This window comes from Eschrichtius robustus, chromosome 2 (assembly GCF_028021215.1).
Source record: "Eschrichtius robustus isolate mEscRob2 chromosome 2, mEscRob2.pri, whole genome shotgun sequence".
Taxonomy (NCBI): Eukaryota; Metazoa; Chordata; class Mammalia; order Artiodactyla; family Eschrichtiidae; genus Eschrichtius; species Eschrichtius robustus.
The window spans coordinates 140899809-141188166 of NC_090825.1; positions in this window are offsets into that span (position 1 = coordinate 140899809).

Genomic DNA, 288358 nt, shown 5'->3' on the forward strand with positions numbered 1-288358 from the left:
CACAAAGTCTGATTCTAGTAGAATTCTTGCTTTTATTTCTCACCAATATCCTAATTTACTTCAGTAATTCCAAACATTATGTAAGTATGTGTTGAGAAACCCACTCACCCCATCTTTCCTAAATATCTACTGCTTTTGTACTTGTGAGCTAATTCAACTCATTTTCTGCCCTCACTCCCTGTTCTTATTGAGAGCATATGAGGGAGACCAGGCTGAAACAGAATCGCTATATACAAGTCACTCTTTTGATTGTAAGAGACAGGAATTCAACTAAAATCAGCTTAATGAAACAAAACAAAACAAGAAAAGAAGGATGGAAAGGAAAGGAAAGGAGAAAGGAAAGGAAAGGAAAGAAAAAAGGAAAGGGGATTTATTATTTCACATCACTAAGAAATCTGTGGTATCACTGGCTTCTGACATTATTGGATCCAGAATTTCAAACAGTGAATCAACTCTTTGTCTCTGTCCCTGTCTCTCTGTCTCTACTCCCTCTGTCCTCCCCAGTCTCTGTGTTGCCATCACTCAGTTTTGATGTATGTATTAGCAGGCTTTTCATAACACTGTATCAGGTATAGAGGCTTCTAGAAGCTCCAGGATTTTGTCCTTAGAGCTAGTGATCCCAGAAAAAGAGAACTGCCGTGTCTCCCTCAATGTCCATGCACTCTAATACAGTCTACCTGGACTTCAAGAGACATGCCCGTGTGTATCTGTCTGTTTGGCTGTGATAACAGAATACCTAGATGAGGTGGCTTAAACAATAGAATTTATTTTTCTCACAGCTCTGGAGGCTTGAACTCCAAAATCAAGGCATCAGTAGTGTTAGTTTTTGATGAGACCTTTCTTCCTGGTTTACATATGGCCACCTTCTCACTGTGTGCTTGTATTGGTTTGGCCCTTTGTGTGAGCAGAGAGAGAGAGCTAGAGAGCTCTGGTGTCTCCTCTTCTTCTTATAAGGACACCAGTGCTATCAGATAAGGGCCCTACCCTTATGACCTCATTTAACTTGAATTACCTTCTTAAAGGCCCTATTCCAAATACAGTCACATTGGGAGTTAAGCCTTCAATAAATGAATTTTGGGGGAACACAATTTAGTCCTCAGTAACACATATGAACAAATCACTGTGCCTAGGTTGATACCTAATTGGCTGATTGAAAGACATTTGATTGGTAGCAAGGTCCATACAATTGTCATCCCTACCATAATCACATAGGCAAGGGCAGTGGCCAATAGGAAAAAATACGGGACAAACAAACATGATATCAAATGGATACTACAATAATATACATATTAAGATGCTCTTGCTCGGGTGATGTCATCAAAATGATGACATAGGTCATTCCTGACTTCAGTCTCCCTCATAAGAAGACAAACTAGCAACCATTTATGGAGAAGACACCACTGTGAAAATCCCAAATTCCAGAGGTGAGGCTTAAGCACCCCTCTGGACCACAGAGGCTGAGAAGAATCACATCAGAAAGGTAAGAGGAGCAGCTACATTCTGACTGCATTGCCCCTCCCCCAGGGCAGGGGCAGCACTGCTCCAAGAGTGCCCCTTTGGACCTATGATTTCTCCAGTGGGAAAAGGAAAGCACAAGGTGGATATCCAGCTCCCTCAGAAGGCCCTTCCTGGGAGGTCCTCCTGTGTCTTGTCCCACACAGTTCGCTAGGGGAATCTGCAGGACTTGGTCACTGGAGATCAGGTAGAAGATCATATCTTGGCTAACCATATTTCTCCTTGCAGCTGCAACTGAGCAGAGATCTCAGCCACGGGCTCTGCCCATCTGCAGAACTAAATCTGTAAGCCCTATCTGGCCAAGGAGCTCTGTTGAGTACAAGCTATGCTGGCCATGGAGCCTGTTCTATGACCCCACCGTGGCAGGGGAAAGAAAAAAATTGATGTCCTGCCCAACTACGGATTATAGCTTCTAGACCCTCCAGGCCAGAGAAGCCAGGCAGCTGCTGATCCTATCCTATAGACAATCTTAGGCAGGAAACCAAGCCAACAATCCTGCCCAATTACTGAGTATAGCCTCTAGCCCGACGTAACCAGGGAGCCTGAACAGTGACCTTGGACAGCCTCAGAACTCAGCCTGCAGTCCCACCCAGCTAGGGAGCTAGGACATCAACCCTGCCCTACCCTGGAGCACAGTCCTAGCCTCACGGAACTCTGAGATACAGATCCTTCCAACCAAAAAGCCCCACTATGGACTTTGCTGAACAGCCAAGCACAGTTAGCGGCCTACCTGATCTCAAACCCCAGCCGTCAACTTCGGAACACAGTTTGCTTCCCCACCTGATCGAAGAGCACAGGCTGAGGTCTTGTCCAACAAATTGGATAACTTAGAAGAAATTAATAACTTCCTAGAAACATACAAACTACCAAGACTGAATTATGAAGAAATCGAAAATAACAGCAGACCAATAACAAGTAAAGAGATTGAGTCAGTCATTAAAAACCTCCCAACAAAATCCAGAACCAGATGGTTTCACTGGTGAACTGTTTCTTGTTTTGTTTTGTTTTTGTTTTTTGTTGTTTTCAGTTTAAATAAATTGAATAAAATTTTTAAAAATAAATCAGTAGAAGTAAAAATAAACAGAATCTTGGTTATCATTTAAGGTCTACTTAAAAAATTTCCAGCATGTTTTTCCTAACTATGTTAGAACCACAAAAGTTATATAGGAGATTGCTCCAACTGATTACTATTATATAGAACACCAGTGTCATTCATTTGTCATTTGTACGTGTTCTATTCACCTGAGTTCTACATTAGCTTTCTTTCCCTAGTATGGAAGCATCAAAAAGACATGGTCTAGCAATCTGTTCATTATTAATCGCATTGATTACCAAACATATTCTGCTATAGGTAAAACACAAAATCCCTGACTAAAAAGCTAAACTATAAAGACATCAAACGTTTCCTTGCATTTTCTCTTATTCTGAATTTTGCTTCCTCATTTGATTTTTTAAATAAGATTTCTACTGTGTCAACTATGGTGAGAAAGTCCACATGAAAAATTTTGTATCTCACACAAAAAAGAAAGCAGTTTTCCAAGTGCTATGGATTATTCTATGGATAATAAAGTTATTACATTATTCTATACTTGGGATATGGGGAGGTTTAAAAAATGAGGAATTAATCTAAAATTACAGTGTTTACAAAACAGATTTCTCATTAACATACGTTTTTGTGAACAAATCCAGCAGTAATATACAAGCAGCAATATAGGAACAAAAAGAAATTAATAACTTAAAACCATTGCATAACAATTTAACTATTGTGAGAAATCTGTGTAATTTGAATCAAATTATTGGCATTATATAAAATTAGCACAAGCCTAGATTTAAAAAAAAAAAGGAAGAAAAAATATCAGGCTGTAAATGCTTTTAGTGCTAGATCATAATTCATAATTTAATCACTTTTTATATCATTAGGGATAAGCAGAGTATTTGGTGCAAAACAGAATGTTAATATAGGAATACCTTAAAATCTCCTATTCTTTTTTCTACATATTTTTAAAAATGATCACCATTTCTATGTAGTGTTTATTTTATCTACACTAAATAGAACTGTACTAGTGATAATATTTTATAAAGTAACATTTCAGCAGATTTTCAAATTCATATTGGTGAAATTGAAAGACATTGGGGTAGTCAAAAGAAAAGTCTAGACACTTAACAGGCAGATATTTATAAACAACAACAATATCTACAAATGTTATTTATTGTTAATAATAGCCTTTAACAGAGATAGATAAATTGGTCAAGATAGATTTCTTCTGACAGTGGCTGACCATGATTCATACTGTTACTAATAAGAATATATATCTTTTTAAAAACAAAGAAGAATTAACACCAATCCTTCTCAGTCTCTTTCAAAAAACTGAAGAAGAAGGAACGCTTCCAGACTTATTTTATGAGGCCAGCATTACCTTGATACCAAAGCTAGAAAAGAACACTACAAGATAAGAAAACTATAGGCCAATATCCCTGATGGATATAGATGCAAATTTCTCAACACAAAAAAATTAGCAAGCCAAATTTAATATCATACTAAAGAAGAAAACTTAGGGGAAAAATTCTTTGACATTGGTCTTGACAATGATTTTATGGATTTGACACCAAAGCGCAAGCAACAAAAGCAAAAATAAAGTACAGCTACATCAAACCAAAAAGTTTCTGCTCAGCAAAATAAATAGTCAACAAAATGAGAAGGCAACCTATGGAATGAGAGAAAATATTTGGAAACCACAAATTTGCTAAGGACTTAATGTCTAAAAATACATGAGGAACTCATACAACTCAATCCAATTAAAAAATGGGCAAAGGACCTGAATAAACATTCTTCCAAAGAAAATCTTCAGATGGCCGACAGGTACATTAAAAGGTACTAATCATAGGGGAAATGCAAATCAAAACCACAGTGAGATGTCGCCTCACACCTGTTAGAATGGCTGTCATCAAAAACACAAGAAAACAAGTGCTGGCAAGGATTTGGAGAAAATGGAACCCTTGTGCACTGTTGGTGGAAATGTAAATTAACATAGTCAGTAAGGAAGATAGTGTGGAAGTTCTTCAAAAATTAAACTGTAGAACTGCCATACAATCCAGCATCCCATGTCTGAGTATATATCTGAAGGCAATGAAATCACTATCTCAAAGATATATCTGCACTCTCATGTTCATTGCAGCAGTATTTACAATAGCCAAGACATGGAAACAACCTAAGTGTCCATCAACAGGTGAATGCATAAAGAAAATGTGGTGTGTATATACCACATTATGGAGGAAGGGTACCTGGAGAAAACAAAGTCACTGTTCCCCATTTTGAAACAAAACCGAAATTTGAAATTTTAAATGTTTTGTTCAGTAAAAATGGGAGAGAATTCCAATGTCCCCTAGCCACAAGGGAGCAGTTCTACTGAGACGTGAACAGTGGCGACTAAAAATTTTGAAAACATTTGGGGAGAGGGAAAATTGGATTTCTGTTAATTGACAAATGTTCCAGTAGGGCTCTATTTTTGTTGGAATGTGTAATATTGTTATATTACACACACATATTGACCAGAGTCTCTGCTGAGTTTATAAAATTCAGAAAAGATGGCTGGTAAAATTTTGGTTTTTATTAATTTATCTCAGTAAAAGCCCACTGCAACTCTAAAAACAAATAAACAACTTCAGACAGTCATAATGATTAAAGAAACATTAACCTAAAGACTGATAGCATTAAATATATAATTTTAAGATTAAATTTAGTCATTTAAGATTAAATGAAGATTAAAAGGGTAAGATTATAATATATAATGGCTTTATAATCTGACAATGTGAAAATACTACAATCACAAAAAATAAGCTATAATAGGAATAGCACATGCAAAAATATGTTTTCAATTCTTTTTAAATAGAATATTTCATGGTGGTAGTATTGCAATTCTGAGATTGTTTTATGTGATATGTATAATAAAGCAAATAAGTAATTATGATCTGTTCTAGTTCTATCAGATCCTATATTCTTGAGAACCTGAATTCTCAGTGTAGAAGAAAGGAAATACTGATATAGAAGTGGTAAATTAACACTGTATTCCTGAATTTAAACTGGAAATATAAGCATGAACTCCCAAGATATGTTGGCTTTGTCCACTGAGAAGGTCTAAAAACAATGATTTGTCTAGTAACAATAAGCATTCCTAGTACCAAGATTCTTATCTTAAAATACTATTTTCCATTAGAAGGAACCAGGTATTTTTAGAAAAATGGCTTATTCCAGGTCTTGGGCAGGAAATGTAAAAGATGGGCCTGAAATATCTTTCATGCCAGATAGCAACAAATCTACCAAAAATTGCTAAGTTCACGTCAAAAAATTCAGGAGCCAATTTTAAGAGGTTCCCACTGGCCAAAGATAGGACAAACTAAGCTCCAATATGGATAAAAATTGCAACTGGTATAAACCCATTGAATAAGTTTAAATCTGTGGGTTTATAATATATAAAAAGAGCTCTTGAATTGGTCATCTTCAGAGGATGGCAGAGAACCAGTTGATTATTTTGAAAACTGAATAAATAAAAGGCACAAATTGAAAATTTACTTATTTTTCCTATACGAATGACACCAATATGAATCAAATAGTATAAAAAGGGAAGTATCGCCTGGTAAAATTATTTCAGCTAATATATAAAAACAAAATGAGAGAATTAAAACATCCCTGTTTTTCACCTCAATGAGGCATTGAGAATCAAAGCCTGCTAACTTTGCTAAAAGAGACAGAGGGGAGGGAGAGAGAGAGAGAGAGAAAGAATATGAATGAGAGAGATGCCTCTTGATGGAAGAGCATATCATCCACAGTTGTAGCAGAGTGAACCAGCCTGAGTCTGATCAAGCCCCTGGCTCCAGTTACCAATTTGAAGGACAAAGAAACATGTCAAATATATAATAAACAAGATTTATAGCCAGAAACTCTAGATGCCAATTGGTGTAGGTCCTTCAACAACAACAACAACAACAAAAAATTGTGAGGAAAAGGAATAGATTGAGTGGGAACCTGTGGATTAAAAGATAATTAAAGCACATAGCAAGTTAAAAAGTCATGCAAAATTAAGTTAGACTGTCTTGAGATGGAAATTTGGATGACAAAGGCATAAAGAAACATAAAGAATTGTTTACTTAAAATACAAAATATAAAATTGAGTGTGGTGGGTTACTTTTGGAGAAAGGGAGAAGGGGGGCTATGATTGCGATAGGGTTTTTGAGGTGTCTGATCTAGTTCTATTTCTTGGTCTGGGGGTGGCTGCTAGGGGTTTTGCCTTATTCACATATTTTTGCTTTATGTGTTTTCAGTATCTGTATTTACCTTACAATAAAAAGGTGAAACAATGGCTGAGTCACCTGATGGCTAGTTTCTAATCTGAAACCACAGGTATGAATTCTCACTTCATTAACTAAAGCTAGCCAAATGGCCAAGGCTGAGGTTAGTATCGTGGGAACTGTAATTATCTTAAAAGAAAGGCAAATAATAAATGGGAATAAAAATCGGAAAAATTTATTGGGCTTCTCTGGTGGCGCAGTGGTTAAGAATCTGCCTGCCAATGCAGGGGACACAGATTCAAACCCTGGTCCGGGAAGATCCCACATGCCACGGAGCAACTAAGCCCTTGCGCTACAACTACTGAGCCTGCGCTGTAGAGCCCGCGAAACACAACTGCTGAGCCCACGTGCCACAACTACTGAAGCCCATGCACCTAGAGCCTGTGCTCCGCAACAAGAGAAGCCACTGCAACGAGAAGCCCGTGCACCGCAACGAAGAGTAGCCCCCGCTCGCTGCAAGTAGAGAAAACCCGTGCACAGCAATGAAGACCCAACGCAGCCAAAAATTAAAAAAAAATTTAAAAATGAATAAAATCTATCTTTAAAAAAAAAATCAATTTACCACAAGTAGAATGATGTAATACTAACAGAAAGTGTTAGTCACTCAAACTATGAGAATTGTAATGGGTTTGGTGAGTAGCTGGCCTCTAGGTATATTGAACAGGTGAGATCTAGGGTGAAATGATGATTAATTCCACGTAGGTGGTGGAGTAAAAGGAAGAGTGAGAATTATTATCTAGTGTTCTGAATTGAAACACAATGTCAATAATGATACTACTCAATGATAGGGAACAATTGAATATGTAAAACAAACTCTGATAAAGTTTGAGTAGGGAGGAAGATTATAAGCTTGGACAAATTTCACTTGAGACACAAGTGATATGTTCAAGAAAAGTACTCAAGCCGCTTAATCAAACACAGCTCCAGAATTCAAGGAGAAATCTCAGCTAGAAATAGATATTTGGGAATCATTAGCATGTGGATCATTATGTATTGAAGCCATTCCCTGGAGAGTGTGTAGGTGTAGGGGAAGAAAGAAAAATAAAAGTAGATTTCAGAAGATTAGCAACATTTAAAGGCTAGGTTGAGAAATAAGAGATCAAAAGGGGCAAAAAAAGATTCTGAGAAGGAGAAAACAGAATGGTATAAGAATAATTCAAAATAATTTTTTTTGACAGAAAAGGAAAATGAAATATAATATAGTTAAATATCCAGAGAGTTCAATAAGATAAATTCTGAGAAATATGTTTTTGTCTGAAACAGGAAGTTTCTCATTGGTATGTCCATGTGTTTTGATAGAGGAAGTAGGCAAAAGTCATTAGTGTTGAGGGGACGGTGAAATTGAAGTTGGGGTGTTGCTTGGCCTTTGCATCAATTCAACCAGGATGACAGTTAAACATCAGGTAGAGAAAAGATCTCTCAGCCGAGACCAGAATACTCAGTGCATAGAGGGAAGGTAGTAGATGGTAGAAGAAAAATATCCCTGGTTTCTTGGCTTCCTCCTACTTCTACAGCTCTCACCTGAAGCACCACTTCTTTAGGGAATTCTCACTTGAACCTCACAAACCCTAACGACTTAGGTGTCACCTAACAGTCCCTGAGAGTAATTTAATTAGGTCATTATAGCCCTTAACAACTCTGTAAGAAAATTGAACAGTTGGTTTTCTCTTTATGAGACTATTTGCTCCAACAACTGATTTCAAGACTCTGTTACTTCTCGTCTGTTTAGCACTCTACTTGGCACCTAAAAGTTTCTTCAAAAGTATTTGTTGATAGAAGGAGTAAATGAAAAGATAAATAAACAATAAGAGTAGGGGGAGATTTCAAGAAAGCAGTAGGGTCTACCCAAGACTAGAGGAGTACTGAGGAAAGACTGCAAATTCTGCCCTCCCCCCCGTAAAAAGTTTAGCAGTACTAGGATTACTGTTGCTTCTAAAAATACTGTAGCCTAGAATTCTGAACTTCAATGATTTCTGTACACAGTAAATCCAGTAAAACTTCAAGTCTACAAAAAAAGTTGGTATCACTGGAAAATTTAGGATTACACATTTTTTTTTCAGGAAATATAAAATTTTCACCTCATTGACTTTCAATATTCCAAATTTTATATGTAAAACAAGCTATCATAAAACAAATAAGGAAAAAAATATTATTTGACACGATAGGGAAAGGGCTTAGATTGAGGAAAGATGGAAGAAAGTGGAAAAGGGGAAAATAGAAACCAGGAAAGAAAAAGGATATTGTTTAGTTAGTGCAATGAAGTCAGATATAGCAATATTTAATGATGTTCTATACTATACTATGTATTATATTCTGTACTTTTCCTGGGGAAAAAAATGGTTTCTTTATTTCTCATGGCAATTCTGCAAAGTAGGCATTGTTATGGAGGAAGAAAAGATCCAGAGTATGTAATTTGTTCAAGGTCAAACAGCTAATAAATATGTGAAGCTGGGATTCATATCCAGAGGACCCTACCTTGGTTTTCAGTACCTGGGTGCTACAGTGAATCTTTACCCTCAAGAATTTGAAATGAAGGGCACTGTCTGAAAATTAAACTTTATAATGACAGACTGTATATATATAAACTCACTGTAACCACAAAGATGGATTTTCTGGTCAGCAAAAATCTCACTAGATGTTGTATGTTGATACTGTACTGAGCAGGTTTAGGATTACTATAAACAAAAGAGTTGCCCCGGCCAAGTTGGTAACACCATTTTCAGAATTTTGTCAGGATGAAATAAATTATCACAGTAGTGGGATTGTATTTTCAGGAATTTTTAAAAAGGTCATAATATAATTTTAGGATATAATCTCATTATGGGCAATATTTAAGTCTCTTATTTATGGAAGAAGTGTATAAGATTTCTTTCCTCTTTCCATGCTGCATATGTTAAGTGGTAATATTTTGAGGCCAATGAATTACACTAATTCTTTTTTTTTTTTTTAATAGTAGCTTTTAGGATAAGTAGAAATTTCAAACTTAAATTTGAATGTACTTTGAATGAAAGGATGTATAACTTTTTAGAGTAAAGATGTGTTGTTTTAGCAACTACTTGTGTAAGGAATAAAGGAGATAGGTTTAACCAATATAAAATTAAATATATAACCAAGCAGAATCTTAATTTTATTATGTAGGATATTCACTTACATCTTATTTTTAAATTTGGAATAACATTTTCATTATTTAAAGTGATAATTTTGAATGCAAATTAAATTAACCTCTAAGTATAAACTGCTTAACAGTTTTGGAGGTTCTTGGTGTCCTGGGGTCATTTACTGTGTGGAGATTTCCCCTTTGATATTTAAAGAGAAGCGAGTTGACTCACTAACAGGCTTGCTGGTTCTGATTTTCCATCGTGGTTTTGGAGGTCATGAGGTTACAGAATTTGATTTCCTTGATGTCATTCTCAGTCAGTCAGTCCCCACATGGGCTAACTCCTACTTATGTTCTTCTTTTTTTCTACCTTTTACTTTCTGGGAAAGAAGAAGAGATAAGCTACTCTTAAGTACGTTGGCTTAGTGAATATTTTATATGTGTTGGGAATCACGTAGCAATAACTATAATGTTTATAAAAGAAGTAAATATTAAAGCATTACAGATTTTATAAGTATTATCCTATGTCAGAATATTTAAACATTTATTTCAGTTTTGAATATTTTCTTTCCATAATTAATTGCATTAAGTCATAAGAATACATTAATAATATTTGTTCACAAATTTACTCCTTAACTTTAACTGACTTTTGCCTACAGTATTAAAAATATTTTATAATCGTCTATTATATGTAATATACTGTGGCTAAGTGCAGTTTGGAAATCAAGCAATATGAGCCAGGTGCATAGGATCAATTAATTCCAGTTTAGGAATCATGGAGTGGAGGAGAAAACAGATCCCCTCTTAAAGATTTAGAGGGTTTTGAAATGTAAAGGATAGGCATAGGGAACAGCAGGAGGCTATACACAGATAAGTGAACAATGTCTTTGGAGATTTTTCCAGAGTCTGATGTGATTGGAATATTAGGGCAATGGGCTGGAGACAAGGATGGAAATACAGTGGAGATCATAGAAGAAAGGGCTAAAGGCTGAGACTAAAACTGGACACATATGTTACTGGTGAACATGTCATCTCTGCCTTGGCCCTGAATGCAACTAAAGAGCAGATAACAGTCATTGATATATTCATTTAACAAACATTTACAGAGTCTGTATGTATAAGGTATTGAGCTGATTGATTAAAGAGTAAATGTAGCAAAGCAGCACATATGCATCTCAGGAGAACGGTATTTTAAACACCTTTAAAAAGATCTCTGTTGACAAGTATCTTCTTTGGATCTCTACATGGAATTTTCTTTTGGGGGGGTTGGTTTTAATTTTTAGTTTTTAATTCTATAACAAATATGAAGGTCAACTTTTTTTTTTTCCTTACCAGGTATTGAGAAATATTGAGTTGGTGATTTCAGATATTATTGGTTTGGGAAGGCCCATTCTAAACTATAAAAATATATATAATGTTTTGCTGACACAGTTAAGTAGTTACAGTCATTGCCTCACATTCTTCTTATTCTTCATCTGTCCTCCCATCTCTGAAGTCAGGTAGCTGATTGTGTGATTGAAATCAGAGAAACCTCAGGTAATATATATTTGAAGGTGTTTTATTTAACCCTGGATGATTCAATCTTATATGAGTTGGTTAAATGACACTCACTGAACCATGAAATTTCATGTAACTCTGTAGTTATTGTTTTATAAATAAAATCATTGAGGAGAGTTTCATTATAGTAAGAACCACTATGTGAGATGTATCAAAAAAATAAGTTGGTGAACCATAGACAGGCAAATTTTATATTTAAAAATCCCTAAATTATATTTATTCTAATTTTGTTGAAGTTTCTGTTATCATGTTATAATTTAATTTTATAGAAACATAAATTAGAACCAAATAGTCCTTTATACCACAAGCATAAATTTAAAGATATATGGAATATTTATCTCATTAGCACTTTGTGCCATGCATGCAGCTAAACTAATAAGCTCACCTTTACTACAAGACCCTTTGTTTTTAAATCTTTTGACAACAGAGGTGAAACAATAATAATTCAAAGTGATGGGCATTGGGAAAGACTGAGGTAATGTTTTAGATGGCTGTGGCTTAAAAGGGAACTAAAGGCGGAAAGACAAATTAATCTGTCATGATGTGCTGGCTAAGAAATTAAATGGAATAAGATTTTGGAAAATGTGACAATGCTCTTTTAATGAGAGATGAAAGAAAGCCTGAAAAAAAGGAAGGAAGGAGGGGAGGGAGGGAAGGGAAGGAAGGAAGGAAGGAAGGAAGGAAGGAAGGAAGGAAGGAAGGAAGGAAGGAAGGAAGGAAGGAAGGAAGGAAGAAAAAGAAAGAGGAAAGGAAGAAAAGAAGGAAGAAAATAGTAAAAGAACTGATTACCTAGCGGACAGTAAGATGTAGACATCTTTTTTTTTTTTAGTGCATAATAATGGAAAAAAAATAAAGCAAAAATGTGTCAGAGTTGATTGGCATTATATACAGAAATACCAGAAGACTGTATAATGAGGCTGAGAACATGAACTAATGAAGAAGTATTACAACAAGAAAGAAAAAGGAAGATTAGTGTGGGAAACCAGAGATGAAGAATAACCAGTGAGGAGATCAGACAATTTCTCTAACCCTCCAGGAACTAAACACACAAAGGAGCCCAATTAGAAATAAACTAGCTAGAAGAAATATTTCTTAATAAATTGGATTATCAGTTTGCCTAAAGGGAATGAAATCAGAGCATTTGAGCCTCCTCGTTTCAGAACCACATGCTTTATTTTTTCAATTTTGATACAAATGTTCTTGCTTTTCAACTCATAAAATAAAAAAAAAAAAATCATGTGTGAAACAAATTAACAACTAATTAACAACAAATTAACAACAAAAAACTTTTGTTTTTTGAGAGAAGAATCATTTTCAACTGAATTATGGATACAAGGAAATTTCAGAAGTATTTGTCCAGGTCTTTTTTGTCAATTCCAGGTTACTGTGATGTATTCTCTGGGTTTTTACAAGTTTCCTGGGGACTTTTCATCTGTTAATTTAACCTAACAGCTTCTCCACATACGGGTACCATATATCTAGCATATAGAATCCTGATACTTGGCTTTAATTTGACAGAATATAGATGAACAATTCATTTCTGGCTGCTTATATATGTTAATTGGAAACAACACAACAAAAAATGTTTTAAACAGAAAAATGGGCAATACTTAGGGCCACAATGTTTCTCTTCCAGAATCTTTTACCATATCAGTTCTGGTTGCTGGTCAGTCACTAAGTAAACCTAGGGGAAAGCAAAGAATACCATCAGTGTGCAGTAACTTAGAAATTTTTATTATCCCTGTGAAATAAGTGACTCCATGAATAAAGGCAGTGTGGTTTCTTATTCTCCTCTTAAAGATATATATATATATGTATATATTTGTTTCTTTCTAACAACATATTGCAATAGAGGAAGTTTTTGATGACCCTCTATTCTGAAGTCAGTGGTTCTCCGCAGTACCCATGGCACACAAAATGTTTAGTCCTTTCATGGCTACTTCAGATTTCCTTGAGGTAAGACTGGCATCTTACTTTTAAAGATCCCAGGTTGTCTACTCTTTACACACCAGGTGGCGACCTAGACGGGATTTGAAGAATTAGCTGCCATGTCTTAAAACCATTAACTGGACATATTTATTCATTCATTCCACAAATATTTATTGAGCATCTGGTATTTGGCTGGGTGCTTTGGGACAAAACCTCAAATGTAATACATTCTCCAGCGTCAAGGAAATCACAAGTAAGCAAATATTTACAGTAGAGTGTGATAAAGGCAAGATGAATGAACCATGAGGGAGAGACTAGTGAGTAGTTTGGAGGGAAAGGAGAAAATCAGAGTAGGATTCCTAGAAAAGTAAGAGACTTTGGAACTGAGTCTTAGAAAGCAAATAGAAAATTGAAATTAACTACTTGAAGGTGAGTTTTGGGGGGGGTAGGGTACGAATTAGTGTTTAAAGTTGAATTCCTGGAGAAGTATGTTTCATTCACTGTTTCATTTAGCAAATATGTATTGAGCAATTATTATGTTGCTTGGCTGAACCCTGGGGAATAACAATAAACAGGATGAAAAATGTTTGATCTTGCATGGAGCTTTCATTCTTGAGGGTAGACAGGCAAAATGCAAATTATTACAATAATAGCTAACACTGGTAGAGCACAAACTATGTGCCAGATACTGTTCCCTGACCACTGATTTCAAGCTTGCAACAACCTGTTGAGAAAGTTTCTATTATTATGGAGTAAATTGGGGAATAGTCATACATAATTAGTAGAGGGATGGGCTGGGTCTTAAAGCTAGGCAGCTTGGATTTGGGGTGTTTTCTTTCAAGTTCTATAATAAAATCCCTATCAAAATAAATAAAGAATATATAACATCACCTTGGGAAGTGGCAAGAAATATGATGAAAAAGAAAATTGTGTAAGCAGAGAGATTGGTGGAGGGGAAGATGCAGTTTTAGATAGCAGAGCAGACGTTGTCAGTATCTTGCACACACCTCTTGGTCTTTCAGTAGGATCAGGCCAACCGCCAATTACTATCCAACTACTATCCAGCTACTAGTAGTACCTGCATGTCTTTGTCTGTGGGCTGTTTGTGAAGTCAAAGGAAGGCTACTCTGGTCTGAAGCAGGGCAGAACTGAAGTGGAGGAGAATTAACACTCCCAGAAGAGCTATCAAGGAATAATTTTCAGGAATTGATCTACAACCATCCTCAGCCCTCATGAAGGATAACTTGGACATGCTTTGGGCATTCTAGGATATTTTCTAGAGTTTCTCCTGCAGGACTGAGCACCATTGGCCCACAACGGTGGCTGGCCTAATCACACACTCTTTATTGGTTTCGTCCTTTGCCTGTCTCACTTGCTCACTCTCATAGCCGTGTTTCCCTTTGCCTCCCAAATGAACATTTATACTTGAATCCCTGTCTTGGAGTCTGCCTTTGGGAAAGCCTAAACTAAGATAGACTGGCTGGTCAGGAAATGCATCTCTGAGGGGAATTTGGGGGAAGAACATTCTAGATAGAGGGAACTATACATGCCAGTAACATGAGAAAGGCAGTAGCAAGGCCACTGTGATTGTCTGGAGTGGAGTGAGGACAGGGAGGAAGTGAAAAATGAGCTGGAGGAGCAGGTAGGGACCAGATAGCAAAGGTCTCTTTAGGCTATGGAGAGTCATTTGGAAAGTGAAAGTAATAGCGTACTGTTCTATATGAGACAGGAAAAATAAATAAATAACTAGTAGAGTCTTGTGTCTAAAGCAGACTTCAAAGAAGATATAACTCTTTCTTTTTATAAATGAGCAAAGTGAGGTCCAGGTCGCCTTGCTAGAAACAGGAAGACACAGGTTTTCTACCCAAATATGAATCCCAAATTTGTCTGATTCCTAATCTACATTTAAGAGAGTTGTGTTCGTCTTAGAAGCTTACCATGAGAGTAAGCCCAACAAATCAAAGAGAAATGAATAAAAGATATTGAGTGCCTTCTCAGAATGAACAAGCAATGACTGTTTTTTGTTTTTGCTTTTGTTCTTGTTTTTCACTACTGCTTCTCCAAGTTCAGTGCTTCTAACTCTCACAGTGTAAGATAGAACAGCTCTTTCCACTCTCTCAAGTGAAGGGTGAGTGGCCTGAGAGGCAGGTGCTATCTATCCTACGGAATTCCACGTGGGTGTAGTGAAGGCAGGTCTGGAAGACAGGCGAAGTTTCACATGGGCATCTGAATACAAGAATTTCTGCTCTGTGGGATCCCCATCTTGAACCCTGTCATTAATGTGAATTCTAACACCTGCCGGTAAATGGGTACTTGATGTCGCCGGTAACCCAGTCATCAGCTAAAGTACTCCATCCAAATAATGAGATTGGTGGATTGAATCTCTGTGCAACTTTGTTTTCCAGAACTAAGCAAATGCATGGTGAATTTATTTGGTATGTTTGCTGTTTACTGCATGAGATGAGATGAATTCTAGTAATGTCAAAGGGAGAGATTGAATCATTTATTAAGTACAGTCTTGGACAGGTGTCTCAAATGTCAATTCCAGGATTTAATGTAAACTAATCTTCAGAAAAGTTAGATTTCATGGAAATAAGAACCCAGAGGAATTCAAAGTGCAGGTAGCTGGATGCTTAAATCTCAAACACCTCTGTTTATGACAATCTTTTAAATAAACTCTCTTATTTCTCTATTATCCTTCTGTGTTCTGAGGTAGAAAGTGTTTGAAAAACTGATATTGGCTCATGGGTAGGAAGGATTTATACAAATCAAGTTGTTTATTCTTTATTCCTAACACTGGCATATAGTCAGTTATTTGCAAATAAAGCCACAAAGTCAAATCTGATATCAGCCCACAGAGCTTTTGGCCTCTATAGGTGTCCCTGCAGAGTTATTACATATAGGGTGTACTTACAATCTGCTATGCTAGGTCATGTTTCCTGATCACAAAATATGATACCAGAAGATGGAGTTTGAAATTGTTAAGGAAAACCTGCCTAAATGGCCACCACATATCATATCTAAATATTGACAGGTCAAAAGGAACGTGGGTTAACTATCACTGAATGCAATTTGTAAAATGTATTGGCAAGGCCAAATCTGGAAACTAAGCCCTTGTATCTGTCTCCTCTTCAAGGCACTGTATCTCCTACCAAACAACAAAAATATTTCAATTGCTGCCATATATATATATATATATATATATATATATATATATATATATATATATATATGCTAATTTTAAAACCTTGGCTTTGAAAGCACAGAATTAAATTAAAAATTGTGCAAACCGATGCTGGAAAAGTAGAAAGGATTCATGATATATTTTGTGAATGTATTAATCTAAATTAATTTCCCAGAGACGGTATTTGGGAGCTCTTGCTGGTAGCTCTTATAACACTGGAAATGTCGTAATGGCATATTTACTTATCAATATTAAAGAGAAAAGGGCTGGCACAAAAACAATTGCTAATGACCTGTTCAATGATATAAAATCTAAAGATTACTTAAAGAAACTAATAATTGCCAAGAGATTTAAGTAGAAAGAGCATTGCTGAAGTAAATAAAGAAAGAACACAGCTCAGAACAAGGGAAATGGGTTGAGGAGAAAGAACATGAAATATATCAGTGAAGTCTATGATGTTACCAGATAAAGTTTCCTAGGCTCTGCAGAAGTTAACAGAGACTTTTTCTTTCTTTCCTTTTTCTCTTCTTTTTTTTCCCCTGCCTCCCTCCCTCCCTCCTTCCTCTTCCTTCCTTCCTTCTTTCCCTCCTTTCCTTCTTCCTTCCCTTCCCCTTCCCTTCCCTCCCCTCCCCTCCCCTTCCCCTCCCTCCCCTCCCCTCCCCTCCCCTCCCCTTCCCCTTCCCTTCCCTCCCCTCCCCTCCCCTTCCCCTTCCCTTCCCTCCCCTCTCCTCCCTTTCCCCTTCCCTTCCCTCCCCTTCCCCTTCCCCTTCCTTTCCCTCCCCTCCCCTCCCCTTCCCTTCCCTCCCCTCCCCTCCCCTTCCCTTCACTCCCCTCCCCTCCCCTTCCCTTCACTCCCCTCCCCTCCCCTTCCCTTCACTCCCCTCCCCTCCCCTCCCCTTCCCTCCCCTCCCCTTCACTCCCCTCCCCTCCCCTCCCCTTCCCTCCCCTCCCCTTCCCTTCCCTCCCCTCCCCTTCCCTTCCCTCCCCTCCCCTTCCCTTCCCTCCCCTCCCCTCCCCTTCCCCTTCCCTCCCCTCCCCTCCCCTCCCCTTCCCCTTCCCTCCCCTCCCCTTCCCCTGCCCTTCCCCTCCCCTTCCCTTCCCTTTCTTTTTCTTTCTTTCTTTCTTTCTTCTTTCTCTTTCTTTCACTTTTTTCTTATATATACATTCTGATAAAATATTTTACCTTCTAGAATTGAGGTTAATGAACTTTTTCTATAAATAACCAGATAGTAAATGTTTTCCACTTTTCAAATATGATAATCTCGGTTGCAGCTCTTCATCTCTGCCATTGTATTCTGAAAGCAGCCGTAGGCAATAGTAGATGAATGGGTGTGGCTCTGTTTCAGTACAGCTTTATGTACAAAACCAGGCAGCAGGTGAGATTGACCTGAGGGCTGCTGTTGGCCAGTCCTTGTTCTAAAAAGTGATCTTTTATAGATATTTACCCCCGATACTACTCTTTTCCATGAACAAGAGAAGTATCAGTAATATTTTCTGGTGTAATACTTGAAGAATGGACCTATTTATTATAATCATTATGAGTGTTTAAATATGAAATGGAATTCATTATTAATGAATATTTAGTATCTTCTAGGTGCTTTTTGCAGTGTTTTGTGTATATGATCTCATCCAATACTGAAGACTGTAAAATTATCCCCATTTTAGAGAAATGCAGCAATGTTAAGAAATTTGGATGCATCTGTTTAAATTTTAAGTGTCAGTTTTGGAATTTAAAGCCTTTGCCTTTTCCAAATACTTGTACATGCTTATGTGTATAAAATCTCTACACATGTTTTGTGATGAAAATATGAGTATACTTCAAAGACCTCATAACAGTTAGAATATAAATAAGCATGCCATGAAATATACTGTGAGAATTGTTAAACCTTGATCTCAAACATTCTATGATATTCCACCTCAAGGAGAATTTATTAGTTTCTAAGTTGGTGCTTCTTCCTTCAGAATGTACCAGAATTCAAGTATGAAAATATCCAGTGCCAGTAGTTCTTAACTGCGGACCATGTAACTACCCAGGGAATATTTGGAAAAGTGTGGGCTTGGGGCTGTAGCAAGGATTACAAAGAGGTAATGACACTAGCACATGGTGGGTGAGCGTCAAGAATGCTAAAGACCCTGCACTAAGAATGACAGTCCCATGCAGTGAATTGTCACACCCATCATGCCAAAAGTTCGCCACCCCTCTACACTCATTAAAAAAACAAAAAAACAAAAACAGAGGTGTTGGCTTGTGGCAGATCTTGTTGATTACCTAACCAATAGCCACTTCTTGCTTCTTCCTTGCTGATGTAACTTTTATTTTATTCAGGTAACACTTAGATGCCAGTGAGCCTCTGGGAATGCTGACCCCTCCCCAGTTGCAGAGGATGAGCCATGTTTTAAATCCAATCACAGTAACCCTCATTCCACTCTGCCAGTGATTGGGTTTAGACAGGGGCACCTGACTCTGTCCTTGCCTAATAGATGTAAGAGAAAGCCTACTTAACAGCTCCTTGGAAAGGTTTCCCTCCATGGTAAAAAGAGAAAGTTGAACAGGGAAACATCTTTCCTCACCCCTTTCTTCTTGATTCGGATGTTATCACGTGAGAATTTCATGCTTGGAACAGTTGCAGATATTTCTCAACTGTGAGAGAAAAACCGAGAGAATCCCAGAGAATTTGAACCAGTGTCTGACATTACTGAGGCCCTCAATTAATCTGAGGACTGCCTATCTTAGAGATTCTGTTATATGAGATTATCCTTAGAATGCAGACCACTTTTTAGTTAAGCATTCTTTTAGTTTCATAAAGAAGCATCCGAATTGCTACATGGGAACTATGATTTACCTTTGCCCAGGACCAAATAAAGTATATATATATGGAGCAGAGCCCAGATATAGATTTCTCACACTTGGCTAAAAAAAAATTTTAAACAGGGCTTGAGAGACTCTCTAATCCCCCACATCCAAGTTCAAATACAAAACAAAATATATGTCCGTCACCCCAATTTTGGGAAGAAATTTATTTTCTTGTTGAAGTGATTCAATAACGTTATGACTAGGAAAACATAACGTACAAAATACATTACATTACTTGCTTTAGAAAGCAAGGTCTCACTTTAGAAGGTAATGCTCTAATGTTAAGAAAACTGCATCCATTCCAGGCAAGGTAGTAAAAAGTTATTTCTGTAATTTTAATGAAAAGCAACTCTGAAGGAATATAGTATAAAATGATAAAGTTTCTTTCTAAAAATTGTTAAACTTTTACTTGTTATACTAAAATAATTAAAATTACTAAAATACAATTTTTATAGCTAATAATTATCTGGAAATAAAATAATAAGTAATTGGAAGGCTTATAAATTTAGGTGCATGGAACCTTGTGGGGGGCAAGCAGATAGAGGGTAGAGATGGGGGATACCATTTGCTATAAAAAGATTGAAAAGGAAATTTGATTAGGACTAAAAATCACTCTGTTCCATGCATTTCCACCAAAATGAATAGTCTCCTTCTTTACAGAGGGTGACATATTAATTTTGGACATTTTTAATCCAATGATCTCTTCTATAGATTATATCTACAGAAGAAACCTAAAAACATCTATAATAAATCCATCAATCCAATAAAGGAAAGTTAATAAAATACAGGAGAGTTTGAGGGGAAAAATGAATACAGCTAGGTTGATTTTGGAGATTATCAATACCTCATCTTATTACCAAACCAAGTTTTGTATCTTCTTTAGTCCTTTTTGAATGTCAGTCCTTTCGATGGTATATGGCATCACATATTTTCTTAATGCTATTAGAGCTTTTTGGGGCATGTGGGTGTGGGAGGGACAGTAAGCATTTGCAACAGAATCTTCATCTCAGTGACTTTTCCAATACCATCTGGATTCCTGCATATTCTCTGCATGTCTATTCAGAAGGAGAATTAGATAAAAAATAGATCAGAGGATGTAAGCATGCAAAGGAAAAGGAAGTGCTCTCTTGTTCAACCCTCCCAGTTGAGCTGTTTCCTGGTTAAAATACTAATACATGGCAGTTGGCCTGTGAAGTCCATGCCAAGGCATGAGAGTTTGGCATGATCAAATGAGTGTATCATTTCCGCCTCCTTCTGTCGGCAGTAATAAACAATCCAGCCTGGTGATTGGAAGAGCACATTTTCTTTGTCCTGAACATGCTGTATTTATCCTTCACGAATATCCACAAAACTCAGCAGGGATTTGGTTGAGAGAGTAGTATCGCTCCTTGCAGAAAAACTGGTAATGAATCTGGGAGGCTTTGTACAAGATCTGAAAGCTGCCTTCAGAATTTGCCTGAGGCGGTGTGTATAGACAGGAGTTAAGGAGATGATGTAAACTACAGGGAAGAACGAGGGGAGTGGGTGAGGCAAAGCCCAAGTCAGAATGCCCTCTGAATATTCTCTCAGCAAGAAGGAGTTAGAGGTTCAGACTATGGTCTGGGTATATAACCTTTTCCTTCTACTACTGGGAGTTAACTAGTAACTCTGGTTTGCATGCTCTGTTTTCCTTGAAATATGTAGACATTTAAAGGAAATTTTCTATCTCTGTCTTGGACAGCATGCTTTAAAGATCCGTTTCAACTTTGTACTTCTACCTTAAGAATTGTTCCATTCTTCAGTGTCTTCTAAATCTTTTTTTTTTTTTTTTTTCTCCCAATAATTTGGAAAATATGCTTTGGAAATGGGTTCTGGGAATGAGATTTCAGGGTGCTCAGAGGAATACCTTTGTTTGCATTCACCTGGAATGCTTATTTTAAAATGTTAGAATCTGGTTACCACCCCTTCCCCTCATGAACAGAGAATTTGAATCCTCTGGTGTGGGGCACAGAAATCTGCTCTTTCAACAAGATTCTCCAATGATTCTGATACACACTAATGCTGGGACCCCGCTGTTTTAGAAAGTTGTAGGAGGATAGACTGAGAAAGAGAAAACAAGGTGACAAGCTGCGAAAATAAACAAGGTGAATTTTTTTTCACCCATTGTTTTGGCATGGCATGAACCTCACTAAATACCTACCATGTTTGCTTTAGAATGCCACTTTACCCATAATATATATTCATGAGGATTTTTCTTAACAAACATCAATTTCATAAATAGGAATGAAAAGTTTCTAAATCTAATTTCACTGAGTCTGGAAAACAGAACATGAAATCACATAGGGAACATCTTTCTGTATAACCTTACAAAGAGAATCATTGTTTTCTATTTACTTTCGTCTTTATGAAATGCCTCTTCTAATATTGCATTCTTGTAAAGCATAGATCAAGAAACTGAACCATGCCCTCGGGGAGAGAGGGAAGCTAGGCCTAGACGTTCTCAAATAAAATATATTAATATAATGATTATAAAAGTGTTTTGATGAGGAGAAATACATCAGGGAGTATTTGGTTGGTAGGCCTCAATAACTTCTATTAAGTTATTTGAGGGAATATTTACCAGTAAGTATAATGTTTACTCTTAAGCACACATTTCTCTCCATGGATTTCCCACGAACCATACCAGCTTCATCAGACTTTTTAATCTCTTCCCATGAAACACACATTTTCAGCTATAATAAACATGGAAGTGAATACAATAGCACCTACAAGATTGGGATCTTGGCAAATTTGGAAACATTTCTCCACTTCAATTTTAACATAAAAAATAAGATTCCCACTATGGATGTGGACCTCAGTCTACCAGAAATGAGGCTTCTGATAAATTTCCATTATTCATTAGCTGATTGAACTGAAAACCAAGATTTCTGGAGAGTCTCAAGTGTAGCAATGTTTCAGTTGGAAAATGTTAGGGGAAATATATTATTAGATTAATTAGATAATTAGAAAAAGTCACAGCTGCACCCTTTGACAGCACATTTAGTGTCTCTGTGTTAATGAGGCAGACCATAAACTCTCCAAAAATGAAATTTACAGAAACATTTATTTATCTGATATTGTGAAAGCTGATTAAAAAAAGGCCTTGTATTCTAAGAAACTAGGCTCTTATAGATAGTAATCAGGGCCTGTTTCTATAGTCTTGATTTCATATTTTTTTGTTCATAATCATACACTAAAATATACTGTATATTTTTACTTTGATATGCATATCTTTAGTTCAGTTGTAAGATATTTGTTACTGGTTTTCATAATTGAACCACTAATGAGGTGGTAGAATTGTAGCCTTGTGTCTCCACCAGGCAAAATACAATTCAAAAATCTTGTTACTCTCAAAGGGAGTTGTTTTTTCCTCTTTTTTTTTTTTTCTTCTTTTTTCTTTATTAGGCCATACGAGATTGTTTTCTAAGAGAGTAGATATTATTTTCAGCCATTTAAATATTCTTTCCAATATCTTCCTAATAAGGAAGGGAATATTTTCTCCTGTTGTCAAAAAAGCACAGCTGTGAGTTTTTCTAATTGCTCAGTTAATCTAATGATACACTTTTCCTCTCATTATCAAACTAATATGTTTCAGCACCCAAGCTGTATTCTTTACTGGAGCTGTCTTGTTTGTTTTTGATAATACTGACCTGTGAAATTGTGTACATGCTTATTATAATTAGGTAATATAAGCTCCATATTTTACATTATAAATGAATTGGCTTTTGAACCTGGAAAAATGTTGCTTTATGCAAAACATCTCAACTAATAGTAACTTTAGCATTTTCACCTTTGTTTGAATTTCAGCTACTACTTTCTTGGAATAAACTATAGTCTAAATTTTTTTTTTAAATAAGTCTAAAAGAAATGTTATCATCATAATAGTGAGCCATAAGCAAAAGAACAAATGGGTATAGAAAACCTTTCTTCTAATTTAATAAATTATTCCAAACATTCATACAAAGTATACTTATTTTCTAATGTAAAATAATTTGCATCAGAAAACAAGTGTTTTCGTAATTGATTTTCATACATTTCTTTTTCTTTTTATGAGATTTTAGAGGAAATAGCACATAGGCCTCCCTACCAGATTAGCAAAACTACTTCAGAAATGGAATTGTTTCATGAATTGCCTTTTAATATTATTATATATTTTTCCTGTTTCAAATGCTAGTTTTGGTGAAACAATTGCTTCTTTGCTCTTGCTCAGAGATTGTCCACATGACCCTTACAGTCACTGTTCTCTTCAATGACATCAGTTCTCACCTTAATCACCTTTAAGCTCTTAAAACAGGAAAGGGACACCGTTGGGCCTTTTGCATGCATCGTCTACTGCAACTCTCCCCTTGACCCTTTAGCATTGTTGTTGTTTGCCTTTCACAGGGAAGAGGACTATATTTGGGATAAGGAACTTGAAGGGACACAGAATTAGTAAATAACGAGACCAAGGTGCCAACCTAATCTTGTTCCAGAGCCAGTGTAGTTCATCTCTATGCTATATTGCCAAGGATCATATTGGATTTATTACCCGCAGTGTTGAACTTCTGACTGATTCAATCTGTGCTCTAAAATGAACCACAGCTCTCTGTCTCTTAGTCCTAGGGAACTCTAAGCCTTATTAAAGTGAAATTTTTGATCAGCTTGTTGATTTTCCTTTGAAATTCATTCAGAGTTGCTCTCTTGGTTCCCATCATGTCATTACAATTTGGTAAGTTTAGACCTTTTTCTCCTTATAAAGATGTATCTGTGAGCAATTCTTCTCAGAAGATCCCATGTCTTTCTTCTATCTCCTGCATTAATAAGTAGTAAATAAGTAAATAAGCTTCTATATACCATGCTTGATTTCTACAATTGGAAGTTTGAGTATAGAAGAAAAATACTTAGACTTGTCATGCCATTTAGTGGCATGTTGGTCAATATTAAATATCCAGAACAACGAATTAAAAAATAAATATATATTTTCTCCATTATTTAAAAAATATTACAGAAAAAAAAACTTTAAAATGCCTTTCTGAAAAAAAAAATTTTTTTAAATGCCTTTCTGCCAATTTCCTCTATTATTAGAATTAGTGATTAACCTATCTTGAGTTTTTGCTGTTGTTTTCTGCTTTGTTTTAACATTGAAAATAATATTTTTAGGATGAAAAGTTTACTGGAAATATTCGTTTAGTCTTTAAACCATTTTATAATTTATCCATTCATATACCTCTCCTTATTTTTATTATTTCTATTTTGATCTTCATAATATACCTAGAAGAGCAAACAATATTCCATTATTCATGTATTCATGAATTATATGTATATGTATATATGTGTATATATATAAATATATATATACAGAGACACACACATACATTACACACACACAGTTAAATACTTGAAAGAGATAGAGGAGATGAACATTAAAACAAAAAATTTCATAACTTGAACGCCTGCTTCATGTCAGTGTTTATGCAGAGTGTCTGGAGAGCAAAAGGAGTATCCTGTTGAACAATATATCAGTTGTAGTTTTAGAAATCATAATCAGACTGCAGTGTATTTTATGGCCATTTTTAATATTGCACTCGATAGGGCAATATACCTTCAGTCTCTGATTTCAGTTGTCAAAAAAAAAACCCCTATTTTGCTGTATTATACAATCATTGTTTGAAAAGAGAAATCAAAGCTAACTCAGCCAAGAAATATTAAAACTAAACATTTTTGCATGACAAATAGGCACTTATTAAAAAAAATATCTATTCCTTCAACTGCTTTGGGTGACATGATAGTTAAAAGCCCATCAACCTGAACTTGAAGTTATGTCTTGACCACTGTCAGTAGTTTGAGGAGGCTATTATTCACATGCCATTCAAGACCTAAACATATTTTTATCATCACTGCCAACAGTCATAAATAACAAATGTCATCTGTCAAACTCTTGGTTTATATTGGAAGAATACCAATACACAAAAAAAGAATAAAAATACAGTCTAGTTTAGTTGATTTCAGAGTCTTAGACTTGGCCTGACTATTAGTAGGCTGGGTCTGTCTCGAGAAACAAAATTTTGCTTTTGTCTCAGTTTCCCAACTGAAAAATGAAGGCTTTTGGCCAAATAATATTTTGAGATTCTCAAGCTTTAAAATCCTATCATTTCCTACTTGAAGCTTTAACTGTTGTGTGTGAAAACTATTTTAAAAATTACCTCTGTCCTCCAAAATGATGATTTTTTTTTCTAAACACAGATAGTAGACATGGCTCATACCAAGCTTTCTTTCTTCACATTATGTTTTGATGCAAGAAATGTTATCTTGAAAAGGCACTGCTCTGCATTCTGTATATTTGTTTTGGAACTCATGCTCTTGCTCTTATTCAGCAAAGTAAACAAACATTCCAATGGGGTTAAGGATTAATGGCAAGGAATTGCATGACTGTACAGCATGTAACCTTGAGGGAAGAGATCAAGGGAAATGTCAGTCAAACACCTGCCCTTAGCGCAGTTGCTAATTAATTCGTGAGCATTGACTCGGGTTGCAGATTTGCTAGTGTACAAGGGAATCAAGTCCCATCCTATAAATACTGCCTTGATTTAATGAGGCTTTAATAGGATTAAATGGTTTTAACTTTATGACTTCATGTTTTTGATTATGGTTGTGTAGTGCTTTTTGATATGGAGAGATATGGATTTCACTGGGTTTTAACGGTAGACTCTAAATGAAAGGTAAGGGGAATAAAAAGGGGAGAATGTGTCATTAACTCAGTAACTTAATTTTCTAGAATCTTAAAATAATATTAAAGGTTAAATTAGTCTCAAGCTACCTAGAAGTAAACATGATGTATTACTCAGATTCTCCATCTAAAGTAATTACCATTTAGTTAAATAGACTGTTTTTTATTACTCTGAATCAGAGCTATTTTGCTATATCAGAGCCTCAAATGTATGCAGAGCTTGATTCTAAATCATTTTTTTAAATTATATTTCACTATCTTTCGTATTTGAAGATAAAGTGATGGTAACTTGTCATCCTATAAATCTTTTGGTATAAAATAAGAATATCATTGTGGATTTGTAATTGGTTGCTGCAGTTTTCTATTATTAAAATTTCACTTTGACCTCTCAGAAAAACTGAAAAGTGATTTTGTCATGCTGCCATTTTAGGTGTTGGGATGATATTGTAAAATAATCAAACCAATAAGTTTCAAGGCTCAGCTCAGACTGTTATTATTAGTAATATTATTATTATTATCATCATTGCCATCATCGTTATTATTTTAGTCAAGACTACTTGAAATCTACTACATAAAATATATTTATAGGCATAGACTGAGATGTTTTTAAGTTAATATCTACTGGGACATGTGGTAATTGAACAAATCAAATTATATCATTCCCCAGGTATAAAGCAATTCAAACATTTCATATTTATCTTAGAATAAAGACCAAAAGTATTAATTATGGTCTATTTTCTTGATCTAGCCCATCTTTCCAGGCACTGTAGTTACCTCAATGAAGAAAGCAGACCAAATCCTTGCTCTTAAAGATAAAGCTTATAGTGTAATAGGGAAGACAGACAATAAATGAGTAAACCAAGGTAGGTATATTGATAGATAGTCATAGGTATCATGAAGGAAATATTAACACAGCTACTTCAGAGAGAGTGACTAAAGCAGGAACGATCAGTTTAGAGCCGGTGGCCAGAAAATGCCTCTCCAGGTAACTACTATTTGACCTGATAACTGACAACAAAAAGAAGACAGCCTTGCAGGTTCTGGAAGCAGAATATCCCAGACAGGGAGAACAGCTAATGCATTAGACTCCAAGGAAGGAACAGGCTTGACAGTTTTAAGGGATGGATTGGAGCAGAGTCAGGTAAGGGGAGAGAAGCACCATAAGGCGATCAAGAGCAGATCCTGTCATGTTTCCAATGTACTGAGGTGGAATTGCCCCCTACTATCCAGTTTCCTTGCCCTGTTTTCAGTTTCTGAAGTGGACCATGTACCCCTCAGACCCAAATGCATAAAGCTTCTTTCTTTTTACTATGACCGTCGTATCCCCAGCTTCTGGCAGATTGTGTAACCCATAGTAAGTGCTTAATAAATACTTATTACATGAACGAAAGAAATCTTTTCACTAATTCATATCTCTATTGCTTAATGAGAATAGAGCAGTATTCTCATGCTCCCACCCTCTTACTCCTTGGGATAGATGCTTTTAATTAGTTCCCAAATATTAGGTCCAATCTTTTTTTTTCTCTTGCCCACTTTTCACTAAAGGGCTTGAAAAAGCAATATATTTACTTTGCCTGCTTTTCCTGCAGTTGAAGGTGTCAGGAGAGCCAGTTCTGATCAACAAGAGCAGAAACCAAGGAAGAGATATTTTCCTTCTCTATGAAAGGGGAGATATATAATTTTATTCCCCTGGCTACCCTTGCTTCCTGTCTTTGGACATGACTGTGAGGATAGTGTGCCTGAATGTTCAAACCACTGATATTTGAGGTTTCTATAACTTACTGCCCAGTAATATTTCCCCACCTCATTGTTCTATACATATTTTTCCAAGGACATTTCTTATTCTCACAAAGAAATCAGTTCTGACATCAGACTGGAACAATAAAAGAAGTTCTTCTTATAAAAATTGTTGTTTGTTTAGTTCTATATCAAACTCTATATCTACAGATGGCAAGCTTATTACACAGTACCTTTCCTGATGTTGGCCATTTATCCTTTTTATTATATTTTACTTCCTGGCTTCTTTTGCCCAACTATCTTACTCCTTATTGCTTTTGCACACACAGCAAAAAGGTATGATTTCTGTTGTGGACCCTTTCTTGCTGCATATTGGATAATTAATTAGGTAACTAATTTATTTGTATGTTCAGTGCAAGACAGTTTACCTCTTAGATAAGGAAAAGACTCCATGTTTCTAGCTTTTCCCAAATAAAGAGAAGATATGTGTCATTTTTATACTTTTTCTAATATTTTTACAATTTAGCTTCTTTAACCGAATTTGACTATTTGTATTTGAGTATATACTGTAATTCCCTAGAATGTCAGTGTTATGTGAAAAAAAAATTAAAAATCTGCTTGAGTTTCTTGTTTATAGAGTTTTAAAAAACTTTTCAATGCCCCCCAGAATCACTGATTCTTTGTTCTATCTCAAACATAACTCAGAGGGTTAATATTTTTTCCAGTTAAGGACTTCACGTTACGATATCTTCTCCAATACCCTGCCAATTCAAAGCTTTGTCCCATTGTCCTTACCAGGTTATAATATTTAAGTTTATTAGTAACAATAGTAAAATAACAACTTTATAATTTTTTATTGAAGTATAGTTGACTTACAGTATTATATTAGCTTCAGGTCGTTTGACGTTTTTATAGAATATACTGCATACAAAGTTATTATAAAATATTGACTATATTCCTTGTGCTGTACACTATATCCTTGTAACTTATTTATTTTATACCTAGTAGTTTGTACCTCATAATTCCCTTTACCTATTTTGCTTCTCCCCTTACCCCTCTCCCCTCTGGTAACAACTAGATTGTTTTCTGTATCTGTCAATCTGTTTCTGCTTTGTTAATTTTGTTCATTTATTTCTTAGAGTCGACATATGAGTGAAATCATACACTATTTGTCTTTCTCTGTCTGACTTATTTCTCTAAGCATAATACCCTCCAGGTCCATTCATGTTGTCTCAAATGACAAAATTTCATTCTTTTCTATGGCTGATTAATATTCCATTGTAGATATATACCGCATCCTCTTTTAACCTTATGGTATTTGTCTTTTGAGTTATGCCCCTCAAATTTTATCCTCTTATAGGATGATGTTGGTCATTTCTATCATTCTTCTGTGAACCATACACATTGTGTGTGTGTATAGGATGATGTTGGTCATTTCTATCATTCTTCTGTGAACCATACACATTGTGTGTGTGTGTGTGTGTGTGTGTGTGTGTGTGTGTGTGTGTGTGTGGTGTGTGTTCTTATTAAAGTGCTTGCCACATTGTCCTGCTCTTAATTATTTCCATTTGTCTCCTTCACAAGAACATGGACTCCTCGAGGGCAGGGATCTCATTCCATTCTTCATAGTGTCTTCAATTCATAGAATAGAGCCTGGTGCTGAGCAAGGAAATAATAAATATTTTGTACATCATTGATTTAATAAAGGAGTGGGTGAATGAATGAATGTGTAAGTATTACTTCCTACATCTCGTACATAGGGTGACTTTATATTTCTCTGTAGCTAGGGGTCCATTTGACAAGTCTCTGAGAATCACTGACAAACTATAGCCTCTGGCATAGTTTATGACAATTTTTAATGTGATTTAGCAGTTTTGTAACTCAGTTTCCAAATGAAAAGTAACAGATATCTTCTCTTATTAAAATCGAATTGAATTTATTTGATACAATATTCTTATACAAACCAGAACGTAACCAATGTAGCTCTAGCCTTCTGTGGCCACAAATGCTGTTGATGGATGTTGGACAAACTCCAGGGGATTTTTTTAGAAGAATCTGTATTATACCAGATTTTCTTTGGCAAATTCACAGAGTAAAGATTTTGACTAAGCTTTACGAATCATGATTACAATATATTATTTCCTTTTCTATCCATTTCTCCCATCTCAATTGTGCCGGGTAGAAATGAAAAGGATTTATCCAAATTAAAAACTAGAGAGACTATCTACTATCAAAACATTTCTTCCAAAGTGTTTTAAAAGAAAAATCTAATGGGAGAAGTTACCAGGTAGAGAGGCAGCAAATAGAAGTGATCAGGGGGAGTTTTGAGACACCATAGGGTCCTCCTTTCTGGGGCACATCTCCTCTCCTCCCTTTAAATTCAACAAAAGGGATACAGACTAGACCCTACCTTGTGGCTCTTTTCAATTACATATTACCAGATAGAGTAGCCTGAATTCACAGGGGAACATGAATTTACAGACTAAAATAACCAGATACCTAAGAAGTACAAAGAGTATTTAAAAAAAAAAAAAAAGGTATCAAAGTGAACATCAGAGGCATAATTATTAAAACAGATGACTGAGAATATAATATTATATGATAAGCACATAAAGATGATAAGGTTAGATAATAGCAATATGAATCAAGAACAGTAAATCATAAAAGGAGCCAGTAGTAAATGAACACAATTGATGAGCTATATAGCTAGAAGGATAAAGCTGAAAAGTGAATTAGTGTGTTGAAAGATCAAATTGAGGAACTTTTCCAGAAGGCAACAGCTAAGAAAAAAGAGATTAGTTTTAAATCAGCAGAAACACTGCCCATATAAATAAGTTAAACTCTTCAATTAAAGGACTTAGTCTTAGAGTAGATGAAAATAAATAAATAAAAACAAGATCTAACAACATATTGTCTACAAAAACATATTTAAAAAGAAAAAGCACAGAAAGGTAGACAAAGATATACTAAGTAAGTATATGCCTATGGAAAACAGTAGTAAACAACTAACATGACAAAATATGATTCCAGAAAAATAACTCAAAATGTCAGAGAAGGGTATGATATTCTGGTAAAAAAGACTAAAAGAAAAAAAAAAGCTGTAGTCAGCATAAACTTGTATGTAACCAGCAATATCACCTCAAAATATGTAAAGCTTTAACTGTCAGAACTGAAGAGAGGTATAGATAAACTTATAAGTCTAGTTCAAGATTTTAGCACCTTATTCACCGAAAATAATAGCTCAAACAGGCAAAAATAAATAGAAATATTGAAGGCCTGAACAATAGGATCCAAATGTTTATTTTATAGGTATTTTTTAGTGTAAAAGTAGATAAATAGATAAATGTTTGAGTTTGAACTATGTTTATGTGTGTGTATGTTTGTGTATGAGACAGAGACAGAAAGACACCTATACCCAAATTCAAATAATATATTATTTTTGAACATATATACAACATTTACAAAGTAGACCATATGTTTGACTGAAAAGATAGTCTAATAAAGAGGATTTATGCAATCCTAGCAATTTATGCAGTTCCATTTTGGAATCTTCATCACCTTAAAACTGCATGGCATATTCTTTTTTACACAACAAAATTATGTTAGTATACAGTGATACTGGGGAAATTAAGTCGCCTAAAAAGGGAGTGAAAAAAAAAAAAAAGGGAGTGAAGTTAAAGAAGAGAAGGCATTCACCATCCTACAACCCTACACACAAACATACAGCTACTTTCTGTAGTTCTTCAGTCTTGTCTGATAATCATATTTTATGGCACTTTTAAAAATATACCATATTGCTTTAATAATAGTAATTTATGAAGCATTACTTACATGGCACATATAGTGTTAACAGTTATGTTTCAATACCTCAATAAAAGCTTCATGAAATAGGTAGTAGTATGCAAGTGTAATGAATGAAGAAACTGGAGCCTAAATAAATTAACTTTTCAGCAACTGAACAGAGCTAGAATGTGTACCAGAACAGCTTGGTTCCAGATTCTGAGACTTCTCCAGAGACAAGAGTGTTACTTGAGAATAGGACTAACTAGGCTCGTAAGAAGCATCCAGTAAATGCATGTTAAATTAAATTATCTTCACTGTAATGAAATTCTGACCACAAAAACAGAGGTTGATATTGATACCACTTTGGGTACATAGTTGATACAAAATAATTTAAAATAGAGCAAAGTAAATCTCAATGCCAGAATGCATGCAACTGTGTAGAGAACCACTGTCTCAGCAATGAGCCCCATGTATCCTTGCAATGCACTGTTTCATGAGTGCATGTGGTAATTACAGCCATAAGATTTGAGTAAATCAATTCCTTAATGTAGTCATGGCATTGCAAGAGTAGTAATGGTAATATTAATAACAATAACCATAATCCTGTGAAAGTTTGGAAACATAAAGTCTCCTGGAGACTATGCAGCTATTTGCTAAATGACTTTTTAAAAGGAGAAATAATTTATTTTTATTGGCTTTGACCCAACAAAATATTAATATCTTTACATCATTTTTATCTTGCTAATAAAGGAGTTCAGAATTTTTAACATATTCTTGCTAGGCAGTGATCCAAATCATGCCCTCTAGTTGGTATTACAGTATCAGTAATTGGTGTCTCATGTTAACATTTATTTAAATCTGCTGATTTAACATTTAAAAATTCCGGGGTTAATGGATCTGTATTCACAGATCCATTAACCTCAGTAAAAACAAACGGAAACTCTTGTGAACTAAAATCAGTTCAGATCATGGATTTGCTTTCTCTAATACTCACATTTAGATGGTACTGATAAAATGTCAGGTCATGAAAAGGTCTACTAATGTAGTAATATTCAAGGTGATTTTCAGTGTTTTACCATTGTTATTGTCTTATGCAACAGAAGCAAAGCTTCCCTATAAAATATGGTCCATATATAAACTATCCTCCACACATACATTTGCTGAAGCTTATGGATTCTTACAACACTCTAGAATTGTCTTCTCTCAAATTTTCTGCGACTTAATAAAGCCCGTTGGGTTTCCTCAGTACTTATCAGAGACCCCTAAATCCTAGGGACTTCAAAATCTGGTTCTCTCTTCTGAGAAAATATAGTAAAGTACTATGACAAAAACTTTCATGTTATAGAAACTACTGGACTCTAAACAAATGTAAGAACTGGAGGGAAGGCACTAGAACAATTTTTACTACTTTCTAGCAATGTGAGTGTGAGAGAGTCACTGAAACTCTCTAAGTTCAAATTACTTTATAGTAACATTCAAGTACAGGAATGCTTTTTTTATGTGTTTTTTTGTTTGTTTTTTGGTTTTGTTTTAGTATTTTGAGGCTTGAAAACAGTTTTTTTTTCCTTTCTAAATTAACCAGGTGTAATATACAGAATAATTCACACACAGTAAATGTACAACTCAAATGAAGAATTAGAACATTCTCAACATCCTGAAAGTTCCCTAATGTTTCTTCCCCGTGAATATTCCACACTATAAAGGAAAACATTATTCTGACTTCTAACGTGACTGAATGCAATCATTCAGAATGTAGTGTTTTCTATATAACTTCCTTTAATCATTGCTATGTCTGTGAGATTCACTCATGTTCCTAAGTGTAGCAACAGTTGGTTCTTTTCATTGCTGTGCAATATTATATTGAATCGGTATACCGCATTTTACTTATCCATTCTCCTGCTTTGAATATTTGGGCTATTTCCAATTTTTGACCTTTAAGAAGGATGCCTTTTTCAACTAAAAGCTTCCCGTGATTGTGGTTCGAAAGAGAAACACAAGGCTTTGCTGAATAATCCTCATACTTTAAAAGATGTTTTAGTTATCTATGGCGATATAGCAATCACCTCAGAACGTTGTAGGTTAAAACATCAAAAAATTTTTTGATAAAAGCTTTTTGGATCAGAACTTGGTCACGGATAGGATAGCAGTTCTTGTGCTCCACAGGGTGTTGACGGGGGTCACTCATCAATAGTTGAGCTGGGTTGGAAGATCCAAGGTTGCATGTGCGTGTCTAATACCTCATTTCTCCTCTCAGTGGCTTTTTCACGTGGCTAGTTTAGAATTTCTCACAGAATTGTGGACTCAGGATTATTGCTTCTACAGAATAAAAATGGAAGCTGCTGGGTTTCTTAAAGTCTAAGCTCGGAACTGAGATAGAGTCATTTCCACTGCATTTTCTTGGTCATAAGACCAGTCTGTTTCAAGGGATATAGTCTCTACCTCTTGATGGTCAGAGGCAGGATCATACACACAGACATGAAAAATATTGATCGTATACAACTTTGAATATTATTGCTCACAACAATTCATATCCCTCCTACATGCAAAATAGTCTCACCCCGCCTCTAAAATTCTCACCCCATTGCCACATAACCTCAGAGTTGTCTAAATAAGGTTCACACATGGATGAGGCTTCTTGGCACAATTCTTGAGGTGCAGCTCCTCTGGTGCAGTTCTTTGAGTACAGAGACTTGTGAATTAAAAGACAAGTTATTTGCCATGCCATATACCCAACATAAAATGGTGAGAGAGAGAAAGCATAACCACAATAAAAACTACCGTTCAAATAGGTATTGGGGAGCCATGGTCATATAGCAGTAACTGATCCACAGAAATCCTTAAATCCAACTGCTCTCAGTTTACTTGCTCTGGGGAGATGGACTGTTCCTTGTAGAGGGCCCAGTTCTTCTCCCTGGGCCCAGTTCTTCTTTTTATTACAAAATAGTGTTTATAGCTGAACATCTTTGCCTGATTCTTATCTGTGCAAGGTTGGGGGTCCAGTGTTCTTATTCATTGTGAATTGTCTTTTTCCCTTTTAGTCCATGCCATTGGTGCTTTCATCAGTACATTGCTCTTAAAAAGGTGGGTTTCCTGTGAATCTTATAGCAGTTCACACCATTAGGCAAAAACCACATTTACATGTATCTTTGTGACAAGTCCTTCTCTACTTTGGGCTGAGAGTGAGGGTGCTGTGGCCCATTTCCCCTGAGATTCTGAGATACCTGTTTGTCTAGCTGACTCATGGTATGAATCTTTCAGAGTTTTTAGTAAAGCATCTTACAACCACAATCTTTATCTGCTCTTTATCATGAGACTTGATCTTTCTTTGAGAATCCTTTGCTTTCTGAAGAGCCTCAAGTAAAATTTTACTTGAAAACTGAGCTTTTACTTATTTAGTTCATGAAAGAAGTCAGTTCACATCCAATTACCTACATCTTCGATCTTAGGAACATTTTGTATCTTACGTGTTACCTCAAGTGACAATCTCACCAAATTCCCCACCGTATATAACGCAGGTTCCCTCGTCTGCAGTCTCCAACATCACACTGCACTTCCAGCCTCCACTTGCTGTCTCCTCACATTCTTTAGCCTTCCACCCACTGCTCAGTCCCAAAGTCAGTCCCACATGTTTTGTTGTATCAGAGCCTCACTTATAAGTACTAGTTTCTGTTTCAGTTGTATATAAACCATCCCAACACTTTTTTATATTACTGACTTATTCTTTCTCACAATTCTAGGGGTCAGACATTTGGGCAGGGTTCAGTGGTGTCGTTTTTCTGCTCCATGGGGCATTATCAGTTGTCATTCACATGTCAGCATCCCAACTGGGCTGGAAGCTATGGGAAGGCTCCTCTCTGTGTAAGGTTCCATACAGAATTTTTTATAGGCTTTTATCACAGCATTATGGTCTCAGGGTAGTTGGTCTTAAGTTAGTTAATTTCCCCATCAAGCTGCCGTATGTATTTAAGCTTAACCGGCACAAGCCACTCTTGCCACATTCTATTGATAAAGGGAAGTCCTGGAACTAGCACAGATTCAAGAAGGGGGAGAGAGGTTCTACTTTTAGATCGTAGTGTGCACACACATTCAGGGATGGAAGAAATTGATGGCGGCCATCTTTGGAGACTACATATCACAAAAAAAAGATCTGTATTTTTATAATCGCAGCTCTGCAATGTATATAATGTCTGCTGGCTCCACTAGATTATCTTCAACTTCTGAGTATATAATGTGTTATCATTAGTCCTTTATCAATGCAGTTTCCCTGACTTGAATCTTTTCTTCTTTTCCTTCCTCTCATCTTTAACAAGAATACCTCCGAGTTATGCTGTAGGACTTTTTTCAGGAAATGTCTCTTTTCCCATAAGGCTTAGTTAGGTGCCCTTATTTATGTTCTTATACCAAACCATGCTTATTTTTATCATAGCGTTTGTCATGATCTCATTAAACTGTAAGCTCCCTGGGACCAAAACTGTCTTATTCCCTGTTGTACCTGCAAGCTTTTACACTGTGCCAGGCACACAGTGCATTCACATTAAATATTTGTTGAATAAATCCTCTGTCATCAAATATATTTGAATAATTGAACATATATGTGAGAAGAATGTATCCATTCTATATATAGTAATGACGGCACCTGACATTGAGTGCACATTTACTATACACTAGATCATACATGTGCTAATTTTATATACCTGGTGTGAATTCATCCACACAAGGCCATCATTATCTTCCTTTCAGATATAAGAGAACTAAAGTTTACAGAGGTGAGACCCTTGCCCAGCATGCCTCAACTTTTAAGTGACGAAGTCTAGATGTAAATCTGACTCTACTTGACTGAGCCTATGCTCTGCGTTACTAGATTACTCTGCCTACATACAGAGAAACAGTTGTTCTTGTATTTATAGGATGTGTATTTCTAGGATTTTAAAAAGTAATTCTGAAGGTCCCCAGGAGGCTCCATTACACAGATTTGGACTATGGGCATAAATAATATTCATAGTATAGTCACCATACTCACTTTACGTAGTGGATTCAAGACATAGCTACCATATGTCTGCAGCCTGAGCACCAATTATTAATTCATTTAGGCTGTTTAATAGTACATTTTTGTCATGGTACATTTGTGTAGATTGCTACAAGGTCATAGGAGGCCATATTTATCCTAAATGAGATCATATCAATTTCTTGTTCAAAATCCTTTGAAGGCTTACTTAGAATTATACCTAAACTCCAAATCCTGGCACAGTAATGTTGTAGCACTCTCCAAAACATGCCAAGTTCTTTTCTACCACAGAGGTTTTGCACTTGTTGCTACTGCTGCCTGGATTCTCTTCTCCCACACCCTGGCATCACTCATCCCATCCTTGTGGTATATGCTCAAATGTCAGTTTCTCAGAGTAGACTCCCCTGGTCTCTCCATTTAAAATAGTCGGCTTGTCAGGCTTCATTCCCTTTGCCAAGATCAAAGAATGTTTGATCTTGATTCCTTATTCAAAATTATAATATATATTTATTTGCTTAGTATGTCATATCTGTCTTCAGTATAGCATCATCTTCATGAGGGAAAGTAAATGGTTTCTTTTTTCACTATCATGTATCTAAAAACAGATCAGTTCCTAACACTCAGGAGGTGGTTATCCCATTGTAGCTGAATGCATGAATGACGAGCTGGTCATATTTTCTGAGAAAATCCCCACCATGTGACCCACTGCTCAAGCCCCTTCTTTTGTTTAGTTAGTGCACCACATTATGCTCCCCCAGTACCTTGAGCATATCTCTATTGTTACCCTTGCCTCATGTCCTATCAGTGTTGCTTTACTAGTCTATCTCTTCTAGAAGACTGAGATCAGAGTTCTTGTCTTACTCACGCGTCTATCCCAGTATCTTACACATTGCATGATATATTGTAGGTAATCAATAAAGGTTTGCTGGATGATCGTAGAATAACCTCTTCTTCCACTAAAGAAGAAGTTATACCACTTAGTTTAATCTACTGTTGACACAGCACAATAGTTTAACATCAAATTGGCATTTTAATTATAAAACACGCTATAATTACCAAGAAGATTGTATGTTGGGAAGACTGGCTGAAAATGACATTGTATCTTGAATCCATGTAATTTAATGAGCAAGATATGTTACTCTAATTTCTAAAGAGTTTCTACTATTTTAGTGCCTTGTTTATAATTTGGGGAAAATATAGCCTTCGATTTGGAAAGCCATTTGCGAGGCACAGTCCCCACACAAGAACTTGTGATAAGTAATCCACAGCTCAGCTGAAATTTCTTGGGTAGACCTAAGAAGGTGAGTTATACATTTTCAGTTTAAATGACCCAATCTGTAAAATAGAGGTGATGTGTGTGATGGGTCAGTGGCTGAATAATGGTGGGTTTTTGAGAGTAAAATGTCCTGAGTAGTAGTATAGTATCTACACACCTCAGGGACTTTGGCTGTCCTTTTCTTCATGACTTTACATGTGACAAATGGATGAATGGAATCAGAGGTTCACATGCCCCCTCCAGGCTTCAGGCAAAATAAATCAGTTCTCGAGGAAAAAGGCAGAAATATTTAAATGTTGAAATCTTTATCTACCTTTCCTTTGACCCAGTTTTATCTCCTTCAATGAAAAGATGAACTTAAAGACTGATACAAGGCCCCATCCTGCCCTTTTAGCAGATTTTACAAAGCACCTCTTTGTGTAGGTTTTAAAAATTTCCTTTCTAATTTTTTCCCCCTCAAAGGAATACATGAACTAATTTGCCAGTGCCAGAATCCTATGAATTCAATGTTTTCTCTACCTCCCAGGAAATCACTGGTCAATTTATTAGTGTCTTTTCCTGTATTTAATTTTTTTTAACTGGAAAATAAGAATTTCATATGGAAACAAAAATTTCCAAGAATAGTCTGCCACAGTGCAAAATAGATATATATCAGCAAAAGAGATTAAAAAAACAGTAAACCTGAAAATTTAATACCTAACACTAAATCAAACTGCTAAAGATTTATGATAACATTTAATGATTGAAATTATATGTGATAGTATATTCCCAGAAAAGGTTTCCATTACCAGTAAGGCAGTTGCTCATGGTAAACACTAAATTGGTTTCCAGAAGCTTGAAACATGTGACCACAATTAGGCTTTCAAACGTGTTCCAGAAAATCAGATGAGCAACAGACGCTGACTCTTATTAAACAGCTTTAATTACTATGAAAATAGTTGAAGACTTCAAAATCAAAGACTATATTATATTGTAAGTAGTATAGGCCTATTATCGTAATGTGCAGTTTGGTAAATAAGGCATAGCCAAGCTTAGAAAATAGTGAAAAACTATTTAAAGTATTTCTCTATTTAGCAAAAGAGACATTGTCAGTTTTCTGGTGCTGTGAGTTTGTTTCAACTCTACTTAGCATCAGCTAGATTGGATTCTCATGTTGGACACTAGAATGCATCACTGTGTGAATTGAAATGCATTACTCTGTGAACTGGAATGAATTAGGCACACTCTATTGCACTTCTCTCCTGTCATATTTCTGCTGTTCTAAAAATGATTTCTATAGGAGTTTACGATCAAATCCAGGACAACACTTTATAAACAAAATCTAATGGAAGCTTTCATCTGTTAAATTTCATTACAACTCACATTAGCTCTTTTTACATCATAAACATGCTTATTCTGTAAGTTACACCTGTATCGCCCATAACTGTCTAGGCAATGCAATGGTTTAAGTACCTCAGGATGGAAGGAAGAGAAAGATTTTTTTTTTTTTTTGCATTAAATACTTGTCACCCTCAATGCCTTTAAAATTAAAATCAAGTCAAAGCATAATTTTTTTCTTTTTTAAACATGATATTTGATTCCATTTTAGAGGAAAATTTTAGTTTATCAGGATAATAATAATCCCAAAGCTTATTATTTTTAATTAGAGTTTAAATATTTGGGTTTGGAGACTGAGGGATAGTCAAAGGAAGTGATTGAAACAATTTTTTAAAACTGATATACTTCCAAAATTAGGCATACATTCTTGTACCAAAATGGTTCTCTTTAGATCGGTATATGCCCTTAATAATTCACCCTCAACTTTGACAAGTTGACAATGCTACCTCACTTGGTAGCATTTACAATTTTGTATGGGAATGCATTGAGGGAATTCAGAGTGTCAAAATCATGATTCCCTTTGTTCTCATTCTGTGAAAATTGAATTCACATGCAGAAACAACATGGGTCTGATTTCAGTCCTTTACGTTTCATGTGTTTGCATGCATTTTTACTTTAGACTTCATGATCTAAGAGAGTGGCACCCTGTGTGTGAATGTGTGTGAATCTGTGGATATAGGTGTGCATTAAAGGCAAAGGTATTTAATTTGGCAGCAAAATTTCTAACATTGGCTTTGGTTTTCTTGCTGATTTTGCCTAGAGCTCCATACTGTTCTTATGCTCATGGATTTTCCATTTTGCTCAAATAAGTCATTGATCACGAAGTTCAACTCTTTTCCCAATTACTACATCATGCCAGGTGTCACGTCTTAACAGGGGGAGGCCTCTGTGCTGTTGCTTAAAATCATTGCTTGACAACAACTTATTTAACATGTAATTCAATAAATACACAAAGTGCACAGGAAAATTGGCAAAGTACTTGTTTGAAGATAAGAATAAAACATCATTAATATGCTAGTTTTTTGTTTGAACACGTGTAATACTGTTTGTTACATTGATATCTAAGTAGGGATGAACAACACCATTAATCCCATTTTAAAGATGAGGAAACTATAGCTAATTTGAATATTTTTGTTCTATATATGAAAATCATATTAGCAATAAAGAACAATCTTATTTGTAGAAGTGAGTGGATATAGCAATGTTTATATTAATGAAGCACTAGTAAAACTGAATTGGGAAATATATTGTTTCTTATCTTGCTTCTTAATATGTATCTACTTATTAACAAAATTCTTGCCTATACTCTATTTTTGATGTTAAGTTGGTGAAGTCACATATACATTATAATTCAAGTTATATTTAGGAGACCATATATTTATATATATGGGTTTCTGGATAAAGTATTATTCTTGCACCCTAATCTAAGTTTTTCTATTGTAAAAGCTCTTGAAAGTAATGAGATCTGCCTTCTGATGTTTTTCTGAAAATGGCTGGTCCTGGTGAAAATAATGAAATCATTTACCTCTACATTTCTAAGTTTTAATCTAGCTCTGACCCTTACTTGCTCTATTACCTCCAATAAATTCTTTAAATTTTCTGGACTCTTGTTTTCTTAATTTAAATATTGGAATGATAGTTATCATACAGATTTTTTATGGATACCAAATAAGTTTATATAATAAAAAATAGCCATCATAATGTCAGGAACACAGCAGGTACTTATCAAATGTCTATTCATTTCCTCCTTTCAATCCTTTCTATGCTATTCCTGGGATTCTTTTTTCTATTCTCCTCCCTAACTATCGATACTTAGGCTAATTGGTAGTTGTATCTTTGGGCTGTACCGCAGGCAGTGATGTGGTCACAGTGATTATTGTTTGACCCTGCCCACTATATTATTCCATTTGCTCTCTATGACTACCCAGAGAAAAATGTCTTTCAGGTACAAGAAAACCTTTAGTTGTCTAAGCAACTACTTTATTCTCATTGAATAGACTCTGTTCAGTTTTATAACAGGAGATTCTAAATTCATTCTTGCTCTGCCCACTCTTAAACTCACACTACTTTTGTGACATATTTGATATATTCAGTATATGTTCATTTAACCTCAGCTCATCAGATAGACATCCTTCTTTAACCTTCTTAATCCTCATCTATGTTCTTTTTTTGTATGCATCTATACATAACCCCTTGAAAGATTTCCATAATGAGTAATAAAGCTGCATATAAACTCACATGTTTGCACACGATTGTATTTTAAATCATGACATAACATCTCCAGTTTTTTGTTTTTTTATTGAAAACGTGTACAAGATACTGTGGGAACAGGGATTGGAAAAAAAGAGATATGTTTGGAGGAGCTGGAAAACCACAGAGAGGGGATAATTTGCTTTATCTTGACACATAAATAATAGATAGAGTAGAAAGATAAGAAAAATAATATCCACCCTTAAAAAATGTTAAAAAAAAAAGCAGAAGGAAGAGTATAAAAGAACACATGTGATTGGAGAAAGGTGCCAAATATGTATGGCTGTCACAGTGGTGGTTATATCACTGCTGGTTATTTTCTTCAGTATGAGTTTTAATAACTTCTGCATATTTGCAAGGCAACAATTTGAAAATCACCATGTCTTTAATATATCAAATACATTAAAATCTTAATCTTAGCAGATAAATATGAATACTTAGAGCACAAATGGTAATCCATTAAATTTCTTTTACTTGATTTACTGTAACACAGCCTACTTACTGATTTGAAGATTATGTACAAATTACTACAGTTATGTCCAAACTATGTTCAAGTAAGAAACTAAAGGATAATGGCTGTTTATTTCTCACCATCAGCATCAGTCTGTTTCAGAGTGTGCTATCATAATGTGAAAGTAAAGGCTTATCTTACTCTGCATTTGCAAAAGATTTTTTTACATTTGCCAATTACATTGTAGTAATAATAATAGCAATGAATACCAAGATGTCAATATTATAACGTGTTGTTCAATAGGCCTGGCACATATTGCGGAGGAAATCTGATCCTTTTTATTTTTTAATTAATTAATTAATTAATTTTTGGCTGCGTTGGTCTTTGTTGCTGCGCACGGGCTTTCTCTAGTTGCAGGGGGATGCTACTCATTTTCATGGCTTCTTTTGTTGCAGAGCATGGGCTCTCGGCGCGCAGGCTTCAGTAGTTAATGGCTTGCGGGCTCTAAAGCGCAGGCTCAGTAGTTGTGGTGCACAGGCTTAGTTGTTCCGTGGCGTGTGGGATCTTCCCAGACCAGGGCTTGAACCCGTGTCCTCTACATTGGCAGGCAGATTCTTAACCACTGCGCCACCAAGGAAGCCCCTCCTTTTTTAAACCATAACAAATAAAGTGGAACTTTTATAATCTAGAAGAAAAAGCATATTTTAGGTATCCCAAAAAAGAAGATCCTCTCTTATACTCTAGTACGAAAGAAAGGGGGAATGGTCACAAATTCTGAATGCTTCAATATAAACAGTTTGGGACAACTTTACAGTCTTTTCCATGCCAAGCATGCAAGATTCTCTCTCTCCTTCCTTTTGTCTCTGTCTCTCTCTCTCTTTCATTAATTTCAGAAAGAAGCAGTTATAATAACTTTTGATGAGATTTCATGTAGTTGGAGAGATCAGTCAATACTTTATTATGGAAGTATGAGACCCCCCCAAATGACACGAGTGTTTGATAACACAGGGGGTTCATGAAAGGGTCGTTCATTGAATCAGTTTTAATGACCAACGACCAGATCTCAGAAAGCCAGTGGAGGATTTGTGGTGACCACAGTTCTGGGTATCCTATAAGGTACTGTGTCCTTTTCGCACAGGTGTAGATGTAGGAGAGAATATCAGGTTTCTATTCTACCTGAGAGATCTCCAGCATATTAATCATAACACTCTGAAGGCAGTGGGCATAAGCAGCTGTACCTTAATATGAATCTTGTTGTAAGTAAACAAACAAATAATTTTGAAATTTTTTAATTAATAAAAGAACGGAAAACAAATTTGAAAATACAAAGACAAGCAAACATTCATGATAATATACTTGAGATCATGCTGCGTATACAACTTTGTATCCTGCTCTAGTGAAATCACTAAATCAAACATTGTTGTTGAAGTTATGTTCTGCTTATGAGGAGGTTTCCAAAGAGTTTCCCATGCAGCTGCTGTGCTTCATAAATGCCAGGTCCAACTTTATTTTTAACAATTAGTAAGAAGACAAATATCAGGTCATGTTTTGCTTGGTGGTATGTGACAGTAAAACTGCTCTCATCAATTTAGGATACCCGTTTGCCTTAAGTCTGATATTTCTGCTGCTTTTGCAGGAGGCTCAAGCAGTCTGCAAAACTGGAGCACTAGAGCTTGATGGCTGCAGGATTTTTCATTAGAGTAGGATGACCTAGGATGATCAAAAACTGACCCTGCTCCTAGAGCAAGGATTTACAAGCTTTTCTGAAAAGGTACAGGTAGTACATATTTTTGGATCTGTGGGCCAAGAGACAAAATCAAGGCAAACATGTAGTCAAATTTCCACAAATTTTTTATTGATAACGTTCCAAAATATGACAATGGAGTATAACTATTTTGTAACACAAGTCTACTATTGAGAAGAGCAACCCTGGGCTTAACTGTAGTTGAAAGTTAGTGTTACTTATCATCATAGTAGTAATGTGGCCCCGTTCTCCCACAGAGCTGCCCCTTGCTTCTCTGAAACACAGTGATCTTCCGGATCTCAGCAAAATGTCTTATGTACATCACTCTTTCGGTACTTTTATGTTATCCTCATAGTTGCTGGGAAACTTTATATGCGGAACCAGGTTAAAAGGACAGGCTCTGGAGTGAAACTCCCTGGACTCTGGGATTCCAGCTGAACTACTCACTAGCTGTGTAGTCTTTGATTTCAACACTGCGTGCTGGTCCACCTCATCCCTCACCTCAGGGATGCATACTCTTCCTCTACGTGCTGGGACTGTTGGCTGCTGCTAAGCCACTGTCCAGGAATTGAGAATTGTCCTCCTCTGAAGTGAGCTATCTTACCAAGGTCATACTCTGTCCCCAAGGGCAGCCTGCATCCAATGACTAATCAAGGTAGGCTTACAATGGCTCTGTTCTCACACGTAGGACAACTCTGACAGGCCCTCTGAGCTCCTCATGGGATCCTCTGAGATCTGTGTTGCAACTTTAATGCCATATAACTTTCCCTCTGCCCCGTCCTGCTTCCCTACCATTAATAGGTATACTTGAGACAGCTCAAAAGACTTCAGTTCCCCAACCTCAAGCTCTATTTTAGATCATTTGTATTGCCTACCCCCAGTGTACATGATTTGATACAGCTGACTTAATGTCCATCACCCTTAAGCTACTCACATTATTTTATACCAGTCATACCTGATTTTTAGGAGCTTCATAAAGTGGTGCTTTACGAAGATGGAACTCAGTAACGCTGGGGCACTGAGTTATTCCCATATGATTCTCATGTTCCAGTAGGATTCTGTGATTCCCCCAGAAATGAAGTTGAGTGAAATATGAAATGTGAAAATATTTAAGGACCGAGGTTTACTGATATTCTCTGTAACAGGATCTTCCGAATTACAACAAAATGCTTTCTCTTTATAGGGGTTGTTTTATTCTAATCCCCACCCACTACCTTCCAATCTTGCTCCCGATTTCAAAATCTGAGAAAAGGCTCAATTGAGGAAAATATTTGCAATCTGGTTATATAAATACAAATATAAGCTGCAAAGTTGTACCTTCTTCCGTTTAATGCAATAATACTGCTGCTGAGCTGGTGAATAAAGTGGAATGTAGAGGGTGTTGTGATAGATTACGATTATAAAAGATTTAAACTAGTCAGGTTTATGACCTTATATGATTATAATGAAATGTTGGCATATAACAGCACTTCCAGACTGCCCTGAGTCCCCTTAGCTAATGGAAGACATAAACAGAAAATGATTTCTCTGAAAATGTAACTTTTAGGGTTAAATGAGACTTCCTCTTTCAACGTGGATCGGGTAGCTTTAGAACAAATAAAAAGAAACACTACCTAATGAAATGTGAATGGATAATTTTTTTTGTTTTCCAGAAGTAGATAGACGCTTATACAATAACTAGATTCAAACAGGGGTTACAGAAATGCATGATTAATGGATCCACATCAGTCTATAGATTAAGCTGGACATCTTTATTTTTTTGCCGCATATCATGAAGTTAACTTCAAAGGAGTACTATCTCCTTTAGAGATGACAGTTAAGGAGAACTACCTGAGCCATTTCTTGGATATAGTGTGAAGATTCATTCTTCTGGAAGGATGAAGGTTAATTTTAGTTTTATATCACGAAGAGAGTCATTTCCTCCTACAGAGGGTAACTGCCCAAATTTCCAAGATTTTCTTGGATAACCTGGATGTTGAGGTTACCATCCTAACATAGAGCAAGACTTCAGTAATGATTGCATCAGCCGCAACCTTGTTTAAGGTACATGATTTTGTTCACTCAACAGCAATCAACATCACCTGGGAACTTGTTAGAAATGCAGATTCTCAGGGCCTACCCCACATTTACTGAATCAGAAACTCTGGGGGTGGGACCTAGTTCTCTGGATTTTAACAAGTCCTCCAGGTAATGCTTACTGCCAACTAAAGTGAGAACCACTAATGAGAGGAAAAGTGAAATGAAATGAAAGGGAACGAAATAAAATCAAACAAAATTGCTGTGATAGAAAATATGTTGCTGAATATGGCAGTAAGTGAATGATCACAGAACTTAAAAGTTGGGCCATCAGGAAATTATTTTAGATTAGGCTCTATCAGGAAGTTATTCTCTCCATCAAAAAGATAGGCTTATATCAAAACTCTCCCCATCCTGTCAACAAGAGGCATATTTTAGAGACACAACAAAGCGAAAAAAGCCACCTCTCAGCAGAAGTGAGAGTGAAAAAAAATGCAGCACTTGAATTGATAAAGAGGAAACACTTTCGATTCCAGGCAATTTAGTTCTTGAGATTTTTAGAGCCCAAACAGACTAGATTATTAAAGATTGAACAATGAGTTGTTGAAGTCACAGTCACAGAAAAAAAAAAAAAAATTAACAGGAAAAGTTGTGACTTAAAAATAAAAAGAAACCACCCCCTTTATAAATTTCAGGGCATAAAGGACCAAATATTGGGGCAGTGTCACACTAATATATGTACACTTAATACTTGCATTTTAAAAATGTCTGAAGGTGATACAAATACATGTATAGCAAAGCATATTAAAATCTCATTTCTTCTATTACCCACTTCTCTCTTACTCTATAAGCATCGTATCCTAAACTTTATTCTTGAAAACTTTCCCCCAATGCCCAGCTCTCACAGAGTTTTCTTCTTGTTCCTCCATTCTTTTGGTCTGTAGATTGACTTTATTCCAATTCAGTAATAAAGAATTCTTCCTCTATAATAGAGAAGAGGAGAAGCATGGGCTAGCGATTGCAGTATTCTCTTTGGGAAGTCAGAGTATGAAGAAAAAGTCAAAGCATTTCTGTGTTAGATTTTTCTATTCCCTTCTCACTGGGATTGCCTGGTTTGGGGCTGATGGAAGACATTCACAGAAGTAGGGAAATGATAATAGAAGAGATTCTAAACTCTTCTGCTTTAGGGACAGTAGTTTCCTGACCCACATACAGTCAAAAATTTCACCAACTCTTAGCTGAATACTGACTGCAATTTCATTCTAGAAAAAAACAAAAAAAAAACAAAAAAAACCTTGTCTCTTGTTCTAAGTGTAATTAAGTTTGTTAGCTGAGTAAACACAACGTCGATGGTATTCCAGAGTGACAATCAGGCATTACCAAATAATACTTTTGTGACATTTTTAACAGGTCTGATTTGAGTAACCTATTCTGGTATTGTTACTGACAGCTATCTGTACCTGATAAACCTCAAGTAACAATCGAAGTAAATAGCCATGGGTTCAAAATTGGAATTTAGTGGTATCCTTAATGTAAGATTGAAAAGTGAAAAATAAACCAATTAATCACAATTCTTCTCAACATGGCATCCAATAATGTTGGATTTTTCTTACCAAATCAACATTTATTTTGGAAATTGGTAGCTGTGTACTAAGTGTGGAAATATTAACAACTCTTCATTCAGACGGAAACGTCAGGACACTTATGAATACCTGATATTTACTAGTGCTCACTCAGTATTGGATTCTTCTCATGAATATACTGCATATAATTATCCTGTTCTATTTTCTCAACATTTATATAAACCAGTATTTTTTTCTTTCACTTATTCAGTCAATAGATACTGATTGAGTGTCACCTATACACCAGGCACTCATTTAGGTGAGGGGGAATATAAAATAAAACAAGCCCAACTCCTTGCCTTTATGGGTTTATTTGTGTTACCTTTCAGTGGGAACTGTGACTCAGGGAACTTAAATAATATTCCCATGATCACATATGTTGTAAGTGTTCTAAACAAATGCTTCAAGTCTGTATGACATCAAAACTTACGTTTTTAACCATAATAGTATATCCAGGACTCTGAAAGTCAATACATCTGTGATTTATCCTATCTCCCTGGTCACAGAATATATATTTCTATTGCTAATCAAAATTAGAGTTTTGTACCCATTTCTTTACTCTCTCACAAATATATATTTGACTTGGGGCGAACTGAATAGAACTGGGTATAATGTAGTAGCACCGAGAAACAGCAATTATATAAATACCAGTTCATAAATATATGAGGAGTAAGTAGCTTTAAAGGCTATATGCTAGGATGCCCTAAGATTTTAAAAAAGGAAAGTAATATACTAAACTAATCAAATTGTATGCTTTATAGCAATATAATATGATATTAGTTCTTTGGAAAATTTTTGACATTATATAAATAGTTTATCGTATCTAGTTGTTTTCAGACATTCATGAATATATTAACATTAAGGAAAGAGCTTATGAAGCTACATAAAATACATTTTTCCCCTCTTATGAACCACCTATGTCTTAAATGTCTTTTAAGATGAAGAATCAGTTAAATATGATATTGTGCTTATTCTTACTGTGTCTAATTCCAAAGCAAACATTACATATACCAAGCATTCTGGTGATAAATTCTTAGTTGAAAGAGCATTCTTTTGGCATTATGCAAGTTGTTTATAATCTTCAATTCAGTGAACATGCTGGGTTGCACTATTTCATGTAAAGAGAATAATAGATTATAAGATTAACTATTATCATTTCATATTTTATGGTCTCCCCAGCATACTCAGAGGCTCATTTTTCAGCATGACCTCCGGTGAGCACACATAAGTAAACAGAATCCTAAATTTGCTTAGAAACTAAGAGCAAAAATGTTTTGAATTAAATCTTATTCAGCCAAAGTGGTTAGAAATGGAAATGTGACAAGCTCTCAAGTGAACATGAAGAAACACCATGGAATTACTCTTACTCCTAACCCATGTCAATGAGCTCATAGCATATAACTGTGTTTGAATATGTTTAGTTGCTTACAGGTGACAGTAACTCAACATTGATCAGAGATTGAGAAAAAGAAAAAAATCATACTCACTCATATTTAACTCAACTTACAAAAGGAATAGTGCTCACTCAAAATATTAGCAAGGGGACTAGTATGGTTTCTTTGTTTTTAGTAGAAGTTTATAAATATTCTAAATATCAAACGTTCATTCTCTATGCCTACACAGTGTCATACACTCAAGTGAAAAGTTGTGAATAAAAATTTGATTAGCTATGCAATTGTTATATAGACAGAGCAGAAAAATACTAGATTGGAGTTTGTCACTGACTTGCAGATATTTTGGTACAGTGTATAATATAATTTTGGAGAATCAAATGATGCTTATTTTTATTTAAAAGCAACTATAGGGATCAACTTCCACTTCTAGCTATGGCAAAATAATTGATACTAAAACAGCCCTCTTGCTTAAAAAAATAAAAGTATAAAACTGGACAAAAATGACTTTTTAGACATTAGACATCAAACAGCACATGAATGTGATATCTGAGAGAAGGTAAAGAATAGAGGTGAACCCCATGATTGCCTTGGCTTTCTGTCAGGCATCACTTGCCTGACTATGGAAAGGAACAGGAGAGGTAGTTAAAATTAAGCCCAGTGGTCTTCCTAAGCTAAAGATATAGGATCAACTAGAATTTGCAGGACAGGGTGTCAGAGAAAAGTGATCTGTTCAGGGAAGAACCTTCTAAAGTCTACATAAAGATCCCTTTGAGTCTTTGGCTGAATACAAAGATGCACGTATTCAGCAGGACCCTCTCTCTGTGTGGCTGGGAAAAGAGCAACAGGAAAAGGACAATTATGCGGAAAGGGGACAATTACCAGGGAGCTGGGAGCTGAACAACTGCCAGAGCTTGCACAAGGCTGGGAGACATTTATCTTCTAAACAGCTAAATGGAGAAAGCTCACTGAGCACCCTAGACATTCAGTAGAGACCCAGAAGAGATATGCCTTGGAGTAGCACTAATTTAGCATTAGAGTAAAAGATACTCTAGACCCATTCTAATGAATCTGAAAATAAGTCTTGAAAGTATCAAGCTTATACTCAAGTAAATTAACAGCCTGCTAGAACAAAGTTCCCCCATTAAGGAATGCAATAAAAGATAACAAGATAACTTTTAGTCAAAAATAACAAGAAAAAAAAAAGACCATAACCAGAATAAAAATCAGTCAATAGAAACAGACCCAGAAATGATAGAAATAATGGAATTAGATGAGGAATTTGAAACAGCTGTTACTAATATGTTCAAGGATTTAAAAGAAATTATAAATGTAATGGGGTTACAAATAAGACATCTCAGTAGAGAAACGGAAACCAAAAAGAAGAAATAAAACTGGTAATTATAAATCTTCTCACTAAGAACATTCCAGGTTTAGATGACTTTCCTGATGAATTTCATTAACTATTTAATATTAAATATTTAATAACAATCCTATACAAACTCTGTCATAAAGTAGAAGAATATGGAATACATCTCAATTAATTTTATGAGAGTAGTATATAAGTTAGCAAAACCAGCAAAGAAAGCACCAAATAGAGATCAGTATTCCTCATGAACAGAGATGCAAAAGCTTTTAACAAAATTTTAGCAAATAGACTCCAGAAATATGGGGACGTATGTATAATAAAAATATATCATTAACTGGGAGTTATTCAAGGAATGAAATGCTGGTTAACATACAAAGAACACAGGAACAGAATAAAATAAGAAAATATGATAGCAATCTTGATATATGCAGAAAAACACTTAACATATTTTAATGCCAATTTATTATAAATGTTTTGCTTGTTTAGAAGGAGACTTCCTCAAGCTGAAAGAAAGCATCTATAAAAAACTTACAACTAACATCACACTTAATGGTGTAACATTAAATCCTTTCCACATAAGATAAAGAACAAGTCAAAGATATCTTATATCATTTTTATATACAATTTGCTAGTGTCCTCAGCCAGTGCAATAATGAAAGAAAAATAAATAAAGTATAAATAATGGGAAAAAAAAACAAAAACTTTTTATTCAAAGACAAAGTGACCATGTATGTAAAAAATCTTACGGTAACAACACAACAGCCGAAAGAACTAATATGTTCATTTAGCAAGGTTACAGGATCCAAGATTAATAGACACAAATTGAACACCGTATAAGGGCAATGAAAAACTGGAACATGAAAAAAATACCATTTACAAAAACATGAAGAATAAAATACATAGAAATGAATCCAATGAAAGTTGTGTAAGATCACTATATTGAAAACAATAAACATCACTGAGAGAAATTAATGAGTACCCTAATTAATCAGAAGATTCAATATGTTTATGGATAGGAATACTAAATATTGGATAGATGTCATTTCTCCCCAACGGATGTATAAATTCAACAAAATCTCAATCACAGTTCCAGAGGAGCATATTTTTGGTAAAAATTTACAAACTGATTCTAAAATTTATATAGAAATGAAAAGATTAAAGCAGCACAAAGCAATCTTGAAAAAGAACAAATTTGAAGAACTTATACTTCTTTATTTCAAGATGTATTACCAGACTATGTTAATCAAGACTGTAGTAATGGCATAAAGATAAACAAATCATGTAATAGAATTAAAAGTCCCAAAATAGATCCACACTTCTATTTTCAACTGATTTTAAACCAAGATACCAAAGTAATCCAATGAGGAAAGGCAGGACTTTTCAACAAATGAAACTCAAACAACTGGCTGTATATTTAGGCGCAAGGAGATAGGAGTAAACTTTGACCCTTGCTTCATTCATAAAATTAATTCAAGATGTATCATATTCCTAAGTGTAAAAGTTAAAAATATATATTTTTTATATAGCTTTCTCTAAAACAATGTATAGGACTAGGCCAATAAATTTCTTACACAAGACCCAGAAAGTAATAATCATAAAAGTTTGCTAGAATATCAATCATCAAAATATAAAACTTTTTCTCATGAAAAGTAAACCTAAGAAAATGGATAGGCAAGCCACATTCTAAGAGAAAATATTTGTAATACATATAACCAACAAGAGGATTATATACAAACAACTTTTAAAAATCAAAGTTAAAAAAATTGGCAAAAACTTTGAACAGATTTTTTCAAAGTCCAATTTGGAATTTGCCAATAAACACAAGAAAAATTTGTCAATACGCGTATGAAAAAAAGTGCATGACATCTTTAGTCATCAGGGAAATGCAAAATTAAACCCACAGTATGATTCCACTATATGCACATTACAATGGGTAAAATTAAAAGACTAACCGTATTAAATGCTGGTGACAATCTGACGCAACTGAAAATCTCATGCATTGCTGGGTGTGTGTAAAATGATACAACTCCTTTAGAAAATGGTCTAGAATTTTTTTAAAATAAAGTTACTATATTAGTTTTCTTTTGCTAGTGTAATAAATCACCATGAACTTGTGGCTCAAAACAACACAAATTTATTATCTTATAGTTCTGTAGGTCAGAGATCCAATGTGGGTCTCACCAGGCTCAAAAGAATGTGTCAGCACGGTCGTGTGCTTTTTTGGAGGCTAGATCATGGCCCCTTTCCTCCATCTTCAAAGCAGCAATGTTACCTTTCTCTGACCCTACTTCTGTTTTCACATTTCTCTCTCTGACCCCAGCCAGGAATGGCTCTCTACTTTTAAGGATCATGTGATTAGATTGGACTCACCCAGAGAATTCAAGAAAATTTTCATCTCGCCTTGTACATGTGCATCTTTATATCAACCAGACTCTAGGTAACTGCTATTCAGCTTTCAGGAGCTCCTTGCCTGAAAAGCTCTCTTCTCTCTCAGACCCTGTTTTAATCACATCTGCAAAGTCCCTTTTGCCATGTAAAGTAACATATTCACAGGTTCCCACAAGACTAGGGCATGGGTATCTGTAAAGAGCCATTTTTCTGGTTATCTTCAAGTTCACTTCTAAGTATTTACTCCATAGAAAACATGTATAAAATTATATGTATAAAAACATGTATAAAATATTCCTAGAGGGACTTCCCTGGTGGCACAGTGATTAAGAGTCTGCCTGCCAATGCAGGGGACACGGGTTCGAGCCCTGTCCGGGAAGATCCCACATGCCGTGGAGCAACTAAGCCCATGTGCCACAACTACTGAGCTTGCGCTCTAGAGCCCGTGAGCCACAACTACTGAGCCCGCATGCCACAACTACTGAGGCCTGCATGCCTAGAGCCCGTGTTCCACAACAAGAGAAGCCACCACAATGAGAAGCCCGCGCACCACAACGAAGAGTAGCCCCTGCTCGCCACAACTAGAGAAAGCCTGCACACAGCAATGGAGACCCAATGCAGCCAAAAAATTAAAAAATAAATAAAATTTAAAAAAATATTCCTAGAAATCTATTCATGCTATCCAAATACTAGAAACCACCCAAATGTCACTCTAACAAATTGTGTTATATTTCTATACAATGTAATGCACCTAGCATTAAAAAGGAACAAACTACTAATGCATAGAATATTGATGAATCTCAAAAACATGCTGAGTACGAAAAACAGAAAACAAAATAATGCATACTGTATCATTCCATTTATATGAATTTCAAGTACAGGTGATAAAAATCACAACAGTAGTTTTATGTGTATAATGAGACTGGATAAATGAATGAAGTAGTCAATCAGATAATGTAATATAAATTAATATATAAATGAATGAGTGAATGCCATTTGATGGTGATATTTACTGTTTACAGTTGTAAAGGCATGATGTCAAATGCATTGGTATTGTAGGTAGTGACATTAGGTGTGCCTGGTTAAGAGTTTGGAAAGTCTTTTAAAGTGGTTTCTTAAACTGGGTCTGTGGAACATTTGGGAATGATGGAAAGGGCAGCATTCTGTAATTTTTTAATATTAATTCTATGAGTTATGAAGGAAAACTTTTCAGTAAAAGCCCAAAGTTATAAAACACTTTCACCGCGTGTACTTTAGTTTTCAAAATCAGTGGACTCTGTTATGGATCTGAGATTTATTTTCTTTAAAAGCAGTGTGTGTTCGTGTATTTGTTTGTATGTGTGTTTGAGAAAAAAACTTATTTAGATCTATCTGTAAATTATAAAGCCAGTATACTTAAAATGGAATTTCTTATAGTATTTTTATATCCCTTTAAAAACACTTATTACACTTATTATTAATTGTTACTTGGTCAGTATTCATGATCCCCACTGGAATGTAAGCTCCTTGGGGTCAGAATCGTTTCTGACTTACTCACTTCTATCTACCCTGTACATAGAATAGTGCCTGGTACATAATCAGAGTTCAAAAATACTTGATGAATGAAAGAGTGGACAATAATAAAAAAATATCAAATTATTTCCACCTCAAGTTAAGCAAAACAAACATTCCCCTGTTTAAGATGGAAGTACTTTTTATTGTCTTTCTTTGCCTTTCCAGGCATCTCAGAAAATTTTCAAGCCCTTTATTTTCTAGCTGGTACTTTTTAATAGGTTCCTTGTTTTTCTGAATCTGCCAGGTCACGTCAAAATTAATTTCACGTTTGAATTTTAATGGGTCTAAATGCTTTTTCTGATGTGAGGTAGGATTAGTCTAGCACCTTGGCAAGTTTTTGTGTTTTAGCCATTGGAAATCTATTTCAAGGATATGTCTTTAGAATAGAGACACTGGATTACAGAGATATGAGATTTAATAATTCATCTGAAGATAGAAAATGATTTGGTCAAGAATTCAGGTCTCTTGTTATTCATTACTTTTTTCTGTCACTGGAAAACCGTTGCAGTGGCAGTTCTCCTCAAACCTTTTATATTATGACTAAAGATTTAACTTATTTATTTACTTTTGCGTCAATAAAAGGAAGGTTTACATTTTCATGAATCAATATTAGTTTGGTCTCCCTTTTATAAAGAATAATCTCTGGTTAGATTGTAAAGACCTTCTATTTTAATTATGTATGTAATAGGGTATGTGAGATACTCCAAATAATGAATTGAATAAAAATATTTATATTAGATAATACATAAGTTCTCAGCTGAAATATTTAATTAGTTGGCTGGTTGGTTAGTTATTACTGCAAACTTGATTAATCCTTTAATTTGGGGGGAAATGGATAATATTTCTATTTCTAAAATAAATAATTTTATTTTCACTTTTGTGTTACATGTGCACACACAGAATCCACTGTGGCAGACAGACATGTACGTTTATGTATAGGTAGTGAAGAATTTTGCTATTTAAGTATAAAGAGTACCAGGAGAAGCTCAGTTAAAATGAATCTACTTAAAACTAAAATTTCATAATAGAGAATGAAAATGAGATTGATTGGAACTTCACGTGAAAAAAAATTAAGAACTGTAAAAATACTTTTTATATTAAAAAATTAGAGTATAAATAACTTTTACAAAATAAGTAATGAAGTGCTGATTTTTAATATGAAATATCTATCAAATTAAATGATACAAATATATATCTATTTATTTCCATTTAACTTTTTTTTTTTTCCATTTAACTTTTGAAGTAAGATCATAATGAGACTCATGACAACAAAAATACTTAAGAGCTTCATCAGTCTTTCTAGCAGCTCCAATTAATATTTTGATACCCAAATCTTTCTCTTTTAAAACACACACCAATTTTTCTTCTTCAGGCACAACTTTGTTTTTTTGGTCATTATTTGTATATCTGTCAACTTCTGTAGTTGCAGAGTTTTCTTTTTCTTTTAATAATACCTAATGTTTATTGAATTCCTATTATGTGTCAAGCCCTGTTCTAAATACCTTAACTTGCATTGTCTCATTTCATCCTCACAACATCACTATGTAATAGGAACTATTGTTATCTTATTTCACAGACCAAAAACTAGAGGAAAGAGAGGTTTCAACCCGCCCAATGCCTCAGAGTTAGTACGTGGTAGAGCAAAAATTTGAACCCAAGCAGTGTCGAAAATTCATACTCTTTAACCAAAGGCATCCACTTCCAAAATAAGCTTTTCTTAACAAACATTAAAATTGTATGTGGGGCATGTACACTGTCAATACCTCTGTGGAATCTCTTAGGATTCTTTTACTTGCTTTTGTATCTTGTAGTAGCATTTTTCTTTTTGATTTGAATTTTATTTTATTTTTTTATACAGCAGGTTCTTATTAGTTATCTATTTTATATAAATTATTGTATATATGTCAATCCCAATCTCCCAATTCATCCCACCACCACACCCCCTCCCCACTTCCCCTGTCGGTGTCCATACGTTTGTTCTCTACATCTGTGTCTCTATTTCTGCCTTGCAAACCAGTTCATCTGTACCATTTTTCTAGATTCCACACATATGTGTTAATATACTATATTTGTTTTTCTCTTTCTGACTTAACTTCACTCTGTATGACAGTCTCTAGGTCCATCCACGTCTCTACAAATGACCCAATTTTGTTCCTTTTTATGGCTGAGTAATATTCCATTGCATATATTTTTAGTTTTTTTAAGGAACCGCCATACTGTTCTCCATGGTGGCTGTATCAATGTACATTCCCACCATCAGTGCAAGAGGGTTCCCTTTTCTCCACACCCTCTCCAGCATTTATTGTTCGTGGATTTTTTGATGATGGCCATTCTGACTGGTGTGAGCTGATACCTCATTGTAGTTTTGATTTGCATTTCCCTAATTGTATCTTATAGTAGCATTTTTATTGACTAATGTGAGAAGGGATGTTTGAGTGGATACTAACTTTATAAGTAGTTTACTAGTGAATATTTTTATTTAAGACAAATTTTGCTTTTCTTCCAACCTTATAAATATGGGAACTCTGATAATCAATACTTAGTAACAATGTCCTGCTGTACCTACATAAGAGTATGTGTTATCTATAAGGGATATTCCTATTTTGACCCACAGGGGCATACAAAGAGGGCACAGATGAGACTAGTATCCAAATATTCTGACCTCCAGCACTGTCTCTGAACTGGTTAAAAATCCTGGATAAAGAAGGAAACTTATCTTCTCTTTCCTTGCTCTACTCTTCACATTATATAAGTTCACATTAAAGATTCCTGAACGAGAGATTAAAGTTAGATTTGGTTTGCTGATGATTTTCAATTTCAACAGAACTTTTTTTTCCCAGAGAAAATTCTCTGTAGGATATAACCTTTTAAGTCTCCGATTTAAAGCAACTTGAATAAAAATTGACCCTTTAAAACTTATGCCATATGTTTGTTGATCCTTAAGAATCTTAACATTGATTTTTCTAGTATCATTCCTCATTCAGTTATTAAACCTCTAGATCATCTGGGTTTTTCTACAAGTCTATAGAGACTACTTTTCCTGAGCTATTGGCAAACATTTTGTGTAATGGGAGATACATGTTTTAACCAACAGTGTTCAGATTTCTTCAGTTTGAATTCTGGGCACTCACAGTTACGTTGAATGTCAGGAAATAATCATACTTTATAACTTTTAGTTTTCCCCCTCTAATTGTCAGTTATCACTTTACCATGTATTGTGATCTGTAGAAACATCAAGATCAAAAGGAACACTAATCCTGGAGAGTGTGGTAGCTTTGTATTTTCTATCCTGGGCCAGGTGCATCTATGTTTTGATCTTTGCTGATTTATAAAACTGCTCTAATCCTACGTGTGATTCACTTTCTCTGTTTCTTTTCCAAAGGCAAGGAGATTTTATGTTGCTTTCTTTAAAGCACAGCTGCTGACTTTCAGTTGTCTAGGACAAATCTAATTTCAAAAAAATATGTTAGGAAATACTAAGTAATACCTTTTTCAAATTGTAAGATTGCCTCTATGAGGGTATCTACCTACAGTGTCCTTAATTTATTTTTACTATCCAGACTGAACAAGAATCTTAAAGTCATAACTTTTTTTTTCTTACTGTGCGAATAACACTTCTTAGTGAATTCTCAACACTTTTGGCCATGTGGCTCTTTGCTACTCGTAAACAGTCACTGGTAAAACTCTTCACTAATTTTGCAGTTTGGAAACTGTAGACAGTGTTACAATCCAATGCAGCAATACATCTTGCACCTCTCATCAGGCAGGGCCATGTATAAGACCAAAAGAGGGTGATCTCTGTCATATATGCACTTCTACTGCATCTAATGATTTAGTACTTTACTACTTTGTCTTCTCGTTTGTTTATTTTTTCTAATTCCCCATTTCCTAGCAATGTCATAAATTATTTTAGGGTAGGGATTTCATCCCCCCATTCTTCTAACCTTCCCATTTGCTCCTCTGCCTGGTGTTCAACAATATTTATTGTTTAATAATTGTTTAATGATTCATATCTAAATCAAATTATTTTTAAAAAGTGACTTCCTACATAAAAATAGAATGGGTGAGTTTCATAAATCTGCTAAAGTCATCTTTAGCAAAAATTGTAAAAATACTTTTAATGTAATGGTTCACATTCTTCCTGTGTCTCCCATTTTTTGTGTGTTTAAAGTACTTATTTCCCCTGTGACAATAATGTTCACTTTTATTTTGAGCCTCTTCAATAGATAATAATAAATAATGCTAAAATGAAGTTTGTTATATAAAAGACTGGCAACTGAACTTGAAGGGTTTTAGTAAGATAAATATAAGTCTCTTATGAAAGCATAATCTTTTAGAAGTATGAATAAGGACTATCATTTGATGTGCATCAGTTTATGACTTGGAAGTGCAGTGAACCTGGGCTCTAGCACCAGGAACATAGCATAGCATAGACTCTTAAGGACACATTCATCCCTACATGCCTCTGCAGTTTTAGGAAGAAATATGTTTACTACTGGTCCTTTGATCCTTCTCTGAATTGAAGTTTTCTTATCACACAGAGGCAGCATTCAAATCCATGAATGTCTGAGTACCACCTATAGTAAATGATATTTTGAGAATCTCCCCATGGAGTATTTCTCTTTCTTTTTTTTTCTTTTTTTTTTTTTTAATATTTAGTTTTGTTTTTTTTTTAAACGTTTCTTTAATTTATTTATTTATTTTATATTTATTTTTGGCTGTGTTGGGTCTTCGTTTCTGTGCAAGGGCTTTCTCCAGTTGCGGAGAGCGGGGGCCACTCTTCATCGCGGTGCGCGGGCCTCTCACTGTCGCCGCCTCTCTTGTTGCGGAGCACAGGCTCCAGACGCGCAGACTCAGTAGTTGTGGCTCACGGGCCTAGTTGCTCCGCGGCATGTGGGATCTTCCCAGACCAGGGCTCGAACCCGTGTCCCCTGCACTGGCAGGCAGATTCCTAACCACTGCGCCACCAGGGAAGCCCGAGTAGTTCTCTTTCGAATGCCCTCTGCGTTATGCTTACTAAGTTGTATCACACCCAGCAAGATTTCCTTGTGAATCTCTTCAGAAAACCCACTGAGATTCTAAACAGAGTGAATCACTGATTAACTGAAAAACTCAGTTAATCAGCCTTATTTTCTGTTTCTTCCTGAACTCCAGTTGAAGGATAAAGAATTTAATATCAATAACAATAGTGACAACAAAATAATTACATTGTAAGTGAATAAAATTTTTTCTACAATGTGAGTAGGATCAGTCAAGATTAATTCTGATCTCTGGTGAACCAATTTTTAGCTCTGAGGCCACTCATGAATCATGAGAATATAAATTATGTTTTCTACAATGTTAATATCCAAGGTATATATGGACTAAAACATCTGAGAAACATTTCAACCCTCTAGTAGGAGGAAAGAAAAAATATTTCATGAAACACTAAATAGGAAACATTATTGTTTGAGACTGTACTATTGTTTCACACTTTTGCTTAACCAAACATTATGATCATTATGTACCTTATCTTCAGTATCTTTTGGGAAATCTGACCAGCTCTCACTGTTTCCCTGGCTCTGATAACTTGTGTTTACCAATAAGAGTGGGCCCTAGGTGCCTGAAGCCCTTGGCATGGCTGGATGGGTCAGGAGGAGACTCAGAGTCCAAGCTGGACAATCAGCTTCTCTCTCAGGCTGGTCGGTAGTACATGGCTGGAACCAAGGACACATTCTCAGGAGCTGTGAGGATACCGTGTGTGGAGAAAATCAGAGGAAGGTAGTCTGCAGATTGAAGCACACCAGTCAAGAAGAGCCTATGTGACCCCTGTGAGTGAGAACAAGAGACCAGCAACCTTGGGGTCTCATGGCTTTTCATTTCCTCATTCTAGGCTTTCCTAGCTCTACATTCTGCCCTTGAATTGTATCAGGTGCCCCTTGATCCTTGAACATGGTAAGCCAGGACTGGTAAACTTCAGATATTTGCAGGCAGAAAACTCTTAACTCATACACACTAAGTAGCAGTTAAGCCTCTATTACCTGCTGTCCTAGAAACATTTTTTTATGAGAGGATATTATTTACAACTATCATTATGATGAACTTCATATATAAAGCAAACTGCATGCATTATCAAATTCTCATGACTTGGAAGTGGGTCCTGTTATTATTCCCCCCTTGACCATTGAAGAAACTGAGGTACAAACAGGTTAAGAATATTGCAAGAGTGGTTGTGATGAAATGGGGGTTTGAATCTAAGCAGTTTGGTCCAGGGCTCATATTTTTAAACCCCAATTAAGTTTTGAAAATAAAATGATAATGATGGAGTTTATGTCCAGTATATCGTATTGGGGATAAAAAATAAGTGTTTGTGAGAATAAAAGTACTTGTGTGTATGTGTGCTCTTGTGCATGTGTATGTGTGTGTGTTTATATCCTTATGTATATGGAGACTCATTCATCCGAACTGTGTCAGGCTGTTGGTTGCAAGTGAAAATTTTTATGTGAAATTATTATGAAGAAATTCACATAACTTTTGTTTCTTGCTATGTTTTTTTTTTTTTTTTTTTTTGGCATACCTTCATTTGTTACAGCTCTGAGTAAAAAATGTGACATTGTACAATGGGCATAATTGGGCCATTGGTGCCTACAGTTGATTTGCGTGCTCACACAGACCTCTGAACCAAGGCCCCAATTTGGACTGCTGCCTTCTGTAAGCAGTCATCACCTTTGCATAATCTCTCCACTCTGAGCTCTATCCAAGCAAACCTAGCGAGACAGGGTGAATTTAAAAGGCCACCATAAACTGAGCCATGAATTACCAACAGATCCAGTGGTTCAAGAATAATTTCCTCTTCAGCTTGAAATGTAAGTATGGCTCACTGAGAAGCCGTATTACCTCCTGATTCCAAGGAAGTCCTGTCAAAGCAGAGCTCACGGAGTGTAAAGTTTTTAAAGTGCATTTGTTATAGCTTGCTGGTCTGACTATTAAAGTGAAACACTACAAACCGTTAAACCTTCAAACTAGCACTGCAAAAATACTTATCAAAAATGCAGCCTCTGGGAGATTTGTTTACTCTAGAAATATGCTGTCTTTGCAGTTACTTTTTCCTTAATGAGAAGGCAGTGCAGGATTTGTCTTTTTCATTGGAGGGCAAAAAGCCAAATACAGGGAATTGTCCTTAAAGTGACATGGCCATATCCAGTTCCTAGGCAGGGTTCAGAAATCTTTCTGAAGACGCTTAAGTTCTGAAATGAAGTTCCACATTTGAAAACCATTTGTTTTGCCTCAAAATTTTGTATTCGGCAAGTTACTGATACATAATATGACAATTGAAAATGTGAGCCTGAAAATAAGCCCCTCCACATAGGAGGTATTGGTTTTCTGAAAGCACAAAGCTATATATTCATTTGCATTTGGGATAATCTAAAATTATCAGGCACTTAGGGAATGATAATGAGTTGAATCAGTACTGTTTTAAAGCACGGTAAAAGTTTTCTTTAGAACTTCAGAAGTAGAGCTGTCACCAATTACTAGAAGTTTCTGTCTCCTTTTGTATACCCCTACATCAGTTCCGTTCTTTGGCTTGCGCCTTGAGTATGGCATTTACTTGGAGAATGTGTGACCTGCCTCGTCAAACAATACAGGGTAGAGTTAAAGGTGGAAAAAAAATTAATAAATAAACCTTCAGAGGCATTTTCTTGCTTTTCCCACTTAATTTTTCATTTGGGTTATAAATGGCATCTCAGATAGAAGGAAGTCTCCTGGGTTCCTCAGGATCCTTTGTTGGCTTAATCGCGAGCATTACACGTGTAGAAGCGAGCTCTGAGAGAATTAGTGATTGCGTCAAGAAGGGAAGGACAATCAATTATTCGCCACATGCCACCACACACAAGACGCATGACCATGGCTAGTCTCTCTCCTTCTCTCCTCTAGACATACAAACAAAGCTCTTTCCACAGCCTGCATGCTATTCAGAGAAATATTCCTTTCAAGCAATTCTCATTTTCATCAATCCATTTATATCTGACTTTTTAACTGGACAACTATAATTAAGGAAGTGAGTTAAGAAAACCCTTTCAGTTTGCTTCCTTGCATTCCTTTCTCTCCATTTATTAAAAAGAAAAAAAATACCCATGTGAGTGGCCTTGAGAATAAATGTATTATATAATATTCATTTAGGAAAAGTCTATAACATAAGCTTGAGTTATGAAAGTTTCTAGGTAATCTCTTGAAGATAATGTGAAGGGTTTGGTAAATTTCTTCCAATTTCCTCTGTTTAAAAGAGGCACTTTCCATCATGAAAAATCAACTGAAATTATCCTGACACTAAAAAACATTCCAGTCATTCCATCTATAGGTAGATGTTCTTGAGTAAAGGAATATGGGCAAGGAGACAAATATTCCATGGTAATCATTGCTTCGTGACCCATCTCTGTTCATTTATGAAGTATGTCATCCGGGCAGGTAACCTGAATTTATTACATTCAAGCTTTCCTCATCTGTATAACACCTCACCTTCCAGTAATACATATTTCATAGGGTAATGAATACATACTTCACATTTATTCTAACAAAGAATAAATGAGATGATCTTTATAAAAATGTTCACTTGATGTTACTTCCCATCGCCCTCTTTATGGCAGTTGCAAAATCATTCTGCATTCTACTGGTTATTAAAACTAATAATGGATACCATCAGAGGCCAAAAACCAAGGTATTACTTTCTCTCAGATTGTCAGAGTCTCTACATTGCTTCTGCTTCTGAAAGAAACAATTACGGCTTCTTTCAAAATGTCTTTGTTCTACTGAGCTCTATATTTATTATGTAGATTTATCATTACTGAGACTCAATTTGCCAGGAACTATGCTATGCTATCCTTGGCTTACATCATCTCTTTGTATCCTCACAATAATACCAAGGAAAAAATGTATCAGATTTCCATTTTACAGATGAATAAATTGAGACTCAGAGGGATTAAGTATCCTCAATCCCAGGCCTGTAGAAGTCTACAATCAGTGCTCTCAAATAGCATTTCTCAAATCTTTACTGTACAGGTAAATCACCTAGAGATCATGTTAAGATGCAAACTCTGATTCAGCAGGTTTAAGATGAAGCCTGAGAGTCTGCATTTCAAACAGGCTCTCGGGTGGTGCCAATGCCGCTTGTCCTTAGACCACACATAGCATAGCAAGACTCTAAAACACCATGCCACACAACTTTAAATCTAGGCAATGAACACTCAGTAAATATCAATTAAATAAAAAGCAAAATATTCGTCAAAGGATGGAGAAAAAATTTATAATGAAAAGTGATATCTGCTGATCTGGTGGAATCTTCTGGAATTAGTGGCTAATTTTTTTGTCGGGTCCAGTCATAATAAGAGAAGTTATTTGACTCTGTGACAAACAGCCTTTGTCATATCATGTGTTTCCCTTCATTGGGTCAATTCCACTGACCTTACTGAGCCCCAAGCCATAATTGACCAACTAGAGATTCTTGACCATCCAGTAGACTAGGGGATATTGCCTTTTCCAACTGGTTGCTTTCCAGATTCTTTCCTTACATGTCATGTCGCAGTCTGCCTGACTGAGTACCAATACTAAAAGTCATCTTGGGCTTGGATGAGAAATCAGTAGAATGAATATTTTATTAAAATAATAGCAGCCTAACATTAAGAAAGGAGAAAGAGGTAATAGGAGAAAAGAAGGAGGGGGAGAGGAAAAATAGCAGAGGAGAGGAAGAAAGATAAATTCAAAGACCACAGGGGTTAGTCTTGTTGAGACCTCAGAATCCAGGAGATGAGAATTGTGAACAGGGCGATAGAACAAAACCCAGGAGCTAGTCTGTCACCTGCTTTCATCCTGAGAACAGTATGTGTCATCCACTACTGGCTGACTCAGTCCATGGACACCTTCCCTTTGGCACATGGCTGCCACGTGACTTCATTTTCCAAAGAGCTTGCTCTTGGTTCCCCTCTTTGGAAAAAAAAATAGTGAAGGGGTCAGATAGCAGCAGACATTAATGAGGATCTAATATGTGCCAGGCACTGTGGTGAACAAGAGAATGTGGACCCTGACCTCATGAAGCTTAGAGGCTAGTGGAGAAGTCAGGGAGCACAGACAAATACAACCATTCCCATCCAGACTCTGTCCTAACAAGCCCTAAACTTCTGGTTTCTAGCCTATAATTCCCAAATCTTCTTTTTATGATTTTTATTTATAAGCTTTTGGTTCTGGACCACTAGTTTTCTTTATAAGTATGTAGTAAAAATAGAAAAAATAAAATGGCTTTTCATAACTGTGTTGAAGCAAATGTATACAGGCATGCATGTGCCTTTGTGTCTCTTTCATCATTGCATAGTTTTATATTGTATATTTTGTATGAGTGTGGTTAGCACAGATTCTGATTGCCCACATAAATATCACTGTGCTTACTAGCAGACACATCCAGACCAGATAGAGCCAGCAGGATTGTGCGTGATAATAGAAGCCACCTAAGTAAAGCAAGTTTATATATGTATATATTTTTTCTTATATTCTAAATGGTGGAGGTTACCTGGGCCAGAGGTGCTATAAAACATGTTCTTATAAATGTATGTTCATGGTTTATGCGGTCAACCCTGAAGTATGGTTCCAGCATAAGGGAGCAAAAATAAGTGCAGACTTGTAACCTCTACTTATGGAGTTTACAGTCTAGTAGAAGAGACAGAATAACAATGTGAACAAGTTTACACAAACCAAGAGCATGTTATGAAATACTCTGGAGCATAAAACAAAGGAATCTGAACTAAGTTGGATTTTGGGGAAGGAGGCTTTCACTAGGAGATGACTTGAGCTGTTATCTAAAAGATGACTCAGAAGCTGAGGGTTGAAGCAACCCTGTTGTGAAAGAGGACATGACATTTTCTAGGAACTCAACAGCCAGTGTGTCTGGAGAGCAGAAAATGTAGCAGGAAGATCAGGCAGAGGCTGTGCGTAACCTGGGGTCCCTAGGATACATGAGATGGCGATGACCGTCCATCAAAGCAAAGCAAACAGTATTTCTTTGGTTCAGCCCTAACCATGATAATTTAGGTATATAGGGAAGGAGTGTGATACAAATACCAGGGAAAACAGTTCCCAGGTTTCTTTCAGTCACTTTGTCCTGAGGTTCTTTATTGAGTTGGCACATGTTGTCCTTAGGTGCCCAGGTCAAAGTGGGCTTTTCTTGATTCTGACTTCACACAGATGTCCTCTGCTACTTCCTGTGTTCTCTTATGCTGCAACAGAAACTGAGATGAAGAAGATAGAAAAACCATCTTCAATTGCATTTGCATTAGAATCCCTTATATAACAAAAATGGTGTCTTATGTAGACTTCTAAGAGTTGTTCCTAGGGACTGGCATGGACTCATGTATTTTACTAGGGCCATTGCAAACAGTTGTACTAATTGTGCAAGGGCCGTCTTGTGTGATGGATCTGTTAAACAACCGTTGGTCACCATTTCCCTTACCCCAGACTTGCCTACTCTTACTATCTTAATTGGATTTAGGTATTTCAATTCCATGAAGAGTCCTCAGTGCCACAGTATTATATAAATAGACTTCCGGTGAAACCATTAACCTAACTACACCCCTATCTCCAGCACATCTCCTGTGATGTGTATTCACTGCTCAGCTTCCGTTCTAAAACACGTGTTGTGATGTAAGCCCCAAATATGTTAAAATGAACCAAGATTTTACTGAGCATGTACTAAGTATAGATGCTACCTTATTCATTCATTAGTTCATCATCCATTCATTCATTTTGTATCTCTGAAGTGCCTACTATAAGTTAATAGAAGCCCCAGGAATACAGTGGTGAAAAAACAAACGTGGGTCCCACGTTTGTGGAAATTATAGTCTGTAACAGCATTGTTCTGAGAATCAGTTGAGGTAGTAGACGTGAAAGAACTTTGAAAATGACAAATACACATGCCTTAATCATTTTATTCACCACCCTCGTGCTTAAGCAATTCAGAAGATTTTCAGAGCAACAATGCTAACATCAATGAAACATGAAAAATAAATTTTACGGAAAAAGATAGAGCCAGGTGGTGTATTTCATACACTTGTCCACCAATGTAGCACGATTCCAAAGCAGGCATTTCAAATTGCTGTGGAACAGAGAGATTTCTTGGAGGAGATAAAACTTGAGCTGGCAGACAGAGGAATTGACAGAGGGAATTTCCATAAAGAATTACTAATACCTCTCTGCCCTCTTGACCCTTGGAATGTTTCATGAATGAGAATGTCCGTGGTAACTGAGTGCATCTTTTTGATATATTTAACATAGAGAACCCATCGTATCACTGCCATTGTAACTAAAAGGACTGGATCTAATTACTTTTCCTCTAAAAGCAGGGCTTTGAAGCAGATTTAGAGATTTCACTGCTCCTTAAAACTAAATGGAAAAGAAACTGATGGTTTTACAAAAGAAAGAACGGGCGATTTATTTTCTACTGAAAATGCAGCAAATACCCTGTTGTTTCCTCTGCCTCTGTTGAATTATAGTGTGGTCAGTTGGAATTGATATTCAGGTCAAAATCATTCTTTGGAACTGGTAATTCTTTGCGGATTTAATCTGTTTCTTATATGTTACTTTAAGACATTTTAAAAGGAACTTCACAGGTTTCCAGGAAACTTTCGGCCATTTCATGAAACAATAACATAAAACAAAATGGTTAGTGAAATTGGTGACAAAATGCTTCACATTTGTTGAAATAAAAAACAGTGGTATGTTCCATTAAAAAATGCGTAAGAAACAAAAAACACCTCCAACTGGGATTCTGACTCAATATTTTCTTCTTATCTCCATGCGGGCTCTTTAATACAAGATATGAGTAAATATGGATGTCCCTTGGAAACCAAAAGACTTTGAAGAAAAATGTGAAAATATATGTTAAGGGTATGTATGCTAGAGCAGTTTTGATTTAGAACCTTTTTTGTATAACCATAGTAGTTACAAAAATCTAACTACCTATTAAGTTTATTTTGTTTCCATATTTAACCCCAATTACCCTATGCAGGGGAATTCTTTCAAAATGTAATTCCCCATCTCACTTTTTTTTTCCTGCTTCTGCAAGCCTTTTTCTCCTCATGTAAATTGCAGCAGGTGCACAAAATTGAAGACATCACAATTAAATGTAATCAAATATTTTAGGCACTAATGAACAGCTCCAGGAAAACAAGTCAAAAGAAAAAAAAAAAAAAAAAAAAAGCCTTTAAGTGAGTGGATTTTCAAACACCCCAAGGCACCATAGGACCAATTAAGAGAGTCATACCAGGACACATACTGACATTAATTATCTTTGAGTTCAGGGAAATAAAAAATAAAAGCAACAATTATCATAATAAATCTCCACACAGTGCTTGTAAGTTGTGCTAATCTACAACACACCTGGGTTTCAGATATTTAAGGCGAATACTCAATCAGTTGATAACGACCTCACAGAGGGGCTCATGGGACATTTTTTCCTTCCTGTGATCTGCCATTCAGACAGAGGGGCTAAAATGATGTCCAACAGCTATGTGTGCTTTATTTCGCATCACTCACATGAGTTACAGACAGAAGCACTGCATAATTTATTCAATAAAGTAAGTCGCAAAGCCAGCATTCTCTTTAGGGGATGTTTATTTTAAAAGAAAGAAAAGTCAAGAATAGATATTCAAGGTAAAAATTTGAATCGTTGGAGTCTCAAAGTCCCAGGACGTATCTGCAAATTTATTCTCCCTGAAGCCAGAAAGAATCTTACTAAAGAGAACAAATATTTCAGTCTGGGAATATGGGTTTTCATTTTTAAAATGCACAGGAAGGGGCAGAGAAAGAAAGGTAAGTGCTATAAGCCAAGAGGAATAGAAAGAAAAAAAAAACCTTGTTATTAAAATTGATCTAAATTCGACTGATAATTTGAAACAAGAACATAATATTTTAACAAAAAAAACATATTTAAACATTAGAAGGTTGCTAGTTTTCTACAGTCAAGGGAGAGATTAACATAAATATATTAGAAAGAAATATACAAATGTTTTTAGGTTGAATGACCTCAGTATGGCCCTGGTATAAATGTAAAATAACCAACTCACCTTTCTAAATTTGGGGGTAATAATTTAATACACTAATACGTGTCAGTGTATTCCTGGAAGATAAAAAAGATGCTTTCTTTGTCTTCTTCTCCTTTTACTTCCTGTACCCATGGAGATTACTTCCTTCCTGAGGAAAGACATATTTAATTTATATATCATTTAAAATTTTTCTACATCAGTTTCAATATATGTGACCATGATGCTTTTGCTGAAAATGTAACTTTGATTTATTTTGTCTCCTTAATCAGTTGAGGACTATGATGATGTGTGTGGTAATTTCTCAAGTGTGAAAAAAAATATGAGATTAGGTGGCATGTGATGTTTGTATGCATATTGTTTGTGCAATGTTTGAATAAGTTTCTAATGTATAGTGCAAAACAGAACACACATGTAAGTGTACTTAGGATTTTTAAAATCATTTTGTTTCTTAGATCTACAATTTCAGTACAGCTTCTAATCTGGAATTGGACAAAACAAAGTATGCAATTCTTTACGAAGTACTGCTTATTCATTCACTAGTCTCAGTACACAATGGAAATTCATTTTTAAATTATGCCCTTTGTAAGATTTTGATTTCTTGAAAATTATATGCCTTCAGATTAAGCAGCAAACATTTAGTGGAAAAATATGAATTATTTTTATTGGACATTTGCACTTAGCTGTATAAACTATGACATGCTCAAATGTTCAGTCCACCTTTATTTTTTTATATGAATTCATATTTTAAAATTGTAGTTGGGTTCTGAAAAAATTTCTTAGTGTTTTATCAAATTTAGAAAACATAAAAAACTGACGGATTTTATTACATCAAAATTTAAAATGCATTTATAATAAAATACATGATAGAAAAGATTTAACAGATAATAAATTGGAAAAAAATATTTGCAACACACATAGTGAAGAGTTTATAACCTAGTAAACAAATTACTTACAAACCACTTAAAGAATATTTTAAACGTCCAATTATAAGACTAATAGTTATTGGGGGATTCCCTGGTGGCGCAGCGGTTGAGAATCTGCCTGCCAGTGCAGGGGACACGGGTTCGAGCCCTGGTCTGGGAAGATCCCACATGCCGCGGAGCAACTAGGCCCGTGAGCCACAATTATTGAGCCTGCGCATCTGGAGCCTGTGCTCCGCAACAAGAGAGGCCGCGATAGTGAGAGGCCCGCGCACCGCGATGAAGAGTGGCCCCCACTTGCTGCAACTAGAGAAAGCCCTCACACAGAAACGAAGACCCAACACAGCCATAAATTAATTAATTAATTAATAAAAAAAAAAATAGAGGCAGAAATTTAAAAAAAAAAGACTAATAGTTATTTAAATTTCCTATAAAAGAGAGTATTAAATTAGAATAAATATATAAAATTGTGCTAAAATTTACTAGTAGTTTAGGAAACACACACTTAACAATGACATTTTTCAAAGATCAACTTATAAAAATTAAATCAATTGATAATACTTAATATATTAGTCACCATCATAATAAATAATAAATGGGTAAATATAAATTATGTTTATTAAAGGTTTTCATTTACACTATTTTTATTAATAGGAAATTAGAATCAATGCATAGGTCCATCATTTAAAGATTGAGTAAATAAATTGTGATGCATTTATAAACAGATTATATTAACCATTAAAAATTAGAATTTTAAGCTTACTAACATGAAAAAATTCTAGAGCATATATTTGAGTGAAAGTTGCAGGTATTTAAATATTTCATAGTATTATCTTATTAATTATACAATATATTTAAGGCAAAGAATGAATATTTATATATATATATATATATACACACACACATAAGAATAAATTCATTATGTATAATAAACTGTTATGGTAAGAGCGGCTATATCTAGGAGCTAAGCTTAGAGGCACTATTCCCTGTGTATTTGTCTGTATTTTTCAAATGATTTTAAAAATCAGAAAACTATCCACATAATTTTACATTTCTGTATTTGCTCAGATTGTTTTTCACCATATTTGTCTCATTAAAGATTTAAGTCTTTCTCTGTCTTTTTCTGTTTCGTTAAAATTTTTTTCTGTTACAACTAATATTGTGATTAGTAGTTCTGTGCACAATTATTTTTTTCAGTTTGCTATTATTCTTTTAGAAGAGAGATTCTGAACCGGAATAACTGGGCCAAAGAAAAGAAATACTTAGGGGTTATTTATATTAGTTGAGAAATTACCTTTCCAAAATGTACGGGTAGTATCTATTTACATTAAACTACTACAAATAGGGTAGCAAAGCTCTTATTTGTTATTACCCTTCTAACTTCAGGGAGAGAAAGACCAGCATTTGTATATCTTCAATGCATTTTATATACCAAAGAACATGGAGTAAGAAACCAGAATACTTTTATGCAGCTCTGCAACTGATCTGCCATATGATCTGCTCACAACTTGGTTTTTCATAAATGTTTGGACTGGAATAAAAAATACCACAGGTCATTTACAAATGAAAATTCTATGGTTGAAAATAAAATGTATTCTTTTTTTCTCCCCTCTTTCTCTCAAGCTGGCAGTAGACATGTTTTGCTGACAGAAAGATTGTTTTTATAAATGAGCAAATATTGAGATGGCAGTCAGAAATTTTCACATAAATCCAATTCATGACTTCTAGGGAACTCGGAAGGTTTGGTCCCGCTGGCCCCACATTTCAGGTGGTGAGCATCAACTGGGCCTGTGTAACAGACAGGACCAGGCAGATGCTCTCCAGTTAGCCATGGTCTCTACCACTCCCTGTTGCTTTGCCTGACACTGACTAAAGGAGTTAATTGCCATTTCAATTGCATTTGAACTCCTTTGGTAGGAAAATAGTACTTACACTGTTTGGCCTCACTCATTTGCATGTGTTGCAAGTATTCGTTTACATCCCAGATCTGCTCTTCTCAACCTGCTTTAGTTTCAAGAACTGAGTGAAAAAAGGATACAGATGTTAAACTGTTATTTGCCCTGACATACTATGATCTAATGTCCAAGTTTTCTGACTAGACTTACTGTTTACCCTTTAACTTTAATGTTCTCCTTTGTAAACTCATACTTAGTCCTGGAAATTCCTGACATATGTATGGCCTTGCCATTTTCGACCTGTGATTTTCCCTCTGAATTTATTTTTTCTTTGTTAGCCAGTATGACAGTTTTCATTTCTGTAATGCTAGAATGTTTTGAATGCTTACTTTATATTTTATATGTCCCATGATTGGTACCATTTTCATTATCCAGTTTAAGAAATTCATCTAAATTGCAATTTTATTAGTAAGGCTTTTCTCCTTATTAAGGATAGAGACTTGTGTGTAATTGAACAAAGTTGAAAGACTGAATAGAATGAAGAAGCATATGGTAAGCTTTAAAAAATGATCATTCAATATAGTTAACAGAATGCGGCTGCATTTTTCTTAATAAATGTAAAAAAATATTGGGACATCTCACATCATTAAAGTCACGTGTGTCTGTTAAACCTTTGCATTTAATTGAGGTTTAAAACCATAGAGCAATTGTAAATTTTAAGAGCCTGAAAAGGACTTTTTTTTTTACAATTAACCATGCATTTTCTTTTAAGCAAAATTCCATTAAATACTTTTTTATGACTTTCTACTTTGCTTTTTTTGTTTTAATTTTACTCTCCAGTGGGCCACGTCCTGCCATCAGTGCTAGGAGGGGAATAGGAATGAGGATTAAAAATAAAGGATTAGAGGGAGGTATGTGGAGAAAGAGAGGATGAATGATGTGTTTCCCTTGAATATTTTATTTTCTTAATTGAAAACAAAATGCTTAGGACCTGGGGAGACCAGCCACTAAATTATTATTAGTTTTGTATGTACAAAGCAGATCAATGAACCTGTTTATTCCTAAAACTACCCTGTTATGTGGAGGGATAACCAAAAGAGAATATACAAAAATGTCTATTTATTTCTTTGTCTTTCATTCCTTTCCACAAATGTCAGTACCAAGGGAAACATATGAAACATCATACTCAGTGGCATCTTGTTAGAAATTATGAAAAAAAATAGAGGGCTCAGTTTTTTCAAGTAAGAAAGGATGAACTAAATTTGTAAAGTTCTTAAGGTATGTTCTTTTTTTGTCCTGAAAAAGCAAAGCCAGGATTCCAAGTTTTGAGAGGTTTTCCCAAAAGACTTACTATGACAGTCTGATGCCAGGCTTATTATTGCAACAATTAGTCTAATAATTTTAATAAACCAAAAGAAAGACCCAAGAATTTGTATCTTGTATCTTCCTATTCTTGTCTCTTTATATATCTTGTATATAATTATTATGTCTGGAATTTCCAGTGATTATTTTTTAATTTCTGGATTTTATATTCAGATGTCTTGAAAAAACACTTGAAATACATACTCTGATGTATACATGTATATACATATCTTGACTTTTCATGAAGAGCTCTTTACCTCCTTAACTTTTAAATCCATCTTTGCTACCTAGTTAAACAAATTTGATAATGTACTCAAGCTACTCAAATTTGCGTCACTGCTAAAACTTAAAAAAGGGTGATCCCTTAGTTATTAGCCTCAGTTCTTCGCTAAAAATAAATTATCCTCTCCATACAATGAGAATTTTAAAAGAAATGATTGGATCCATTCCTCTAATTGCTTATTTTTTAAAAAATGACTTTCTTCTTCCTTTTTTTTAAACAACATTTCACAAAGAGCATGTCATGAGGTAACTTGAATTAGAATTTTTCTTAATATTCTGGTTAAAACATACATGTTGCATTTATACACAAGTGAAATATTTAAAAGAGATTTAATTTGTAAGGAAAACAGCTGCTGACATGTAGGGTTTAGAGATTACTTACTCATTTTATCTGTATTATATTATTTGAATTTTTCAGGAAGCTCCCTCTGAAATGTCACTCTTCTACTATTAAAAAAAAAAACATATCACTTATTGGCCTTAAAACTGGAAAGAATTGAGGACATGACTTGTAGTATACAGATTACTTCAGTTTAGAGGGTCTTAGTTACAATTAGATATTTTGTACAAGTTACTTTATTTACTCAGTAAGTATTTGCCTTTCTCCTTGTGATACAACTAAGAACCTGACCGGCAAAGCCTGCCCTCCTGCACCTTATTTTGAAACTGGGGCTGGGGTTGGGGAATCTCACAAAATAAAAACATAAAAATAATAATTTCGGATTGTCATAACCACTCTGAAGGAAATAAATATGGTGCTGTGATAAAGAATGGAGACAGGATTTATTGAAGGGGGTAAGGAGGCCTCTCTGAGAAAATAGTGTTTAAGCTAAGCTGAGACGTGAACGGTAAGGAAGACCCAGATGTGGAAAGAGTCTTCCCTATGGAAAGTGTCAATGCCCTAATTTGGAAAAAAAGTTTGGGTATGGTAGAAACTGCTAGAAGGGCATTTGCTGAAGCCAAATGGCAGACAGCATGCACAACTTTAGGTCCATTTGGAGAGAGGGTCCAGGGCCAGATTTTGCAGAGCCTTTTAGACCACAATAAGCAGTTTTAATTTTGAATATTGATTAATACATTTGTATGTTACGCAGAAGGGAAAAATATTACATGAAAGATGGCAGGAGTGAAAGGATGTTTAAAACAAAAAAAGTTACTCTAGCTTATATAGTGGAAAAAAAAAAAATCACTCACTAAAACCCCACTGTTTTATCTAGTTATTGCCAGAGATTTTTATGTTTAGAAATAATCTATAAAGTTGAAAATACAATCTAGATTTCTTTCAGTGTTTTTAAGATTGGCCACATACAATCATAGGACACCCAATAAAAATCCACCTTCAGTAAAATAGCATAGGAAATATGCCAGTCAACTCATTTAGCATGAGTAGAAACACAGTGGGTTTCACCATCATACTTCAATGTAAAAGTTAATTTTATATTTTGGGCAGTTTCAAAATGCTGAAAAAGGAAATGTTTGTATAACATATAAACAGCTGGAGCATAATCTATCAATGATATTGTAATATCTTCATAAAAGAAGAAAGTATAAAATTCTACCATAAATCATTTAAAAGTTATTTATGACACATAAATCATGAAAACACTCAGAATGACAAATTCACATAGCCAGAAATTGTTTCTTCTTTTGCTTATAGAGCTGCCTTTTGAATTCATACTCCTGTGTAAAAGAGCCTGTATTGTATTGCTTACATTTTTTCTTTCACTAAATAATGAGGATAATTTATTGTCACACTTTGTCACAGTGTACCTTTTATATCTTTACAGGGAGCTACTTTTGATATTTTTGTAATTATTACGGAGTCTTTATAATATCATCAGTCCGTGGAATTTAATTCTTTGTGTTCATCCAGATGTGTAAAAAAATTACATATACTTTTAGTAACTTTTTATTTAAAATAAATACAATTATTGATGCCATTTTCTCCAAATATGTCACAGTCATTTTAGATTGTAAGCATGTGGGTGTATATGTGTTGAGTTAAATTTATTATTCATAACAGGCATTTGGAAATAAAAGCATACAGTACTATATAGCAATGAGAACATCCAAGTAAATGGACTGAATTTTCTTTGTCATGTGTCTGGAAAAGCAGAAGTAAATTATATTAAAAATAAGATAGTTGAGAGATAATATAGTTGGAAGATTTTTAAATCCTTTTGGTACGACTTTCTTATCAGTTGAGGAAAAGAAGTGAAACATATCTCTAAACTACATACATATTTGCTGATGTTGCTTTAAAACATATTCACTCCCTTCACTGTCTTCTTTTAGGCCATTTGTCCATTTCTTATCCATATTTATATCCCATTGTAGAGACTAGGTCAATAAAGACACACTTTTTTACAAAAATAATTTAAAAAATCATACTGCATGATATTCTTCTTCAAATCCAAATATGAGTAAAAGTTTGCAAAATGCTTAATCTGGTTTCTAAATCTGACCACGAGTATCCACTCATCAAGTAACTTATGCCATTCAGAATTATCCCATTTTCAGTTATAACTTTTTAAAGAAAAAAACTTGAGTTTGTCACATGTGTTATAAAACCATTATAAAAGGCAGTTCTATGTTTTATGCTAAACGTTCCTTATTTCATATAAACAAAGGAATGCCTAGAAAAGGGGAATTGAAAAAAAAAATTATCAGACATTTTCATTCCATCCTATACTGTTGGAGGAAATTGTTCTGGTTGATTATGAGGCTTAATAAATTTCCTTGGATCATCATAATCATTCCTATAGTAAATAGGCAAGCAAATGAATTTGAATTATGTTTTCATTTCTATTTCTGATGAAATTTTCTTTATTTTTTTGGACCTCAACTATGTATATTTATGAATCTCAGGACTAAAAATGCAGTAATGCCCTTATTTTATCCTCAAGAAAATGTTAGCCTTATTTTCCTTCTGATCAATTAAAACGTATCAATATCACATTTTCTCTAAGAAAATGTAGAGGTACTGCTTGTGTTCGTTATCAATTACTATGTAACAAATTACTTGAAAATTTAGAGTTTAAAATAATAAACGTTTAATAATAAGACAAGTAAATCTGATTTTTTAAATTGGGCAGAATATTTGAATAGTCACATGTCCAAAGAAGATATGCAAATGGCTAATAAACACAGGAAGATGCCCCACATAATTAGTCATTATGGAAATGCAAGTCAGATGACATCTCACGCTCACTAGGATGGCAGATTTCAAAAGGCAGGTAAATTTTGGCAAGGAGGTGGAAAAATTTGAACCGTCAGACACTGCTGGTGGGAATGTAAAATGGTGCAGCCAGTTTGGAAAACAGTCTGGCAGTTCCTCAAAAATTTAAACATGGAGTTACCATATGATCCACAATTCCATCCCTAGGCACATACCCAAGAAAAAGGAAAATGCATATGTCCACTAAAAAACTTACAAATGAAGGACCAAAGCACTTTTGGGCTATTATTATTTATAATAGCCCAAAGGTGGAAAAAACACAAATATCTATCAGTGGATGAAGGGATATCCATACAGTGGAATAAGATTTGGTAAAATAGAAAGGCATGAAAAAATACATGTTACAACATGGGTGACCCTCAAAAACACTATTTTAAGTGAAATAAGCCAGTGACAAAAGACCACGTATTGTATTATTCTATTTATATGAAACGGCCATAGCAGGCAAATGTATAGAGACAGAAGTAGATCAGTGGTTGCCTAGGGCTGAGGAGTAGAAAGTAGGAGGTGGTGGAGGGGTGGGGGGTAGGGGAATGATGGAGTAGGTAGTAACTGAGTAAATTCACACCAATCTTACTGGGTAAATGTTTATTTTTTAGGATAATGAAAATGTTCTAAAATTAGATTATGGTAAGAGTTGCATAACTTTGTAAATATATTTAGAACCATTTAATTGGACACTTCAAATTGGCAAACTTTAGGATATGTTATTTATATCTCAATAGAACTGTTACAATAAAAATAACAAGCATTTATTATCTTACAATTTTTGTGCGTATGGAATTTAAGAGCAGCTTGGTTGGTTCTGACGTAGTGTCTTCTTTGACGTTGCAATCAAAATGTCATCTGGGACTGCAGTCACTTAAAGGCTTGTCAGGGCTGGAAGGTTCACTTCTAATTTGGCTCACTCATATTGCTTTTAGCAGGAGGCCTCAATTCCTTACCTTGTTTCTCTGCACAGAGCAGCTTGAGTATCCTCATAATATGGCAGATGGCTTTCCCCAAAGCAAGTGATACAAAAGAGGAAAACAGAAACCACAATGTCTTTTATGACCTAGCCTCAGATGTCACATGTTGTCACTTCTACAGGGGGTGAAGAAAAGGGAACCCTCCTATACTGTTAGTGGGAATGTAAATTGGTACAACCACTATGGAAAACAGTATAGAGTTTCCTTAAAAAACTAAAAATGAAGTTATCATATGATCCAGCAATCCCACTCCTGGGCATATATGTAGAAAAGACAAAAACTCTACTTTGAAAAGATATATGCACACTAATGTTTATAGCAGCATTATTTACAATAGCCAAGACATGGAAGCAACTTGTGTCCATCAACAGATGAATGGATAAATAAGAAAATAAGATGTAGTGTGTGTGTATATATATATATATATATATATATATATATGTATATATATATGCACACACACACACACACACACACACAATGCAATATTACTCAGCCATAAAAAATAATGAAATATTGCCATTTGTAGCAACATGGATGGGCCTAGAGATTATCATACTAAGTAAAATGTCAGAGAAAAATATTATATGCTATCACTCATATGTGGAATCTAAAAAATTAATACAAATCAACTTATTTACAAAGCAGAAACAGACTCACAGACATAGGAAACAAACTTATGGTTACCAAAAGGGAAAGGGGAGGGAGGGATAAATTAGGAGTATGGAATTAACAGATACGCACAACTATATATAAAATAGATAAACATCAAGGATTTACTGTATAGCACAAGGTACTATATTCAGAGTCTTGTAATAACCTATAATGGGAAAGAATCTGAAGCCATACACTGGAAACTAACGCAGTATTGTCAATCATCTGTAGTTAAATAAAATTTTAAAAAAGGATAGTCTTAATGATATTGAATTACATAGATACTACTCCTTAGTTTTCAGTTATGGCTGTCCCTTCTATATGTTACTGATATTACAAATCAATATGCTTTATGTAAATGAATTGAACAGTAATTAAGAGCTGAACTAAATGAGATCTAGCTCCTTCAATCTCAGGAAAAGACACGGAGGTAGGTTTGGGAAGGGTTTGAGCAGGAGACAAGGAATAATATCAGTTGGGGTCATAATAGAGCTGCTCGAATATTTGAAATGATACTATGCAGAAGTCCTAAAGCTATATTTTATTGCTATCAAAAATATAAATAAGATAAATAATTGCAAGTCAAAAGAGACATATTTTGCTTCAACATCATTACAAAAATAGAAAACCAACAACTTTCCATGAGCTATTTAATAAGATGCTAAGCATCTTCCTCATCAATGAATTTTTTTCACACAGAAGCTGGATGCCATCTGCCACGATAGCTGTAGAAGGCATTTCTGCATTCGTGTAGGAGTTTGGAAAAGATGACATTGTATATCCTTTCCAGCTCTAAGTAAACAACCCACATTTACTGAAATGTCTTTAATTTGCAAGGTTTTGCACTAGGTTGCGAGAGGCAGAGATAAAGGCCACGAGCCCATAAGAAACTTCAGCCTAGATATTAAGCCAGATCATTCAGTAAAATTGTAAAATTATAGAGTGAGAACACAAATGCTATGGGAGCATAGAGGTGGAACAAAAAATTGAGAGGTAATGGAGGAGATGATGTGGTGAGTCCTGAAAGATATATAAGAAATAATGTGAGAACAGAGGAGAGAGATATTCTATAATTCTGATCAGTATGTATGTGTAACATGTCCTTAATATGTTCACCTGCTGTAAGAGCGAGAAGGAAACTTAAGAACATACATTGTCTGTACCATAGTTACTCTTAATTCTGTGCATGCGGTTGCTCTAAACTAAATTCAAGTACCGTTTAAGAGTCCACAGTAAAAAATACAAATGTCAGCACCTTTTCAGCTTGCAAACCACAGGGGAAAATATATAGATAAAATCCTGCTAAATAATTGGTATTCTAAAAATAAATAAATAAATAAATAAATAAATAAATAAATAATTGGTTTTCTTAGAGCATTGAAATTTAGAAACAACTATTTTAAGTAACCTTGTTTTCTTGTCCAATTAAAGAAATCCTCAGTAGTTAATAATTCCCTTCACATCTCAGTTGCCATCCAAAAGAAAACAAACAAAAAAATCTTTGTGAAATTCCTTAGAAATGTGGGATTAATAGCATGAGATCCCTTTATGATGGGTGTAACAAATATAATATTCAAAAGGATGCCTTCAATAGAGTAAATTAAGTTGAGAAGTATAGCTTAAAAAAGTCGTTAGTACTGTAGTAGGAAAGACATACCTCAAATTCTATGGAGCCGTCCCTATTTCAAATATTGTTTCATTGTAAAATATACATTTTAATTTGAGGTCAGAAAATATGATAACAGAAGATAACTGTAAACATCCAGTCTTGTGCAACATCCTCCCATAGTGAATAGGGCTGGCCTGTGTAGAAATTAGGATACTGTAAACGTACACCATTTATTTTTTGTAGACTTTTTGATGATGGCCATTCTGACCAGTGTGAGGTTACACCTCACTGTAGTTTTGATTTGCATTTCTCTAATAATTAGTGACATGGAGTATCTTTTCATGTGCCTGTTGGCCATCTGTATAAGACCATCTTCTTTATTTAATAAAACCCCAAATGTGTTCATGGCTCATCTTATTCTTGTGGTTTCAGGAATACAGAGATTCAGCATTTCTTTTTTCCTCAATATCTCCTTGGAACTCATTAACAACATATTTTATTGCTACCAGCTAAACCTGAAACTTTTCTTTAATATATTAGATTGCTCTAAAAATTATGGAAGTAATTGTAAATAATGCAGAATAAAAATAAATTATATTTCATTGGTTTAATAGTAGTAATAGCATTCGTGAGCAGTTAATATGAGCCAGACATTTTGCTACCTATGTCACATGGCTTAACTCACTAGATTCTCACAAGAAAAAACATAAGAATCATCATAAGTATTATCCTCTTATGTAGATGCCAAAACTGAGGCTGGCGGAATTGAGCCCAAATTACAAACACAGGCAGTCTAACTCTAGAACTCTTGCTTTTTTTTTTTTTTTCAACATAATATTAGAATCATTTTAAACTTTGCCCCTGTTACCTATTTTTCTAATTTTGTTTCTATTTCAAATATGATGAACATAAAATCTAAATATGATTTCTATACACTTTTTTCTATTTTACTGACAAAAGAAAGTGGCTCAAAATGAAACTTTATCAGTACCTAGCGATTCAATAGCGTAATGTTGAACCCTTTCCTCAACGTACAACACTGGTTACTCATGATCTGTATTTTTTTAGTATGAAGAAAATGTCATATGTAACAGGAAGTGCAGTGCTCTGGGCATGATGAATCATGGCTCCTCCCTATGCTTTTAGCATTTCTTGCGGTTCTTTTCTTCTCTGCTAATGTTTTTAACCTTAAGCTGGAAAGGAAATAGCTGTAGCTGTTTTAGAAGTTACATGACGAAGTTCAGAAAGATGTTTCTCTGTCTTTCCTAGCAGGGCAGAAAGCTTACCCTGAAGTTTCCCAGTTACATCTTTGTCAAGGAAAATGGGAATACAGTCATTTGTTTAGGCAAAAGCATCTGAGTAGATCTAGATGTTAGGGAGCCAAACAAAATGAATATAATGATTGGTAAGGGTCATATTATATTTTCTCAAATCTAAGTCACCATCCATTTTAAGACACATTATTTTAGGTGCCACTGAGAAAATATTTTTACAATTAAACTTTGCCACATCATTGATTGTAAGATACGGTCTTATTTCATAGATGCTAAATGTGGGGAAAAAATGCATCTTAGAATCAGTGAAATACAGCATAACCTTACATTTTTTTCTTACAAATGAGAAAACTAAGGTGCAGAAATACCAGTTTGACAATGTCATAAAATTAGAACTTGAGCCCAGATTTGTTTTGTAACTCTATATTGAAAGTTCTTGCCTCAAAGTGCAAGTGACCCTTTCCTCGGTCTTTTGTTTTTTTCCTTCTTCTCTCTTTATCTACTTCAGAGACAAAAATATGACTTTGGTCTTGATTAGATTGTTCTATCAGCCATCTGTTTGAAAACAACCAGTAGGAGCTCCCAGTAAAGAAATACGTACTGTCTGAAACTAGGTCATGGTTCGGACTTTCAGTGAAAGACTAGGTGAGTGTATAAACAAACTTGCTCCCTAGAAAGGAAGTCCCAAGTATGAGATTATAACAGGAGGAAGTAAATCCAAGTGACTTAGCAAACTTGACAAATTCAATTATTAGATCTAGGGTGAAAGTCTTTAAATACTAATAAAGGATTCAAGAAATAGAACTTCAATATATAGTACATCCATATGGATGTTGGCAGAAAGGCATTTTAACATAGCAATTGATTAAATGGGTTCTGATGTCAGCCTATCTGGATAAAGAGATAACAATTACTGAAGTGCAAAGGGTCTTAGTTTCTTTATCTGTAAAATAGGAATAATAGCTGGATATACTTCATAGTATTATTTATAAGATTAAATAATATAATACATGTAAGGAGCATTGTGCAGTGTCTCACACGTACCAAGGCCTTGATAGTGAAAGATGACAATGATGATGATAAAAATAATGGTGGCAGATCTTCCTTTGATAGTTTAGGGTACTGTGCTCCTTCTTTTTGACCTCTGATAGTGTTTCTGATGCACTGTCATGAAAAAGGAAAGTTATGTTTTGAAATGAATTTAGTCATTGTAAATATCCAGAATCCTAAACCACTAAAAACCTAAAAATCTCAGTCTAGAAAATAAAAAATGGACAGACCTGATTTAAAATTCTATATAGACCACTTATGATCTATTTGACTTAAGGCAATTACTTGACTTTAGCATATCTCATTTTCTCATCTTTGTAATGAGATAAAATTTATAACTCTTGGAGTTAATCTGAAGCCAAATTTAGACACCATATGTAAGTTGCCTAGCACAATATTTTTGACACATAATAGGAACTTAGAAAAGGCCACTCATTTTTTCTTTAGAATAGCCACAGAAATCCTTGGATACTTATTTATCTAACTGAACCTATGTTTCCTCAAGCAATCAAAATCAAAATGAATAAAAAACTAATTTCTATTTTAAAATGTCTGTTTCTAGGGTAACATCAGGATTATGTTATACTTTCTTCACAAAATCATATATCAATTATATTGTAAGTTAAATTTGGGGGATGTGCCTGGCAAGCTAAACACTGTTTATAATTTACTTCAGTCGATCCAGTTTTATCCTAACTCCTAGTAATCTATTTTCAGATAAAATTTTGAAGCACTGTTGATTTGCAACTTGGAATTCTCCTATGTAGTATATAATTTCAAATAAAAATAGGTTATTTTATTTTAATCATGTTATTGCAAGTTTTGATTGCATATTCTGAGGTCTTATCCCCAATATCACAACTCTCTGTAGAATTAAATGATCCCCTTAAGAATTCAGTTTGATCCCAACAGGAACAACAACAAAAAATTATAATAAAGCTGTTTCCCTTGAAGGAAATGAATCGGCTGAGGTGAAATGAATTTCCCATTTTGTGCATTTAAGTGAGTTAAAATTGGTCTTTTATCATACAGTGAGAAGTAAAATAGAATCATGTAGAAGTGCCAGGCATCAAGCTAACCTCTCTCCTTAAACATCTGTAGTTGGAACCATTCAATTACTTGGGGATTTAAAACATCAGACATTTTCACTTGTCCTCTCAGAAGTTTCCTACTTACATCTTTATATAATGGATTTTCTTCTGCATTTTTAAGTGGTGAGCAAAACATTGGCATTTAGGATGAATTTCTTAATTCTTATCCTGATTCCTGGAAAACACACACACACACACACACGCATACACATTGCACATATTAAGAGAGTCACAGACCATCTGTGTAATTTATTACCAGATAAAAGCTTATGATCTATTTACAAACAGTTGTGAAATTATCATCACTGTTTTATTGTTGATGACATTAATGTTGGAAGGCTGGTATTGATAGATAGGACATGCAGAATCTACCACAGAGAAAGCTTTATTCATAGTGTATCGAAGCATAATGAAAATTCATAAACTGTGCTCCCCATGCTGTTTGTTTCATCTGGATCACTACAAAACCTGAGTCAAATATTATGCCTAAATAAGTAAGGTTTTTGATATCATTTTTTCCTTCCCCCAAAAGTCAATTATGGCTCGTAAAGATCTATTCACTTAAATCATACACATTACTTTTGAAGCACTTTAAAACACACTGCTTCTAACCAAATGCTATTGCAGAATTATTTGACAGTATCAAGGAAACCCTTTGGTGAAACCTACCACCTGGATATGGAATAAAAGTTATTGTTTCTAAACATTTGTATAAATGTTTGTGTGTGTATATTTCTCCTTATTTATAGTGTCCTTTTTCTACCTCCTTTGGATCAGTTTGAATCTTGCCCATTTTAGTTTTCCTTTCTCTATGATGCTTTTTTTTTTTTTTTGATAACTTCCTTCTTCGTTCATTATTTATTCTTCCATTCACCAATTGCTTACTGCATACCTACCATATGATGGTCCAGGTTTCTTGGTATTATAGGTAATGTACTTAAGGACTCAAACTCAAATCACTGTCATCTTTAACCAAGGACTATCTATGGCACAGTCCCTGCAGCCACAGTGAAGGCCTCTATATGGTCCGATGCCAATCTCGTTTTCATCTTTTGTGCTCTCTGTTCGACTAGCCCTCCACCGAACCTCAGCCATTCCCCTCTAAATGCAAATATCCCCAGCTTAGTCAAATCCATTCTGCTACCTCCCACTCTATTCTCTAATTTTTCACACTTGCAATCAGTGCCATGGCCCATTTCAATCTGCAGACACTATTTACCCTCAAACTCTTGCCTTGTCAACCAACAGAAATGGTCTTTCTCTGCCCCTTGCACCAGCTGGACCAGTCACTCTGTGTGTGTCTCAGTCTCTCCAAGTATGGCATAATCACAGTTCAATATTTAAACAGACTCTGGAAGTGTGGAATATTCCATTCTAGAAACTGTTTATTGAATTAACATTTTTAGCTTTTTGGTGGGCTTTGAGAATGCTCCTGATATGAACTTGATTGAATAAGACTTTTTTCCCTTGGTTTTAGTTTTGATCCTTCAGAAAGTTAAAATCATGTATTAGATTTAATAATAAGTGTTCCTTTTAAGATACCTTGAAATGTCCTCCACTGGATCTAGTATTTGGATGTGGACTACAAAATATTCTTTATAAAAACTCCATCATCTTCTGATAACGTGATATTTAAGTGTCCCTCATCAGTACTTGCTCATGGAATTACTCTTAATTACTAAAGTACAACGTATAAAAGCTAACATTAGCATTTCTAATTTAATTTTCTTGAGCAGTCTGACTACCACTCAAGTTTTGCCAATATTGCCAAAGATGATACTGCCATTTTATAACAGTAGATGGTGATAATAATCAGTGTTCCCATTTTTATAAAGAACATTTTGTCATTTATGCATCTTCAACATTGTGTTAGCTTGAGCATGATTTTCTACCATTATAGCTTTTTAAATGATGATTCTGTTAGTTAAGTTTCATTACTTGCAATTTATTTTGTTACTTGTGTATCCCAGGGTACTCTGTGAGGCATATTTACATTACTTGTAGTAATACATAATAATAATAATTCAACAGCAACAAAACAATAACAACTATAAACTAGCATTTTCTTGAGGACTCACATGTACCAGGTATACTATTAAGCACTTGATACAGATTCCAGAATGTAATTTTACAAAAAACATCTGAAATAGGTACTATTATTATTCCCGGTTTAGGCATAGGAAAAACCGAGGCTTAAAGATTAAATTATTAGTCTGGGCATACACAAATAGGAAATCCTAGAATCTAGGGAGTCTGATTCCAGAGTCAAGGCTCTTACTCATTTTATTATAACAAAATTTTGAGTCATATAGGCGCTGCTGTTCAACGATTTAACCACAGGTTATACCAAACTCTATCGTTAACACAGGTGAAACCACACCTCCCTGCCAATTACTGGTATGGTGACACTTCATTGCAAAACACTCCTCTACTGTAAAAGACCCACTACCTAACACAGGCTCTGCTATCCCAAGTTCTTGATTACTGAGTATTCAATGAACTGGAAAGCAGGAGTGGGAGGGACATAAAGTTTTTTGCCTATCCAATGTCAAAAGAGTTTAAGACTACAGTGTCTTCAATGATAGAGCACAGCACTTAACAGACGTCACCTGTATCTACTTATGATCTGGTTACCGACCCAGGTTCTTGGACTCTTTAATCAACAGAAATTGATAAGAGGCCAGATGAGAAATTCAGGCAAGGCTTTATTGGGACTCGTGCTAAAGCACGAGGGAGTGAAAACAAGTAACATGTTCCCTTGCTTGCTCCATGAGGGTGGGCGAGCTGGTTCTTTAAATGGGGTGAGGGTAGGGGCAGATCCATAGGTTGGGGCAGATCCGTAGGTTGGGCCAGAGGGGTGGCTTAGGTGGCCTGCCCACCCTTTGGTGGTGCTGCGTGCGGGGTGCGTGCACAGGACCCTGCTTTTCCTCCAGACACCTTAGAAGTGGCAGTTGGGTTTTTGGTATTTTTAATCCTCAACATTACAAATGCAGTAGTGCACAAAGCCAGTCCCTTTCTCCTTGTCGTCTGCATTCCTTAGCCTGTGTGTCTTCATAGCAAACTGGGTAGGTACACTGAGGTCAGGGATGAAGTTTTAAAATAATTTTTTGGGGGGGGGGCGATTTTCTTTAGAGCAAAGGATCTAGATGTATCTGCCAGTCTGTTGATTAATTGAAAGTTGGGTTCCAGAAGCAGTGATACTACTACTAATAATGATGCTAAGACTAATAATAAAAACGTGGAGTGAGTGATTGCATATCTAGAAAAAATAAATACCAGTGAAGGACACAACAGTCATCCCCAGACAAGCCTCGTTTTCATCGGAACGGAAAATTCTTCCTAATAGTTTTACCTTTCGGTTATTTTCAAGTGTACATTTGAAGGAAGAGGTGTCAGTCTAACCCAGTATTTCTCAGTCATGGCTGCAGCTTAGAGTCATCTGGAGATGACTCCTAGGTGACACATGCCAACGCCCGCTCGCGGTTGTGGCACAATTGAAGCAGATTCTCTGGGGCTGGAACTCCCAGTGGTAAGTTTTAGAAGTTCCCAAAGTGCTTCTGTTGTGCAGCTAGGCTTGAGAAACTGTGCTAACTATATATATGTGTGAACAGATAGATTGAGCGATAGAGGGAAAGAGAGTTTTTGTTTGATAATCGTGTAGAATTGAAAGTAACAAGTTTTCTTCCCCCCTTTCTTTTAACTGAGGTTATTGATATTCTTAACATTGTGGGTATTTAAGAATGGTAGCAAATATTTATAACATTACCTTTAAGACTGCTTTACTTCATTTGACTTCTTGTTCTTTACTTATACGACTTCTGCTTACAGAAGCTAAATTAGAAAACAGTCCTATGGTAGAAGTTTAAAAACTGTTTGGGAAACTGCAGAGCATTTTTCCCTGAAGAACCCTTCATTACAACCTTACAGGGAGCCCTAGATTTGATGAGGGGAGAGAGTAGATTAATCAGTCTGTAGGATCATTTATTTTTTATCCTTTCTCCGGAGGCTATCAGCAAGGGCACCTATGTAGGAGACTTATTTTTGTAACGTGAACAATTGTTCTTTAGGAATGAAAATTTGTTCCACTGACAAAAGATGTGAGAAAGCTCAGGGTGCCCCCTTGAACTGTCTGACACTTATCACAAAAAGTAAATCTGCTAAAAATATTTTTTTAAATACTTGAAATTCTCTCCCAACGTTTTCTAAAGTGCAGAAGAATGAGAAATCCACTTCTGGAAAAAGAAAGAACAGAAAGGCTAACAAGCCTCACAAGAAAGCAATTTTCTAAAAAGAAAAAAAAAAACTGATAGTTTTCTAAAATTGAAGAAAATTATTTCTTCCAAGAAAATGTCTCAAAGTGTCCTTAAAAAATATCGGTCCCTGTTAAAATCAAATTGTGTCATTTTTATCGAAGTAACTATAGATTTGTCAATTTTGTAATTGGCTTGGTTGGGTCATCCAATTTGACACCTGTGGGGATTTTACCACAGGGCATTCTTGTCAATTTTTTAATAAATTCCACAGATTGAGAATGGTAAATAAGAAATGATATAGGGCTTGCAAAGTCAATATTTAATTTAACATAGACTCAGGAAAACTAACACTATACATGCACATAATTCTATGGTTTGAGTTTAAAGAAATAAGTGTCTTTATTATAAAAACTGAAAAGAATAAAAAGGAGATCAAAGTACTAAAAGTCATGAGACTGTAACAAATCACATACCTCAAAAGGCTAACACATGAGTGCAATTAATCAGCTCACTCATCTAAGTAGGGAAGCTCCTGGATGCCAAAGACAAGTCCACTAATTTCTTTTTAGAACTGGAACATACCAAAGAACAATATTAATGTTTAACCAACATAGCTTTTCCAAAATGGGTATGCAAGTGGCAAAGGATTTTTTAAAATTAAGGAAAAACCCATTCACAGAGGAAATGAAATAATAGTAATTATTGAATTTGAAGATGCAGAGTTTGGAGGAAAACATTCTGAAAAGATCACAGTAATTACATTCTTTAAATGCTAACTTCAACCCATTTTTGACAAAATATTTGGTTTTACGTTTAAAAGTCTAACATATTCACAATTTAGTGCTTTATTGAATCTTTAAACACGGATTTTTATGCAAAATGTGGTTTTTACTACCTGGTTGTACTGGAGAAACAGAATTGGCCTAGATGTAGATACTACATATTTGAATATTATGATTAATAACCTCAACCAACCAGCAAACTACGCCCGAAACTTTAAAGACATCTAAGCAAGCAAGCAGCAAATGTTTACAAAGCCAAAGAGAGTCAAATGAAATGAAGAAATGAAGACATTGAGTCTAAAAGTAATTTCATTATTAGCTCCTGAAGAGAAAACACCCTGTCTCAATGTTCCTCACGTTACTTATCACAGTACGTTGCACAACAGCTATTTGTTTAAATTGAATTTTTTTTTTCTCTCAAGTCTCAGTTTCAAAGAGTGAGACTCTGTGGCTTCCTAACGTCATATGCCTCTCTTTTGTAATTCCAAGACAGTGTTTTAAAAGTTGAACAGTTTTTAGAAATTTAGAAAATAAGAGTGGCACTAGTAGAAATTAGTAGAGTGCATATAAAATGGGACAGGGAAAATAGAATTGTGTGATTAATGATTTGGAAAATAATTTTATTTATTATTTATTTTAATTTTAATTTTATTTTATTTTAACATCTTTATTGGAGTATAATTGCTTCACAATGGTGTGTCAGTTTCTGCTTTACACCAAAGTGAATGAGCTATATACATACACACATCCCCATATCTCCTCCCTCTTGCGTCTCCCTCCCACCCTCCCTATCCCACCCCTCTAGGTGGCACAAAGCACCAAGCTGATCTCTCTGTGCTATGCGGCTGCTTCCCACTAGCTATCTGTTTTACCTTTGGTAGTGTATATATGTCCACGCCACTCTCTCACTTTGTTCCAGCTTACCCTGCCCCATTCTCATGTCCTCAAGTACATTCTCTACATCTGCATCTTTATTCCTGTCCTGTTCCTAGGTTCTTCAGAACCTTTGTTTTTTTTTTTTTTTTGCAGATTCCATATATATACAGTATTAGCATACAGTATTTGTTTTTCTCTTTCTGACTTACTTCACTCTGTATGACAGTCTCTAGGTCCATCCACCTCACTACAAATAACTCAATTTCGTTTCTTTTTATGGCTGAGTAATATTCCATTGTATATATGTGCCACATCTTCTTTATCCATTCATCTGTCGATGGACACTTAGGTTACTTCCATGTCCTGGCTATAGTAAATAGAGCTGCAATGAACATTGTGGTACATGACTCTTTTTGAATGATGGTTTTCTCAGGGTATATGCCCAGTAGTGGGATTGCTGGGTCATACGGTAGTTCTATTTTTAGTTTTTTAAGGAACCTCCATACTGTTCTCCATAGTGGCTGTATCAATTTACATTCCCACCAAAGGTGCAAGAGGGTTCCCTTTCCTCCACACCCTCTCCAGCATTTATTGTTTGTAGATTTTTGATGATGGCCATTCTGACTGGTGTGAGGTGATAACTTCATTGTAGTTTTGATTTGCATTTCTCTAATGATTCGTGAAGTTGAGCATCCTTTCATGTGTTTGTTGGCAATCTGTATATCTTGATTGGAGAAATATCTATTTAGGTCTTCTGCCCATTTTTGGATTGGGTTGTTTCTTTTTTTGATACTGAGCTGCATGAGCTGCCTGTATATTTTGGAGATTAAGCCTTTGTCAGTTGCTTCGTTTGCAAATATTTTCTCCCATTCTGAGGGTTGTCTTTTCGTCTTGTTTATGGTTTCCTTTGCTGTGCAAAAGCTTTTAAGTTTCATTAGGTCCCATTTGTTTATTTTTGTTTTTATTTCCATTACTCTAGGAGGAAGGTCAAAAAGGATCTTGCTGTGTGATGTATGTCATAGAGTGTTCTGCCTATGTTTTCCTCTAAGAGTTTGATAGTGTCTGCCCTTACATTTAGGTCTTTAATCCATTTTGAGTTTATTTTTGTGTATGGTGTTAGGGAGTGTTCCAATTTCATTCTTTTACATAGAGCTGTCCAGTTTTCCCAGCACCACTTACTGAAGAGGCTGTCTTTTCTCCATTGTATATTCTTGCCTCCTTTATCAAAGATAAGGTGACCATATGTGTTTGGGTTTATCTCTGAGCTTTCTATCCTGTTCTGCTGATCTATATTTCTGTTTTTGTGCCAGTACCATACTATCTCGATTAATGTAGTTTGTAGTATAGTCTGAAGTCCGGAAGGCTGATTCCTCCAGCTACGTTTCTCTTTCTCAAGATTGCTTTGGCTGTTTGGGGTCTTTTGTGTTTCCGTACAAATTGTGAAATTTTCTGTTCTAGTTCTGTGAAAAATGCCACTGGTAGTTTGATGTGGATTGCATTCAATCTGTAGATTGCTTTGGGTAGTATAGTCATTTTCACAATGTTAATTCTTCCAATCCAAGAACATGGTATATCTTTCCATCTGTTTGTATCATCTTTAATTTCTTTCATCAGTGTCTTATAGTTTTCTGCATACAAGTCTTTGTCTCTTTAGGTAGGTTTATTCCTAGGTATTTTATTCTTTTTGTTGCAGTGGTAAATGGGAGTGTTTCCTTAATTTCTCTTTCAGATTTTTCATCATTAGTGTATAGGACTGCAAGAGATTTCTGTGCATTAATTGTGTATCCTGCTACTTTACCAAATTCATGGATTTAGCTCTAGTAGTTTTCTGGTAGCATCTTTGGGATTCTTTATGTATAGTATCATGTTATCTGCAAACAATTATAGTTTTACTTCTTCTTTTCCGATTTGGATTCCTTTTACTTCTTTTTCTTCTCTGATTGCTGTGGCTAAAACTTCCAAAACTATTTTGAATAATAGTGGTGAGAGTGGGCAACCTTGTCTTGTTCCTGATCTTAGTGGAAATGGTTTCAGTTTTTTACCATTGAGAATGAAAATGGCTGTGGGTTTGTCATATATGGACTTTATTATGTTGAGGTAAGTTCCCTATATGCCTACTTTCTGGAGGGTTTTTTTTATAAATGGGTGTTGAATTTTGTCAGAAGCTCTTTCTGCATCTATTGGGATGATCATTAGGGTTTTTCTCCTTTAGTTTGTTAATATGGTGTATCACATTGATTGATTTGCACATATTGAAGAATCCTTGCATTCCTGGGATAAACCCCACTTGATCATGGTGTATGATCCTTTTAATGTGCTGTTGGATTCTGTTTGCTAGTATTTTGTTGAGGATTTTTGCATCTATGTTCGTCAGTGATATTGGCCTGTAGTTTTCTTTCTTTGTGACATCTTTGTCTGGTTTTGGTATCAGGATGATGATAGCCTTGTAGAATGAGTTTGGGAGTGTTCCTCCCTCTGCTATATTTTGGAAGAGTTTGAGAAGGATAGGTGTTAGCTTTCTCTAAATGTTTGATAGAATTTGCCTGTGAAGCCATCTGGTCCTGGGCTTTTGTTTGTTGGAAGATTTTTAATCACAGTTTCAATTTCAGTGTTTGTGATTGGTCTGTTTATATTTTCTACTTCTTCTTGGTTCAGTCTCTCGGAAGGTTGTGCTTTTATAAGAATTTGTCAGTTTTTTCCAGGTTGTCCATTTTATTTGCATACAGTTGCTTGTAGTAACCTTTCATGATCCTTTGTATTTCTGCAGTGTCAGTTGTTACTTCTCCTTTTGCATTTCTAATTCGGTTGATTTGAGTCTTCTCCCTTTTTATCTTGATGAGTCTGGCTAGTGGTTTATCTTTTTTGTTTATCTTCTCAAAAAACCAGCTTTTAGTTTTATTGATCTTAGCTATTGTTTCCTTCATTTCTTTTTCATTCATTTCTGATCTGATCTTTATGATTTCTTTCCTTCTGTTAACTTTGGGGTTTTTTTTATTCTTTCTCTAATTGCTTTAGGTGTAGGGTTAGGTTGTTTATTTGAGATGTTTCTTGTTTCTTGAGGTCGGATTGTATTGCTATAGACTTCCTTCTTAGAACTGCTTTTGCTGCATCCCATAGGTTTTGGGTTATCGTGTTTTCATTGTCATTTGTTTCTAGGTAGTTTTTTATTTCCTCTTTGATTTCTTCAGTGATCTCTTGGTTATTTAGTAGTATATTGTTTAGCCTCCATGTGTTTGTATTTTTTACAGATTTTTTCCTGTAATTGATACCTAGTCTCATAGTGTTGTGGTTGGAAAAGATACTTGATATGATTTCAGTTTTCTTAAACTTACCAAGGTTTGATTTGTGACCCAAGTTATGATCTATCCTGGAGAATGTGCCATGAACACTTTAGAAGAAAGTGTATTCTATTGTTTTTGGATGGAATGTCCTCTAAATATCAATTAACTCCATCTTGTTTAATGTATCATTTAAAGCTTGTGTTTCCTTATTTATATTCATTTTGGATGATCTGTCCACTGGTGAAAGTGAGGTGTTAAAGTCCCCTGCTATGATTGTGTTACTGTTGATTTCCCCTTTTATGGCTGTTAACATTTGCCTTAAGTATTGAGGTGCTCCTATGTTGGGTTCATAAATATTGGAAAATAATTTTAAATGCAAAAAGTTTGAACATCCACTTATAGGTTCAAATCTTGTCTAGATCAAGGCAGGTACAAAAACAGATATCCGATAGATAAACCCTTCTTAAGGGACTGTGGCCAGTGGCCTAGAAGTCCTATTCTGTGTAGTCTCCTCTGTTTCCTATCTCATTTTCTCAGACCCCTAACCTCTGATAATATTTTTCTGTCTCCTCAGTAAAATATGCATTATTTACTCTGACATTTAACCTCTGCGACCCAATGCAATAAATCTAATGTTAAAAATTTTAGGTACCACAATGGGCTAGTAATAGAGAAGGCTTTTATCATGTAAAAGTTGTCTAGTTCCTCCCCCCCCCCCCACACACACCCATTATAAAAATGTAGGTAGCTGCCTATAGCTTATGCATATAGCTGGTCCTGCTCAGGGTTAATGGCAAACAACTAAAGAGGAATTATTGCCCAAAATTTGAATGAGTGAAGTATAGTGAGAGAAAAAGTATAACTAGATTTAAGTGTAACTAGATGAACGTAGCTACCAAGCAATTAGGAAGTAAAATATGTTAGTGACAGATATACATAAACCTTCCAGCAAGTATCTTCTATGTTTGTCAAGTAAAAAACAAGGTACAATTTCGGGTCAAAAGCCCCAAGCCAGTGCAAAAAATGTCAAATATATGGGCACTGAATTTCAGTCACCATTTAGAAACAAAGAAGTTATTGGTAGTTAAACTAGACCAACACGAGTCTCAGTTTTAAATCCTGCAGTTGTTTTCCATTTCACTTAAAATAAAATTCAAATTCCAAGCCCTGGCTAATGGAACCCCTACCTGTTTCTCTGACATTATCTTGCCTCTCCCCTCCTTCTCTATGCTCCACGCCCAGGCATCTTTTCTGTCCAGGATTAGGGCAAGGATTCCAGTCACTGAGTTCTTAGAGTTCTTGTTTTTTAAGGCTGGTCTGCCTTCTCCTCTCCAACCCCAGATCCCAGAAGAGCCTTCCCAATTCAGAACTTCTCTATCACTGTCTCTTAACACTCATTTGTTTACAGCACTTAGCTCCATCAGACAATGTCTTGCTTATTTGTTTACATGCCTATTTCTTTTATTTTCTCTAGAATGTAAAGTCAACAATCCAAAGACGTGAGCTATTCTGCCTGGTCCATCGTATGTAACATGACTTGGAATAGCATAGGTGCCTAATTGATACTTACTGACAATGAAATTTTTAGTGTCATATATTTATTTATTAAACACTTATGTAGCATTACTATGCTCTAGTCATGTTTCTAACGCCTTTACAAATACTAACTAACCTAACAACATTATGACGGAGGCATTAGAATTATTCCCATTTTACAGGTGAAGAAACTGAGGTATAGGGAGGTTCAGTTACTTGTCAAAGGTCAAAAAGCTAGTAGGAGGCAGAGTGTGGTTTAGAGCCCAGACAGCTGTGTTCCTGGGGCTGTACTACTGACACACAGTTTACTGACTTTATTATAAGCTATCAAGACAGAGTTAGGAATAGAGAAGCTCTGCAGAGTTTGAGATAGAACCACAATGTGGTCCATTTGTGGGAAGAGTGGCTGGTTTTCAGAAAGTTCCAGAATGTTTAAGGGCTCTCTTTTTGTGGCCTCACTTAGAACAGTTTCCCTTTACATTTAATCTTCAGCTTCTAGACTAATGCCTTCATGGCTTATGATGCCTTACTTCCCTGACCAAATTTCTGAGTATAAGTGTTGTATTCAGAGAAGAAGAAAAATCTTAAGTTACGATTTTTTGAAATTATGCTTACTGAACACTAGTGTTCCATGACATTTGGATGGCTGTTCCCTTAAAAGAAAAGCTTGTGTGGTGAAAAAAAATACGTATAACTAAAGAGAAGTAAAAGGTTAAAAATAAAGAGAATATTTTGTAACACATATAAGAAAAAAATGTAATATGTATAAACTGACCCCAAATTGTGAAGCCATATGATGTTTACAGAATGTTATTTTCATATATTTCCAGGGTCTTTTATATTTATTAGAATGCTTTAAGCTAAATTGAATTTTGAGTGCTAAATGAGGCAACAAGTGACTAATTCTCTAAATTCTTGAAGAATTGAGGACTGCGTTTAAATAATATTTTAGAAGCATTTTCATTCACATGTTATTATGCCCCTTTTCCTACTTTACCCAAACAGCCAGTGACGATTTGCAGAGTTTTCCTAATCCAAGTTTCTGCCTGTCCATTAAGAAAATATGAACGCCAGTAATGGCATTTCCTTGTTGCCCTGTTTAGCCAGAGCTCCTAAAGAAATTCGGCTGAAACTAAGAGCTAAACTCTATCAACCCTACAGGCTGCAGAGATGACATCTCGTATAAGAGAGATTTACGTGGTCTATCACCAAAATTTAGCTTTTCAACACAGTTATTAATCAGCCTGTTGCGATCCTAATATTTCTGAATGACACAATTTTCTGTAAGCCAAGAACTCTTCACCAAACTAGAGTAGGTCTGGGGGCGAGGGTGCGGGTGGAAGAGATATTAAACATGGCCAAAGAATGGTTATTCCTGGGCAAATCTAAACATTTTCAAAAAGATTAGGGCCTGAGGGTGTGTGTGTTTATGTGTGTGTGCGTGTGTGTGTGTGTGGTGGTGGTGGTGGTGGTATACTTCCTCTTCTTCCCCTCTTCCTCCTCCTTCTCCATCTCCCTCTTCTTCTTCATCTTCACTACTCCTACTGCCAAATATCTGATCTGTCTGATTTTTTATACAGATTGGTATGTTGATATTTATTTTAATGCCATCTTTCACTTATAATTTAAATGCTCTCTTCCTAAGGGGATGTGGGCCATATTTATTTGCATTCAGAATGTGAACCAAAATAGAAACTGGAATTGCCTGTTTACAAAATTTAAACCTTGGATGAGGAAAATGGATTGTGAGCAAATGTCAAGTATGTCATCACTGTTGTTGTGTCTTAAGGAGAGAAATAGTTTTAAGCAAATATTTAGAGTACTTTTGCCCAATTAAAATCCCTCCACTCTTTTTTATATTTGTATGCCTCAAGGTAGACTCTAAGTTATTTTTATTTTTGTTTTCCTTTTTGTGTCCCCCCGTAGTGAGCCCAACAGTAATTTTCTTTGGCAGCCTTTATGTTTTCTTCTAATTACCATTAGTGTATGTCTGTTATATTTTCCCCTTCATATCACTGTCTCTTTTCTCTTTTAAATTTTATGGCATCTGTATCTGTTGAGATAATTGGACGACAGTCATAATCTGTGTCACAATCATTATTTGATAGGTATTTCTGCATATATATTTAAATGTTAGAAATGCTTAGGATCTAGACAAAATGAACCAGTCACATCTTTTGTAGACTCTGTAGTCATTTTTTTGATTTAGTGGTGGGAAAAATATGGTTTAGCTTAATTAAGTGAAAGAGAGTGTAAGTGAGACAGTGTCTCTGTATTAAATAAACCCTTCCATTCAAATGACACATATTGTCAGAAATAGCTAGCAAATGCAGATAGAGGAAACTTTGTGGGATTCTATCACAATGAACAGATTCACAGTTGATTCTCATAGGACCAGGAAGTGGTTTAATACTGTAAAAATGTTGTTCACATGTATTTTTAAAAAATATTCTGACCAATAAATAGCCTATCTCAACCAGATACTTTTTTTTTCCATCTCTAAAACATTGTAAGTCAACCAGTCAATTAGTAACAAGTGTACAAGGGACTTAATCATGGTAAATTTAGGGTTTTTTTTTTTTTTATCTTTAAAATAATAACAGGCCCTTCTTTATAGATTTGGAATGATAATTAAACTAACTTATACATTTAAAGCACTTACACAGTGCCTAGAAAAAAGTAAGCATTAAATATGGATTTAATATTATTACTAATTCATATTCATATCATATATAAGCTAGATAATGTAAAAGATACAAAAATATATGGCACAGGCCTTGCCCTCAAGGTGGTTTCAATCTAGTTGGGAAACAAAATAATGTAAAACATACAGATCTAGTCAGAATGTAATTAAGTGCTAAATTACATGGTAGGAAGTATAAACACTATAGCAGATTAGAAGTGGAAATATGTTTTATGGATAATATTATTATGGAAGGTAGTTGTCACTATGATAAATACTTTTAGTAGTTCTAAATCATGTACTGAATAAAAAAAAAAAAAACTACCTCATGCTCATATTTAAATCTCTCATTTATGTCATCATGATATGCCCTTCTTGATTTCTCACATTTCTTTATGACCCAAATGTAATTCATCATTCAGGACTAATTCCCCTCTCTTCATAGCCATTAAGTTGATCTTTATTAACTGTAAATAGCTTACTCGTAAATTTGAAATAAATTCCAAGCCCCTCTGTGAGACATAAGAAACCTATAGGATCTGACCCCTGCCTGTTTCTCCGGGACTGTCCTATGCTACAGTCTCCTTTGCTCACCTGACTGAAGTCATCTTCTATCAGTCTGAGAACAAGCCAAACTCTTCTCTCCCTAGGACATTCATATTGGGTTGGCCAAAAAGTTCGTTAGGGTTTTGCCTGTACGATGGTATAGAAAAATCCGAACAAACTTTTTGGCCAACCCAATATTTTCTGTTTGTCTGGGAATATTCCATTCCTCCAACTTTCCTATAATTCAATTCTTATCTAAAATATTACATCTTTCCTCCAGCCCTCTCTCAACCTACTTCCCATCCATGCCCTTAGTCTCTGTATTTTAGACCCTTGTTTCCTTCACAGAACTTATTGCATTTTTAAAGTGTTTTATTCGCTCTTTGGAGAATATTTTTGTTAGTTGTTCGTCTCTCTCGTCTAAAGTAATGTAAATTCCCTGAAGGCACTGAACATGTCTGTCTTATTCACCATTACATCACGGAACCACAATAAACATTTATTTTAGAAACGAACAAATTGTTCTTCCCAAGGTTGTCTCCCATTGCTTTCTGTAATTGTGAACTGAGGTTGTTCCTAACCCCCAGTCGCATTTTGAACTTGTCTTCCCTTGATCCCTTTGCCGATGCTGCTTCCTTCCCCTTAAACAGGCTCTGATCCCCATCAGCTTCTCTGAAAATTCCATCCGTTCTTTTCCTTCCTCCATAAAACTTATTTTTAAGCAAACATGAGCTAGCTCTCCCTCCTCTATTCTTCCCGTAATATATTGGTTTTTTTCCTCCCTTTTGGTACTCAATTTTTTTTTTTTTTTCTTTTAGCGCTTGCTTCATCCCATATGAGCTTTGCTATCAGTCTTTGTGTCAGTTGTGGTACTTTGGTTAGAAGCAATAGAAGCCATCTCTGGGTAAGTTGAGTCAAATTTTTTTTTTTCTTTCGCAGTACATGAGGCAGCTTATGGAAAGAATGAAAGAATAGAACCACCAGGCTTCAAAAAAGACAGAAATAAGGTAAATTCTAAGAGCTAGGAATTTAAAACAAATGAAAAGAACATCAGGTTTCCACTGTCACAGAATGAATAAAGTGTTTTCTGTTCGTTCATTATATTCAGGATTCATATTTCTGAGAGAGATTTTGGTTGACCTAATTTAGGTAATTTTCCACCCATATCATGCTAATATTATAATCAGCACCTCATATAAGTGTCCCACCAAAATTATAGTCCAATGAAGGGAGTGTGGTTTCTAACAAGTAATTGAGGTCATCTATTTACAGAAGGGAGAGGCTAGCTCTGGGTAGGCAAACACAGCACATTTTGGCTATAGCAAGCTTCACTGAGAAGAGAAAGAACCATTTACCCTGTCCAATTAAAGAACATAGTAAAATATACCATATGCATAAAAATACAAACATGCCTTTCTGATGACTAAAACCATAAAAAAATGCATTAAAAATGTTGTAAAAGAGGTGTTATTGTTTTACTGCATCATTTCTTTGGGGATTTTTAGGCTAAGAAGCAGAGATTTTTTTTTTTTCACTCATATCTTATAATATATTACTGTAACTTAATGATTACGAATAGCATTTAAAAATTAGCATATTATGACCATGACTTAAAGGTATGAAAATAGACAGTGTAATGTCTATGTATAAACATATGCTAGGGATTTATAAGAACTGATGTGTAACTATATATTCATTGGCCACAACTGAATTCTTCAGTTCTAGTCAGCAGAACTCTTATTTAGTTCATTCAGTATTAACTCTTTCTAGACCACCGATCAGGTCTTGAAATGCACATAGATAAGTATAATCCAAGTTGATGGCACATTAGCTTAAACCTAGCGCACACAGTGGATTTATGGGAACAAAACCAACCTATAGGCTCAGCAGTTTTTCTTGCAGAAAGGAAAACACAGGATTCACTTTTACCCACCAACTACAGCATCTCCTCTCTAACAATCCTTTTTGTGTTATGTTTAAGGTAAAAGATAATTGGATGCAGCTTTGAAGATATCAGGTAGGGAAGGAGACTCATGCGGTGTCTAGTTCTCCCTCTCTGAGAGGACTGAAATTTGAAGAGTTACCACATGCTTATGCATTTCAGACATGGGCCTCTCCTCCATCTGTCTCTCCCAGGAAAACTGGGTGAAAAACCCAGTTAACATAGAGGATTATGTAAATACACTTTTCAAACCAACGAATAGGTTGATATACTTGAATGACTTTATTTCACAACTTTAGATCAAATAGTTTTTTTTTTTTACATCTTTATTGGAGTATAATTGCTTTACAATGGTGTGTTAGTTTCTGCTTTATAGCAAAGTGAATCAGCTATACATATACATATATCCCCATATACCCTCCCTCTTACGTCTCCCTCCCACCCTCCCTATCCCACCCCTCTAGGTGGTCACAAAGCACAGAGCTGATCTCCCTGTGCTATGTGGCTGCTTCCCACTAGCTATCTGTTTCACTTTTGGTAGTGTATACATGTCAGTGCCACTCTCTTACTTTCTCCTACCTTATCCTTCCCCCTCCCCGTGTCCTCAAGTCCATTCTCTACGTCGGCGTCCTTATTCCTGTCTTGCCCGTGGGTTCTTCAGAACCTTTTTTTTTTTTTTCACATGCCATATAGATGTGTTAGCATATGGTATTTGTTTTTCTCTTTCTGACTTACTTCACTCTGTATGACAGTCTCTAGGTCCATCCACCTCACTACAAATAACTCAATTTCATTTCGTTTTATGGCTGAGTAATATTCCATTGTATATATGTGCCACATCTTCTTTATCCATTCGTCTGTCGATGGACAGTTAGGTTACTTCCATGTCCTGGCTATAGTAAATAGAACTGCAATGAACATTGTGGTACATGACTCTTTTTGAATTATGGTTATCTCAGGGTATATGCCAAGTAGTGGGATTGCTGGGTCATATGGTAGTTCTACTTTTAGTTTTTTAAGGAACCTCCATACTGTTCTCCATAGTGGCTGTATCAACTTACATTCCCACCAAAGGTGCAAGAGGGTTCCCTTTCCTCCACACCCTCTCCAGCATTTATTGTTTGTAGATTTTTGATGATGGCCATTCTGACTGGTGTGAGGTGATACCTCATTGTAGTTTTGATTTGCATTTCTCTAATGATTCGTGAAGTTGAGCATCCTTTCATGTGTTTGTTGGCAATCTGTGTATCTTTTTTGGAGAAATATCTATTTAGGTCTTCTGCCCATTTTTGGATGGGGTTGTTTGTTTTTTTGATATTGAGCTGCATGAGCTGCTTGTAAATTTTGGAGATTAATCCTTTGTCAGTTGCTTCATTTGCAAATATTTTCTCCCATTCTGAGGGTTGTCTTTTCGTCTTGTTTATGGTTTCCTTTACTGTGCAAAAGCTTTTAAGTTTCATTAGGTCCCATTTGTTTATTTTTGTTTTTATTTCCATTTCTCTAGGAAGTAGGTCAAAAAAGATCTTGCTGTGATTTGTGTCATAGAGTGTTCTGCCTATGTTTTCCTCTAAGAGTTTTATAGTGTCTGGCCTTACATTTAGGTCTTTAATCAATTTTGAGCTTATTTTTGTGTATGGTATAAGGGAGTGTTCTAATTTCATTCTTTTACATGGAGCTGTCCAGTTTTCCCAACACCACTTACTGAAGAGGCTGTCTTTTCTCCATTGTATATTCTTGCCTCCTTTATCAAAGATAAGGTGACCATATGTGTTTGGGTTTATCGCTGGAATTTCTATCCTGTTCCATTGATTTATATGTCTGTTTTTGTGCCAGTACCATACTGTCTTGATTACTGTGGCTTGGTAGTATAGTCTGAAGTCAGGGAGCCTGATTCTTCCAGCTACGTTTTTCTTTCTCCAGATTGCTTTGGCTATTTGGGGTCTTTTGTGTTTCCATACAAATTGTGAAATTTTTTGTTCTAGTTCTGTGAAAAATGCCATCGGTAGTTTGATAGGGATTGCATTGAATCTGTAGATTGCTTTGGGTAGTAGAGTCATTTCCACAATGTTGATTCTTCCAATCCAAGAACATGGTATATCTTTCCATCTGTTTGTAACATCTTTAATTTCTTTCATCAGTGTCTTATGGTTTTCTGCATACAGGTCTTTTGTCTCCTTGGGTAGGTTTATTCCTAGGTATTTTATTCTTTTTGTTGCAATGGTAAATGGGAGTGTTTCCTAATTTCTCTTTCAGATTATTCATCATTAGTGTATAGGACTGCAAGAGATTTCTGTTCATTAATTTTGTATCCTGCTACTTTACCAAATTCATGGATTAGCTCTAGTAGTTTTCTGGTAGCATCTTTGGGATTCTTTATGTATAGTATCATGTCATCTGTAAACAGTGACAGTTTTACTTCTTCTTTTCCGATTTGGATTCTTTTTATTTCTTTTTCTTCTCTGATTGCTGTGGCTAAAAATTCCAAAACTATGTTGAATAACAGTAATGAGAGTGGGCAACCTTGTCTTGTTCCTGATCTTAGTGGAAATGCTTTCAGTTTTTCACCATTGAGAACGATGTCGGCTGTGGGTTTCTCATATATGGCCTTTATTATGTTGAGGTAAGTTCCCTCTATGCCTACTTTCTGGAGGGTTTTTATCATAAATCAGTGTTGAATTTTTTCAAAGGCTTTTTCTGCCTCTATTGAGATGATCGTATGGTTTTTCTCCTTCAGTTTGTTAATATGGTGTATCACATTGATTGATTTGCATATATTGAAGAATCCTTGCATTCCTGGGATAAACCCCACTTGATCATGGTGTATGATCCTTTTAATGTGCTGTTGGATTCTGTTTGCTAGTATTTTGTTGAGGATTTTTGCATCTATGTTCATCAGTGATATTGGCCTGTAGTTTTCTTTCTTTGTGACATCTTTGTCTGGTTTTGGTATCAGGATGATGGTAGCCTCGTAGAATGAGTTTGAGTGTGTTTGTCCCTCTGCTATATTTTGGAAGAGTTTGGGAAGGATAGGTTTTAGCTCTTCTCTAAATGTTTGATAGAATTCCCCTGTGAAGCCATCTGGTCCTGGGCTTTTGTTTGTTGGAAGATTTTTAATCTCCGTCTCAATTTCAGTGCTTGTGATTGGTCTGTTTATATTTTCTGTTTCTTCCTGGTTCAGTCTCGGGAGGTTGTGCTTTTATAAGAATTTGTCCATTTTTTCCAGGTTGTCCATTTTATTTGCATATAGTTGCTTGTAGTAATCTCTCATGATCCTTTGCATTTCTGCAGTGTCAGCCGTTACTTCTCCTTTTTCATTTCTAATTCTATTGATTTGAGTCTTCTCCCTTTTTTTCTTGATGAATCTGGCTAATGGTTTATCAATTTTGTTTATCTTCTCAAAGGCCCAGCTCTTAGTTTTATTGATCTTTGCTCTTGTTTCCTTTGTTCCTTTTTCATTTATTTCTGATCTGGTCTTTATGATTTCTTTCCTTCTGCCAACTTTGGGGTTTTTTTGTTCTTCTTTCACTAATTGATTTAGGTGTAAGTTTAGGTTGTTTATTTGAGATGTTTCTTGTTTCTTGAGGTAGGATTATTGCTATAAACTTCCCTCTTAGAACTGCTTTTGCTGCATTCCATAGGTTTTGGGTGGTCGTGTTTTTATTATCATTTGTTTCTAGGTATTTTTTGATTTCCTCTTTGATTTCTTCAGTGATCTCTTGGTTATTTAATAGTGTATTGTGTAGCCTCCATGTGTTTGTATTTTTTACAGATTTTTTCCTGTAATTGATACCTAGTCTCATAGCGTTGTGGTCGGAAAAGATACTTGATATGATTTTAATTTTCTTGAATTTACCAAGGCTTGATTTGTGACCCAAGATATGATCTACCCTGGAGAATGTTCCATGAGCACTTGAGAAGAAAGTGTATTCTGTTGTTTTTGGGTGGAATGTCCTATAAATATCAATTAAGTCCATCTTGTTTAATGTATCATTTAAAGCTTGTGTTTCCTTATTTATATTCATTTTGGATGATCTCTGTCCTTTGGTGAAAGTGGGGTGTTAAATCACCCTACTATTATTGTGTTACTCTCGATTTTCCCCTTTTATGGCTGTTAGCATTTGCCTTATGTATTGAAGTGCTCCTACGTTGGGTGGATAAATATTTACAATCATTATATCTTCTTCTTGGATTGATCCCTTGATCATTGTGTAGTGTCCTTCTTTGTCTCCTGTAATAGTCTTTATTTTAAAGTCTATTTTGTCTGGTATGAGAATTGCTACTCCAGCTTTCTTTTGATTTCCATTTGCATGGAATATCTTTTTCCATCCCTTCACTTTTAGTCTGTATGTGTCCCTAGGTCTGAAGTGGGTCTCTTGTACACAGCATATACACGGGTCTTGTTTTAGTATCCATTCAGCCAGTCTATGTCTTTTGGTTGGGGCATTTAATCCATTTACATTTGAGGTAGTTATCGCTATGTATGTTCCTGTTACCATTTTCTTAATTTTTTTGGCTTTGTTATTGTAGGTCTTTTCCTTCTCTTGTGTTTCCTGCCTGGAGAAGCTCCTTTATCATTTGTTGTAAAGTTGGTTTGGTGGTGCTGAATTCTCTTAGCTTTTGCTTGTCTCTAAAGGTTTAATTTCTCTGTTGAATCTGAATGAGATCCTTGCTGGGTAGAGTACTCTTGGTTGTAGGTTTTTCCCTTTCATCACTTTAAATATGTCCTGCCACTCCCTTCTGGCTTGCAGAGTTTCTGCTGAAATATCAGCTATTAAGCTTATGGGGATTCCCTGGTATGATGTTTGTTGTTTTTCCCTTGCTGCTTTTAATATTTTTTCTTTGTATTTAATTTTGGTAGTTTGATTAATATGTGTCTTGGCATGTTTCTCCTTGGATTTATCCTGTATGGGATTCTCTGTGCTTCCTGGACTTGATTATTTCCTTTCCCCTATTAGGGAAGTTTTCAGCTATAATCTCTTCAAATATTTTCTCAGTCCCTTTCTTTTTCTCTTCTTCTGGGACCCCTCTAATTCGAATGTTGGTTTGTTTAATGTTGTCCCAGAGGTCTCTGAGGCTGTCCTCAATTCTTTTCATTCTTTTTTCTTTATTCTGCTCTGCAGTAGTTATTTCCACTATTTTATCTTCCAGGTCACTTATCCGTTTTTTTGCCTCAGTTATTCTTCTATTGATCCCTTCTAGGGAATTTTAAATTTCATTTATTGTGCTGTTCATCATTGTTTGTTTGCTCTTTAGTTCTTCTAGGTCCTTGTTAAACGTTTCTTGTATTTTGTCTGTTCTATTTCCAAGATTTTAGATCATCTTTACCATCATTACTCTGAATTCTTTTTTAGGTAGACTGCCTGTTTCCTCTTCATTTGTTTGGTCTGGTGGGCTTTTACCTTGCTGCTTCATCTGCTGTATATTTCTCTGTCTTCTCGTTTTGCTTAACTTACTGTGTTTGGGGTCTCCTATTCACGGGCTGCAGGTTCGTAGTTACCGTTGTTTTTGGTGTCTGCCCCCAGTGGGTAAGGTTGGTTCAGTGGGTTGTGTAGGCTTCCTGATGGAGGGGAGTGGTGTCTTTGTTCTGGTGGATGAGGCTGGATCTTGTCTTTCTGGTGGGCAGGATCGCATCCAGTGTTGTGTTTTGTGGTGTTTGTGACCTTAGTATGATTTTAGGCGGCCTCTCTGCTAATGGGTGGGGCTGTGTTCCTGTCTTGCTAGTTGTTTGGCATAGGGTGTCCAACACTGGAGCTTGCTGGTCGTTGAGTGGAGCTGGGTCTTAGCTTTGAGATGGAGCTCTCTGGGAGAGCTTTTGCCGTTTGATATTATGTGGATCCGGGAGGTCTCTGGTGGACCAGTATCCTGATCTCGGCTCTCCCACCTCAGAGGCACAGGCCTGACACCCGGCCAGAGCACCACGACCCTGTCAGCCACATGGCTCAGAAGAAAAGGGAGAAAAAAAGAAATAAAAATAAAGTAAAATAAAGTTATTAAAATAAAAATAAAAATTTTTTGAAATAAAAATAAGAAAAAAAATTAAAAGAAAAAAAAAAAAAAAAAAGAAGAGTGCAACCAAACCCAAAAACAAATCCACCAATGATAGCAAGCGCTAAAAACTATACTAAAAAAAACCAAAACGGACAGACAGAGCCCTAGGACAAATGTTAAAAGCAAAGCTATTCAGACAGTATCACACAAAGAAGCATACACATACACACTCACAAAAAGAGAAAAAGGAAAAAAATATATGTATCTATATATTTCAAAAAAAGGAGGAGAGCAACCAAATCAATAAACAAATCTACCAATGATAAACTCTAAATACTAAACTAAGATAAACATAAAACCAGGAACAAATTGGATGCAGAAGGCAAACCCCAAGTCTACAATTGCTCCCAAAGTCCACTGCCTCAATTTTGGGATGATTCCTTGTCTATTCAGGTATTCCACAGATGCAGGGTATATCAAGTTGATTGTGGAGATTTAATCTGCTGCTTCTGAGGCTGCTGGGAGGGATTTCCCTTTCTCTTCTTTGTTCACACAGCTCCCAGGGTTCAACTTTGGATTTGGACCCGCCTCTGCGTGTAGGTCGCCGGAGGGCATCTGTTCTTCGCTCAGACAGGACGGGGTGAAAGGAGCAGCTGATTCGGGGGCTCTGGTCACTCAGGCCGGGGGGAGGGAGGGGTTCGGAGGAGGCGGGGCAAGCCTGCGGCGGCAGAGGCCGGCGTGACGTTGCAGCAGCCTGAGGCGCGCCGTGCGTTCTCCCGGGGAAGTTGTCCCTGGATCACGGGCCCCTGGCAGTGGCGGGCTGCACCGGCTCCCAGGAGGGGAGGTGTGGAGAGTGACCTGTGCTCGCACACAGGCTTCTTGGTGGCGGCAGCAGCAGCCTTAGCGTCTCACGCCCGTCTCTGGGGTCCGAGCTGATAGCCGCGGCTCGTGCCCGTCTCTGGAGCTCCTTTAAGCGGTGCTCTGAATCCCCTCTCCTCGCGCACCAGGAAACAGAGAGGCAAGAAAAAGTCTCTTGCCTGTTCGGCAGCTCCAGACCTTTTCCCCGGACTCCCTCCCGGCCAGCTGTGGTGCGCTAACCCCTTCAGGCTGTGTTCACGCTGCCAACTCCAGTCCTCTCCCTGCAATCTGACCGAAGCCCGAGCCTCAGCTCCCAGCCCCGCCCGCCCCGGCGGCTGAGCAGACAAGCCTCTCGGGCTGGTGAGTGCTGCTCAGTACTGATCCTCTGTGCGGGAATCTCTCCACTTTGCCCTCCGCACCCCCGTGGCTGCGCTCTCCTCCGTGGCTCTGAAGCTTCCCCGCTCCGCCACCTGCAGTCTCCGCCCGCGAAGGGGCTTCGTAGTGTGTGGAAACCTTTCCTCCTTCACAGCTCCCTCCCAGAGGTGCAGGTCCCGTCCCTATTCTTTGTCTCTGTTTTTCTTTTGCCTTACCCAGGTACGTGGGGAGTTTCTTGCCTTTGGGGAAGTCTGAGGTCTTCTGCCAGCGTTCAGTAAGTGTTCTGTAGGAGTTGTTCCACGTGTAGATGTATTTCTGAAGTATTTGTGGGGAGAAGGTGATCTCCACATCGTACTCCTCCGCCATCTTGAAGGACTCTCTGATCAAGTAGATTTTAATACTTGATATATGCCATTTTTTTTTTTACTATTTTGCTAAATTGCCTGTTGCATATCTTCATTAGATAAAAATAACTCATTTTTCAAAAGTATTACAAATTCCTAAACATTTAGGTTTGCCAGCCTAATTCCAAAAGATAGAAGGGTCAAAAAAAAGAAAGAAGAGAAAAGCTTATATATGTCTACATATGTGTATGCATATTTATATGGGTGCCTATATATGTTACTCCATGGACACAAATGGTCCATTTGCAAACAGCCATTTTATCAGCATCCCAGCTTAGCCAAATCCAAAGAAAAACTTGTTTCTTTGTTCAGTCTTTAAAAAATAAAAGCTGGTTTCTTAAAAAAAAATTACATATGTTACATATATTCATTTGATTTAGATCCAAAAGCACATTAAAAAAAAGTTAAACACTTTGAGATTTAACTTTAGAAAAACTTCTATTAATGAGTTTAAAGAAAGTTGGTAGAGATATTTAGTAAGATTTTAAGGCCTCCAGTGAGCCTGACGCTCCAAGAGGCATTGCTTTTATTTCTCAAAATCTGATTGTAGTTTATAGGTTCAGGTCCCTCCTCTTAAACAGGGCATAGACGTCAAGGTGAGATTTGTCTCCTCATCTTCCCAGACTTAGCTCTTTCTTAACACTTTCAAGCTCTTGCACTTCCCTCTTCTTATATAAAATTTTCTATACCTGTGTCTCCAGTGTTCTAACTTGGTTAACCGCTGTACTTCCTTGAGCTCTCTGGTTGCAGGTTTTTTCTTTTCTCCTGGTAAGTCTTCCTTTACTCTCTTTTCGCCTCCCAAATTTAGGAAACAGGTAGACTCCAGCATAACCTACCACCATCACTTTTATCCCATTGCATTATAATTGCATATTTTGTTATCTTTTACACAGCTGCAGTGGGAACTCTGGAAAGACAGTCTAAGTCTTGTTCTTCACTGTAACTGTGCATAGTGGGCAATCCATAAATGTGTCTTGAATAATGGCCTTGCTTACATTTCTCTCTCCATCTCCTCTCATTCCTGCCACTTCCTTTTTCTCCAACAAAATGCAGCAGCATTCGTTGTAAAAGCAATTCTTGAAACGAAACTAGCCTTGTCCATACAGTGAGAGTCTTTTTTTTCCCCTTTTTTATATTACTTGGATGTGTCGTACCCTCTTCACTCTGACTATATATTCAGCAAGTTGACTGCTGTAACAAGATGTTTCTGTTTTATATTCCTGAGTGTACAACATCTGAGGCAAGTACGAGGTGACTTTGCTGTAACTCAGCAGTCTTTTCAAAAATGTCTTTTTTCCCCCCCTTTTAGGTTCTTAGAACGCTGTCATTAAGGGCTGAGAGGTGAAGATACATTAGATGAGAAAATAGCAGACAGGGACCCTGAAGCACTTAAAGAAACCTCAGTCTGCAGGAAATCCTCATCTTGGCTCCAATCACCAGAAAATCTCTTCTTTACCACAGGTAGGTCCTTCAACCTACATTTCTTTTAAGATTTTCTACAAATGTCCTTCATAGGAAGGAAAGTTTTGTTTCTCTCTTATCTCTAAAATATAAAAATACATAAAATTAACTTTAAAAATTAGAAAGATCTTACTAGAGTCCTTCTAAATTGAATCATTTTATTCGGTAGGAAATACAACGGTTTATCTATTGCCTCTTCTTTGGGAATTCTACAGATGATCTATTTATTCTAAAGAAGTTTGCTTTAAATGATGTAGTCTGTCAACAGCCATTTTGATACTTCTGCATCTAGCCACTGAATCTCTATGAGCAGGAAGATTCTGTTTTTTTTTCTGGAAAAGGGGGCTATTCAGTTTGTGAAAACTGAAGCAGAGTAAAATGCATATTACTTTCAGTTACTATCGTCCCATCGTCTTCATTGGGGAGATAGCTTCAGCATAATAGAAGGTGTTAAAGAAAAAACATACGCAATGACACTTGTTAAAGATGGCAAGGCGGACTTTATTAAGGACCATGGCCATAGATTCAGGGACCACTGCAATGGGATTTCACCATGGGGGATAGAGATTGTACTCAACTACTAATACAGCATGGGCAAGTGAAAATTTACTGCCAAGGAGCAGGGTGGGGGTCAGTGAATAGAAAATTACCAAGAAGAAACATCAAGAGTAAGGGGAATAAAATGACCTCACAGAATACAGGCCAGAGAAAGCAGACATCATCTGAGGGATGGGAGAGGATGAGGAACCCAATCAGCTATCCAGGGTTGGGGGGTTATGTTTAAACTGACTTACCAAGGTTCTTGCTAAAACTAGATTTTACAAGGAAATGCATAGACGTACCTAGATGAAGGTTGAGGAGACTGACTAAAGTTTGATCAAGCAAAGAATCTTTGTCCAATTCTAGGCTTTTGGGGATTTTTTGTGATTTGCTGACTTCTAGGAAAGCCACATCAGGATAATGGCACTTATTTTAAAAGTCTGCTTCTTAGATTTCCCCATATATAATTTGGCTATTTTTCTCTACTCTGGGATATTTCACAGTAAGTTTGTTAATCTCCAGGGCGAGTTATAGATCTATTGCCTGAAAAGAAATGGAGCTTGGATTCAAATGAAGGTGATATAGAACAGTAAGACAGAGGTAGAACCATCTAAGGTCAACTTGCTATAATAAGGATTGTGGGAGGAGAAACACCAACCAAAGTCATTAGTTCAAGCCTTTGTTAAAAAGTTGCAACATAGTAGCAATACCCAAGTGAGTTTTCTGAGGAAAACAGGCAGCTTAAAGATTTTACAGAATAGAAAATAGAAGATCAAACCTCAATTTTGTTCTGAGGATATTTCACTGTTCAATTTCTTGGAGTTATGAGGAAGTTTTGGTTGTGTTTATCACAGAATCGCTCACATTATCAAGCCATGGTGCTTGAAATTGCAGAACTATTTATCAACATTATCATATTACTTGAATATTCAGTCTCTTGGCATAATTTATAAGGTTTTATAATAGAAAATTTTCTGAATCGATATATGTATACTATGTTTTCTCTATAATATTTACATTTTATCTTTTGAGAGACCAAAGCACTCTTTAGTCTTTGAGACTACTGAGGCATAAATCTGTAACTATCTTCTCTCTTCCACTGCTTTCATGCTTTCTCACTCACACGTCTAGAAATGTAGATCTCTACATTTTAAACAAATATGCTTGCCATTGATTTAGAATATGTCAATGTAAGCTAATCATCTCCAATTGTATTATCTCTTTTCTCTTCTAATTTTGCTGTTCTCTAGGTCTCCTAGGCTTTCTACCACTTACATCATTATTTTTTTGATCCCTCATCTCTTTTTCTATTCTGATTACATAATTCGGCATTTACGCTGTTGTTTCTACTTTCAAATCTTCTACCCATTTGTTGAAGAATCCCACTGCAACCTCCCCCTTGCTCAAGCTTTCATGGCCTCTTTCCTGAAGTAACACATTTTATCCCTAAGAGGTCTCCATCTGTATACTCACAAGCTGAAATTCAGCCCATACCCTGGTAAAATAATTAGACTTTTTAAAATAGCACTTCTCTTTCTTCTACCAGTTTATAAAATTTTAGATACATTTTATTATGTTAATTTTGAACTTAGGGGGAATAACATTTACACTGAAACCTCATACAATCAGTGCATTGTTTTCTATTTAGAAAGTACACAGTTGAATGTATCAGGAATGAAATGATTGCATTTTTAAAGGATATAGGTATGTTTATACATACTCACCTCATTAATTAAAATTTATAACAAAATAACAATGCCTTAGAGTTTTCAGAACTTTGGAAGAGAAGTGGGGAAGGCAGAGGTGGAGATCGGAGGCGCTTTTGGGTCAATTCCTAGTTAGAAAACAACCCCCCAGATGAAACTTTTCTGTCTGAAGATAAAATACACATCTAACATGAGATAGTTTAATGGAGGGGACACCAGAAGAAGAGTTTCCAGACTATATTGCATTGATAAAAATGAGTAACAGTACTTTTTTTTCTTAAATCAAGATAGTAACGTTCTTAATGGATCTCTTTCCTAAAGGGAAAAAAGCTGCCAACCTATATACAGTTTTATCACTGGTCTGGGGCATTATAGTTTATTTCAGCCAAATTAAAATAACAATTACTGCAAGAAATGCTAATAGGAGCACCCTTACACTGGTGAGTCCCCACCACTCATCATATGATTGAAACCCCTCCACTTCACATTTTTCTATTGCAGTGACAAGAAGTTGTACAGTAATTTGGAAGAGCATATTCTGTTTATTTCCTTCATTTTCAAATTGTGTTCTTCTTATTGTTTTATCGACTCTTTTCTACAGTATTATAGCCTGGGTTCTACCTTTCTTTCCCTACTCTTGTTGGAAATAGTTTGTGTAGGTGCCATATTATTATTATTATGTAAAAGCCAGCACCATGCTTGCCGACAGGGGGACTTTGAGTTCCATTTTTTTGAGATTGTTGAGATGTTTCCGTAATGGATTTCCAGTGTAAGCTGCTTTATTGCTGACAGCAAAATGATCATTCCAAGCATCCTAACTTGACATTTGAAAAATCTCAATGATAATGCTGATTAACATATCTTTTGCATTTAAATTACTATGTTTTTTTAAGAAGGGAAAATTATACATTTGGTGGGTTCTTTGCATAGTCAAATGAACATATATCAGGATGTACAATCTAGTAATTAGGTGCATTTATCTACTTGTGACACCACTGGAAAATACTCTGCATGAAGACTCTAGGGGCAAAATACTTCGAGTTGGATTATCATTTCCAAACATGACCTTGCGTAGCAAAATGATTGCTTATGCCTAAACATAGGAAGTGTTCGCCTAAGTGCTTGGTTACTTAAGCTAGAGCAATGTATTTGAAATAAATCTTTATTTTTTAATAGTTCATTCTTTATATTTTATGGCTGTGTTTATCAGATGTGTCATCATCATAATAGAGTCTATACTTTATTGGGAAAAGAAAAAGATACAGGGCTAGAGCATTTCTATTTTCCTAGAATGTAGGTATTTAGAGACTATTTTAGTATTTAAAAGTACCTGTGTTGACCAATGTCCAAAGGAAGGAATGCTGAGAAATGCAAGATGTTTCAATGTGACATGTATTCCACAAACATAGAGATTAAGGTATTGAGGTTTTCAGTGAATACTTCACTCAGGATTAAGAACCATTTTTCTGTAGTTTTTTTTATGAAATTTTTTGGAAATTCATGAATGATCATAATATCTGCTGCTTTTTTCCAAAATGTCCAAATATTACTATAAATATTTAGCAGTTCAACGAATAGATTCATTTTATTATGTCTGTCAGCTTCATAGAGGTATGTGAAAAAAAGGCCTGAACTAAACAGTAGGTCTTCCATGAGACAATACCACCTTCATTGTTCTAACCCCAGCAGACCCAAGTGTTCTAGATAATGTATAGGAACCTTGTTCTTTTTGACACCCTGATCTTCTGATCCACTTTTATGTAACAACTTTCTTTCCTTGATACCTTCTAACTTTAAATATAATAACATAATTGACTCCACTACGTTCTTTTCAGGCATATGTTTTAGCGAACTCCAATTTACTGAAGTGACAGGAAAGAAAAATTAATTTGTTCTTTAAAGAGGAGGGTAGATCTGAAGAAGAGCAGCAGCTTTTGTTCTTGTGAGAATGGGAGTGGATGGGATGCCAATCTGAGGACTCAGTTACTGTACATCAGAATGGTATGTCAGGATGTAGGGTGAGGGAATTAGATGCTTTAGGATAGAGGAAAGATTTCGGTAAGAGAGGGAGAAAGTTTGAAAAGAACAGTCAAAACAGAAATTTTATCAGGTGTAATACTCTTTTCCATTCATGTCTTCGTAAAATCATTAGTTCGGAAAATCTCATCAAAAATTACTCAGCAGTGCTATTGGGAGAATGTGATATTGTGATATAATAAAAAATACATAATTTTTTTCAATCCCCGGTTCCTGGTACATGGCTCCCCAAATCCTTGCAGTTTCTTAAGTGATAGAGGTGAGAAGAGCATCTTTTGTTACTCATAATAAGCCCCTTTCAACTATACCTGAGTTTATGATAAAGAGGTGACTCTTAGATGATGGGGGCTAGTTGCTAGAGGAACCAATCATGTGATTAGAGAGTTGGAACTTTCAGCCCCAGTTTCCACCCTTAGGGTGTAGCAAGGGGCTGAGGACTAAGTTAATCCCCAGTGGCCAAGGATTTAATCAAATCAACCATGACTAAGTAATAGAACCTCCATAAAAACTGTAAAAGAAAGTATTTGGAGAGCTTCCAGGTTGGTGAACACATGGAGGTCCTCGGAGGGCGTCACCGTCTAGAGAAGGCATGGACGCTCCGTGCACACCCTGTATATCTTGCCTTATTTACCTCTTCGTCTGACTGTTCATCGGTATTCTTTATTATATCCTTTATAATAAACTGGTAAATGTCAGCTTTTCCCTGAGTTATGTGAGCTATTATAGCAAGTTATTGAACCAGAGGAGGGGGTCATGCAAACTCCCATTTTACAGCTGGCTGAAGTATGGTAGGCCTGGACTTGCGATTGGTATCTGAAATGAGGGACAGTCTTGTGGGACTAAGACCTTAATCTGTGCGCTCTGAGTTAACTCCAGGTAGCTAGTGTCAGAATTGCTCGATGTGCAGGGAAAATCCTCACAGTTGGTGTCTGAAGTATTATGAGTAGAGGAAACAGGAATTTTTCTTTTAGAGGAGAATTTGGAATTTGTTTTGTAAGTTTTATTTATAAATGCATGCAGATCTGTTGGCAGGAACTGTTTGAGAGCAGGGTAATAATTTTATTAATCTGCATTGTGGGGATGATTTCTACTCACTGCCTATAGCTGTGGTTCTCAATTTAGTTGAGGGGGTCAACGTTTGAAATACCTAGAAAACACTTTCAAAATTAATATTAGAGGACACCTTCAATAAGATTCCATTCCAGTAGAGTGGATAGGCCTGTGGGTTTTCAAACTATTTCCCTGGTGATTCTGATATGCATTTGTTATTGGCAGAGAGAGAGACACACACACACCTGCACTTATCATGATGAACAAAAGGATGAAATATACTAATGATAATTGTTACATGTATTACAGCTGAACATAGTTTTCTTTTTGACGTTCAAGAAGCAATCAATATTTTAAATACATTAAATATGTTTAATACAATACAATATTTTGTAACATCTTTGATAGTTGTTTTAAGGAATATATGTAATATTTTATATAGTCAATTTTTATGTCACTACCTTTGATTAGAGCTAAGTACATAACATTAAGTATAATTCAGTGACCATGGCTGTAGGGGTGGGGAATGGAGGTAGGGTACAAAACAAGTGTTGCCTAAAGATTATTATGTATTTAAGTGGTAGGTACAGTGTTTGTTATACAGCCTGAGAATTGCCAGCTAAAAAGTTATGTGGGTTACTTGTTTAAAATTCAGATTCTTAGTCCTTATAGAATTAGTCCTATGGAATTAGAATTAAGTATGGGAATTTGAATTTTTCCAAGATCTAAGTTAAAATTATGCTCCACAAACTTTGATAGCTAACCTGCACCTGGAGAACTTCCAAAGGGTTTCAAACCAGTATTCAGAAGCAAACAATTCAAAATATTACCTTTTATTATGAGCAGGAAATGTTGGCATTCAGTACCTTTGATTGAACTAGAGTAAACCTCTTACTTTGGCTTGTCTTCATTTGAAACTATTCTACCTTGGCACAATACTCTGCATTAAAATAGAATAGTAATAACAGCAACAACAATACCGAAAAAGAAAGAAAAACAAAAAGATAACCATTGCTGAGTACACATTGATTTATTCAACAGTTGTCTATTGAGTGACTAAAATGCACATAATGGATTCTTAACATTACAGTTGCATTATTGAAGGTGAAATGACTGGTATTCTACAGCATTTTCTTAATAGTAAAGCTTTATGGTAATTCATTCAATAAACACATGCAGAGTCCTTAATTTCCTTGATAGTTTAGGCTAAAATACTGTGTTCATTGATTCTTCTGCAAAATCGCCTCAATAATCTTCTTCTCTAAGATAAAAGACTCAAGACACTCTTTGGATATTTGGGAATAATGGAATAAAAATATAATTTTAAAATTATTTGTTAATGTTAGTCCTAGTTGCATATAAAAATATGTAAAGCAGTTTGTTGGGTACTTCACTTTCTATTAAATAAGAATTAAATCAGGACTTAGCAGAAGCTGATTTTAAACTCTAAATTTCCTAAGTAATTGGAATTTTGTAGACCTAGTCTCTTGCTATACAACTTTATGCTTTTATATTATATTTATGTTTATTATTAGAATAATATAGTTGGCATTCGCAAACTATCAAAAGACAAATGATTACATGACAGCAATCTATAAAAATTATCACTTGGAATATGGTACAAATTTATGATATTATTTTATGATATTTATTTATGATATTATTTTATGATATTTATTTATGATATTATTTTAAAAATCATATGTAATGATGCAGTACAGTACAATGCTTTTTATTTTATTAAAATTAGATTTTATATTATAATCAATAAAACCTTTTGGGTACTTATTACAAACACTGCTATGAGTTAACCAAATTCAAGCTATATAAATTGGAAGTGTTTTCCCACTAATGCTTATAATAAATTTTTAAAAAAAATTTTAAATTTTTTTAATTTTTAACATCTTTATTGGAGTATAATTGCTTTATAATGGTGTGTTAGTTTCTGCTTTGTAACAAAGTGAATCAGCTATACATATACATATATCCCCATATCTCCTCCCTCCTGCATCTCCCTCCCACCCTCCCTATCCCACCCCTCTAGGTGGTCACAAAGCACCAAGCTGATCTCCCTGTGCTATGCGGCTGCTTCCCACTAGCTACCTATTTTGGTAGTATATATAAGTCTATGATAAATTTATCTCAAAGTATTGAATATTTTATTTGACACTAAATATGTCATTGTATATGACTAAATTAAAATGTGTTATCAAATAGAATGAACTCTTTAAAAGTAAAATAACTTTGAAAGCAAGTGAACACCTAAGAACCTTACTGGAAAGAAATCATTCGGAAGTAATAAATCATGGCTGTATAAACTCACACTTGTAAGACCTAAGTGTAGGTATCACAGAATACCTATGTATGATGCTTTATCTACTTACACCTAAATGAAATACTCAAGAATAAATTTAGTGAAAAAATTTTAAAGCAATTAGAAATTACCTGGAAATAGTGCAATAGAGTTTTAAGGGAAGTGATCATAATAGCTTATTAATAAGACATAATATCTTAACTAATTAGTTCAAACATTAAGATAAACTATTCAAAGTTAGAGTAGCCAATCTATTGAAAGACTGAGTTTTTCCACTTTTCAACCACTTACATTGCAGAATTTTAACAGTTTTGTGTTTCTTTGAAGAATTTGTCTACTGGTATCTGCATAATATGCAAGTTATGCGTGCTGAATTGTTGCCCTGAATTGTTAACTACCAGAGGACTGTTCAACATGCAGGCTTTCTAGAGGCGCCAACTTAACCATGGGAACAAAACCAGATATTAACAAAAAGTTATTGATCTGAAAGTTATGGTATAGTGTCCAAAATTCTTCACAATTTAACCTAGTAAGGATTAGTTGGGTTTGCCTACCCATCTTCCATATATTAACCTTCAGGTAAGAGCACTTCATTTTTCCTTTAAATAATGACTATCAGTCAACCTACCTGTGATCAGATAGCCTGACCATACCCTGGAGTTCAAGAGGAAGTATTGGAATTAGGCTTCTTCAATGAGAAGATACTCCCTTAGCTATTGTAATTAATTTATGGATGAGTAGATAATCTAAACCTGACTAATTAGAGCCTGTGGACTTAAATTGTTGATTTGACAAAACTGCTATAAGTAAAGCTTGAGACCCCTAAGCTTATAGGAAGAAAGTATAGAACTTCTGCCTGCCATCTTGCCATCAAGAAGACAACATACTTAATAAATGGGGAAATAAAGCAAAGCAAAACACAGCAAGACTGAGTTCTGAATTCTATGACTTAAGTACCTAAATCCACCTATTCCAGAGGTTAGAGCTATCTCTGGACTATTCAGTTATGTAAGCCAATAATTTCATACATAAAGGTGCATTTATCAGTATTGGATTGGAAAATTTTCTTAGAAATTTAAAAATTTTGGTTGTCACACATTCATTATTCAGCATCAGTAGTGTATATGGCTTAAGCCAGTTTGAATACTTCCTGGTAGTGTTTTTGTAGCCAAAATATTTGACTAATTTCCCAAGCATCTGACCTATGCCTATTACTTTTATGCATCTGACCTGTAATCAAATTGAAATAGACATAGTATTTGCAGAAAATGACTCGGGCTTTCATATATCTGGTATGCCTGCATTTCCGTGGTTCCCTCTGGTTGGAATGTGCTGTACTGTCAGAACTTTTTGCAGTGATGGAAATGTTCTTCTTTACTAGGTACACACACATAATTACCAAGCGCTGTAAATGTGGCTCGTCTCAACTGGGAGGTGCCATAAATAGACATACACACTGTCTTTCAAAGATTTAGTATGAAAAATATAAGTGCAATATCTCATTAACATTTGTATATTGATTGCTCATTGAAATGACAGTATTTTGGATTTATTGAACTGAATAACATTATTAAAATTAACTTCAAGTATGTCTTTTTTTTTTTTTTTTTTTACTGAGACTACTAGAAATTTTTAAATTACATTTGTGTCTTGCATTATATTTCTCTGGACAGAGCTTATCTAGAAACATCCTTTGAGTAGTTTACAAACTTTTTTCCTGTTCCCTTCTCCTATGTCCAAACTATCAAAGTATCCTAGGTCTTTGTGGGCTGCACTAGTAGGTTTATAGCACTACTTATATTATCTTTGGAGTACATTTGATCATCATTTCTAGATTCTCCTTGAGAACAGAGATGATCATATTGGTCAGTATAACCCCAGCAGCAGTAACAGAGTGACCTACACGGTCCTTTTTGTTTGTTTGGTTTTTAGTTTATTTGATGGTGAAGGGTTTCGCCTTTTGATAATTGGAGGTAAGGGGTCTTAAAATCGAAGGCTTACAGATACCATTTAACTATAGTAAATGGGTAAGAGGCAGGATAGATTAGACAAGAGGACAGTATAGAATCTCTAGTAAACTGGAGAGCAAATGATCCATCTGAAAGGAATAGTAGATACTTAGCCAACTTTCGCCATGCAGGTGTTCCGGTATAATAATGCCAGATTTTCAAGTTTTTCAAGAGAAACTAAAAATCCACATCACTACTTCTTAATAGTTCTTAAATATTAGCCTTATAATCCAAACCTTTTAAAAATATTTGCCAGCAGAAGTACCTCTGTGGTCTGGATCCGGCACACAGGCCACCCAAATGGGGCCTGGGGTTTTCCTTTCCAGAATTTCCCTTCTTTATTTTAGAATTTTGTTACCTGTTTCCGATAAAGATAATAAGGTAAAGTTACATATTAGCCCCACAAATTAGTAACAGACTGAAAAGAAAACCACAGGAATTCAAAGTTTCTGACTATCCTTCATATTACAGAGTCTGCCACTCTCTGTAATTAGGGGATGGCATTAATCATTAATTAGAAAAGAAACCCCAAGTGAACAGTGTGAGATATCCATGGGAGATATCTCTCAACAAGAGTGAAAGATAGGGGAGTACAAAACAGATGTAGTGCACATCTCTGTCAGTCTGATTTAAGTAGCTAATATTCTATCTATGTAAAAACCAAATAAAACACATTTTTTTCCTTCTGTGTATAGCCATATTTTCCCTTTCATCCTCTTCTTTTAAATCTTTGGTGATATTTTCTGTTTGAATGAGGTAGTCTGACCTATAGTACTCATAGGAGTGAAATATCTTCTCTGCCTGCAACATCAAACACTGAAACAAAAGAGCAGTTGTACTGAGTTCATTGAGATTCACTGACAAGTGTTGCTCGCCTGCCCAGCAGGTGAAAGTTTCCTGCCGGCTTCTCATTTAGGAAAAACCTCTTGGCTTATGCCTCAAGAACTGTACAAGCCTCTAAAGGGTGGTAGTGAGAACTAGATACAGTTTTTTTTTTTTTTTTTTTTTTTTTTTTTTGCCTATAGAGATAGTTTAAGTTATACAATGGAATAAGGATCAGAGAATTAATGAGGGAAGAAAAAGAGAGATGTGATGGACTTAGCAGTCTGGGTCATTTTCTAACAAGCTGTCCTCAAGTTTTTTTCCCATCTGCCGTGGAGTTTGAAATAACCACCTTGCTGGAGAAGTGCATAAAATGGAGAATGTTGCCACTTGTCTCATCCTTACAAGCCAGCTCCATTTTACCTTCCATTTGAGAAGAAGCATTTGCACCTATTCTTATAGAATCATTTATTTGTGTCAGATATTGTCATCCAATCTTGAGAAAGCCCCATATCAGATGTAAGCCATCAGGGATTGTCTGGATGTATTCAGGGAAAAGAGCTGATTTTGGTGGAATTCATGAATTTAAAAGGTTGGAAAACATAGGCAAATTCTATTGACCTGAATAGATTAATTTTCTTATTTTAATGTGACAAAGAATGTGACCATACCCATACTTTCACTATTATTAAAAATAGCTAAATTTACTTGGTGCCAGACACAGGTGTAAGGGCTTGCTGTAGATGAGCTCATCTACTCTTCCTAGCTTGAGGAAGACACAGTTATTTTACAGAGGCTTAAAATGGTTAAATAATATGTCAGTTGATCTCACTATCACCCAGCTAGTAATTGGTGGTCTAGGATTTGAATTAAATCTGCTCTGACTCCATAATTAACTCCTGTAAATAACAACAATAAAACAATAGCAGCAAGCACTTGTAGTGCATTTACTATGATCCAGGATCTTTTCTAAGCACTTTATGTATGCTAACTATTTAACCACAGCAATGCTTTGAGGTAGGTATTATTATTATCCTCATTTTACAGAGTGGGAAACTGAGTCACAGAAACATAATGTAACTTGCCCAGTCACCACCAATAATTTATTACTATAGATACAGCACACAAAGTAAAGCAAGCCTTTCTGCAACTAAAATCATTAAATTTATAAGCTAAATAATAGCTCCTAGATGGTATTTCCAACAAATATTTGCTAGGGAAAATGATTTTCTTCCTTTCACTCCAGCAACACAATTTGTGTATTATCAATATTTCTTGCTTTGCAAACTTGAAACCTGGTAATAATTACTTTGGTTAGACTTGTTCCTTTGCTTTTAATGTAAGATACTCTCTTTGTCAAGGTCCAACACAATTTAAAGACAAGTTACCTTTATTATTGTTAAGTTCTAAAGATTCTCTTTTGCCAAATTGTTTTTTTTTTTTGTCCTTCTATTGTTGTTGGTTACTGTTCTGACCTTAAATCCCATCTGCTACTACAGCTGTACGTATTGAGTTTCTCTTACCAACAATAATAATAAATTATGGATTATTATATATACACATATATATGATTAAATAATTACTAACAAATTTCAGAAACGTTTTTGTTGTTCAAATTAAAGTTGATGATTAAAAAGAAAGTTCACGGTCCCTAGAAGGCTGCAAGATAAGGAATAAATGATCTAAAGAATAGCAACAAAAACATAAACTATGTATCTCATGGTACCTGATCTAATAGTTTGAAGTACATAGATTCCTTTTCATGAAAGTAAATAAGTCAGCTGAAGGATTGAACTGGAGTGAGTAATGTAGTACAGCAATGGAATTGTGTCCTTCTTTCCCCCCCACTTAAAAATAATGATAGGTTCTTCTGGAACCTGCTTAAGTAAGTGACACTCATAGAGATGGATTGCTATGCTGTAACATATGGTGCTCTGGTATTGCGGTTGTATTGTTGAGATTATTACTAGCAGCAAGATTTTATAGTTATTGCCCTGTCAAAGCTCTTGTTTTAATCACTTTCATCAACACCGCCTTCAGGTTGTACCTCATTTTCTATCCACAAGCCAGACCAGTGTGTCATCCAAAGAGAAACTCATTTGTTTGGGCCCATTTTTTCGTTAAGATATATATTTCAGAGGGACAAGTGAAAGGTGATTTTACGAGGAGGGGGAAAATACTCTCCTAGGGAGTAGAATTTAAGGACTGCAATTATTGATCTGAGGAGGCATAATACTAGTTAGTTGGTGAAGAATCCCCTAAGTCTGCCTTGGAAATGAGGCAGGACGGAGGATGCAGGTGTTCCCTCTTGTTCCTGAGAGCAATTAGAGATCCAAATTATTTCCACTGTTAACCTAATAAGGCAACAAGTGCCACCTGATGAAGTTAATTCCCAGCACTATTAATGTAAACATTGCTCAGCTTCTTCAGTTCACTGGCATTTTGTATATTTCACAGCCTCAGAGAAGAGAGGTGAAAGATGTAAGCCATCAGTAACTTTAAAAATCGCAAGTGAAGGAGAAAATGGAAGTGAGTTAGGGATCCTTTGTCATTTGACCTTTAGTTGTTTTACTATAGTTAAAAACTAAAGTAAAATCAAATAACCCTTTATACGAACCAGATCCCACCCTCATGTCACCCCCAAGGTTTTCAAAGCTAACTTATCCTAGTGTCAATTGTCAGTTTTACAAGGTAGAATACACCCTAATATTTTCATTTTGTTTTGTTTAGAGGGAAACTAGACTATTTCCTCAAATCCTTTCTGCCTCCAGTTTGAAATATAAATCTGGTTGAGAAGCTTTGATGGTGAAAAGTATAGCTGTAGGGCTCTTTTCCCCTTTGTTTGTTACAATTGACCTCTTTCCCAGCACATTAGATTCAGCCTCAAACTTAAATTGCAAGGTGTTGTGAATAACGTGCGCGTCACTTCCCGCTTTGCTGGTAGAGCTGTTCTTTCCCGGTGTCTCAGCACATAGCACCTCCTAAAAAGCCAAGAGAGACACATTTCTCATTTGCGGAGCACAGCAAGTCAGCCCCTTCCATATGCTCAAGATTTGTGGCTCGTGTCACAGGCAGCCCATTCTCATTTTTCAAGTCCTAGGAGTTCAAGAGCCTCAAATCCCTTTGAACCCAGATTAAATGGGTTCTGGAAAACATGCTACTGTGTGTGTGGGCTTAATGTTCTCCCAAAGTACAGTGCATCCTGAGCCCTCTTAGACTACCCTTGGACTATCTATCTCGATAGCTCAATACCAATCTTTGGTCTGTTTATCATCTAAACGTGGTGTGTGTGGATGGCTATGTATATATGCATATTTATGTATAATTCAGCATGCATATTTGTATCATTTTACTCTCTTGGCAACACATTTCAAGACCTGGCTTTCTCAGCCAAAATGAGTTTCACAATTTAAGTATAATGCTGCATCTCTTTCTTGCCAAGTACAGGGGACACATTGAGATGTTTTCTCCCCACTGAGCTCAATCTGCAAGTATTATAGGACATTCCCACTGCAGTGTGATCCTAAAGGAAGAAATACCTAATCTATCGAATCATTCTTGATGGGGTATCAGGAGACATGAGGTCCACTGAATGTCCTTTCCATCAGTATCAGTATTTTAGGAAATATCCCAAATATTCTAACTTACCTTGATGCTGTATGTTCTTTCACGTAAAAAATAAACCTTTTAGATGAACATTTTAAGCTCTTCCCAGTTTGATGGTAACTTGAATTGACTCTTGTTTAAAGTCACATTTTTTCATCATTGTTAAATGTGCTTATTAAAAGCATCTTCTAGCCTTGGGGTGCAGTGAACAAATCTGTTCTGGATATTATTGTTTCTATAGAACCAGCATCCCATCTTCACCTAAGAGCCCATCTTGCTTCCATCCTCCCACTACTTTGGGAAACTTTCCTTTATCTGTGTTTCTGGGGCCATCATAATAGGGAAGATGATCCTTTATTATTATTGCTTTTGAAAATGTTCCTGGCATTCTTTATACACTTATTCTTCCATGTAAAATTTAGCGTACTTTTTGTAAATTATGTTCCCCCATAGTCCACCAAAACATGAGATTTTGACTGACACCGATTTCTATTGTTTAAACAACTGAGGGAGAATTGAAATACTCCCATCTTGAATATTTCCATATTTACCTTGGCAAGGCTCTCCATTAATCCAAGTCCTATTTTTTTCAAGTTTTATAGTTTCCTCTTTTGCAGATCACTTATTTAGTTTATTTCTGTGACTCTTTAAATTTTGTTGCTCTTGCGAACAAGATATTTTCCTTACACATTTTTTAACTGGATGTTGAGGATGTCTAAGAAAGCTATTGACATGTATATCTTCTAACTTATTAAATTATTTTGTTAATTCTAAAAGATTTAGTTCATTCGTTTTATGGTTAGGTACAATCACATCATCTGTGTATGGATAATAGTAAAACAAAAAAAGATTTGACTCATTTTTTAATAGTATATTTCTCTTATTTTCTCAATAATTATTTGTCAAGATGCCTCTCAGACCTTCCTAGTATGAACACACGCTATGCATTCTGTAAGACCCAGGTCAAACACTTTCTCTAGAATGAAGAACACTCCACTAACCTCAACAATAAGTAATATCCTCCTTCTAGAAATCTCCGTACTATATTACCTCTCTTAGAGTTTATAGCATTTTCTTCTCTATATTGTGCTTTTATATTTAACTTCTCATTTGTACTGGAAGACAGAGTTCATGTCTTTGCTTTTAATACATTCCCTAAAAATTTGCATAATAAATATACGCTTCACTTGGTATGTAGAGTTTTCTCTTCAACAAAATGAAGATAATAGTACTTACCTATAAAGTTGTGTTAATAAAATTATTATGACATAAATAAATTAATAAAATGAAATAATAATAAAGTAAAATAATAATATAAAATAAAATAAAATATTATTATGATATAAATAAATTAATAAAATAAATAATTATGATTTTCCTTTATAAAATTATGTGACTATTTCTTCTACATTTTAAAATAATAGTTCCCACCAGTTTGTCTTTTGTGGAAGAGATCTTTGACACTGAAGAGTCATTCCAGAACCATTTAGGGTTACACTGGCACTGTACACTTTTCCAGCTTGTTAGCTTTTTCATAAGGATAGGCTGTCTATCTTACTAAACAACTAAAATTGTGCCCTTGAGTTCCCTCAAAATGTTTGACTGGGTGCTATGCACAAGTAGTGACTTATCTACTTCAAGTTTATCTATTCATCTACTGGGTCTTCTTAGCATGATTAGATCTAGTATTTCTAAGTTGCCCAGTTCAAAGGTGTTTTTGGCTATCACTTATGTCTTTACAGTGTAGACTAAGGCAGCTAAGTTATTTGGTTTTCCACTATAGCTTTTTATCCCTTAGTGCACCTTTTATTTAAGGGTCACTGAATGGTCACCCTGCTTCTCTAGATGACTTACATAAAGAACATTGTGTTGCTAACTTTGAAATACCTGCAAAATTACTATTAGTTAACCTTATTGGTCATTTTTCATTTCTAATATGCAGTCACCTACTATACAATATGTTTCTTTATTCACCTCGCTTTGACCACCCTTCCCCTAAAGTGTTATATTTATCACTTGACATAATCATTTGGTAGCTTTTTGAAACCTTCAAGTCCTTGGTGACCAGTGTCGTATGGTCCCCTTGCCAAGGGTTTCAAGAAGTTCTTCAAATATTCTTTAGGTCTCCTATTTTTCTCTACTTTTGCTTTTTGTAAATTGTATTCTTCTTCTAACTAATGCTATTATTTAGTCAAAGTCTTTTCCATTCTCACATTCCTAGAATTACCAGTGACTTAATTACTTACTAGTCTTATTTTGGGAGGAAAGGGTCTCTTTTAATGTTTTACTTTCTGCTTCCCTCATCAGGGTCATGAGTATAGCTGGTAGGTTATGTCCTGTACTGGATCTCGCAGATGAAGGGGCAAATACATCTGAAATCCAATCTGTTTTCTGCTTGCTAAGATGGCCTGGACTGTGTCCACTCAGAGTCAAGGGTACCTGTTGCTAATTTACAGAAAGTCATTGTATATGCTAAATGTGATCTTGCCCCTCATCTGGAGACATTTTTTAACCGAAAGATAAAAGAATGAAAGGAAGAAAAATGGATGACAGTAAGAAAGGAAAAAAAAGGAGGGAAGGACAGAAGGAAGGAAGGAAGGAAATGAGAAAGGAAAAAAGATACATGACTTACTCTTGGGGCTTCCCTGGTGGCGCAGTGGTTGAGAGTCTGCCTGCTAATGCAGGGGACACGGGTTCGAGCCCTGGTCTGGGAGGATCCCACATGCCGCGGAGCAACTGGGCCCGTGAGCCACAGCTGCTGAGCCTGCGCGTCTGGAGCCTGTGCTCCGCAACAAGAGAGGCCGCGATGGTGAGAGGCCCGCGCGCCGCGATGAAGAGTGGTCCCCACTTGCCGCAACTAGAGAAAGCCCTCGCACAGAAACGAAGACCCAACACAGCCATAAATAAATAAATTAATTAATTAATTAAAAAAAAAAAAAGACTACTCTTTTGAATATTACCTTTTCAAAGGGATTATTTGGGGGGTGGTAGGTATAATTATTTTATTTTCTTTGTGAGCTCTATTACAGTAGAAATGATAATTAAAGAGCTGGGAATATTCCCACAAGTAGATATTTGGGTTATGTGTGTCTCTGCAACTTTGAAACTTTTTTGGTCACATGTATTGGATTAATTTTTTTTTCTTTATGACTTCTCTTTAGGGATCTGATTGTGAAGCAATGTGATTAATTTAAAAATACTGTTTAAAATACATTTTGTTAAATATTTCAATTTTAAGGAAAATTGATTGTCTAATTAAGTACCCTATAATATTTAAAATATCTGCTGAGGCATATGTATAGATACATTTGATATTTTTACAGAAGCCTGCATTATTTAAATAGCTTAATATAGATATATTGATGGTAATAAAACCGTGAGAGCTGATTTCATCATTTGTTCATTAGTAATCATTTTAATATACATCAAAACACTATTAAATCATTGATGAGGTTTTTCATTATAGTGACTGATGATAAAGATTTAAAAGCTTAATGTAAATATATATCAATGGATGTACTTAGTTCAATTTATTTTTATCAGTGAATTTTAGTGACATATAACACATGCAGAAGAGTTTACTCATCATAAATTCAATGAAGTTTTACAATGTGAACGCACCATGCAATTACCAACCAGATTAAGAGCTAGACCATTACCAGTACATGAGAGGCCTGTGTCAGTCCCTAGCCTGTCTAACCCAAAGGGAGTCATTACCCTGACACCTGATGTTGCTGTTTATAGATTATTTCTATCTATTTATAAACTTTGCTCTTTTGGCTTTTTCATTCATTATTGTGTTTGTAAGAATCACCTGTTGTTGCACGAAGTAGCTGTTCTTTCATTCTCATACTTTCCAGTAGTCTGTATGAATTGTGTATTCTCCCAGAGTGGAATTACTGAGTCACAGGGTATTTCTAGAGTCTGTTGTTCTTCATTCCTCCCTCCCTCTGTCCCTCCCTCTCTGCCTTTCCTCCCTCCCTCCTCCCTTCTTTCCTTCCTTCCTTCCTTCCTTCCTTCCTTCCTTCCTTCCTTCCTTCCTTCCTTCCTCTATTCTTTTCTGGTAACTCTAGCTCTTGATTTATTTAAAGAAACATTAAAATACACTGGTACTGTTAGCATTTCCCATGTAATGCTATCATGCTTTATTTTTCTATGTGTATTTTAAAAGACATCTTGTTACTGTTTGCATGGTAATTATTCATTTAGATTTACCCACATATTGACATTTCTATGTCTCTTCATTTTTTTCTTATTTTATATAGGAAATATATGTCTTATATGGAAGCATTTTCATTCTGATTGAATAACTCCTTTTATCATTTCTTTTAGTATTTGTATGCTGGAAAAATATGCTCTTTTTTGGAAAATATCTTTATATTACTTTTATTTCATTATTTTTAATTATTTTTATTAATCTGGTAGTATATGCACATGGTACAGATTTAAGAACTTCATAGGATTTACAGTGAAAAGTAAACCTTACTACACATTCCCAAATGAGTTAGCTGCCTTCCCCAGCGGTAACCACTGTTACCGGTTTCTTGTGAAAGCTGAAATTACTCTATGCACCAACCAACATTTGCAATACCTATCCAGTCACCCAACCATCTATCTATCTACCTATCTAATCATCTGTATACCTATTTTCATCATCATCTATCTACATACAAATGGTAGAATACTATGCACATTGCTTTTTAATTATTTTTAATTTTAAATCAATTTTACTGTGATAATTTACATAAAATGGCATGCAAACTTTTTAACTCTAGTTTGATGCATTTTAAGAAAATATGCACTCTGTATGATCACAACCATAATCAAGATACTAAATATTTCCATCATCTACAAAATTGCTCTTGTTCCTTTTCTAAATCAATCCATCCTAACTACCCATCCCGGACTCCAAGTAACTGTGAGATGTTTTTGCCACTAAAGAATAGATATATATTTTCTAGAGTTTAGCATAAATGAAATTATGCCAGTGTCTTAAGGTGGAGAGTTAGATTGTTGATTTGAGATCTGTCTTCTATTTTATTTAATGTAAGCATTCATAGCTATAAATTTCCTTTTAAGCACTGCTTCAGCTGGATCCCATAAGTCCTGGTGTGTTGTATCTTAATCTTCATTTACCTCAACGTATTTTCTATTTTGTCTTGTATATTTTTCCTTGACACATTGGTTGTCTATGATCGTGTGGTTTAACTTCTACATATTTGTGAATTTCCCAAAGTTATTTTTGTTATTAATTTCTAATTTCATTCTGTGTGGTTGGGGAATATACTTTGTATAATTTCAATCCTTTTAAATTTATTAAAGCTTTCTTTATAGCCTAGAATATGATCTATCATGGAAAATATTATATCTGTGCTTTAAAAAAAATGTGTATTTTTCTGGGAGGAGAGTTCTATAGATATATGCTAGATCTATCTTGTGGTTTAGTGGTGCTCAGATTTTCTAGTACCTTGTTGATCTTCTGCCTAGTTGTTCTATTCATAATTAAAAGTGGGTATTGAAATCTCCAACTATTATTGTTGAATTGCCTATTTTTTCTCATCAGTTCCATCATATTAGCTACATGCATTTTGGAGCTCTCTTGTTAGGTGCATTTGTGTTTATAATTGTCATAACTTCCTGGTGGATTGACCATGTTATCATTATAAAATGTCCCACTTTATATGTGGTAACACTTTTTCTAAGTCTAGTTTTTCTGATATTAGGATAGCTGCTCCAGTTTTCTTAAGGTTGCATTTTTTTCTTATATCCTTTTCTATTCTTTTACTTTCCATATCTTTATATAGTCAAATCTAATGTGTATCTACTGTAGACAGCATGTAGTTGGATCTTGTTGTCTATTCTGACAATCTCTGACTTTTGATTATTTATTCCATTCATGTTTAATGTTATTATTGCTACATTTGGATTTATATCTGCCATTTTACTTTTTGTTTTCTGTATATCTCATGTCTTTTCGGGGGGTAAAGCTTCTGTCCTATGGGTAGAGGTTGGATGGATGAAGAAAACCCCCAGTCTTCAACCACATTCATGAAATATTTAGTTTCTTCAGTTTAGAGTTGTAGGAGATGAAAAATCCTGCGGCTTAAGGGAACCCTACCTTGTGGGCCATACTTGCCTAGAATGGAGCTTCATCCAGTTGACTTTAGGGAAACAATGTGGAGGGAGCAAGTTATGGGTCAAATGCCACAAACTCTTACCATTCTTACCAAGTTTTAGTAGATTTTTATGAAAAAAAATGTTTTTTCACTTAACTCCATGTCCTTACGATAATTTCCAGAGACTTTAAATCATTGGTTCTTGTGTAATTTTTATCAGCTTTTTATCTCACTTTGGGAAGTGAGTCTGCATAGCTCCTCATACTATCATCCCAGAAGTGGAACCACTTACCTTCATCTTTGAGGACCATTTTTGCTGGAAACTGAATTCTATGTTAGCAGTTATTTTCTTCCAGAACTTTAAATATGTTGGATATTGAAGATTTCAGACTTTTAGCTTCAATTCTTTTCCTTATTTCCAGTACCTGGAACCCCCAATTACTGCCTGCATCAGCTGTATTTCAAACATTTAAAGAGATTTTTTTTAGTGTATTCAGATTTTTGAGAACATAGGCAAAACATTCTCTGACATAAATCGTAGCTATGTCTTCTTAGGTCAGTCTCCCAAGGCAATAGAAATAAAAGAGAAAATAAACAAATGGGACCTAATCAAACTTATAAGCTTTTACACAACAAAGGAAACCATAAACAAAATGAAAAGAGCACCTACGGACTGGGAGAAAATTTTGCAAACAATGCAAGTGACAAGGGCTTAAATTTCCAAAAAAAAAAAAAAAAAAGTTCATATAACTCAATAACAAAACAAAACCAAAAAACCTACCCAATGAAAAAATGGGCAGAAGACCTAATTAGACATTTCTCCAGAGAAGACATACAGATGGCCAAAAGGCACATGAAAAGATGCTCAACATCACGAATTATTAGAGAAATACAAGTCAAAGCTACAGTGAGGTATCACCTCACACCAGTCAGAATGGCCATCATTAGACAAATGCTGGAGAGGGTGCAGGGCAAAGGGAACCCTCCTACATTGTTGGTGGTAACGTAAATTGGTACAGTCACTGTGGAGAACATTATGGAGGTTCCTCAAAAAACTAAAAATAGAGTTACCGTATGATCCAGCAGTCCCACTTCTGGGCACATATCTGGAGAAAACTCTAATTTGAAAAAAAATGAATGCACCCCAATGTTCATTGCAGCACTATTTACAATAGCCAAGACATGGAAGCAACCTAAATGCCCATCAACAGATGAATGGATAAAGAAGATGTGGTATATATGCATACAATGGAATACTACTCAGCCAAAAAAAAGAATGAAATAATGCCATTTGCAGCAACATGGATGTACCTAGAGATTATCATACTAAGTTAAATAAGTCAGACAGAGAAAGGCAAATATCATATGGTATCACTTATATGTAGAATCTAAAATATGATACAAATGAGCTTATTTATGAAACAGATACAGACTCAGAGACATAGAAAACAAACTTATGGTTACCAAAGGAGAAAGGGGGTGGGAAGCAATGAATTAGGAGTTTGGGATTAGCAGATACAAACTACTGTATATAAAATAGATAAACAACAAGGTCCTACTGTATAGCACAGGGAACTATATTCAATATCCTGTAATAAACCATAATGGTAAAGAATATAAAAAAAATATATATGTATGTATATATATACACACACATATACATGTAACATATGTATGTATACATATATATGTATATAACTGAATCACTTTGCTGTACACCAGAAACTAACACAGCATTGTAAATCAACTTTATTTCAATAAAAAAATAATAAAAAAATGTATTCAGATTTTCAAGTTTTTTTCATTAGAAGTTTTGGTCTCTTACAAGTTTTTATCATAGGCAAAAATAAAGTTTGTTTATTTAATGCACTTAAAGCCTAAGTCTGATAAGCTAACTACCAAAATGAAAGACATGAATGTCAAAGAAATTAACAACAGTAAACCTAAAAGTACTTTTTAAATGACTCAATAATGGCTGATCTAGTTTTTCTAAATAGTAAGTAAAGCTCAAGGAAATTGAGAATTGTAATTTTCTGTTATACAAATAACTCTTTTCTCTTCCCACTCCCCACAATCCCAAACTCAATCATTCTTATGGTCTCTATGGCACAAACAGTTGGTGGAGTGAACACTTGAACGAATGAAGAAGGAAATGTCTCTGCCTACTGATTTGGGATAAATACCTGTCTACATCATCCTGACAGACTTCAGGTCCTTTTATCTTTAAACTCAAGTGTTAAAATAAAGATGAAGTTCATTATCATATATAAATAACAAATTTTCCTGACAAAGAAAAAATAAGGAGACTGAATAAAAGCTTAAAATTTAAAGATACTGTGGAAACCAGCCCATCACAATTTTATACTCTGTTTCAACCACCCTCATCCAGCAATTCCTTTAAAACTTAAATAAAGGTGTGTAAAAGAAATTATTTATATTGATATGACTGGCATTTTACGCAGTCGTTGAACATATTCAAAGACTTTATCCATTATTAGGGGTTGAGTGTTCAATTCTATTTAGAAGGAAGAAAACAACAGAACACAGTCACAATCAAAGGACCCAATCAGCATAAATTTAACTTAAAGAGTAGTTTGCCTTTTTATAACATGAGGTCAGCCAGCACGTGAGTTTCTATATTATAATTAAGAATAATAAAGATTTCCTGATCCTAAATTCTACTTTTCTCTGATCATCCCTAACTTAACTTGCAATTTAAAAAAATCACACACTAAAGGAGCTGGTGTCTCTATTGACTTGCTAATCAATTGTTTATTTGTTTTACAAATCCATTCTTTTTCCAAAACTGACCTAATTTTCACAGTCTTGATTAAACTGAGAACCAAATTAGAGGGTTTGTTTTCTTCTTCACTCCTCTACATTACATTGGTTTAGAGGTGAACAAAAATATACACAGAATCAGTATGCCTTTGGGTGAGATTTCCTTGCCAGGTTTAAGTATTTGTCAAAACAAAATCTGTTTAAAATGTGTCAAACTTGTCCATTATTCTTATTTTAAAATGTGGAGTGAAAAGGGCTTAACTGATGCAAGTAAAATCATCATAGCTAATATTTACTCAGTGCTTATTATTTTCACTGTATTAATGTGCTTTGTGTACCTTATCTCCTTTAACTCTTACACCAACCCTATGAAGTATTGTTGTTATCTCTGTTTCACATACAGGATGGAAAACTGACCTAGAGAGGTTAGAGAAGTTGCCTAAGGTCATGCAACTTTTAAATGAGTAAATCAGAGTTCATCATCACATAATTTTGACTTCAGAGCTAGTGTGTATAAGCAGCCCCTAATTCTACTTCCCTTCTTTCTTTAAAATGTAAAAATTATTTTTTGCAACTCATTATTGAAGGAGTAATGAGATACACGTGCCCTCTAAAATATGTGATTTATGCATTTTATCAGCATTAAACAAAATTACAGTTTCTCCTGTTCACTTTTTAATTGCTTAGTATAATAAGAAATTATGATTAAATCCATATGTTTCAGGTTGTTTCAACCTGGTAAATTGAAAATCTAGTTGATTTTTCCAAATTGTTATATACAATGTTAGAAACTAAAGTATTAGTCTAGTTGAGACAGTAAGATGATCAAGGAAGCAACCATCTGCTAATTGGTCTATTTGTTTTGTTTTCTGTAGAAAAGTGAATCAAATTGACCATGGAAAAGGTGAATCAGCTCTACCATAGCATTTGATCTAATTTGCAGCCTCAGAAACTGACCCTTATCTGTGGAGGGGAGAAAAAAGTTTTCCCTTGTTCCCTTTTAGGTTTTTTAACTGGTCTAATAATTAAACTGGCATAAGGCAGATTCACAGGAGAAAACAATTAATTTTATACATACGAGTACCCAAAGGTATGAGACTCTCATATAGTCAGGTATTTGAGGCTTATCTGCCATCCTGAGCTAAGGAAAAGGAGGTAGGGGTCTGGGACTTAAAGGGGAGGAAGACGATTTATAGGCAGATGGGAAGAGCAGATGTTTGGTAAACAGATGTTTGCCATGTCATGCAGATAAATTTGTGTTGTAAAATGTTGTCTCTGGTATTAGCCCTCTTCCTTGGTACAGACCCTCTATGTAAATTATTTTAGGCAGTTTAGGGAGAGGTTAGAAAAAAAAAAAAAAACTTTCTGCCTCTCTTAGGCCTTAGTACCTTCAGCTAAAATAATCCACATGCCAAAGTGGAATATTGTGGGGTCACATATTCTGCTCCCCCCACACCTGTAAATCATAGAAGGCTCCAAATGATAGTAAGAAAAATATATTTGGATTCCAAATAAGCTGCCTAACTTTGTAGGTATCTGTATATAAAACTGCTTCCACAACAACTTCTCTCCTTCTACCCTTTAAACTTGGTATCCAAAGTTGCTACCTGAACTGTGAATTCCTTTAGATTTCAGTAAGAATGCTTGATCACAAGTACTTGCTTATCTCCATAAAATCTGAGGTTGAAGCAGCAATAATGGTAATCATCTATATTTGCATCTAGATGAGGCAATATATAAGGCCAATTTTGAAAAGCAGGAATTATTTTTTTGATTGCCTCCTCCAAATTATTAAGCTTTTACTCTTTGGAACTACCACTGTAACGCTTCATACAATTAATATTTTCTAGTCTTTTAATCCAGTAAAATCTAGCTATCGGGTGCCCTCATTTTCTCAAACATTTTATCTTTTATCTTTACTAAATAACAGCTAAATAGATATTCTGAATTGTCAATGCCTTGTTAGATAAGTGTTCACCAATTACCATAGTTAATGTATTTAAATATTATGGAGTAAACTATCACTTCTAAAGCAGATACTATGTGCCAAATATTCTTATAAGTATTTTACATATAGTATGTCTAATCCTCACTGTAAACCTGTGATAAAGCTATTATCATCCTTATTACAATGTGGACATTTGCCCTCAGAAGGGTTCATTCACTGCCCTATGGCCACATGTTTACTCCAAGTCCCAAGTCATATGAAGAGGATTTACATTAGTGTTTAATTTTTTAAATGGATGCTTTTTCCATGATTCCAGAATTCCTGGAACTCGAAGATATGACTCTGTTGTCACAGTCATTTAGTTATTCAGAGACAGTGGATTTAAGAAGCAGATTAGAAGTCCCAGTCTCAAATATGTCAACATATTTGAGAAAATAGCCCAGTCAAGCTAGCTGACTGGTTTGAAACTTTGTTCCCTCTTTATGTCAAGCAGTGAACAGCAGAGATATTTGCCCTGGAATGAGAGAATTAGGAAAAATTCTCTGCATCCAGAAGGCCAACTGGTATCAGTATTATTAGCGGTTAAGGGCTTGGGGGCCTTCATGGGGGTAGTCAGACTACCAGCACATTCTATTTGACAGCAGTCCTGTGGCTCATTCATATTCACTGAAAGCAATTCATAGTAAATAGAAATAGTACCTCAAAACAGGTGAATATGGAACCCCAAATGAAAATATAACACATAACTAAACAACAACAAGCATTTGAAAATCAATATCAGAGACAAGCAACAAAATTGAAAAATGGAAAAAATAACATACAAACCCACAATGTTGATGGAGCAAATGCAAGGATTTTTTTAAATGTATTTTACATTTTCAGAGAGTGGGAGTAGATATTACATTTTTGGGTATTTGAGGGGTATCTGTTTTAAAAGGAGTCAAATAAATACCTTGAAAATAGAAAAATATCAAGGAGAAAATATTTAGATAGGCACTTGGGTAGAATAGACAGATTTTTTTTGAATTGAAAACTGGAAGAAACTTACTGAAAATACAGTAAAGGACAAAGATTAAAAAATGTGAAAGAGAATTTAAAATGCTTAGATGAAAAAGAAATATAAAGCCATATTCACCTAATATAACTTCTAAAAAGAAAAATCAATGAAAAGGGGAAGGAAATAATCAGAGGCAATAGAAGAAAATATCAAGAGCTAGTAAAGTTATAATTATTCACAGAGGAAGTGACTGCCAATTCTCAAGTGAGATACATGAAAAAACAAGTACATCATATATGTTATGCAGAAAAGATTAAACCAAGGCTGATGAGGAAATCTTATGACTTTTAAAGATAATTTAAAATAATTAACTACAAAATAAGAGTCAGCATCCCAACAGAACCAAGAGGACCGCTAACTGTTAGATGACAATGAAATAATAATACAAAATTCTATATCGTCTATAGCAGCATTCAAGAGAGAAGGAATAGCTTCAGTAATATAGGAACTGAGAATTCTAACCACCCACAAACATATTCTAAAACATTTCAAGAGAATATAAGTTAGCAAGATAGATTTAAAAATTCAAAAACAGATACAAAATAAGAGAAATAACAGAAGAGAAACCAGTTAGTGATATGATTAAATACAAAAACCTTTTGATTGTAAAATGTAATAATCATCTGGAAAAAAAATCTCAAAAAATAAAATGATGGGGAAGGAAATTGTGAAGTCATGCTAGAATACACTATCACTTAATGTCAAGCATAAAGCATGGGAATTCTATCGTTTATGGCTACATACATGTAGAAAATTATAAGCACATAAATGGGAATTATGCACAATAACTTCAGTAAATAAATGTTCTCTAAAGAGAGAGGAGTGACATTAGGAATGGAAGGGGCTATTATCTGTACTGATTTTTTTCTCTAATCTCAAGCAAAAAAAAAAAAAAAAAAAGGTTATGATTAAATATACCTGAATAGTGGCCACTCATTGGTTGCTATGTTTATTCATTGTGATTTTCTAGATGTCTGAAATATTTCATAATAACATAAAATATCATGAAAGTATGAGCAAGTGAATAAGGGGAAAATGGTGATATTTCATGAAACTAATTAATAAAAATGTTCTGACTTTCTATTTAGAAAACAAAGTTAGAACACTAAATCATAGCATACACAAAAATACTTCCCAGGTGGGCTAAATAGTTAAATTTAGGGTCAAACATAAAAACTTTTGAAAGAAGTTTTGAATAATTGTTATAACTTTCTGGTAGGAGCAAGCCTGCCTAAGCCTGAGAATGCACCTGAACCTTAAACAAAAGCTGATAAGTTTAACTATATAAAAATTAAATGCTCTGTAGAAATGAAATATTTAAACAAAGATAAATTATCAATTGGCATACTTGGGTAAAATATTTCTTTCCTGTGTAAAAAATGGCTAAAAATTAACATCAGGAATGTAAAAAGAAACACTAAAATCAATAACAAAAAGTCAGCTTATAGAAAAAAAGACAAAATATATGAATCAGCTAGGCACGAAAGAAAATATGTAATATGTTTCTCAATAAATGTATGACAAGATAACTGAATAATTAGGGAATGCAAATTAAAATGGATTTTATTTTTGCCTATCACATTTGCAAGAATAACTAAAAGTGATTAATGATATCAATTTTGGGTAAGATTGTAGGGAAACACAATGTCTCATTTACCAATGATAATATATATTTATAAAACATTCTTATGAAGTTAATTTGACAGTAACTATCAAAACTTACAAATTAGCTTACCTATTCTTCCAGCCACTATTGTAGAACTAGGTATTTAGCCCAAATAATTGCTCACACCTATGCACAAAAAATTCACAAACATGAATGTATATTATAGCAGCACTTATAATAGCAAAAAATTGAATATAACCTAAATTCCCTGCAATAAGGAATATTCAAATATACAAAAGTGCCTTCATACTTTGGCTTACAATACAGTAGATAAAAGGAATGAGGTGAAACCTATATGGACATATCTGGAAAGATTTCCTTGTCATATTAGTAAGTGAGGAAAGAATATTTCAGAACAATACACACAGTACCATTTCTGGCTAAATCATATAAAACAAAAGCATATATGCTTTAATGCTACATATATATGTTTGTAAATACTTAAACAGAGGTCTTGCAAAACAAAGAGCAAGCTATTTACAGGGATTCCCTTTGAAAAGAGAAATGCATCTCTGAACCTTCCTCTCAATTTTGTTATAAATCTAAAACTGCCCTAAAAAAATAGTCTTAAAAAAAGAGAATTGCAGCTGGGGATGAGGAAAGGTGGATGCTATGTGTTTTTCACTTATTATACTTTTTGATAATTTGAAGGTTTATCATGAAAATATATTCATATATTTTGTTTAATTAGGTAAATATATTTATTATTTATAAGAGAAATGTTTCAGTACCAGCTGGAGACCCTCTACTTTTTTTCTTTGAGGCACTTATCTAAACTTTGTAATAGTTGAAATTACTTGAGCAAATCTGTTTAATCCCCTTGGTCCTTCCCTCGTGGTGGCTTGAAAAGCTTCAGGCCTCAGGTCTGTGATAAAGGCAAGGAAAAAGTAGGAAGGAATGGTGCTGGCTGTAGCTGTCACTTATTATTACTGAGTAAGAAATTCTCAGAAAACCACCAAGAAAATTCTGCTTACATCTCACTGTATATAACTATGTTGCAGGGGCAAGGCTAGCTGTAAAGGGGGTTGTGAAAATTAGTATTTAATTTTCCAAACTTTTTACTTAGATGGAACAGGGGAAAAAATTGTAAAGGGCAGTTGGGTCAGCATCTATCATAACAGGTTTAAAATTTTTTACCTGATAATTTAAATTTTATATAGATTTTGTTGATTGCATTTAACTGATAACATAAAATATTTGTACTGTAGATACTAGCCAGAAAATATAATTTCTAACTCACTGCCTCTAAATAAGTATGCATAATTATACATAACTGTGGCTGAGAGAACCAATGTTTAGGAAGACTTTACTGGAAAATATGGCCTCTCCATTCCAAATACTTTAAGTTCTGTTCTGCACGTAAGCATCCAGCTCAACACCATGCACTCTCCTATCTCGCTCCTTTTGCTTTAAATTGTCTTTAAATTGCTTTTCTCAAATTGGTCTTGGCAATGATACCATCATCCATTCCTGAACAATATTATAAGAAACCGCCCTGTGAAACTAATGACTATGTTTTCTTACAAATTATATATCTGTAGTATTGCATAATATAAAACTCCATCAATTAAACAATTGCTATGTTTTGAAACCTTTTTTTAATTTTAAGGATAAATACTAAATTTTTTTTTTTTTTCTGTGAGATCATGTAGTTTTCAACGTGATTTTTAATATCTCCCTTTTGGTTGTTGTATTGATGTGCTGTAATTTATTTAACTAACTCTCTCCTGCTAATCACACAACGGTTTCTGGTGTTGTTGCTATTATAAAGTTTCAGTGAACATCCTTGTCACTAAATCTTTTTGACCCTCATTGACTATTCCCAGAAATGGATCAATGGATAAGGATGGGTTTAAGTCTTTTAATTTGCAATGAAGTGGTATTTTAAGGGAAGTGAGTGACATGAGCTGGTAAAGAGGAGGCTGGGGAATACTTTATTTGAAAGAACTTCAATGATCAAAGAAACTGCAGTAAGCCTAATATACGATTTTGGCACAGCAAACATATTGATTTGGTAGGAGTGATGATAATTTTGGAGAGTTGAGGACGGAAATGCGTTCATAAAACATGCTGACAAGTAAGAAGATGGGTCTGACAGGGGTGATAAACAAAATCTTGCATCGTAATTTGAATGCGTTTGACTGGATTTACAGGTGGCATAAACCCTATGGTGCCATTTGCCTAAGAGAGGAGGATAATGCAAAAATAGCTTTGGAGGAAGCTTAACCTGACTACAGTGCAATTAAGCTGTATGAGGTGGCAACTGGAATAATAAAGATATGACATGATATCACTGGGATTTGTATTAAATTGCATGTCAGTACTGGTTTTGTGTTTTCCTTTTAATGTTTAGCCTTATACTTTAATTCAGAGAGAGATATACAAACAAAGTATATATGAATGTAAAAAGTGATTATATGTTTGTATTCTTTTTTTTTAATTAATTATTTTATTTTGTTTATTTATTTTTGGCTGCGTTGGGTCTTCGTTGCTGCATGTGGGCTTTCTCTAGTTGCGGCGAGAGGGGGCTACTCTTCGTTGTGGTACGCAGGCTTCTCATTGTGGTGGCTTCTCTTGTTGCGGAGCACGGGCTCTAAGGTGGACGGGCTTCAGTAATTGTGGCTCATAGGCTTAGTTGCTCCGCGGCATGTGGGATCTTCCCAGACCAGGGCTCGAACCCGTGTCTCCTTCATTGGCAGGCAGATTCTTAACCACTGCGCCACCAGGGAAGCCCCAGTGTTTGTATTCTTAGAGTAGTATTTTCTTTGACTCCCCCTCCATAGTTCCTACAAGGATATATTTTTTTCTTCATATATAAAGAATCCTATCTATCTCTATATGTACACACAGCCATGTATGTATACTCAGGTACTCGCTTCTATACAGTGTACATATACAATACGCATCAAAGGTTTTTAAATTGTTTTTCAAGAGGAGATCAAATTAGGACTTCCCTGGTGGCGCGGTGGTTAAGAATCTGCCTGCCTATGCAGAGGACACAGGTTCGGGCCCCAGTCCTGGAAGATCCCACATGCCGTGGAGCAACCCCGTGTGTCACAACTACTGAGCCTGTGCTCTGGAGCCCACAAGCCACAACTGCTGAACCCACGTGCCACAGCTACTGAAGCCCACGCTCCTAGAGACTGTGCCCCACAACAAGAGAAGCCATCACAATGAGAAGCCTGCACACTGCAACGAGGAGTGGCCCCCACTTGCCGCAACTAGAGAAAGCCTGCGGTGCGCCAACAAAGACCCAATGCAGCCAAAAATGAATAAGTAAATAAATTAATTAATTTTAAAAAAAGAGGAGATCAAATTATACATAAATGTTTGAAACTTTGTTTTCTCATTCAGTAGTACCTCATGCAAACCATTTGGGTCATCTGGAATATTTTTAATTCTTTTCTTAGATTGTACAAATTTTCACATAATGGATATGCCACAATTTATTCAACAATCCTTCTTTCTGAGCATTGGCTTTGTCTCCAGTGTTTTTCCATTATGAACAATGGTGCCTCACGCATTCTTGCTCATGACTCTCTCAGGCCTGATTTATGGGACTCTCCAGACTGACTTAGACTCATCTATATGCCCATCTCCACAACTGGCTTTTTGCTACAGAGAAAGTCTAATGGCCACCATTACTTCATATTTTCATCATTGGTTCTCTAATCCTCCCTCTGAGGTTAAAGGAGGGTTTCTCTCACACCTGGTATGAAAGAAGCACTAACTTCCAAAGTGGAGGAAATTTAGCTAAGGCAATGTCCTTATATTTTATTTAGTACATTATTTTTCATGAGAAAGGTGTGTGTGTGTGTATGTGTGGATATAATCTTGATGTTTTCAGATTACATTCTAAAAAGGTAGTTCATGTTTTCACCATCAATGCTTGAGTACCCTTTGTTCCACATTCCTACTATGGGGTGTTATAGTTCTTTTTAAATTTTTGCAGGACAAGAGTTTGTAAAAAATAACTCAGTCCCACTTTAATTTTCTTTTATCTGACTACTAGTAAATCATAGCATTTTTAGTGTTAGTTCAATATATTCTTCATCTCTGAAATGTCTATGGATAGTCTTTCTCCATATTTCAAATAGATCCTTTGTGGTCATCTTGTCAATGTGTAAGATGTCTTTGTGTATTATAGATAATAACCCTTGTCATCAAATTTACATTTTTTCTATTTATGAGCTTTAATTTTTAACTATTATTTTGGTCAATTAATATTTTTAATCTTTATATTTTTATATTTGGCTCTATCTTTTTTTGTAGCCTTTGGAATTCCAGTCTCTGAGAAATCTCTCCTATTCTGTGTACCATGAGATGACCCCTGATTGTACATGTAGTCTTCTTGATTATTTTGCAAGAGTTTAATATTGCATATTATTTGAATTTGTTTTTAATTCATCCATAATATTTAATTTTGTAAATGTGAGAGTCTGGGCATTTTTTTCCCAGAAGGATAGGTAGCTTTGCCAGCACTATTTGATTTCCCACTGAATGATTGCCTTTGCCATAGCACGTGTAGATCCCATGCACAGGAGGATACTTCTGGTTTAACTACTCAGTTCTGATCCTGTATGTATTTTTCTATACTAACACCATATTGATTTGATCACAGAGGCTTTATAGCATATATTGTTGCTGGCAAGGTATTTTTCCCCTCACTCTTCTTCCATTTGAACTTTAAGATGATTTTATCCAGTTCTTTACAAAAGTGGCCTTCCTTTGGTGTTATAATTGCAATTAATTTTTATATTAAATGTGGAAGAATTGACATTTTATGATATATTTAGGCACAGTTTTCTGTAACATATTCCTTTTACATGTATTCTTATGAATTAAAAATATTTTCTTGTTACTGTAAGTGAGATTGCTCTCTCTTTGGTTTATTACACTTATAGGAGTATAGAAAAGCTCTTGATGCTCTTATAGTTGACTTTCATCCAGCCATCTTACAAAAAATTCTTATTAAATCTAGTAATTTTCACTAGATTCCATTGGGTTATCAGCTCAAACTAAAGAACTTAATATATTTTCCAGTTATTAACTTTCTTTTCTGTTGCATTTATGAAAATTTTCAATACAATATCAAGTAAAAATTGTATTAACAGGCATCACTTTTTAGTATCTGATTTAAAATAAGAGAAGATTAGCATCTTAACACTTTGAATAATATTTGCTGAAGGTTTGGAGTAATTGGTCTTTTTTTTTCTTTAAATATTAAAGCCATTTACCTCTATTCCCACTTTAGTTAGAATCTTCACAAAGAATGGCTGCTGAATTTGATCTTAGCCCTTCCCAACATCTAATGATATGATCCAACACTTTTTCTAAATTTTTATATAAAATTTTTCAATTAGACATGAACATTAGTACAATGAATACATGTATAACTTCTACCTTTATTCAACAACTATTAATATTTTATCATATTTACTTTATATATATATCTATGCTATATATATGCAATATATATTATATATAGAAAGAGGGAACCACTTGAAGTAACTCCCAGACATCGTGATACTATATCTCATGCATATCTTAATAATAAGCACTTTTTTTATACAAAACCATAATATAATTATTGCCCTTAAGAAAATTAATAATATTTCCCTAATATCATCTAATATTTGGTACACATTCTGATTTCTGTATTTGTTTTATATACACCCCTTTGAATAGCTTTAATGAGGTATAATTTATAAACCATGGAATTCACTCATTTTAGATATACAGTTCAATGTTTTTTAGTAAATTTATAGAGTTGTACAATACCACCACAATTCAAATTTAAAATATTTCCATCACACCAAAAAGATCTCTTAATCAATCAGTCTCTGACCCTTAACTTGCTTCCAGCCCCAGGCAACCACTAATCTAATTTTTCTCTATAGATTTGTCTATTCTGACCATCTCATATAAATGGAATAATACATATGTGGTAATTTGTGACCAGCTCAATTTACTTAGCAAAATGCTTTTGTGGTTTATCCATGTAGTAACAAGTATTAGAAATTTATTCCTTTTATTAGCAAATAGTATTCTATTGTATGGATATACCATAGTGTGTTATATTTATTGGTTTGTGGTTGCTAAGGTTGTATCCACTTTTTGCCTATTGTAAATAACACTATGAACAGTCACATACAAGCCTTTGTGTAAGCATATATTTTTAATTTTCTGGGATAGATACCTAAGAGTGGAATTGTTGGGTCATGTGGTGAATTTATTTTTTGATAACATAAAAATATAAAATATTTAGAGATAAATATGACCAAAAGTATGTAAGACTTATGGACCAAAATTTACAAAACATTGCTGAGAGGAATTAAATAAATGGAGTGATATATTGTATTAATGGAGGAGAAGATTCTATATTGTTTAAGAATTCAGTTATTCCCAAAATTATATATCGATTCATTCCAACTCCAATCAACATTCAAGTAGAGTTTATATAAAATCGACAAGCCATTTCTAAAATTTTTACGGAAATACGAAGGACTTAGACAAAACAGCTTTGAAAAAGAAGAACAATGTTGGAGGATTAAAACTTCAAGGTTTATTTTAAAACTTCCTTGATGAAGGCTGTGTTAGCAACAAAATAAAGGAACAATTTAATGGAACAGGATAGAAAGTACGGAAATAGACCCTTACTTACGTGGTCAATAGATTTTTGACAAAAGTGCAAAGGCAATTCAGGGGAGAAAGGATTGCCTTTTTAACAAACCCTGCTCAGACAGTTGTATATCTATCCCCCTACAAAAAAAAAAGAAAGCATTTTGATCCAAACCTTGTACTATATGCATACATTCACTCAACATGAATCATAAACTTAAACATAAGAGCTAAAACTATAAAACTTCTAGAAGAAAATATAAGAAAAACTATTTATGACCTCTGTTTAGGCAAATATTTATTTGGTACAACAAGAAAAGCCTGGTCTATAATTTTTTTGATATTTGGACATAATCAAAATTAACATCTAGTCTTTAAAAAAGAGAATTAAAAGATAAGCCACAAACATGGACTTGTATCAGAATATATAAAATACTCTCAAAACAACAATAACAAATGAAACAAATTTTTAAAATATGTACAAATATTGAACAGACACTTCATCATTGAAGATATTTGAATAGAAAATAAACACTTTCAGTGATGTTCAGATTATTAGTCATTAGGGAAATAAAAATTAAAATGACAGTGAAATAACATGAAACACCTATTAGAACGTCTAAAGTTTTAAAAAAAATGACCATACCCGATGTTGGCAAGGAAATGAAGCAGCTGGTAACCCCATATATTGTAGTGGAATGTAAAATGGTGAAATGACACAGGAAAACAGTTTGGTAGTTTCTTTAAAAGTTAGGTGTACATTTACCATCTGACTGGACTCAGCAGTCCTACTCTTTGGCATTTACCAAATGAAAATATGTGTTTATACAACACTTGTACACCAGTATTTAAGAGAAGGTTTTTTGTAATTACAAATAATTTGTAATTTATCTGAAAAATTGCAAATGACCCAGATATCCCTCAAGAAATGAATGATTAAATGAAATATTGTAGATACAGTGGAGCACTATTTAGCATTTAAAAGTAATGACTATCAACTATTGATACACATCAAACATGGATGAATCTAAAAATAATTATGCTGAATGAAAGAAGCCAGGAAAAAAAAAAGAGTACATACGATTATGTTTATATAAAAGTCTAGCAAATTCAAACGAATCTGTAGTGAATTCTATAGATTCTGTAACCTTTAGCAAACAGATCAGTGGTTGTCTGGGAATAAAGTGTGGAGGGAGCAGTGTTTGGAAGGGTAGGAGGTGGTGATTATCGAAGGATATGAGATAACTTCAGGGGATAATGGACATATTTATGTACTTGCTAATGGTGTTAGAGTCCCTGGTGTATACTTAACGAATCATACACTTTAAATATATGCAGTTTATTGTGTATCATTGATACCTCAATAATGCTATCTAAAAAAATTAAAGACAGAAAGGTGGATGAGAAAGGAAGAGGTTCTTTTTTAAATGGAATATAGTTGATTTAAAATGTCATGTTAGTTTCTGCTGTACAGCAAAGTGAGTCAGTTATACATATGCATATACCCACTCTTTTTAAAATTCTATTCCCATGTAGGTCATTACAGAATATTGAATAAAGTTCCCTGTGCTATACAGTAGGTTCTTATTACTTATCTATTTTACATAGAGTAGTGTGTAAATGTCAATCCCCATCTTCCAATTTATCCCTCCCCATCCCCCTTGGTAACCATAAGTTTGTTTTGTACATCTGTGCCTCAATTTCTGTATTGTAAATAGGTTCATTTGTATCCGTTTTTTAAAATTCCACATATAAGCGATATCATATATTTGTCTTTCTCTGACTTACTTCACTCAGTATGACAATCCCTAGGTCCATCCATGTTGCTGCAAATGGCATTATTTTGTTCTTTTTTATGGCTGAGTAGTATTCCATTGTATATATATACCACATCTTCTTTATCCATTCATCTGTCGCTGGACACTTAGGTTGCTTCCACGTCCTGACTATTGTAAATAGTGCTGCATTGAACATTGGGGTGTATGTATCCTTTCGAATTATGCTATTCTCTGGATATATGCCCGGAGTGGGATTGCTGGATCACATGATAGCTCTAATTTTAGTTTTTTAAGGAATCTCCGTACTGTTATCAATAGTGGTTGTACCAATTTACATTCCCACCAACAGTGTAGGAGGGTTCCCTTTTCTCCATACCTTCTCCAGCATTTATTGTCTGTAGATTTTTTGATAATGGCTGTTCGGACCTGTGTAAGGTGATACCTCATTGTAGTATTGATTTGCATTTCTCTAATAATTAGTGATGTTGAGCACCTTTTCATGTGCTTCTTGGCCATCCATATATCTTCTTTGGAGAAATATTTATTTAGGTCTTCTGCCCATTTTTTATTGGTTTTTTTTTTTTTTGATATTGGGTTTGTTTTTTTTTTTTTTGATATTGAGCTGCATGTGCTCTTTGTATATTTTGGAGATTAATCCCTTGTTGGTCGCTTTGTTTGCAAATATTTTCTCCCATTCTGAGGGTTTTCTTTTCGTTTTTTTGATGGTTTTCCTTTGCTGTGCAAAAGCTTTTAAGTTTCATTAGGTCCCATTTGTTTATTTTTGTTTTTATTTTCATTACTCTCAGAGGTGGATCAAAAAAGATCTTGCTGTGATTTATATCAGAGAGTGTTCTGCCAATGTTTTCCTCTACGAGTTTTATCATATCCAGTCTTACATTTAGGTCTTTAATCCATTTTGAGTTTATTTCTGTGTATGGTGTTAGAGAGTGTTCTAATTTCATTCTTTTACATGTAGCTGTCCAGTTTTCCCAGCACCACTTGTTGAAGAGACTGTCTTTTCTCCATTGTATATTCTTGCCTCCTTTGTCATAGATTACTTGACCATAGGTGCATGAGTTTATCTCTGGACTTTCTGTCCTGTTCTATTGATCTATATTTCTGTTTTTGTGCCAGTGCTATGCTATCCTGATTACTGTAGCTTTGTAGTATAGTCTGAAGTCAGGGAGCCTGATTCCTCCTACTCCGTTTTTCTGTCTCAAGATTGCCTTGGCTATTCAGGGTCTTTTGTGTTTCCATATAAATTGTAAAATTTTTTGTTCTAATTCTGTGAAAAATGCTATCGGTAGTTTGATAGGGATTGCACTGAATCTGTAGATTGCTTTGGGTAGTATAGTCATTCCCACAATGTTGATTCTTCCAGTCCAAGAACATGGTATATCTCTCCATCTGTTTGTGTCACCTTTGATTTCTTTCAACAGTATCTTATAGTTTTCTGAGTACAGGCCTCTTGCCTCCTTAGGAAGGTTTATTTCTAAGTGGTATTCTTTTTGATGTGATGGTAGATAGTACTGTTTTCTTAATTTCTCTTTCTGATCCTTTGTTGTTAGTGTATAAGAATGCAAGAGATTTCTGTGTATTAAATTTGAGGAAGGTTTTGTTTGTGTGTATGAGTGTATAAGTTACATTTTAATCTTTTAAAATACTCTTCATATATTTATAGAATACACATACATACGTTGTTGTTGTTGTCAATAGGTGTTTATCTTTCTCTTCCAGCAGTCCAGCAGTTTTGTTTCACTAGTATTGTGATTATTTTACCTTATTTTCATCTTGATATTAGGATCCCTGAGATAGGCTATTATTCTATTGTTCACTAAGCTCGCTTCTTATTGTTGGAGTGTTTTATATTGTAGGTATCCTTTGGATGAGGAGAATCAAAAAGGTTCTCTAGGACTGAGTTTTGTAGAGAATCTGGAATACCCTAGAGTGGCATCCTTCTGGGCTCCAAGGCAGGGAGACTCAGCAGTCTTGGCCTTTTGGAGTTCAAAGAGATCCTTGATCCTTTTGAAGTTCATGCATACTCACACACACTCAATGGTGACCACTCTGTAAGAGGTTCACAAGTCTCTAATTTGAAAACTTACCTGAATGTATTGCCTTCTTGCCCTCATTTCTGTGACCCGATGTTCTCCAGTCTCTCTCAAGCACTTCTGGGAAGGAAGCCCTTTACGTCTCTGACAAGATCCCAGCAGAGCCCAAGGCATCATGACACCCATTTAACCGGTTGTGCAAACAGCTGGTTGGCACTGGAGTGTGTCACAGTGTAGATAACTGCAATGTTATCATAACTTCTCAGGTGTTTCAAGAGATTTGTTTTCAAGAAAAACAGTGGTCATGTTTCTGATGGTCCAAATGGTTTGCAAACTTCTGAGATCACAGAAGACAGAGCAATGCTGCCTATATACTCATAAGACTTTTCATTAGAGCATCATATAAAAATATAGTTGATCTTGGTGGTCAAGTCAGAGCCGGTTCCAGGGATGTTGACCACTGTATATCTCTCGAAGTACAGCTGCAAAGCATCTCTGCCAAACACCAGTCTATAGATGAGGAAACAGACACTGAGGCACAGATAGGTTAAGTCACTTGCTCAAAGTCACATAGACAAGCCATGTGGCTGACAGGGTTTTGGTGCTTTGGCCAGGTGTCAGGCCTGAGCCTCTGAGGTGGGAGAGCCAAGTTCAGGACACTGGACCACCAGACACCTCCCAACCCCACATAATATCAACCGGCGAGAGCTCTCCCAGACGTCTCCATCTCAATGCTAAGACCCAACTGCACTCAATTGACCAGCAAGCTATAGTGCTGGACACCCCATGCCAAACAACTAGCAAGACAGGAACACAACCCCACCCATTACCAGAGAGGCTGCCTAAAATCATAATAAGGTCACAGACACCCCAAAACACACCACCAGACGTGGTCCTGACCACCAGAAAGACAAGATCCAGCCTCATCCACAAGAACACAGGCACCATTCCCCTCCACCAGGAAGGCTACACAACCCACTGAACCAACCTTACCCACTGGGGGCAGACAGCAAAAACAATGGGAACTATAAAACTGCAGCCTGTGAAAAGGAGACCCAAAACACAGTATGTTAAGCAAAATGAGAAGACAGAGAAATATGCAGCAGTTGAAGGAGCGAGGTAAAGACCCACCAGACCAAACAAATGAGGAGGAAACAGGCAGTCTACCTGAAAAGGAATTCAGAGTAATGAGAGTAAAGATGATCCAAAATCTTGGAAATAGCATGGAGAAAATACAAGAAACGTTTAACAAGGACCTAGAAGAACTAAAGAGCAAATAAACAATGATGAACAGCACAATAAATGAAATTAAAAATTCTCTAGAAGGAATCAATAGCAGAATAACTGAGGCAGAAGAACGGATAAGTGACCTGGAAGATAAAATAGTGGAAATAACTACTGCAGAGCAGAATAAAGAAAAAAGAATGAAAAGAATTGAGGACAGTCTCAGAGATCTCTGTGACAACATTAAATGCACCAACATTCAAATTATAGGGGTCCCAGAAGAAGAAGAGAAAAAGAAAGGGATTAAGAAAATATTTGAAGAGATTATAGTTGAAAACTTCCCTAACATGGGAAAGGAAATAGTCAATCAAGTCCAGGAAGTGCAGAGAGACCCATACAGGATAAATCAACAAAATTCAGCACCCATTTATGATAAAAACCCTCCAGAAAGTAGGCATAGAGGGAACTTACCTCAACATAATAAAGGCCATATATGACAAACCCACACCAACATAGTTCTCAATGGTGAAAAACTGAAACCACTTCCACTAAGATCAGGAGCAAGACAAGGTTGCCCACTCTCACCACTGTTATTCAACATAGTTTTGGAAGTTTTAGCCACAGCAATCAGAGAAGAAAAAGAAATAAAAGGAATCCAAATCAGAAAAGAAGTAAAACTGTCACTGTTTGCAGATGACATGATACTAAGGGAATCCTAAAGATGCTACCAGAAAACTACTGCAGCTAATCAATGAATTTGGTAAAGTAGCAGGATACAAAACTAATGCACAGAAATCTCTTGCCTTCCTATACACTAATGATGAGAAATCTGAAAGAGAAATTAAGGAAACACTCCCATTTACCACTGCAACAAAAAGAATAAAATACCTAGGAATAAACCTGCCTAAGGAGACAAAAGACCTGTATGCAGAAAACTATAAGACACTGATGAAAGAAATTAAAGATGATACAAACAGATGGCAAGATATACCATGTTCTTGGATTGGACGAATCAACATTGTGAAAATGACTATACTACCCAAAGCAATCTACAGATTCAATGCAATCCCTATCAAACTACCAATGGCATTTTTCACAGAACTAGAACGAAAAAATTCACAATTTGTATGGAAACACAAAAGACCCCAAATAGCCAATGCAATCTTGAGAAAGAGAAACGTAGCTGGAGGAATCAGGCTTCCGGACTTCAGACTATACTACAAACTACATTAATCAAGATAGTATGGTACTGGCACAAAAACAGAAATATAGATCAACAGAACAGGATAGAAAGCTCAGAGATAAACCCAAACACATATGGTCACCTTATCTTTGATAAAGGAGGCAAGAATATACAATGGAGTAAAGACAGTCTCTTCAATATGTGGTGCTGGGAAAACGGGACAGCTACATGTAAAAGAATGAAATTAGAACACTCCCAAACACCATACACAAGAATAAATTCAAAATGGATTAAAGACCTAAATGTAAGGCCAGACACTATAAAACTCTTAGAGGAAAACATTGGCAGAACACTCTATGACATAAATCACAGCAAAATCCTTTTTGACCCACCTCCTAGAGAAATGGAAATAAAAACAAAAATAAACAAATGGGACCTAATGAAACTTAAAAGCTTCTGCACAGCAAAGGAAACCATAAACAAGACGAAACCTCAGAATGGGAGACAACCCTCAGAATGGGAGAAAATATTTGCAAATGAGTCAATGGACAAAGGATTAGTCTCCAAAATTTACAAGCAGCTCATGCAGCTCAACATCAAAAAACCAACCCAATCCAAAAATGGACAGAAGACCTAAATAGACATTTCTCCAAAGAAGATACGCAGATTGTCAACAAACACGTGAAAGGATGCTCAACTTAACGAATTATTAGAGAAATGCAAATCAAAACTACAGCAAGGTATCACCTCGCACCGGTTCAGAATGGCCATCATTAAAAAATCTACAAACAATAAATGCTGGAGAGGGTGTGGAGGAAAGGGAACCCTCTTGCACTGTTGGTGGGAATGTAAAGTGATACAGCCACTGTGGAGAACAGAATGGAGGTTCCTTAAAAAACTAAAAATAGAATACCATATGACCCAGCAATCCCACTACTGGGCATATACCCTGAGAAAATTATAATTCAAAAAGAGTCATGTTCCACAGTGTTCATTGCAGCAGTATTTACAATAGCCAGGACATGGAAGCAACCTAAGTGTCCACAACAGATGAATGGATAAAGAAGATGTGACACATATATACAATAGAATATTACTCAGCCATAAAAAGAAATGAAATTGAGTTATTTGTATTGAGGTGGATGGACCTAGAGTCTGTCATACAGAGTGAAGTAAGTCAGAAAGAGTAAAACAAATGCCTTATGCTAACACATATATATGGAATCTAAAAAAAAAAAAAAAAAATGGTTCTGAAGAACCTAGGGGCAGGACAGGAATAAAGGTGCAGATGTAAACAATGGACTTGAGGACACGGGGAGTGGGAAGGGTAAGCTGGGATGAAGTGAGAGAGTGGCATTGACATATATACACTGCCAAATGTAAAATAGATAACTAGTGGGAAGCAGCCACATATAGAACAGGGAGATCAGCTCCATGCTTTATGACCACCTAGAGGGGTGGGATAGGGAGGGTGGGAGGGAGACGCCAGAGGGAGGGGATTTGAGGATATATGTATATGTATAGCTGATTCACTTTGTTATAAAGCAGAAACTAACAATATTGTAAAACAATTATACTCCAATAAAGATGTTAAATATATATATATATATATAAATATATATATATATATATATAATTGTTCTTTTTAATGTATAATGGAACATGGACTCACAGGCTGTTGCCAATTAAAATTAAACCTTATTTGTCTTTTAATACAGTATTATATTCTTGTGTAATTGAGTAGGGATTGATGCCAGTTGTGTCATGGACAGTAAGCTTATCCGACATGACACAGATAGATTTCTAAGAAGACAGGCTCTGCTGTTTTTGTGTACAAGGGGGATGAGTAGACCATATCAACAACATTTAATTATCTGTAGGTAATTATTCATTTGAGGAACACAACTTTTCAGAGAAACAGAAAAGAAGACAGACCAATACAATTACTGTTTGTCTAAGTACACTGGTGGGAAACCATAAATAGTTTTTCATTCAATTTATGTGACGTGATTTTTTAAAAAATAACAAGGAGAAGTTAAATGCATGTATTTAAAAACAGAAAGCTTGAATGTGAGTTAACTGTATAACATAGGCGGATGTTTTAAGGCAAAAGTACAAGTGGTAATTTCTCATATTTAAATTAAAGCTAATCAGAGTTTTACAAAGAAAGTCACTTAAAATGCAAAGTTTCATGAAATATATTCTGAAAACCCAGTAGGATATTCCATTATGGATATTTTCTAGTCTTATTTGTGTGCTAAATTTTAAATTTGTACATGTGACTTTAATTATAAGAGCTCAGTTCCTGTGTTTAATATTATATCTCTAAAACGATGCATAATTATCTGTATTTTGTTTGCTACACTAAGCTTATTAATGTACTTCTACCAGTATTACTAGAGAAGAAAAATCAGCATCATTGTGAAATGTACAAGTTAAGCCCAAAACATGTGTCCTTCAGTAGAAAGATTGACAGTATTTCATTTTACAAAGCAAAAAATCTTTTCCAAAATGTAAATTGAATAATTGAAATGGAAGGATGGATTATTCCACTCATACATTTCAATTTTGGCTTGAATTAGCTTCTTTCTAGGTAAAAACTTATTTTATATCTTATCATTAATCATTTTCTAAGCCTTAACACCAAAGACCAAAGGCTGTTTTCTCTGAACCATGCAGACATTTGTCCTCTATCATACTCACCTGGCAAAACCATGACTCTAGTAAATATATACAACCTGCTGCTTGTATCGCATCTTTACCAACACAATTGAACACACGTGGAGACACACAGGGCCTCTGCTCTCCCACCTTCCCAACTGACTATTTTAGATCTCTTCTTTCTTTTCTCAAATCTCAATCCTTGCTTCCAATAGAAGCATTCAGAAGAGAAATTTTATAAACTCCTCCCACCTCACATCCTGAACTACTTTCATAAGCGCCAATACTCTGCCTTCTCCAAATACGATTCTGAATGAACGGCGATCGCAGCTAAGGCCAACATCTTTGTGCATAGGATCCCTTCTCCTCTTGCACGTGTGAGTATTGATCTTTACTTCAGTAATTCTTCCCTCTTTGTCCTACATTATCCTCTTTCCCTGTTAAGAAAAACTATGCAAACTTGGAAATAAGGTAAGATTACTTTGTGTTTTCCTAAAGTTATAGTAAAGTATTTTCTAATTATCAACCTTAAAAATCGTCTAACACTTGGGAATGTATTTTTCCTTAAAAAGTTTTATTTCAACAATTATCAAACATTGCAAATTAAAAGAATTTTACAGTGAACAATACATTTATAACCAAAATTCTATAATTAGTGTTTCACTATACTTGTGTTCTTACACATCAATCCATCATTTTACCCTAGTGTCCCTCCATTTATTGATCTTTAGTGCATTTTAAAATAGGTTATTAAAAATGATACAATTTTGTTTGATGTACTATTTACTATTGATTATGGCTCCAAACCTGTAAAGTTTGATGTTAATTTGCAGAAGATTGATAAATTGCAAATTATTTTCACCTGGAAAGATAAAAAGATTTCTATCCTACAGGGGAAAAAATGACTCCAAAGATTATAGTTTAATTACTGTAAGATATCAGTATGTTCTGTGTATAACTTTGCCATCTTACCCTGCATATTTTATACTTTACAATCTTACCCCAGATTCTTTTTTTTTTTTTCCAAGCTTTCCTTTTACTGAATCTTCTTCACCATTGTTCTGTTTCTCTCATTATTAAGTTAAATAAAGACCTGATAATAACTATATTTGTATGAGACTAACATTTTTTAACTTTTGATATTTATATTTTCACACCCTCAATCAAATCTTTTTCAGTATCAGGTGAATATGCTATTATTTCTTCCTAAAATAACCTTCCCTTGACTGCACTTGCCTTTTTAACCATTACTCCATTTCTTTCCCTTTTATAGCAAAACTCATCAAAAGGATTAATGTTCTCCATACTCCCTTGAACTCACACCAGTCAGGTTATCTCCCTCAATTCTCCATCAGATTATCTTATCAAGATCACCAGTCCTCTCCACAATATTTAATACAGTTATCCCATTTCACATTTTATTTAGCAGCAGCGTTTTGCACTGTTTATCTTTCCATTGTCTTTGAAACGCTTTCATCCATGACTTCCACTCCACCATTTTCTCCTGGTTTTCTTTCTCTTTCACTGGGTGCACTTCTTAATCTCCTTTGCTGGTTGTTTCTCTTCTTCCAGACCTCTTAATGATGATTGCTCCAGAGTAAGTCTGAGATAACATGGATCTTAATGGATTTTGCATGTGCTATACTTTAAAGTTGTATGTAATCAAATACAATGAGTCTTTTAAAAGATATCAACTGGCTACTGGCTATTTTAGAAATGTGCAGTTGGTCTGTTGCATTCTGCATGTATGAGTATCCATCTTTCACAAACCTTAGTCATATAGCAGTGAATTTAAATGATACGAATCCATAAGATAAATTTATTACACTGCAACTCGTAAGTACTAGTCTATCATATTTAGAAATAAATTTGAACTTTTTTCTAACCATACCCTCATTGTACTTGCAAATAATAGAATTATTATGAGTTGGTCTGACTTTGTTTTGTAATTTGAGACTATGTAACTACCATAATGTTTCCTTCAAACCAGTTTTTTTCATTGCATTTTTTAAAATGTAGAAGTATTCAACATAAGTTATCTTTTAATATAGTTTCTTTTAAAAGGTACAATAATTTTAGTAGCATATCTCAACATTGAATAGGAAGACTTTCACATACTCTTGGAAATTCCCTGGTAAACTGAAAAGGCAATTTGAATGTGATTTTTAATTCTGCAACTTTCTTGCCAAATTGAAACTCTGCATAACTAATATAAACCGGAGTTACCATTTTACATTTGAATCCCTACTTGAAGTCTCTAGTCCTTTTAACTGAGCTCTAGCTAATGTGTGTGTGTTGTTGATTATAGATGGAGGACTTCAAGTTAATAGTCCTACTTTGGTCATTTTAACCAGAGTCCTAAATTCCCTCAGGAAATATCTGATTGCAGGTCAAAATTCTCATAAATACTTCAGAATAAGTAATGGAAGTTTCTATTTCATCATGTCCATAATAATACCTGTAGACTGCATGTACATTTTTCCATGTAACTAAATTAATGAGGCATCAAATGATTCTTATATTTGAGTATGTATGTACAAATGAAGAATGTGCTTCAGAAAAATAACAATAATCAGGTTTAGATGTTTTCTGGTTTTGTTGCCATTATCCCATACATTCATAAAATTCTTCTTGTGCAATTGTCTCTGACTTAAGCTTAAATAAATATGAGCTTAGGTAAAAATCTCATTGCAAATAACCTAATTTTTTTAAGCCTCAAACCTATTCCAAGTCTTCTAAATCACTCGCCTTTTAGTTCTGGATAACTTTAGACTATTTCCATAAAATGAAATGCTCAGGGAAAAAATATTTAGAAGAATTTTAAATAATTAAATAACATGCTGTGAAGGCTATTTCCTAAGAAAGATGACAAATATATTTTGAGAAAAGGCTTGATTGGAAAACATATGGTCTCTAAGAATATGCCTCTTAATTCACTTGTGTACATGGATTTCTGATTTTTGGTCTGTTTTTTCTAAGAAGGTATGCTGTACTTCTGGTTTTAAGACTGAGTTCCTCAAACATGTTATACTCTCTTTGAATTTGGAGACTGGATAATGGGTTCATTTCCCATTTAATTATTTCTAGGACAAGGAAAAACTCTTAGTTTATTGGCTATGTGGAGCCAAACTCATAATTCGATCATGGGGCTGAGGGCTTCTAGATCATGAATGTTCTTATCTTAATCCAAACAAGAAACCATTGCACGTCCTGTTTTAGATGCTTCAGTTACTAAGTGCCAAATAGATGTGAGAGGAGGAAGGAATAGGAAAGGAAGGAAATAATCTCAGTCTTGTGTGAAGAACTGTGAATAATAGAAAGTTTCAGAGTAAGCTCTGAGAATTTGGGTTCCTCAGCATTAGCTCTTTTCTTTAAAAGTATCTATATGGAATTTTAAGGAAAATAAGACATTTCCAGTTATTATAGATAACTTCTCTAGTGTCCATAACTTCAATTTTCTGCAAAAATATGACATCTCTTTTAAAAATCATTTTCTAATATCAATATGTCACTTTGGTCAATGCATTTCCTGTTTTACGTAGTAAAATATCTTGCCCCTCAGGAGCTTGCTTTTCAACACACCTGAGATATGAAATAATTACTCAGATATGCCACCTATTTGTCCAAATGCTCAATATTCACTGATTTTTCACATGTATTAACACATTCAAGAAAATTTCATCATTTTCATGGGAATGCCACTGACAATTTAAAGGCATAGGCTCTGGTCAAGTCAAAGAGTTCCCTTTGGCCAATGTTCTAATGTTCTTTTCCCTGCATCTGCTTCCTTGTGCAGCATTGAAATGAATGAACCAACACAATGTGTAATGGAAAGTGAGCATTATGACATTTATGGTGTAATTTCATCTTGCTTGGGACCTACTGATCAGGTCACTAGTTCTCTTACTGATGTAAATACGGCTACATTCAGCAGACTACATTTTGAAACGCCCCTATTATGAATTTTGTTTTAATGTAAGAGGAGTTCCTTTCCTGGTACCAACTATAAGAAATATTTTGTTACAATAACTCTAAGAATCTTTTAAAGACATTTTGTATTTTAAACACATATTATGTCTTTCTTTTTCAGTATTCAGATTATATGTGATGAAAAGCAAATGTCTTTTGAAAGATCTCAGTCCATAATTCATGTTTTTTAAAAATCAGAAATAACTGTGAAATAATAATAATAATTTAAAAAGTTAATTGATTTAACATGAACATTCAGACTACGGGGGACCATAGAATCGAGGGAAAACCTCGATAATTTATCTTTTTTTTTTTTTTTTTTGGACTTTAAGTAGATTTTGATTAGCATTGGTTGGTTTGAAAACTCGAAAGTAAATAATGTTTTTTTTTTGAAACTGAATAATTTTTTCAGCAGTAAACTTTCCTCTGAATGCCAGTCATTTAATCATTTAACTTTATGGGCAGAGGATGGAGGCTCTGGGTAGAAGCTGACAGAAATTTTGTAGTATAATGAGAACACCATAATCAGCTTATGGGTGACTTTTCTAGAGTCAGTAGTCAGTGGAATGAAGAACAGAAAAAAATCCTAGGGGGTCTGATAAATTACCAAAAATCTGGATTCAAATTCAGAAAACTGTTTTAGCCTCTCCAGGATCATTTACCCAACTACAAAATATATAGATGAGAGTCAGGCAAATCACTTTTTTTAAGTTGTCATATATTTTTGTGAGCAAGAAGATGTTGTTACTTTTTGTGATATAGTCATTGTATATGTGAATATCAATTGGTTTATTTTTTCAGTATGGAAGATTTTTTTCCAAAGAGGGTTTTTTTTAAACTAATTATGGAACATGAAGCCTTCATTAGCAGAAGTTATTTCTTAAATATTCATGTTCCCTACTCAAATGTGATCCATTAACTGGTGCCAATCTGAGAACTGTTTATTGCTGATCTGCAATGAGATGATACAGAAATTAAGAGTGTCTGTTTGGAACCTTTTATAGCATGTTGACATTGTTGTGATATTCATGTGTGATCATTTTTCTCTTAATTTACTTATTTACAAAAATATCACTCTGCAACTGACAAGTCATTTTTAAAAACAAGCTGGTGGTTTTTCACGGAAGTCTTAGAAGCACTGCCCTGTAGTCTTTGAATGCTGCTGTGTAGTATAGATTCTGATCCTCATGGATAGAATATTTAGGCTATTGCATCTTTTTGCTTGTCTTCTCCTTTGTCCCTCAGTCTAATACGATAGCATTGGGACACGGACAAAGCAGAATGAAGTGAAAGTAAAGGGAAGAAACTTGTTCTCTCAATTTTACTTAATAATTACATTATTTTCAATTACATCTCATACTTAAAATATCATAACTTTTAATCCTCCTAATTATAGTTCTTCCAGACTCCCCATAGGAAAAGAGCTTAAATTTGTTAGGTTACATTTTTTTCCACAGTGGTCACTCAATGAATCAGTGTGATATAATATTTGAAATAAAAATTCCTTAAGTACTAATTTAATTTTATTAAAATTGTTCCATGTTTGAGAATATTTATTAAAATATAAAGTATTGTTGGTTGTAATAGAAACACCTATGCTTTGATGTTTTCTGAATCCATTGGAAGGAGGACTCTGAATTCAATCTGATGATCTCCTTGGCATGGAGGAAGGCCTTGTTGAATGCCTGTGTAAAACCTATACCACCTACTGGGAAGAAAGAAAGATAGAGTTCAATAACCATGTTAAAGTCAGGTGCAATGAAAGAAAGTAAGGAAGAAAGATCTCTGATAGCATCTCTGGGGAGGTGCAGAACATTGTGTAGATCAAACTGTGTAGCAATTCTCTCGCTCCCTGCTTCCCCCAAACTCCAAATGAGTAAAATCACACCAAAATACATACAGTGTCACATTGCACAGGAAGCCAAGGGAAATGGAACAAAGGGGAAGCCTCAATTTGGATATTTTAGAGAGGTGAATTAGGGTGATGGACTGTAATATGCTACAGCTACTCATCAACCTGCAATAGTATTTAAACTAATTCAGAGGATAAGTGTTTGTAAAAACTATTTCCCAAAAGTTGCATATAGTTTTTACATGGTCATGTTTGTTATAACTATAATTGTATAGATTAAGCAATCTCAAATGCATTTTTGGAAAATTATACAGAGAATAAACAAGATGAAATATCCATTGTTAAATTGAAACTGTGTCCAATACTGTATCTCAAAATGTATGTTTAATTTTTTGCCATTATTTAATATCTATGATTTTTTTGATGACTTTGTTAATGAATATCACCACTGAACTCCTTAGCCCCCAGTCTTACAGAATTACCTGGGACATGTCACAACCATCACCATATAAATGAAAACATAATCTCTGGATCAGCTTATCTGGATAATAATGCTGAAGAGCTCTTTGTCCTGGGAGAGTTCATATTTACTTAGAAATTAAACAGTTCTTTATTGAACACCTAAAAAAATATAGTCGGTCAATTCCACTATTCATTTTTGAGTATGTTCAGTGTGGTAACTTAGCAAGTTTTCTAAGAACCAATTTCCTTTGTGAATAATCTAAGAATTATTAGAAGTTCCAATTGTCTACCTATAGGTCACAAAAGCAATATGATAATAGTAGTAAATGAAATTAATAGCAATGATAATAATAATAGTGTACTTTGAACCTTTATTATAATTCAGGTACTTTTACGTGTATATATATAAATAAATCATATGTATTTATATGTGTATATATATAAATATATGACATATGTATGATGGGAATAAGAGTAGTTCTTTGATCATAGAATTGTTGTAAAGAATAAATAAGCTTCTATGATCAAAGAACTCTTATCCCCATTTATAGATGAGAAAACTATGGCATAGAGATTAAGTATCTTGTTGAAAATCAGACAGAGCACAAGGCAAAGCTAGGAGGGTACCATATTTTGGCCAGAGCTGGTCATATTTTTCTGTATACAGTGGGGAAAGGAGAATAGATTTTCAAAGTGATGCCATGAGAAAAGAAAAGAAAGAAAGAACTAGAAGGAGAGAGGAAGTGAGTAAGGAAGGAAGAAAGGGAGGGAGGAAGGAAGGGAGTAAGTCTCTAGGAGCACACTTTTACTATTTAATGTTGTCTTAAAATTTGTCAGAATTGAGTATAATATTTAAGGAATATTTTACCAGTAGATAATTTAGTGTTGTTGTTATACCCCATCATCTTGACACCATACCTTTGTCTGACTAGTCAGGATTCTGTTTGAAATGTTTAAATTATTTCATTACATGTTTAGTGCATATCAGCCTTTTAGGTACAGTGACAAATGGGGATTAAGTATTGTGCTTTAAAGCTATTTTGTTAAGCTTTAAAGCTATTTTGTTAAGCATTATATTTTGCTAATATTTATTTAAAAGAGGAAGTATGCCATTAGCTATGCTCCTAATTAAAAAAAAAATTCCACAGTATCTTTACACAGGTTGAGTTAAAGTTAATTAAAGCTAGATCAGAGATGTTAATGAATTAACTGCCCAAACTGTTTGTGGATAAAATCAACCTACTATGGTAAACATAGTTTACAACTTTCAAGTGAGCACAAACATGTTTCTACAACAAACATTTTAACAAATGTGGTTTCTTATAACAAACATTCAGACTCACCTATGAAGAAAAAAGACACACTTTTAGTATTTAAGCCAAATGTCGTTCTGAGCAAACAAACTTTTTTTTCTTCCACTTTTATTGAGGTATAATTGACATCTGGCATTGCGTACGTCTAAGATGTACAGCATAATTAATTGACTTACATACATCATGAAATGATTAGCACAGTACATTTAAGGAGCATCCATCATCTCATGTAGATACAAAATTAAAGAAATAGAAACCATATTTTTCCTTGTGATGGGAACTCTTAGGGTTTACTCTCTTAACAACTTTCATATATAACATATGGCAGAGGTCCCCAGTCCCTGGGCCACGGGCCACACAGCAGGAGGTGAGCAGCAGATGAGCAAGCAAAGCTTCATCTGTATTTACAGCCGCTCCCCACTGCCTGAGCTTTGCCTCCTGTCAGATCAGCTGCAGCATTAGATTCTCATAGGGGCACGAACCCTACCGCGAACTACGCACGTGAGGGATCTAGGTTGTGCGCTCCTTATGAGAATCTAATGCCAATGATCTGAGGTGGAGCTGAGGCGGTGATGCTAGCGCTGGGGAGAGGCTGCAAATACAGATTATCATTAGCAGAGAGGTTTGACTGCACAGAGACTGTAATAAATCAGTTGCTTGCAGACTTACATCAGAACCTTATCAGTGAGTGGCAAATGAAAACAAGCTCAGGGCTCTCACTGATTCTGCATAATGGTGAGTTGTATAATTATTTCATTATATATTACAATGTAATAATAATAGAAATAAAGTGCACAATAAATGTAATGTGCTTGAATCATGCCGAAACGATCCCCACCCCTCCCTGGTCCGTGGGAAAATTGTCTTTCACAAAACTGATCCCTGGTGCCAAAAAGGTTGGGGACTGCTGACATATGGCAGTATTAATTATATTTGTCATGTTATACATTACATCCCTAGTACTAATTTATCTTATAACTTCAAGTTTGTACCTTTTGACTGCCTTCATCCCATTCCCCCTCCCCCTCCCCCCATCTCTGGTAACCACACATCTGATCTCTTTTTCTATGAATTTGTTTTTGAAGTATAATTGACCTACAACACAATGTTAGTTCCTATTACACAACACAGTGATTTGATATTTCTATACCTTTCAAAATGATCACCGTGATAAGTCTAGTTATCATATGTCACCCTACAAAGATAATACACAGTTACTATTTATTCCCCACACTGCACATTTCATACCCATGACTCATTTATTTTGCACCTGGAAGTTTGTACCTCTTCATCTCCCTCGTCTATTTCTTTCATCCCCCTACCTCCCTCCCTTCTGGCAACCACCTGTTTGTTCTCTGTATCTATGACTCTGTTTCTGTTGTGTTATATTTGTTCATTTATTTTGTTTTTTAGATTCCACATATAAGTGAAATCATACAGTATTTGTCTTTCTCAGTCTGATTTATTTCACTTTGCATAATACCCTCTAGGCCCATTCATATTGTCACAGATGGCAAGATTTCTTTCTTTTTTATGGCTGAGTAATGTTCCATTGTATATATATATATATATATATATATCACATCTTCTTTATCCATTCACCTATTGAGGGGCCCTTTGGTTGCTTCCATATCTTGGCTATTGTAAATAATGCTGCAATGAACATAGGGGTGCATGTATCTTTTCTAATTAGTCTTTTCATTTTCTTTGAATAAATACCCAGGAGTAGAATTGCTGGATCATATAGTAGTTCTAATTTAATTTTTTGGTGATTCTCCATACTGTTTTCTCTAGTGGCTGCACCAATTTACATTCTCATCAACAGTGCATAAGGGCTCCCTTTTCTCCACATCCTCATCGACACTTGTTATTTGTTGTCTTTTTGATAATAGCCATTCTGACAAGTGTGAGGTAGTATCTCATTGTGGTTTTGATGTGCATTTCCCTGGTGATTAGGAAGCATCTTTTCATATGCCTGTTGGCCATCTGTATGCCTTTTTTGGAAAAATGCCTATTCAGATTCTCTGCCTATTTTTTAAATTGGATTGTTTGCTTTTTGATGTTGAGTTGTATGAGTTCTTTGTATATTTTGGATATCAACCCCTTGTGGGATATATCATTTGCAAATATCTCCTCCCATTCAGTAGGTGGCCTTTTTGTTGTGTTGATAGGTTCACTTCATGATAAAATAATATATAATAAGAGCAGACTTAATCTACATAGTATCATAACTGGTATATAAATATTTGCTAGCCTCTCCCCTCCCCTTTTAACCTATCTAATGTGTATCAAAAATTTCTCAACTAAAAGCACTGCATCAACAAATAACTATTCTTTTAAAATGATCCATTACCCCTGAGGTCAATTTGTTTTCATTTCAGTTGCTTTCTAACCAAACTCCTTCTGGTCACCTTTGTATGTGGCTTTGTTCATATGAAGTGCTGCGATCATATTTTCCTGGACTAATTCTCAAACAGTTGATATTTCTTTTCTTTTAAATGTACCCTGTTATACAGATAAGTGCTATATACTTGGTTTTAGCCTGTCTGTGGATTTAAGTTTAAGAAATAATTGCTATGGTAGAACATTGACTTAAACCCTGCTGGATGGAGTGTCCTTGGAAATTGGTACTGAATCTTTTTTTTTTTTTTTTTTTTAACATAAACAGAAATTCCCTGGACACATTCATCTCACAGATACATTTTGTGTGTGTTTCTTACAATGTTAAAAAAAAACCAAAACGAATTACTTGTCAATATTTAAAAACTGGCTGATTTCATATAAAATGAGAATATCTGTCTTCTCCTGAACAATCTGAAGATGTGGCTGAAGTGGGCCTGCGTTCCATTTCCATGTGGCAAATATTGACCAGAAGTGGATTGTAGCAGCTTCCTTTAAATGGGTACTGGCGCCTTCCACTGCATTCCTTTCCCCACCTCTCCTCTGTAGCAATCATTCTTCACTCATTTAAGACACCTGCTTTACCTCTATAAGAATTTGGGTTTGTGATCCTTCTTTAAAAAACACATTTAATACATTTTCTCAAAAAAAAGTTACATTTTATTCACATGGCAATAATGGGAAACTTAGAAAATATTCTGTGTAATAAAGCTATTCTATGGTAGGTACAACTTCTATGAATCACTTAAGACCTTCCCAAGCATAAGTCATCAAAGAAGAATAGTGTTCAAAGCAGGAATAAAAAAATAAGCCCATTCATCAGTTTTATTCTTTTAATATTATTTTGTCAAGTATAATTTGTGAAAGTGAGACTTTTCTATCATAGTTTTCAGTATACCAGCCTTTCTGCATGCTAAGCTCTGAAAAATTTATGAAACTCGTACATATAGTAATGCACATTTGTTGTCATTTGTTGTTAGGCAACAGTGAAGATAGAAGCAATAATGAACAGTAATAATAACAGTAAAATACAGAAATGAAACATAAGATTAAACTTACTAAATTACTTTTTTATTCATGTATTTTTGCTGTTACTCTTTTTTTGCCCATTGCAAATTTTCGTCAACTTTTATGCTTGCATATTTACAAGTCTATAGGCACATATGACCCACTATATAGCATATTATTCTTTAAGATTAACTATATTTTTACGATGAATTGTACACTAAACCTGCACTTACTTCTTTTCTTATTTATTTATTTTGTTGAGGTTAAGTTCATATAACATAAAATTAAAGTTTACGATTCAGTGGTATTTAGTACATTCACAATGTTGTCCAACCACAACCTCTATTTAATTCCAAAATATTTTCATCACCCCAAAGAAAATCCTATATTCATTTTGAAATATATTTCCATACCCTCCCTCCCCCAGCCACTAGCAACCACAATTTGCTTTCTGTCTCTATGTATTAACTTATTTTAGATATTTCATATAAATGGAATCATGTTATACATGGCCTTGTGTGTTTGGCTCCTTTCACTTAGCGTCATGTTTTCAAAGTTCACCCACAATGTAGCATGAATTGGTACTTTATTGCTTTTTGTGACTGAATAATATACCATTGTATGCATAGATCACATTTTGTTTATCCAGGGGCACTTTTTTCCAGAGTCTAAGTGTTTAACTACTTTCAACTCCTTACCTTCCTTCTTTTTTTTTTTTTTCTTCCTTTCCCTTCCCCTCCTTCTTCTTTTTGTTTTTTTCTTTCTTTCTTTCATCCCCCATTATCAACACCCACCACCAGAGTGATGCATTTGTGCAAATATGCATTTCAAAACTGCAGACCAATGGACTTCCCTGGTGGCACAGTGGTTAAGAATCCACCTGCCCATGCAGGGGACACAGGTTCGAGCCCTGGTCTGGGAAGATCCCACATGCCGTGGAGCATCTAAGCCCATGTGCCACAACTAGCTGAGCCTGTGCTCTAGAGCCTGCGCTCCACGACAAGAGAAGCCACTGCAGTCAGAAGCCCATGCACCACAACAAAGAGTAGCCCCCGCTTGCCACAACTAGAGAAAGCCCGCGAGCAGCAATGAAAACCCAACACAGCCAAAAATAAATAAATAAATAAATTAGTTTAAAAAAAACCCTGCAGACCAAGGATTCTATTTTGATTTAATGCCAGAATTAAAAGCTGTGACATCAGTATCCAATGTAGCAAAATTGCTTAAAACTAAAAGTTACTTGGTTACAAGTTGCACTCTTGTCCCAAATGACTAAAAAACTGGAAATAATGAAATAATATAAGATAAAAATATATAATATGTGATATTGATAAAGCGTGCAGTAAGAAGAACTTAAAAGTGTGAGTTCTTCATAAAATCTATAAGAATGTTAGAAAATAAGCCCAACTATTCCTCTAGTTAAGTAATTCTTTATTTACACTAGTATCCATCAGGAAAAATATTGAGCTTTGTTATAGATTTGTTCTTTCCTTTACAATATATGTTTAAGTTATTCTATTTAAAAATAGCGATTATCATCCCTTATTATAACTTTTTCTTATTCTACAAATAAGGAGTTCAACATAGTGCTCAAGAGAGCAGACACACATAAGTTGAATCCTAACTTAGATGTATAACCTTGAGCTAATTAACTTCCCTTAGCTTCAGTTTTCTATCTCGTGGTACAGTGTATAAAAAGTACTTGGCTTGAAATATTTTATATTTACATATCTATAACTGTGTCTCTGTCTACATCTAAAACTATACTAAAATGTTCATATGTATATATGAACATACACATATGCTGTTTGTGTAATCTAATAAAATTTAAAGAATTACAAAATATTTTTATTCAACGTGCTTTTGATGGTTGCTTATTCTTTCATTGTGTGGATTTATCTTAATTTGTGTGAGCTCCTGTTGTTGAGCAGTTAGACTACTTCCAGTATTTTGATATTAAAAACAAAACTGTGATGAACTCTCTTTTAAGTATATTTCTGTGCAAGTTTGATTAAAAGAAGGCATTTAATTTAATACTGCATTATGTTCACAGGCACTAAAGGATATAATATATATTAAATATATATGTGTATAAATATGTGAATGAGTATAAATATATGTGTATGTATTTTCCCTTTTCCATGAAGTAGATCTTAAAAAGTTAGAAAAATAGAGTTCTCAAAAAAGAAATGAGATGCTCTGAGAAATATCTCTCGTTATAAAGGAAATATATTATTCTCCTACTTTTTGTTTAATTGATTTTTTTAAATATAGGCAACACATTGCCCAATGTGATGAAGCTGCTAAAATGTTTAATTCTTTTATACTGGTTGGGGTTAAAGTAATGTTGTGTTATGTGCAGGACTACAACAACTCATTCATCCTCAAGAAATGCAGTCTCTGTTGCGCTTCTTGTGAGAATCTATTTTATAAGCTATCTCCACAACATTAATGTACTGCTACATTTTCTGGAGTAACTGTATTTCAAAATATTGAAGGGAATATTCTTTTCTACAGAGAGAACACTTTCTATGGAGAGCAACTGACATGGCATTTTTATATTTTAGCATTACATCGTGCATTAGAAAACTATGGAAATCCCTGCATAATTTTAAATAGGGCATGTCAAACTTATCAGTTATTTGAGAACAAGAAACTAACCAAGCATGGGGGAAAATATCAGAAATTGAGTCTCAAGCTGGAAGAAATTATAAAGGCTCCACAAATGTTGACAGTTCAAAGAGAAAAATAAAATGATTAATTATATAATACAAAGAAATTTTTTAATACAAACATTCATTAGCAAAAATGCAAATTTATTGTCATTTATTGTTGTTAATAATGACAGAGAGGTCTTAAATAACATGGAGAGTGACAAAAGAAACAAGTAGTCTAGCATTTTATGTTTATAAGATTTTGAAATAAATGAGTCCACAATTACGGAGCTGTAGTCCATTAGTACTAAGATGGCTGGATATAAGCATCATAATAATAATAATTGTTTTTTTAAACTGCATCAACATTAACAGATAACTTCAGCAGCAATTATAAAGAAAAAAATACCTCTAACTTGAAAAGATTTTATTTAAAGAAACTAAAAGTAAGTAATGCCCAATAATAATAGCTAACATTCATGTAGCGTTTATGGTGTGCCAAATAGAGTTCAGTACCTAAGCACAGTATCTAAGTAACTGAATTAATGAACTCATTTCATTAACCCTATGAAGTAGGTACTATAACACAAAACAACTCTATGAGGTAGATACTAAAATGGTATCAAATACTCTCCCCATTTACCCAGAAGGGAATCTGAGGAACAGAGAGGATAAAATACCTGGCCCAAGGCCTCAGAGATAGGAGGTGGGAGAGCTGGAATCTGAACCCAGGCAACATGGTTCCAGATTGTACAGTGTTACAGTGTATCATATGGTCTCTTCCAACAAGTCACCATATTGAGCCACATGAAACTGTAGATGCTAAATTCAGATGATATCAAGTTCCCTCTAGTAAAAGGAACTGAGGTCACATAAGCTTGTGAAATGCAACATTCTCAACTCTTGTTTGGAAATTCCCATTTTGAATATTTATCTTTAAAAAAAAAAAAACAGCTCCTGATGTACAACAACTTAAAGTACTTAATTCCATCCAGAAATAATCAATCTTCTTGAATGAATTGACTAAAACAATCTAAACTAGCTATATAATCAAGGGAGGGACAGAATATGCCATTAAATTAGTGGTAGGATTTTTTTTTTTTCCTCAGGCTGATGGCTGATGTGTCATGGCTCAGTTAGCAAGATGCACAATTAACCTTAACCTAAGGACATATACTAACAAGAAACGATCTAGTTCAAGTTTCAGATCCTCTTCTTCAAGTGGCTGTAAAAAATGTATGGATAAGAATAAAGAAGATTATATAACAACCTAAATGGGAAAAGAATTTTAAGAATAGATACATGTATATGTATAACTGAATCACTTTGCTGTAAACCTGAAACTAACACAACATTTTTAATCAACTATACTCCAATATAAAATAAAAAGTTAAAAAAATACAAAGCCATTTAAAAAAAAAAGAATAAAGGAGATTTTTGAAACTACAGAAATACAGTTTACCCTTGAGCAACGTGGGACTTAGGGGCACTGATCCTTCACACAGTCAAAATTCTGCGTATAATTTATAGTCAGCCCTCTGTATCTGCAGTACCTCCATATGTGAGGATTCAACCAACCGTGGATGGTTGAACTGTAGTACTGTAGTATTTACTGTTGTGTAAGTGGACCCACACAGTTCAACCCCAGTTGTTCAAGGGTCAACTGTAATCATTATATATTCTTGTTATTGGGGGCATTATAAGAGAAAATAGAAAATGACAAAACTTGCCAAACTTCAGGATACCTGACCCTTCAGCCATGGCACTCATTCTGAATCGTGCTGTTAGTGGCACATTTACAGTTCACTTCTGATTTTCTCATTCTTCCCTTAAATTTTCATGTCTAATGACAAAAATTACGGTCAGATGTTTATTCCAAAGTGAAATAGGAAAAAATGGAGATAAGATTTTGATAGTGGAAAAATAGAATATGGTTGCATTAATCTTCTAGGTCAGATATACTTGTGATCCATGAATATTTCAGAAATAATATGGTGTATGTATGTAGCCCATGCTGTTTTCCAGCAAGAAAGTTCATGGTGTTCAGGAGAGTTTTCTAGTTCCTGTCATCTACAAAATGTTTGCTCTTCATACATTGAAGAGGCAAATGTAGTCTGAATTAGGTGGACAACATTTTGTTTTATGTAATTTTAGTTTTAGCAAAGACACAATTTAACCTTGAAACAAAACAAGAACAAAGGCACATTTGAGAGAGAATAAGTAAGAAAAACAGCAAACATTTTTGTTCAAAAATGAATTTGTTTTTGGATAATGGTTTCTTAGGCAGATCTTATGAATTGAATTGTTTTATATATCATTATGAAAAAATATAAAATTAATGCATTTGACTTTTTCTGTATTATTTTTATTAATATGTAATATATGAAAAGTATAGCATGTGTATTTTATTGCAGTAATTATAGACATAACAGTTCATTATAAAGCTATTTTTAAAATATTTGATTATTTTTAGTGTTTTCTATGTATTTGGACATATAGGACTATTTTGATGTCAGTCAATCGTGATTGAGGGATGAGGGTAAGGAAAATGGAACTTGGCTAATCTAGAATTTACTCTGAGCTGCATAAATGCTTTATAAATTTCATATGCAAAACCATCTGGATAAGTGGACACAGCAGTTTGATGATGTTATATAAACTCACCATTTATATTAAGGTAGCATAGCATGATCTTATCCTAAGGATTTGTATAGATGTCAAGAGGATAAAAAGTTCAAGAGGGTGAGGAAGAGGGGATGTTTTCATTAGAAGGGGGTACTTTAAAAGCTCATTTGTCTGTCCAGAGCATATAAACATAATACCTGAGTCATTTTAAATTGCCACAGTTGTGAAAGAACTGTTATCCTAAAAAGGATTTTGGATAAAACCCTGCCAGGTTAAGGCTTCCTAGGAACTGCTTTGGATTTTTATAAGTAATAGGACTTTCTGAAATTCTAGCTAAATATTGTATTTATGAAGATTAGTATTTTCCAACAGTAATAGTCCATGCAGTTTGGGGATGATCTGTTAGTTGACTTTCTAAACTCAATTTTTAATTGAATCTTATTTTTCGTATTCTCTCCTTTTCCCCCCCCCCTCTCTAACGTAAAAATAATTGAAATACTAATAAAGGCCTTACAGCATTCTACAAAAGATTAGCAAAATCATCAGGTTAGGAGTTACATTAATGAAGAGAAAACTGTTGTTGCCTCAATATCTTTTTTGAGTCTCTTTATATTCCCTTTCAAGTAAATATTAAATATCCACATTTAATTAAAGTAGGGGAATCTTGTAAGGGTGAAAAAGAACAATAGGAAAACAAATAAGAATAGCAAACTGATATAGGCAAAATACATCTGAATTCCAGAAACTGGGCAAAATAAGAAAATAGAAGACAAATAATATTCAGGAAGAGATATGCTGAATTCTGTCACATATTTTAGGAATGAGTTAGTGTTATGACCAATAGTGACACTTACAGAACAGATTTCAACTTTAAAATGTATCTTTATATTTGAGGTTACTATGACACTTTTTCTAAGGTGTCTTGGTGCTGAAAGACTGAAAATCAGTAACATAGGTAATAGCTACCTTCCAAAATCAAAATTAAAAATATAAAAAATAAAATTTCTGAATATCTGTCATGTCAGTGACACTGTTTAAATTAGTAGTTTCTAAACTGGATTGTTGAAACGTCATTTCTTTCATCAAAATCTCTTTGAATTTATATTAAGAGATTAAAAATCAATATTTAAAAAGATTAGTTAGAAATAATTTATGATTGCAGTGATGTGTGATTTTTTGAAGGTTTAATACTGTATTATTTGTTAGTTAATTTATTATATTGTCATGATTGTCAAATGTTGCAAAACCAATTAGAAAATTACTTAATTGTCTATGCATCATTCTTTTATGGAAATTGAAGCAGGATATCTATGAGGTACATCCAATAAGTAGCTAATAGCTTAAGCTGCGGTCCGCAACCTTTTTGGCACCAGGGACCAGTTTTGCGGAAGACAGCTTTTCCACGGGCGGGGTGGGAGGATGGTTCAGGAGGTAATGCAAGCGATGGGGAGCGGCATTTGAACCTTCGCTCGCTTGCCCGCTCACCTCCTGCTGTGCGGCCCGGGGCGGGGGGGGGGGGGGGGGTGGGTGTTTAACAGGCCGCGGACCCCTGCCAGTCCATGGCCAGGGGTTGGGGACACCCGCCTTAAAGCAAAGGTTATAAACATTTGTAGTTATTTTCTATCAATTTTTCAAAGAAATCAGGTTGCTACCAAAATGGAAATGAAAGTCTATTAGTTTATTGTTGAAGGACCATTATTTATTTAATGGGGGTCCCAAAATGGGAATCAAAGTCTTACTATTGGACAATAAGAAATATATTTGTGTGAACTAATATAGATGCATGATGGGATGCGGAGCAAGGACAAGAAAAATGAACCTAAAGAGGAAAATTTGTGTGTGGGTTCTTGGGAAGAAAAACGGGGAATATTTATTAATATGCTTGTGTTGTTAGCCCAACATGGTTCCATCAGTCAGAAAGAGGGCTACAAGTGAAAGCTAATGTAGCTATTTTTCTTAGTGACTGCAAAACCAGATGCCTAAGCGGAGGTATTTGGGAGTCCAGTAGTCAAAGATACAGTTGGAGAAATGGCCAAGCTTCTCACACCTCCCTGCCCCATCCCCCTTTTCTATGGAATATATCATGGTTCTATCTCAAGAGAAATGAGAGGAAACTAGTGCCCTTTGTCAATTTAGGGAAAGCAGGTGTATGTGGTGGAAAGAATGGTAATAAACAGAACAGAACCTATATTTCTCCATAACACAAGCAACTGTAACCATTGATTATAAAAATTGATTTGCTTTTTTAACATGAACATATACTGGTGATAGTGCGTATGTTGAAAACTTTATATTCAAAGGAGTGAAGGTTGAATTTCCTTATGTAGAAGAAATTGATTTTTGCTTGAGTAAAGATCAAACCCTCTTCTGGCACACAGCGGCACAGTTTCTGTAGTGGCTAAAGAGAATCAGTGGTAACATCTCCCTTTAAAATGTGATAAGGTCTGCAATAAATCAGCTACTTTACTAGACTTGCTGTGTCATTCACAATGAAACATCAGAGCTGAATGTCCCCACCGATATTTCATAGTTTTATTTTGAAAAAGTATCATCTCTAGTGTTCTGCCAGTATTGTATGATTTACTGTTCTACACTCAGTTCTGAAATATCCATCAGCATCTCAGCTATTGTATTCTTGGCATCAGGAAAGATTTTGCTTCGGGTTTTATTTATTCAGAGCCTGTTAATGTTGTAATTTTTATATCAATGTCATGTCATTTTGCCACTAATGTCATATATTTGATAAAAGAGCACAGGGAGAGGAGCTGTGTTCTTATTAATTAGAGCTTTCTGATAAATGGATTATCTTATTTAGTAAGCAAGTCTTTGACAAGCAGGTGAATACAGATGGGCATATTCATGCTGGCTTCCTAATTTAATGCTGTTAACATGAGTTTTAATTTCTTTGGTAAATTTCTGAACATCTCCTTGAAAACTGCCTAATAATGGCAGCTAAAAGTTATTTAATGACAACCATAAATTATTGTATATGCTCTATTCACATGGATTATTTCACTTTAATCCTTTCATCAGTCCTATGAGGGATGACCTGTTATTACAATATCCATTTACAGATGTGGAAACTGAGGCAAAACAAGGTTATAGTAACACAAGATTTCATGGCTAATAAAGGTAGAGTTGCAAAGAGCCCTGGTAATTCTTCTTTGAAGATGCCTTCTCTACTGTCTTTGTAAATGTTGACCTCCTGTAACTCTCGTTCTGACCTTCTGATAAATATATAAATATTTATATAAAATATATATTTATATAGAAATTTCATAGTAGCTTTTTATCTGGATTTTATGTTATTTTCTCTTGAGAAACTATACAGTTTCTGCTTTCATTCTATAACACAATGCTAACTTGCTGACTATGCCCTTGATGGGGAGTTTGAGTAATGTTGCACTTTAAAATGTAAAAGAATATTATCAAAATTTATCTTGTTTTTGTGTGGGAAAAAGTAATTTCCATCTGGTGCCATCATTCAGATAATTTCCACTTTGAAAATGAGTCTGTTTTCCCCCTGCAATCCTCCTTATTTTCTGTTGGCCCGATTGCTGACTGGCTTCTTGTACAGAAGGTACATAGGAATGATTGGTTTCTTACACCTGTGTTATAGCTTTGCCATTTTGATATTTAGTTGCTGGGACTTTCCTTGAAACACACACATGCACACAAATTGGGTTTTAAGCGTTCATTTTATGAAAAGATACGTGAAATAGCAGAAACGTATGGTAATACCTGGATATATCTTTATTATTCGTATGTGTAAAACCTATTCAAGAGAAATTTCAAGAAGAAAAATGTGTTTATTTAAAAGCAGTATAAGACAAAACTGAACTCATTTCCAATTCCAGTGAAACTCAGCGGTGATTTTCTTCTCTGTTGAGTGATCCTCATTCATCTGGTTTTGTCCCATTCCCTGCCAAATCTTGCCCAGGATTTGTGGGATGTTGGTGTCAACCCCTATCCAACTCTGACCAATTGGATTCCAGCTGTTCCTAAAGGCTCAGCCACAGTCCGTGCATGAGTCTCTCCCAGACAACTCAGGGAGGACTTTATGAGCTTCCACAGTCCATAAAAATGAGTCAGAGTGGAAATGCATTAGGCTTTTGTAAACTTAGCACTTTAAATTCCCCAAACTTGGTATTTGTTTCCCAGTTTGTAGGACTGCTCTTCTACATTGGTTTCCAGTCTCCCACAGGGACTTAAGTCCCTCTCAAAGCCATAGCTTCCTTGGCTGGAGCCCTAACCCTGGTCTCTATTCTGTCAGTTACCTCCTTGAATGCTTCTCTTTATTCTCTCATTACTTGTTGTGGCTCTATCTGTCCCAAAACGTTAGTCTACTGGTATTGAAGGCTAGATCCCTTTGACTCTGAGTTTTATCACTTTACAGAAACCCTTGCTTTCTCCTCTACCAGATTACATCCTCTTGGACATTGATGATGGCCTGGGTCAAATCTGAGTGCACTAACTTCCTGAGGGTAAACATTAAGCGTTAGAGTGTTACCTATGGAGCTCAGTCCCAGGGGTTGTTTAGCTGTTATCCTTATTATCATGACTTCCTCCCTTTTCCCAACTGCTTAGGCCACCAAGTTCCCAGCTTGTCTATGAACTAAACCCATGTGAGGAATAGCAGTAAATATATGGCTTTTCTTCTCAAGTACCTCTGGCTGAATCAAATGGATTACTCACAAATGCATCCTAGGTATTGAATATTGCTTTCACTTCTGTTTTTTATTGTAAAGGCTGAAGCAGGCTGGAAAAGGGCAATGTGGTCCCTAGTTTTCTACTGATACAGAAGCTGGAAGCTAACTTGATAAGATCCTCCATTGTGACATACCGTACAATCCACTGCTCATGAAGTTCTGTAAGGGATTTCAACTTTCAAGTGCTTAACTACAAGGTCCTGCCCTTTTTACATCCTGTCACCACCTCACCTCACTTTCCGTGATGGTACTCAAATTAGCTGGGTTGACTTGTATCATTCACTGAGCTTGATAGTCTTTTTCATTAAATCAAGGAGGTGGGCAAGATGCTGTCTACTTTTAGTTTCTGATGTAAGATGTCTTACTAAGTGTCAAATCATAATTCCAGTGACTATACCCTTATAGCAGCTTCTAAAAGACTGGAAATAAAAAGAGCAGGAATTGCTTCTGTCCAGTGTCTGGTTCTACTGAGAACTAGCTCTGGCTTGCATCTGCTTCATTGTGATGTGGCACTTTGTACATTGTTATCTTCCTGTATATTGAATGACTTTATTTTAAGTTTGTATCTCAAATATTTTAAAATTTCCATCCAAACTTTATGAGAAATAGATTTTTCTACCTTCCCAATTTTACTCAAGAAAGGTTTTTGGAATGTCTTATAGTGGAAAAAAATACATGTTTTCATTATCATTAGCATCAATCACTTTCCTATTTCTCATTTTTTGCTTCGCTTATTACAAAGAACATAGTGGGACTCACTCTACCCAACAAAGTTAAAAAAAACAAACACCTTTTTAAAATTTACACGGATTCTCTTTTATCCCTTCAAGTTGCACAGGCATGGACATATGGTGGATAGAAATATTCTGAGGTAAATACTCAGAATTTTGAATTATTTTCTGTAACAACAAAGTATCCCAATAATTTCTTGGAGATTCAGCTGACTAATTACTACAGATTTGGTTGCAACCCAAGTCAATTTAGTACCTTACAAAAAGTGAGCTGCTTCGGGTAAGATTATCAGCATGAGAATAAATGAGTTAGCAAGCATTGATAAACCTGGAGAACAGCAGGGCTAAATGTTTAATGCATCATTTGAGTATGTGCCACTGCAGAAAACTGAACAGCTTTTTGGTTATGTATATTGGAAGTAAGAAATTTTTAGCATTGTTTTGCATTTCTTTTTTTTTTTTATTTTTTTAATTTTTTTTAATTTTTTTTTTTTAAGTATTTTTTTAAATTTTATTTATTTTTTTTTTTTGGCTGCGTTGGGTCTTCGTTTCTGTGTGAGGGCTTTCTCTAGTTGTGGCAAGCGGAGGCCACTCTTCATCGCGGTGCGCAGGCCTCTCACTGTCGCGGCCTCTCTTGTTGCGGAGCACAGGCTCCAGACGCACAGGCTCAGTAGGTGTGGCTCACGGGCCCAGTTGCTCTGCTGCATGTGGGATCTTCCCGGTCCAGGGCTCGAACCCGTGTCCCCTGCATTGGCAGGCAGACTCTCAAACACTGCGCCACCAGGGAAGCCCTGTTTTGCATTTCTTTTGGTGACAGACTTATCAAAATGAACATTTTCTGGTAGAGAATGCCTAGTAGGCTTTCTCTCTTTTAGAGCTTAGTGGTGTGTGTAAAAACTCCAGTCAGTCACCCTTTGTATTTACCTTCCTTCTCTTATGAGGAACCATTCACCTGTAAAGCATTTGCTGAATGTTGACTCTGTGTCAGCATCAGGGTTACACTGTGCTCATGCTTAGGGCTACAGTGAAAGAGAAGTATGTCATACAGTCTAGACAGTCACCAAGTCTACCATTGGTTCTGGAGCAGTTTTCAGCATTCAAATTTTATTAGATTCTTGAACTATGAATGATGGTATAATGTCAATAATTTTCTTAACAGCAAGAATTTTCTGAATAGCTATCCTGTGCAGAGTGGTCTTTATTTCAGATATCAGATATAAACGGCGCAGTTCCTAGCCTCAGGAAGGGCATTCTAGTGAGTTCACATATGGACTATCTGCTTCCACATCATTCTAGTGATGGAAAAGGAGAAGGAGGAAAAGCAAGAGAAGTGGAAGGAGGAACAGGGGGAGGAATAATAAAAAATATATATTGTGTGTCTAATGTATACTAGGAACTCTAGATTTCAAGTGAAGCATAACATGATCTCTTTAAAATGACTTCTCATCTAGCTGGAGTAGAAACTAACATTTATTGTGCGCTTCCTATTATGTAATTTCAGGGACTCTATATAATAATAATCAATGTTCATTGAGGAGTAAGTAGTAACTGAGAAGTAAGACGTAAGTAGTAAGTAATCCATGCTTTACATGGATTACCTTTACATGGATAGTTGTATCTAAACCTTTACATGATTTTTCAATCCTGCTTTACAGGGGTTATTTTATCCAGTTATCTGCAAACCCCTATGAGATGGATAGATACAATGTCTGTCCCCATTTTGAAGATGAGGAAGTCTAGGCACAGAGAGATTGATAAATTGCCCAAATTCGCATAGCTAATGGGATGTGGAGCCAGGATTTAATTTCAGGCAGAGAAGGAGATTTTCCATGAAACTAATGGAATTTAAGATTCAGGAACACTCACTTTTACAGACTAGTTCCAAGGATTTATACTTAAATTGTATTTGTAATTTTGAATTATTTTTCTTGGAAGGACCCTAAAATGTTTATAAGCTTCAGAACCCAGGCAACTGGGCCTTCTACAACAACTTCAACTTCCGGTTAATGAAAGTGTAAACCTATCTGCTTCTTGAACTGTCTTCTTCCCTCTTCTGATAGTAGAGGAAGTGGATTTCCTGGAAATAAAGGCCAATCTGTCGCTTTCTCCTCTGGAGCCTATTTTCTCTCCATTTCAGAGACTGTGATCTGTCAGTCATATTTATTCTAATTCTCTCTCCTTCATCCCTATTATCAATCTATTTCTCTCACTATATTAGTCCCATCAGCATTCAAACGTACCTTTTTCTATTTTTAGTGTTTTAAGGAACCTCCATAATTTTCTCCATCGTGGCAGTATCAGTTTACATTCCCACCAACAGTGCAAGAAGGTTCCCTTTTCTCCACACCCTCTCCAGCATTTATTTTTGTAGAATTTTTTGATGATGGCCATTCTGACCGGTGTGAGGTGGTACCTTATTGTGGTTTTGATTTGCATTTCTCTAATGATTAGTGATGTTGAGCATCTTTTCATGTGCCTCTTGGCCATCTGTATGTCTTCTTTGGAGAAATGACTATTTAGGTCTTTCGTCCATTTTTTGATTGGGTTGTTTATGACCCAGCAATCCCACTACTGGGCATATACCCTGAGAAAACTGTAATTCAAAAAGACACATGCACCCCAAATTCACTGCAGCACTATTTACAATAGCCAGGACGTGTAAGCAACCCAAAAGTCCAGCAACAGATGAATGGATAAAGAAGATGTGGTACCTTATATACAGTGGAATATTACTCAGCCATTAAAAGGAACAAAATTGGGTCATTTTTAGAGACGTGGATGGACATGTCATACAAAGTGAAGTAAGTCAGAAAGAGAAAAACAAATGTATATTTACACATGTATGTGGAATCTAGAAAAATGGTACAGATGAACCTATTTGCAAAGCAGAAATAGAGACACAGATGTAGAGAACAACCATGTGGACACCAAGGGGGGGAAGGATGGGTGGGATGAATTGGGAGATTGGGATTGTCATATATACACTACTATGTATAAAATAGATGGCTAATGAGAACCTGCTGTATAGCATAGGGAACTCTGCTTAATGCTCTGTGGTGACCTAAATGGGAAGGAAATCCCCAAAAGCGGGGATATGTATATACATATGACTGATTCACTTTGCTGTACAGCAGAAACTGGCACAACATTGTAAAGCAACTATACCCTAATAAAAAAAAATGAAAGGAAGGAAGAAAGAAGGAAAAACTACTGAGATAACCAATGCCTCTATTCACAGTATGTGAATACAATTACTGTTTGCCATAGTAGCAAATGAAGTCAGTCATGTAAGAAAGTTAAAAAACAAAAACAAAAACAAAACCCTCTTTTTCCACCATTAAAAAAGAAATATTAAGCGAAGAAAAAAATATTCCCAGTCTCCCTATTTCCGTCCCAGCTAGCAAAAGACCTCTTCACTTGGATGTCTTCACTATACTCATTCTTTTATTTACTTAAAAAATACTTATTGATACCTGCTAGGTGTCAGGCTTTGTGCTACATCACAGGATTAAAACAAAGAACACAGACTTCATAGGAATACTAACTTACAATAGGAGCTTGTATCTGGTACATTCTATTACTGCAGATGCATTTAAGAGATACTAATAGAGATCTTAGTTTATTGCATTTAGTACTCTCTCTTATTAAACATATCTAGGTTTTGGAGACTTGGTATGCCCATACCCAAATAAACTACCACTGCTTTTAAAAATTATTGCAAAATGTTAGAGAAACTTTTAGATTTCAAACCTAGCATTTGTATCTATATACATTTATCAATCTTCATTGTCATCTAAATTCATCAGTCTGCTTTTAATTTAAGATATTCACTTTACCTAATTATTTAAATATTTGAGTGACTAAAGTGAATAAAATCTCTCATTGCCATGTGTCCAAACAAGAGAGCCATTAGCCTACAAAATGAGATTTTCCTGGGCATTTCTATTAATATTGATAAGTTGTATTTACCCCCATTCTATGGATTAAACAATGAGCATTGCAGATAAATGAATAACTTTCCCAATCTCATCCAATCAATTATATACACAAACAAAATTCAAATACAACTCTCTTTGATTGCATAGCCTAAGATCTTTCAAATATACGTATGAGTGCAGCAAAATCAAGAGACATAGGATGGGTGAGATTGGGTGGGGACAAAAGGACCACAAAGATGAGCGTTATAGAGCATGACCTCAAGGGGAGGAGACAAGGGGAAAAGCTGTATAGGAAAACCTTAGGTAGAAAATATATAATCGTTTGTGCTTGAGTAGAACAGAAAACTCACAACAGCAGTGTCAATAGATTAACTTTGTGTCCTTTGATGTCTTCCCTATTGTGTCTCTGGTCTCTAGCCACGGAAGACAGACATTTAAAAAGTTCGATCAAAGAGACCTCAGTTGATAAAGTGGCTGTTTGTACTATTGGTAACTTGTTTCACTATCATTTTCTATAAAACCAGATTCAGTGTTTGTTTGTAAAACACTCACAAGCTCTTGCTATTTATGCTTTCAAAGTATTGGATTCTTCTTCTGTTTTAGGAGAAGCATTTTAAAGGGAGGATTTGTTCCTAGTTTCCTTTAGCTGATTTTAAGTTTATTTGAAATTTTACATGATTTAGTGTTCTGCAGAGAGTTCTGTTCTGTTTTTTTCTTCCCTTAATGTTGACTTGAAGAGCTTGATGAGAGTTTAATAGAATTTGTTTAAAGTTATTGCTGACCTTGAATTAAGTGGGAACCAGTATATCCCCATGCAGGTATGGGCTTCAATTTATGGCAAATATGTTTGTCTTTACAGTCACGCATAATTTCCAAATTCCAGAAATTACTTCTGTTTTATAGCTGTACCTTCCAAACCCATCATAAGGAGGGCTCTGTCAGCATTTCTATTACATTATTTACTTTACAGAGGTTTATAACATGGTCATAAAACTCACTCCAGGATTAGTTTCGTCAGATAAACTCTCATCTCGGGAAGAAAGGTGTTATTTTTTTCCAACAGTTTAAAAATAATATACTGACTTGTTTCTTCTCATACAATTGGAGTTCATAGACTCCTTTTTTGCTATAAAACCTTTCTTTCTCTGAAAGAAGATGTCCTAATTGGCCTTTATGTATTTATGCACTACAACCTCTCCTTTCTCCTCAGAAGAGAGAGCTACATAGCAACACAGAGCTTGGACACAAGAGTTCAATGGACAGGAGTTCAAATCCCTATCTATGACTTAATAGGTAAGAGATTGTTAGCTACTTACGGAATATGATAAGGAATTAATAAGTCCTGGCTTTAGAGGTATATATTATCTCATTATTTTTAGTCCTGTTATCACTTAGAAACTTAATGAACTCCTTAATCTGATGCATATCCCTAAATAATGAGTTAAATTTTTTCTTTCACTTACTCATTCAGTACTTATTGAGCATCAGACTGAATGCTAGAGATATAAAGGCAATATAACATGACCTCTGCCCTCAAGGGATATGTAGTTCAGTAGGAAGAGTCAGCCTTGTAAAGAGACAAAGTACAGAATATTTAATGCTTACCTTGAGGCTTGGATAGCTCAGAGCAAAGTCACTTTACTCAGACTAGGGCATCACTGAAAGTTTTTTAGGTAGTAGGTAGAAAGGTGGGTATTTCTGTACTGAATACTAAAGGATGATAAAGGAGACGGATAAACATCCTTGGGTCATGGAAGCAGCAATGTGCAAAGCATAAAGAGAAAAACATGGCATAAACTGGGAACTAGAATATGACTGCAGTTAAGAGTATAGGGGGATGGAAGAGTAACAAGAAGGTGTAATGGAAAGATATTTCTATTGATTCTCTATCATAATAAACCTGCCTAGGTTCTCTCTTGGCTCAGTTATTCTGCACTCCATATATTTCTCTATTTTGGTTTATACCTTTATTTTGATGAAGCACATTATCCAGTTACTTAAAAAAATTGTATGGAAGGTATAGTATTTTAAGGTTCTTATGTGACTTAAAATGACTCTATTCTGTGCTCTCCTCTTGATATATTATTTAGCTGAGTATATAATCTTAAGCTGGAAATTATTTTCCTTTAGAATTTTGAAGGCATTGTTCCATTGTGTCCAAGCATGTGATAGTGATGTTGAGAAATCTCAAGCCTTTCTGATTTCTAATATTTGTATATGACCTATACTTTTCTCTTTGGAAGATTTTAGAATAACCTCTTTGCCACTATGTTTCTGGAATTTTAACTATTTTTACTAGTTGTTTTAGACAATCTGTTGGACCTCTAACTCAGAAACTCATATCCTTTAGGGCTGGAAATTTTCTCAAAATATTTTATTTGTTATTTTTTCCAATTCTTTTTTTCTTTTCTCAATTTTTTGAGCTCCTCTTATTCAAGTGTGAGATAATACTGTCATATGCTCGACATGATACTATACACAGATAATCCTAAAAATGCCACCAGAAAACTACTAGAGCTAATCAATGAATTCGGTAAAGTTGCAGGATACAAAATTACTGCACAGAAATCTCTTGCATTCCTATACACTAACAATGAAAGAACAGAAAGATAAATTAAGGAAACAATCCCATTCACCATTGCAACAAAAAGAATAAAATACCTAGGAATAAACCTACCTAGGGAGACAAAAGACCTGTATGCAGAAAACTATAAGACACTGATGCAAGAAATCAAAAATGACACAAACAGATGGAGAGATATACCATGTTCTTGGTTTGGAAGAATCAATACTGTGAAAATGACTGTACTACACAAAGCAATCTATAGATTCAATGCAATCCCTATCAAATTACCAATGGCATTTTTTACAGAACTAGAACAAAAAGTCTTAAAATTTGTATGGAAACACAAAAGAGCCCAAAGAGCCAAAGCAATCTTGAGGTAAAAAAAAACAGAGCTGGAAGAGTCACGCTCCCTGACTTCAGACTATACCACAAAGCTCCAGTAATCAAGGCAATATGGTACTGGCACAAAAACAGAAATATAGATCAATGGAACAGGATAGAAAGCCCAGAGATAAACCCACGCACCTATGGTCAACTAATCTATGACAAAGGAGGCAAAGATATACAATGGAGAAAAGACAGTCTCTTCAATAAATGGTGCTGGGAAAACTGGACAGCTACATGTAAAAGAATGAAATTAGAATACTCCCTAACACCATACACAAAAGTAAACTCAAAGTGGATTAAAGACCTAAATGTAAGACCAGACACTATAAAACTATTAGAGGAAAAAATAGGAAGAACACTCTTTGACATAAATCACAGCAAGATCTTTTTTGACCTTCCTCCTAGAGTAATGGAAATAAAAACAAAAATAAACAAATGGGACATAATGAAACTTAAAAGCTTTTGCACAGCAAAGGAAACCATAAACAAGACAAAAAGACAACCCTCAGAATGAGAGAAAATATTTGCAAATGAAGCAACTGACAAAGAATTAATCTCCAAAATATATAAACAGCTCATGCAGCTCAGTATTAAAAAAACAAACAACCCAATCAAAAAATGAGCAGAAGACCTAAGTAGACATTTCTCCAAAGAAGACATATAGGCCAGGAGGCACATGAAAAGCTGCTCAACAGAAGTAATTATTAGAAAAATGAAAATCAAAACTACAATGAGGTATCACCTCACACCAGTTAGAATGGGCATCATCAGAAAATGTACAAACAACATATGCTGGAGAGGGTGTGGAGAAAAGGGAACCCTCTTGCACTGTTGGTGGGAATGTAAACTGATACAGCCACTATGGAGAACAGTATGGAGGTTCCTTAAAAAACTAAAAATACAATTACCATATGACCCAGCACTCCCACTACTGGGCATATACCCAGAGAAAACCATAATTCAAAAAGACACATGCACCCCAATGTTCATTGCAGCACTATTTACAATAGCCAGGTCATGGAAGCAACTTAAATGCCCATTGACAGACGAATGGATAAAGAAGATGTGGTACATATATACAATGGAATATTACTCAGCCATAAAAAGGAATGAAATTGGGTCATTTGTAGAGACATGGATGGACCTAGAGGCTGTCCTACAGCGTGAAGTAAGAAAGAGAAAAACAAATATCATATATTAACGCATATATGTGGAATCTAGAAAAATGGCACAGGTGAACCAATTTGCAAGGCAGAAATAGAGACACAGATGTAGAGAACAAATGTATGGATACCAAGGGGGGAAAGCAAGGGGGGGCGGGTGGTGGTGGTGGAATGAATTGGGAGATTAGGATTGACATATATACACTAATATGTATAAAATAGATAGCTAATAAGAACCTGCTGTATAAAAAAATTAAATTTAATTTAAAAAACGTGAAAAGAAACAAAAAAATATTTTCATATGATCTAATTTTCTTGTCTTCTGTCTTCTAAATATTATTGCATACATTTGGTATGCTTAATGGGTTATTTTGTAAACTTTAATTTTAAATCCTTCTATTGATCTTTTCATTTTTTATTATGTTTTTAATTACCAAGGGCCATTTTTATTCTCTAAATAATCATTCAAAAATAGCATACAAATTTATTTGGATGAGGGCATAATCTCTTATTAACCTGAAGGTAATGATGATAGTCTTCTTCCTGAATAATTTCTGTTTCACTCATATTTTGTTGAATTGACTGGTTTTGGTCTCTGCCTTCCATATAAGAGAGTTTCTTCAGATGTTTGGTAATCCTGGTTGCTTGCTCATGATTAGATTAAGAAAGTTAAGAGGTGATTTAAAGCTATGTATACATAGGTGGTGTTTGTTGACTGTGTACTTAACTAGGCAGGCCATTTGTTAGGGATTTCTTAGATAGGTATTTTTTTTTATATTTCTTCTTAGACTGGTCAGATTTGCCAGAGAAAGCTTTTTCAAACTTCTACTAGAGAGTAATGGGTAGGTACTGATATTATAGGAGCTAGCATTCTGGAAAAAAGTGTTGAGATTGTCTGAGTTCAGCATTCCAAATACATGTATTCACCAATTTGAGGTGGAAATCAAGTTAGTTTCTAGATTTTTCCCCTGGAAGTTTGCAGTTTTTCTCGCTAGAGACTGGTAAATCCCTTTCTCCTCATCCGTCACATTTCCAGCTTCCCACAGTGTTACTGCTGGTTTCTTTTTTCCTGTTCTTCCCGCTCTATGTGTTTATGCCTAAATGACAAACAAAGGAAACATGTATTGTAGTTGCAGTGGTGTTTGGAAGGAAGAAAATGCACATGCAAGTGTTCAATCTGCATTTTTAACTTGAAAGCAGTTCTCTCTTAAATATACATCATTCCAACTTTCCTCTCCACCACTCATGATAAATTGCATGTATTGAGGTCACTAATTCACCGGAATTGCTAAATTCAGTAGGTGTTTTTTTTTTTTTTTCCTCACTCTTCATCATACTTGGCCAGTGGTTGCACAGTTGAATAATAGTCTGTCTTCCTTAAAACACTTTCTGAAATTGGAATTTAGGAATTCTCCTGGTTTTCCTCCTAATTCTATGCCTACTCAGTCTCAATCTCTCTTTCAGGTTTCTCATTTCCTCATCCTCTAAACACTAGAGTCTCCCAGGGTGTAGTCCTTGGATCTCTTTACCTTTTTTTAGTATCACTCTTGTCATGTGCTTATCTAATATTATGACTTTAAGTACTAGTTACATGCTGATGACTTGTAAGCTTTTATTTGCAATCCTGATATCTCTACTGAACACCAGACTCACATGTTCAATGTCTACTCCTGGATCTCAAAGTTAACATCAACAAAATTGAGTTTCTGATCTCCTTCCCCAGATCAGTTCGTTCCTCCTGAAATCTTCCCGATTGTAGTAAATAGTAAATAGTAAATACCCTTCATATCCGTTTGCTTCAGGAGAGAACTTGTGTTTGAATGGGAGGAGATGCAAGTGATTAAACTGGAGTCAAAATTTGGAATTTTCTGATCTTCAAACATAAATACTTTCTTCATATTCCAGTGATGTTTGCTGGAACATCAGTATGCAGGAAAGTATACTATAAATGGCAAAACATCATTTTTCCTGCTCTATGGCAAAGCCCCAAATATATTGACCTTGTTTTTGTCATATCAGGCTTTAGTGCCAAAACACGAAGTCTATTAAAGATACTTGCCATATACATACAGTGCTTTGAACCCTTTTTAAATTTGCTCATCACTGACTTAATGCATAATAACTAGCTGATTAAAATGATTTTAGAATTGGCATATAAAATATGTGGCCATTATAGCCATCTTTTCAAGAGTGGGAAAACTCCTTCTGAAGCTACAGCTGGAAAATAATTTGCTGAAAAATCAGCTGAAGCGGGAGGTTCCAGCTCATTGAAACTCAATTTATTATATGCTCAAATGACTCCTGGAACAGTGGAATATGTAGGCAGTACAACTAGACAAGGTGAATTCCGTGCTGATAACAAATGTGTAAAACTCCAGTACCTATTGGAGAAGTGATAGCAGCCAAAACTCTATACTTGCCAACTAGTAGAAAATGTGAACATGCTGTTAGATAATTAACATTTTCCTTATCATGCAGGACTGGGTAGTGAATATGTAACCCAACTTTTTTTTCCCCCTCTAGATAAGTTGCAACTTGAAAAAGCATATGATTAAAGCAAAACGCAGTTTTCTGAGAAACTTTGTGATATGTGCTGTAAAGTTGTGATCTTTTAGCTTGTGGTTTAGGTGTTTGATCCTCCTTTGTTCAAAGTATAGGTGACTACATTTTTAAGATGACAGATCCATAATCATGGACCTCAGTTAATAAGATCAAATGGGTGGTAGCTTAGACATCTTATCTTCTCACAATTCTGTTAAACTTGAAACTAAGTAGTATTGAAGATTTGCTATGCTGATACTGCAACCCATTTGCCATCTTACTATTTATATGTACAGATAACCCTTGAATGGGAACTCTCAAAGCCACACAATGTAATGTAGAATTCAAAATGGTCAATGATACCAGTTATTAATATTATGACATTTTGAGCATTCATGTGCTTTTAGATGAAATGTGTTTATAATTGGTTTGAATTTCTAGTATTTTTATGCTAAGATGAAATTTAACTATTACCTGATGATGCTTAAACTATTGATAGAGTCATGTGGTCCAAACCTTTCTATATATTACAAGTAGACTTAATATTTGCCACACATGTTGTGATAATTGAGAATATATTTGCAAACAGGAATTTTATTCTACCTTTCTCTTTAACCCAGATGATATCTCATTTCAAAGACAATTCTTTGCATTCCGAAAAGTGGCCTTATGATGTTAACTTTGTTTTGTCCTTGGGCAAAGGGTTTAGCACAAACTAAATTCCAAATTGGTGTTCAGTATATATTTCTTGGAAACAATTGAATTTGCACTTATTTTCTTTGAATCAGTTTGATCAAGACTGAAAGACCTCAATGGTTAGACCCTGTTATTCTCTCTTCCTTTTTTTTTTTTTTTTTTTTTTTCCTTCTTCTCTCTAAACTTAAACACATAACCGAGGAAATCATCATGATAACTAGCTATCCACCATGACCATGAGTTCAACCATTGATATGATCAGTTGCTTCCAGGGTGATGGTGATGATGATTGAATTTGTCCTTACTTATACTTTTAGAAAGTGAAGATCAGGATGTTAAGTAGCTAGGCAAACATATAGACCATAGGATAATAAATTGTAACTCTACAGCATGTATCATACTGGATAACTCATATTTAAAGTTTTTTCAGAAAATTGTTTTATCATTATCATCATCATCATCATTGCCATCATCTTCCTCGTCCTCTTTATAACTTATTGAGTATCTACCATAGACCTGATCTTCTGCCAAGAGTCTTCTGTATATTATCTTTTGCTAAATCTAGCCCCTTTCAATTCACCTAACTACCTTCCTTCCTCACTTAACCTTGAGAATGCTATACCCATAGTATGCATTTTTCCACTCTTGTGTATCACCTTACTCTTCCCTTGATAAGCTTCAATAATACTTCATAACTTGTCCTTTAAATTTATATCATTAAGGAAATTTTCTACATTTATTAAAAATTCAGATTCCCTGCACCTCTCTTTATAATTAATCATATAATTATTTTATTAATGCCTATTTCCTCCATGGGAATGTAGCTCCATGAGGGTAGGGACTCTATCTAACTTATGTACTTATGTATCGCCCTTGACTAGATAGTACGAGGCATATAGTTTAATAATCATCTTAAATATGTAAATGATCTCATTTAGTTGATCTCATTTAGTCACCTCATTTAATCTTTCCAGCAACCCTATCTGTTAAGTATGGTTATGTCTAGTTTACAGATAAGGAAGTAGGCAGACAGGCTACATAAATTGACTGTAGTCTACTTTATAAGCAGTAAGTCCAGGATTCTAATGTTAGTTTTTTGGCTCCAAATTCCAAGATCCATAACCTTAGATTATTGTTATTGAATCTTAGGTAAGATATTTATTCAGCTGACGTATAATGAATATCAGACACTATGCTAAGTGGCAGGAATTGAAAGATAGCTAAGACTTAATCCTTGCCTTCAAGTAGTGCAGAGTCAAATGGATAAAATAGAAGAGCCTAAACATTTCCCTAAAGAGAAATAATCCAAATTTAGATTCAAATTCCAAAGCTATTTTCTCTTGCATCATATAAGATGAAATTCATCTTCAGAAGATCTCTGGAAGACTGGAGTCATCAAAAACAAGAGATGTTGTCAGTGTTTATCCTAAATGAGAAAAGTCAGATATGTGTGAAAAAGAGGATTTTAATCACAATAATACATGATTAGGAAGTAGACACCTTTTTATTTCATAATGATAACCAGAGATAGCATTTCACTGAGGGGTGCAGCTTTTAGCATATGTATTTGTAGTCCCTTGTCCAGGATGGAATTTGTCAACTCAAGAATACTAAGTCAATTTAAAATTAGCTTCTAAAGTTTAGGGGTGATTGTTAAATTCACAATAGTATGCCTCATTACCATTTCATAATCTCTCACTAACAATAATGATAATTAAAGATACTGAAAGATTGCTAATAGTTTTCTTTAATTCACATTGTGTCTTTATGTTCTAAAGTAGTTTTTTTAGTTGAAAAATAGGAAGGGAGCCACAAGAATGTTAAGTACCATGAATAAGATGGTATTCACAGTTCGTGTCTAAGCTCACTCTAACCTTTAGAGCTCCCAACTTACAGCCTGCTTCCTCTCAACATTACAGCAAAGTCCCAGAAAGTCCAGAATCTATTATTTTTTAAATCACAAAGTATTACTTAATATTCTTCTTTCAATATGAAAAAATAGGGTAAAAAGTGAAATACCCTCTTCAGCCCACATCACCATAAATTGTGTTTCCTTTCACAAGCATTAGATTTATTTTCTTGTGTATTTCTTACATTTTTTTACATAAAAGCACTTTATTTTTTTCTTATCTTTATTTTTTTATTGGAGTGTAATTGCTTTACAATGGTGTGTTAGTTTCTGCTGTACAACAAAGTGAATCAGCTTTATATATACATATATCCCCTCCCTCTTGAGCCTCCCTCCCACCCACGCCCCCATCCCACCACTGTAGGTCATCATAGAGCACCGAGTTGAGCTCCCTGTGCTATACAGCAGGTTCCCACTAGCTATCTATTTTACACACTTTTTTTCACAATGTATCTAAAGAGATATGCTTTCAGAAATGTAGTTTGGAGTTTTGTGTGTGTGTTTATGTGTTTGTGTGAATCTATGTTTTTATATAAAAGTTCTTGAGTAATAGTTTTGCACCTTTTTTTTCAGTTTAAATTATCTTGTGGAGAAATTCTATAGATGGATAGATAGATAGATAGACAAATAGATAATCTATACATCTATTTCAAACCTATGTATACTATTCTGCATTGTAGACATTTTGTTAAAGCATTTGTTAGAGCATTATTCTATTTATGGAATTTAGAATACTTCTTTTTTTATGTAAATAATAAGAAGAGTGAATATCTTTCTACCTGCCTAAATGATAAGATTCTGTATTAGAAATTTACAAGCAGAATTGCGAGTAAAAGAGAATACACTTTAAAAAGTTTGATAGATGACTAAAAATTGGTTTCTAGGTATACATGATAGTTTATTTCCTTACATCTTTGTCAGCATTAGATATTTTCACTCAGATATTTCATTGTTTTAATTTGCATTTTTTCAGATTACTTATTAGTCATTTGTATTTCTCCTTTTATAAATTTCTTGTTCATATACATTTCCATATTTTTTATTAGCTCCATTGTCTTCTATTGAATTTTAGGAGTTCTTTATATATTCTAGATATATGTATGTGAGAGAGAAAGAGAGAAATTAATACATATATAAGAGAGGGAGAAAGAAATTTTGCAAATATTTTGTTTTATGTACTTACTTTCATTAACCTGGTGCCACATTGCTCAGTGGAGGGCTGGTAAATTTTACAGTAGTAATATTATTTATCAGATATTGAATATTATAAGAATAGCAGATGCTGAACTATATTTTTATATCTGTCACCATTTTTTATTAAATCCTTCCAGATAGGAACTGATGTTTATACTTTATAATCATGAAAACTGAAGCTCAGTGAGATGATATGATTTGCCTAAAGTTAAACACTAGAAAATAAAGGAGTCAGAATTTCAGTCAGGTTATACTGGTTCTCCTGATTACATTGTGCTACTGATATCTGCATAGATCATGATATTAGCTGTATCTATTTATCTGTGTTGGTATCCATATCAACAGGTAGAGCTCTTGTTATATCAGTATTATGTAAATCTATGCTATGAATTAATTATAAGCATTAGGGGTTCTCCTAAAATACTTTATTCCTGTTTGGTGTAATGTAAAATATTGTGTCCTTGAAATTTTTAAGTTCGCATAGATGTTGTATTTTACCTCACTAAATGTGTAAGAGTATCAACCAGTTTTCATTAAATAGTAGCCAATTTAAGAAGTAGATATTCTTAAGGCAAAACAGTTAAATAGGTATTGCTGTGTTTGATTATTCTATACTTTGCTTTGTGACCCCTACTTCTCTTAAACTCATACTATCTCTACAGCCTGAAGCCTTCATACTTTCCCTCCAAACTCATATTAATCCCTGCAACCTCCTCCACAATATACTATACCATGATAGAGTAGGCTTTCACAAATACCTGCTTTCTATGGCATAATACCATAACCCCAGACATGCATGAGTTTAGAACCTTAACAGATGATCAAAGTAAAAACCAGAGAAATACTGGGTTTGGCTGTTTAGGGTAGCTTAATATTGTGATTCTTTTAATACAGGTCAGTGGTAAAGGATATGCTTTTGAAGTTATTCGGGCCATGGTTTGAATTCTGCATTAGTTTTGTGACCTTGGATATAGAACTGTATAACATCTCTGCACCTATTTTTATCTATTTAAAGATTGTTGTAATTCATTTTAGTAATTAAGGAAGATAATTTGTATAATATATTACCAGATATACAGAGAACTTCAATCAGTATTGATAATGATTATTATCAATCATTTGGAAAGTCAGCAAAAATCTTCACTGTTTTTCTCCTCTCTACTCCCACCCCTCAAATTTGGTTCCTATCAAAGCATATTCTTGGCCTGAGCTTAGACATTCCTTTCTCAAGAAGTTCTACCCAGGCTCTTCAGACTATCTCACAAAAAACTCTCAGTGCCTTGTACATCTCATTTCATTGAACATATCATACTGTAATTTTCCCTTTAATACCTGAATATTCTCCTATTTCCTTAGACTTTAAATTCCAAGAGGGCGGGGACTTTGTTTTGTTTTGTTTTGTTTTTAAACTGCTATATCTCTCATCATGCTAGCATATGTTAAAATTTTTGCTGAATTTTAAAAAAGAATGAATCTATACATGAATAAATGTTTTCTGATATAAATGTGTGTATGTCTGAAAGGGTGGTTGAATGGTCGGCCATATAGTTGGAAGCATGGGTAGATGGATAGGTGAACGCATTTCCATGAAGACTAAGGAATAATGGTAATGTCAGTTACAATGGTGGCAAGCAGAGAATATATTTTTAGATTGGCTTTTTGAAATCATTTAAACTATACTAAATGTCATGCCTTCACAAAGTGCTGACCTCAACTGCCTCAGTGAGTGCAAATCCAAAGAAGTTGGCAACATAGTGAATTTTACTTGGTATGTGGCAGGCAGAGTCTAGAGACTAAATAATATGTCACAATATGCTTAAGTTTTCCTCCCAACACATTAAGAAAACACTTCCATAAACACAGGTCCATCTCTACCTTCTATGTTCACTTAGCATATGATTAAAATATGAGATATTTTATTTCATATACTGTACATTTCATTATTCTATATTACAGAATCACTGGATTCTTTCGAGGTGATTCATTATGCAATTTAATCTGATAGTGAAAATCCCAATACAATGCAGAGCGACCTACAAACTTGCAATGAATTTTAAGCCATACATCTTGCTTAATGTGTGTGCTTATTTACCCAGCACATTGAAATAAAGTTTATCAGGTATTTGATTGTTAGGAAAACTGTAAATAGTCCACACATGTTCTGCATATTTTCAGATATTAAAACTATTGTTCAGCTTGATTTGATATCATTGAGGTTTGACAATGGGCCATATCCGCATCAGACTAGCACAGTAGATACAAGAGTGATGGGAAATGTTGTCTGCCACAGCTGTGGTACTGACCCCTATTTGCTAACCTTAAGAAGACTGCAAGGTAAACTTTTTTTCCCAAAACTGACCTTTCCCATATTAATTACTCGCATCCAATCTTGATTATGTTTCATCTGTCATTCTCCAGTATTAATTCCCTGTAAAACATGGTTGAATGCGTGTGAACTTGTCAGCCTCGTTTTGTAAAATTAATTAATGGTGATTGGATATATGAATTTTAACAATTTAGAATATGTTTACTGATGTAAAATATATTTTATAACATATAATTGTTTTCTTTGAAAAATGTTTTATATTTCTCTCAAGAGAAGGTTCCAAATTATATATACACCCAGGCAGCATATATCTATATATCTACATATAGATATAGATATGTATGTGCATCATAAGTAATGTGTACTGTAGATATAAAGGAATAAATCTGAAATATAGAAAATAAACACTTGTTTCAACCAAAGTACTACAGGGCAGATGTTATATTATTTATTTTTAAGGGTAAATCAGGTTCAAATTAAATGTCAAACATAATTTTGTATTCAAAATTTAATATATGTGATTGTCCTTAGAGAAAAGCTTAGAACACATGTCTTCTCATAATAGTGAACTATAAGGTTATAGCTCACTTTCTGGCAGAGTGCCACCCCATAAACTGTTTGGTAAAGCTACTAAAAACTTCAATATGAAATACATTTATCTAAGTTAGGAGTTTGAATTCTCTATATAAAAAATGAAATGCCCTGGCGTCTCTTAGTTCTTAAAAAAGAGAGCAAATTCTAAATTCTGTTTATTTCCACATTTCTTCCTTTAACTGGTGCAGACATAAATGCAAAATGAATGTTGACATATTTGTTTAGCATCCCTGAACGGATTAAACTGCTTTAGAAGTTCTTCGGTAATCAGGCTTGAAAAATAGAAACTAGCATTCACATCCCTGGATAGATTAAATTGTTTCAAAAGTTTCTCATTAATCAGACATGAAAAATATATTATAAAAGTAGCAGTAGTCCTTTGAAAAGTACTTGAACTTTTCCTTGCAACAAACTTTTTTACAGTTTCACAGCACAGTGCCATTTTTGATCATACACATATTAAATTATAAGAATATATCTTGTCTGTGTTCTCTGTAGGTGAGCTGCTAAGCAGGAATGAATACTGTCCTTTGGGAAGTACAGTGTGTGTATCTAAAGAACACTAGGCCTGACTGTAGAGCTGTTAATTACTTACGATGTGTCTTTGGACAAATAAAATGGAAAGAAAATATAATTTTTAAAAATTTGAACTTTTTTCTAGGAGAATTGAAAATATTTGTTATTCTTCATAATGATTCTGTAAGTTTAACAGTGTTATACCCACTTTAGAGATGAGGAACCTGAATTTCAAAGATATGAATTGACTTGTCTCATATAATATAGCTGTTAAATAGTAGAGACAATATTCAATATTAGACCTATCTCACCCCAAAGTTCCTGTTCCTCCCATTCTGTGCTATTTCTCTGATACTAGTTTTTTCCTTTGTGAAATGAAAGGATTAGGTTATATTATTAGTACTCTGTCTCTCAAATTCTCTAAATTCTTGCTGAACAAGCATTGAAACTTGGGATAAGGAAAGATTCATTTATTATAGAAGTGATATCATTCTAACATTGTGAGCTCTTAACTTCATTTTTATTACTCAGCCAATGAGTATCAATGACTCAAACTTTGCTAGGCACCATGCAGGCAATAAAGACATATGAACCACTAAGTTTTTACTTCATTTGATAAGTTTACCCATAGGTTTGAAGGTAGTTAACAATGAATCACCAATAGTTACATTAATTCTCTTAATAGTCTTGCCATTCATACGTTATTCTTTTTAAAAATTGTATGGCATTGAGCTGTTTCAATTGCCAAATAGTGACCAGGAAGGACAGGTCATATTCTCTGTTTTTAGGGAATGTTTTAAAATTTTAAATCTGTATAAATAAATTTTAATTTCTATTTTTTCCTCACATGCAAAAATCATTAGATTCATTTCATTCATTTAGAAGGGTATATTTAGTATGGCTTATACACAACTTTGAGCTTTGTTTCAAAGAGGCAGTTGTACTATAAAGCAGCTTGAGTAGTCAAAGAAGAGGTCAAAATTTTAGTCAAGTGTCTCATGACACAAAGGATGCCAATATTATTAGGATGTCATAGGCATATTTCTGATTTCAACCATGATGGAGTAATCTGTATCCAACTTGCCTCCATATACACTATAGAATTGTGTAAGATATATGAGGCCACTATATTCAGACACTGGATAATAAGCAGTACCTGGAAAAGGTCTTTGAGAAAAGAGAAATGTAAAAGATATATTCAACTTCCATTCCAGATTTTTACATGGAGATACTTTCTAAAATGTGACCCAAGGGAATGGAGCTCAAATAGAAACGAGGGATCTCACTGACTGGAGAAAATAGAAATCACAGTTTGGGGTTGCTGAGGGGTGCTGGAATTTGTGGATCAGGGTCTTAGGGACAAGAGATCTGTGCAGAGAAGGAGTCTTGGAAATCTGTATAAGTTTCCACTTGAATATTTAGCCAAATATTAATATGTGCATGTGGTAAAACACTGTAAGGCTTGGCAGAGAACAGCTATTGAAGGTCTGTGAGCTGAAAACAAAAAAATTCAGAAATTACACAATGATGGACACACTGGTGATCATACAGTCAATAGTGGAGAAAGCTTTCTGAACTCACCAAATATTCTGTTGATTCCTCAGGAAGCCCAAACCTTGCAGTAAGTTTATTTTAACTTCATTCTAACAAAACTTAAAACAAAGCTTCAGTGGGATAAAATTTTACAACTCAATAACTGTTAAGAAAAAAAACAACAACAACACAATTTAGACTCTGAAAACAGTGTCCGCAGTATTAAGAATATCTCTAAAATGAGTAACCATTCCCTCTTCACTCTCACTAAAAAGTAAGATGAACCATAAATGAGAGAAAAAATTAGTCAGTAGAATACTACCAGAGATTCCACGTATATTGGAATTAGCAGACAAGAACTTTAAAAAAGCTATTATGGAAATTTTCATTGTTTTAGTGAAAATATGTACAAAATGAGTGACAAATGGAGAGATTCAACTGAGAAATTTTTTTTTTTTGAGAAATTTTTTAAAATATGAAACTGTAACAAATGGGCATTCAAGAAATAAAATTTTTCTGTACAGGTAAGCTGTGGACTAGAAAATAGAGAAGAAAAAATTCAATAGACTTAAAGGCATATCAGAAGAAATGAAACAAACTAAAGCACATTAAAAAAAACTAGAAAAAACAAACGTGTTAGTGACTTGTGGGAAAAAATATGTCATGTTGTCTAATGTATATGTAATCAAAGAAACAGAAGAAAGGAGAGGGATCTTCCAAATCTGAAAAAATATAAAACTCACAGATCCAAGGAAAACTTAGAGTCAAGTTTTGAAAATCAGAGACAAGGGGAGAATATTATAAGTGGCCAGAGATTATAAGAAGCTTTATATATCAGAGAACAATGAAAAACTGCTGACTTCTTATCAGATACAATGTAAGTCAGTAGATAAAAGAATCATATTTTTAAAGGACCAAAGAAAAAAAAAGCCACACAGAAATCTAATCCTATGGGTTATATCTTTTAAAGATAATGGTAAAACAAAGACATTTTAATATAAGCTAAAGCTGAGAAAACTTGTTACAAGCAGAATTTCATTAAGGGAATATTAAAGGATGTTTGTTCCTCAAGGTGAGTGAAGATAATATCAGAAGGAATCTAAGATTTACATGAAGGGATGAAAAATAGAGGAAACAGTTAATATGTAAGTTAAAAAAAAAATTTATTGGTTTGGCCAAAAAGTTCGTTTGGGTTTTTCATACCATCTCACGGAAAGACCAGAACAAACTTTTTAGCCAACCCGATGTTTAAAAAATTAACACCCAATGTAACAGCAATATGTTTTGGATGTAAAATATGTGTAAAATAAACATATACAACAATATCACAAAAACTCTGGAGAGTGGTAAATGAAATTGTTGTAAGCTTCTAAGATTACATGTGAAGTTGTAAATATTATTTAAGGTATACTTTAATCCTTCCAGAAACCACAAAGATTATGAAAAAAGAGATATACCTAATGAGTCAATAGAGGACATAAAAGCTGAACACCAAACAGTACTTTACTCATCAAAAGAAGACAGGAAAGGAAGGAAAAAGAGAAATGAAGAGAAGAAAAATGGAGAAAATATAACATGGTAGACTTAAAATCAACCATTTCAATAATTGTATTCAATGCTAGTTGACAAAGCCTTCAAAGCAGTAATTGTCATATTAAATGAAAGCAATCAAGACCCGAATATATTCTGTTTACAAGAGAAGAAATTTAAATTTAAGGAGACAGACTAGAAGTAAAAGGATGAAAACAAAATATTCTATGTGAAGAGTAAATCATAATAAAGCTGAAGTGGATATATTATTGTCAGAAAAATTAAACCTCGAGACAATGCATTTTACTAGCCAAATAGAGGAATATTTATTCAGGATTAAACCTGCAATAAATCAAGAAGATATAGCAACCCTAAATATGTATGTACCTAATAAAAGAGCATTAGAATACATAAAAACAAAAACTGACAGAACCCAAGGACAAATTCACACTCAGATATAGATACTTATCTCTCTAACAGAAGTGGGTAAAGCAAGGTGACAGAAAATCAGGAAGGATAGATTTAAACAACCAACTTGATAGATTATCAGCCATCTTAACCTAATTGACATTCATAGATGAGTCCAACCAGTATCAACAAAATACACATTTTTTTGAAATGCACTTTATATTTTTCATGAAATAGATCATACTCTATGCCATACATTTTTCAGTAAATTTCAAAGGATTTAATTCATCCAGAGTATGTTCACTGATTAAAATAGAATTATATTAAAAATCAATATCAGAACAAAATTGGAAAACTTCCTAAAATTTAGAAATTAAACTACGTATTCCTAACATTATTAAATGACCTTTGGGTCAATGAAGAAGTCAGAAAAAGAAGTAGATAATCTTTGAAATGGAAACCAAAAGAGATATATCAAATTCATAGAATGCGTCAAAAGCAGTGCTCCGAGAAGAATTTACGCTTGAAGTGATTTTATTAGAAAAGAAGAAAGTATAAAATTAATGATCTAAAATTCTACCTTAAGAAAGCAGAAACATAAGAATAAATTAAATGCAATGTAAGGAAAGAAAGAAATAAAGATAAGAGTGCAATCATATAAAATGTAGAAACCATTGGGAAATGAGGAAAGTTTAAAATTTGACATTTTAAAAATATTAAAACTTTGACAGATTGCCCTGCTAATAATAGTGAAAAAAACAGAAAACAAGTGGAGTCAACAATAGTGTTCATTAAATATCCTATTATTACTAAAAGAAAATAAGGGAATTTATAAATAATTTTATACAGATACCTTTTACAATTTTTATTATGTTAACAATTAAAATGAAAGTTACATATTATCAAAATTGACACTGGAAGAAACAAAGCCTCTGAGTAGCCTTATTTCTATTAAAGAAATTAGATTTGTATTTGTAATTAAGAACTTTCCCACAAAGAGAGGGTCAGTCCCAGACGTATTTAAGAAATAAGTTATACCAGTCCTTCATAAATTCTTTCAGAAATAAAGAGAGGGAACACATTCCACCTTAGCATAACTGTGATACCAAAATCAGACAAGAACATTACAAAAATTAAAAATAAATTACAAGGAATATCCCTCATGACTATTCATGTAAAAGTTCGTGACATATCATTAGCAACTTGAATATAGTAATATATGTATGAAGGATAATACACCATGGCCAATTTGTTTTAATTCCAGGAATGCTAGTTGGTTCAACATTTGAAAATCAGTCACCAGACTAACAGAATGAAAAGTAAAATCCATAAGGTCAATTCAATAAATGCAGAAAAACCATTTGATAAAAATTAATACCCATTCATAATAAAAGCATCCAGAAAACTAGGAATAAAGGGTACTTTTTCAGAAAAAGAGCATCTTAGAAAATCTTGCAGCCAACAAAATATTTAATGATGAATGAGTGAATAATTTTTTTTTTCTAACATTAGAAACAAAGCAAATGTAACTCCTCTTACCAGTTCTTTTCAACATTATATAGTGGGACCTACCCATAAGTAAAACAAAACACAAATCTTCAAAGGGGGAAGTAAGACTCTTTTCATTTACACACAACATGAATATAAAAAGTCCTAATGCATCTACCAAAAATATACTAGAGCTAATATATTTAGGAAGTTCACAGGATAAAAATATGCATAAATATTACTGAGAGAAATTAAAGCATATCTAAATAAATAAACATTGTATTTATTGGATTGATTAAATGAATTGTTTGGAACACTTACTGTAAATAAGCTTTCAATTATCCCCAAATTGATGTATAGATAAAATGACACCTCAATCCAAATGCCATCAGGTTTTAAATTTGTTTTTGGTAAAATTAACAAGATAATTCTAAAATTTATGTAGAAATACAGAGGTCCTTGAATAGTCAAGCACTCTTTAAAAAGAAAAAAAAAAATTGGAATACCTTTACTACCTGATTCAGACTTACTATAAAGCTACATTAATCAAGCCAGTGCGGTATTGACATAAGGTTAGACAATTAGGCCAATAAAACAAAATAGAGTCCTGAAGTAAAACCAGTCATACATGGTCAGTGTATTTTCAACAAAGCCATCAAAAGAATGCAATGGGTGAAAAGCAAGTCTTTTCAACCAATGCTTGTGAAGCAATTCAAAATCTGTATAAGGAAATATGACCCCTGGAGAGGACCTTCAAGATGACGGAGGAATAAGAGGTGGAGATCACCTTCCTCCCCAGAAATACATCAAAAATACATCTACATGTGGAACAACTCCTACAGAACAACTACTGAATGCTGGCAGAAGATCTCAGACTTCCCAAAAGGCAAGAAGCTCCCCACGTACCTGGCCGTGTGGCTAACAGGGTCTTGGTGCTCTGGCCGGGTGTCAGGCCTGAGCCTTGGAGGTGGGAGAGCCAAGTTCAGCACATGGGACCATCAGAGACTTCCTGGCCCCACATAATATCAATCGGCAAGAGCTCTCCCAGACATCTCCATCTCAACGCTAAGAGCCAGCTCCACTCAACAACCAGCAAGCTCCAGTGCTGGACACTCCATGCCAAACAACTACCAAGACAGGAACACAACCCCACACATTAGCAGAGAGGCTGCCTAAAATCATAATAAGTTCACAGACACCCCAAAACACACCACCAGACGTGGTCCTGCCCACCAGAAAGACAAGATCCAGCCTCATCCACCAGAACACAGGCATGAGTCCCCTCCACCAGGAGGCCTACACAACCTACTGAACCAACCTTACCCACTGGAAGCAGACACCAAAAACAACAGGAAATATGAACCTGCAGCCTGTGAAAAGGAGACACCAAACACAGTATGTTAAGCAAAATGAGAAGACAGAGAAATACACAGCAGATGAAAGAGCAAGGTAAAAACCCACCAGACCAAACAAATGAAGAGGAAATAGGCAGTCTACCTGAAAAATAATTCAGTAATTCAGAATAATGATAGTGAAGATGATCCAAAATCTTAGAAATAGAATGGAGAAAATACAAGAAACGTTCAACAAGGACCTAGAAGAACTAAAGAGCAAACAAACAATGATGAACAACACAATAAATGAAATTAAAAATTCTCTAGAAGGAATCAATAGCAGAATAACTGAGGCAGAAGAATGGAAAGTGACCTGGAAGATAAGATAGTGGGAACAACTACCGCAGAACAGAATAAAGAAAAATGAATGAAAACAATTGGGGACAGTCTCAGAGACTTCTGGGACAACATTAAATGCACCAACATTCGAATTATAGGGGTCCCAGAAGAAGAAAGGAAAAAGAAAGGGACTGAGAAAATATTTGAAGAGATTTTAGTTGAAAACTTCCTTAATATGGGAAAGGAAATAATCAATTCCAAGAAGTGCAGAGAGTCCCATAGAGGATAAATCCAAGGAGAAACACACCAAAACACATATTAATCAATCTATCAAAAATTAAATACAAAGCAAAAATATTAAAAGCAGCAAGAGTAAAGTAACAAATAACATACAAGGGAATCCCCATAAGGTTAACAGCTGATCTTTCAGCAGAAACTCTTCAAGCCAGAAGGGAGTGGCAGGGCATATTTAAAGTGATGAAAGGGAAAAACCTACAACCAAGATTACTCTACCCAGTAAGAATCTCATTCAGATTCGACAGAGAAATTAAAACCTTTACAGACAAGCAAAAGCTGAGAGAATTCAGCACCATCAAGCCAACTTTACAACAAATGCTAAAGGTACTCCTCTAGGCAGGAAAGAGAAGAGAAAGAAAAGACCAACAAAAACAAAACCAAAACAATTAAGAAAATGGTAATAGGAACATACATATCGATAATTACCTTAAATGCTAAAACCAAAAGTCATAGACTGGCTGAATGGATACAAAAACAAGACCCATATATATGCTGTCTACAAGAGACCCACTTCAGACCTAGGGACACATACAGACTGAAAGTGAGGGGATGGAAAAAGATATTCCATGCAAATGGAAATCAAAAGAAAGCTGGAGTAGCACTACTCATATCGGACAAAATAGACTTTAAAAATAAAGACAATTAAAAGAGACAAAGAAGGACACTACATAATGATCAAGGGATCAGTCCAAGAAGCAGATATAACAATTGTAAATATTTATTCACCCAACATAGGAGCACCTCAACACATAAGGCAAATGCTAACAGCGATAAGAGGGCAAATCAACAGTAACACAGTGATAGTAGGGGACATTAATACCCCACATTCACCAATGGACAGTTCATCCAAAATGAAAATAAATAAGGAAACACAAGCTTTAAATGACACATTAAAAAGGATGGACTTAATTGATATTTATAGGACATTCCATCCAAAAACAACAGAATACACTTTCTTCTCAAGTGCTCATGGAACATTCTCCAGGATAGATCATATCTTGGGTCACAAATCAAGCCTCAATAAATTTAAGAAAATTGACATCGTATCAAGTATCTTTTCCAACCACAATGCCATGAGACAAGATATCAATTACCGGAAAAAAAAACTGTAAAAAATAAAAACACATGGAGGCTAAGCAATACACTACTAAATAACCAAGAGATCACTGAAGAAATAGAAGAGGAAATCAAAAAATACCTAGAAACAAATGACAATGAAAACAGGACGGCCCAAAACCTATGGGATGCATCAAACCAGTTCTAAGAGAGAAGTTTATGGGAATACAATCCCACCTCAAGAAACAAGAAACATCTCAAATAAACAAACTAACCTTACACCTGAAGCAATTAGAGAAAGAAGAACAAAAAAACCCCAGTTAGCAGAAGGAAAGAAATCATAAAGGTCAGATGAGAAATAATGAAAAGTAAATGAAGGAAACAATAGCAAAGATCAATAAAACTAAAAGTTGGTTCTTTGAGAAGGTAAATAAAATTGATAAACCATTAGCCAGACTCATCAAGAAAAAAAGGGAGAAGACTCAAGTCAACAGAATTAGAAATGAAAAATAAGAAGTAACAACTGACACTGCAGAAATACAAAGGATCATGAGAGATTGCTACAAGCAGCTATATGCCAATGAAATGGACAACCTGGAAGAAATGGACAAATTCTTAGAAAAGCACAACCTTCTGAGACTGAACCAGGAAGAAATAGAAAATATAAACAGACGAATCACAGGCACTGAAATTGAGACTGTGATTAAAAAATCTTCCAACAAACAAAAGCCCAGGACCAGTTGGATTCACAGGTGAATTCTATCAAACATTTAGAGAAGAGCTAACACCTATCCTTCTCAAACTGTTCCAAAACATAGCAGAGGGAGGAACACTCCCAAACTCATTCTATGAGGCCACCATCACCCTGATATGAAAACCAAACAAAGATGTCACAAAAAAGAAAACTACAGGCCAATATCACTGATGAACATAGATGTGAAAATCCTCAACAAAATACTAACAAACAGAATCCAGCAGCACATTAAAAGGATCATACACCATGAGCAAGTGGGGTTTATCGGAGGAATGCAAGGGTTCTTCAATATATGCAAATCAATCAATGTGATACACCATATTAACATACTGAAGGATAAAAACCATATGATAATTTCAATAGATGCAGAAAGAGCTTTCGACCAATTTCAATGCCAATTTATGATAAAAACCCTCCAGAAAGTAGGCGTATAGGGAACTTACCTCAACATAATAAAGGCCATATATGGCAAACCCATAGCCAACATCATTCTCAAGGGTGAAAAACTGAAACTATTTCCACTAAGATCAGGAGCAAGACAAGGTTGCCCACTCTCACCACTATTATTCAACATAGTTTTGAAAGTTTTAGCTACAGCAATCAGAGAAGAAAAAGAAATAAAAGGAATCCGAATTGGAAAAGAAGAAATAAAGCTGTCACTGTTTGCAGATCACCTGATACTATACATAGAGAATCCTAAATATGCTATGAGAAAACTACTAGAGCTAATCAACAAATTTGATAAAGTGGCAGGATACAAAATTAATGCACAGAAATCTCTTGCATTTTTATACACTAATGATGAGAAATCTAAAAGAGAAATTAAGGAAACACTCCCATTTACCACTGCAACAAAAAGAATAAAATACATAGGAATAAACCTACCCAAGGAGACAAAAGACCTGTATGCAGAAAACTATAAGACACTGATGAAAGAAATTAAAGATGATACAAACAGATGGGAAGATATACCATGTTCTTAGATTGGAAGAATCAACATTGTGGAAATGACTCTTCTACCCAAAGCAATCTACAGATTCAATGCAATCCCTATAAAACTACCAATGACATTTTGCACTGAACTAGAGCAAGAAATTTCACAATTTGTATAGAAACACAAAAGACCCCGTAAAGCCAAAGCAATCTTGAGAAAGAAAAACGGAGGTGGAGGAATCAGGCTCCCTGACTTCAGACTATACTACCAAGCTACAGTAATCAAGACAGTATGGTACTGGCACAAAGACAGAAATATGGATCAATGGAACAGGATAGAAAGCCCAGAGATAAACCCACACACATATGGTCACTTTATCTTTGATAAAGGAGGCAAGAATATACAATGGAGGAAAGACAGCCTCTTCAGTATGTGGTGCTGGGAAAACTGGACAGCTCCACGTAAAAGAATGAAATTAGAACACTCCCTAACACCATACAAAAATAAACTCAAAATGGATTAAAGACCTAAATGTAAGGCCAGACACTATAAAACTCTTAGAGGAAAACATAGGCAGAACAGTCCATGACATAAATCACAGCAAGATGCTTTTTGACCCACCTCCGAGAGAAATGGAAATAAAAACAAAAATAAACAAGTGGGACCTAATGAAACTGAAAAGCTTTTGCACAGCAAAGGAAACCGTAAACAAGAGGAAAGACAACCCTTGTAATGGGAGAAAATATTTACAAATGAAGCAGTGGACAAAGGATTAATCTCCAAAATACACAAGCAGCTCATGCAGCTCAGTGTCAAAAAAACAAACAACCCAATCCAAAAATGGACAGAAGACCTAAATAGACATTTCTCCAAAGAAGATATACAGATTGCCAACAAACACATGAAAGGATGCTCAACATCACTAATCATTAGAGAAGTCAAATCAAAACTACAATGAGGTATCGCCTCACACCAGTCAGAACGGCCATCATCAAAAATCCACAAACAATAAATGCTGGAGAGGGTGTGGAGGAAAGGGAACCCTCTTGCACTATTGGTGGGAATGTAAATTGATACAGCCACTATGAAGAACAGTTTGGAGCTTCCTTAAAAAACTAAAAATAGAACTACCATATGACCCAGCAATCCCACTCCTGGGCCTATACCCTGAGAAAACCATAATTCAAACAGAGTCATGTACCACAATGTTCATTGCAGCACTATTTACAATAGCCAGGACGTGGAAGCAACCAAAGTGTCCATCAACAGATGAATGGATAAAAAATATGTGGCACATACATACAGTAGAATATTACTCAGCCATAAAAAGAAACGAAATTGAGTTATTTGTAGTGAGGTGGTTGGACCTAGAGTCTGTCATACAGAGTGAAGTAAGTCAGAAAGAGAAAAACCACATGCCAACACATATATATGGACTCTAAAAAAAAAAAAAATGGTTTTGAAGAACCTAGGGGCAGGACAGGAGCAAAGACGCAGACGTAAAGAATGAACTTGAGAACAGAGGGAGAGGGAAGGGTGAGCTGGGAAGAAGTCACAGAGTGGCATTGACATATATACACTACCAAATGTAAAACAGATAGCTAGTGGGAAGCAGCTGCATAGCACAGGGAGATCAGCTCCATGCATTGTGACCGTCTAGAGGGGTGGGATAGGGAGGGTGGGAGGGAGACGCAAGAGGAATGGGATATTGGGATATATGTATACGTATAACTGGTTCACTTTGTTATACAGGAGAAACTAACCCAACAATGTAAAGCAATTATACTCCAATAAAGGTGTTTAAAAAAAAAGAAGAAATATGACCCTTGACTCCTATTCATACCATTTATAAGCATTAATGCAAGATGGATGATGTACCCAAAGATAACAGCAAAACAATAAAGCTTGTAGATAAAAACACTTGAGAAATTCCTCATGACATGGTGGGAGGGTAGGGCTAGGGGCCGATGTATGTCAATCCTAATCTACCAATTCATCCCACCCTCCCTTTCCCCTCTGTGTCCACATGTCCGTTATCTATGTCTGTGTCTCTATTCCTGCCCTGCAGATAGGTTCATCTGTCCCATTTTTCTAGATTCCACATATATCCGTTAACATACGATATTTGTTTTTCTCTTTCTGGCTTACTTCACTCTGTATGACAGACTCTAGGTCCATCCACATCTCTACAAATGACCCAATGTCATTCCTTTTTATGGCTGAATTATATTCCATTGTATATATGTACCACATCTTCTTTATGCATTCATCTATCGCTGGACATTTAGGTTGTTTCCATGTCCTGGCTATTGTAAATAGAGTTGCAATGAACATTGTGGTACACGACTCTTTTTGAATTATGGTTTTCTCAGGGTATATGCCCAGTAGTGGGATTGCTGGGTCGTATGGTAGTTCTATTTTTGTTTTTTAAGGAACCTCCATACTGTTCTCCACAGTGGCTGTATCAATTTACATTTCCATTTGTAAAGTAGATAGCTAGCGGGAACATGCTGTAAAGCACAGGAAGCTCAGCTTGGTGCTCTGTGATGCCCTAGATATGTAGGATGGGGGTGGGGTGGAGGGAGGTCCAAGAGGGAGGGGGTATACGTATACATATAGCTGATTCACTTCCTTGAATAGCAGAAATTAATACAACATTGTAAAGCAATTATACTTTAATTAAAAAAAAATTTAAAAAATAGAAGGTCTGAATATTGTTTCTTAAAATATAAAAAAATATAAATTTTTTAAATTAGGAAGCAAAGGACATGACGAGCCATTAAAAAATGGATAAATTTCACTTCTGCCTTTTGATGACATAATTAAGACAATGGTAAGGCAAGTCAGAAACAGAGAGAAAATAGTTTCAAAACATATACATGACAAAGACTATTGCCTGTTAAATACAAATACGAACTCACATAAAGATAATGCCAGGTTTCCCCGAAGTCTTCCTTAGAAACTAGTGGAAATTTAAAATAATATACCAGTGAAAGTGGAATATGGTAGAACTACTGTGGAAAAAAGTTTATTTCTTATTAATTTAAATATATGCTTATCATTTAACCCTAGGTATTTACCAAAATAAATGAAAACATATCAACATGAATTGTACATGAATACATAATTTGTACATGAATATTAATAGCATATATATTCATAGTAGTCCAAAACTGGGGAGAAAAAAACACAGTAGAATGGAAAACTAAATTCTGTGTTACTCCAGTGAGCAATACAATACAATAGTGATAACTATTCAATTATTACAGTGCATAACAATATGGATGATAGTAGAAACATACTATTGAGTTGGAGAAGATATATACTTCCTTTTTGTATAAACTGTATGATTATACCTATATAAAGTCTAAACTATCGGTGGTGTGAGAAGTCAAAATGGTGGTTACCCTTTCTTTTTTAAAATTTTTATTGGAGTATAGTGGCTTTACAATGTTGTGTTAGTTTTTGCTGTACAGCAAAGTAAATCAGTTATATGTATACATATATCTGCTCTTTTCTAGATTACCTTCCCATTTAGGTCACCACAGAGCACTGAGTAGAGTTCCCTGTGCTATACTGTAGGTTCTCATTAGTTACCTACTTTATACATAGTAGTGTATATATGTCAATCCCAATCTCCCAGTTCATCCCACCACCCCCTTCCCCCTTTGGTATCCGTAAGTTTGTTCTCTACATCTGTGTCTCTATCTCTGCTTTACAAATAAATTTATCTGTACCATTTTTCTAGATTCCACATATAAGCAATATTATACGATATTTGTTTTTCTCTTTCTGACTTACTTCACTCTGTGTGTGACAGTGTCTAGGTCTATCCACATCTCTGCAAATGGCACTATTTCGTTTCTTTTTATGGCTGAGTCATATTCCATTGTATATATGTACTACATCTTCTTTATCCATTCCTCTGTTGATGGGCATTACTGTTGGTGGGAATGTAAATTGGTACAGCCACTATGGAGAATAGTGTGGACGTTCCTCAAAAAACTAAAAATAGAACTACCATATGACCCAGCAATCCCACTACTGGGCATAGACCCTAAGAAAACCATAATCCAAAAAGATACATGCATGCAACCCAGTGTTCATTACAACACTATTTACAATAGCCAGGACATGGTGGTTACCCTTTGAGGGGGCAGTTTGTAAAGGGGCATGATCGTACTTCTTGAGTTCCAATGATATTCTGTTTCTTGATTTGGATGCTGCATAGAAGGCTTTCTTAATTTTGTAAAAATCCATTGTGCCGTAAACCTATGATTTGTGCTTTCTTCAGCATCTATGTTATATATTTTTTTAATTACACAAAAATGTTGTAGGATTTCAAAAACGGTCATATGAGCTTGAGGTAAAACTGGGATTTAGTATGACTTTTGAAAAGTGATTAGAATTACATTATCCCAAATATTTTTATTCTAATAGTCATAATTTTGTATACAACATCTAATACAATGTTTGGGAAATAGGCACACAATGAATTGCATTCATTTGTGTTTCAATAATGAAATTGAGTGAGTTACTACTATACATAAAACCAAGTGTAATATTTATTATTATTTTCACAAAAGTAAAAATATGATGGGAATAAAGGTACTCGGGTGATCAGAGCAATATATTTTTCTTAATGTATTAAATTCTAATATAGTAAGATACATAGAGGATCAGTCAAATTTGTAGCGACTTACTACACACGATTTTTCATTTAATTATTTTTTACCATAACGGCTCTTGAAAGCTGAAACCTTTATTGACAATGGCTTGTTTTTTCAGTACAATGAATTTTTAATCCTAAAACATTCTAAGTAACATGTATTTTTACATCACAATTTCAGGCAATGAAACACTCATTAATTTTCATGGCACTAGTTTATATTCAGAACATATCGTACAGAACAAAATTGAATTGTGCACCATTGAATTCTGAATGATCCCAACATGCTTTTCTTTGTCTATGCATGATAAGTGAGAAGGAAGTGGAGGTAGCATCCTCGATAAATATTTGTCTGTTCATGTTTAGGTTTTGCATTTGTTTTTGAAGTACCCTAATGTTTTTCTGTAATTTTACACCAAAAATACTTTAACTTAATATTTAAGTATGGACTGAGTGCAAGATGACTATGAGCCTGTAAAGTCTGTAAAGCTGGTGAAGAAAACGTATCAAAAAGAATGAAATTTTTTCCAAAGAATGACTCCCTTACACACATTCTCTGCCAGTCACCAGCTACGATTACACATCCTGCTTTGGCGAGCACAATATAAATTCGTTATATCACACGTTATGTACAAACTACCGTGTTTATTTTCAAATTGTTACCTATCACTTGTATAAACTTGTTTTTATTACAAATTTATATAATTTTCCACCTGTAAAATTGTGTATCTTGGGTTAGGTTGGACCGCATCATAATTTTTCTCGTTAGAATTAAAGGAAAATATTTTTTCATGTTATTCCGTTTTTTCTTAGCAGTAGGGTTTATAGTAATGAGTTGAAGTAAGCAAGGGATGGGTGTGTATGATCTTCTGAGAAGACCAGTAAGTCTAATTACAATAAAAATTTTAAGGAATTAGCATTTTACAGACAAAATATATTTTTCCTTTAAATGGAAGTATCAACTATTACAGACTGGTGGTTCTTCTTAATTTCTACAGTTGTTCACTTAAATCTCCTTCAGATTTCCAAATTCAGCATGTTCAAAAACAAACTCATGGTGTGCCATCCTCAAAAACCAAAGGTTCCCTCTTTTGAATTTCCTGTCTTGTTTAATAATCTTGAACTCACTTAACACCTTAAAAACCATGATCAATCCTCACCTCTCCTCTGTGAAATGCTTCCCTCAAAGTGTTAAAAAAGAAAATCTCACCAGCAGTTCAGACATCTTTATAAATGAGCCTGACTTTTTCTCTGATTTGTGAATGCACATTTAATATGCACATACTCAACAGCCAGTATATACCCGTGCTTATATTTTCTGTTCTCTGGGAAGCCACAATCTAGTGAGGTAGAGGTATCTTTTGCTTTCTCCCTCTCCGCATATTATTTTTTTCTTTCATTAATGTGCTCATCAATAGAGAAGTTAGAATTATGGATCCTTCATCACTATTAAAAAACCTCTTGGGATGTGTCCAGGAAAAGCCAGCACTCCCATTAATTTATGCACTTATTCCAAAACAAGGGAATGTTTTTGCTTGTCAGGCCCCATATTACCAGTGGAGTGATATAGTGATGAATTAAGATGCAGGATATACCCTGCAGGAATCAATTGTCCACTAGAAGAGAAAAGTATTAAACAAATGATTAAATAAAATGTGGTCAGGTCAACACATTACTCTGTGGGAATATTGTGGAGAAACCTCTAAGCTTGTCTTTGACAGGACTAAGAAGGCAGTCTGGAGGAAATGGCTTTTAAACTATGGATAATCTGAGTTATCTAGTGAAAAACTGAAAGGAATATGTCTCATTTGAAAAATGTGGAAAGAATTGCATGCAAGAAGAGTCCTCTATGAGCCTGTAAATTCTGTAAAACTGGTGAAGAAAATGTATCAGAAAGAATGAAATGTTTCTGATACATTTCTTCTGTTTCTCTTCTTCCCCTTTTGGCATATTATAGATGCTGTTTATCAGCTACCCAATATTCAACACCTCAGTGTTGAATCCTCCTTTCTAACAGTACTACTCTTAGTACTACTGAATCCTACTCAATCCTCCCTTTCTAATAGTAGCCGGATTTTCCTTTGGCCTTGATTCCCTTCCTCAAGGCAACCCAGTGGAAAGTGACACTACCTCAGGCTCTTGGGTTGGGCACTCATTTATTTAAGCTAATTAGCACTTTCCAACCCTCTACCTTAAATAGTCCAATCCCAGTGAACTTCACTTGGAATCTCCTTCTGGATGGGGTGATGTACAAATGTGAAGACTAGAAATGCTGTAATGATTTTTCCATCATTGCAAGATATCAGCCTTGGAATGAAGCTGACACTGAAAGGCAGAAAGAAATTAATTCTAGCCTCTTAATCAAATGAAATTTGAAGACAAACTTATCTCTAAACTTTCAGTTGTGTGAGCCAGTAAATTCCCTTCATCATGCATTGCATGTTGGGTTTTCTGGGAAGTAAACTTTTAGCTGGAGATCAACCTGCAAGAAATATATTAGGCAGTGTTCATGGGATAAACATCCATGGAAGGGAAGGAAGAAGGCAGGATTAGGCAGAGGAAGAAATTTGGCTGCAATGCTAATTCCTAATTTGTCTGAACCAGGTATGGTCCTCCAGAGCAGTCCCAAGTTCCGACAGGGGGGCTGGATGTGGACTGCCCTAAAAGGTGAGGTCATCTTAGTCACAGCAACTTGGTCAGCCAAGGCAACTTCCAATTCCCAAAGCATTCCTAGCAATTGGGAGACTAAGTCCTTAGGTCCTAAGGGGGATTAGGTGGTCCATTACAGTGGCCCATACATTGTTGAAGTCAGTTGGTGTTTGGCTTTCTTTTAATAGCTATAAACCAAAGGCATCCCCACTGATACAAGGAGACACTGTGACTTGGAGGAAAGACCGAGTATGTGTGTCCATGGACAAGTTACTGAATCTCCTGGAACTTTCTCTTTTATTATAAATAAGAATTTTTGTACAAGTTCAATAATAAATTACTCAGCACATACCTTGCCAAAGGTATGAGAGTCCATTTTTTTTTCTCTCCTTTTTTGTGAGGTGACAGGGTATTAAGGCTGAAAGCATAGACTGAGGAGCCATTTGGCCTGAGGTCAAATCCCATCTCTACATACTTACTTCCTCTGGCACCCTGGGTGTGCTACTTACCATCTCTGTTGCTCAATTTCTTCATCATTAAAATAGGAATAGTATCAAAACGCATAGATTTTAAGGCTATTAATTAGCTAATACATACAAAGCATAGTATGTGGAAAACAGTAAGCTCTTTATAAGCATCTGCTATTTTAAATTTTATGTTACACACTAAGTATTTTCTATGACACATTTTGGCCCATCTACACAGTTTCAATAAAACTGTAAAATGGAGGCTTCCCTGGTGGCGCAGTGGTTGAGAATCTGCCTGCCAGTGCAGGGGACACGGGTTCGAGCCCTGGTCTGGGAGGATCCCACATGTCGCGGAGCAACTAGGCCCGTGAGCCACAACTACTGAGCCTGCGCATCTGGAGCCTGTGCTCCGCAACAAGAGAGGCCGCGACAGTGAGAGGCCCGCGCACCGCAATGAAGAATGGTCCCCGCTCCCCGCAACTAGAGAAAGCTCTCGCACAGAAACGAAGACCCAACACAACCAAACATAAATAAATAAATAAGCCTACACCTTTAAAAAAAAAAAATTAAAAAAACAAAAAAACCCTGTAAAATGATAGGCAATTACCCAACAGTCATGTTTAAGGTTTTATTCCATAAGCGTGTCTAAGAGATATTAGTTAATCAAACAATAAAACATGAAGTAAAATTTGTACAGTCAACTCCAGTAATTTTTGGTAGAAGTTTCAAAGCTTAATATGGAAACTGAATCACTATGCATGTGAATCTGAAGGGATGGGGGAAGCTTAGTGGGGAATAAAAAAAAAAGAACTGAGAATCTCTACTATTTCAAGTGTGAAATTCTAGATTTGCCCATGGCAAATTGTTGATCAGATTCTTTAATGGCACTTGAAGTATCACTTTTTGAATATATTACTAAAATATTCACTGCATTGACGGTTGGGAGAGAAACAAGAGTAAATTACACGGAGGTAAAATTTGTTCTTAAAATAAATCACAAAGCAGTTTCTGCACATTCATTAAAACTCTTGACAATACTAATTTAAAGTAGCACTTTATCAAATACTTAAATAGTGATGTATGTTTATGTGACTCGTGATATTCATATATGCATATGTCCATATAAATCACATTGCTAACATAATGATTTAAAATTGACACTGTACTGCTAACAGAAAATTGGTCACATTGTTAGATTAATGAGAATATATATTTTTATTAAGAAATAAAGACACTGTATTATGTTTCTAAAACGTAAGCTTGTCTAAAAGATTTGAAACATAATTAATTGAGTTTGTTTCTGTCTTAGTTCTTATTTTAAAGATTAAAATTTCCCCTAAAAAAACTACCATTATTATATCTCCTGGATCTGAAAGGGATTAAGTCTCCTTTGCTTCTTAATCTTTAAAAATTTGATTTAAATTTGACTTTGGTATAAAATATAATTGTCAGAAGGAGATGCTGCAGAAAGTTCTTTGAACAAGATTAATGCAATTCTATATTTATTACTCCTGCCTTAAGCATAAAATCCAGAACTCCATGATGACATGTACTATCTCAGAATACACTTTTTAATACATCTATTTGGAGTTATTTTAAAGTTTTCAAAATATGAGTATTAAAGTAGGAATCTAATTCAAAGTAAAAGTCTCAGAAGTAAGAATTCAAACCATTTTCTTATAAGGCAGAGATAAGAAGTGGTATGGACAAACTTGGATTCAGCTCAGAATATCCCTTGAGCTTTCTAAAACAAATGTTGTTCAATTAAGAAAATACTGGGCTTGACAGTACAGTATAATAATGAAATGTACTATATTTTCCAGTTTCTGTTCCTCTTTTGAAATACTTGGGATAATTATTTTGCTTATTATCTCTTTTCTTGAGGGTAGTTAGATTTTAATTTGTTTTTCTCTTGTCTGCTGTATCAGATGAAATTCTTTTGGTTACAAGCAACAGACACCTCAATCAAACTAGCTTGTGCTGAAAGAAAAAGACAAAGAATAGAATTTACCAGAAGAATATGGGCCATCTCAGTCAAAGGTGAGGTAGTATAGTTCTTCCTCTGAAAGGGAATGCACAAAAGAACTGGAATGGCAGAAAGGTATCTTTGTCTCTCTGGTGCTGTATGCTCTTCTGTCTCTACTTTTCTTTGGATGTGTTCTCATTTCACTCTCTACACACTGGTTTTTCTTTGCTTCGGTGCCCTAGTTTTTGGGAAACACAGACTCTTGTCACTACATAGAATCTCTTAATTCTAATTCCAAATACCAGGTAGGGAGAATACGAATGACTTCATTTGGGTTAGGTGTTCATCCAGTGTGCTATGGCCAAGGCTGGTGAGGAAACAGTGTTATTATTCGTTCTACGGGAGTAATAGGATGAGAATTAAAGCACGGGACTTGGGGGCAGTGGATGTAGGTAATAAGGGAGGGGACAGGGGGTCGGTAATAAGCACTTCTAAGGAAAGGAGGCACAGATCCAACAGGCTCACAGAAACATTGCCTACACTCACACTGACAGTGTTCACTTATCTGCATAGTTAGTATTTAATACTAAGAATTCCTTGAATCAAAAATTTTGTACTTGCAATGAAAACCTACCCAATATGCAAACCTCATTCACATCAATAATCCTTAAAGGGTTTTAATATTATGAATTTTATTATAACATTATAATTGAATTTGATGGAATTTAAGAATTCTGACCCTGTCAACATAAATTTCATAAGTGCTTTTAATCATACCTGATGTACATAAAATAATCTTAAATATTTATGAAATAATTAAGAGAAAGTAGTCTTAAGGTCACTGGAAAACAAAATATAATTGACAGAATTAAACATGATGGAAATAATATACAGAATATTATATAAAGTAGGGAAGAAGTTTGTTTTTATTTGATTTTTATGGATGCCCTAAAATTTTTTTTTGAGTTGAATCCAGAAGCATTGGCATGGATCACCGATGCTTCACTTGAATGGAACTTTCCATTTTTCCTTACCAGAAGAAGAGCAAAAATCCAACCTGGATTTGTTCAGCTCCCTCTTCACCTCCTGAGACAATCATTGCCTCCAGGATCTCAGCAACAGGCAGAATGTTGCCAAATGAAAATGTCCACAGGATTCTACTTTCTCATTTTAGCTACTGGCTTTGAGGAGTGCAAATCTCCCGTTGCCTGCCCTGTGTGTTTCTCATTCGAAGGTAGTTGTGGGTCAAAAGTGAAACCAGCCCTCAGTGATAACAAAAGCAAGATAACAGTCTTTGGATGATCGAATCAGGACTCATTGCAGATTATATCATCTTCCCCAACTACTCAATTGAAATCTTGAATCAAGAAACAAAATGATGTGTTCTTTATTTTTCCTTTTTAACTTTAAGTGCCCAAAACCAAATATACCTTGATGGCTTCATCTAAAATGACATCAAAAGCAACAGGCTTGGGACTTCCCTGGTGGTGCAGTGGTTAAGAATCCGCCTGCCAATGCAGGGGACACGGGTTCGAGCCCTGGTGCGGGAAGATCCCACATGCCGCGAAGCAACTAAGCCCGTGCGTCACAACTACTGAAGCCTGCGCTCTAGAGCCCGTGAGCCACAACTACTGAGCCTGCATGCTGCAGCTACTGAAGCCCGCGAGTGTAGAGCCCGTGCTCCACGACAAGAGAAGCCACCGCAATGAGAAGCCTGTGCACCTCAACAAAGAGTAGACCCCGCTCGCCGCAACCAGAGAAAGTCCACGCGTAGCAAGGAAGACCCAACGCAGCCAAAAATAAAAAAAATTGGAAAAAAAAAAAAAAAGCAACAGGCTTCTAGCTCAGAAGTTGTCCAAGGATGAGAGATAGTTCTCAAAGATGACATTCTAAGTTTTAGTGACAGGAAATAATATGATTGTGTAGGGTACTTTATTTTTTTTCTTTTCCTGACATCTGCAAATAATTCTCAATAGCATTTTTATCTAATTTGAATGAAGCATTTTATCCCTTTTTAAAATAAATACTGTTAACACCTGAAAATATTATCTTGGCCTATGGCTGATACAGTTTCTCAGCTCTACTAGTAATTTAAGAGCATGGAATAATTCCATGTATGATGTGTACAGCATATCAAATATAACTATACATCAGCAAGTGAAGGAAACAAAAGCAAACATTTGACTGTTTTGAAAAATTAAGTTCTACCATCTAAACAATGCAACTCCTAAATAGAGTTCTATTTCTAACCATGAAAAAACACTTGGTGGTATGTGAAAGCAAATCTATCTTAGCCAAATTCCTGTTTTTTTAACACCAACATCTTGGTGAAAGAGATACTAAAGATAATGCCAAATTTGCTTATATGTTATGAGTAAGTCAGAAAAGGTGATAAACTTCAAGACAATTTATTGCATGAGAGAAGGAATTTATATAAAGCCCTGTAAATCATATAGGATCATCATGTTGGGAGGTCAAATGAACTTAAAGAAAACTTAGTCAAAATTTCCTGCTTTTACAAATAAGGAAACTAAAAGGTGAAGCATCTTACCCTTAGCCTATTGTTTTCTCCTCTGTTTCATATTCTTTCAGTTAATCCTACTTTGGTTACATTTGTATAAACGTTTGGGCAGTCAAAGTACTAGACCACTCTAATAGTCAAGTTCTCTTAGTTGTCTAGGATAATGCGTCTTTCTCAGTTTCTTCAAAGTGGGAATCATGGTATTCAAAGAAGTGGTTGAATGCTTCTCTTTGCACTACATAAAAGCCCCCAGTTAAAGTTATGTTTCACAATAATTATTTCCTAATATAAAATCAGAATACAAGGGGATTTAGAAAGGGGAAAAAAAGCTTTCGGATGCTTTACTTGACTAGATTTAAGTTTTTTTCAAAAGGTTGTACAGTACTTGGGCTTTGTTTTTTTTTTTTTTTAAATGACACTTAGTAATATTAAAGTAGAGCCCTGATGATCTTGAATAAAGAAACTCAATCACCCTTGAACTATATGAAAAGGCATTTGATGAACAGAATCATCTTGTTCATATGGTGATATTTTAAACTTTTCCTTTAGTGAAGCTTTCATGGAAACACCAATTTATCTTTCAGTTTCAATAGTATGTTTAACAACTAAGTCAATAGGCATTTATCTAATTCAAACAAGTTAACATTGTAATACAATTACGTTTTCTAGAACACTTTCCATGAGTTTGTTTTTCCTTTTAGGTAAATTCTTAGTGAATATTATATTACTAAATCTGTGTTCATTTCTTTTTTTTTTTTTTTTTAATTTTTATTTATTTATTTATGGCTGTGTTGGGTCTTCGTTTCCGTGCGAGGGCTTTCTCTAGTTGCGGCAAGTGGGGGCCACTCTTCATCGCGGTGCGTGGGCCTCTCATTATCGCGGCCTCTCTTATTGTGGAGCACAGGCTCCAGACGCGCAGGCTCAACAATTGTGGCTCACGGGCCCAGTTGCTCCGCGACATGTGGGATCTTCCCAGACCAGGGCTCGAACCCGTGTCCCGTGCATTGGCAGGCAGACTCTCAACCACTGCGCCACCAGGGAAGCCCTGTGTTCATTTCTTTAAATTGAAAAGCTAAATACAAGCAAAACTAATGTAAAAGTGCATGGCTATTTGCAGGAACTATAAATCAATTGTTTAAAAAACAAGCATATACTAGATTAGGCATTTGAATCCATTACAAAGATTTTCATTCTCCAATAATTAAAGTTTTAAAAATCAATGAACATTTTCTTAACATCAGTGATACTAGTTTTATTAGTTAAAACATTCCTGAAACTTTATGAACCTTCATTAAAATTTATTTTTCTCACCTCCTAGAAGAAAGCTATTGCAAAACTACCAGGTCTTTATATGGCATCCTGTAAGCCAGACACACAGGTTGTCTCATTCTAATAGTGACTATTTTCAAATAAAAGCTTCCTCCAGATGTGCTAAAGGAAACAGTAATCAAACCCAAGCTTCACCATCTCTAATATATGCTACTCCACTTGGAGTTTTTTCCTTTGAATTCTTAATTTAAAAAATCTTTTAATGAGAAGCAGCCTGAGTGTGAAGCTGACAGTTCTACCCTCGTCCTTGATGCATACCAAAAAAAAAAAAAGGAGAGATTTCACTTTTAAAAGAAGCTTCAGTTTCTTGAGACATTTGTATTCAAACATAACTCTCTCCTTCTTTCTCCTGGGAGAACAGCTCTACTCTCCAAATGAAAAAGAAATAATAAAACACATCAGGAACAGCGGACCTCAGACCTAGCGTTTCTCTCCTTGTCTTGGAATGTTATTTCCATATAGAAATCTACTCTAATGGGACACTTGTAAATGGCAGGGAATTTAGCCCTTGTGGAGTCCTCTTCAGAAATTGGATTTTTGCTTAAGCAAACAGCAAACCATGCAGCGGGGGAAAAGCTATTTATTTGGCTGTCTGTTGAAGAGCCTTACAAAAAAAATACAATTCAGTCTGCTCTGACCATTGAGTCCATCGGTATACATTGGAAAACAAAATCCAGTTACTTGTGTCAGGTGTCAGACGAGCTCTTTCATGTAACAGTTAATCTCAAATACACTTTAATGATATTTTTCTTGATTACCCTTTTCTTAGACATAACAGCTTTTGCAGTTTACTTTCACATTAAGGAAGGGTGAAAGGCTTATACAAGCTGCCAACTTCTACCCAGTCTTTTGAGAGATTATTTAGAATCTTTGCTGTTCAAAAACAAGCAAATTTGTACTAAGGAAAGTTAATCTCCAGTTTATGCCATTTAATAATGTCATTCAAAACTCCTTATGACGACACATTTACCTTCTTAAATCACATTTAGTTTCTAAAAGGTTCTTATGATTTATATGATAAATATTTCATAATCTTTTCATTTGCTTCATAATTTGTGTCAGACCTCCTTCCACACACATCAATGCTTTTCTTCTTTAAGCAAGTACCTCCCCCACCAAAAAATCTTTTTCTAATGTCTCCGAAGTGTCCTTCTAAAGGATAAGAGGACATATCTCTACTGAAGGATCTTCTTTTGGGGATAAGAAAGATAAAGGTAATTCTTAAGAGGTGACAGATCTACTAATTTAAGCTTTGTGAATATTCGCTTATACTTGCTGACATTTTGGTGTGTCCTTTGCAGCAGGTAGAGCTTCTTTCACTGTATTTCTCAGAAACAGCTTTTCTACGCTAAAATGATTTCCTCCCTTTTACCAACAATTTCTGTAGTTAAATATCAATGAAGAGAATGAATACTTCTCTCTGATTTTTTCTTCTCCTCACCTCCCAAACTATGAAAACTTGATATTTCACTGTAACCAGCATTCTGCACTTTGAAGGAAAGTATGGAACAATGACAGCTTTCTAAGTCAAATATGTTTGTGATTTAGAGCCAGCTCTCTCCCGTAAGTCCAAGAATGATTTGCTCAGACAGAGATCTTTGTTAGTGAAACATGTTAGAACCCAGAGCATTTAGAACTAGCGTGACTGGGCATTTTCTAGGCATTGTGGTGGAGTTTCCCAGGCAAATATTTAATCAGACTCCTTTGATTATATTATATGCTAGACAAGTTTTAAGTACTCAATATCATTGATGAGCATATAAATGATTGTATAGATATTTTGTAATAATTTATAATATTTATTCATTTTAAAAGTACATTTTTTTTTCATTGAAGCGTTCATGTCTGTCCATTAACATGCAAGAATCACAAAAGATATGTATTAGAATGTATGTTTATTCAACATTATAGCAAAAGCCGTAGTTTACATTGGTGGGGGCAGGGGGAATAGTTCAGTCTACTTCTTTCTTTTCTCCGTAAGAAATAAATGATATCAAGCCTAAGCCTTCACATAATGAGTAAGAAATTTAAACAAATTATCTTAACTGACATTTCCAAATTATAAATATTGTGTTCTAAACTGTATGGAGTATAATAAGAATTGTTACCCTTGTTTTTTTGTTTTTAAAGCTTTTTAAAAAAAAATTATTTATTTTATTTTATTTATTTTTGGCTGCGTTGGGTCTTTGTTGCTGTGCGTGGGCTTTCTCTAGTTGTGGCGAGCGGGGGCTACTCTTCGTTGCGGTGCGCAGGGTTCTCATTGCGGTGGCTTCTCTTGTTGCGGAGCATGGGCTCTAGGCACACGGGCTTCAGTAGTTGTGACTCGCAGGCTCTAGAGTGCAGGCTCAGTAGTTGTGGCTTACGGGCTTAGCTGCTCCACTGCATGTGGGATCTTCCCGGACCAGGGCTCGAACCTGTGTCCCCTGCATTGGCAGGCGGATTCTTAACCACTGCGCCAACAGGGAAGCCCTGTCATCCTTGTTTTTAAAGTTATAATTTTATTTCCGAGATATGGATAAGCAACAATTGATTGCAGAAAAATTATACGGTAACAAAGCAATAATACATGCACATTTGCTTAGAAATGCTTATTTGTAATTATTGGACTTGTTCATAGTAGAGATATTTAAAAATACAAAACATTATAAGGAAGAAAATTAAAATTATATATAATCCTGTTTCACTAATCATCAGAAATAGGCTAATTAAAACTACAAAAAAATACTACTGCATGCCCACCAGAATGGATGAAATTTTAAAAAAAAAGACAAAGAATAATGTAAAATGTTGACCAGGATGTGGCAAAACAGGAATCCTGCTGGTGGTAGTGTACATTGGTAAACAAACACTTTGAAAACTCTTTTGCAGTGCTTAATAAAGTTGATCATAGTCATGCTCTATGAGTCCATTCCTAAGACTCTAACCAACAGAAATGCATATATACATGCTCTGGAAGAGAAGATTGAGGATCTTTATAGCAGCCCTGTTTGTAATAACTAATACTGGAAACTATGAAAATATTTATCAAAAGCAGAACTGATACAAATATATATTGTGTGTGGTGTATTCACAGGATGAAATGCAATAAAGTGATGAAAATAAATGAATTGCATTTCCGCACAACAACATGGATACATTTCATGTACATGATTTTCAGCCAAAGAAGCCAGGCATAAGAGTACATATCACACTATTACATTTATATAAAATTTGAAAGCAATGAACCCTAATCATGATATTAGAAGTAAGGATAGAAGCTTCCTTTTTTCTTATGTAGGGTCTGAAAGGGCACAGTTGGTTTCAGAGGGTTTATCAAACTTTATGCTTAGGATTTGGGCATTTTCTTAATGTATGATAATAATTTTGCAAAAGAAAATCACATATACTCAAACAAAAAAACATGCATTAGTGTATTTATTTGCAGCCATTTAAAATGCTTAAAAATTGAATTTTTAACATAAAATTTTAATGTAAAAATTGGAATCATAACATAAATTTTATTTTTTAATTTAATAATGTAATGTGTAGTTATCTTTCTTTTTATTAAGAACATAATTTTTAATAGTTACATGGCATCCAATTATGTAAATAAAAACCAACAAATTTAAAATAACTTCTCTTGGGTAGTTTGCTGTGCATTTTCAGTGGTATAAATAATGCTGCAACAAACATCCTCCTATATTGCTGATTTTCTTCAGGATTAAATCTAAGTAGTATGATAATTGAGTCAAAAAATGTGATCATATTTTGGGCCTTTGATACATTTATCAAATTGCTTTAAAAATATTCTATCAGTTTATACTCCCATCAACTGATGGGAACGAAATAATAACGTTTAACGATCTTTGCCAAATGGGCAAATTAATCTCATTATTATTTTAATTTGAATAATATTTACTTTCATGTAGTTTAACTTTTTAATAAGCTTCAATAGATAACTATATTGTTTTCTGTAGCTAATTTCCATGCATGATCCATTTCCATTTTAGCTGGGGGATGTTCTTCTCTTTTTTGCTTATGCTTTTTCTTTTCTTGATTTCAGAGCATTCTTTATCAATCATAATAGCACTTTATTTATTGCACATATTCTTTCAAGTTACTTTATTGCCCTTACTTCTTGGTAATTTTTTTTAAGTAGAGCTTAAAATGTATATATGTATCTTACTGAATTTTTTCTTTAAAACTTCTTGAATTTATTTTGACAATATGTGCTATAGTTTTATCCGTTACAGTTATTTCCCAATTACATGTTACTTAAATTAAGGTATACATTCTTGACACATAGTTGTCACACTGTAATGGGTTATTGAATGAAAAAATTGAATCTTTTAAATAATGAACTAAGAGCCTCTCATCAGAATTTTATACAGGAGCAAATACAGTTCCTAATCAGATATATAGAAGCTGTGTTTGAATGGATGTTTGATAATGATTAATTTTAATAAATTTTGAAATTATATTTAAGGCTTAGAAGCAAATTTTAGCATTTATCTAGTTAAATCAATCAAAAGATGATTGAATTCGCTATGTAATAGTCTTCAATTAGTCTTTGCTTGCATTTGGAACATGTGACTCAGAATTGTAAATAATACTTCAAGTATAATCTCTTTCTTTAGACATGTCTAGATCCTACTTTCAAACAATGCTGTCAAGAATTCATGACTTTCCAGTTCCTAGTTAGGCTTTCCTTTGTGTTGGCTTGATTCTCAGGCAAGTTGTTCCCATAGGTAACTAAGATAGCTGCCAGAAGCTCCAGGCAGCTCCAAGCTACAGCTGAGTAACCTTAGTAGAAAGACAATCTTCTTCTTAATAGTTCTTAATAGTTGGAAATGGTTTGATTCACTCAGCCTGTATTACTTTCCTATGTCTGGACCAGTCCCGTGGCTACAGGGATGCAGGTTTCTCATTGCCCACACCTAAATCACATGCCAACACCCAGGAATCTGGAAATGGGATCTGACATTAAGAGTCAGTTACTGGCCTGAGAGTTGAGCAAGCTGATTCTTTAATGGAAACCACGTTGCTATTACATGAAGAGTAAATGGATTTAGGCATGCAAAAAAAAAAAAAAAGTTATATATATTTTATATACATATATTTAAACTATAACATATATATGAAATTATAATTATGTAATTATATATAAAATACATTATGAATATATTTATATTTGTACAAAATATTTTTAAGGTAACCCAAGCCTCATCTACTCTTTACTTTTACAGTTGCTTATTAGATAAATCAAAATGCAAGAATTACATTTACTGATAAAGTATCATCATTAGATTTGGTCCATCATTCTTAATACTTTAGATCTTTATGGTTCATATCTTCCAAATTAGGGTCATATGCAAATTTAGATAATCAGCATTAGATTAATGTCCCTGTGCAGGTTATCCAGAAAATGTTGAATGGTACAAGGTTAAGTTCATACAAACTTAGACATAGAGCTATGCACCACATCGCTAGAGAATTTTCTGCAGGTTGTCACCTATTCTTTCATCAGGACCTCAGGATAAGAATTTAGTACCAGTTGTAAATACATCTAATTATATCATTATTAAATCATGCTTCTTCATCATGTCCTGTAAGGATATCATGAAATATGTTGTTAAATGCCTTCTCAACTCCAGATATACTGTGTTTACATAATCTTCTGTCAGTCTAGTTCCATTATCAAAAAATACACTAAGCCAGTCGTGATGCAGGCATTTTGGTATTGAATACTGTTCCTTGCTTTTCTAAATACTCATACATCATGCTTTTTGACATTTTCACAGAGTCAGTTACAAGCTTTCTGGCCCACAGTTTATTTAATTTAGCTTATTAATGTGTTAGAAAAAAAAAAATCCTTGTATAAAATTCCTTAAATATTGCCTGTCTGCCAAAAAATCACATTTATAAGTTCTTTCAGGACAGTGGAATGCAACTCATCTGTATCTGAACCCATTTTAGATAGGCTTTTAAGAATAATTTATTCACTTAATTGGCCTTCAATTATCATTCTACATTTTCTAGTTTGAAGATCATTTTCTTGACAAATAATATTGAGCAAAAATAGTATTTGACAGTATTATACCGTATACCCTTCATCAAACATCAGTTCTTTGCCTGGTTGTTGCTTCTATTTTAAATATTACAACATTTCTGATTGTTACTTTTAGCATTATTCACCAGCTTAATTCATTTTAAGCTTTTATTTTCCTATTACCATTTTTACAATCTAGTCAACCATTTCTCTTCATCCCTGAAGTTTCTAATCCTTTTGTATCCTGTTGTGAAATTCTTTTTCACTGAATTCCTGATTTCTTCCTCATTAGGACGTCTCCTAATTGTACTGTCAGATGTTAATTTTGTAAGTCTCTGAAAACTCTTGCAGTGACTTCCCCAACTCAAACAATAGGTTATCGCCACATTTTTTTCTGTGATTTTAAAAAATCAGATTTAAGCACATTTAACTATCCCCCAGATTCCCTTACTTGAATATTATAACCTTAAGGTAACAAGTTCATTTGGCAGTGTAGACTAGAGAAAAAACTTATTAGTGTAGTGTTTCAAGACCTAAATTCAAATTCTTGGTGGGTTCCGTGTTAGCTCTATATTCAGGGACATATCACTGAATAACTAACTCTGGGTCTCATTTTTTTCTCAGTTGTAAGTTAGAATTAAAATTAAATCACGTAAATAATGTAGTATGACAAAGATTCTGTGAGTATAAAAATAAGACAGAGAATAAAAATGATGTAGGAAGGGAATGAGAGAGAGAATGCTCTGTTTCATTTACTTCCCAAGCTAATTCTGCATTGCTTAGACTAGAAGTTAACTGGTCACTTTCTCTTTATTCTAAAATGTAGAGTGGTTGGCAAGTAGATAGTTTATTATTAAATGCTACTTTATTAACACATTTTTGACCGGGGATGTATTATGGCCACAGGCGTTAGTTTCTGCAAAAATCCCCCTGTCAATAATGTGTTAAATTTAAGGTATCTTTATTTTTCTGATTACCAAAGTAACATTCTCATGTTACAAAATAAATTTAGACATTTCAGAAATACAATACAGAAGTTCAGAAGCCTCTATAATCTCACTATCTGAGACAATCATTGCTAATTACTGCTGACAATTCCCATGTATATTTTGCTATATTTTTACCCTATATGTTCACTAATAAACATACTTTTATAAAAATGAGACCAAGTTTAGCAATGTGCTTATTTGCTTTACTTAATACACCTTGCATATTTTTCCATATCATTAATTGTTGATATGTTCATTCTTTTAAACGGGATTTTCTGCTGCTAGTGGAATGAAAAATGTGTAAAAGATATCTGGAAAGTTGGAGTGTTCTATTCCACTGGCTCCTGCCACATACCAATTTAATGGAGTGTCCTATAGAATATTCCCACATAAATATAATTTCTGGTTCGCTATTCTTTATTCTGATCTTTCTTTTTTGTTTGAACCACATGAAGTTGCTAATAGTCAGCGATTTTGGATCCACTACACAGCAGTTTCTTATATTTGAAACTAATATTCCTAACTTTAGATCCCATTTATGACTCCCTAAGACATTGCTCAACCAGTCTCCAGTGTCTAATTGCATGGTGGTAGGATAGGGTACAAGAAGAGAGGGTGCTTGGACCTGGTGCTAAAACAAAGTTATCTCATGGAAAATGACTGAGTCCATTTATCCCCAAATTGAGATAATTTCTCCCTCACCAGTTATATCACTTCATGAAATTCAAAGTTAGGAAGATATATTCTTTTTTCTCTCTCCTGCTCTGCCCCCTCACCTCCTACAATAAGCTGATTTTTTTACTTCAACAAGCCATGCAACTTCAAAGTCTAAAGCTACTGGTCTCAGAGGCTCTGTTCAGTCTCACAGGTCACAGATCCTTCCACCCTGTCCAAGCTTGTATAGATCAGCTTCTTTGTAGGATTCCATTGCTTTGATCTTTGATAGAATACGGGCCAGATCAGGATTCCCATGGAAGCAGATTTGAGAGCATTTTGCTGTTGGGAGAAAATTTAGCAAGCTGTTCTTTAAAATTTTGTTACAATAGAAGGACGTATCCACTATTGATAGAGTATTATGTAGTATATTTTTGGCCTTAATAAATGCCATCTAGATTAAAATTTAATAATAATAATGTACATACTGAAAGTGAGGGGATGGAAAAAGATAGTCCATGCAAATGGAAATCAAAAGAAAGCTGGAGTAGCAATTCTCATATCAGACCAAATAGACTTTAAAATAAAGACTATTACAAGAGACAAAGAAAGACACTACATAATGATCAAAGGATCAATCCAAGAAGAAGATATAACAATTATAAATATTTATGCACCCAACATAGGAACACCTCAATACATAAGGCAAATGCTAACAGCCATAAGAGGGGAAGTCGACAGTAACACAATAGTAGTAGGGGACTTTAACACCCCACTTTCACCAATGGACAGATCATCCAAAATGAAAATAAATAAGGAAACACAAGCTTTAAATGATACATGAAACAAGATGGACTTAATTGATATTTATAGGACATTCCATCCAAAAACAGCAGATTACACTTTCTTCTCAAGCGCTCATGGAACATCCTCCAGGATAGATCATATCTTGGGTCACAAATAAAGCCTTGGTAAATTTAAGAAAATTGACATCGTATCAAGTATCTTTTCTGACCACAACACTATGAGACTAGATATCAATTACAGGAAAAAAATCTGTAAAAAATACAAACACATGGAGGCTAAACAATACACTACTAAATAACCAAGAGATCACTGAAGAAATAGAAGAGGAAATCAAAAAATACCTAGTAACAAATGACAATAAAAACATGACAACCCAAAACCTATGGGATGCAGCAAAAGCAGTTCTAAGAGGGAAGTTTATAGCAATACAGTCCTACCTCAAGAAACAAGAAACATCTCAAATAAACAACCTAACCTTACACCTGAAGCAATTAGAGAAAGAAGAACAAAAAACCCCAAAGTTAGCAGAAGGAAAGAAATAAAGATCAGATCAGAGATAAATGAAAAAGAAATGAAGGTAACAATAGCAAAGATCAATAAAACTAAAAGCTGGTTCTTTGAGAAGGTAAACAAAATTGATAAACCATTAGCCAGAGCCATCAAAAAAAAAAAGGAGAAGACTCAAATCAATAGAATTAGAAATGAAAAACAAGAAGTAACAACTGACACTGCAGAAATACAAAGGATCATGAGAGATTACTACAAGCAACTATATGCCAATAAAATGGACAACCTGGAAGAAATGGACAAATTCTTAGAAAAGCACAACCTTCCAAGACTGAACCAGGAAGAAATAGAAAATATAAACAGACCAATCCCAAGCACTGAAATTGAGACTGTGATTAAAAATCTGCCAACAAACAAAAGCCCTGGACCAGATGGCTTCACAGGTGGATTCGATCAAATATTTAAAGAAGACATAACACCTATGCTTCTCAAACTCTTCCAAAATATAGCAGAGGGAGGAACACTCCCAAACTCATTCTATGAGGCCACCATCACCCTGATACGAAAACCAGACAAAGATGCCACAAAAAAGGAATACTACAGGCCAATATCACTGATGAACATAGATGCAAAAATCCTCAACAAAATACTAGCAAACAGAATCCAAAAGTACATTAAAAGGATCACACACCATGATCAAGTGGGGTTTATCCCAGGAACGCAAGGATTCTTCAATATACGCAAATCAATCAATGTGATACACCATATTAACACATTGAAGGGTAAAAACCATATGGTCATCTCAATAGATGCAGAAAAAGCTTTTGACCAAATTCAACACTGATTTATGATAAAAACCCTCCAGAAAGTAGGCATAGAGGGAACTTACCTCAACATAATAAATGCTATTTATGACAAACCCACAGCCAACATCATTCTCAATGTTGAAAAACTGAAACCATTTCCACTAAGATCAGGAACAAGACAAGGTTGCCCACTCTCACCACTATTATTCAACATAATTTTGGAAGTTTTAGTCACAGCAATCGGAGAAGAGAATGAAATAAAAGGAATCTGAATTGGAAAAGAAGAAGTAAAACTATCACTGTTTGCAGATGACATGATACTACACATAGAGAATCCTGAAGATGCTACTAGAAAACTACTACAGCTAATCAATGAATTTGGAAAAGTAGCAGGATACAAAATTAATGCACAGAAATCCCTTGCATTTCTATACACTAATGATGAGAAATCTAAAAGAGAAATTAAGGAAACACTCCCATTTACCACTGCAACAACAAGAATAAAATACCTAGGAATAAACCTACCTAAGGAGACCAAAGACCTGTATTCAGAAAACTATAAGACACTGATGAAAGAAATTAAAGATGATACCAACAGATCGAGAGATATACCATGTTCTTGGATTGGAAGAATCAACATTGTGGAAATGACTCTACTACCCAAAGCAATCTACAGATTCAATGCAATCCCTATCAAACTACCAATGGCATTTTGCACCAAACTAGAACCAAAAATTTCACAATTTGTATGGAAACACAAAAGACCCCGAATAGCCAAAGCAATCTTGAGACAGAAAAATGGAGGTGGAGAAATCAGGCTCCCTGACTTCAGACTATACTACCAAGCTACAGTAATCAAGACAGTATGGTACTGGCACAAAAACAGAAATATAGATCAATGGAGCAGCATAGAAAGCCCAGAGATAAACCCACGCACATACGTTCACCTTATCTTTGATAAAGGAGGCAAGAATATACAATGGAGAAAAGACAGCCTCTTCAATAAGTGGTGCTGGGAAAACTGGACAGCTATATATAAAAGAATGAAATGAGAACACTCCCTAACACCATACACAAAAATAAACTCAAAATGGATTAAAGACCTAAATGTAAGGCCAGATACTCTAAAACTCTTAGAGGAAAACATAGGCAGAACACTCCATGACATAAATCACAGCAAGATGCTTTTGACCCACCTTCTAGAGAAATGGAAATAAAAACAAAAATAAACAAATGGGACCTAATGAAACTTAAAAGCTTTTGCACAGCAAAGGAGACCATAAAAAAGATGAAAAGACAACCCTCAGAATGAGAGAAAATATTTGCAAATGAAGCAATGGACAAAGGATTAATCTCCAAAATATACAAGCAGCTCATGCAGCTCAGTGTCAAAAAAACAAACAACCCAATACAGAAATGGAGAGAAGACCTAAATAGACATTTCTCCAAAGACATAACAGATTGCCAACAAACACATGAAAGGATGCTCAGCATCACTAATCGTGAGAGAAATGCAAATCAAATCTACAATGAGGTATCACCTCACACCAGTCAGAATGTCCATCATCAAAAAATCTACAAGCAATAAATACTGGAGAAGTTGTGGGGAAAAGGGAACCCTCTTGCACTGTTGGTGGGAATATAAATTGATACAGCCACTATGGAGAACAGAATGGAGGTTCCTTAAAAAACTAAGAATAGAACTACCGTACAACCCAGCAATCCCACTACTGGGCATATACCCTGAGAAAACCATAATTCAAAAAGAGTCATGTACCACAATGTTCATTGCAGCTCTATTTACAATAGCCAGGACATGGAAGCAACCTAAGTGTCCATTGACAGATGAATGGATAAAGAAGATGTGACACCTATATACAATGGAATATTACTCAGCCATAAAAAGAAATGAAATTGAGTTATTTGTAGTGAGGTGGATGGACCTAGAGACTGTCATACAGAGTGAAGCAAGTCAGAAAGAGATAAACAAATACCATATGCTAATGCATATATATGGAATCTTAAACTTAAAAAAAAAGTTAGTTCTGAAGAACCTAGGGGCAGGACAGGAATAAAGACACAGACATAGAGAATGGACTTGAGGACACGGGGAGGGGGAAGGGTAAGCTGGGACGAAGTGAAAGAGTGGCATGGACATATATACACTACCAAATGTAAAATAGACAGCTAGTGGGAAGCAGCCACATAGCACAGGGAGATCAGCTTGGTGCTTTGTGACCACCTAGAGGGGTGGGATATGGAGGGTGAGAGGGAGATGCAAGAGGGAGGAGATATGGGGATATATGTATATGTATAGCTGATTCGCTTTGTTATACAGCAGAAACTAACACACTGCTGTAAAGCAATTATACTCCAATAAAGATGTTAAAAAAATAATAATAATAATAATGAAAGTGATTTCTATATATTTAGAGAGGAAAATATGGTATAGATCATCATGCCATGCTAGTGTTACTTGACATAGAAACAGAGTGTTACCCAATACTTCCTGACTGAGTGGGATAACTATTACTTATCTTTCTCTATTAAATCACATCAATACTCCAGTGTCCTATATGTGTAGAGTTTGCTAATTCTTTTATAGTATAAAATAGATTTAGCCTTTCTAGAATACATTTGTTTACTTCAGTCAGAAAAAAAAGAAATTGACATTTTATTTGAGTTTAAATTGCATTTCTTCTTGTATAATTCTAGTGTTGTTATATTTTATTTTAATTTCCTCTTGGTCTTTTGATTTGTTTTTAGTAGAGAAGAAAACTTGCTTCTTTGTGTCTTATGCTTGTTTGAAAAACATAATGAAAAATTCATTTCATTCATTTTTCATTGTTTTATATTAAGCATCCCCTTGTGGATTTGCATTTTGTGTTTCAAAACAGATTAGTGGAATGAGAATAATGACAAAAATCTTGTTTCATTTCTAACTGTCCTTAAATCTCTTATATTTCTGCCTTAAGCATTTGTTACAGTGGTAGGAAACCATGACATGCTTTATACTTTGTAGTTAAAGCAGAAAATATTTTAATGGTTGGGGTGAAGAAATCTCTCCAAAGACTTCTGTCCAATTGTGGTATTTAAGTGTCAATTCAATTAGAGCTAAGTGAATATTCACCAAGAGAAATTGGACTTTATAAATTTAACAAAGAGGCAGGTGATGATTAATTCTTTGACTTCTTTCTCTCTTGCTTAATATCGAAATGACTCAAGTGCATTATAGACGAAGGAGCAGTCCATTGGAATTCCCTTCCTTTATGGAAGGTGTGGAGAAAAGGTAGTATTCTCTAACCACTAGAGTCCAAAATCATGATTTGGGCTGTTTTCCTTAGCATCCACTGGTTGTCTGGGGGGAATAAATCACACATGGTCACTGAGAATGCCTATTAATTTGAGGGCTGAATTTGTGAATGGCTAATATTATCCTATTACCCATAATATTGAAAGTGAGAACACCTTTATAAATGTTTAAAGTATTTATGGAGAAATCTAAATTTAAGTATCAATATAAAACTTAATAAATGAAGTCTTCCTAATGTGGAGAGGTGTATTTCTTTTCTCTTTCAACTAGTTTCCCTGGTGCTTTCCCATGGAAATAGGATCATCTTATATATTATACCTTAGCCTGTATGGCTATAGTCCCTTAAATATCAAGCTGCATCATATGCTTCATGAAAAAGAAAGCCAGAGGTTTCTAGATAATAAGATGCTCGGTCAAATTGCCTCAAGTCACTGTTTCTCCAAACATGTTCAAACCCTTATGAAAGGGCAAGTTCATGTTCACACCCTTATGAAAGGGCAAATTGTGTTCTTTTAGTTTTTTGGGTTTTTTTTTTAATTGAGGTAACACTGGTTTGCAACATTAATAAGTTTCACGTGTACAACTTTGTATTTTGACTTCTGTATACACTATAGCATGCTCACCACCAAAAGTTTAGTTTCTGTCTGTCACCAAACTGTTGACCCCCTTTACCAGTTTTGCCCTCCCTGCCCCTTCCCCTCTGCTAACCACTACTATGTTCTCTGTATCTATGTGTTTGTTGGTTTGTTTATGTATGTATGTTTGTTTGTTTTTATATTCCACATATGAGTGAAATCATACGGTATTTGTCTTTTTCTTTCTGACTTATTTGACTTAGCATAATATCCTCAAGGTCCATCCATGTTGTCACAAATGACAAGATGTCATCTTTTTTTTTTTTATAGCTGAGTAGCAGTGCTCTTTTAGATTTTTGAGGGGTTGGCTGTTAGATTTGACCTAATGACAGTAACAATGTGTACTTGTGAAGTACTTAATATATACTATGCCCCTTTCCTAAGTATGAGACATCTATCATCTCATTTAATCCTTATAGTAACTTTATACAGTTATTATTTTATATTCACATTTTCCAACTGAGAGACTAAAATATAAAAAGAAAATAAAACATTTCCAAAGGTCATAAGACTAGTTCACAATGGATCTGAGATTCATATCCAGGAAATGTGATTCTAGATCCTGGATTCTTAACTACTGTACAAAAAGAGGTCTTCCCAGACCACTCCGTATAAAATAGTAATCACTCCCTCCACACCACTAACATTGAATTGGCATTCTATATCCTCTTATCCTGTCTTTTTTCTCTACAGCTCTTATGATCCCCTGCATATATTATATATATTTAATAGTTTGTTTATTTTAGCCTCCCTCTACTTGAGTATGGGTCCTTGTGGGTAGGGACATTGTCTGTTTGGTTCTTGGTTATATCCCAGGTTCCTAGAACAATGTCTGACTGAAGTAGCTCCCCACTCCCACCCAAATAGTTAAGTGCATAAGGAATGTCAATCTTTGGGAATTTCCAGCTGGAGTGAGACTGAGATGATTCAAGGAGAATTCAAGGCTCTCACGATGGGGGGACATAGATAAAGAGATGATTAAATGATAGGAGATGAGAGGAATTCCAGGAATAATATCATATGCATGGCCAGCAAGTGGGATCAAACCAAATAAGGGCATGGATCCTGAGCTGGAACTAAGAAGTGTGAGTGATACCTGGTGTGGCAGGCTAGAATTCTGCTTCTTTGGCAAGCAATATAGATGTTCTAGGAAATCCCTTTGCTTGCACAAGATCTGAAGTTAATGATGCCCTTTATCCTAGGTCTTTGCAATCTGTTTGGCCAGCTCTAAGCTAGACAAATTCTTCTCCATCCTGAAGAGCTCCCTCTTAACAAAGGCTGTACCTTCAGTAACAAGGACCTCTTGTTTTACACTGGAAAAAGCAGAGATTTAACCTTCAGTATTCTCTGGTTCTTCTTGTTGAAGTCCTCCTTTGCCAAGGGTTTGACATGCTTCCAGGAATAGATTTGGGTCACTCTCATTCTTTCTTTGATAAACAACCTATTATTTCATCTCTACAAAGCAAGGTAGAAAGTATCTGTGGTAACAGACCATTAGGCTACAATCTTTGTCTGAGGCTACAGATTGAAAGACTGATCGCTTTTCAATTAATATACTTTCCATAGTTCCTATTCAGGACACTGATAGGCATTTGAACAAGGACACTTGGACAAGAGACTATCTTGGTCTCTGTCCTCAGTAATTTTAAATTGTAAAAGAAAGTATAAATTTAAAAAGAAAGTATAGGCAATATGTAAATTAGTAACTCCATAATGGAATAGAACATAATTACTCTAGCAATACTCAGTATAAAAAATTTGTTTTGGCTGGAGCACCCTTCCAAGGAGATAAGTGGCTAGAGTTTGAACTAGGCCTTTAAAAATGGGTTAGAAATCAATAGGTAGAGAATCAGAAGGAAGGTATTCCAAGTGGGAGAGAGCAAGGACATAGTGTGAGCATGTGGGCATTTATCGGCATCACTTATTAATATCTGGCTTTGTTTTAGACTGTAACTACATAAAGCATGGTCCCTTTTTGTGTTTATACCACTAAACTGGTACTGTACATATTGCACAAATTAGGCACTCAATAAATAGCTGTTGAAAGAATTAACAATGAAATGAATGTTTGAAAAAGCATAAGAAATATTTCAGAATATTGAATACACCAGTTTGACTGAAAGAGAGATAATAGTTCACAATAATAACAACTTATGTTGAGCCCTCATTTTGTGTCACGCACTAATCCAAACACTGTGCATTTAACTCTTTTAACTCTCAGAGAATCCCTCTATGGTAGGTACTTTTATCATCTCTATTTTATAGCTGAGGAAAATGAAGCAGAAAAGTGAAGTAAGTTACCCAGTGTCACACAGCAATTACTGGTAAATAGGTAATTCCAACCACTCTGTCTATGCAGTCTGTGCTGTTAACCCTATGCTGTACCTTCTCTTTAAGATAAAGTTGTAAACATGACTTGGAAATACTTTTTTTCTGAAGGTCATTGGATGCCAAATTAAGATAAATTGTGCGGTTATTTGGTTTTTATTTATTATATTCCTTTTTAATCTTATTTTTCAGCTTTATTTGGCTATAATTGACAAATAGAAATTGTATGTACTTAAGATATACAACTTGATGTTTTGATGTATGTGTACACTGTGAAGTGATCACCATATTAAGCCAGTTAACACATCCAGAACCTAGTTCACATAGTTACCTTTTTGTGTGTGTGGAGATGCGTTTTTTTTTTTAAATTTGTTTGTTTCCTGTTTTTACTGGAGGGGATTCTATAAAAAGGTGAGGTTGAAAGGCATCTTGCAGCAGCATGTACAGTGGGTCGGGGGAAAGGAATGGAACCTTGATTTCACAAGCATCACGGTAGTTAAATGTATGAACCCAGGTGATGGCAATAACTGGAAATGCATGAAGGAATGTGTGATGTGATAAGAGTTGGAAGAATATGATTCCAAAATGATTCTTTTTCTCAGAATTGATTGTCAGGGAAAATGATGATACTCTTCTGATCTGGAGAATGTATTTCTTGGGGCCAATTTTAGGAGAAATATTATAGGTAGATAAGACATTGAGTCTGCAGTAACTTCATAAAATCTAAACAGATGTGACTAGCAGGTAGAGCATAAAGTGAAGATTATTCCCATGGTTAAAAGGGAAATTCCTGTTCCTTCAGGGAACCAAATTCTTATTTTAGGAAACTTATAATTAGACCCCAGACACAGTAAATGCAGATTAACTAAACCTTTGTTTGTGGAGAGAAAAAAAATATTCTAGGAGGAAACTCTGGATGTTGAACCATAATTTAAAAAACTGCAATCCACCTTAGAGATGATCTGGTCCACAAAGCAGATTTTACTAATGAGATTCTGGAGATCTAAAAAGGTTAAGGAACATTTAATGAAAGACAACATTAGTATTCGAGTGAGAAAAGAAGTCAGTCTCATCCTCCAGGTTACTGGTAGTTACACTGGAAAGCCAAGTACAGTAAGTCCCCTACATACGAACCTTCAAGTTGTGAACTTTCAAAGATGCAAACGTGCATGCCAGCCCTTGTATGCCAGCTGTTGTACTGTACCACTGTACTTTTCAAGATACTGTACTGTAAGATGAAAAATGTTTATTTTTTGTGTTTGTTTTTTATGAACATATTATTTGTGTGAAAAGTATTATAAACCCATTACCGTACAGTAGTATATAGCCGATTGTGTTAGTTGGGTACCTACGCTAACTTTGTTGGACTTATAAGCAAACTGGACTTAACGAATGTGCTCTCGGAACAGAACTCATTCACATGTAGGGGACTGAACTGTACACTGATGTCATCTTTCAACCAGCCTCCTACCTTCTCTTCCTACCTATAGTAGGTGCTGTTGTGCCCTTCCTACATCCTCTTTGCTTGACAGGACAACTTTCCCCAAGCTGATATGATTATTGATACTAAATGGCTAAATAGAAACACTTTTCTCTGGACCATTGCCCTTGCCCGATGGGAGTCACTACACACAGAGATATCTGCAAGTATATTCCCCTGCCCACCCCCGCTACCATGGCACACAATAGTCAGTATGACTGGTAATGCCGGGCCCCCTCCCGTCAAGGTGGAATAACTCTGTGGCATTCCTCGTGCTCCAGAGCCCCCTGGGGGATCCGTCTGAGGTGAGATTTTCATAGCTGCCACATCTTCACTTGGCTTTATCCCATGCTCTTTCCTGCTCCTCCCATTTCCCTATCGGTCTGTGATTGATGGTTTTATTCTGAGGGCACTCCCTCAGTAAATCACCTGTACACGCCTCCGTGTCTCAGACTCTACTTCTCAGCAACCCCGCCTAAGACAGTAACCAATCCTGAGACTCAAAGCATCACTCATAGCTGCCGAATTCTAACACAGAACTGTTTGGTGATGCGATTTGTGCTGTTTTTGTTGGAGTCTGAGCAGCTGATCATGGGGTCTCCAGAAGCAGCTTGGCTGAAGAGTTGACTGAGAGCTTGGGGTCAGATGGGAGTCAGTCCGGGTTTATGTTCCACTGTGGGACAGGTTGACTCTGTGTTTAAAATAATCTACTTGCCTCATGGAATTTGTCTGAGAGTAATTAATAGAAAAAAAAAAATCATAGTTTAGCCATAGTGACTTTGAGTGAATAATTAATCGTAACAAAAAATAACATTTCTATCTAGATTATATTAACAGCAAAATAACTGCAGTACATTTACTTAACATTAAAAAATAATTCAAATCAATAATCTAACCCTCTAAATACTAGTTGATAATTTTATTTTTAAGCTATTACTCTATAGAGAACAGGGAGATTTGACAGAGTGGGGAACAACGGAAACAAATAGTTTATCACTCACCCCACAAAAAACATTTTTGCTTGCCTGTGATGGGTGAGTAGGTTGGTATTTTCAAGCATAGCTTAAGTATAACTTTTCCAAAAGCAGCTCAATGGAGAACTGAAACATTTCTAATTTCAGAGACCAGATTTTGTAAATGCTAGTGCGCGTTATTTTGCTTATTTGTTTGATTTTTCCCAATCTACTGAGTAAGAAATTTTCATCCACAACCAATGGGTATTTTTGTGTTTAAGATTCAGAGATGAGAAAATAAAAGAATTGGCAGTGAGTGACCTAAAATGTTAACCTCTGATTTGTACATTGGTGCTACCATGGTGATTTTTAGAGTCATGAATATTTTCTAGCTTGAAATGAGATGAACAAATATTTTTTAAAAAGAAATGAAAGGAAAACAGGAGAAGAAAAAAAGGAGAAAAAACACTATCAATGAACATGATATAAGCACCCTTCTGGTTAGAAGATTGAATAAAATATATTCAGAAAATGTATCTTCTAATCAGCTTTCCTGGGTGATTTATTTTTAGTCACCCCTATGCTTTTACTACGTGGTACCTGGTACCTGATCAATTATTAGTTTGATCATGGAGTGCTGCTTTTTAGAGAGCTACCAACCCCCTTGAAGTAAATTGTATCCTGTGGCTAAAATTTGACATGGTTCAGGAAGCACATACATCATATATTCTTCAGCGGTGGGTTGCTATTTCTCAGACCCCTCAGAGGCATTTACATTCTCAGTGTTTGAGCCAAACTTTTCAGGGCTTGGATTTTTTGAACACTTCAAATGCTCTGTACTGTTATCAGACCAGTGGTGAAGCTGATCTCAAAGTCCACTATTAAAACTCCCCTCAAGGACATTTTCATTAGAACTTTGTACATGGGCAGTTCAAAAGATCCAGCTATTGATTTTTGTTCAGAAGTCCTGTCTCCACTTTCATATTACGCAGCTTTTTTGACAGACTTTCAAAAAACCACAAACTGTGGTCTGCCTGTGATTCCAGCCAGGATTTTGTGCTGCTCATTTGATTTCCTCAGGCCACATCCTTCTCGTGTCCTTGTCAACACTGCAAGGAGAAGAGCTGTCTTAGAAGATTTGCTAAAAAGCAGAAGCAATTTCACAGCCGTAGAAGAAAAACATCTGACCTTTCAATGCACACAAAAAATCTCACTTAAGTAAATAACCTTTTGAGCTGTAAAATTTTGTTGTGGCATTCATTTATCAGACACATAGATAATCAGAGTGTTTATCTCTTTTCACTGTTTAAAATTTCATAAAAGAAGTCAGGAACCAATGTGAGTAAATTGTAGCAAAGAGCCTCTAGCATATGCGCTCAGCACATATTTAATGGAATTATCTATTGGAGAGTAGGTGGCAGAGGCAGCTGAGGAATTAATTATTGGAATAGATATTTTATATCTATCTGCCAGTGCCATGTGAAATAAGACTTGTCTCCATATTACTTCTGTCACTTTGTGTGGCCTTTCAAAAGCGGCAGTTCCGGGCTTCCCTGGTGGCGCAGTGGTTAAGAATCTGCCTGCCAATGCAGGGAACACGGGTTCGAGCCCTGGTTTGGGAAGATCCCACATGCCGCGGAGCAACTAAGCCCGTGAGCCACAACTACTGAGCCTGCGCGTCTGGAGCCTGTGCTCCGCAATGGGAGAGGCCGCGACAGGGAGAGGCCCGCGCACCGCGATGAAGAGTGGCCCCCGCTCGCCGCAACGGGAGAAAGCTCTCGCACAGAAACGAAGACTCAACATAGCCAAAAATAAAATAAATAAATTTATATTAAAAAAAAAGTGGCAGTTCCTCAAAAAAGAGAATTGGATCCTGTGTTTGGTCCTGAGCCACACCGTGAACATTTCATGGCCCACCAGTTCATTCTGAATAGAACAATTTTGGTAGAGTGTGTGGAGTTCAGTTGTGAGACAGCCAAGTGGAAGCAGTGAAACGGTAGGGACCTCACTGGTTTCAAACGTGCAGATATTGTACAAATAGAGCTTTATATATCAGAATAAAGAACGAACTCCGTAGGAAAATCTATGTAGTTCTTTTTTCACACATATGCGTCTTCTAGCAATATTCCTATGACTCATTATTAGAGTGAGCTTTTTACTGAGTGGTTACTATTGCTAGGCATTGTATGATTGACTTCACCTACATTATCAGATTAGTTCTCTTAACAACCCCTTGAAATAGGTGGTATTAATATTCCCATTTTATGGATGAGGAAACAATGGCTGAGAGAAAGTAAGAAAATTGTTCAAATTCTATAACTGGTAATTTTGAATGTGAGACAAGGTGAAAGTTTTGCTCTGTTTGTGCCGTTAAAAAGAATGAGCCAGAAGTTATGTGAGATCCAAAGATTGACCCAGCACAGAGAGCGCTGGAATTCCAACTCCATGAGATCCTTGTTATAATATTGCATCCCACTAGGGGGCAACATAGACTTTCCACCTACTTGAGCCCCTTTGTTCCCAAAATGTTTAAAAGACCCATGGAACAGCAACAAAAAAAAAGACCAATAAAAGCACATAAACCAAACACTTCAGTATTTAAAGCAGAAATAATACTTTATTAAAATGTCAGTTGTCCCTTATTAGTGATTAAAAAAAGTCACCTTATTTATCAAAGAAAAATAGACTCTTTTCTTATTGAGTGCTTTAATTAACTGCTTTATCTTTTTCTTTCCTGACCCCACTTCCCTCCAAACTCAACCTGCAGTCTACCGTACAGTACAATGATAACCAGGCAGTGAAACATGGTCTCATCTGGGTTTTCTTGTCAACCTTTTCAAGGAAGGATTGGGAGTACAGTAGGTTTACCTCACACAAAGCATTGTATCCAAGGCCAGTTTTAAAATGTCAGACAGTGAAGAGTTCCATGCTGCCACCATTCAGGATGCTAGTGGACACTAGTGAACACTCAGATGTGTCTCTTTTAGATCAAAGGTAGGAAACGTACTGTTCCTATAAAAAGCTGTTAGCAAGTTCATGAACCTGACGGCACAGGGCAACAGCTTCCTATTGTAGGAAGAAATGAAAGCGTATGATACTTGGTTTTCCTGATACTTCTCTCTTATTTGATCCTTTTGAATTTATTTTCATACTCCCCCTGCTGGACTTAATCAGGCCTAAACAAATGAGTTTGGGTGGTTGAAGCCTGTTGACCCGTGGATGACACATTTCATATCAAGTTGCCCAGGAGTTCTATTCCTTTATGCCTTGTTGAGTAGAAATCAGTCGTTTGAGGCCAACCACCATCTCACCCTTTTGTTATTTATTGTATGCTGAAACTTATAAAAGAAGGGCTAAATTCCGTACTATGTGATTAAGCTGTTTCAGTTCCAATAAAATGTCAGAAACAAATGAAGTGCTCCCGTAAAATACTACAACAAGAGTCAGATTCAAGAAATTTGGGAAACAATCAGTTTTGTTGACTTTGGGGAACCAAAAATTTACACAGAGTGTATGAGAGATAGAATCCTGTGGTAATTGAAGAAAAACAGTATCTAGCATACTTTTCTTTTATACTGCCTTAAAATACATACATACATACATATAGATATATTCTCAATATTGAAAATAAACACAGAAATAGAGATCTCTTCATTCTTGGATTATTACAATTACTAGCTATTTACTGAGTAGCCTCTGGGAGTCAGGCTCTAAACTATGCTCTCTGTAAATAAATGCAAATCTGTAAATAGAAATTGGGAAGATTTTTTTTGATGTCACGGTTCTTGGACATCTCTTGCCCCAGATCAAGAATTGAATTATGAACAAGTTACATGTAAATTACAGGAAAATTCTTTTTTCATGGTAGCATTTCCGTCCCTCTAGTTCCTACAGCTCCCTGGCAGGATGACAAAAAAAAAGAGGATTGGGAGAGGGAGAGTCATCAGCTTGCCTCTGCTATTTTTACTCCTTATTTGGAACATTGCCCTTGAACGTCTCTTGTCTTATCCTTATGAGTCTGTGGCACTATGTGACATGTATATACTCACACAATTACTGATGGGTTTCAGCCTATCTCCTGTGCTCCTCAGGTGTTTTGGAGGGTCCTCATTTAGCTTCAGTGAATGTGTCGAATGCCAGAATCCCATAGATCCTGCATATCAACCAGTAAGAAGAACTAGATAAAATACTATGAGACAAATAGAGTGCAGTTTATCCAGGTTGTTCTGTTTTAAAAATTAGAAATACAGAAAGATAGAGAGCTTAACACTTCAAGAAGAAGGAGAAATGTGATATTAATAGAAGAAACTTAGACTTCACACCACTCTATTAAATAGGTCCAGATTAGCTGTCTCCATTTTTCCTGACAACAAGCTCAACACATTGCCTCATGTAATCTTCAAGCACATTCTACAGGATTCATATTAATCGCATTATCAATCCCTATCCTCTTAAGAGTGCCTCAAAGAGATCCTTCCTGGCCATCCTTTTGAAAGACCACGACTTTCATTTTTTTAAAATGTTTTAAAATTATTTTACATGATTTCAGGTATTTTTTTAAAAATTGTGTGCTTAGACTAGTTCTGAAATACAGTGGGTTTTTTTGCTTGCTTTTTTTGTTTTGTTGGATAAGTTCTACCTTTTTTTCCCCATTTTATTTTTCCCAGTTTTACTGAGACGTAATTAACATGTAACATTGTATTAGTTTAGGTGTGTAAAGTAATGATTTGATGTATGCATATATTGTGAAATGAGTGCCACCATAAGTTTAGGTAACATCCATGACCGCCCATGGTTACAGTTATTTTTTTCTGTGGTAAGAACTTGTAAGATCTACTCTTTTAGTAACTTTCAAATATACTATACAGCATCATTAACTATAGTCAACATGCTGTACATTACATTCACAGAATTTATTAATCCTGAAACTGGAAGTTTATACCTTTTGACTACCTTCACTCATTTCTCTCATCCCCACCTCTCACCTGTTGCAAGCACCAGTCTGTTCTTTGTTTCTATGAGTTCTTTTTGTTTTTTTAAGATTCCACATATAAGTGAGATCATACAGTATTTGTCTTTCTCTATTTTATTTCACTTAATGTAATGTCCTCAAAATCCATCCATGTTGTCACAAACGGCAGGATTTCCTTCTTTTTTAATGGCTGATTAATACTGTATACATATATACTGCGTTTTCTTTGTCCATTCATTTGTGGATGAACATTTAGGTTGTTTCCATGTTTTGGCTGTTGTAAATAATGCTACAGTGAACTTGGGGATGCAGATATCTCTCAGAAACAGTGATTTTTGTTTCCTTCAGGTATATACCTGAAGTGGGATTGCTGTATCATATAGTAGTTTTTAATTTTTTGAAGAGTTTCCATACTGTTTTCCACAGTTGCTGCACCAATTTACATTCCCACCAACAGTGCACAATCGTTCCTTTTTTTCCACATCCTCGTCAACACTTGTTATCTTTTGTCTTTTTGCTAATAGCCACTTTAAGAGGCGTGAAGTGATAGCTCAGTGTGGTTTTGATTTGTATTTCCTTGATGATTAGTGATACTGGGCACCTTTTCATGTACCTGTTGTTCATTTGCATGTCTTCTTTGGAAAAAAAAAAAATGTCTATTCAGTTTCTCTATATTTTTTTAAGTTTTGCCCCTTTAATATAGGTGTCCTGAGCACCTGGGAAGGGTACCAGACATGTATTTGGTATTGAATAAATATTTATTAAATCCACTGTAATCCCATTATTTGGGACAATAGAAGAACAGCAGGAAGATTGTTTTGTGCAAGTCTAGATATTCACGTCTTATACACTGGAAAAGAAAAGGTCAGCCCCTTTGCAAAAAAGCATACGGAATCTTACGACTTTACATAAAACATTGGCCTCTGAAGCAATAATGGTAATATTAAAGATTTAATGAACCCTTAGCAATGTGCCAGATACTATGTGAAATATTTTAAGATATTTGTTGGAGTACTCGCAAAAACATTTGCTTTAATCAGTATAGGAGACTAAATCTTAGAAAGGTGAAGTTACTTGCCTAAAATCACTTGAGTAGCAAGTGGAATTGAGTCAATGTACCAACCTAGATCCCCTAAATTACTCTCTTTATCGCCTCTCTATGATCCTGCAGGATTCCCTTTCAAGTTAGATTATTTAAAATCATGCTTATCTCATCTTTGCCACTCACAATCAGTCACAAAGTTCTATATAATCTGTTTCAGAAATTGCTCACCAATTTATTCTGCATTTTGTACCCTTATGGTATACCTCTTATGATCTAAGCCCTCCATAATTCTCATCTGTGTTATTTTGATAGTTTCATATGGTACTCCTAACATAAAACCTAACATAAAACTCTCCTATCTCCCAGTTCAGTGTTGTTTTGTTTTGTTTTTGCTTTCACAGTATTCCCAAAACTTACATTTCTTCAAAATATGCCCCCACCCAAATTACCTCTTCAAATTTATTTCTTCCAACACGACATCATAAATCCTAGACTTTGGCCACAGGGAACTTTTCACAGTTTATCCATGTTCCTCATATGAATCGTTCATCTTCGGCTGTGTGCTTCTCATGAATTGCCTCTTTGCCTTAAATGCCCTTGCATACTTTCTCTACTTTGAAGTGCTCTATTTATCCATCAAGAACATGTTCAAATATGAAGCTTTCACTAGTTTTTCCAAGGCAGCATTATTCCTGTAGTCCCACAGCACTTTTCACACAATAACTCTAATATATCATCAGTAGAATTTACATATTTGTCTCCTGTTTTAGAAGTCATGTTTTATTCATCTTGTATTTCTATTAAATATCACATTCCTAGCCACATAGTTTATGTTTATAAACACTTGAGGAAAGAACAAATGAGGGTAAATATTTAGTCAAATATTTAGTTAGTCTCAAATCCTTTACAGGAAAAAAAAAAAAAAAAGGGTTAGTGGCAGAAACTCTTTACCAAGAAAAATTTTACATTTAAAGTTCATTATTAAAAAAAAAAGATGAAAACATACTAGGAAGAGTGAACAGCCCACCTAATTCCTCTCACACCCTAGAGTAGCCTGCAAATAACCCTAAGATTCTATGCAACTTCATGTAAAAAGCACAGGCACATGATGTCAAGAAACTTGTGTGAATTTTCATTTTTTGTTATTGTTTTGGCAGCTCATATTTGAAAGCCAGTTCACTTAAAAGAAATACTCCCGTTCTAAAATGCATTCATGTGATATTCTTCTTAATTTGCATTTCTCTAAAATGTTTTCTTTTCATTACTGACTTTATTATCTACTTCTGTGTGGACATTTTATCTGAGAATTCCAAACAATGTACCTGAGAAAATACTAAAACAATGTTGAAAGGGTCTTTCTAACATGTACTTGGATCCAACTAAGAAAGCTGACAGCAGTTTGGGAAGGATTCTCTGAAAGAAAGAAACCAACTCTGGTGAACTAAGAAAAAAAAGTGTTTGCCTTTATCTTAGTAACTTACTGGTTCAAATGCAAAGAGTCATATGGGGACTGTGGCTATCTTCATTAAACCTATTTGAGTTTTAATTAAGTCTTTCACTTAAAAAGCAGCTGTTGGAATTAAAATACTTCAAGAAAGTTATTTTAAATATGTAGAAATATTTTGTCACTTGTCAATATATGTGTGTTTTTATCCTCTTATTAATGAAATTAAAAACTATGATTTATTAAATATGAACTAGACACTAGGAATCCACTATTGCAGGTACTTTGGGTTACTATGATGAGCAATAAAAATATCTTCCTGTCTTCAGAATGCTTAGAATCTGTTATAGAAGACTGATATTAAACATGGAACATCTAGTAACACCAAAGAGAAGTACTGTGGAAATACCTAATTGTGGGAGCCCCCTGTGGTGTGGAGAGTCTCAGGGATGGACCCCCCAAAGGAAGTGAAATTTTAGGTTGAGGCTTAGAGAAAAATTGCAAGTTAGACTAACTAAGAAAGGGGTCTGGGAGTGTTCCAGGGAGAGGGGAGAGCAGGTGACAATTCATGACTACATGGATTTGTAACTACTTTAAATTTATGCAAAATTTCATTAGCTAGAAATGAAAGATCATCTTAAATATAGGAAAAAATTGCACAAACTTGCTTACTGAACCATCTTTTTTAATAATAAAATGTTGTAAACCATCTATATGTCCAACGCTATGAAATAGACTAGAAAACCTGGGTATTCCCTCGCAATGTTTAGACCATTTTAACCATTCAAATACTAATTGCATTGAGGATTGTGATGCAACATGGAAAACACATAATTCATAATATTATGTGGAAATATAGGATGTTATTATATAAGTCCCCCATGATTGTATGAAAAATGGATATGAAAGACACTGGAAAATATATTAAAATTATCTTTGTGTTTGTATTAAAAATGTGGGTTCCTATGCCAAAAAAATTTATTTTCCAACTTCGTGCAGTATAGTCATATAACTTTAAAAATTAACAAAAGAAAACACTGGATAGAGGAAGTTCTGTTTTAAAACTTACTACAACCAAGCAGAGTAAATCTCATTTTGAAATGAATAGCATGAAGAATTTTTCAGAAACAAAGAATTCCAGCTCCAGTAAAAAGTGTAAAAATGATTTATCGTGTTCTTTTTAATGAAGCCTAATAATGGCATGTATTCTATTTTATTGATTTAATAGAGCATCTCACAGAATGGTAGAGCTGGAAGGTTACTTTATGTTAATCTCACTCTATTGCCTCTCTTTGTAGATGAGGAAACTGAGAAGGGTCATATATGCATATTGAGCAGGCATTATGAACTTGTGTATTGTGTTATCGATGAGCCAGACACATTAAACAAAGGAATACAAAACTGTAAACTCAGTCTCCTGTCCTCTTTGAGATTAAAATTTGTAACAAGAGGGAAGATATAACGAGTATCTCCTAACTCTTCGTTTCCTAGGCTCTTTTCACTTTCATTTCCATCATGGTTGTAAAAATGCACAAGAGTTTTTAGAAAGCAAACCACACATTTTCTATTTGTCTAACTACCATTTCTCTCATCACAGGAAAAACTGACAATCTGTGCAGAGCGTTACAGATCCCTCACTGCCACAATAACAAATGGCTCTAAAAAATGCCATACTAGTCTTCTTCCTGCTCCCCTTGTTGGGAACAAAACCGATACAGAAGGTTTGGGCTGTGAGTCAAGAAAGTAGATAAACAAACCAAACTAACAGTTGGGAGTAGGATTAGAGAAAATGTTCTCCTGAGATTTCTATTGTTAGAAGAATGGCTAAGGCTGCTAACAATAAAGCCAAATAAAGCAGTACGCACACATGAAAAGACAAACTCTAAACTTGTTCCCAGCAAACAGGGCAAGAGACAAAACTGGGTTCAGCAGGAATGGACAGTTGTGGGGTTTTTGTTGTTGTTTTTGTTTTTGTTTTTTCCCTTGAAAAGTATTGGGTCAGCTTGTATTTTTTTCTTATTTTCGTCTTGTAAAGTTATATGCTAATTTGGTTTACAGAGTCATTATTTATCCATAGTTTTCACTAGACATATAGTTGTTGTTTATGGAGTCACGTATTGTTCAGACACAATTTTTTCCTACCTTTGGCCCATTTTGAGGCAGGTTAAATGAAGTGGGAAGTTATCATTTACTGGTGAGATCGATAAATCTGAGAGCCAAAAGATAATTTGAGCTCAGTGAACATTTTCTGCAAAATCTCTCTTAGAGGATAGAGTAATTGTTGATATGTTTTTCCAGATATGTTTGAGTATTGACTAAAAATCAGTCAATTCAAATAGGTAGGCGAATGTACAGAAATCAGTCAAATCAGGTATCTGAAACCTTGTAAATATCAATACCGTCACCTGCTAGATTAACATGTAAACCATGCTTTGCAAAAGATGAGATTCTGAATCATTGAAGGCCTTTGTTTCCCATTTTGTCAAATGGTGATACTGGGGTAGATTATCTACAAGGTCTTTTCCACCCCTAAATTTTGTAACTTTTTAATTAAAACATATTTTTGACTACTGCTAGGGTAAGAACATGTTTTGAACAGAGAAATTGGATTTCTCACAACAGAATTTGACATCTGCCTTGATGGCTAGCCTTACACACTGGACCATACTGCTAAATTTATAATTTATAATATTGTATTTCATGCTAAAACACATTATTTCTAATTTAATCTTGTAGTTCACGTCTGTTTTAATGTTTGCAAATACCTATTTATAAGATATCTTTGTCTTCTCTTCTCAAAAACAGAGCAATTCAGCCAAATATCAGTTAAAATATAATTGAAAACAACAATTGGGAAAAATACATAGTCTGATTCTTCAGTGAAATGCTCTACAGAGTCATAAATTTATGTCAAAATGCTTAATATTTTAACAAAATGTGATTTTAAACTTCAGAGTAATACATTTCTACTACAGTTTACAAGAAGTTAAAGAAGTCCTAGACCCTAATTTATAGCCTGGGTTCCGGGTTCTAAAATGCTTCTAGAAACTACTCAAGACTGGCTGTAAAACTGCCCCTAGGGTTTTAATTTCTGGCCTTATAAAGTCCAAATAGCATCTTTGCCTTCCATGTCCTTTTATTTTCTAAAAGGGAAAAGAAGTTTTGCAGATTTAGGGGATAGAGAAACACCAACAAAAGGAAAATAGTTGGCAATGTTAAATCTAACCAGAAAGCCAAATATTTGCCCTTTTCACTAGGACACTTTGTCAGGGGGATGAATGGAGTAAATCAGGCATTAGGCTCTGAGAAGTGAATCTTTGTTTTTATGTAGATAGCCAGAAAGCCAGCTTGTTGGTAGAAAAATATATAAAATGACTTAGTAGCTTAATGGATTATGGATCGTGTGTGTGTGTGCATGTGACTTTTCTTCTCTCAGTAATGTGGCAACCTGTACTTTTGAACTGAAGGGAATTCCAAGTTGTTAATACCTGATGGAATGTTTAAATTCTGAAAGAAACATACGTAAGAGGAGAGTTAAGGTTTAAACTGAATACTTCAGGCTTTTATCCTGAAAAGGATTTTATCCAGATCCTTCACCTTTCTACAACGTAGCTTTCAAAGTGTCAATATAATTAATGCGTCTCCTAAATAATGTTCTTGTTGTTGCCTAAATTATCATCCATTTGCTGCTTGTCTTAGACATGATTCCTTGATCTCCTAATTGTCTTATCCTTTTTCTGATTTTTCTTCACATCAAGGGAGAAGTTGGTTCAGTTTTATAGACTCCTCCTTGCTTGTCAGAGTTATACCTCATCAGCATTTCTTGATGTAGTCTCCTCAGTAAAATTGTTAAATTTACTCGTCTCCTTTTTATTATATAGATCTATCACCTGTTTTAATTTAACAAGATGAAAACGTGCCTCTTTCTCATCTTTAAAAATATTGTTTATTAATCCAAGTCCAAGTACGTCACACGTTTTTTTATCAGCCAGTGTGTGAAGCACCTGAATTAATTCTAATGGGTTAAGGTGTAATCCTTTTGAAAATTAACATCTACTTCATAGCAAAAAGCAAGGTAATGTGTTTCATAATAAGCCACTGAACAATCCAACATTAACGGAAGTGGAACTCTCTGATACTACTATGATATGTAATTCTTTAGTATGATCATTTTTATTCATTATATTTTATTTGTTTACAGGCTGGAAAGTTTTTTTTTTTTTTTTAATTTTTATTTATTTATTTATTTATTTATTTATGGCTGTGTTGGGTCTTCGTTTCTGTGCAAGGGCTTTTTCTAGTTGCGGCAAGCGGGGGCCACTCTTCATCGCCGTGTGCGGGCCTCTCACTATCGCGGCCTCTCTTGTTGCGGAGCACAGGCCCCAGACGCGCAGGCTCAGTAGTTGTGGCTCATGGTCCCAGTTGCTCCGCAGCATGTGGGATCTTCCCAGACCAGGGCTCGAACCCGTGTTCCCTGCATTGGCAGGCAGACTCTCAACCACTGCACCACCAGGGAAGCCCCCAGGCTGGAAAGTTTTAAAGACATTTTCTTTATTCCTTTTCTTCTGATATTTCCTGATAATATGCTTCAGCATAAATCCTTTTCAATTCAGTCTGGAAGTTTATATCCTTTGCTTCTGACAAATTATAATTTATTATTATTATCTGTTAATTTACTTCATTCTCATTCTAATAGTAATCCCTTTTAATTGGACATTGACCCTCCTTGTTAATCTTCTCATTTCATAGTTTTTTTGATGAGATTTTTTGGCTCTCTTTTGTGTTCTACCTCTTTGTCTTTAAGTTCTATTTTGGGGGAGATTTCCTCCATTTTGCTTCTAAGCCTTTAATCTACTTTTTATTATATTTATGCTATTATTTTTATTTATGCAAACTCTTCCTTGTACTCAGAATGTTCTTCTTTTAGATTTGTTTTTGTTGTCATTCATATGCAACATTTTTTGTGTGTGTTTCTCTGAGTAAACTTGTTTTGAAGTATTTAGCTTTCCCTACATTATTTCTTGCCTCTAGTGTCTTTGAATTAGCTTATTTTTCCTTTTTTTTTTTCAAATAGGAGATTTTGAATTTTGATTATTGCCTTTACTCACATTTAACAGTGAGAAACTATGTAAAAGGTTGAATGTTCTATGTGCAGGAACAAGCCTTGTTTACTGGTGTGGAGTCATAGTGGGGACATGACCACTTTCTTGGGAATCATTCAAGCTTTGGTATCTGAAAATCTTGTATATGGTGCTTCTCAGCTTCCAAAGAGAGGAGTAATACAGTATTCTTCCTTGAGGGTAGGGGAGATGTGAATGCCAGTGTTCTGAGAGTCCCCTGTGTTTTAGAGGGCCTTCTTTGGCTGAAGTTTTCCTCTCATGCCTTGGACTAACTGGGACCAGTAGAACCATCCAGGAAGCTTTGAGGATGGGGAGAGTCCTGAGCCTGGACTCTAGATCTATATTCCATTTCTTCACTTTGGGGCACTTTCCTCACCCATTCATATGAGGTCAACCAGATACCCTGAGGAAATCCAGGACTGAAACCTCTGCGTCATCCCAGGTCCCCGTGGCTGACCCCAATTCCAGAACAGCAGTCTGGCAAGTGAATCACTCCCACTGACCAGCAAGTTATTTCTTTTATAAAATTGTGTGATTTGGGGCCACCAGAATGGTACCAAAATATTCACTTGTGGTGACTCTTACACATATCAGACACAGGATGAGATCAGATCTCTTGGCTACCAATGGTTTATCACTGACCTGTGAGGTGGAGCCTGTGTGTGACCCCATGTGTCACCTGTTGTCATCTGTATTCGCCCCACAATGCTCCCTCTGTTCTGCAGCCTCCAGTGATGGTAGGGTGGCAGTAGGTAGTCTTTACTTTATTCATACTTTGCCAGTGTCATCAGCCCATTGCAGAACCTACACCAAATGTCTGGTGATCTTTCTAGTGCCTGTGTCTATCTCCTCCTAAAATGTTCAAGGCCTTTGTTTTGCAATTCTGATTTCTTGCCTCTGTCTTACATGGTGAGGTTCTAGTCCCCTAGTTTGGTGTTCAGCCATGTTGGACAAAGGATGGACATTCCTTTTGTTAATGGCTCCTCTCACTCTGCCCATCGGCCCCTTCCCTGTCCTTCCTAGTGGTTGAGGTGGTATGGTAATGTCAGCACCATGAACACAGTGATTATAGCCCATAGAGCCCAAGTGAAGACATAGTTGAAAAGCGTGTTTTGTTATCTTTATGCTAAAATTCTAAAATGATGAGAAAAAATTATCATTCACTCATTCCAGTGTGCTCTGGTCAGACTTGTACTTATGTTCTTCATCAACAAAGCATAGTTATAGCCTTTGAGAGAGTCAATAGAATCCATTATTCCTGAGCAACATAGTGAATGATGCAGTGCCATGAGAAATGATTTAACCTTAATTAAATAAATGGTAGTAGGTAACAACAAAGGTGAGAAGATTTATATTGTTTTAATATAAAAAGAACGGCATTGCTACCTTTTTCTCTCAGTAAAATATATGAATTACCCAGAAATGATATATTTGACAATCTAGAACATGAATATATGATTCTGAAGTTGAAGATGAAAAGATAGTACCTTTAGACTATGAAGAATCTTCACGTGCGCTGAATGGATAATAAACAAATATGTACATACATTTTCTCTACTCCGTTGTCCAAAGTGTTAATCGATAAATTGTATGCCTTACACGAGCTCATGCAGCTCTATTAAAATATTGTCCAGACCCCACACACTCTAGTGGTTCTCCCTTCAGCCAGTGAATGACTCATATGAGGGTACAAAAACCTACCTCCTTTCCTGAAGGGGAGAAAACTCAGTGATGCCATTCACACTCTACAGCTTCCCGTGGGATCAGTCTGAGATTAGATTTCAGCAACACCACATTTTGTTCAGCTTCCTCCTCTATTCTATCCTGCTTCCCTCATTTCCTTATAGACTTCTACTGAAACCAATCCTCAGTGAATCACGTGCATAAGAATTCTCATCTTAAGCTATTTTTCTTAAAATCCATCCCTACCTAAGGCAGGGTCTAATGACTCTTTTATTCAGACATTCAACCAGTCCCTTTATTTTCATCTCTATGCCACACTTTTGCCTTAAGCTTTAGTGCGTTGAATCCCGAAGCGTGTCATAGTTCTACAACACACTTAGCCCACTTCTTGTTAGCTCTTACCCCTCTCTCGACTCACTTGCAGGAAATTAATTCTTAGCTTTCTTCCCTCTACTAAGTCAGATGTCAATCCATTTTGCATCTTCCAAAATTGGTCTAGCTTCTATCAACTGGTTTTGCCTCCTCTCACATTATTTTTGTGTTATTTAAAAAAAAAATTCCCTTATTGTAATTTTACTTCTATTTTGGAGGAAAAGGAGAAAAAGCATTTGTTCAGTCTACTTACTTAAAAAGAAAAAAGAAGTCCTTAAAGGTATGACACATCATAGGTGCAGGTAGGACAGGCAGCTGAATTGACTGCATTATATCTTACATTAGTAATTAAACAGAGGCCCATATTGTGACAATGAGGCAGGTATCCATGTTACCATTAGAGAGTGTGGGGAAGGCATACTCGGAATGGGATGATATGGATGAAAATGGAGTTTTCTGAATTTTCATCTGGAAGTTTTGTACCCAAATTCTAACACTAGTCTTGAAATCAACACATGTGCAGCAAATAAGATAAACCACAAACAAAATGACAAAATTTTAAGCCACCAGTTATTTCTCCGTGATGATTTCCAACCGCTCAGTAACTACATCTGGAGTATTTGCTTGAGAGTTAAGGATAGACTAGGAATTGGCAATTGCAGACAGAATACAGGCAAATCCTCCTAAAAGACTAAAAAGCCAACTCTGATCTAGTAAAACTCAGACAAGACAAATATCATCTGCCCCTACCATAATCACCTGCCACAAAGCAAAACTAAGTCCCTGGAGGAAGATATCCAGAATCTCAGATTATTTCTATAGTACTTCTGAAAAAGGAAAACATGACACTTGGAATTTTAATTCAATCACCTTTAGTAGTAAATGCACCCCTCTCCTAATCCTTGTCCCCATACATTCTTCCCACTTTGAAGAAGAGTAAAATTAATTCCCGGTCATAGCAGGGGTGTTGATGAAGTGTTTTCACACTCCTTACCTTGCCAGATAGCTACCGTTTTCCAGCATTGGATAATCTCCCCTTTTTTGTCCCGCCCTGATGCAGACAACCAGTATACACATCCTCTGTTCTCTCTTGTCTCTTTTCGTCTTTAAAAAGCCACTGATAATTGCATTTACATTAAATTTTCACTTCTCCGATGGGACATTTAATTTTGTAGATAAAACAAATCTTTAAAAATGTATGAGTGAGGATCTGATTTTGGATTCTTATCTATTAGTCTCCTAGCGAGGGAGGTCTTCCCACTGCCCCTAAAATTTACTTTAGACCTTATTTTATTTAATATTATTAATATTCATAGTAAATAGTTTCATCATTCATGAAAATTTGCTTAAATATCCAGTGCTACTTAGTAAAAGCAAGAATTAACTTTAAACACAGGGTGTGATTCCATATCCTTAATTGCAACTGACAGTTACGTTGTTTTAGCCTTTTGTGCTGTCCTACTTTGTCATCTTTAACTCTCATTTATTATTCAGTTACTTCATCAGATAAGCCTTTTCTGATTTGAGATGGATCCAATCTCATTCAATACTCTTATAGCACCTTGTAACTTTTTCATAATGCTTATCAGAATAGGACTTTTATATTTATTTGTTTGTTATTTCTATAATGTTCTTTTTGTTAATGAGTTTTGTTTCTTAATGTTTATTTTGGCAGAGCACAGAGGATTTTTAGTGCAGTGAAAATACTCTGTATGGTACTATAATGATGGAGACATGTCAGTTTACATTTTTCCAAAGCCATAGCATGTAGATCACCAAGAATTAACTGTAATGTAAACTATGGACTTTGGGTGATATAATGTGTTGATGCAGGTTCATCTATGGTAGCAAGTATCCCACTCCGTTGGGGGAATGTTAGTAATGGGAGAAGTTCTGCATGTGTGGGGACTGAGGGTATGTGAGAAAGCTCTGTACCTTCCTCTCAAATTTTCTGTGAACCTGAAACTTCTCTTCAAAAAGGTCTTTTAAAAAAGACACACACACACACAAAAAAAAGACACACATGCCCACACAAAAACCTGAACGCAGGTATTTATAGCAGCTTTATTCATAATTGCCAAAACTTGGAAGTAACCAAGATGTCCTTCAGTAGATAACTGGCAACTATTTGCATAGCATTTACATTTTATTAGGAATTACAAGTAATCTAGAGATCATTTAAAGTATACAGGAGGATGTATGTATGTTATACGCCAATACTGTGCCATTTTATATAAGGCACTGGAACATTGGTGGATTTTGGCATCAGCATCCTGGACCAATCCCCCACAGGTATTGAGTGATGAGAGTATTTTAAGTGTTTAACAAATGAGAGGAAACCATGTCTAAATAATTAAAAGAAAGTATGAGATTCATGTCTCATCAAGTACATATCCATACAGAGATAGAGATTATTAAAATGAACCAAATAGAAATCCTTGAGTTAAAAAGTACAATAACTGAAATGTTAAAACTCCTAATCACTGTATGAGTTTAAGTTGTGCAGCATGATGGTTTGATTTACATAAATTGTGAAATTATTACCACAAAGCTTTAGTTAACATCTATCATCTCATACAGGTACAATAAAAAGAAAGGAAAAAGGAAATCTCCTCGGGATGAGAACTCTTAGGATCTACTGTCTTAATAATGAGATAAACAATATATTTAGTCAGTTAGAAGACAACATTAGCAACCAGGAAGACAGGTCAATTGAGATTGTTTAGTTTAAGGTACAGAAAGAAAAAATAATGAAGAAAAAGGAACAATGCCTTAGAAACTTAGGACATCATAAAGTATACACACATACACAGAGAGGCAGTTCCAAGAGGAGAGAAAGAGGAAGGGGCAGAAAGGATCTTTGAAGAAATAATGGCCAAAGATTTCTCACATTTGTTGGAAAAAATCTGCACAGCCAAGAAGCTCAACAAAATCCAATCAATCAGGATAAACACAAAAAATGTATACCAGGTCTCATCATAATCAAGCTATCAAAATCCACAGACAGAATCTTGAAAGCAGCAAGAGAAGTGACTCATCATATCCAAGGATCCTCAATGAGATTAACAACTGATTGCCAGTCAGAAACCATGGAGCCCAGAGGTAGTGAGATGACATAATCAGTGTCCTAAAGGAAAAAGATGGTCAACAAGGAATTCTGTATCCAGCAAAACTGTCCTTCAAAAAAAAGACTTTTTTTAAATAAATAAGACATTGCCAGAAAAACAAATCTGCGAAACATTTTTTTGCCAGCTGACTTGCCCTGCGAGAAATGCTAAAGAGAATTCTGCAGGCTGAAATGGAAAGATAGTAGACAGTAACTAAAATCCACATAAAAAATAGACCACATATATAAATATACAACACAGTATAAATGTATCTTTTGTGTGTAATGCTTTTCTTTATGATATAGGGGACACTTGCATGGAACAATAATTACAAATCCACGTTCATGGAAACACAACATGTAATATGTAATTTGTATGACAGTAACAGCACAAAGAACAGGGGAGGGGATGGAGCTATAAAGGACCAAAGTTTTTGTCCTTGGTTTTGTTTTTGACCTATTTAAATTAAGTTGGTGTTAATCTGAACTAGAATGTTATAAATTAAGATGTTAGTTGTAATCCCCAGGGCAACCACTAAGAAAACAATTAAAAATACGTGTTAAAAGAATCAACAAAGGAATTAAAGTGGTACACCACAAAATGTCTATTTAACACAAAAGAGCAGAGGAATAAAGAAACTAAAAGTTATAGGACATATGTAAAATAAATAGCAAAATGACAGACATAAATTCTACCTTATCAGTAATTGCATTAAATATATGTGAATTAAACACTAATTTGATCTAATTAAGAAAAACTCCTATTAAAGGGCAGATATTAGCCAAATGGATAAACATAACATGATCCAACTATATGCTGTCTATAAGAAATGCACTTTAGATCAAAGACACAAATAGAGTTTCCTCAAAAAATTAATAATAGAACTACCATATGATCCAGCAATTCCACTTCTGGGAATATATATTTAAAAATGGAAATACTAATTTTAAAAGATATTTACACTCCCATGTTCATAGCAGCATAATTTACAATAGCCAAGACAATGGATGAATGGGTAAAGTTGTGATATATACATATTCATATAGTCATATATATGAATATTTATTATTCAGCTATTAAAAAAATAAGGAAATCCTACCATTTGCAACAACATGCGTGGACCTTAAAGGCATTATGCTAAGTAAAATAAGTCACACAGAGGAAAGACAAATCCTGTATGATCTCACTTATATGTGGAATCTAAAAAACAAACGAACTCATAGAAAAAGAGTTTGGATTTGTGGTTACCAGAGCCAGGGGGTTGGGGGAAGGGGAATCAGAGGATGGTGGTCAAAAGGTACAAACTTCCAGCTATAAAATAAATAAGTACTAGCACTGTAATGTACAACATGATGACTATAGTGAACACTGTTCTGTGATACACAGGAAAGTTATTAAGAGAGAAGATCCTAAGAGTTCTCATTACGAGGAGATTTTTTTCTTTTATTTTTATCTATATGAGATGATAGATGTTAACTAAAGCTATTGTGGTAAAATTTCACAATATACGTAAATCAAGCCATCATGCTGCACAACTTAAACTGATACAGTGATGTATGTCAATTATTTCTCAATAAAGCTTAAAAAAAGACACAAGTAGGTTGATAATAAAAGGATAGTAAAAGATACACCAGAAGAAACCAAGAGAGGGCTGGATATAATAATATCAAACAAGATAGCTTTTAAGACAAAATTCGTTGCTAGAGAAAAATGAGCACATTTATAATGAAAAAGGATCAATCCAGCCAGAAGATAAAACATAAATATATATGTACCTGACAACAGAGACCCTAAATACGTAAAGCAGGAGTATGAAGAATTGAAGGGTGGAATAGATAATTCAACAGTAATCATTTGAAACTTGAAAAACTCCACATTTAATAATAGATAGAACAATTAGAATATCAACAAAGACATAAAATACTTAAATAGCACTATAAACCAGCTAGACCTAACAGATACCTAGAATACTTTTCCCAGCTACAATAGTATACGTGTTCTTCTCAAGGACACATGGCATATTCTCAAGGACAGACTGTATGCTGGGCCATAATACAAGTTTTGGTAAATTCAAAAAGGATTGAAATCATTCAAAGTATATTCCCTTACCACAGTGGAATGAAATTAGAAGTCATAATGGACGAAAACTTGGGAAATGGGCAAATATGTGGAAATTAAACAATGCATTTCTAAATAACCAATGTGTCAAGGAAAAAAATAACTAGGAGAATTAGAAAATATATTAGGATGAGTGAAAACAAAAGCTTCAGTATCTGAACCACTTGTGCGTCTGTGTTTATTGTCTATATTCTTCTTTTAATTATCAAACATATTTTCTTCCTGCTTTGAATGCCTGTTAGTTATATACCAGAGCTTCTGAGTAGTGAAAAAGGAGAGTCTTCTGGTGATTTCATCTAGTTCCATAGAGTTTTCTTTTTAATCTGTTAAGTAGAAGAGAGAATGATGACCTCATTTCAATCAGGAATTAAGCTGGTTGGGGCCAGGTTGCAGTTTTAGTAAGACTCACTTTATCTCAGTTTTGCTTTTGATTAGGAATTAGGCCTGTTGGGCTTTTATTTGAGAGCCTGGTTGGTATATGTCTTTTCAGCCATGAAATCCTGTGGAAAATTCCTTTCTTACTTCAGCAATTCCTAGCCCATCTTCCTATGGTTATACAAAACAGAACTTTAAAATCGAATAAATATCTTAAGGGAAAGACTGTATACTTGAGGTAGACCCTTTCTCTCTAGCAGATTTGTTTTATAAACACTATGAGGAAGAAGGAGATTTTATTTCGCCTTTTAGATTTCTTTATTGTGTCCCCTGGTTCCTCAGACTCCAGCACAGCCCTAACTCAGCAAATGCCCCTTAGAGGAATCTGGCCATACTTTTAAGACCACTGGAATCTTTACATTTTTTTGTTCCATCACGTGTACCCGTTAGAAAGTTTGTGTGTTTCCTTTCCCCCCCTACAAAGGCCCTCTGGCTGTGATTGTTCTGATCTTCCATCCATGTCCATAATGAGCAAATGTCCCCTTGAAGAAAATTGTTTCTTCTCTTAAGGATTATAGTTCATCTGGTCCTCTTTGCTTCCACACATCTCTGAGGTTTTTAACAATATGATTTTTAAAATTTTATCTAGATCTTCTCTAGCTGTTTCAGCAGGAGTCTTCCATAACCTATTGGAAAGTGAAAGTTGCATTTCCTATGTTTTAGGAGCAATTGCTTTCCATCTTAAACAAAGTGTTTCAGAAGTGGCAAAGCTTATTTTAAGACTGGTAAGGGAGACCTTACTAAGAAAGTGACCTTTAGCAGAGTTGAAAAATGAGGGAATGAACTGTGCTGCTACCTGAGAAAGGAAACTTGCAGATAGAAGGATCAACAAGTGTGGATTTCTGGGGTGGGAGTTGTCCTAGGATTGTAGGAATAGCCAGAGGAGAGTGTGGCTTGAGCAGAGTGAGAAAAGGGGAAAATATTAAGGTATGTATGGTCAGGCATGATAGTAATGATAATAAAGTTAGTATTGGGTAACACAGTCTCATAGATCTCAGGAATGCCAGAGTCCTAAGACTGTCTGAAATAAACCTAATCTAACCTGTCCATTTTACAGCCCTGTAATACAGGAACAGAGAGGAAAAATCTGTCATACAGTTTTGTTTTTTCAAGTTTTCTTTACCTAAGATGTTTCGGATATGACTGACTCCACGTCTACATAGAATCCCCACACAAAATCACCTATCCTATTTCGTTTAGTTAGGGAACCTCCTTTGACTATTCAGAAACAAATTTATCTGACAATCTAGCTACAAAATATATTTGCTTTGTGTACTTTATTTTAATTTTTAGTACAAGGGCCATTTTCAGCAAGAGCAAAACCATATAATGTGCACAGTCTAATGAGCACTGATAAATATGACATTCCCTTACAGTGAACAAAATCTTGCCCCCTGCTGTTTCCTTAATAGCTTACATTAACAGGCCATGATTGCTGGAGTTTCATTGCTCTTCATCAAAGAAATGGCTGTGATCGTCTTTTTCCCACACTCTGCATCCGTTCATCACAGAGACTCTGAGCTGTAAATATAAACCATTTCTATTACTAATGGCATAGTCTGTCTTATATTAACTGTCTTCCAATTTAGCAATGCATCTCCAAGTCTTTTTTTACTGAGATCATTTGTTATGCTACGATGTACTGTGCCAGTCTCTACAGTATACCCTTTACATGCTTTAATTCTTCATTTAATTTTCACAACCAATCTACAGGTTACACATTGTCATACTAATTTTGCAAATGAAAAATGTAAGGTCTTAGAGACTTTGTTTGCCAGAAAGTGGCAGGGCAACGATTTTAATCTAATTCTTTCTCCAAACCCGCACTCTTTCCAGTCCTCCATATCGCCTTCTTTTTGTTCAATTCTCAAGACTTTCTTCTCTTTGGGGGGAATTCTTTAGAATAGGAAATGTCAATTATAAAGTATACCATTCACCCACATCCTGTAATTTTGAGTCATATTATTACTTTACGGAAAATGTTTGTGAAATTCTAGTTTGGGCCACTAGACCCAAGAGGCTAAGGGGAAAGGGGGAATCATATTCAAAAAGGGATTGATATTGATGTTGGTGCAAAAAACTAAAATAATGACTGCACTATGTCAATCAAACTTTTCTTCAAAATTTTATTATGAAAAATTTTAATTATACAAAAATGTTAAAGAATAGGATAATAAACATCCATATACCCACCAGCTAGACTAAACAGTTGTCATATTAATTTTATGTATTGATCTAGCTATGATTTGTGTACTGTATGCTTTTTTTCCTGAACCATTGAAATTGTCACAATTATAATAGAACTTCACTCTTACATACTCCATCATGTTTCTCTTAAAAGTTTATTTTTTATACAAGTGCAATAGCATTATTATACCATAAATAGTAATATCACTTAAAATAACTAATATTATCTAAAATCTAGTCCACATCAAAGTTCCAAAATGTCCCTAAGAATTACTTTTGTTTGCTCTGCTAAACCAAGATATAAACAAGTTTTGCTCCTTTATGTAACATCTCATTAGACTCTTCTAATCTCTGCAGTCTATCTCCCCACCCACCCTTTTTTGTTGTTGTTTCCCATGACACTGACTTTAAAAAAAATATACCAGAAAAATTTCCTTTTAAAATACCCTGCATTTGAGATATTCCTAATTGTCTACTATACAATTGAGCCTGTGCCTTGTCTCCTGTATTTCCCATAGCCTGAAAGTTAAATCTAAAGATTGAATAAATTCAGGCTAACATCCTTTTGGTGTGATGCTATTTACTTCATATTGCATCTCATTGGGCTGCAAACGATGTCAGGTTTTCTCACAGTTTGACAATAAAGGTGATTGATTACTTGGTTCAGGGGGCAACCATCAGAACTCTTCAGGTATTTTTTTTCCCCTTTGAAGTAAGCTTTATGGTTAATAGTTGGCAACAACTAGTGCTTTTAACATTTATTAACCCTTGCTTGAAACAAAAATTTTACTGGGAGTTGCAAAAAGTGATTTTCTAATTCCAACTTCTGTAATTCAAAGAAGGATGAAGTACCATATCTCTTCAAAAGACAGAAGGTAAATGCTTCATTCTTACCCTTTAATTACCAATTTTTTTAGTAAGTTTGTAACAGTACCTCCAATGGTGGCAAATAAATTCATCTCCATTTTTTCCCTGTTTCCCCTCCCGCATCTTTACCACTGTGAACTAAAGGGTTTTTATTTATTACACATTACAGGTTCTTTTTTCTTTTGTTTTTAAATTTAAGTATAGTTGATATGCAATATTATGGTAGTTTCAGGTGGACAGCATAGTGATCCAACAAACAAATACATTATGCAATGATCACCACAAGTCCAGTAACCATCTGTCACCATACAAAATGATTACAGTATTATTGACTATATTCCTTATGCTATATATTACATCCCATGACATATTTATTTTATAAATGGAAGTCTGTGCTTCTTAATTCCCTTCACCTTCCTCCCCTCTGGCATCCACCAGTTTGCTCTCTATATCTATAATTCTGTTTCTGTTTTGTTTTGTTTCTTTGTTTTTTAGATTCCATGTATAAGTGAGACCATATAGTATTTGTCTTTCTCTCTCTGACTTATTTCACTTAGCACAATACTAGATCCATCCATGTTGTTACAAATGACAAAATTTCATTCATTTTATGGCTGAGTAATATTCCTTTACACACACACACACACACACACCCCACGTCTTCTTTATTCATTCATATATCAATGGACATTAAGGTTGCTTCCATATGTTGGCTATGGTAATTAATGCTTCAGTGAACATAGGGGTATATATATCTTTTCAAATTAGTGTTTTTGTTTTCTTTGGGTAAGTATCCAGAAGTGGAATTGCTGGATTGTATGGTAGTGCTATTTTTAAATTTTTGTGCAGACTCCATAATGTTTTCCATAGTGACTGCACAAATTTACATTCCTACCAACAGTGTACAAAGGTTCCCTTTTCTCCACATCCTCATTAACACTTGTTATTTCTTACATTTTTAATGATAGCCATAGTAACAGGTGTGAGATGATAGCTCATTGTGGTTTTGATTTACATTTTCTTGATGATTGGTGATGTTGAGAATCTTTTCATTTGTCTGTTAGCCATCCATATGTCATCTTTGGAGAAATGTCTATTCAGGTCCTCTGCCCTTTTTAAAGTCTGATCATTTTTTGTTTTCGTTTATTTTTTTATATTGAGTTGTGTGATTTTTTTGGATGTAATTTGGATATTAACCCCTTATCATATATGTCATTTGCAAATATTTTCACCCATTCAGTAGGTTGCCTTTTTGTTTTGTTGATGGTTTCCTTTACTGCGTAAAAGGTTTCAGTTTGATGTCATCCCATTTGTTTATTTTTTCTTTTGTTGCCCTTACCTGAGATGACAGATTCAAAACAAAATATTGCTGAGATTGATGTCAGAGTACATACTGCCTATGTTTTCTTCTAAGAGTTTTATGGTTTCAGATCTTGCATTTAAGTCTTTAATCCATTTTGAGTTTATTTTTATATATGGTGTAAGAAAATGGTTCAGTTTCATTCTCTTGCATGTAACTGTTCAGTTTTCCCAGCACCATTTATTAAAGAGGCTGTCTTTGCCCTATTGTATATTCTTTCCTCCTTCATCATAGATTGTTTAACCATATAAGTGTGGGTTTATTTCTGGGCTCTTTATTCTGTTCCATTGATCTATGTATATGTTTTTATGCCAGTACCATACTGTTTTGATTATTATAGCTTTTAGTATAGTTTGAAATCAGGGAGTGTGATATGTCCAGCTTTGTTCTTCTTTCTCAGGATTTGGCTATTTGAGGTCTTTTGTGGTTCCATTCAAATTTTAGGATCATTTGTTCTTGTTCTGTGAAAAATGCCATTGATATTTTGATAGGAATTGCATTGAATATGTAGATTGCTTTGGGTGGTATGGATATTTTAACAGTATTAATTCTTCCAAATCATGAACATGGAATATCTTTCCATTTCTTTGAAATCTGAAAATCTTTCATTAATATCTTATAGTTTCAGAGTACAGATCTTTCACCTCCTTGGTTAAATTTATCCCTAGATATTTTATTCTTTTTGATGAAATTGTAAATGACATTGTTTTCTTAATTTCTCTTTCTGATAGATTGTTATTAGTGTATAGAAATGATATAGATTTCTGTGTATTAATTTTGTATCCTGACATTTTATTGAATTCACTCATTAGAACTAATAGATTTTGGTGGAGTCTATAGGGTTTTCTGTGTATTTTATCATGTCATCTAGAAACAGTGACAGTTATATTTCCTCTTTTCCAATTCAGATGTCTTTTAATGTTTCTTGCCTTACTGCTGTGACCAAGACTTATAATACTGTGTTGATTAAAATTGTTGAAAGTGGCACCTTGTCTTGTTCCTGATCCTAGAAAAAATGCTTTCAACTTTTTACCGTTGAGTATGATGTTGGCTGTGGGTTTCCCATATATGGTGAGGTATGTTCCCTCTATGCCCACTTTGTTGAGAGATTTTATCATAAGTGTATACTAAATTTTGTCAAAAACTATTTTCTGATTCTATTGAGATGATCATATGATGTTTATCCTTCATTTTGTTAATGTGGTGTATCACATTGATTAATTCATGGATATTGAACCATCATTGCATCCCTGGGATAAATCCCACTGGGTCTTGGTGTATGATCCTTTTAATGCATTGTTGAATTCAGTTTGCTCATATTTTGTAGAAGATTTTTGCATCTATGTTCATCAGTGGTATCGTCCTGTACTTTTCTATTTTGTGGTGTCTTTGACTCGTTTCCATTTCAGGGTGATGCTGGCCTTGCAGAATGAGTTTGGAAGTATTCCTCCCTCTTCAATTTTTTGGAACAGTTTGAGAAGAGTAGGCGTTAACTCTTCTCTGAATGTTTGGTGTAATTCATTTGTGCAAATGTCTGGTCCTGGACTTTTTTTTGGATGGGAGTTTTTATATTACTGATTCACTTTCATTACTAATAATTGGTCTGTTCATATTTTCTATTTCTTCCTGATTCAATTTTGGGAGATTGTATATTTCTAAGAATTTATCCATTTCTTCTAGGTTGTCCATTTTATTGGCATATAATTGTAGTAATCTCTTTTGATCCTTTGTATTTCTGTCTTATCATTTTGAACTTCTCTTTAATTTCTGATTTTATCCAGGTCCTCTCTCTTTTTGTCTGCCTAAAATTTTATCAATTTTGTTTATCTTTTCAAAGAACCAGCTCTTAGTTTCATTGATTTTTTCTTTTATTTTTTAATCTCTATTTCGTTTATTCATTCTCTGATCTTTATTGCTTCTTTCTTTCTACTAACTTTGGGTTTTGTTTGTCCTTCTTTTTCTAGTTCCTTTAGATATAAGGTTATATATTTAAGATTTTTCTTGTTTCCTGAGGTAGGCTTTTATTGCTTTTAATGTCCTTCATAGACCTGTCCTTGCTGGTCCCACAGATTTTTAATTGTTTTGTTTTCATTTTCATTTGTCTCCAGGTATATTTTGATTTCCCCTTTGATTTCTTCAGTGGCCAATTGGTTTTTGTGACATGTTGTTTAGATTTCATGTGTTTGTGTGTTTTTTCAGGTTTTTGTTGTTGTTGTTGATTTCTTGTCTCACACTGTTGTAGACAAAAAAGATGTTTGATAAATTTCAGTCTTTTAAATTTATTTAGACTTGTGTTGTGGCCTAGCATGTGATCTATCCTGGAGAATGTTTCATATGCACTTGAATATAATGGCTACCATGCTCTTTTGGAGTGAAATCCCCTGTGCATATCTGTTAGGTACATCTGATCTAATGTGTCATTTAAGGCGAGTGTTTCCTTTTTGATTTTGTCTGGATGATCTGTCCATTGACGTAAGTGGGGTGTTAAATTCCCCTACTATTATTGTATTACAGTCAATTTCTCCCTATATGTTTGTTAATATTTGCTTTATATAGCTAGGCATACCTATGTTGGGTGTTTTGTGTACATATACTTACAATTGTTATGTTTTCTTGTTAAATTGGTCACTTTATCAATGTAAAGTCCCTCTTTGTCCCTTGTTACAGTCTTTGTATTAACATCTATATAGTTTGATATAAGTATTGCTACCCCAGATTTCTTTCATTTCCATTTTCATGGAATACATTTTTCTATCACCTCACTTTCAGTCTGTGTATGTCTTTCAATCTGAAGTGAGTCTCTTGTGGGCAGCATATAGATGTGTCTTGTTTTTTATCCATTCATCTACCACATATCTTGATTGGAGCATTTAGTTCATTTACATTTAAAATAAATATTGATTGGTAGGTACTTACTGTCATTTTGCTAATTGTTTTTGTAGCTCTTTTATGTTCCTTTTTCTTTTGCTCTCTTCCCTTGTGATATGATGACTATTTTTTAGTGTTAGGTTTGGATTCCTTTCTTTTTTGTGTGTGCATCTAATGCAGGTTTTTTATTTGTGATTACCATGTTTTATACACACACACACACGTGATTATTTTAAGCTGATGATCTCTTAAGTTTGACCACCTGCTAACTAGCCTACATTTTTGCTTTCCCCACTCCATGTTTAATGTCTTTATTTCTTATTTTACATCCATTTTGTTTTGTGTATCCCTTAACTACTTATTATGACTATAGTTGATTTTTACTACTTTTGTCTTTTAACATTCCTACTAGCTTTATAAGTAGTTGATCCACTACCTTTACTGGATGTTTGCCTTTACCAGTGAAATTTTGCTTTCATAATTTTCATGTGTTTAGTTGTGGCCTTTTCTTTTCTGCTTAGTCTCTTAAACATTTCTTGTAATGCTGGTATAGTGGTGCTTAATTCTTTTAGCTTTTGCTGGTCTGTAAAATTTTTTAACTCTCCTTGATGTCTGATCAATAGCCTGTTGGGTAGAGTTGGTTGTAAGTTTTTACTTTCATCACTTTGAATATATTGTGCCACTCCCTTCTGGCCTGTGAAGCTTCTGCTGGAAAGTCAGCTGATATTCTTATGGGTGTTCCTTTGTATATAACTAGTTACTTTTCTCTTGTTGCTTTTTTAGATTCTCTCTTAATCTTTAATCTTTGCCATTTTAATTATAATGTACTTTGTTATGAACCTTTTTAAGATCCTGTTGTTTGAGACTCTCTGTGATCCCTGGACCTGGATTCCTATTTCCTTCCCTAGGTTAGGGAAGTTTTTGGCTATTCTTTCTTCAGATAAGTTTTCTGCCCCTTTCTTTCTCTCTTTTTCTTCTGAGACCCCTACAGTGTGAATGTTATTACACTTGATGTTGTATCAGAGGTCTCTTAAACTATCCTAATTTAGTTTATTTCTTTTTTCTGTTCAGCTTGGGTTATTCCACTACTCTGTATCCCAGTTCACTGATCCATTCCTCTGTATCATCTAATCTACTGTTGATTCCATCTAGTGTATTTTTTATTTCAGTTACTTTACTCTTCAGCAGTGGTTGGTTATTTACATATTTTCTAACTCTGTTGAAATTCTCACTGTGTTCTTTCATTTTTCTCCTAAGTTTCATGGACATCTTTATCATTACCTTGAAATCTTTATCAGGTTGGATTGCTTATCTCCGCCTTGCTTAGTTATTTTCTGAAGTTTTGTCTTGTTTCTTTATTTGGAGCATATTTCTCTGTCTAATTTTGCACATTTTCTGTGTTTTTTTCTATGTGTTATATAGGTTGGTTAAGTAGTCTGATCTTGGAGAAATAGCCTTACATGGAGACATCCTATGGCATTCAGCAGCATGCTCCCCTCTGGTCACCAGAGCTATGTGCTATAGGCATGCCACCTGTGTGGGCCACATGCACCCTTCTATTGTGGCAGGCCCTACTACAGTGGGTACACTGGAAGGCAGGGCTGGCCTTGTGGCCCAGTTAGCTGCTAGGCCATGTCTCATGGTTGTGGGCCTGCTGGAGAGCGAGGTTGGCTTCCTGTGTGGATGGCTATGTGATTTGGGGGTGCACAGGGCTGGTGTCAGCCTGCTGGTAGGTGGCGCTTCGTGACTGCATGGCTGCCTGGCTGCCTCTGTGGCCTGGGGCTACTTGGAGTTGGTGCAAGCTTGCTCGAGGGCAGGGCCATTACTTCATGCAGCTAGATGTACAACCTGGGTGGGCTTGGGGCTGGTGGGCAGGGCCAGGTTCCTGTATCTAATAGCTAGAGGGAGATTCCAAAAAGACACTTGCCAGTGCTGGTGTTATTGCAATACAACAAGCTCCCCAAAATGCCTGCTGCCAGCATCTCCATCCCTAGGAAAAGTCTCAGTTACTTCCTACCCCTTTGAGAGGTTCTCCAAGATCAGCAAGTGGTTCCAACCCAGGCTCCTTTCAAACTCCTACCTCTGTTCTAGGACTCAGAGCATGTAAGATTTTGCATGTGCCCTTTAAGAGTGGAGATTCTGTTTCCTATAGCCCTTTGGCTCCCCTGAACATAAGCCCTGCTGCTTTTCAGAGCCAGACATTCTGGGGGCTCATTTTCCCTGTGCAGAACCCCAGACTGGGACACCCAGTGTGGAGCTGTGACCCCCTTTTTCCTTCAGGAGGGACTTTATGATTGTGATATTTCTCCCATTTGTGCATTGCTGAGGTGTGTGTCCTGACTGTTCCACATCTCCACCCCTCCTACCTGTCTTGTTGTGGTTCCTTCTTTATGTCTTTAGTTGTGGAAAATCTTTTCTGCTAGTCTTCAGATTGTTCTCATAGTTGCTCTCTAAGTAGTTATAATTTTGGTGTGTCCATGGGAAGAGATGAGTTGAGGGTCTCCCTACTCTGCCATCTTGGCAAACTCTGATGTTCATAATTTTGATATGTCTGGTATGGTCGTTTTCTGTCTAAAGAAGTCCTTTTAACATTTTTAAGGCCAGTTTAGTGGTGATAGCTCCTTTAACTTTTGCTTTTCTGGGAAATTCTTTTTCTCTCCTTCTCTTTGAATGATAACCTTGATGTATAGAGTGTTCTTGGTTGTGTTTTTCTTTCAGTACTTTGAATGTGTTGTGCCACTCCCTTTGGGCCTACGAAGTTTCTGCTGAAAAGGCAGCTGATAGTCTTATAGGGGCTCCCCTATACCTAACTAGTTGTTTCCCTGTCTCTGCTTTTAAAATTCTCTCTTTATCTTTAACTTTTGACATTTTAATTGTAACGTGTCTTAGTGTGGATCTATTTGAGTTCATCTTGTTTGGGATTCTCTGTGGTCCTGGACTTGAATGTCTATATCCTTTGCCGGGTTAGGAAAGTTTTCAGCTATTATTTCTTCAAATAGTATTTCTGTCCTGTTCTCTCTCTCTTCTCCTTCTGGGATTCCTATAGTGTGAATGTTAGTATGCTTTACGTTTTCCCAGAAGTCCCCTAAACCATCCTTAGTTTTTGTTTCTTTTTTTCTTTTTGCTGTTCTGATTGTGTGATTCCACTAGCCAGTCTTCCAGAACACCAGTTCTTTCTTCTGCATTATCTAATCTTGTGTTGGTTTCCCCTAGTGTATTTTTCATTTCTGTTATTGTATTCTTCATCTCTGATTGACTCTTTTTTATGTTCCCTATATAATTGTTGAAATTTTCACTGTGCTCCTCCATTCTTCTGAGTTCAGTATATATCTTTATGATCATTATTTTGATCTCCTTATCTGCAAGGTTGTTTACTTCCATTTTGTTTAGTTCTTTTTCTGACATTTTGTCTTCTTTTTTGTTTTGGAACGTATTTCTTTGTTTCCTCATTTTGTCTATCCCCATGTGCTTGTTTCTATTATTATGTAGATCAGCTATGCCTCCTGGTCTTGAAGGAGTGATTTTGTGTGGAAGGTGACCTATTGGGCCCACTTGCATGGTCCCCCTGGTCACCAGAGTCTGATGCTCTAGGACTGTCCTCTGTGTGGGCTCTGTGTGCCCTCCTGTTGTGGTTGGGCCATGCTTGCTCCAGATGTACTAGTGTGTTGGGCTGGCCCTTATGGCAGGAGCCACTTTAGGGGTATGCCACTGGGTCTGGAAGTGTGGGGAGTCACTTTGGAAGGGTTCTGGTACTATCTGAGGGCACACACCAGAACTGGCAAGGTGGGAGGCTGTTTTGGAGGAGCTCCATTGCTGGCTGAGGGGCTATTTTTGAGATACAGTGACTCTGTTGGGTCTGCAGCTAACTCTGGTCAGGGTGAGTGGTGCTATTAGCTATTAGGTTGGGTGGAGAGAGTCAGAAATGGTGCTTGCCAGCAGGGGAATGGCTAGGTAGAAGGTAAATCACAAAAAACAAACAAGCAAACAAAACAAAACAAAAAAACTGTTGCCCACCAGTTCCTCTGTACCCAGAGAAATTTCCAACAGATCCCTACCCCTCAACTACATGCTCTAAAATTAGCCAATAAGTTTCCTTCATATATGACCCAGGTGCTTTTCAGAATGCTGCCTTTGTGCTAGGACTCAGAGTGAGGGCATTTTTGTGCATGTCCTTAAGATCAGAGACTCAGTCTATAGCAATCTGGCTTTCTAAGACATAAGCCCTCCTAGTTTTCAAAGCCAGAGGTTACAGGGGCTCATCTTCTTGGTTCAGGTTCCCCAGACTGGGGAGCCCAGTCTGGGGTTTGGAGCCTTGGTCCTAAGGAGAAGACTCTGAGGCTACGATATTCCTCCTACCTATGAGTCACAGAGCTGGGGCTGTGGGTAACTGCCAGAATGCATCTATACCCCTCCTACCCATCTCAATGTGGCTTTTCATTTTTATGTTTACTTGTGGAAAATCTTTTCTGCTAGTCTTCAGGTTGTTCTCAGAAATTGTTTCTCTATATGTAGTTATAATTGTAGTGTGTCTGTAGGAGGAGACAAGACCAGGATCTTTCTTACTCCACCATCTTGCCCTGCCCTCTGTCATAGTCAGCTTCTGAAGTTCACTTTCCCTAAGTCACAATTGGAATAAAACATTTCTCCAAGAAGACTTGGTTCCTCTTACTTATGTGTGGTATGTGGAAAGCAAGATCTGGGCACTAGGTGTGCTCACTGATACTGAGTTGTCATTGCTCTGGGCTTTCTCAATTAATAGGAGGAAAAATGAAATCTATTGCCACCTCTATGCTTATCTTTATCTATGTATAGATCATTTGATGAGAAAAAAGTTTTTAATTTTGATGAGATCTAATTTAAGGTTTTGTTTTCTCTGTCCTGTCTAAAAAATTTTATTACTCTCACGTCATGCTGATATTCTCCTGTATATTCTTCCAATAGATTTATAATTTTAGCTCTTATGTTTAAGTCTATAAATCCATCTCTAATTAATTCATTTTGTATGTGGAGTGAAGTGGAGGTTGAGGTTTATTTTTTTACAGATGCAATTGTTCTAGAACAATTTCTTCTAAAGATTTTTTTATTGTTGTTCTCCTCCATTGGATTGCTTTGGCATTTTTGTCAAAAAATCATATGACAGGGAGGTTCTGTTTTTGAACTCTTCATTTTATGTCATTGATATATTTGTCAAAATTTATTCCAGTTTCACATTGTCTTAATTACTGTAGCATTATAAGATGTCTTGAAATCAAGTACTGTAAATCCTCAAACTTTGTTATTTTAAAGATTACTTTGGATAGTTTAGTTTCTTTGCATTTGCATATAGATTTTAGAGTAAGATTGTTGATTTCTAAAATAAAAATAAAATAAAATAAAGCCTGAGGGATTTTAGTTAGAGTTGCATCAAATCTATACATCATTTTGGGGATATATGACATCGTAACAATATTGAGTTATCTAATCCATGAAAGAGCTATATGTATTTATTTAAATCTTCTTTAACAACTCTCAGGAATGCTTTGTAGTTTCCATTGTAGAGATCTTGCATGTCTTTCATGAAATTTCTTTCTTATTCTTTTATTTATTTATTGACTTTTGTGACTAGCGCCTTTTTAAAATTTAATTTTCCAAATTTTTGCTACTTGTATATAAAAATACATTTCATCTTGTACACTAAACTTGTATCCTGCAATCTTGCTAAATTTAGGTGGTGGCTAGTTTTCCTAGTTATTTCGTAGATCACTTAGGATTCTTAAACAGTGCAGTGTTAGACAAATAATGACATCTTTATTTCTTCCTTTCCAAACTGATGCCATTTTTTTTTTCTTTATCTTGTTCTAATTCATTGTCTGTCACTTCCAACAATGATGAATCAAAATAATTAAGGTGGGGATTCTGTTTCTAATCTTAGGAGAAAACTGTATGACATTATAAGGACTCTGGTGTCTACCTTTATGAGACGTATTACAGGGTAAGTTTTTTTTAATGCCTTTTTTGTCAGGATTTGGTATTTGGATAATACTGGCTCATGAATGAAATGTCTTGCACAGTGTAAGGTTGGTGTCATTTCTTCTTTAAATATTTGAAAGAATTCACCAGTTAAACCAAAAGGACCTGAAATTTTTCTTTTGTGGTTTTTTTGTTAGTTGTACTTTTGGAGGAATTTTTACCTAATATTTGTTGTCAAATTTATTGGTATAAAATCCCTTATTACTTCCTTAGGAAGTAAGGATTTGTTATAAGAATACTCTTTTCATTCCTGACATTGATAATCTGTGTTCTATTTTTTTTTCTTGATCAATATGGAGATTTATCAATTTTGTTGATTTTTTTAAAATAAATTTTCACTTTTTATTTTCATACTTCTTTTCTGTTGAGTACTTCATTGATCTAGTGTTATCTTTCTCCTATTGTGCATTTACTTTGTTGTTTCCTTTCTAGCTTATTAGGATAGAATCTTAGCTGATTGATTCTAGATCTTTCATTTCTAATAAAAGTATGTAAAGCTATATATTTTCCCCGTCACCACCTTAAATTATCCCCCAATTTTTTATATGTTGCATGTTCTTATTATTCAGCTGAAAATGTTTTCCAATTTCCGTTGAGATTGACTTCATAGTTTTTATATTTAGGAAGTTGTTGCTTTATTTCTAAATATTTGGGCTTTTTCTAAATATCTTATTGTTTTTTATTTCTAATTTTGTTCTGTTTTGAACCTTAGGATATACTCCCCTTGAATTTATTTTTTAACAGTCTTGTTAAAGTATAATTGATATTCAATTATTTATACATATTGAAAGTATACAGTTTGATATGTGTTTGACATAGGTATATACCTGTGAAACCATCGATAAAATTAAGATAGTATATTTGTTTCCTTCAAAAGTTTTCTCATTCCCCTTTGTAATATATTCTACCTATCCTTCTGTGTTCTCAGCCCCTAACCTCAGCCCATCCATAATCCAAGATAAACATTGACCTAGTTTCTGTCACTGTAGATCAATTCACATTTTGAAAAAAATTATATAAAGACTATACAGTATATACTTTTAAAAATCTTTTTTGGTGAAATATTTGCTTTACACATATTTTATTGGGTTTTTTCTAATTATTGAAGTTTACAAGTTTCTTATATATTATGGATAAAAGTCCTTTATCAGCTGTATGATACAAATATTTTCTCTTGGCCTTTGGCTCTTAACAGTATCTTTCAAAAAACAAAATTTGTGTGTTCCTAATTTTAGTAAAGTCCAATTAATCAATTCTTGTTTTATGGATTGTGCTTGGGTATTACATTTGGGTTATATTTGCCTAATCCAAATTCACAAGTTTTTTCTCCCGTTTATATTATATTATATTATATTAATCACAATGTTATATCATAGAAGTTTTGTAGTTTTAGGTTTTCCATGCTCAGTTCCACTGTTTAATTTTGAGTCAATTTCTGTATGTGGTGTGGAGAATGGATCAAAGTTTATATATTTGCACATGGATTTCAATTATCCTAGACTATTTGTTGAAAAGACTATATTTTCTATCTTGATAGGACTAAAGGTATATTAGATAGATGCAGATATAGATACAGATATAGATGTGCACATAGATATATATAGACAGATGGAAGATAGATCCATGTACCAAAGAGATATAGGAAAGCAGTGTATCCACAAGGTAAATATTTTTTGGTGGTGGGATTATGGTTGAATTTTCTTTCCTTTATATTTTCTTCTATTTTAGAAATGTTTTCTAGTGAATGGAGACTATGTTTATACTCAGAAAGAAAAGAAAAACATTCATTGTCAAGGATGTGTTTTTTTCCCCAAGTGGTGGCTCAAATACAAATATATATGCATTTAGTTCAGGCTTCATTAAGATTAATTCAGTTTGTGACACAATTTGGGTCTTTTTATTTTCTTCCAGTTTTATTGAGATATAATTGGCATACAGCACTGTATGTCTTTTTGTCATTCTTTTTTCTGGTATATCCTTTCAAAAGTATTTGTGTTATCACACTTTTTTTCTGACTATGTTAACTTTGCTCTATTTATTTGACATTTTTAAAAAAGGACAAGCTTTTTAAACTTATTTATTCTTTATTATTTCTGCTTTTATCTTTGTTTCCTTTTCTCTGTTTTTTTCCTGTTTACTTTGCCCTTCTTTCCAACTTTTTGAGATGAAAAATTAATTTTTTAGCATTAAACATTTTTCATAACATGTATTGATATTTTAAGGATCTGAATTTTCCTATGATTTCTGCTTCACTTATTGAATATATCCTACAGATTCTGATATAGTTTTATTTTAGTTATCATTAGTTTTAATAAATATTTAATTTTGTTCTGCACTTCTTATGGATGAGTTATTCAACAGAGCATTTGAAAATTTCCAGGTAGAATGTTGTTTATAAAAATTTTAATTCCCTTCTAGTTTTACTACATTGTCATCAGAGAATCTTATTCATATTATTCCAATGTTTTGGGACTTATTATGATTTTTAGAGTTACATAATGTTTGGTTAGCTTTTAAAAAAGTACTCATGTATCCTTGAAAAGAAGTTGTATTATCTATTATTGCTGTGCCCAAATCTCTCCCTATATGATTATCTTCTTACCTCTCTCTCTCAGTATATCCATACATACCCATAATATCTATGCTGTCTAGTTTTTCTGTATGTTCTCAATTAAATTTGTCCTATTGATTAATCAATTTAAAGAATGAATCTAACTCTGTCCTGACATGATATTCCTATATTCTGCTTGTTATACTTTTATTGGTTTATTCCACAACATTTATTCAGCACTCACTATGTTCTCAGTACTGTGCCAGCGTCTATGAACATAATTATTAAAAAGACCGTCATTTTCCCTTCTTTTATGGGACTTTTCTGGGACATGAGTCATGTGATTCTATGGCATTTGCATCTTCACAGAGATAGTGACTTCTTTTCCTTATAAAAATCTGTCAGAATATGGATCTTAAACAAAAGTCTTCCATCTAGAAACTATTGCAATCTCCATGAAATATGACCACAGAAAAATGGAAAATATTCTCCATTCTAACCAAACCTCAAAACTTGTCCCACAGAAAACATATGAGCAGTTTTGAAAAATGTTAATTATTAAACAGTTTGATAACATTTTATAAGCTGAAAATGGTTTTTGGACAATCTTTTGGAAAAATAGTAGGCTTTAAAAAATTCTGATCTCTTTGATATAATTTATCTCTCCTATTTATTTGTTGTGTTCTGATTTTATGAATGTTATACATCTACCATTGAAAGCAGAGACTTTATCCCAAAACGCTGTAATGAGAGATGCTTAAACATGAAACATAATTGGGCATGTCACTGTCATTTAATCATTGGATTAGATTCCAGGTAGTAGTTCATTTTTGAAATTCATTTGATGACATCATGATGTTCTTGTTATATTAGAGCATCATAACATCTAATTAAATGAAAGAAAAACATGTAGAACATTTCCTTCACTTTTAAATACCAGCAACACGAGATGACCTACTAGTTTTCTAGGAAATTTGATGGGTTTTCATAATTAAAACCCACAAGGAAATATAGATGTTGAACACAATGACCCTGTTTTGTTAATTGATAATAAATTTCCATTTCAAAACGAGTTTTGCCTTATGATGTGGCCCATAATGTTAGAACATCTCACAGTTGTCATCAAAGAGGGGAGAAAGTCAGATATCATTGATAAAAATGACTTTGGAATTTACATTAAGAAAAAATTTAAAACAATTTTTGAAGAAGTGTGTGCGTGTGTGTGTGTGTGTGTGTGTGTGTATGTGTGTGAGATGTTAAATATTTCTACTTGGAATATATAGAAATACAAGACTAACGATACAACAAGTGGTCATTCCATAGGTTTGTCATTGAAGCCTCTTTAATCCGGATAAGAGCAGCCATGTAGCATGCCCAGATAATGTGAGTCTCTAATGATAATTTCTGACTTTATAATTGTTCTATGAATTTCCGTTTGGTGACAACCTTTGTGAGATAATTACACATCATCAATGTCCTAATGAACTATGAGACACTTAATGCCTGGACATGAGGCAGACTAGCTATGAGACATGTGTCACAGACAGTTTTGCAGGAACTAACATACAAAAATGTAGGCTTCATTAACAGTGTTCAGAAAGACAGATGAGTCTCCATCCTGCCTAACCCAGTGGTTAATTTATTGACTGACTTAAACAGCGACGTCCCTTTGGAGGGTTTTTAATAGTTTCTAAGTTGCTTGCTGAGGTTTTAATAGACATTTGCCTCAGTGAGCTCAATAAATATAGAGTGCAGTTTGAAATCTTACAACCTAAAATGTAAGCAACTGACTGAATGAGGTTAGAAAGGATTTATATTTCTTCTAAATATACTTCTGAGCTGAAGTTCCAGTGAAAATGATTTCCAAAATATCTACCTACTTTTTTGAAAACTTTCTCCTATTTTATGTTAAGACCTTTGGTGCTATAAGACAGAGAGAAAAATGTATCAGGGATAGAAAAAAAAAAATGACTAAGCAATTCCTTTCAGTTTGCTCCAGAACAGATTTTGGAAAGCTGTGTAGGAATTCAAGACTTAGGTTGTAACCATTCAGGTTAAGTCAAAGTAAGTGGTAAATAATTCATTTCCCAGTTTCCAATTACTTGGAACCAGAGGCATCCTATTATATAAGGACACTGTATCATTTATGCAATGCTGTAGTTTACCTATTTGGTCATTTAAAAAGTGGTTTTGCCTACAATATTTTTTAAATACATGCAAAATAATAATAGTTAATATGTATCAAATACTTGCTCTGCTAGACACACTGTGGTGTTTACATGATTATAAACTCACTGATACCTTAGAAGAATCCTACAGGGCAGTTTAGGTACATTTTCCAAGATCATACAGCTAATAAATTTCAAAATTTAGAGTTGAAACTACATAGTTTATCTTCAGGACCAGAACTCTAAAACATCAAATTGCTATGTGGAAATATCGCCTTTTCAGGAAAAGAGGGTTTTTTTGTTTGGTTGGTTTGTTATGGTTTTTACTAAATGCAATCAATTTTGCTTAGTTATCAGGCAACTTTCAATAATAAACTGGATTTCCCAGCTATAAGTGAACTTGAAGAACTATAAACCTAAGATCTAATTTTTTCATTGACTTATAATTTTAATATGTTGTGTTTTTTAAAATCTTTATTTCCAATCATGTTTATTGTTCATTTTTACTGCTGCAATATATAAAATCAAGACTTTAGCAAATTAAAACAATAATAACTTTAAATAATAAATATCTCTAATATTTTATATTCTCAATTTTTATTATTAATTTCCATAAATTAAATTGACATAGCCATTTGTATATCATTTCACCTAAGGATTTCATGATAAAAATCTTAAAAACATCATTGTCAGGTTTTACTTTACCATTATGGAGAAATAGACTGTGAGTTATAATTTTAAAATAACCAAAAATAATGTATGTCAATGAAATGATTAATTTTGAGGTGATTGGCCTACTGCCTTCTGAAAATAGGAAAAAGAGATGTGATTACCCTAATACTGTTATGTTACAATGATATTCTTTACCCTGAAAATTATAAATCAGGTCTGTTTTTAAATAGCAACATCTATCTAATATGAGAATCAGATCATAAAGATTATCATTTTGATATTCATGGTTATAACTGCCCTTTGAAATTTGTACACACTGTTTTCAAGCTTAAGGCTTCAGAAGAAAGGCTGTGGTTTGGTCTATATCCTGGAACTTCAGGTTATTAATACAGTGACTATATAAACTATCACTTTCTAGGAGAATACTTTGGAAATCTTTTTGGTGCTATTGTTCCCAATTATATTGGATACTTTTTGGATATTTTCTTGGAAATTTCTTTATAGTGTAGTGGAGTAATTAAGACCGCACACAGCAACTGGAGATTTTGGAGCCCATTTCTTCAGAGGTTTCTCTAAAATGCTATGTGTCTTTTGGTCAAGCTACCTAATCTAATAGAACTATTGTGAAGAGTCAGTGACTTAGTCCATGTAAACCTGCTGTCCCAGTTCCTGGCACATGCTGGACACTCAGTAATTGTTATGTATCAGGGTGAGATGATGAAGTGTCGCTTCTTCTCTCCCTCATTCCTTTGCTCTGCTTACCAAGCATTCCCTAGTCTCCAAAAGTTTAAGAAAAGTTGTCTCCTCCTCAAGCCTATTTAAGTCATATTTCTTAAAAATAACAAATATTATCACATATTTATGATGTGTGTAACTTCAAGATAGAAGATTATCCCTTCCTCTCAAACTAAATGAGAAATGTGCCTTGGCAGTACTCTGAGCTTTTCTCTGAGAATATGTCTGAAAAGTATCACAATTGGTGGTTATGTTCAAATTCTCAGATCCTGGAAGTATAGACAGGGTCTTTTTCCTCTTTATTTCTCTAGGGAATCTAGCACATGTTAAAATAGGATGTGGGGAGAACACAGGTGTTTAATCCTTCTCATTTTTTATTAAATATTTTCGTGTATGTTACCTTTTGTATTCTTTATAGCAACCCTAAAGCAATTCCTATAGCAACCCTATTATCATCCCCCCTTTGCAGGAGTGACTGAACAAAGAAGAAAGGGAGATTCAGAGAGATGAGGTAACATACAAGTCACACAACTGAAAACAGTAACAGGGTATTTTCTCTACATCACAACATTTAAAACAATGTTTGGCACATAGAAGTTACTCATAAAATGCTTATTAAACTAAACTGAACTCCTAATGAAAGAGAGTACTTAGGCTATTAGATATACCTAGACAAATATGTATCTAGGTTTACAAAAATTCTGTATTACTACTATATGTGAACATATAGTAATAATATACTGAGTACTTATACAAAGGTTTACAAAGTTCTAAAAACCAATGAAGAAACAACAATCAGGTTACCAGTACAGTCCATAAAATTAGCCTTTCAACCTAAACCACATCTCAGTTTTCAGAGCCAACAATCTGTGGCAACATTAACAAAATTATCCCTGGGCAGTACTTGCAGGGTGCTTGATGTTTGCTATGCTATGAAACTATGTATTTCTGAGTTCTTATCCTCAGATCCTTTCCTTCTGTGCCATGTGGTGATATCACTAGGCAGACTCTCCACACTATACAGTCCTTGCATAATTTGTCACTTTCTTCTAAATGCTAATATGTATACACCCACTGCTGACACAAATCCTCTATATATCTTTCTCATTATCTATCTCGCATTGTCTATTCGCACTTCCGTACTTAATGTCCACACCATGTTTTGTGATATGCTATAACAAAGAAGATGCATGGGACAAAGTCTCTTGCTCTCTAATAGAGAATTTTCTTTGCTCTCCCTCATACTTAACCCTGTGGATTAAAGTATCATACACAGTAATAACAACCATCACAAATATATAGTGTTGCAAATTGTTTGAGTTCATTTCTTTTTTTTTTTTTTTAAGGAATTCCTTTATTTTTTAAAAATTATTTATTTATTTATTTTATTATTTTTAGCTGTGTTGGGTCTTCGTTTCTGTGCAAGGGCTTTCTCTAGTTGTGGCAAGTGGGGGCCACTCTTCATTGCGGTGCGCGGGCCTCTCACTATCGCGGCCTCTCCTGTTGAGGAGCACAGGCTCCAGACGCGCAGGCTCAGTAGTTGTGGCTCACGGGCCTAGTTGCTCCGCGGCATGTGGGATCTTCCCAGACCAGGGCTCAAACCCGCGTCCCCTGCATTGACAGGCAGACTCTCAACCGCTGCGCCACCAGGGAAACCCGTTTGAGTTCATTTCTTTCGAACAAAACTGGAGGATTTCATCTCAACCTTGGCCTCCAAGGATAGGTCTCTTGAAAGTTATAGCTGCAGCATGCACTAGTGACCACATTCACCGATAATAGGAAAATACTCATTCTTCCTTACCAAGTGGTACACATAATCAGGTTGCCAAAGGAGAACAATTATCTTTCATACTAATTGGCAACTTGTGTTTAACCTTTAATTTTCCGTGAATTTATAATGGCTCTATGTGGCCTTTTTCTTTTCTTGTAGAAGGTCATAGGTCACAGAAGCGCTCTCTGTTCTCTTTCTCTGCTCTGGCTCTCACCCTCCCAAGGTATTATAATAACAGTTTAAATGGAAACTAGAGGCCCTGCAGCTTTAGGTTGTTGTCCTTGTGCATGCTCTGAGCTGCTACATGCATGACAAACTTAAATTGTTGAAAGGCAGGAATCCATTTTTACTGCTGGCTTCAAAGGGAAATTCAAATAGGTTTTTCTTTTCCTTTTTCTTTTTCCATTTGTTTCTCTTGGCACAGTTTGATGCAATCAGTTTTTTGTTTTTTTGTTTTCTTCCGCTTGAAAGGTGTAGGACTGATTAGCATAGAGACTGTGTCTTCTTTGAGGGTCATTCTGTTCTTGGTTTGGCAAAGATTACTCTAGTTGAAAGAAGCAGGACAGCATTTCCTCCTTCTGTGATGAACACTTCAAATATTGTGTAGGGTATGCTACTTTCTTTTGGGGTGAATAATTTGTCTTTTGATGTCCTGGGTCCTATAAAAAAGGAACTTAGTAGTGATGAGTGCACTACTTTTTCCTTGTTAAAATGTTTTTGAGTAGGAAGACACTTTGACTCTTATAGAGAAAACCACCAAAAATCCTCAAAGGAGGGAGATATTTTTCAACCTGTTTGTTGTAGTGACCCTGCAAGATATTACTTGCCATTGTATGATTGAAGACTGTTTTTTTTTCCTGGGTTGATTTTTACACTGGTTAAACCACTGTGTGATCGAATAATTGAATGACATAAAAAGTAGAAGGAATTAGAAAACATATAGCTTAAAAAAATCATAAATCAAATCAACATAGAAAATAATAATAAATAGAAATGGCTGAGTTAATATTTTCCCTGGAGAGCGTTAGCTCTATTCTCAGAATATAGTGAAAGTATTGCTATTTACAAAGACAAGCCATCCTTCTAGTGGAATTTATAAATAGTCCTAAGATAGTCTTACAGTTCCAATCTTCCTTTATTTTCCTCTCGTGGCCCATCCCTTCAGTTCCAGCTGACTTCTGCTGCAAATAGTTTACCTCTGTTCCTCTCAAGCCATCCCCTCTGAGTTGTGGTAATATACAAAGATCTGTATAGCAAGCATGGGTGATGCCCTTCTATATCTCCAGCCCTTAGCACCTAAGAACTTACTAGCCAGGTATCTCACTACCAGTGCCTGAATTTCCTTGATACAGGATTTTTTCTTGCTGTTGGAGGCTACTTTGTCACCTGCATTGTAAGCCCAAAATTGCAGGGAGTTAAACATGACAGCCTCCCAGGATCAGCCCTCAACCAATGACATGTGGGGAACTGAGGTTTAAATACCTTAGATCCTCTCACCCCTTGGGTAGGAGCACTCTTGGGTCTGAGTTTTACAGTGATTCCCAGATTGTCTCCAACGAAACAGTACTATTTGCTCATTGTTATATCTGCCTTGATAACACGTATCTTGGTTGTCTTCTTGTTCTTGTTTTACCCCCTCATTCAACTAGCTGTAGTTTCTTCACCTTCCAAATAAACCACTTGAATTGGAATCCTTTTTCAGGGCATGCTCTTATGGAAACCCAAGCTAAGTTGTTCTCCTATTAAGGTTGAGAGGCAGAATTATGAACTATTTATATAACACTTAAAACTATGGGACACAATTACTTTGAATACTAACTTTGAGCTGTGTAACCTTGGGCAAGCTACTTTTCCTTTCTGGATCTCAGTTTCTCTTCTATAAAAAGATTATCACATGCTCAAACCTCCCTTTTAACAGGAGTTTGTGAGAATTAAATGAGATAATGTATAAATGCCTAGTACATTGTGAAAAGTCAAAAAATAGTAAGCTGATAAAGTTTGTAACCTGATGAGCTAGGAAGCATTACGGCAGGCTACGTGCTTTTTGCTTCATCACCGAAGTACGTAGTGGGAACCTCACAGAAGGGTGAGGACATCTGTTTACTATTCCTCTGTGCCCTATTCAAAAGTATACAAAATGCACTTGCGGAAGAAAAATTTCTAATGCCATCAGCTATTACAGCTTTTAAGGGGATCCACTTTCTTGGTCCTTTAGTGGCCACATGAACACATTGTCAGCAAATGCAGAGGTGGAGAGTTATGCTCATTTTAAAATGTATGTTATAGGTTTCTAGGATGCTACTGATGCCGAAAGTTCAGCTTCTCTGTGCACGGGTGCTGAATCAAATCTCCGAGACAGAGTTATGGGTGAAATAGAAAAGGATAGCTTTATTACTTAGCCAGGCAAAGGGAACACAACAGGCTCCTGCCTCAAAAAACTTTGTGTCCCAAGCCAGGAGGATTTGATAAGGAGTTTTATAAAACAATAGTTCCCAAGGGTGGGGTCGCTGACAAGATTAGGGTGTGTACAGAGTCTCAGGTAGTCTCCTAATCTTGATGAGCTTCTCTGGTCCCTTTACTCTTGCCTCAGGTCCTTTCGTGGCTGCTCCCCCCTTGATTAGCAACTGTTCAAATCTGCCCTTTGGAACTCAGGGAAGGCCATGGAGGCTGGAGTCTTGCCTACAAGAAATGGGGGACAAACTGGCCTCCATGCCTGGGAGCCTCACAGGGCCCCACTCAGTTTCACTATCACATGTTTTAGATTCCAGTTCAAGATGGGGACATAGGAGGCTCCTGAGCTCACTTCTCTTGGACACACCAAATCTACACTTACACATGGAACAATTCCCTCTCAACTAAATCCCAAAATTAGCTGAGTGACTCCTACACATCTGGAAGGAAAAAAAAATCATGAAAACAGGCAGGAGAAGTGGAGATGCAGTCTCACCATAAACCCCACCCCACCCTGGCACGGTGACATAAGATCAGGAGCAATAAATCCCAGCTTCTCCCTGAGGAATAAAGAGTTTGGACCTAAAATCTAGAGCCTGAACTTTTTAAACTTCTGTCTGAAAGATGAGCCCCCAAAACTTCTAGCTCTGAAAGCCAACAGGGCTTGTGTCCATGAGCCCCCCAAGACTCGAGCAAACAAAGGAATAGTTCTTAATAGGCTAAAGAGGACTCACCAGGACTATATGACTATTACCTGTTTGGTGAAGAGGCAGCAGATGGAAAGGCCTATCTCCCAGTCTCCCCTGGAAAGAGTTCTATTTGCGAATCTTAAAAGCTGCAGCTTGAGAGTCAGGCTCCTAACTTAACACAAAACTAGAGGCTGATTGCAAGCCTCACTAGATATTGGGAAGGCTGTGGGTAGCATCACTGCACTCTCTATCTGCTGTGCCCCCATTCACTGGTATCTCACTGAAAGAAACTTGTGTACACGTCAGGCACCCCAGCTTTTGCACCCACTACCCAGAGGACACATCCCTTGATTGCCTGTGGGGCTTGCATTCACAGGTCCCCCAGGATGGTAGCAAACAAAGAATGAGTTTTTAATAGTCTTTCCCCCCAGAGCACAACACAGAGGAAGCAGACAGAAACACCTATCTCCCAGTATTTCCCAGAAAGAGGCTGATTTGCATATCTTAAAAGCTGCAGCATGACGGTCAGGCTTCTAATTTAACACACATTTAGGAGCTGACTCCATTCCTCTCTGGAGACCAGGGAAGTTAGCAGGCACAGTCTCCATGTTCCCCCACTGGCCCACTCTGAGTCACTGTTTTCTCCCTGGAAGGAGGTTGTGCAAATGTCTGGCACCCTGGCTTTTGTAGCTGCCACTCAGGGGACACACCATTTGATCACCTGGCTCTGGTAGCCAGGGGGCTAGTACTTATGAGTCCCACAGGATTATAGCAAATGAAGAAACAGTTCTTAACCAGTGATCTCTGCTAGGCTTAACACACAGTGAGCAGACAGAAACACCAATCACCCAGCATTTCCCTGAAGGAGGTGTATTTGCATACTTGAAAAGCTGCCCTCTGAGGGTCTGACTTCTAAGCGTCCTGAATCTAGGTGCTAGCTGAGATCCTCCCTTTTGGGACACTAACAGGTCTTGGCATACCGTCAACTGCTGGGAACCACCAAGAACAAGGAAGGTAGGTTGAACAATCACAGAGATTTGAGAGACAACCAAGAGCTAGGGTCAGGCTGAACAGTAAGGTTCATTTTTTACAACAGACAACTCTTTAAAGACTGGGAAAGGTGACTGTTTTATCTAATGCACAGAAACCAACACCAGAGAGTCAAGGAAAATGAAGAAATCGAGGAATATGTCCCAAATGAAAGAAAAAGATAAAACCCCCTAGAAACATACCTCAGTGAAACAAGATAAGTGGTTTTCCTGGTAAAGAGTTCAAAACAGTAATACAAAGATCCTCAGTGAAGTTAGGAAAACAATGCATGAATAAAGTGAGAATTTTGAAAAGAAACAGAGAATATTACAAGATGCTAAACAGAAATTGCGGAGCTGAAGAATACAATAACTAAACTGAAAATTTAGTAAAGGGGATGAACAGACTACTAGATGAAGTATAAGAAAAGGATCAACATCCTCAAAGACAGGGTGGTGGAATTCATCCAATCAGAAGAACAAAAAGAAAAAAGAATGAAAAAGAGTTAAGATAGCTTAAGGAACTTATAAAATGGACCAGTATTCACATTATAGGGATCCCGGAAGGAGAAAAGAGCCATAAAGAGGCAGAACGCTTATCTGAAAAGATAATGGCTAAAAAATGTCCTAACCTGGGGAAAAAAATAGACATCCAGATCCAGGAATTCCAGAGAGTTCCAAATAAGATGAAATCAAAGGGCCTCACACCAAGATCATTATAATTAAATTCTTAACTGTTAAAAGACAGAATATTAAAAGCAGCAAGAGAAAAACAACTTGTTATGTTCAAAAGAAGCCCACATAAAAATAACAGATATTTTTCACTACAAACTTTGCAGGCCAGAAGGAAATAGCATAATAATCGCATAATATATTCAAAGGGCTGAAAGAAAAAAACACAAAAACAAACAAACAAAAAACCTCCCAGCCAAGAATACTCTATCCAGCAAAGTTATCATTCAGAACTGAAGGGGAGATAAAGAGTTTCACAGTCAAGCAAAAACTGAAGTAGTTTATCACCATTGGACCAGCCTTAAGAAATGTTAAAGGGACTTCTTTAAGTTGAAATGAAAGAGCACTAATTAGTAACATGACAACATATGAAAGTGTAAATCTCTCTTAAAGGTAAATATATAGTTACATTCAGAATATTCCAGTGTTGTAATGGTGGTGGGTTACTCACTTGGTTACTCACCTTTTAAGAAGGTTAAAAGGCAAAGTGGTAAAAGTAACTATAAATATAATAATTTTGTAAGTGATATACAATATAACAATGTAAATTGTGACATCATAAACATAAAAGGGGGGAGAAATTATGTAGAGCTTTAGAATCCATTCAAACTTAAGTTGTTATCAATAAAAATAGACTGTAAAAACTCTAAGATGGTTTATGTAAGCCTCGTGGTAACTGCAAAGCAAAAAGCTATAGTAGATGCACAAAAGATAAAGAGAAGGGAATCAAGCAGAAAATATATATATACACATATATACCACTGCAGAAAATCATTAAATCACAGATGAAGGGAGCAAGAAAAGAAGAAAGGAACAAAGGAATTACAAAACAGCCAGAAAACAATGAACAAAATGACAAAAGTAAGTTCAATCCTATCAATAATTAAATGTAAGTGGACCAAATTCTCCAATCAACAAAAATAGAGTGGCTGAATGGATTATAAAACAAGACTAAACAATATGCTGCCCACAAGAAACTTATTTCAGCTTTAAGGACACACAAAGACTGAAAGTAAAGGCCTGGGAAAAGATAGTCCATAAAACTGAAAACCCAAATAAAGCTGCAGTAGCTATACTTAGATCAAATAGGCTCTAAGACAGAGACAAAGGGGTCAATCCAATAAGAGTATGTAATATTTCTTATTACTTATGCACCCAATATAGAAGCACCTAAATATACATGAAGCAAATATTAACAGACATAAAGGGAGAAATAGACAACAATACAATAATAGTAGGGGACTTCAGTACCCCACTTCTATCAATGGATAGAAGATACAGACAGAAAATCAATAAGAAACATTGGACTTAAATGACAATAGACTGGTTGGACTTAGCAGACATTTACAGAACATTCCATCCAAAAGCAGCAGAAAGCATATTCCTCTCAGGTGCACATGGAACATTCTCCAAGATATATCATATGTTAGGCCACAAAACAAAATAATTTTAAGAAGATGAATATCATATGAAGCATCTTTTCTGACTATAGTGGTATGAAACTAGAAATCACTTACAAGAGGAAAACTGGAAAATTCACAAATATGTGAAGATTAAACTACAAACTTGTGCACAGCCAGTAGGTCAAAGAGGAAATCAAAAGAGAAATCAAATAATATTTTGAGACAAGTGAAAATGGAGTTACAATAAACTAAAACTTATGGGATGCTGCAAAATCTGTTTTTTTTTTTCTGTGTTTTTAAGTGTATTTATTTAATTTATTTGTTTTTGGCTAAGTTGGGTCTTCACTGCTGTGCGCGGCCTTTCTCTAGTTTTGGTGAGCAGGGACTACTCTTTGTTGTGGTGCATGGGCTTCTTATTATGGTGGCTTCTCTTGTTGCGGAGCACGGGCTCTAGGCGCACAGGCTTCAGTAGTTGTGGCACACAGGCTCAGTAGTTGTGGCATGCGGGCTCTAGAGTGCAGACTCAGTAGCCGTGGTGCGCGGACTCAGTAGTTGTGGCTTTCAGGCTCTAGAGCATAGGCTCAGTAGTTGCAGCACGCGGGCTCAGTAGTTTTGGCACATGGTCTTAGTTGCTCCACGGCATGTGAGATCTTCCTGGACCAGGGATCGAACCCGTGTCCCCTGCATTAGCAGGCAGGCTCTTAACCACTGCGCTACCAGGGAAGCCCCAAAAGCTGTTTTAAGAGGGAAATTCATAGCAGTGATACAGAATCAATATACAGAATTCTATTGCATTTCTATATGCTAACAACAAATTATCTGAAAAGGAAATTAAGAAAACAATTTCACTTACAATTGCATCAAAAAGAATAAAATATCTAGGAATAAATTCAATCCAAGAAGTAAAAGATTTGTACAATGAAAACTGTAAGACGTTAACAAAAAAGAAAAAAGAAAAAGAAGTAAATAAACTGAAAGATATTCCACGTTCATGGATTGAAAGAATTAAAATTGTTAAAAAGCTCGTCCTACCCAAAGCAATATACAAATTCAATGTAATCCCTAATAAAATTCTAATGGCATATTTTTTACAGAAATAGAAAAAAATTCTAAAATTTATGTAGAACCACAAAAGACCCCAAATAGTCAAAGCAATCTTGATAAAGATGAACAAAACTGGAGTCATCACACTTTCAGATTTCAAACTATTAAGAAGCTATAGTAATGAAAATAGTATGATATTGGCATAAAGACAGACACATAGATCAATGGAATAGAATAGAGGGCACAGAAATAAACCGACACATATATCGTCAATTAATTTGTGACAGAGGAGCTAAGAATATACAATGATGAAAGGATTATCTCTTCATAGTGCTGGGAAATGGCATTGGGAAAACTGGACAGCTACATGTAAAATAATGAAACTGGATGCCCGTCTTATACCATTCACAAAGATCAATTTGGACTGTATTAAAAACTTGAAAGGAAGACCTGAACATAAAACTCCTAGAAGACAACAGAGGATATAAGCTCCTTGAAATCAGTCTTGGCAATTATTTCTTTGGATTTGACAAGAAAGCATAGGCAGCATCAGCCAAAATAAACAAGTGGAGCTACATCAAACTAAAAAGTTTCTGTATAGAGAAAAGAACCATCAACAAAATAAAAAGGCAACCTACATAATGGGAGAAAACATTTGCAAAGCATATATCTGATAAGGGGTTAATATCCAAAATATATAAAGTGAACATACAACTCAGTAGCAAAAATAACAATCTTATTATTATTAAATAATAAAATAACAATCTTATTAGTAGTAGTAAACAGGCAGAAGAAATGAATAGGCATTTTTTTCAGGGAAGACATGCAAATAGCCAACAGGTACATGAAAAGATACTAATCATCAGGGAAATGTAAATTAGAAAAACAGTGAGCTGTTAGAATAGCTATTATCAAAAAGACTAGATAATAAGTGTTGGCAAGGTTGTAGAGAAAAGGGAACACTTGTGCACTGTTGGTAGGAATGTAAATTGGCAAAGCTATTATGAAAATCAGTATAAAGATTCCTCAAAAAATTAAAAATAGAATTACCATATAATCTAGCAATTCTACTTCTGGGTATATATTCAAAGGAAATGAAATCACTGTCTCAAAAAGATATCTGCATTACTATATTCATTTCAGCATTGTTTATAACAGCCGGGTCATGGAAACAACCTAAGCATCCACTGATGGGTGAATGGATAAAGAAAATATGGGATATCTATAGATATAGATACAGATACAGATACAGATATAGATATAGATATGATGGAATATTTTTGAGTGATAAAAAAGAAGGAAATCCTGCTGTTTGTGACAACATGGATGGACCTCGAGGGCATTATGCTAAATGAAATACGTCAGACAAAGAAAGACAAATACTGAGTTATCTCACTTATATGTGGAATCAAGAAAAAAAAAAAAAAAAGAACTCATAGGAGCAAAAAATAGATAGGTGGTTACAAGAGGTGGGGTAGGGTGACGGCTGGGCAAAATGAGTAAAAGTGGTCAAAAGGTACAAGCTTCCAGTTTTCAGATAAATAAGTCCTGGGGATGTATGAACATCATGGTGACTATAGTTAACAATACTGTATTGTATATTTGAAAGTTGCTAAGAGAATAAATCTTAAAAACTCATCACAAGAAAAAAAATTGTAACTATATAAAGTGATGAATGTTAATTAAAATTATTGTGGTAATCATTTTGCAATATATGCATGTATCAAATCATTATGTTGTACATTTTAAACTAACACAACAATATATGTCATTTATATCTCAATAAAACTTGGAAACAAACAAACAGGATGCTTTCAAGTGTTTTAAAAAGGTGTTCTTGGCTAAAATGTTCAGATAAATGTAAGAATTCTGAACTGATTAAGAGAGAATGTTTCGTATCAATTTTTTTTCTCTTTTTCTCCTCCCCATCCCCCAACCCCCGTTTCATTCGTTCTTGGTGAGGCTGTTTAAACAATAATGCTAATAGTACAGTAAGTCAGTACTTCAATTGCATATTTATATTGAAGAAAAACATAGGTATAAGATGGGTGTGAATAAATCACTTGGTTTAAACTATGCAATCACAAAGCTCCATTGCTTTAAAATGTGTGGAATCAAATTAAGAACAAAGACAAAGGAAATTTCTGATTGCATGAGAATTGTGTTAGAATATATATTTTAGAAAAATATATTGTAGAGTATAAAAACCCCTGAATTTTATTTGTAAAAATTGTCTAAGGCACTGATCGTTTCTTCTGAGTTATCTAAGAAGATATTTATCAAACTTTTTTAGACTCCATCACAGGAAAACTTTCTAGTTCTTTAAGATGGAATGGAGAGATGTGACAGTTACCAAATGAATAGGCAATGAACTCATGGGATTACTGTTTCTATCAGGGCTCACCAGAGAACAAAACTGATAGGATATTGAAGGAGACTTATTTTAAGGAATTGGCTCACATGCTTGTGGGGCTGGCAAGTCCAAAATCCACAGTTTTTGGCATGTTAGAGACTCTGTCAGAAGTTGTTGCTGCAGTCTTCAGAGTTCATTCTCCTAAAGGCACCCTAATCCTATTGAATTTAGGGCCCACCCTGATCCAGCATATCCTCAACTTGATTACATTTACAAAGACTGTATTTCAAATACACGTTTCAGGTAGACATGAATTTGTCAGGGTGACATTATTCAGCCAAGCACAATCATTTTGTCATTGTGTGGTGATTATTGTTGATTTAAGACAAAGAAAAAGAAAATAGAATAATGAAAAGATCAGGGAATTTTGACACAGAGATACCTGGGCTAAAATTCCAGTACTGCCACTGTTTAGCTATGTGACCTTTTATTTAATCACTCTTAGAGTATATTTTTTACTCTGTAAAATTTGAACGTTAACACCTGCATTACATGGCTATTATCATATCAAATTCAATTATGTATATGAAGTACCTAGAACATAGCCAAGGATATAGCTGTATTCAGATGATGGCAGATGTAGTTATATATTAAAATTAGGGAAAAGATAAATTCATATTAAAGAATATTCTGTCAATATAGACATTGACAGCATTCCTATAAAAGACTGAAAAAAATTCAATGGAAGCTTACAGAATTCTGTATGTTTCTTATGGAATATGTTATGGCTTCCCTGGAAGAAAATGAGGAAAGTCAGTTCAAGCAGATAACTAGCTACTTCTTAAATGTGGATATTTAGAAATGGTGGTATGTTCTACATGTCTAAGAAAGAGAGAGAGACAGAGACAGAGAGAGAGAGAGGTGTGAAGGAGAGGGAGATGGAGAAGAATAATGATCATTTATTGAATTATGAGTGCTAATTATGTGTCAGGCACAATGTCATATTATCTTCACAGTTAATATTCGTGACAGTACTCTGAAATAAATATACTTATGGAAAATCTCTAGAGAGAAAACAACAAAGAGAACAGGTAGCCATTTCCCTCCAGGATATTTTTTAAAAATCTGATATAAGACAGATTATGTAAACAAGGTTGAAGAATAACATATACATTGAGAGCCTGTTACAAAATAGCAATTTTTGAAAACATGAATGGATTTGGGGGGTGGTACTGAGGACATTGGAGAAAATTTCTTCCAGAATGTGACCATTACGGGTTGAATTATGTCCCGCCAAAAATCATGATTGAAGTCTTAACCCACAGTACCTCAGAATGTGACTGTATTTTGAGATAGAGTATTTATAGAGGTAATTAAGTTTAAAATGAGGCCATTGCATGAACCCCAATCTAATATAACTGGTGTCCTTATAAAAAGAGGAAATTAGGACACAGAGAGAAGACCATGTGAAGACAGTGGACATCCATCTACAAGCCAAGGAGAGAAAGAAGCCTTGGAAAAAACCAATTCTGCCAACACCCTTGATCTTGGGCTACTAGACTCCAAAATTGTGAGAAAAGAATTTTCAGTTATTTAAGCCACCCAGTCTGTCATACTTTTTTGTAGGAGCCCTGGCAAACTAATACTGTGACCTTCAAAGATGGTTGTCTAAGCAAAGGGGACAACTTATAAGGATTCTGAATAGAAACATTTCTTTAGATTAATTTAAGTATTAGGAGAATTTATACAATTTATCAAAGTTAGTTAAATGATGGCAATTTCCAGTGTCATCTATAAAGCTACAGAGGTACTTTTGCTTCAGTCTATAATTCAGAGCTTTGAATCAATTTTCTGAAACCTAAGGATGACTAAGAAAAGGTAGTAAGCCATTTTGTAATAGAAATATAAAGATAGCTCTTTAATTTTCTCATAATTCCTTGCAGATAACCCATAGACACTCTAGATCTGTACTATTTGAATCAGAATCTGGGAATCTAGGGATGTAGCCTGTATTGAAGCCCTATATTTTTACTAGATCCTATGTCTCTTATGTATATCCTTACGTGACTTAGGAGTCAAATGTCAAATATTAACCAACAGAATAAATTGAGGGCCTCAAGCCCATTTTTAACCTTTATTTTAAGAGTTATAGTGTTAATCATAATCATTTTCTTAGTGTGTCACAATAAAGATAATATAATCTAGCGACTTGATAGATTTTTATTCTCCTCCACCCCCATGCAAACTTTTTAATCCAGGGTAATTATGTTTCTTCCTATTGCATTTTCCAACGCATTTTTCATGATGCTTCGGTTTAATGTGGGTTTATCTTTTGAGGACTGGTCTTATGCAGCTTACTACAATTGTCATAAGCATAGTGTATTTACAATTATAATTTTATTCATAAAAATGTGTTCAGATTATACAGTTTATTAAAAATTTAAAGTTATTTATAATTTATAAAACAAATATAACAATTTTACAGAAAAAAATAAAAAAGAGAAATATGTGACCTTTTTAGTGCTCTCAAAAAAGTACATTTAAATATCGCTGAATATCTGGATGACTAACAATAAATCTTAGGGGGCAGGAATGAATGTTCTTTGGCCCAATATTCAATAACATTCTTTATGTTAATGTGTTTGGGGAATTAACAGAAAGATACAACTTTCCCTCAAGATATGTAACAAGCCAATTAAGAAAACTTTACAAATATACTTCTTTTAATACAAGTGACAGAGAAAAACACATTAATTTATAACTATTTAGAAACAAAGCATTGAGTAAATAAAAATGTCAGAAAACAGAATAATAAATTTTATTCAGTCACCAAGCATTTATTAAATGTCTCCACAATGTAGAAAACATTAGAATAGGCAACAGGGGATATATCAGACATGAATTTTGCACTTGAGGAACTTCTGATCCTGTAGAGGAGGTAAGTATACAGTCACACTGACACACACACGCACACACACACACACCACAATTTCCAATGAAGAAAGTGCCAAGTGCAATAAAAAGAGGACCAGATTAAGAAGAATGGTCATTTATGTTACCAAAATTATATTGGGTTGGGCAAAATGTTCATTCAGGTTTTTCTGTTAACATCTTATGGGAAAACCTGAATGAACTTTTTGGCCAACACAGTAGTACTAAACCTTTATGGAATTTATAGTTGGATATCCTCATTGTGAATCATTTTTGTTTTACAAAAGGAAGGAGGGTCAGATCATGAAGGGAGAAGCAGTAATCTGTTAGTAATCTCTTTATTTATGATGATGAAGCCTTGATCATTGATGAATCTCTTTTAAGTTTGTCCTCCTAAACAGTGTGTGTGTGTGTGTGTGTGTGTGTGTGTGTGTGTGTGTGTGTGTGTGTGTTGTGAGGGGAGAGGAGTGGGGTGGGTCTTCAGTTCTGCTTCAACAACTGAAACAATTCATGGAAATAATCCTCATCAATCAAGAGTTTTAAAATGTGCTTAAGGTGATGAACCTAGAGTCTGTCATACAGAGTGAAGTAAGTCAGAGAGAGAAAAACAAATACCGTTTGTTAACACATATATATGGAATCTAAAAAAAAAAGGTTCTGATGAGCCTAGGGGCAGGACAGGAATGAAGACGCAGACATAGAGAATGGACTTGAGGACACAGGGAGGGGGAAGGGTAAGCTGGGACGAAGTGAGAGAGTAGCATTGACATATATACATTACCAAATGTAAAATAGTTAGCTAGTGGGAAGCAGCTGCATAGCACAGGGAGATCAGTGCTTTGTGACCACCTGGAGGGGTAGAATAGAGAAGGTGGGAGGGAGGCGCAAGAGGGAGGGGATATGGGGATATATGTATACATATAGCTGATTCACTTTGTTATACAACAGAAACTAACACAACATTGTAAAGCAATTATACTCCAGTAAAGATGTTTAAAAAAAAAGTGGGTAATATCTGATTATTAATGCCAACTTTAAAATATTTTTAACTGCCAAACTCATTAACTGCTCATTGTCTTTTGGATTTGTGAACCTTTTATTCACTGACTTATCAACGAAACTTATTTTGTAAACTGAGTGCAGCTAAGGATATCAGTGTCTGTTTTGATGTTTGACTAAGAATTTCTCTAAAACAGTATTTCTGGCATCACCATTATTGGTTTCACTATAATGGAAGTCATAGCTAATGTAATAAGAAAAGAAAAGTAAAAATTGATGCACATGATAGCAAGAAGATCAAAATTATCATTTTTTAATTACAAAAGTTAGATAAGATTATGAAAATAAGATTGTTCTGTGTGGTGGCTGGATATAAAATTAATAACTTAATAAAACACTAGACAACATATAGGAAGAAATATACAAGACTTTTATGACGAGAACTCCACATATTACTAAAAGGCTAAGAGGAGAAGACTTGAAAAAATATAAAGATTCACCATTAACTGATAGACATACTCAATATTTTAAAGACATCATTCTTCCAAAATTAATTTTTGAAGTAATTCAATTATAAAAAATTCTCATTACTATTGTTTTTCAGATCTTGATCACCTAATTAAAAACTGTGTCTCAACTACAAATGCTTGGAAGAGTCAGTATTTTTTTTTTTTTTTAGTTAAGAAAGTAAGTAAGGGGGACTGCATCAGTAATATTTTTAAAAATATGATAGAGTAACTCCCTAACAGAGTAAAAACTTGAGAGACATATATAATTATATATAACAATTTATTACATGATTTTAATTCCTTAATGAAAGATATCATATATTAAGAATGTTGCAAAATTGTGATCAAGGAAGAAAACTAGATTATTTTTCTCTTATATTAATTTTCTAGGGCTGCCATACAAGTAAGTACCTTAGACTAGGTGGCTTAAATAGAAGAAATTTGTTTTCTCACAGTTCTGGAGGCTAGAAGTCCAAAATCATGGTGTCAGCAGGGTTGGTTTCTGCTGCGGCCTCTTTCTTTGGCTTGTAGATGGCTGTCTTATTCCAGTGCTTTCACATGGTCTTCTTATAAGGACACCAGTCATATCAGATTAGGGCCCACCCATATGACCTCATTTTAACATAATTACCTTTTTTTTTTTTTAGAATTTTTTTTAGTTTTATTTATTTGTTTATT